Below are 288,358 nucleotides of genomic sequence, written 5' to 3' on the forward strand. Positions count from 1 at the left end.
TCTTAGAATGTTGATGTTCACTCTTGCCATCTCCTGTTTGACCACTTCCAATTTGCCTTGATTCATGGACCTAACATTCCAGGTTCCTATGCAATATTGCTCTTTATAGCATTGGACCTTGCTTCTATCACCAGTCACATCCACAGCTGGGTATTGTTTTTGCTTTGGCTCCATCCCTTCATTCTTCTGGAGTTATTTCTCCACTGATCTCCAGTAGCATATTGGGCACCTCCTGACCTGGGGAGTACCTCTTTCAGTATCCTATCATTTTGCCTTTTCATACGGTTCATGGGTTTCTCAAGGGAAGAATACTGAAGTGGCTTGCCATTCCCTTCTCCAGTGGACCACATTCTCTTTTATGGCTGAGTAATAGTCCATTGTGTGTGTGTGTGCATGTGTGTGGATCACATATTCTTTTTTTTTTTCAAACTTTATACTTTTTTTAAAATTGAAAGATAACTGCTTTACAGAATTCTGTTGTTTTCTGTCAAACCTCTATATGAATCAGCCATAGGTATACATATATCCCATTCCTTTTGAACCTCCCTCCCATCTTCCTCCCCATCCCACCCCTCTAGGTTGATATAGAGCCCCTTTTTGAGTTTCCTAAGACACACAGCAAATTCCCATTGGCTATCTGTTTCACGTAGGGTAATGTAAGTTTCCTCTTCACTTTCTGCCATAATGGTGATGTCATCTGCATATCTGAGGTTATTAATGTTTCTCCTGGCAATCTTGATTCCAGCTTGTGCTTCTTCCAGCCCCGCGTTTCTCATGATGTACTCTGCATATAAGTTAAATAAGCAGGGTGACAATATACAGCCTTGATGTAGAGGAGAGTGAAAAAGTTGGCTTAAAGCTCAACAATCAGAAAATTAAGATCATGGCTTCTGGTCCCATCACTTCATGGGAAATAGATGGGGAAACAGTGTCAGACTTTATTTTGGCCGGCTCCAAAATTACTGCAGACGGTGATTGCAGCCATGAAATTAAAAGATGCTTACTCCTTGGAAGGAAAGTTATGACCAACCTAGACAGCATATTCAAAAGCAGAGACATTATTTTGCCAACAAAGGTCCATCTAGTCAAGGCTATGGTTTTTACAATGGTCATGTATGGATGTGAGAGTTGCACTGTGAAGAAAGCTGAGTGCCAAAGAATTGCTGCTTTTGAACTGTGGTGTTGGAGAAGACTCTTGAGAGTCCCTTGGACTGCAAGGAGATCCAAGCAGTCCATTCTAAAGGAGATCAGTCTTGGGTGTTCTTTGGAAGGACTGATGCTGAAGCTGAAACTCCAATACTTTGGCCACGTCATGCGAAGATTTGCCTCATTGGAAAAGATTCTGATGCTGGGAGGGGTTGGGGGCAGGAGGAGAAAGGGATGACAGGGGATGAGATGGCTGGTTGGCATCACTGACTCAATGGACATGAGTTTGAGTGAACTCTGGGAGTTGGTGATGGACAGGGAGGCCTGGGGTGCTGCGATTCATGGGGTCGCAAAGAGTCGGACACGACTGAGTGACTGAGCTGAACTGAACTGAATGTAAGTTTACATGTTACTCTGTCCATATATCTCACCCTCTCTTTCCCTCTCCCCGTGTCCATAAGTCTATTCTCTATGTCTGTTTCTCCATTGCTACCCTATACGTAAATTGTTCAGTATCATTTTTTCAGATTCCATGTATTTGCATTAGAATATGGTATCTATCTTTCTCTTTCTGACTTACTTCACCCTGTGTAATAAGTTCTAGGTTCACCCACCTCATTAGAACTGACTCAAAGGTGTTCCTTTTTATGGCTGAGTAATATACGATTGTGTATATGTGCCACAAGTTCTTCATCCATTCATTCGTCTGTTGATGGACATCTAGCTTGCTTACACGTTCTAGCTACTGTAAACAGTGCTGCAATGAACAAGGAGATATGTGTCTTTTCCAATTTTGGTTTCCTCAGGGTATATGCCTAGGAGTGGGATTGCTGGGTCATATGTGTGGTTTTATTCCTAGTTTTTTTTAAAGAATCTTCATAGTAGCTGTATCAATTTACATTCCCAACAACAGTGCGAGAGCATCCCCTTTTATCTATACCCTCTCCAGCATTTATTGTTTGTAGACTTTTTGATGATGGCCATCCTGACTGGTGTGAGGTGATATCTCATTGTAGTTTTGGTTGGCATTTCTCTAATAATGAGCGATGTTGAGCATCTTTTCATGTGTTTGTTAGCCATCTGTATGTCTTCTTTGGAGAAATGTCTGTTTAGGTCTTCTCCCCACTTTTTGATCGGGTTGTTTTCTGATATTAAGTTGTATGAGCTACTTGTATACTTTGGAAATTAATCCTTTGTCAGCTGTTTCATTTGCTATTATTTTCTCCCATTCTAAGGGTTGTCTTTTCACCTTGATTATAGTTTCCTTTGCTGTGCAAAAGCTTTTAAGTTTAATCAGGTCCCACTTGTTTACTTTTGTTCTTATTTCCAATACTCTAAGAGGTGGGTCATAGAGGATCTTGCTTTGATTTATGTCATGAGTGTTCTGCCTATGTTTTCCTCTAAGACTTTGATAGTTTCTGGTCTTACATTTAGGTCTTTAATCCATTTTGAGTTTCTCTTTGTTTATGGTGTTAATAAGTGTTCAATTTCATTCTTTTACATGTAGCTGTCCAGTTTTCCCAAATGTCTTTGCCCTCATTGTATATTCTTGCCTCTTTTGTCAAAAATAAAATACCCATAAGTTCATGGGCTTATTTCTTGGCTTTCTATCTTGTTTCATTGGCCTTTATTTCTGTTTTTATGCCACTACCATACTGTCTTGATGACTCTAGCTTGGTAGTATAATCTGAAGTCAGGAAGGTTGATTCCTCCAGCTCCATTCTTCTTTCTCAAGACTGCTTTGGCTATTCAGAGTCTTTTGTGTTTCCATACAAATTGTGAAATTTTTTGTTCTAGTTCTATGAAAAATGTCATTGGTAATTTGATAGGGATCACACTGAATCTGTAGATTGCATTTGGTAGTATAGTCAGTTTTCACAATATTGATTCTTCCTGCCCAGGAACATGTAATATCTCTCCATCTGTTTATGTCATCTTTGATTTTTTTAATTAACATCTTATAATTTTCTGTGTAGTTTTTTTGACTCCTTAGGTAAGTTTATTCCTAGATATTTAATTCTTTTTGTTGCAATGGTGAATGGGATTACTCCCTTAATTTCTCTCTCTGATTTTTCATTGTTAGTATATAGAAATGCAAGTGATTTCTGTGTATTGATTTTGTATCCTGCAGCTTTCCTAAATTCACTGATTAGCTCTAGTAGCTTTTTGATACTATTGGTAGGGTTTTCTATGTACAGTATCATGTCATCAGCAAACAGTGAGAGCTTTACTTCTTTTCCAGTCTGGACTCCTTTTATTTCTTTTTCTTCTCTGATTGCTTTAGCTAGGACTTCCAGAACTATTTTGAATAATAGTGGTGAAAGTGGACACCCTTGTCTTGTTCCTGATCTTAGGGGGAATGCTTTCAATTTTTCACCATTGAGAATAATGTTTGCTATAGACTTATCATATATGGCCTTTACTATGTTGAGGTAGGTTCCTTCTATGCCCATTTCTTGAAGAGTTTTAATCATAAATGGGCACTGAATTTTGTCAAAGGTTTTTTCTTCATCTGTTGAGATTATCATATGATTTTTATTTTTCAATTTGTTAATATGGTATTATCACATTGATTGATCTGTGTATACCGAAGAATTCTTGCATCCCTGGAATAAGCCCAACTTGATTATGGTGTATGATCTTTTTGATGTGTTGCTGAATTCTGTTTGCTAAAATTTTGTTGAGGATTTTTGCATCTATGTTCATCAGTGATATTGGCCTGTAGTTTTCTTTTTTTATGTGTTGCCTTTGTCTGGTTTTGGTATCAGGGTGATGGTGGCCTTGTAGAATGAGTTTGGAAGTGTTCCTTCCTCTTCAATTTTTTGAAAGAGTTTTAGAAAGATAGGCATTAGCTCTTCTCTAAATGTTTGAAAGAATTCTCCTGTGAAGCCATCTGGCCCTGGGCTTTCATTTTGGGGGAGATTTTTGATCATAGCTTCAATTTCAGTGCTTGTAATTGGGTTGTTCATAATTTCTATTTCTTCCTGGTTCAGTCCTGGAAGATTGAACTTTCCTAAGAATGTGTACATTTCTTCAAGGTTATCCATTTTATTGCCATATAGTTGTTCATAATACTCTCTTATAATCTTTTGTATTTCTGCATTATCTGTTGTAACCTCTCCTTTTTCATTTCTAATTCTGTTGATTTGATTCTTCTGTCTTTTTTTACTTGATGAATCTGGCTAAAGGTTTTTCAATTTTGTTTGTCTTCTCAATGAACCAGCTTTTATTTTTATTAATCTTTACTATTGTTTCTTTTTCATTTATTTCTGCATGGATCTTTATGATTTCTTTCCTTCTACTAATTTTGGGGCTTTTTGTTCTTCTTTTTCCAGTTGTTTTAGGTGTAAAGTTAGGTTGTCTATTCAATGTTTTCTTGTTTCTTGAGGTAAGATTGTATTGCTATAAACTTCCCTCTTAGAACTGCTTTTGCTACATCCCATAGGTTTTGAGTTGTGTTTTCATTGTCATTTGTTTCTAGAAGTTTTTTGATTTCCTTTTGATTTCTTCAGTAACCTGTTGATTATTTAGACATGTATTGTTTAATCTCCATGTGTTTGTTTTTCTTACAGTTTTTTTCTTGTAATTGATATCTAGTCTCATAGCATTGTGGTCAGAGAAGATGCTTGATATGATTTCAATTTTCTTAAATATACAGAGGTTTGATTTATGACCCAAGATGTGGTCTATCCTAGAGAATGTCCCATGTGCACTTGAGAAGGTGTATTCTTCTGCATTTGAATGGAATGTCCCGAAGATATCAATGAGATCCATGTCATCTAATATATCATTTAAAACTTGTGTTTTCTTATTAATTTTCTGTTTTGATTATCTGTCCAATGGTGTGAGTCAAGTGTTAAAGTCTACTATTATTGTGTTACTGTCTTTAAATTAAAGACTTTTTTAAATGTCTTTAAAGTAAAGACAATTTCACTGTCATAAAAATTTCTCCTTTTTTGTGTGTTAGTGTTTGTCTTATGTATTGAGGTGTTCCTATGTTGGATGCATAGATATTTACAATTGTTATGTCTTCCTCTTGTATTGATCCCTTGATCATAATGTGGTGTCCTTCCCTATCTCTTGTAATATTCCTTATTTTAAGGTCTATTTTGTCTGATATGAGGATTGCTACTCCAGCTTTCTTTTGCTTATCATTTGCATGGAATATTTTTTCCATCCTCTTATAAGTCTATATGTGTCTTTAGGTCTGAAGTGTGTTTCTTGTAGACAGCATATATATGGGTCTTGTTTTTGTATCCATTCATCCAGTCTGTGTCTTTTGGTTGGAGCATTTAATCCATTTACACTTAAAGTAATTATTGATATATATATTCCTAGTGCCATTTTCTTCATTGTTTGGAGTTGATTTTGTATATCTTTTTTCTTGTCTTGTATTTCTTGACTATATAAGCCCCTTTAACATTTGTTGTAACACTGGTTTGGTGGTACTGAATTCTCTTAACTTTTGCTTCTGTGAAAAGCTTTTTATTTCTCCATCAATTTTGAAAGAGATCCTTGCTAGCTACAGTGATCTTGGTGGTAGATTTTTCCATTTCAGTACTTTAAATATATCCTGCCATTCCCTTCTGGCCTGCAGAGTTTCTGCTGAAAAAGCAGCTGTTAAATATATGGGGTTTCCCTTGTATATTCCTTGTTGCTTCTCCCTTGCTGCTTTTAATATTCTTTCTTTGTGTTAGGTCTTTGTTAGTTTGATTAGTATGTGTCTTGGTGTGTTTCTCCTTGAGTTTATCATATATGGGACTCTTTGTGCCTCTTGGACTTGATTGACTATTTCCTTTTCCATATTGGGGAAATTTTCAACTATAATCTCTTCACAAATGTTCTCATACCCTTTCTTTTTCTCTTCTTCTTCTGGGACCCCTATAATTCAAATGTTGGTGCATTTGATATTGTCCCAGAGGTATCTGAGACGTCCTCAGTTCTTCTCATTCTTTTTACTTTATTCTGCTCTTCAGAAGTTATTTCTACCATTTTATCTTCCAGCTCACTGATTCATTCTTCTGCTTCAGATATTCTGCTATTGATTCCTTCCAGAGTATTTTTAATTTCAGTAATCGTGTTGTTTGTTTCTGTATGTTTATTCTTTAATTCTTCTAGATTCTTGCATTTTCTCCATTTTGTTTTCAAGGTTTTTGATCATCTTTACTATCATCATTCTGAATTCCTTTTCAGGTAGTTTGACTATTTCTTCTTTATTTATTTGGATTTCTATGTTTCTAATTTGTTCCTTCATTTGTGTAGTATTTCTCTGCCTTTTCATTATATTTTTAAACTTATTTTGTTTGGGGTCTCCCTTTCCCTTTCAGTGTTGAATTCTTTCTTCCATTTGATTTCTGTTCTCCTAAGGTTGGTCCAGTAGTTTTTTTAAGCTTTGCATAGGGTGAGATTTGTGCTGAGTTTTTTTGTTTGTTTGTTTGTTTTCCTCTGATGGGCAAGGCTGAGTAATCCTGTCTGCTGATGATTGGGTTTGTATTCTTGTTTTGTTTGTTGTTTAGATGAGGTATCCTGCACAGGGTGCTACTGGTAGTTGGGTGATGCTGGGTCTTGTATTCGAGTTGTTTTCTTTGTGTGAGTTCTCGTTCTCACTATTTGATACTCCCTAGGGTTAGTTCTCTGATAGTCTAAGGCCTTGGAGTCAGTGCTCCCACTTCAAAGGCTCACCTAGGATGCCCTCCAACACTGTGCTGATCTCTGGACCTGTTGTGGGGCAGCTCAGATTCTAATCCGGTCTTACTTCTGTGTGTTCTTGCCTCCAATGCCCACAGCTATCAGAACTAGTGCATTTTCTTTTGTGGGAGCGCTCAATGTCATTTTATAACTTCCATAGACATAGAGTCTGCCCAGTTGATCGCGTGGATTTAATTTGCCGCTTGTTCAGCTGGTGGGAAGGTTTCGGGTCTTCTTCCTTAGTCACACTGCCCCTGGGTTTCAATTGTGGGGGTCATCCATTGGGGTTTGCTCCTGAGGCTGCCCTGGAGGACTTGGGTTTGCCCCTGTGAGGGCCAGATGTGGAGGTTATGCAGCTCCTTCGGTTGCAAGGGTTCTGGCAGCACTAGGTACTCAGGGGAGTTGGCGGCTAGGGCAGCAGGAAATATAGTCCTCTAGAAGGGTATGGCAACCAGTATTGGCCAGTACACTCCAGTATTCTTGCCTGGAGAAACCCCCTGACAGAGAAGCCTGGCAGACCACAGTCTACAGGGTTGCAAAGAGTTGGACATGACCGAAGTGACCCTGTGTGCATAGATACAAGAATTTTTTTGCCTGTGGCAGCTCTGCCCCAGTGAGAGTTGAGCGTGAAGGTGGCACAGCTGCTTGGCCTGCGGGGACCCCGGTGGCGCCAAGTGTGCAGGGACATGGACTGCCTCTACCGTAGGAGTTATGGCCCTATCAGAGTCATTCTTCTGACCTCTTGTAGCTGTCAATCAGAAGGCCTCTTTGGCCAGTCTTTCTTCATAGCTCTGCCCATTCAGGCACTTAGAGGGATCCCTTGCCTGAGGTCCTTCTCTGTTGTTCAGTGCATCAGGCACACAGAGGGGTCCTTTTGGCTGGGATCCTACTCTGTAGATTGGCGTGTCAGGCACTTAAAGGGGCATCCTGAGTGGGGTCCTACCCTGTAGTTCCAGGTATCAGGCATTTGATGGGCCAGCCTCTCTATTGTTCAGCTGCCAATGCTGGTGTGTGGGGTGAGAGAGGCTATAGTCATGGCTCCAGCCCCTACACATAACTCAGCAGTATCTCCTTGCTTCCATGACTGCCCAACTTTCCTCCACAAGCATTTCCCACCACAATCTCCTCTCTCACATCCCCACGATCAGTCTCTCCACAGTCAACAGTCTCTTCACCCTGGGGTTGCTCCACAATCCCTAAACTCCAGCTGCCAGCTGCTGTGCCTTCCAGGGGACCTGCATCCCTGTCTGGGGTATGTATGGCTGTGGCAAGGACTATCTGATTCTCATTCCATTTAGGCTGCCACAGATCAGCTGTTTCACTCTCAGCCTTAAATGTTCCTCCTCTGACTAAGTCAGTTGCCCCAATGTGGGGATCAGACCCCTGCTTCAGTTCCCCCACCTGCAGAGGGCAGGTCCAGCCTTACTAACACTCCTGTTTTTCCCCCTAGTTCCTTCATCCTACCAAGTTTTGCGTGGTTCTATATATTCTATTCTGCTGGTCAGTTACTCCTCTCTCAGCTGGTGTTCTGCATGCACTTCTGTGTCTGAAGGTGTATTCCTGATGTATCTGTGCAGAGAGATGTACTCCACATCCACCTATTCCTCTGCCATCTTGCTCTCCCTAAACTTTTTATTTTGTATTGGGGTATAGGCGATTAACAATGTTGTGATAGCTCCAGGTGAACAGCAAAGGGACACAGCCATATACATATACGTATATCCTTTCTCCCCCCCACCCCGCCCACCCACCCTCAATCCAGCCTGGCACACAACGTGGAGCAGAGTTCCATATGCTACACAGTAGGTCCTTGTTGGTTACCCATTTTGAATATAGCAGTGTGTACATGACCTTTCCAAACTCCCTAACTATCCCTTCCCCCGGCAACTATAAGTTCGTTTTCTAAGTCTGCACATCTCTTTCTGTTTTATAAGTTCATTTGTATCATTTCTTTTTAGATTCCACATATAAGGGATGTTATACAATATTTCTCCTTCTCTGACTTACTTCACTCAGTATGACACTGTCTAGGTCCATCCATGTTGCTGCAAATGACATTTTTCATTATTTTTAATAGCTAACTAATATTCTATTGTATATATGTAGCATATCTTCTTTATCCATTCCTCTGTCGATGGACGTTTTGGTTGCTTCTGTGTCTTGCTATTGTAAACAGTGCCACTATGAAAATTCGGGTGCATGTATCTTTTTGAATTAGTGTTTTCATTTTTCCTAAATATCTACTCAGCAGAGGAATTGCTGGGTCATATGGTAGTTTTATTTTTAGCTTTTGAAGGAGTCTGCTTACAAACTGGTGGCCGCACCAATTTGCATTCCCACCAGCAGTCTAGGAGGGTTCCATTTTTTCCACATCTTCTCCAACATTTCTTCCCTAGTGGCTCAGACAGTAAAAAATCTGCCTGCAATGCAGGAAACCCAGGTTCAATCCCTGGGTTAGGAAGATCCCTTGGAAAAGGAAATGGCTATCCATTACAGTATTCTTGCCTGGAGAATTCCATGGACAGAGGAGCCTGGTGAACTACAGTCCATGGGGTCACTTAAGAGTCAGACATGACTGAGGGACTAACACTTTCTCCAACATTTATCTGTAAACTTTTTGATAACGGCCATTCTAACAGGTGTAAAATGATATCTTGTTGTGGGTTTAATTTGCTTTTCTCTAATAATTAGCGATGTTGAGCACATTTTCATGTGCTTATTAGCTATTTGTAGGTCTTTGGATAAGCTATCTATTCAAGATAATGTTATTTATTTCCACATGACCTTGATGCTAAGGTTTCTTAGACCTCAACTCTCTCACAACTACAGGATCATTTTTTTAATGCCGTGATGGACATCATTTGGACATTCTATTTCACAGTCAGCATTTCCAAATCTAATGGATTATCTCTGACCCACCCCACCCACCCGTGCCTCTTCCCATTGTCTCCAGGGCCCATTTTCCATTTTCCCTGTTTCTTTTAGTAACACATATTCATCCCAGTCACCTTGTACTCTAAATTCTGAAACATGTGTGACTCTCGACTTCTTTTCCATTCCTTTCTCTGACATGTCACTATTTACCACATTCTTAAACTTTAATCTCATAGATTCTGTATCTGAATTGTCTCTAGTAAGACTCTTCTTTCCATATCCACTACTATAATCCAGCCTCTCATGATTTTTGTCTCACAATAGCCTATGCCTGACAATCCTCCTTCAAATGCCATGAAGTTAAAACACCTTTGACACCAAGACTCAGGAGAGCGTCCCTGTTTGGCAGCCCTTCACATGTGTTGTCACACACAATTGCTGGCAAGTAAAGTGTATCCCCCTGCAGCTTCACTTGGAGGGGAGATCTGGCGGCTGGTACCTGGTTTCACCTGGATTTCTTTCCATGCACTTTTCTCTATGGATTTTAATCTGGATCCTTTCCCTTTAGTAAACTGTAACTGTCAGCATCACAGTTTCTGAGTCTTGCGAGTGCCAGCAAATCATTGAGCCCGAGGGTAGTCTTGAGGCTTTCCAAAGCATCACATCATGCGCAGACTTCAGAACTTTAACTTATAAATTGCTGATGACTACTTCACAACTGGTTACAGCCCACCAGCAAATCCTAACATGCGGGTTGTACTTTGTGAGGGGAGGGAATATGCCTTTCTTTTTATTCCCTGACGATTCCATGCACACAAAGCATCCTTCTCATTTTAATTTTGCCTCCCAGGTAAGTCTGTCAGTTAAAAAATGAACTGATTTTAGGAACTTTCAAGAAGTCTGGCCCCTTATTTATGGATGCTGCTGCTGCTGCTAAGTTGCTTCAGTCGTGTCCGACTTGTGTGACTCCATAGACGGCAGCCCACAGGCTTCCCTGTCCCTGGGATTCTCCAGGCAAGAACAATGGAGTGGGTTGCCATTTCCTTCTCCAATGCATGAAAGTGAAAAGTGAAAGTGAAATCACTCAGTCGTGTCCTACTCTAGCGACTCCATGGAGTGCAGCCTACAAGACTCCTCCATCCATGGGATTTTCCAGGCAAAAGTACTGGAGTGGGGTGCCATTGCCTTCTCTGTTATTTATGGATATCTCCTGATAAATCAGTAAGATGACTTCTGATTATGACTTGGGTTTCTGTGAAGATTGCCACATGGAGAAAATTTCCTGAAACAGGCCAAAGAAAGCTTTTCTGCCAATGGGATGGTTGTATATTTTATTTAATTAATTTTGTTTACATCCTTGAGTCTCATGCAAACTAAGGTTTGTTTTTACTGATATGGATAATTCTTATCATGTGATCACCAGGCACTGCCAATAACGAGATTCTGAGCTTTTGAGGGAGGGGTGGATGCTCACATGAAGCTACCTAATTGAAGGCCTATGACTGAGCCACTCAACTGAACTGAACTGAACTGAATGTGAGGGCATGTTGGGCCCCAGTGGCCCTTCCTTAGACCACAGCACCACTATTTCCATCTCTGTTTTATCTCTCAAGTTCTACATAACTCATGTCTCTTTCAAAAAATAAGATGTAATCTTGAAACAAGTGAGTTTTGCTAGATGGTTCTTGTCTCCATGTTCAGATGACTCTGAGAGAATTGAACTTATTTATTCAACAAATGTGATTTACCCCAGATCCCTATAGCTGGACAAAAAGACAATATGAGAGTTTTGCCTTGTAACATTGTGCCTTGCCAACTATTCTCCTGGTACTAGAAAACTGATCTTTTTCTAACTCTAGCAATTCTGTCTTCTGGGGTACACTTCTCAAACTAATGTGCCTGTGAGTCACTTGGAAGTTTCTGTTAAAATTCAGGCCCCAGTTCCACAGGTTTGGGCTGGAGCATGACATGTTGCATTTTTTAAAGCCCTCAGGTTATGCTAGTACTGCTGGTGGACCACACTTTGAGTGCACGGGGTAGAGCAAGTCTCTGCGGAACAGACATAGATAGACCAGGTCGTCACTTATACCACTGGGATTGAAGGGACAGAAATTAAGACTTTGGTCCACTGCCAAGTATCCATCCCACAACCTGTCATTCTACCATGACGGTTTTATGCCTTTGTCTGAAGAAATTTTCCCAGTCCCAGGAATCCTATGTTAAAATGCAAATACTCTTTGATAAAAGCATACATTATGTCGAGCTATTACCTCAGCAGGGATCCCTTGAAGCCTGTTGAAAACAAAGATGGCAGTTGGGCTATGAGAGAGGGTGCTGACTTTCCAGCAGTTCAGAAAGAGATGCTGTTCAAAAGGAAGAAATATCAGATCGGAATGCTTTTAGTTGCACGTGACAGAAAACCCAGTTAAGGGTGATTCAAGCAATACAGACATTTATTCATCTCAGCAAATAAGAAGTTCAGCAGTTAAGTGCTCAATCATATCAAGAACTCAGGTTCTTTCTGTCTTCTAACAGCCAGTTTCTTTTTAAAAAATGTATTTGTTTATTTTAATTGGAGGATAATTACTTTACCATATTGTGGTGGTTTTGCCATACGTTAATATGAATCAGCATAGGTATACATATGTCCCCCCATCTTGAACCCATCTCCCGCCTCCCTGCCCACCCCATCCCTCCAGGTTGTCCCAGAGCACCAGCTTTGGGTGCCCTGCTTCATGCATCAAACTCGCACTGGTTATCTATTTTATATTTCAATGCTGTTTTCTCAAATCATCCCACCCTCTCCTTCTCCCACTGAGTCCAAAAGTCTGTTCTTTACATCTATAACAACCGGTTTCTTCATCTTTGGTTATTCACTTTTTATTCTTGTGTTTATTGCATCATGACCCCAAGATGGCGGCTGCAGTTTCAGGCATCACTTGCACTTTGAAAATGGAAGGAAAGGAAAACAGCTTTGCAAGTGACGTCTGTGCCTTTTACTAGGAGAGCAAAATTCTTAGCAAAAGCTTCAAGCCTTCCTTTAAACTGGAAAGGGGGATGGGGTTACCCTGGGCTTAGAGTAACCATGACTCACTCTCCTGAGGTTAGGAGGGGGGCCTGCCCTTCCTGATAACTAAGCAAATCCACTTAATATATGATCGGGGAGTGCAATGTGGGGCAAACAGCACCGAGCAGGCTATGAGCAGGGCCTGCCCAGGGAAGAAACCAGTTCATACTTGTGAGGAAGGCAGCAGAACACCAATACTCAATTTCATCAGTGCCTCAATTCGAGCCAGGCCCAGCCTTCCCACACTTATACTATATCTCCCCATGACTTCTTCATTTTACAGATTAGAACTCAGGAAAGAATCTTGCCCAAAGCCACGTAGTTTGCAACTGGAGGATTTGGGGTTGGAGTGGGCTCTCTGATTCCAAAGCTCTGCACCCTCACACTAATTCTTCTACATTCAGGAAAGGGTCTTGCTCAGAGCAGTCACCTTGTGAGTTTTAAAAACTTGTTCAAAAGCTCTGCTTTGCTGAAAAAATCTCTACACCCCCTCCTTTGGAATTGCCTTTGAGCCCAGTTACTGGTCACATACACATGTACATGCGTGTGCACGCATGCGTGTGCACACGCGCACACACACACACACACACACACACACACACATTGAGAGAAAAGGCTGTATTACTTTAAGGCAATTACATCTCAGAACCACAAAGTTCCAGATCTGCATTATCAAACATACAGCTCTAACTTGGAACACATATTACTTTTCCCCTTTACCTCTGCCTCTGTTCCACTAGTCATTGTTATCATCTGTCTCTTTCAAAATTATTACAGGTTTATTGAGAAAACTTCAGAACAGAAACAAAAATTCACTCTAGGGCTACAGTCAAGTGTTCAGCTTGTATTTGCCTTCTTCAGTTTTCTAGTAATTTTCCTACACTAGATCTCTATTCACTCCAGATACAAAAAGCTTTCCACTATTTCACTTGGTATCTTGTCTGATGGGAATCCAACTCAGGCAATTATAGGATTCTAGTGGAAGGCACCTCATTTGGGCTAGCTTGCCAACTGATTTTTTTCTGCCTCCATTGATTAAATTTCTTTTGAGATGCCTCCAGCAATTAGGCACTCAGACCCTCGAGCAAGGTTCAGTGCTAGGACCCCCAACAGAAACAGATGTCTGGAAACATATCCCATTCTTTTAATTTCAGGCCCCTCATTTCTGCCTGGTGGGGAAATTACTTGGCTTCTCTTAGTGTTGTTGGTCTTCCTTGGCCTGTGTACACCTGGGCCGGGCTGTCTGTCCCCTTTTCTGAGCTGCAGCCAAGTGTTTGGATAGAAGAGGATGTCCCATCCCCTGGTGCAGTTCTCATAAACACTTATCTCATACACATCATCCAATCCACATGCTAGATTTGCTCAGCCTTTCAGGAGAAATTAAAAATATGTATAATGCCTTTTCTAAAGTGCTGACTTAGGGTAAAAGGAGAAAGGGAAAGATGAGCATCGGAGGTAGAAAGAGGAGGGAAACCAGTTCTCACTTTGTACTGGGAACAGGCCTAGCCATTTTGGCATACATTATATCTTTCCACCCTCATAAGCCGTTATAAGGCATTATTCTTTATATTTTGCAGATGGGGATATTGAGGTTCAGAGAGGCTGAGAAAATTAGCAAGGTCACACAGCTTATAAATGGTAAATCTGGGATTTGAATGGTCTCTGAGTCCAGAGCCTCTTTCCATAACATCTTGATGTTTTGGATGCCTAGGACACTATTTTGGAAAAGGAATGGAAAATAAACTCCATCCTTTTCCTTCTCTTAGAGATTTCAAATTGTCTCAGTGTCTCCCGCAATAACATATTGATGATGATCACCAGGGTAAAACCACTGCTCCAGCATGCTGTGGAAAACCAAAATATGAAATTTTTACTCCTTTAGCTGCAAAGATTGAAGCATGAGAATATAGTCCATGAAGACACAGGCCTAGGATGGATGAAGATAGCCCTAGCTATTCCTTTCCAATATTTCCTTTCCTATTCCTTCTAAACAAACTTCCCAGGCTCTAAACTCAAAGAATTTTATTCCCTTAGCAGTTCAGGGGTTCAGCCTCTGATCTGGCCAGACCTCTGGCCCAGCTTCAAGTTCCCTCCTCCCATACACAGGCAAAGAGCCAGAGCTCTGCTGGTCTGGGAGTCCCAAAGCCAGGCGCAGAGGCAGCCTGGGTTTTTGTGGCTTCCCCTCACACACTTAGGAGCATCCTTCTCTCCTCTCCCTTACCTCCCTTTCAATTACATTTTCTGACACTATAGCCTTCAAGTCAGCAGCAGCTACAGCTGTTCAGCAGACCTGGCTCTAGAAATGAGCTGTTTGGGAAAGCACTGATGCTAAAAACAATTATTATTGTGTTTCACCTTTCTATACCTCCATCCTATCATCTAGACTCATTAGCACAAGATAGGTACCTATACTATGCACACACACATACAAACACACATGCATAATTCACTTTTATATGAATTAATTTTATGAATTGAGTTTTATATGAATCTTTTACATGAAGACACATAATTCTTTGTATTGATGTCTATATCAACAATCCTAGGCCAAGCAAGTCTTCTGCCCTCTGAAGAAGCCCTTTGGGTATTAAGTCTAATTTGATATGATGAGATTGGAGGTTGTGGAGAGAACTTATAGAAAACTCCTTGTGACACTTATCAAAAAACTGGGTCAAGTCCTAGCCCTCCGCTGATCATCTAAATGACTGCAAATCTCACTGAGCTTTAGCATCTTCCCCTTTTCTGTGGAAACTGCAATCTCTCCTTAACACTGTGTGGGAGAATTAAATAGAATAACTATTATATGGGCTTCCCTAGTAGCTCAGCTGGTAAAGAACCCACCTGCAATGCAGGAGACCCTGGTTTGATCCTTGTGCTGGGAAGATTCCCTGCAGAAGGGATAGGCTACCCACTCTAGTATTCTTGGGCTTCCCTGGTTGTTCAGATGATAAAGAATCTGGCTGCAATGTGGGAGACCTGGGCTCAGTTCCTGGGTCGGGATGATCCCCTGGAGAAGGGCATGGCAACCCACTATAGTATTCTTGCCTGGAGAATCCCCATGCACAGAGGAGCCTGGCGGGCTACAGTCCATGAGGTTGTGAAGAGCTGGACGTGACTGAGTGACTAAGCATAGCACAGCACATTGTATGGCAACTATGATCATTATTATAATGATGTATATTTCATGCCTGGTCACTAGAGGTAGTAGGTCACTACTGTCCTTCACCCTTTTGTTCTTTTCCATTTCCCCTATAAAACGCTGAAAAGCATGAACAGTACAGATTTGCTCCTAGTTCCCATGGCAAGTACCCAATTTTCCTTTGGGGGGGGCATAGTTGTCGGTCAGAATCTGGCAAAGGATGATACCTGAGGTAGAATGGATGGGGAGGTAGGATTTCCTAGTGATTCAAAATCATTCATTGTTTGTGCTACCAGAGAGTATTTTTCCTATCCCGTCCTTCTTCTTCCCAGATCTTCCACTACATGGCCTGCTAGGTAAAGTACAGCTATATGGGCAAGAAACAAGCAGACTTGTAGCAATGACTAAACTTGAGGCCATCTGCACACCCCCTGCCCAGCCCCAACAGTCTTCTTGGTGATGGGAGAGAGGGCCCCACAGAATACACGTCCCTGGCAAAGGAAGGAAAGAAGCTGCTGGCATGGACACAAGGACCCTCATGGAGATGGCAGACCTTACCAGAGTGTGCCCTCTGGCCAACCTCCAACATTATTTTAGGGGATCCTAATTTGGTAGCTGCTGAGTGGCCCCAGGACATCTGGCCAGAAAATAAACAATAAGCTATTCTGTGGTTCATCCACACCAGCCATACATACCTACCAAGGACCAACGCAAGCCAGTCCTCTTGGCTACAGCAGGGTTTACACCAGGGACCAAAGGACAAGAGGGGACAGAGACAACTCTGTTGACTGGAGATCCACACAGGATCAATGTGCCTTCTGTTCTCACTGTGAGATATGGATTGGAAACTCCACACTTCTAGGTGGAAGAAGCTAGGCTGAGTTTCAATGGGATATTGGAGTGGGTTGCCATGTTCTACTCCAGAGGATCTTCCCAACCCAGGGATCGAACCCAGGTCTCCTGCAGTGCAGGCAGATGCTTTACCATCTGAGCAACTACGGAGAGCATATGTAGCATGCTTTGTTATAATTTAGCTCAAAGTTTCCACACATTGAGGCTGTCCCTTCCACACTGCTGTTCTTTGAATTGAAACAAGGAAGAATCTCAAGAGCAAGACCAAGAATAAGTGGTCCAGATGCATCCTTAAGACCCTGCAAAATCCCCTGAAAATAAACTTGAGTCTTATTCCACATTAGGACATAAAAAAAAAATAAGACATTAGTGCTGCTCTCAGGGCAAACATCCCTGAAGTCAGACAGGGAATGCACACCAGTAAGAGAAGGAGCAAAACGGCCTCAACATGTGGAAACTTTGAGCTAAATTGTTTCATTTGTTCTCCTAAAAACAAACAATCAGGCAAATCAAACTGAGGTTTCATTCTGCCCAATAATTGGCCAAGACACTTAAAATTTGCAACATGAAAGACAAAAACACCTGGGGAATGAATGTTCTAGATTGAAGGAAATCTAAGAGACGTGAAGACAAAACACAACATTTGATTTTATATTCACTCCTAGATTTTTTAAAAGAAAGCTACAAAGGGCATTATGAGAACAAGTGAGGAAATATGAAGACAATGAATAATAGATAATAGTATTGTATTGGTGTTAAATTTCCTAATGTGATATTTTAATGGGACTTTGCAGGAGAATGCCCTTGTTCTTAGTGGGAATAGATTGAAATATTTAAGGATCATTGTTTAGTCAGTAAGTCATGTCCGACTCTGTGATGGCATGGACTGTAGCCTCACAGGCTGCTCTGTCCATGGAATTTTCCAGGAAAGAATACTGGAAGGGTAGCCATTTCCTTCTCCAGGGGATCTTCCCAACCCAGGGGTCAAACTTGAGTCTCCTGCTTGGCAGGAGGATTCTTTACTCCTGAGCCACCTGAGAAACCCATATTTAAGAGTAAAATGTCACTAACTTACAAATTGTTCAGCAAAATACTACCAATGGTGATGATAATGTTAACTCCCACCCCAATCCCAACCCTGCCCAACACACGTACACATACACACATGCTCTTGCACGTAATAGAGAGAGAAAGGAATTCAAAATTAAAAGATGCTCAAGAGACATAAACACAATGCCTGGGCCATGCATGAATTCTAAATGCAACAAACTGACTACAAAAGGGTATTTTTGAGATTACCTGGGATTGAACATGAACTAAATACTAGAAAATATTAAGGAATTGTCAATTATTCTGAGTGTGAAAATACCATATTGTTGTTATATAAAGAAAGCCTGTATCTATTAAAGAAAATAAAAAGCTATCACATTTTACAAGCAAAATGATATGTTGTCTGGGATTTGCTCTAGCATAGTGTAGAAAAGAAAACATAAAGATGAGTGAGATAAATAGAATATGAGATAATTGTTTAAGCTGGGAAATGGATACATGGAAGTTCTTTGCACTGTTTGCCTCTCAGCTTTATGTCCAAAAATCTTTATAATAAAAAGCTGTTTGAAAAATCAAAACCCATGCAGTGGGGTGTTAGAGAAGATAATTATTCCTTTTAAAAGATAGGGATAAATCATTTACAAAGAGTGGTAGATTTGTAAATTATGTTTAGGAATTTGAGGTTGCATGTATATGGTGCACACACACACTTTTAAAAAAATGCCCCGAAACACTGTTATCCACATCCCAACCCCAGAGGTGACATGTGATAATCAGTCCTTTCCCATTTGACAGTTGATTGAGTAGTAGATCAACAGCAGCCTTCCAAGTTCAATATTTTCTTAAATTTACTTTACGTTAGAATCGTTCTCCCTCGTTCCAAATCCGTCCATCTTACCCACTCCCTAAGACAAAGTATATGAATATTACTCTCCAAAGGGGTCCAGCACAGATATTTTTCACTCCTGTTTGGTTAAGGCAGGATTGCATCAATTGGATAAGTATGGACAGTCTCACAGTGAGTCTGTGGTTGGGCTAAGACTTGGACCTTGGACCCTAGACCTCTGCTCTACCCATGTCCTTTCTTGACCATTCATAATGACGGTGGCACTAGTCTCTATAGTAACCAATCTGCCTAAAATAGGAATTGTGTGGGGAACAAAACATTTAAAGCCAATGGGATCCATTCATACCCAAACAATGTCCATTTAAGGGCTGTTACTCAAGTTGGCATTTTGAATGGTCTCCCATCATGGGCTCAGGGAAGGGCACTGTGTGTGTAGGGGGGAGGTGCTGTATGGTTCATTCTATACAGGATCTAGCATGCTATTATCCCCTTCCCCATCCTTGAAACATTTCTTTATGTTCTAGAGTCATAAGCCATTAAAGCAAACTTCTGTCAATGCAGTTATATGGCTACAAGAGTGAGACAAAAGTGAAGTCTGAAAATCTCTTATTGGCAGAGGAAGCTTCCCAGATGAGAAATGGGAGTGAATGCAAATCCTTCAGAGAAACCTGGCAACTTCATGCGTTATGTTCCCTTTACAAGGTGGGGCTTTGAATAGTTCTCCTACCAAGTCAGCTTTCCTGGGTGGGGGTTGAGCAGAAGGTGGTCTTTGGGAAGGAAATGGAGCCAGAGCTGACATGGTACAAAAATGGGGGAGCAGAAGATTCCAGCACTTTACAATGAGCACTTCTTCAGAGGGTTTGTGAGGATTCAACAGGGATGCCCTAAAGCTGTATTGATGTGGATTCCACATAATTAACATTTTTTCACTGTCATTATTTTTATTGCTTCCATATGCCAGCCATAACTTTTGGCTTACACACTAGAAAATATCCATCCACTCTGCCTCCATTTTGCCATCCCTCATTCTGGAACAGTTTTTGATTCTAAAATACTGCATAGCATAGGGATAGTTCTCACCTATCCCTATAGAGAAACCCAGCATTTTTATTTTGAATCTTCCAAAATGGAAAAAGACAAGCAGTAACATTCATTTCTCTTTTGATCTTTTTTCTTTCTTCTATTCAAGAAACATGTACTGGTGCCAGGCCTGGAGTCTAGTTGCTCAATGGAATACAAGTGCCTCAAAGTGACAGACAAGTAAAGAGTTGAACTACAGTGCAGCTAAGCTTACCAGACTCAGCAAATAAAAATGGATGTTCAGTTAAGTTTTAAATTAAGGTGCGTAACCAATAATGCTTAGTATAAATGTGTTCCCAGTTTCTCATTTGCCTGACACTCAAAAGGTCCCTGGTTCGAAATCACATGTGCAGTCTCTCCGTGGGCTTCCCCAGGGGCTCAATGGTAAAGAATCTGCCTACAATGCAGGAGACACAGGTTCAATCCGTGGGTTGGGAAGATCTCCTGGAGAAGAAAACGGCAACTTGCTCCATTAGTCTTCCCTGGACATTCCCATGGACAGACAACGCCAACTGTTCCCATTGGACAGTCCATGGGGTTGCAAAGTGTCAGACATGACTGAGTGACTAATATTAGGTAGGACTGACAAATAACTCAAATTATTCATTATTTATATGAAGTTCAAAAGTGACTGGGCATTCTGTATTATACACATCAGAATAGCTGCTACTGATGAATATAAAGAGAAAGGACTGTGGGAGCACAAAGGCCTGAACAATTTCTGTGCCCTTCACAGAGGGGGCAACATAAATGAGGCCTTAACATAAGAAATGGTGTTTTCCAGGGAACAAGAGGAGGAAGGACCTGCACCTACCAGGGGCCTGAAGGATAAACCAGGTCACAATGTTTGTGACAAGTATAGGATAGCTAAAGCGTAGATGTCCTTAGGGAGAAGTGGCTTTGAGGTCATCTAAGGAGACTGGATATTACACTAAAGGCCATAGGGGTCCTCCAAAGATTTTATGCCTACAAGTGGCAGGGTCTGAGTATTTTTAGGATGAAAGAGAATGGCCATAGGAAGAGAGGGTTAAAAGGAGCAGTGAGCAGGCTGTAACAGTCTTTCAAGGAAATTTCCTGAGGACTGAAACTAGGTCAATAGCTCTGGAGATGAGAAGAGAAGTTAGATTGGAGAGATGATTACTCAGACATGTGAGAGTCTGTTGATGGATAAGGCAGTTGGCCATGATAAGTGTCCCTCTGCAGTGTGTAGCTTGGGAGTCTGGGAGAATAATGATGCTGTATGTAGCTCCCAACGGGATGAGGTATTGATACACATTGACTCCGGTCTAGCAATTTAACAGCAGTTAGTTAACATTAGTAATCTATCCTTCAGGGGTAGTTAATTAGCAATTGAGAATTCCAATCAGGAATCAATAGTTTTCAGAAGTCGTTACTTGGCACTTTGGTGTATCTAAATCCACCCAAGTAGGTTTGTGACTTAGCATAAGGGATAGGTGATAAGTTAGGAGGAAGAATCTGGCTAGCCCAGCTTCAGCTTCCTACATCTTCTCTGTCCTGCATCTTAAAAAAAAAAAAATTATTTATTTGGTGGTGCCAGGTCTTAGTTGCATTACATGGGATCTTCCGTCTTGGTTGTGGCATGTGGAATCTTTCAGTTTTGATGTACCAACTCTTGGTTGCAACTTGTAGGATCTAGTTCCCTGATCAGGGATCAAGCGTCGGTCCCCTGTATTGGGAGCACTGAGTCTTAGCCACTGGACCACCAGGGAAGTCCCCTGCATCTATAACTTCATAAAGAACCTGACCTTCTAAGACTGGCCCGTTCTGCCTTTTAAATATCTTTGCATTCGTTTCTCATGCTTATGAATAAATATTAACATATCTGCCAAAACCTGATCCACAACTCACTTTTATATAATGTACTCCCACTTTACTATGCTATTCATTTTAACAATCTCATTGATAGTGAGGGTGTGAATAAGTGATCTTGCAGCATTTCCACATCTACCATCTAATGCCAAAAGAACATTAGATATTTGTTAGATGACCAGATTGGCTTAAAGTTATTCAAAATAGATGCTACTAGAAACTGACTCTGGGCAGAAGCGAAGAGTTTCCTTTAAAGATCATGGAAGTCCATTTGTACCCCTCCCCTGTGGTTTGTAGACTCATTCAGAGAAGACCTCAGGCCACACCTCAACCCTCAGGAAGCCAGATTTAACCGATGAAGTTCAGCTATAGGAACATGGTCACACATGACCATTTTTTGCAAAAGACTTAAAAAATAAAATCTATCCAAGCATTCCATCACAAATGTGGGCTCCAAATAGAAGATTTTACTATAAACCTTCCAGACGTTCAGACTCCACTGTTATTTTTGAAAAGGCATTCCAATAACAGATGCCCCTTCACTTGAGGCATGGTTTGATAGAAAGCAGCAGGCACCATTTAAAAGGAAAAAATAGCTCTCTCGAGGCACGTCAAAACAAATTAGCGGTGATGCCAAAATTATTTCCTGTTGGATTTAATAAAGTTAACAAGATAAGTAAATATGAAAAACAGCGGTAGGAAGCAGGGAATAATTTCCTCCCTAACACGGAGCTCTTTCAGACATTGATAAAAATAGATCTGGATTTCTGTTTCTCTGTTTTTATTTACCACAATACCCTTGTTCCATTTCTATTTTTCAAAATGTCCTTCAGGATTTTTTTTTGAGATGAAGTTATTTATGATATTATGACTGTTTTGAAACCTGTGATTCAAGCATTTTTGCTGCTTTTCATGTTCTATTTCCACATTAAATGTTATTGTTTAGTCGTTAAGTTGTGTGGACTCTAGCCTGCCAGACTCCTCTGTCCATGGGATTTCCCAGGCAAGAATACTGGAGTGGGTAGCCATTTCCTTCTCGTGGGGATCTTCCTGATCCAGGGATCAAACCTGTGTCTCCTACATTGACAGGCAGATTCTTTACTTCTCTGCCACCTGGGAAGCCCTACATTAAATACAGAACCATCAAATAAACTGTTCAAACAGTCATTGGGGAGAAGATTGATGCTATTATTTAAAGAGCATTTAGAGACTGTATCTTTCACTTAACTAAGTTTACTTGGTCCCAATTAGCATAAATAATCAAGACAGCAGAAAGTGAAAGAGATACAGTCCCTTCCCATAGTAAAATCCAATCTGAAAGCAAGCTTCCTCAAAGACAGATTTATTATTGCTTACAGTCATTACTCCCTTAGCTTATGCACAAAGGGCCTTAGAGATTTAGGAAGGCACAAGGTCTTGAGATCATCAGACTTGTTTCTAGTCCCAATTCTTTCACTATTATTTAATCACTTTATCTCTTTAGTCCTAGTCTTACCATCTGGAAAACCAAAAGGTGGAATCCTTGGGACTTCCCTGGTGGTCCAGTGGCTGGCTTGAAAATCCCACTGCAGGGGGCCTAGGTTCAGTCCCTTGTCAGGAAACTAGATCCTACATGCAGCAACTAAGATGTGGTGCCCTTCTTTAGGACTCGGGGAAGGAAGTTCAGTTCAGTTTAGTCACTCAGTCGTGTCCGACTCTTTGCGACCCCATGGACCGCAGCACGCCAGGCCTCCCTGTCTATCACCAATGCCAGAGTCTACCCAAACTCATGTCCATCAGGTCGTGATGCCATCTAACCATCTCATCCTCTGTCAGCCCCTTCTCTTCCTGCCTTCATCCTTCCAATGAATATTTAGGACTGATTCCCTTAGAATGGAATAGTTGGATCTCCTTGCAATAAGGGGCTCTCAAGAGTCTTCTCCAACACCACAGATCAAGAGCATCAATTCTTCAGCACTCAGCTTTCTTTATAGTCCAACTCGCACATCCATACGTGACTACTGGAAAAACCATAGCCTTGACTAGACGGACCTTTGTCAGCAATGTCTCTGCTTTTCAACTTGCTGTCTAGGTTGGTCATAATTTTTCTTCCAAGAAACAAGTGTCTTTTAATGTCATAGTTGCAGTCACCATTTGCAGTAATTTTGGAGCTCAAAAAAATAAAGTCTGTCACTGTTTCCATTGTTTCCCCATCTATTTGCCATGAAGTGATGGGACCGGATGCCATGATCTTACTTTTCTGAATGTTGAGTTTTAAGCCAACTTTTTCACTCTCCTGTTTCACTTTCATCAAGAGGCTCTTTAGTTCGTCTTTGCTTTCTGCCATAAGGGTGGTATCATCTACATATCTGAGGTTATTGATATTTCTCCTGGAAAACTTGATTCGAGCTTGTGCTTTATCCAGTCCAGCATTTCTCATGATGTACTCTACATATAAGTTAAATAAGCAGGGTGACAATATACAGCCTTGATGTACTCCTTTCCCAGTTTGGAACCAGTCTGTTGTTCCATGTCCGGTTCTAACTGTTGCTTCTTGACCTGCATACAGATTTCTCAGGAGGCAGGTCAGGTGGTCTGGTATTCCCATCTCTTGAAGAATTTTCCACAGTTTGTTGTGATCCACACAGTCAAAGCTTTGGCATAATCAATAAAACAGAAGTAGATGTTTTTCCGGAACTCTTTTGCTTATTTGATAATCCAACAGATGTTGACAATTTGATTTCTGGTTCCACTGCCTTTTCTAAATCCAGCATGAACATCTGTAAGCTCTCAGTTCATGTACTGTTGGAATGTGGCTTGGAGAATGTTGAGCGTTACTTTGCTAGCGTGTGAGATGAGTGCAGTTGTGCAGCAGTTTGAACATTCTTTGGCATTGCCTTTCTTTGGGATTGGAATGAAAACTGACCTTTTCCAGTCCTGTGGCCACTGCTGAGTTTTCCAAATTTGCTGGCATATTGAGTGTGGCACTTTCACAGCATCATCTTTCAGGATTTGAAAGAGCTCAACTGGAATTCCATCACCTCCACTAGCTTTGTTCGTAGTGATGCTTCCTAAGGCCCACTTGACTTTGCATTCTAGAATGTCTGGCTCTAGGTGAGTGATCACACCATTGTGGTTCTCTGGGTCATAAAGATCTCTTTCGTACAGTTCTTCTGTGTATTCTTGCCACTTCTTCTTAATATCTTCTGCTTCTGTTAGATCCATAGCATTTCTGTCCTTTATTGAGCCCATCTTTGCATGAAATATTCCCTTGGTATCTCTAATTTTCTTGAAGAGATGTCTAGTCTTTCCCATTCTATTGTTTTCCTCTATTTCTTTGCATTGATCACTGAGGAAGGCTTTCTTATCTCTCCTTGCTATTCTTTGGAACTCTGCATTCAAATGGGTATATATTTCCTTTTCTCCTTTGCCTTTCTCTTCTCTTCTTTTCTCAGCTATTTGTAAGGCCTCCTCAGACAACCATTTTGCCTTTTTGCATTTCTTTTTCTTGGGGATAGTTTTGATCACTGCCTCCTGTACAATGTCACGAACCTCTGTCCATTGTCCTTCAGGGACTCTGTCTATCAGATCTAATCCCATGAATCTATTTGTTATTTCCACTGTATGATGGTAAGGGATTTGGTTTAGGTCATACCTGAATGGTCTAGTTGTTTTCCCTACTTTCTTCAATTGAAGTCTGAATTTGGCAATAAGGAGTTCATGATCTGAGCCACAGTCAGATCCTGGTCTTTTTTATGCTGACTGTGTAGTTTCTCAGCTTCTCCATCTTTGGCTGCAAAGAATATAATCAGTCTGATTTCAGTATTGACCATCTGGTAATGTCTATATATAGAGTCTTCTCTTGCGTTGTTGAAAGAGGGTGTTTGCTATAACCAGTGCGTTTTCTTGGCCAAACTCTGTTAGCTCTTGACCTGCTTTGTTTTGTACTCCAAGGCCAAATTTGCCTGTTACTCTAGGGTATCTCTTGATTTCCTACTTTTACATTCCAGTCCCCTATGATGAAAAGGATATCTTTTTTGGTGTTAGTTCTAGAAGGTCTTGTAGGTCTTCATAGAACTGTTCAACTTCAGCTTCTTCAGCATTATTGGTTGGGGCATAGACTTGGATTACCATGGTATTGAATGGTTTGCCTTGGAAACGAACAGAGAATCATTTTTGAGATTGCATCCAAGTACTGCAATTCAGATTCTTTTGTTGACTATGGGGGCTATGCCATTTCATCCAAGGGATTCTTGCCATAGTCGTAGATATAATGGTCATCTGAGTTAAATTCACCCATTCCAGTCCATTTTAGTTCACTGATTCCTAAAATGTTGATGTTCACTCTTGCCATCTCCTGTTTGACCACTTCCAATTTGCCTTGATTCATGGACCTGACATTCCAGGCTTCTGTGCAACAGTGCTCTTTACAGCATCGCAGTTTACTTCCATCACCAGTCACATTCACAACTGGACTTTGTTTTTGCTCAGTCTCTTCATTCTTTCTGGAGTTATTTCTCCACTGATCCTCAGTAGAATATGGGGTACCTACTGACCTGGGGAGTTCACCTTTCAGTGTCCTAACTTTTTTCCTTTCATACTGTTCATGGGGTTCTCAAGGCAAGAATACTGAAGTGGTTGGCCACTCCCTTCTCCAGTGGGCCACGTTTCCTCAGAACTCTCCACCATGACCCATCTGTCTTGGGTGGCCCTACATGGCATGGCTCATAGTTTCATTGAGTTAGTCAAGCCTTCCCTCATAACTCAGTTGGTAAAACAAAAACAACAAACAAGACTACTGCTACTTTTCAGAGGACTATAAAATGCTATTAATTTTAGAATGAGAAATAACTTTAGATATCAACCCCCACCCAATTTTACAGTTAAGAGAACTAGGGCCCAGAGTGGTAAACCTGCCCAGCATTGTAAGACTAATTAGGGACAGAGTTAGAATAACACTTAGCTACATTTTCCTGAGTCTAGACTTTTTTCTTTCATACCTCAGTACTTCCAAGTATGTACAACTTTATTTCAAGTTGCTTTCAAAAAATTAATCCATCATGCTTTGTGATATGTATGGAGGAAGGGATGACTATCTCCTACTTGTCTGACTTGTGAGAGTAGTATTTCCATTTTCCTCATATACATGATGCTGAGTAAACCTCACTGTATTTTGCATCACTGTCATCTCCTCAAGGCCTTAAGCCACAGGTAAGAAGTTTATTCAAGAAATCACTAACTAAATTAATACAAGACTAGCTGGATCATTGGTTTTGCCACCCTGGATCTTCTTAAGGCCAGGAACTCAGTAACCTTCGACCACTCACCCACATGACAACACTCTGGGCTCAGTCACCACCCAGAGCTCCTCAGGAACTTCTGATCCTCCCTCATCACATCCTTATCCTGCCCTCCCTGCTCTATCAGCTCATGGGTGCCACAAGTCCCTCGTTCTCCATCTTTTCTCTGAACTTTTCTCATCTCTCATGGATGCCAGCCCCCTTGTGCTGCAGTTCTTCCACTCCACGTGTCCCACAAAGCCCCAGAGCAGATCAGCAGCACTGCATCCTGCCTGGGCTGCTGTTTGGACACTGGCTGCTAAGACCACTGCAGCACCGTGGTCTTCAGTGTCGCTCTGCCCGTCAGTTCTTTGATTTGTCCACTGTGAGCCCCATCACTGCCTGCAAGCCTGAGGCTCAGCCTTCAGGAGCCTTCCCTCTCCTTCTCTAACACTGCACCTGGTCCCCTACTCTACCAAAAAAAAAAAAACCCGAGGCAGTCAGGAAGATCCCTTGCTGCTTCCTGCCTCCTTCACCCGAAACATGCTCACATCCACGCTCATCCTTTTTCCCTTTCCCTGGTTTGTACAGCTGAGGTCTCCCTCCTTGTTCAGAGCCCAGTCTCTCTCCTGAACCACATTCTGTTTTTCTGCCTCTCTCTGTGACTCCCTCATCCTGTTCCTCTCTCAGGGTTACTTCCTTATTCTTACAGGAGAGTTTCTCCAGTCCTGAGAGACCCACCTCTCAGCCAGATGCTTCTCTAGCTTCTGTCGAATCTCTTTCCACCCCCCTTCTCAGCCAAATGTCTCAAAAATGTGGCCTACATTTATTTTTCCTTCTTCCTCATTGCTTATTCCTCAGACTACAGCAATCTGCATTCTGCCTCCTTGCTCAGCTGAAAGGAATCTCCCAAGGCCATGAATGACTTCCCGTCTGCCAACTGAATACTTGTCCCTCCTTACTCCAACAAACCCTCTGCTTGGGTTGTATTGATGATTACTCACTTCTCAAAGTTCCCTTGACTTCTGTGATTATACACTATCATGATTCTCTTCCTGACTTCCATTCATTCTTTGAGAAAAGGATTTATTTGGTTGCTGTTATGTGCCAGGGTACTGCAGAGATCTAGAGTTCAGGAAAACAGACACAAGGTCTGTCCGCATGGAGTGTACTCTCTAGTGGGAGAGACAATGTAAACAAGCAAACAAACACACATATAGTCGATTCTCATGATTTACAATCATTATGTTCTATAAAGCCTCTGCAAAAACTGAATTAGCAAATATTATTAGTTATCATTCTTAGGGGAAATTCAGGGTCAGGTTCCTGCAAGCAAGCCTCTGATAACATTTTCACTAACTTATCAACACAGAGTCTTGGTCTATATGTGTGTTTCTCCTTAAAAACCTTACTAAATATATATCTTACAAATAATAAACTATATGCTGTATTTCTTTAGAATAAAATACTAGTTGAGAGGAATTTAAGGTTTTCCTCTTCTTGGATCATATTTACCTCCCGAGTCAGGGTTTCTGTTCATTAAAAGCACTTTCTGAGCTGCTGTCTCATTTTGCTCCAACATTCAGGACCAATGGCCCAACACTGATGCTTTTATTAATTTCCTAGATATGTTTTTTTCTTTCTTTCTCTCTACCTCTCCCTCTGACACACACACACACACACACACACACACACACACACACACACACACTTAGCATCTTTCAACTCAGGTCAAATTATCAGAGCTTGTGTCTCATTATCCTATAAATCATCTTGACATATTTATTTCTGCTTCTCCAACTATAATTTATAGGGTACTCTGAACAAATTTGAACCTGACATATCAGATTTTCCTGAGAGCCGAGATGAAATCGCATCAGCCAGAGGTAGCGATGAAGATTACTGTGGAGTCTGTGAGAGGCTGAAGTGTAGAAACAAGGGAGAGCTCCAGACTGGGACAGACCTGGGATACGTTTATTTTTTTGGCCAACCAGGGTTTGAACCTGGGCCCTGGCAGTGTGAACACAAAGTCCTGACCACTCTACTGCCAGAGAATTCCCAGACCTGGGACAAATTATGACTGTCGTTTGCTCACTGAGACCTCAGCTCTGGTACTCAACTTCTCTGAGCCTTAGTTTGCTCCCCCATAAAAGTAAAAGTACCTGTGAAGGATGCTGTGAGGACTAAGTGTATGTTCCATGTAAATTGCCTGGCACATCATTAAGGCCCAATTGATGCCTTTCTCCTGCTTTAAACCTGTTCCGTTTTCCACTTGGTGTCCCCTCGACCTGTAGTGATGTTCTGGGCCCACTGGAGTACAAGCTGGTGTTAAAAGCATCTGACAGTGCTGCAGAGGAGGAATCTTCATGGCTTGAATACAGAGTCAAAGACTTAGAAGAGCAAGCAAGATCTTGGAAAAGCAAGAGACGGGGACAAGTGTGACAAGACCACTTTTAGCATCCTAGAAAGGGGAAGAGGGGATGATGATAAGACAGTGATGGAGAAAAAAAGGGCTGGGAAGAAAAAGAGGAGTAGGCCTAGTGAGGCCATCAACCAAAGTGGAGAAAGCAAATGGATTGTCACCACCTGAGCCATCATCCCTCTGCACCCAGGAGGAGCCAAGTGTGCCCCCACCACCCCCAGATTCAGCTCATCAGTTCAGTTCAGTTCAGTTCAGTCACTCAGTCGTGTCCGACTCTTTGCGACCCCATGAATCGCAGTACGCCAGGCCTCCCTGTCCATCACCAACTCCCAGAGTTCACTCAGACTCACGTCCATCGAGTCCGTGATGCCATCCAGCCATCTCATCCTGGGTCGTCCCCTTCTCCTGCCCCCAATCCCTCCCAGCATCGAGTCTTTTCCAGTGAGTCAACTCTTCACATGAGGTGGCCAAAGTACTGGAGCTTCAGCTTTAGCATCATTCAGCTCATAAGGAGGTTAATACTGCAGGGAAAGACCCAGACAGTCATGGGTCCCTGGGCCCCAAGTGGAGAGGAAAGCATGCTAAGAGGTGTATAATCATGGCTGGACTGTTGAACCTGAGGGTGCAGAGAGAGATGGGGCAGAAGTGAGCATCTGGAGCAGTGGAGACTCCACCTATCAAGCCTGGCTGGACTGAAAGTCCAGATTCCAACTGATTTGAATGTAAGGACCCATATATAAGTCAGAATGATGTGCCTCCTCCACAGGAGCACTTGTACTTATCCTTGCACGGCATACAAATACTGCTTAGTGCACACATAGACCCTGAGGGCCCCTTGCAGTGAGGTCTGCACCCTGCAGGGATCCCAGCCTAGGGATTTAGAAACCCTGGTTCAGCATAAGGTGCCACTCCAAGAGAGAGAAGGGCAACCCCACACACCTATCATAGCCCTCTCTTCTTCAGTTTTAGAAGAGGGAGAGTTGGGGTCAGCATGTCAACTTTTCTAAGGGAAAAACCATCACCTGTCTCTTCCTCTGTGTCCACAATGGCAGAACCTGACCCATATAATTACATTCTTGCCTCACTTGGTTTCATCTCATTCCTCCCCCTCCCCATTTCCCCTGGTGCCAAATTCCTCTTCCTGATGAGTCAGGGATTAAAAATGCTTGGCATCCTTGCTGAGTAAATAGTATTTGCCCACAGTGATACTGGTCAGTGACAAATTGCCTTTGCTCTGTGATAAGGAAATGTGAGCACGAACATTGACTGTTCAGGACCGACATGGCCAGGACAAGGAGCAGGGCTCTGGTCCTGTGTGGACATTGAACTCATGTCCTTGGCCTTGCTTATATTCTGCTCTGACTAGCTGGGCTGCTTGCCCAAAAGGGAAGGTGAAAACAAAGAAGGCAGGGAGAGAGAGAGGCGGAGAGGGGAAGTGGGCATGCTGATCTGGTGAATCTTCTACCACTTGATCACACCTGTGCTGTTGGGTGATAGCCCCATGAGGGCTTCCCAGGTGGTGGTGGCGCTAGTGGTAAAGAATCCGCCTGCCAATGCAGGAGACTGCCAGTGCAAGAGATGTGGTTCAATCCCTGGGTCGGGAAGATCCCCTGGAGGAGGACATGGCAATCCACTCCAGTATTCTTGCCTGGAGAATCCCATGGACAGAGGAGCCTGGCAGGCTACAGTCCATGGGGTCTCAAAGAGTCGGACACCAAGAAGTATGTACACACACAGAGAAATCAAGTCACTTGCTAAGTTTGCAAGCAGCAGAAAAGCTAGAGTTTGAACTCTCATTTTCTTGGTGACAACCTGTCATCACTGGGGCCTCTGGGAGACCTGCCCCTGATATAATGCATTTGCAATGGGCATCAGAGGGAATCGGCCTCTTCCGCCTCAACTTGGTGTCAGGCTTCCTCGGAGATGGGGTCTGTGGTGTTTCAGGGGAGTCATTGTGCCTTAGGCAGCAGGAGAAGAGGCGTTACCCCTGGGGAAGTGGACATGACAGTCCATCCCCCACTACCCCTGTGACTCTCCCTGGGGTGAGGGTAGGGGTGGGAGGACAGATATGGTAGGTTCTGCCACCCCTGGTTCCTGTCTTAGCTCAGAAGACTGCAGGGTCCTCTCTGCCATGCAGGCTTTGTTCTCTCTTTCCGCAGCTTCAGAAATTTCTTTGAATATTTTCTGAGACTCAAAAACTCTCATGGGTCAGTCACTCCCAAAGATTCCATTCATGTTTGAGCCCAACATTTTGCACACAGGGTGACCAAGGTTCAGAGAAGTCAAAGGACTTCCTCAAGGTCACACAGCCCATGAGTGACAGAAGCAGGGCCACAACCAAGGTGCTTGACTGTCGTGTAGTCATCCAACAGATACTCCCTGAGTGCTGAGTATGCACTAGGCAGCGCTCTGGGCCCAGGTGCCGGACGTTATGTAGAAACATACCAGGCTGCTCTCGCTGCTGCTGCCCTGCTTCCCTCTTCTGGGTGTTTTCTATTCCCAGCCCCAGCGCCTAACCCCACGACCACCAGGGCCACTCACCGTGGCATTCCTAGAGACTTAGCCACGGTGCCTTTGTGTGCTGCCTGGAATGCACGTTACAGGACTTGCTGATTTATAGCCTCGTTGCCTTTCAAAGAATTCCCTGGCCTGCGCTAAGTCAACAGATATGAGAAAAGGCTGGTTAAAATTCTGTCGCGGGAGCCAGTTGTTCCTTGTGTTAGCAGGATGCTTTCTTTAACCCTGGCCCCCGGGCCTGTAACAGCACACCCTGGTTTTACAATGAACTGCTCAGGATCTGCATGTCAACATGGAAACTCCCTGCAGTATAAATTTATTGGATGCCTACCCAGACTTGCCACTCCTTCCAACAGCCCTGTGTCTTTCTTCTCCCATTTGCTACTTTTTTTTTTTTTTTCTTTTTACGATGCTGTACTGTCTGAAAGGTTTCCATGACTGTGGTGGCTTGTTTTCTATTTTTACACTCTAGTCATTCTGCTTGCCCACTGAGAATGGTGGCCACATCCTATCTGTGCATGTGAGCTTTCTGGAAAGGAACTCTTCATGCATTCATTCATTCATTCATCCACCCATCCAGTCAATAATTCTGACCCTGTTCTGGGAGCTAAGGATGCAGCCATAGACAAAGATCCTGTTTTTGTGGCTGTTGCCAAGATGCTCCACCCAGATCCCCCATCAGGAGCACACTGCTCATTCCCCAGCTGCCTGGAGTGCTGCAAGAAGGTGACCCCCAGCTGAGGCCTCCTAGGACTTGCCCTCTGCCTAAGAGGGTTGTGTCATCCCCCATCATGCCCATCCCTGGTGCAGCCTACATCCCATGACTGGTTGCTATGTGGGTTCAAAGGCCCAGCCCCTTTTGTCTCTCTTTGGGACACCACTGAAGCACTGCCCTAGCTTCAGGGCTTCACCTCAGCCCCCGGCGTTAGCTGAGACCTAGGTTACAAATGCAGCTCTACTCTCCTCCCAGTCCTGTGTCCTCAGTCCCCAGCGCTCCTTGTTCCTGAGAGCAATGGCCCTGCACACAATCTCATCTCAGAGCTTTTTCCCAGGAAATTCGTCCTACAACACCTGCCATTATGACGCTCATATGATGGAGGACAGCGAAAGCAAATAAACACAGTTAATAGTAACACACTATGTGAAAAGTGACATTGCTATGGGGAAAAAATGGAGTAGGGTCAGGGGATCAGAGATATGGAATGGAGAGTTCATTGATTTTCATTTTTGGTAGAGTGATCAGAGTAGCCTTTCTGAGAATGTGATGTTTAAACAAAGACTTAAAAGTAGCAAGCTACATGATCAAAAGCTTCTGAATCCAAAAGAACAATAGAACCAACAGAATATGTGTCTGTATACCTATACATATTGAGGTATGTATACACACACACACACACACACACACACAAAGAGATTTGTTTCAAAGGCATGGCTCACTTTGGATTTGTTTGCTGCTTACTCTTGATTAGATTCAGGTGTGATTATCCAGTTTTAGCAGAGTGATCACAGATGTGATGCTGGATCTTCGCATTGCATCCCGTAATATGACACATGCTGTTGGTCTATTCTGTCACCAGTTGATGTCAACTTAGATCTCTTGAGTTGACAAGGCTCTCTACTCTAGAGTTACTCTTTTTCCCTATCCAGTTAATCAGTGTTTTGTGGAAAGTTATTTTGAGACCATGTAAATATGTCATTCTTCATTTGACTTTCACCCACTACTTTTAGTATCTATTCATACTTTTTGCCTAAAATAATTTCACTATCTGTCTCAAATTATGCTTTTCTAATTCCATTAATTCCTTCCACATTTGTTAGCTGGAAATATAGTATAGGGAGGAATATTCTCTTCCCGTTGTGTGTTCACTTACTTATTTACATTAGGATAAATTAATGGATATCTATGGTAGTCAGTGGGCTATAATTTGATATTATGATTTCTTTGACACTCAACTCATCCAGTCTGGATCAGATGCATCCCTTTGAGCTATCTTCTGTGTCCTTTGGACATGTATCCATCACTCTTTGATTACTTGCTTATCATCTAGAATAATGAGATATACTAAACTTGCCTTATATTTTTCCTGTTTCATCCTTGGAATCAACCGTTTCTCCAGAGAACCCTGTGTCCTTTTATTGGAGAATGGTGTCCAGAAATCAAGATCTGGGCTCTAGGAAGGCTCATCATTACTGGGATTTTAGTATTTCCAAGCTCAATCAGGGACAGAGCTAGGAACTATATGAGTTTCTCTGTGGCTCAGCTGGTAAAGAATTTGCCTGCAATGCAGGAAACTTGGGTTCAATTCCTGGGTTGGGAAGATCTCAACCCAGGGAAAGGCTGCCCACTCCAGTATTCTGGCCTGGAGAATTCCAGGGACTGTATAGTCCATGGGTCGCAAAGAGTCGGACATGACTGAGCGACTTTCACTTTCACTAGGAAATATTTATATTTCTGTATATGCATACTTGTTAAGATATAGATGTGCATACATACACAGAAATGTACATCAGTATTTATTTTTGCATCTGACTCCCCATACTGAGAACTCTAAAGTGAAAGTGTTAGTCCCTCAGTCATGTCCAACTCTTTTTGACCCCATGGACTGTCCCACCAGGATCCTCTGTCCATGGAATTCTCCAGGCAAGGATACTGGAGTAGGTAGCCATTTCCTTCTCCAGGGGATCTTCCCAACCCAGGGATTGAAGCCAGGTCTCCCGCATTGCAGGTGGACTCTTTAAGTCACCAGGGAAACTTCCAGTCCTAATCCTACACCACATGGCTTTTTCCAGCTTTCTCTCTATATTCATATTCCCTTCTGTTAGTGAGAAACCTGGCTACCTAGCTCTCGTTACCTCATTATATTGACTTGTTTCCTCAATCTTCCTTGTTTCCTGCTTTTTTTTTCTCTATGGACATATAGTTGATTTGAAATGTTAGTTTCTGGTGTAAAGCAAAGTGATTCAGACATATATACATTGGGATCCTAGGTGGCACTAGTGGTAAAGAACTTGCCTGCAATGCAGGAGACACAGGTTAAATCCCTGGGTCAGGAAGAGCCCCTGGAGGAGGGCATGGCAACCCACTCCAGTATTCTTGCCTGGAGAATCCTGTGGACAGAAAACCTGGCAGGCTATAGCCTACAGGGTCACAAAGAGTCACACATGACTAAGCGACTTGGCATGCAAGCGCACGCACACACATATGTATGTATGTATGTGTGTGTATATATATATGTATATGTATATATATATACATGCCCTGCTGCTAAGTCGCTTCAGTCGTGTCCGACTCTGTGTGACCCCATAGACGGCAGCCCACCAGGCTTCTCCGTCCCGGGGATTCTCCAGGCAAGAACACTGGAGTGGGTTATACATGCCCTACCCTGGTTCAAATGGTGAAGAATCCTCCTGCAATGTGGGAGACCTGGGTCCCATCCCTGGGTTGGGAAGAGCCCCTGGAGAAGGGAATGGCTACCCACTCCAGTATTCTTGCCTGGAGAATTCCATGGACAGAAGAGCCTGGTGGGCTATGGTCTATGGGATCACAGAGTCGGACATGACTGAGCAACTTTCACTTTCATATACATGTATATATATACTATCTGATATCTAAAATATATATATGTGGAATCTCAAAAATAATACAAATAAGCAGGAATAGACTCACAGACATAGAAAGTAAACATGGTTACCAACAGGGAGAGGGAGGAGCAAGAGGGACAAATTAGGGGACAAACTAGACTAGAGTCCTTGCTTCAGAGTATCCATAGGCTTCACTTTGAAAGAGCTGACTGCCCTTTATCCCAAACCAGCAGAGAGGTTCTTGTTGGAAGCAAGTGGGATGGGAAGAGAGCAAATGCAAGAAGATACAAAATCAGCAAATTTCTTGATGTCAAAGCCAACCTTTATGGTAAAGCGCCTGAGATCAGCCACCTCCTGCTTTCACGGTGCTGCTCTTCCTGGAGAGAAGTTTGAACTCCAGGGGAGTTTCAGCAGGATTTGTAGGTCTTGGGGTTAAAGGTGCCCAACCGTACACCCAGCCTGAGCTTTAAGACATAGAGCACCTCTGTCCCCTGCTGGCTGCTAAGTGTGTTGCATCTCTGGGCTGGTCAAGGCCCCTTTAGAGCATTGCCCAGTTCCTATCTGCAAAGGATTCCTCCTCATGGGTGCCTTGCTAACTCTGTTTTTGTTCTATAGTCATCATTTCCTACCTGGTGCCATCTGTTTCTTAATGGCGCTCCTTACATTTTTAAACCTCTTCATCTCCTTCTACTCTGGCATGATAGGTATTTCTACTGACTTTATATTGTATATGGATTTCATTTCACTTGATCAGAAAATGAACCAAGAGAAGATTAGAGGTTACCTGTGTGGTTGGTTTTGATTTCTCTCCTTCTGGTCCTTTGAGTGACAGACACCAGGCCTTGCACCTTTGTTTCTAAGAAGCGTTTCAGTGACCTATTCTGGGTATGCACCTGAGCCCATGCTTTCTTGTGGTCCCTCTGACAGAGCAAAAGAACCAGCCACAGCAACAAAGCAGCAGAGGCCAAGCCCTAACTCTCTGTAAGAAAGTCAGGGCAGTCAACAAAATCCCAGGACAGTGGGCCACAAAGCCCAGTCCATAGTCGGGATGTTCCACCTACTGAGCACGCTCAAGTGTCTGATCCCATCCTTTTGCTTTGGTATTTCTATGGTACCTCTCACCCTGGTACCTTGGTAACCGGACTCATGGATTAGACTAGACTGGGCAAGCTGGGGGAAGGGCAAAGTGCTTATAGGTGAGGAGCAGGCCTTCCAGTGGGTTTACCTGCACAGACTGAGCAATCCCCACTGATTTCTAACCTTGCCGTGCACTGAAAACAAACTACAGTTGTGTGCACCACAGGTATTCTCCAAAGGAGATATTTTTCAGTGCTCAGTAGTAAATTAATTTTTGTTTTTGGATTGAGACCTGAATCTAATCATTAATCCTCTTTGTGGAGGGAAACTTGTCTTGCTATTGCTAGCTTAGTTTTCTCTCCCCATTTTATATCGTAACTCAAGGACTATTGCCCCCACCAAACAGGAACATTCTTGTCTATGTATTACATTCAAAAACAAAATCCAGGGTTTCTTAGTTCAAAGAACTGCTTTCTGCTCTTATTTCTCACAGCCAGCAGAGGGACCCCAGGGTAAGGCTCAGAGCCAATGTGAGATCAGGCTACTTGGTTGTGGAGAAAGATTCCTAACTCTCTAGAGAAGTGACATGTCACCCTAGGGTTTCCCAGCACAGATACAACAGGCTTGAGAAATAGAGCTGAGTCTCCTGGGACCCAGGTACAATCATCTCTATTTGGGACTGAGAAGAGCTTTGCAACCACATCCATTCTGGGCAGGGAAAGAGAAAGCAGTTTAGTGCTGCTTTGGAGAATCATGAAAACTAGAGGAGAAAAGCAGTTGCATCCTGGACCTAGGCCATATTCATCACTCACGACACAACACCCCAGAGCTGGTGTGGGGAAAGAAGACATTCAACTCAATCTCATGATGCTCTCTTGGTAAACTGTGCAAATATCCTATTCTTCATTGGCATCATTTTGTTGTGTACTTAGTCATGTCCAACTCTTTTCAACCCCATGAACTGTAGCCTGCCAGACTCTTCTGTCCATGGGGATTCTCCAAGCAAGAATACTGGAGAAGGTTGCCATGCCCTCCTCCAGGGGATCTTCCTGACCCAGGGATCGAACCCAGGTCTCCCGCATTGCAGGTGGATTCTTTACTGTCTGAGCCACCAGGGAAGCCCAAGACTACTGGAGTGTGTAGTCTATCCCTTTTCCAGGGGATCTTCCCTACCCAGGATTCAAACTGGGGTCTCCTGCATTGCAGACAAATTCTTTACCAGCTAAATTACCAGGGAAACCCAAAACTGGAGTGGGTTGCCACACCCTCCTCCAGGGGATCTTCCCAACCCAGGGCTCAAACTCAGGTCTCCCGCATTGCAGACGGATTCTTTACCAGCTGAGCTTCCACTTGTCATATTTTTCTCCTTTTTTGCTTCTTCGCTATCCTACAGATAGTGTGAAATTGTGTAGGAAGTAATCTTTTGACTCAAAATAAATATTTCAGTCATACAGACTACTCTGTGTGAATTTTGAATGGCCAGGGTCTAGTCAGAAATAATAATAATATTATAATTTATTGCATTACTATAATAAATGTATATTATAATTTATTATAATACTATTATAGTGTGAAAACTCTGTAGAGATTTTTGGCATGCAGCAACAGCATCTTCAACCAGTCTCTATGTGGCTTTGCTAAAAGTTAACTTGAGGATTACTTTTACTTCTTAATATGAAGTAAGCCTAAGCGATAAAAGTTGTGGCACACTCTCTTGTTCGGAGAAAGCACAGGCAATACCAGGGCCACAGAGAAACATAAAATATGGTCCCTAAATACAAGAAGCTGACTGTATTCCTAGGTGGAGGAGGAGACATAATCCAAAAAAAAAGCAGTAAAGAAATATCAAGTAAACTAGTGACAATAATGACAATCATAACAACCACTGCGTGTGGAGTGCTTACTCTGTTGCAGGTATTGTGCTGAACACTTTATATACATTATCTCATTAAATCTTCAAAACAGCTTTATGGACTATTACTATTCTCATCAGGATATGATTCCAGAATGAACACCTCCGAAGAACATGTCTTTACATATTCAGTGATCAGTACTGCCTCATAAGAGCAGCGGGAGTTCTAAGCGGGGAGATCAATGTGGCCAGAGAAAGCCCTCTTGGAAGAGAGATTCCTGGAGAGTGAGTGTGTTTGGAGGGGATGGGGAGGGAAGAAGGAAAGGGAGTGACGTCACACACAGGCAGAGACGTGAATGGGCCCAAGGCATGCTGGGTTCCCGGAGTCAGCCTGCTGCAGATGCGGTGTGCACGGACATGAGTGCGTGGGACCTGGTGGTCACAGGAGACAGCAGACTGAAGCTAGGTTAGGGGAGGACCTCCTCGAATAACACCTTTAGAAACCGGGGTTGAAGAAGGTAGAGTTGGAGCCAGGACCGACAATAAGTAGATCACTTCAGTGAGTCTCCATGTTAGATGATGTACTTGAGCTGCAGGTGGGAAATGACAACCAGGGGTGAAATGTTCCCAGTGACATCTGCCTAAATTCCGGCTCCAAGCACTTTATGTTCTAATCCCTATGCGAAAGTATCAACCACTCATATATTTTGCAAGTTTGGTCTGATCACCTAAAAATAATAACTATCTCTGACAGACACTTAAGAAGTCTTTTTCATATACTTTTTATTCTCACAACAAAACCTTAGGAATTATCATCATCACCATCATCCTTATCATCAGTGTGTTACCAAAGAGGAAACTGAAACTCAAACAGCAAGGACTTACTAAGAGTCTCTGGAATAGGAAATGACCAACCCAAAAGATCAAACCCAGATCACCTTCCTCCAAGTCATTCACTGATGTGCTCTACAAACACCCAGCACTCTGCCTGATGTTGTGTTCCCAAGGATAAGTAACTCATGCTCTCTGCTTTAGGAAGCTCATGGCAATTAAGCAAATAAAACCATAGAACTGAGAACTGTAGCTGACAATTCTCTATCCTAAGCATCTTAACATTTGTAACTGGGATGAATGTGTATAAAATACATAAGAGCACCTTTCAAAAGTAAAAAGGTTAATTCAAATGCAGTTTACGTCATCCCTCACTTCATGCATGAGAGCTGATGAAAAGTGTCGGCTGCTCTTTCTACAGACTGGGACCAAAAAGTAACGAGTCTGATTTCTATAGTTTTCCAAGAAAAATTTTCTCACGACTTTAGTTGCTTCCTCACAAGTGAAGAAGGGAAGCACTGAATGATACCAACCTGCCACCTGCTGGCGCAGAGGAGAACTAACCCAGCGTTCCAGGGAAGGCTGGTGACCAGTGTGGACCAACTAACAGACTGTTCTCTTCTGCAGATCTTAGAGTTGAGTTGACACGCTGCGACAGCTCCAGCCGCTCCTCTTTTCGATAGATTAAACTTAGTGAAACAGAACACCAGGAAGCTTTCAGGAAAGGAAGTTATAAGGGATTTGTAAAGAGTGGAGTCAGACAGACCTAAGCACAAATCTAGTTTGGCCGCTTATTAATTGTGTCACTTTGAACATTATTCAGCCTCTCTAAACCTCATTTTCACTGTCTGTAAATGAGATTGTGTGTGTGTGTGTGTGTGTGTGTGTGTGTGTGTGTGTGTGTGTTGTGTGCTCAGTCATGCCCAACTCTGCAACCCCATGGAATGTAGCCTTCCAGGCCCTCCTCTGTCCATGGGATTTCCAGGCAAGAATATTGGAGTGGGCTGCCATTTCCTTCTCTAGGAGATCTTCCTGACCCAGGGATTGAAACTGTGTCTCCTGAATTAGCAGGCGGGTTCTTTACCACTGTGCTACCTGGAAAGAAACTAAATGAGATTACTGGCAATCAAATACAAGTTGACCGTCTAGTCAAGGCTATGGTTTTTCCAGTAGTCATGTATGGATGTGAGAGTTGGACTGTGAAGAAGGCTGAGAGCCGAAGAATTGATGGTTTTGAACTGTGGTGTTGGAGAAGACTCTTGAGAGTCCCTTGGACTGCAAGGAGATCCAACCAGTCCATTCTGAAGGAGATCAGCCCTGGGATTTCTTTGGGAGGAATGATGCTAAAGCTGAAACTTCAGTACTTTGGCCACCTCATGCGAAGAGTTGACTCATTGGAAAAGACTCTGATGCTGGGAGGGATTGGGGGCAGGAGGAGACGGGGACCACACAGGATGAGATGGCTGGATGGTATCACTGACTCAATGGATGTGAGTCCGAGTGAACTCTAGGAGTTGGTGATGGACAGGGAGGCCTGGCATGCTGCGATTCATGGAGTCGCAAAGAGTAGGACATGATTGAGCGACTGAACTGAACTGAACTGAGCAAATGAATCAAGAACATGCACGACTATATTTTTGTTGGTAAGATTAGAAAAAATATATGTACAGTATCTATTGTATAATATGGCACCAAGTCAATAAAATGATAGCCATGAGATATTATCAATACTGTAGAAATTACATCAAGGAAGAGAGAAACTGTTTTACCCAGTTGACTTTGTACACTTTTGATAGGTCTTGCCATCTATTAGTGTGTGTCTGTGAGATAGAGACTTTTAAAACAGGTCTTGGGGGAATTTTTGGAGAAATAATCCATGGATTATTGCATTTATTCCTTTTAACAACCTATAACTGAGATACCATTATCCCCCCACGTTGCAGATAAAGAAAATGAGGTTCAGCAAAACTAAGTGTAGCAGACATCAGTGGTCATTTACCCAGTAACCTCCTTTCTTACTGGCAGCATTTAAATTTAGTTCAGTTGTATATCTCTTCCGCAGTGTCTGTGGCTCGTACACAGATTTGGGAGGAAGCCCATTCTGTATACTGGGAACAGAAACAAGAGATCTAGTTATGCTCAATAATTCATGAGATAAGGTCTGCCAGGGGGGCTTTTGGGAAAAGATTACTAGCTAATAAAAAGAGATACATAAGAGGAAAGTTTTCTTTTTCTTCCATTGGATGTTGTGTCCAAATGTGACTCAGAGAACCAAGAAAAGTAGCTTAAGACAATACTGATATATGAAGATAGCAGGGTAGAAAGAAAGCATCTATCTGAGTTCTTCGTGATGTCAAGACATTGAATTAACCAACTCTGTGGCTTAGTGATAAAGAATATGCCTGCCAATAAAGGAGAAACAGGTTCAGTCCCTGGGTCAGAAAGATCCCATGAAGAAGGGAATGACAACCCACTCCAGTATTCTTGCCTGGAGAATTCCATGGACAGAAGAACCTTGTAGTCTGCAGTTCATGAGATCAAAAAGAATCAGACATGACTGAGTGACTTAGCATTCACTCTAACCTCAAATCTTGGGTGAGTTTATGAAAAATGGATTTGAGGCAATTTTTGTTTAATTTTCTCACACACACAAAACATCGTCCTGTATTACACAGCTATAGTGGAATAGCTGGCATCATACTAACCCTGACTTCAAGTTCAATTCAGTTCAGTCACTCAGTCGTGTCCAACTCTTTGCGACCCCATGAATCGCAGCATGCCAGGCCTCCCTGTCCATCACCAACTCCTAGAGTTCACCCAAACTCATGTCCATCGAGTCGGTGATGCCATCCAGCCATCTCATCCTCTGTGGTCCCCTTCTCCTCCTGCCCCCAATCCCTCCCAGCATCAGGGTCTTTTCCAATGAGTCAACTCTTCGCATGAGGTGGCCAAAGTACTGGAGTTTCAGCTTTAGCATCATTCCTTCCAAAGAACACCCAGGGCTGATCTCCTTCAGAATGGACTGGCTGGATCTCCTTGCAGTCCAAGGGACTCTCAAGAGTCTTCTCTAACACCACAGTTCAAAAGCATCAATTCTTCAAAAGCAACTTTAAATGTGAGACAAAGAACATAAAGCAATTGCCTGAAGGCAGGAGACAACAAACAAACATGGACAAGACTTGAAGGAAAGCCCACGTTTATCTGACCTATTTTCCTCATTTTATCTGAACTATTTTCCTAAAGACATTTACAAATTTAAAAATGGGGATACAGAAAACAACAGACTGGGCTGAAAAGGCAGAAGTCAAGAGTTTAGAGTAGTTTAGTTCACTACTAGAGACTGAAGTGCTAGGGAAAACAAGAGAGGGAACCTAATATTCTGTGTACACATTTCCCTAAAGTTATGGATTCCTAAGCTGAGCTTTCACAACCTGAGACTGAGAGAGAGAGAGAAGGAAGCACCTGAGTAGCTAAAGAGCTGATCAGAGATTTCTACCAGGGAGGCAAATGTTGTAATTAAAGCCTTGCTAAAGGGGGAGTCTCTTGGTAAATATCCCAGGCTTTAAACTGAAACCTCAGAAGGGTCATTCCCTAAGAGTAAGAACCATTCCTTAAGAATAAAAATTGGACTTCACTGGAGGGCCAGTGGCTAAGAATCTGTCTGCCAATGCAGGTAGACATGGGTTGGATCCCTGGTCTGGGAAGATTCCACATGTCGTGGGGCAACTAAAGCCCACGTGTCACAAGTACTGAGCCCTGCGCTCTACAACTACAGAAGCCGGCACGCCACAGAGCCCACTCTCTGTGGCAAAGAGAGGCCACCGCAATGACAAGCCCGTGCTCTGCAACGAGAGTAGCCCCTATTCGCCACATCTAGAGATGGCCCGAGCACAGCAATGAAGACCCAGTGCAGCCAAACAAAAATAATAAAATAATTTTTTAAAAAAGAATAAAAACCAATCCATTAAAAAAAACAAAGTAAAAAGTTAAAATAGATAAGCCCAAGAAGCATTCAGTTCAATTCAAAAAGCATAAAACTAAAATTTTACAAGACTTGACTATTTGCCTGCAAGATGAAAACAACCTTGGAAGAAAATATCATCCAAAGTCCCTGTAATTTTTCATTTGGGACACCTGGCATTTAACCAAAAATTACAATGCCTACAAAAATATAATACAAAATTTAAAAGGTTGAATTACTGAAATCCAAATGAAAAATATATTTAATGGAAAAAGATTTATAGACAAGTTATGTATTAACATTAACTGACAGGGGGTTTAAAATAACCATGATTAATATGTTCAAGAAAATGTAGGAAATGGTAGTCAAAATAGAAGACAAGTTGAAGAATTTCAACAGAGAAATAACTCTCTTTTAAAAAGAGGCAAGCAACTAGATAGTAAAATTTTGAAAGCACCAAAAGCATCAATTATGTAGAATAAATGAAATGAAAAATGACCAGGAGCTCACACCGAAAACTACAGAAAGTTGCTGAGGAAAATAAAAGAAGACCTAAATAAATTAAAAAATATATCATGCACATGGAATTCAAAGATGTAAGATTGTTGTTATCAACACTCTTCAAATTCATCTATAAATTCAAAGCACTCTTAGTAAAAATCTCAGCAGCTTTTTTTTTAATTGCTGGAAATCTGAAAGCTATTTGTAAAACTTATATGGAAATACAAAGGACTTATTGTAACTAGGCAATATTGAAGAGGAAAAACAAACCAAGCATCAAAGCTAGACTAATTTTAAAAGTATGGTCTTGGTAAAGAATAAACAATAGACCATGGAATAGAACAGAGTTTAGAAAGAGGTCCACATATATATGACCATCGCTTGATTTATGACAAAGGCATTACAGAAATTCAGCGGAAGAAGGATGGTCTTTTGAATAAATGGTACTGGCTCATATGGATATTCATATGGGAAAAAGGAAACTTGACCGTTTCTCACACCATACATAAAAATTAACTCAAAACGGATCATATACGTAAAAGTCCCTGGTGGCTCAGCAGCAACGAATCCGCCTGCATTGCAGGTGCTTAGCCCTGTCTGACTCTTTGCAACCCCATGGACTGCAGCATGCCAGGCTTCCCTGTTGCTCACCGTCTCCTGGAGTTTACCCAAGTTCATGTCCATTGCATCGGTGATGCCATCCAACCATCTCATCCTCTGTCACCCTCTTCTCCTGCCTTCAGTCTTTCTCAGGATCAGGGTCTTTTCTAATGAGTCAGCTCTTCGCATCAGGTGGCCAAAGTATTGGTGCTTCAGCATCAGCATCAGTCCTTCCAATGCATCACAGGACACACGGGTTCAATCTCTGGGTCGGGAAGATTCCCTGGAGAAGGAAATGGCAACCTACTACAATTCTTGCCTGGAAAATCCCATGAAGAGAAGAACCTGGTGAGCAAGGGGTGGCATGGGGTGGCCAGGGTCAGACATAACTTAGGGACTAAACCACCACCACCATCACTTAAAAGTATAAGCTAAAACAATAAAGCTTCTAGAAGAAAATACAGGAAATACCTTCAAGACCTTGGGGGTAGGCCACAGTTTCTTCCACAGGGCACAAGAAAATATTGATAAATTGGGTTTAATTAAATTAAGATATTCCATTCAACGGACGACACTATTAAGAGAATGAAAAAAGAAAACTTGAGGCTGACACTTGTGCATACACACACACAAATGCACACACACCCACACACATGCACACACACATGCGTGCACACACACGCATGCACACGCACACACACACACACACACACACACAGACGCCTGGCAAAGCATTTGTATCTAGAAAATACTCTTCTCCAAAAATTCTATAAATGAATAAGGAAAAAACAGACAACACAACCTTTAAATTGGGCAAGAATCCTGAGCAGATACTTCACAAAAGAGAACATCAAAATGGCCAACATACAACTGAGAAGATTTTCAGCATCATTACTCATGAGAGAAATGCAAATTAAACCATATCTTGATACCATATGTTGCTTGTAGTCCCAAAATATCAATGTTTCTCCTTGAAAAAGCAATTGCAAAACCACAGCTCTGAACACAGAAAGCAAATTAGAGTAAGTGTCAGTAATTATAAACAGCCTAGTTTAACTTGAAGAGTGAGGTTTCTGTTAAAAGTGCAGTGAAATGAATTTTAATTCCCCATTATAGTCATATCGGTTACCCTTGCCAGCCTAGTACAAAATGTGAAAAGCTATAACAGAAACCTCGCTCTTGTTTTTAAGCATTACTGTACACAGTTAATGAAATATGTTCAAATTCACTTTATGATATTCAAAGTTGTTTTATCATTGCTTTCTCATGAAGGAACTTTAGAGAAACAAGGCTGCACAATCTTTCAAAATAACCTGTCCAAGATGTGGGAATTTAGTCCCGTTAGATGTGACAACATTTCAAGAATATGTCTATTTAGTGAGCAGTGAGAAAGTCTATTTATTGCAAAGCAGCAAGAAGAACTAGCATGTGAAAATACACAACGTTTACACTGTCTGGGACTGAGACATTGAATTGGGTAAGCGGGGGAAACGAGAAGCGGTTTGCACGTATGTCCGTTGTAACTCTGGCCCCTCAGTGCTCACTGCACTTCTCCTCCATTGTCACTGGTTCTCAAAGTGAGGATCTTTATGATGTCTTATGTCCTATTTCAAAAAGAGACTTTTTCCATTACCCTATGGTTGGAGACTACTTTCAAGTTCTTTAGGATTGTGTAAGGGAACATGCGTGGAATGGAGAAACTAAAGAGCCAGTGGAAGCATGGGTTAATTCATTGTGCATCACTTAGCAAACCAGTACTCACTGAAAACTGCAATATGTCTCAACAATAATTGCTGTCACGTGCTGCAACATGATGAACTTTGAGGAACTTATACTAAATGAAATAAGGCAAATATTCAAGTACTTAAAGCAGTTAAGTTCATAGAAAAAGAAAACAGAACGGTGGTTGCCAAGGACTGAAAGGCAGGGGAAGTGGAGATTAATGTTTAATGGATATAGAGGTTAAGTTCTGCAAGACCAAAAAGTCCTGGAGATTAGTTACATAGCAATGTGAGTACACTTAACACTACTAAACTCTACATGTAAAAATGGTTAAGATAGTAAGCTTTATATGTTTGTGAAAGTGAAAGTGAAGTCACTCAGTCATGTCCGACTCTTTGCGACGCCCTGGACTGTAGCCCACCAGGCTTCTCTGTCCATGGGATTCTCCAGGCAAGAATACTGGAGTAAGTTACCATTTCCTTCTCCAGGGGATCTTCCTGATCTGGGGATCGAACCCAGGTCTCCCACGTTGTAGGCAGACGCTTTAACCTCTGAGCCACCAAGGAAGCCTTTATATGTTTTTACTACAATTAAAAATAAAAGAAAAATGTTATAAATATAGAATATCTGCTCCCTGGGGTCTCCAAACCACAAGTGATTGTTCTTTCCTTTAAACCCCTTGAGTTCTCAAGTTAGGGTTCAAGACTCCCTGAGGTGTTTACAGATAGAATTGAGGAGTTGCTTAAAACCTGAATAGAAAACTATTTTCACTAACCTCTATCTGAAGGCAGCATTTACTTGTCACACATCACAATGGCAATAGATGCAATGTGACTGTCCCCAACAGAAATCACAAATATTTTCATATCATATATATCCTGTAGATATCTCATAATACTGTTTATGTTCAGTCCTACTTCAAAATTACTACAGTTATCAAAGCTACTACTAAGTCGTGCTATGTAATGTGTTAAACAGATGCTTATATAAACATTTTAAAACATTTTTCACTGTATTGCTATATAATTGGTTTCCTTTACAATTCTATACTTGTTATCTTCATCATTTATCCTAATAGATTCTATAAATATAAGTAAATTCTGTTAAAGTCCATAGTTGTCACAAATTGTCACAGAGGTCCCTGGCACCAGAAAAAAAGGATTAAGGCTCTCCCCTTCATCCATAACTGACTTATTGTTCCATCATGCTTACCATACAATGTGTTGCTAACGTGTTATGTAAATGTGCAGACACTGTATGAGACTGGAAGCTCCATGCTTCGTCGAGTCTGGCTGAATGTCTTGCATATCGTCAATGCTCAAAGTATTTTTGTTGATTTTTTACTTGTAAGATTTGGTGCTTGGGCCTGGAGTTGGACTACATCGGTTTACACTCTAGGCCTTGAACCTTGGGCAAGTGACTTCACCCCCTCCAAACCTTAATATACCCATCTGAAGATGGAGCTCTTAGTACTACTTATCTCAGGGTGCTCTTGTGAGAATTCAAAGAAAAAAATACTCATAAAGAACCCAGCATAACATTTGCTCCATCATAAACTCTTAATACAAATTGTCTATTAATTATGAACACATTATTATTCATGGAAGTTGAGAGTGAAATCATGAGAGCAAGATAGCAAGTGGGAATCATGGACATAAGTGAGGTGAAAGGTGGCGGAGAGGCAAAGGTTGGGGTTGGCTCCTTCAGAGATTAGTCAGACAGACTAGGGCAAGCAGAGCAATCAGGCTTATTAGGGCTGACTCACACCTGATGGAAGACAGACTGTGTTCTAAAGTAATAAATGATTGCTGTCCCCTCATACCGCCCAGCTCTTAAAGACACAGGTCCTTAGCTAAGGTATCATCCCCAGAAGGCACCTGTGATAATAAATTAATGTCGACTTTCATGCACAGGTCAGGAGGCCACAGGGAGCAATGGAGAAAGCACTGGCCTGGGTCAGCTCACCTCTGCGGTCTTGATTTTCTCCTTCCTCAGGGTGTTGCAATGTTTGCCCTTTAAGTCCTCTCTACTCTAAACCTCTGTGATGCTCTGAAAGACTGTCCTTGTTTGAGAGGATGATTGTATCCACCAAGCTGGGTCTTGGAATAGCCCACCATTGCTGCCTGATTCACAGGCTCCGGCCTTGAAGGGTAAGTGTACCTGACCAAGGGGCAGGAAGGCTTTGGAGCACCTAGGACTTGTTCTGAAAAGTGTTCTAGGGAGGCTAGAGTGTGAGGTTCATGAACCAGCAGAAGAGGTGAATAAAAATGAAAATAGGACATCAGAAGATGAAAGATGGACAGGGACCACCAGAGACAAAATGTAGATGTAATTCATATCTATCCATGCATAGAAAAATGGACTTTTAAAAAGAGAATATATTTCTCATTTCTGATGACTGAGGGGGCTAGGGTGCAGTTGGTCATAGAATAGCAGCTAATTTACAAATCACACTGGGATAGTGAGTCAGCCCAAGCACTCAACTAGTGCCCCATACTCACTTATTGATTAGGATTCAATGAATGATCTTCACTAACTCAACTATTTGGTTTTTCACCAAATAAGAGAACTTAAGAATTCTGATCTGGGTCTCTGCTTGTCCATGGCAAGCATAGAATTTTATACACAAGAGTGTGTCTCATGCAAACAGAATTATGGAAACAGAACTTAATTGTGGAGCCTACCCTTGCCAGAAGGGGATTCAGAGATGACCAAAATCACCTCTTGCTTCCATCAAATATTTTTAGTAGGCTAGTAATGAAAATCACTTCTCTCATAGCTCAGTCTATCAAGCAAATAGCTAAAACATCTCCCAGTGTGCTTTTTGTATCTTGAATTATAACAAAGTGAACATGACAATAAAATGATATTCCTAACCCATAGAATTTTTGTTTGTTTATTTAACTGGGTAAAGGAAAGCTTTAGCTTGTTGTCTGGAGAGTCAGAGATTTATTCAGATTCAGCCCTTAAAAATTACTGTTTTGTCTCCCTAAACCTAGCCCTGCCAAAAATTTCATTGTGCAAACTGAGTTCTCTTTTTCCTCCTCACTTCTCAGTTTGGATTTCAATAGAATTTCTTTCCCTGAGGGAAAGAGAGGGAAGTGTCAGAATATAAGCTCTGGAAGCTTAAATCCTGAAGATAGGTGAAATATTCCATCAAGCTAAACTTGCCTAAAGGCTGATCTGTTGCTGCACGTATAACTCCTTTAGCAAATCTCTCACAGAAAAATAGGACAAATTAGGCCAAAGAAGGATTCAGGCATTATTTCACTCAGAACCATATAAGTTGGGTCTACTTGGTACCAAAAAGATGGTCATATTAGGGACCCAAAGTCTACCATCAAACTAGCTGTTTAACATAATGTAGACAAAATAAAATACCCAATGACTGACTAAAAATTTAATTTTCTGCTCTGTAATCTTAATATAAATCTGTTCACCCTAATATCATTTTCAGGAGGAAGACAATATATTTTTAAAAAATTGTGTCCTAAAAATATTGTGAAACCAAAAAAAGGGATTACTGATAACACGCAGCCTTTGACAACTTATCTAGGACAACTTCATGTGAAAACATCCTTTTTGACAGGATGTAAAGGAAACCCCCAAACCCTTGATGTCATCAGATTGTTGATGCTGTGTTCATGTACCACAGTGTTGCCTCAACCAGCCAGGCAGTAATCCAAACTTCCTTATTTTTCTTCCTACAAATAAAAGAAAAATGTTTTCTCTGATGATTATTGGTTTAGTTATCAGCTCTCTCATTCTGTTTGTAAAAAGACTATGGTTAAGATAGCTTTTTGTTCTAATCTGATTTACGCTTCATGACAGGAAGAATTCACGGGTTAAAGTTCTCCTGAGAGGAAAAAGAGATTAGAGGCAGAGTTAGAGAGAGAAGATATATAGATCGGGCCTGAGAAATGCCAGACCGTCTTCAAGCAGCAGAGGATTCCATCTGAGCCCCATCTCTCTACTCAAGGGTTGGATCTTAGTCCTATGGCCGACTTTATCAACCCTTCATCCCCCTGCCTTAATCTCCTTCAGAGACAGTGTCCTTCCAAAGCCCTCGGGTGTATTCATTCCAGCACGTAGAAGCCTGAGTTACAAGCCCAGACACCAACCTCAGTTCAGGCTCTGTCAGAGTCAGACCCAACTTGGACAGCTGGTGTATTAACATAAAAATAAGAAGGCAAGAGTCCTGAGTACCTTGCTGGACAAATAATTCATTTCAGTTAAATAAGTATTGATAGAGCATCTGCCACGGGTAGAGCAGGAGAATTTGAGCCCACATCCTGTGATCCCAAAGGTCACCATTATTTCTTCTATACCACACAGCCAAGGCGAAACTGCTAAGGCCCCACCTCTACCCCAAAATAACGCTGGATGCTCAAGTAGTAATAGCCCTGAGTAATATTTGAGTAAAATATTATTTCAGCCTGTGTGTTTTTCATCACAAATGTTCCCAATCAACTCCCTCAGTCACTGGAAACCCGAATGTGGTCACTGGTGAAGTAGGTCCTAACAGGTACATAAGAACAGGTGTTATCAGAGTGTCTGCACAGTAGTGCCCATCAGCAGCTGTAGAGCTGAAATTGCAAAGGACCAAGGAGATCTTGGGTACTCAGGAAGGAAAGAGCAAGTGTAGACTTTCTTCCACCAAAAAGAACATCAGGAAAGGAAGAACAGACCTGTTTGAAGAAATGTCACAGTTGGGACTTCCCTGGTGGTCCAGTGGTTAAGAATCTGCCTGCCAATCTAGGGGACATGGGTTCAATCCCTGGCCTAGGAAGATTCCACATGCTACAGGGCAACTAAGCCTGAGTACCACAGCTACTGAACCTGCACTGTAGAGCCCACGAGCCACAATTCCTGAGACCCACCTGCCCTAGAGCCCGTGTTGTGCAACAAGAGAAGTCACTGCAATGAGAAACCCGCACACTGCAGCTAGAGAGTAGCCCCTGCTTACTGTAACTAGAGAAAGCCCCCGCACAGCAACAAAGAGCCAGCAAGGCCAAAAATAGATAAATAAATAAATAAAGTTAATTTAAAGTATGTGTGTGTGTGTGTGTGTGTGTGTGTGTGTATATGTATATAGGAAACATCATAGTTTTGTTTTCTATTATGTTAGTTTGCTTTTAAGAACTGAAACATGTAAGCATACATATAGGCTAAGAGAAAGAATTTTGAGGAGAGGAAAGGGTAAAGTTGCAAAAGAGTTGGAATGATTGATGGAAATAATAATAGTAAATGTACTGTAATATAATTACTACGAAAAGCATTGCTCTCAGAGCTCGACATATTTAAGTGAACTTAATTCATTCCAAAATTTTATGAGAAACTTGCTGGTATTATTCTGATTTCACAGATTAGAAGATAAGACCTAGTTTAAACAGTGGCAAGTTGTAAGACTTGGGTTTGAACCTAAGCAATCAGGCTCCAGAGTCCACACTTTTAATGGTTGTGCAAATCCGCTTCTCTAGAGAAAGTTTTTACGTAGAAGGAGATGAACTAATGATAGCCTAGCAGAAGTAAATAAGAAGAGGCTAAGGAAAGAGCTAGACATTTAGAGGCATAAGCGAGAAAAGTTGAGGACTTTAACATTGAATGGCTAGGCTGATTCTTACTGCTAAGTCTGCTAAGTCACTTCAGTCGTGTCCGACTCTGTGCGACCAGATAGACGGCAGCCCACCAGGCTCCCCCGTCTCTGGGATTCTCCAGGCAAGAACACTGGAGTGGGTTGCCATTTCTTTCTCCAATGCATGAAAGTGAAAAGTGAAAGGGAAGTCGCTCAGTTGTGTCCAACCCTCAGCGACCCCATAGACTGCAGCCTTCCAGGTTCCTCTGTCCATGGGACTTTCCAGGCTGATTCTTAAGGTCCCTTTTATTCAAAATCATGCTGTCAGCACAAACACATCAAAGGAAATTACCCCCTCACTTACTATGACAGAGTAATTCTTTTTCCAATTAATCTAACAGCTACAATTATTTAAACAATTGTGTGAAAACCTGTGACGGGGCCACAAATCTATAGAACTTACATATATTCTGTTTCTACCTGTTCTGATTCACACATACCTATCATTGGACATCCTAGGGAGGGAAATTCATGTCCTGGGATCTACCTTGAGATTGTTCAATTTGGATTCTGATGTTTCTTGTAAAGAGGATCAAAACTGTTGGCGCAACGGACTCCAAAAATTCTGAAAGTATGCTCAATGTTTTCATTGGAGAGGTGAAATAGAAGGCATTGATTCATCATGGAATGTGGCAGAATATGGTCACAGCTTTGAGAGACTCTAAATCTTGAGAACACAATTCCAGAATATTTTAAGAAGGAAGCTGGTGTGGAATATCCAGCGCTACATGATGTGTTTCAAACAAGTGCTAGAGGAATTCAGAAAAGATAGCTAAGAAAGTAGTAATTAATATTTATTGAGCTCTTTTAGGTCCTGTAGGTATGATGGTAAATCAGTGCAAAAAAGAAAAAAAAAAAAAACCAACTTGTAGCATTTGCCAGTTTCCTTGGTGTAAATACTCCCATCACAGCCAATTTCAAGCTACCAAACACCTCACAGAATTCCTGAACATCTTTCAGTCAGTTCTAGAGGGCCAGAAGAAACTGGCTTGAGCACAACCTGGTTTTGTTATCCCAACTCATCCTCACAACAAGCTGTTAAGGAGTGTACCATTATTAGCTCCAGTGTACTTATTAGGAAAAATACTCAGAGGTTTAATAATTTGCACAGGTGCACAGAGCCAGAGCAAAGCAGAACTGAGGGAAGCTCAGACTGCATGGCTCTAACAACGTCTGGCTGTAGACCTACTCTTTCTTTACTGAAAAACAGCAATGGAGATTCAGGGTGGTAATGATTGCCAGTCGGTAACCAATTTCCACCTTGGTTCACTTCTATTACAGATAGATTTTCTGAGACCCCCTGGGGACTTACTTTAGATTTCTAGGTTGTTACTCTTCAGTAGAGAATCTCTGTGCAAAAGCCCATACGTGTATATTTTAATTAGTATTTGACAAGTATTCTAGCCCTATGCTACCAAAGGATGGCCCAACTACCAGCATCATGTGGGTACTTGCTAGAAATACAGAATTTCTGGCTCTTACCCAGATCTACTCAATTAGGATGTATAATCTTAGGACAACTCCTAAGTGATACGTGTTCCTGTTAAAATTCAAGAAGCTTTACCTACAGGATCATACCAGGGCTCTCATCTACCAAGAGGGTCTCATATTGCATGATGTTCTTCTTGCAGTTGGCAGGGACTGGCACGGTTACAGCAATGCACTTGATCTTGTCCTGTCCCCTTTGTGGCTGCAGTCTATGGTCACAAAACGGAGAGACTCCACAGAGTGAGACTTTGGCCTCATTAGCAACATTTCTAAGAAACAGCTACAGGTTTCTCTTCCATTAACTTGCTTAGTAACCTCAAATTTTGTTTTTCTAACTCTACAAGAAACTTTGGAGAGCCAAGTTCAACTAGATGTCTCACAAGGATTTCCTCTCAGAAAAATTAATGCAAAGAAAAATATCTTCTAAACACTCCAGAGTCTGCCAGGAAGGGGAGGAGGGGAGCAGTTAAGATTGCTGAAGCCAGGCCGCCTATGACTTGCCAATTTAATTCAAACCACAAGGCTTCATTTGAACTTGGCCAATAATTCATGAGTCGAAAATAGAAGGAAAGAATATGTGGCCAAAGTTAGAACTTTTTAAAAATACTTTTGAGATGTTCAGCAAGTTCACATCCACAGATATTTAAGGGAAAAGTGAGTTGGGTTTGTATTAGATTTTATTTTCTGTATTTTCCCAAATCCATTGCATTACTGGGGGAATAACCACAATCCAGATGTAACTGAATGTAAATCCTCAATCTTTCCAGTTGAGATGGAATCTAAAATTGAAATAAATATAATTCAGAGAAAGAAGCATTTCAAAAATGTATATTCTAGATTTCAAAAGACCAAAATTATTCTAATGTGTGAACACCTATGGTAATAATAGCAATGCCTACCAACCAGTACTAGCTTAAATACATCCAACTGGAATAACAAGGTGAGCAACTCCTTTACATTTTTCATCTGGGCAAGATAAGCTAGCAAACCTGTCTCTTCAAGAACAGAGGAGCAGCATTAGTCAATAGGAAAGAGGGGTAAAAGCAAGAACATTCTTTCTGCCCATATCTCTGTCAATCATTCAGAGATACTTCCCCAGCCTTCTGGTGACCAAGAAAAGCACCCAAGCCCTCTGAAATGCCAGGAAGCCACAGAAGAGCCCTTCTAAATCATCCCTGAACTGAAAGTTTCTCATAAATGGAGATCTCATCTCTATTTTGGTCACCACTGTCTCCCCAGCACCAAGACCATTGTCTGCTACACAGTTCAGTTCAGTCACTCAGTCATGTCCAACTCTTTGTGACCCCATGAATTGCAGCACACCAGGCCTCCCTGTCCATCACCAACTCCCAGAGTTCACCCAAACTCGTGTCCATCGAGTCGGTGATGCCATCCAGCCATCTCATCCTCCTGCCCCCAATCCCTCCTGTCCCCTTCTCCTCCTGCCCCCAATCCCTCCCAGCATCAGAATCTTTTCCAATGAGTCAACTCTTCGCATGAGGTGGCCAAAGTATTGGAGTTTCAGCCTCAGCATCAGTCCTTCCAATGAACACCCAGGACTGGTCTCCTTTTGGATGGACTGGTTGGATCTCCTTGCAGTCCAAGGGACTCTCAAGAGTCCTCTCCAACACCACAGTTCAAAAGCATCAATTCTTCAGTGTTCAGCTTTCTTCATAGTCCAACTCTCATGTCCATACATGACCATAGGAAAAACCATAGCCTTGACTAGATGGACCTTTGCTGGCAAAGTAATATATCTTCTTTTGAATATGCTTTCTAGGTTGGTCATAACTTTTCTTCCAAGGAGTAAGCATCTTTTAATTTCATGGCTGCAGTCACCATCTGCAGGGATTTTGGAGGCCCAAAAATAAATTCTGACACTGTTTCCACTGTTTCCCCATCTATTTCCCATGAAGTGATGGGACCAGACGCCATGATCTTCGTTTTCTGAATGTTGAGCTTTAAGCCAACTTTTTCACTCTCCTCTATTACTTTCCTCAAGAGGCTTTTTAGTTCCTCTTCACTTTTTGCCATAAGGGTGGTGTCATCTGTATATCTGAGGTTATTGATATTTCTCCCAGCTGTCTTGATTCCAGCTTGTGCTTCTTCACAGTTAGTGTTCATTAAATATTTATCATATAATTGATGAATAAATAAAGTCATTGCTACAGATTAACTTGAGCATGCTAGAAATGCCGAATACTCACCAAATTCCCATCATGATGTGCATGAGAAAGAAAACATTTTAGTAGTTTGGAAACTAAAAAGGAAAACATAGGACAAATCCAGAGATGGGGTGTCTGTACTACCCAGAAATGGGACTATGCTGACTGGATAGGGGAGAGAGAGAGAAATACTGACGCTGCAGACAGAGGCTTCCATCACCTACTTCACCATTTTGCCAAAAGTTGGGTTTGTCCATTTGGGCACTCAACATTTAGTGTTTAGCAAAGCAGTATCTGGTACTGGCTACTGACTGTGTATGTAGCATTGTTTTGGCGCTGTGAGAGAAGACCTGTCTTTCAACTGCCTTCTGGGAATGTAGAACTTGGTTGAGAATGTGAAACTAACCTGATTATATTACAAACAAGTATCAGTCAGAGAGGTATCCATAGGTAATTTTGACTGAGTGCTAAATAGGGTAAGGTTGAAATTTTCCAAGCCTTTTTCTCAGACAATTTCAACCTTACCCTACTTGTAGTTAGAGGATGTTGTCTTTGTAATTAGAAAATATTTTGAGTTCTTGATATGATGAGTCCTTGACACATAGTAAGTGTTAAATGTTTGTTTGGAATAGTAAGACCAAAGCCATATGAGAACTGTCCTAAGGATAACACACACTCATATTTTATATGCAGTATATTTTACAGGGGGAGAGTTCATACTGTTGTTTCATTATACAAGAACTGGGTATAGTTGGAACTCTAAAGCAGGGGAGTTACAAGGAGAGGCAAGCGAATAAGCTGCAAAGATCTACTGTGACACACAGGGAAATGTGGCCATTGTTTTGCAACAACTTTAAATGGAGTCTAATCAGTAAAAATATTGAATCACTCAGTTGTATACCTGAAACTAATTTTACATTGTAAATCAATTGTATTTCAATTAAAATAAACTTTTAAAAAAGTAAAGGAGGCATTAAAAAAATAATAAAGTAATAGGCATCCTCAGTTTTTAATAGCGTTCTTCCAGGATTTTAGAAGAAATAGAATTCAGAGTAAAACAGTGGAATTCTCAAGTATATGGGCTTTCGTGTTGTTGTTTAGTCACTGAAGTTGTGTCCGACTCTTTTACAACCCTATGGGCTGTAGCCCACCAGTCTCCTTCTGTCTCTGGGATTTCCCAGGCGAGAGCTCTGGAGTGGGTTGCCATTTCTTTCTCCAGGAGATCTTCCTGAGCCAGGGGTCGAAACTGCATCTCCTGCATTGACAGGTGGGTTCTTTACCACTGTGCCACCAGGGAACCCCATATGGACTTGCTTATTAATAGAATAGGCCTTAATTAGCTTATGAACAGTATCCACTGATTTTAAAGGAACAGATTTTAAAGTGCTTTATGAAGTCCTCGACCAAGGACAGCATCAAGGACTCCTTTATCATGTGGTCCACTGTTTTTCTCCACAGTTGAGAATATTCTTAAGCAGCCACTGCTTCATCCCCAACTGTGTTGTCGTAGACGCATTCAGTCAAGGATCAGGTTGGGGAGCTTCATGGTGAGAAGGAGGTGAGGGGCTAGAAGTGGCAAGAAGAAATATACCAAGAAGAAACTCCAGTTCCACAGAGACCTAAGCTAAGGCAGCCTGTACGTGCATCGTGCATGCATGCGTGCTCAGTCACTTCAGTCATGTCAGACTTTACAACCCCATGGACTGCAATCCCGCCAGGCTCCTCTGTCCATGGGATGGATTCTCCAGGCAAGAATACTTGAGTGGGTTGCTGTGCCCTCCTCCAGGGGGTCTTCCAAACCCAGGGATCGAACCCACGTTCTTCACCACTGAGCCACCAGGGAAGCCCAAGGCAGCCTGTAGATTGACAAAAAAGAAAGGTGATGCTTGAAAGGTGGGTGATTGACTCCCGGGTTACATAATAGAGATGGTAACAGTGAAAATGATGATACTGGCTTCTCTGGGCTCTTCAGTCTTCCACGATCTTCAGTATGGCCATGCTTCCTTTCCTCCTTCTCTACCCTCTTTCAAGTTGTGGCCCATCAGTCCTGCTGACAATAAGAAATATGGCTGAGCCAGTCAGCTAACCAGACTTTCCTAAAGATTCTTCCAAGATTCTGTAAAATAGCACAGGCCAATAGAAATAAAGTACAGGCCATATGTGTAATATTAATTTTCCTAGTAAACATATTCTTAAACTAAAAAGAAGGTAAAATTAATTTTAGTGATTTATTGTATTTAACTCAATATTTTTAAACTATTATTGTCATAGTATGTAATTAATCACCATCTCAATGGACATGAATTTGAGCAAGCTCTGGGAGATAGTGGAGGACAGAGGAGCCTGGGGTGCTGCAGTCCATGGGGTCTTCCATACAACAACCCTATGAGATAAATATTTTTTATCCTCATTCATAACTGTGGTTAAGTAATTTGCTCAGTATCACAAAGCTAGAAATGTGCTGAGCTGGAACTTAAACTCAGGACTGTCTGATGCCCAGACCTGTCACTGCCTGCATGCTGCCATTGTAGCTCCCAATTCCTTAATGTGAGCTCATCCCGGTGAAGGCTCTGGTTTCACCTGAATAAAATGTAGGAATGCCTGAAACGTCTCTGGAAGTTCACCCTCAGTTTACAACACTATCAGAATATTATTGAAACATGGCAGCACATCTGAAATTCACAAATACATGGGCTTTTGCTTACACAGGAAAATGTCAAGGTTATCAGAAGAACTCACCAGAAAGTTCTTAGGAAGAAAGTATTCCAATATGCAATGGTTAATTGAGTTCTAATGCAACATTGCCAATGAACAACAAGTCATCGACTTTGGCAAGGGAAATCCACCAATGAAGTCCTTCATTCACTAAATATTCATTAGTCTTCCCTTGTGCCTCACTCATCTGGACTGGGGTCACACAGTGGACAGAGTAGACAAGAGAAGTTTATCCTCTCCTGGAGAAATGTCTTAATCTAAGTTTTCCCAGAAGAAGATCCTGAGACAATGATTCCAATGCAAGTGACTTATTGAGAAATACAAGAAATATGAGAAGGAAAGGTGGATGGGTGGATGTCATACAGGAGGGGAATGGCAGCCCATAAAAAGAATTTTATTAAATCAGTTATTGTGGGTGGCAGCAGAGCTTAATCTGTAAAGGGAAATGGTGGGAAATGGTGTGAAACAGCAGATGTCAGAATCATTACATCTAAAAGCAAAGCAATTAGAGCTTATAGACCAGCTCCCAAGAGTCACTGGTTGAGGGCCTCTGTGGGCTGGGGGAGGGAATGAATAGCTCCCTGGCATTTCTGGCCTAACCCCCAGAGCTGGCAAAGTGGCCTTCAGCATTCTGGAAAAATGCCCTCAGGCCAGGATGTAGACTCAGGCATTTGAAAGTCCACTGAAGCACGCTGAGAAGTCTGGGGAAAGACAGCTCAGGGATACAGATAATAAAGACATAATGAAATGCACAGTAATTACAGATGGTGACAGTCACAGAAGGGAAAATGAAGACATTTTATTAACTGCAATTGGAGTTGGGCAAGGAGTCAGCTTACACAGAATTAAGAGTTTGGGTGAGGCCTCTCTGAGCTGAGACCTGGATGGTAGGAAGAAACCATCATGGTAAGAGTCAAAGGAAGAGAAATTTAAACCAAACTTAGGCAAAGTGTGAGCCACCACTGGTGCGAGCTTGGCTTGTCACCAGTTCAATACAAGATACGCTAAAAAATTGAGAGTCCTTATAAACATAACCATTTAGAAATAGCTGTAGCAATTAAACATTGCCACACCTCCAAGCCTGTGGTAAGGGGCTTGTCCCCATGATCGTGGTGTAGACCATTTTGGGCGCTCTCACACTGGTATGGAAAGTCACACACAGTAGGATAGTGGTAAATACATGATATTTTAAGGTTAGTTTGTTAACTACAATCTAACTGTGTATACAAATCTAAGAAAAATAAGCACTTATTTATTTTTCTTTCTTTCTTCTCTGTTTGTTTTCTGTGTCTATGAGTCTCCGTTTTATTATGTTTGTTCATTTGTTTTGTTTTTTAGATCCCACTTGTAAGTGAAATCAATACAGTATTTGCCTACCTCTGTATGACTTATTTAACTTAGCACAGTACCCTCCCAGTCCATCATGCTCTCTCAAATGACAAGAGTTCATTTTCTATGCCTAAGTAATATTTCATTCTGCATCTATATCTTCTTTACCCATCCACCTATTGATGGACACTTAGGTAGTTCTATATCTTGGCTATGCAATGAACACAGGGGTGCATGTATCGTTTCAAATTAGTAAGGTTTTTTTCCTTCAGATAAATAGTCAAGAGTGAAATTGGTAGATTATATGGCAGTCCATGGGATTGCAAAGAGTCGGACACGACTGAGTGACTGAACTGAACTGAACTGATGGTAGCTCTATTTTTAATTTTCAAGGAATCTCCATACTGTTTTCCACAGTGGCTATATCAATTAACCTTCCCACCAATAGTGCACAAGATTTTCCTTTCTTACACATATTCACCAACATTTGTTACTTACTGCCCTTTGGGTAATAGTCATTCTGACAGATGTGAGGTGATATCTCATTGTGGTTTTCATTTGCATTTCTCTGATGATTAGTTATATTAAGCACTTTCATGTGACAGTTGGCTATCTGTATGTCTTCTTTGGAAAAATGTCTGTTCAGATCCTCTGCCATTTTTAAGTCAAGTTATTTGATTTTTTTAATGTTAAGTTGTATTAGTTCTTTGAATATTTTGGAAATTAATCACTTAGATATATTTTTTGCAAGTATCTTCTCCCATACAGTGGGATAACCTTTTCCTTTTTTGATAGTTTCCTTCACTGTGCAAAAGATTTTTAATTTGGATAGTCCCATTTGTTTGATTTTACTTTGGTTTCCTTTGCCTGAAGAGAGAGAGCTAAAAAAGTATTACTATGACCTTTATCAAAGAGAGTACTACCTATGTTTTCCTCACACTTATTTATTTTTAAAACTTGCTATTTTCATCCATTTGAATTTTTACAAGTGTGTTTTAAAACATTTTGGGATAACATTATTATCTAAATTACAGAAATGTATTTTATATTGCTTATTCTTTGAGGTTTGTTGAGATACGATTTAGCAATATTCACCGTATTGAACTGTTTATTTCTCTGAGTTTGTGAAGTGAATAGAGAGTGCATAACTATCACCATAATTAAGATAGAGAGTATTTATATCTCTGCAAAAGTTCTTTCTGGTCCCTTTGTACTTTTTTCCCTCCCATATGGAAAACACTCCTCTGATTTATATTTTCTTTGTATCTTTTACAAGGATTCCTTATGAGTGGAGATATGCAGAATGTAGTGTTTTGAATCAGGCTTCATTCACTCAGTCAAGTGCATTTAAGATTCCCTCATTCTTTGCATGTGTAAGGACTTAATTCCTTTTCACTGCTGAGTAGTATTCCAGGATATAGGTGTACCACAGCTTGTTCATTCATTTACTTGCTGTTGAATGTTTGAGCTGTTTCCAGTTTGGGGTGAAAATAAAGTGCTATAAACATTCACATATAGGTATTTGTGAAAACATATGTTTTCATTTTTCTTAAGTAAATGCCAGGGACTTGAATTTCTGGGCCATATTTATCTTCACTTTTTAAGAAACAGTCAAACTGTTTTCTAAAATGGCTGGGTTATTTTGCATTCCCATTAGCAATGTGTCACAGTTCTAGCATCCTCACCAGCAAACAGTATGTTTTTAGCTTTTCAAAGACATTCCAGTAAGTAGTATTTCATTGTGATTTTGATTTAGCCTTTCCTAATGAGCAATAAGGCTGAGCATGTTTTCATATACTTACTTGCCATTTATATATTTTCTTTGGTGACATCTTTGTTCACATCTTAGTTCTTTTTAAAATTAGGGCTTTTTATTACTAAGTTTTGAGAATTCTTTGTGTATTCTGGATGAAGCGAAGTGAAGTGTTAGTCGTTCAATCTTGTCTGACTCTTTGCAACTGCATGGAGTGTAGCCCTCCAGGCTCCTCCGTCCATGGGATTCTCCAGGCAAGAATACTAGAGTGGGTTGCCATTCCATTCTCCAGGGAATCTTCCTGACCCAAGTATTGAACCCAAGTCCCCTGCATTGCAGGCGGATTCTTTACCCACTGAGCCACTAGGGAAGCCCATATTCTGGACACAAATCCTTTATTAGATATGTTTTATAAATATTTTCTTCCTGTCTGTGTTTTGTTTTTTCATTTTTTCACCTGCATCTCTTAAAGAACAAAAGTTTTTAATTATGATGAAATTTAATCACAGTGGCTGCTGTGATTGAAGAAATGATTTTTTAAATTTCATTTAATTTTAATCAAACTTAAAAAGTCATATGCAGCTAGTGACTATCATATTGGATGGCACAGCATGTTAATGACTAAATGTACTTTCAGTGAACAATGTGTACATTTAAAAAATTCTTTTATTATTCCTTGTTTGGATTACATTTATTGCTATAACTTTATGCCTGTTGAATCTAATAATAAAGATTGAGGCTTGCCTTCTATAAATCATTTTTTCTTTTTAAATTATTTTTTATCATATTTTATTAATGCATCCGTTTCATGATGCTTTGAAAATTTAAAAACCTGGTTCTTTACCACACCCCTTCATAGGTCACAGCCTTATCGTGGTAAAGGGGCTTGAGTAACTCAGTGAAGCTACAAGCCATGCTATGCAGGACCACCCAAGACAGACGGGTCATAGTGAAGAGTTCTGACCAAAAAAAGTCCCTTGGACTACGAGGAGATCAAACAGTCAGTCCTAAAGAAAATTAACCCTGAATATTCATTGGAAGGACTGATGTTCAAGCTGAAGCTTCTTTGGCCACCTAATGCGCAGAGCCAACTCATCTGAAAAGACCCTAATGCTAGAAAAGATTGAAGGCAAAAGGAGAAGGGGGCAACAGAGGATAAGATGGTTAGATAGCATCTCTGATTCACTGGGCATGAGTTTGGGCAAATTCTGGAAGATAGTGAAGGGAGCCTGGCGTGCTGCTGTCCGTGGGACAACAAAGTTGGACATGACTTAGCTACTGAACAATAGCAACCTTTACCATAGGCAGTCAGAGAAGCTCTGAACTAGAGAGATATTGTACATGGGCAAAGGCCTGTCTTCCTGGAGAGGGTATTCCTCATTGTTAATCCACCAAGTGGCATGCTGGAGAAGGAAGTGACAAATGGGGTGAAGGAATGAAAGACTATTTTAGAAAATGTGGTCAGAGAAAGCCTTGATGTAACAGTGACATTTGAACTGGGGAAAAAGCATTCCAAGTGAAGGGAAAAAATAGCAAAGTTTGAGAGTTTGGGAAAGGGCATGGCATGACCCAGGAACGGAAAGGAGACCAGTGTGGCCGGATGTGAGGACAGAGGGAGGTTGGTGAGAGATGATCTGGAAAGGGAGCGCAGAGCCAGATTTTGCAGTCACACAGACCTCCTCTCTTCCCTCCTACGTTACAGATAAGGGTTAGTGAATCACAGGCACCCGATATCTGTGAAAAGTGTGTGAATATGTCTGAATAATGGCCTTATTCAAAACACACTTGACAAAAAACAACCAAATGTTATTTTACACTTGGCTCTGGTTCTACAGAAAAAAATTATCTCTATGTGCAGCCTGAGAAGTGGACTGAGCAATAAGAACTCTCACAGGAAGCTAGCGGGTGGGGTACCCACACCACAGATTAAGACAGGCTCAAAAAGTTGTATAATTTGCCCAAATCACATGGCTAACAAAAAACAAACTCGTGTTCTTTCTACTCTGATACTTTTCTTCAAAATGAGCCCCAAACAGCCCTTTTACAAACATGGAATTGTCTGTATTTTCTTTTGGTTTTGGTAATGATATAAATGGACACAGAAATATCACATTATAGAGACTTGCACCGATTTTGGGAAGCCCTCTTCTGTGTTAGTTTCCTGAAGCTGCTGTAACAAACTGGCACAAACTTGGTGGCTTCTATAGAAATTTATTTTCTCACAGGTCTAGAGACCAGAAGTTCAACATCAAGGTGTCAACAGCACCATACTATCTCTGAAGTCTCTAGGGGGCGATCTGTTCCTGCCTCTTTCAGCTTCTAGTGGCTTCAGCAGTACCTTCTTGGCCTGTGGCTGCCTCATTGCAATCGCTGGTCACATGACTTCACTATGTTTGTCTCTTCTAGGGACAACTGTTGTTGGATTTAGGGCCCACTCAGATAATCTAGGAGTTCCCAGGTGGTGCTATTGGTAAAGAACCCACCTGCCAATGCAGGAGATGTAAGAGACAAGGGTTCAATCCCAGGGTTGGGAAGATTCCCTGGAGGAAGGCTCGGCAACCCACTCCAGTATTCTTGCCTGAAGAATCTCATGGACAGAGGAGCCTGGCAGGCTACAATCCACAGGGTCACAAAGAGTTGGACACAACTGAAGTGACTTAGCACACACAGATAATCTAAGATGAGTTCACCTTGAGCTCCTTAACTTGATTACATAGGCATATAGTCCATGGAATTCTCCAGGCCAGAATACTGGAGTGAATAGCCATTGCCTTCACCAGGAGATCTTCCCAACCCAGGGATCGAACCCAGGTCTCCCACATTGCAGGCAGATTCTTTACCATCTGAGCCACCAGGGAAGCCCAAGAATACTGCAGTGGGTAGCCTATCCCTTCTCCAGGGGATCTTCCTAACCCAGGAATTGAACCAGGGTGTCCTACATTGCAGGTGGATTCTTTACCAGCTGAGCTACCAGGGAAGCCCCTGAGGGAACCAATATTAATGGTATATCTTCATATACCTTCCTCTGTTCCTATGAACATACATAAACATGTTTATATATACAGTAGGTGGTTGCTGGTTTAATAAAAATGTAAACAAATGAAGCATATAACTTTTTCCATTTGTTAATAGAATCATCCTACCAAATAAATTCATATAGATTTACTTCAGAGTTTTAAATCTAGAGTATGAATTTGCTACCATTTATTCAAGCTGCTCCTCAACTGATACACATTCAGGTGATTTTGAGGCTTTTTTCCCCACCACGTATAATACTGCTCTAAACCCCCTTGCGATTGCACACTGTTTTAATTTTATCGTTATGGATATCTGAGCCCTGAAATGCAACCTTTCAAATGCCACTTCCTTCCCCCATCCTCCCTGTCATTTGGAGAACAGAGTTGAAGGGAGACTAGAGATGAGTGGGGAAAACCTGTAACGACTCCAAACAGCACATGGGCAGCAGCCTCCTGCTACAATATTTACGTGCTATTCCATTGAGATGGCACGCTGCTCACATGACCCAAATGCAGTTCTCACTCCCCCAAGAATACAGCTGAATCCAGACTGCATTGGCAGCTCTGCACATGCTCTGTTTGGCCCTGTGAATCCTCACTCACCCATTGAGATTTCTTTTGGTTTAAAGCAACACACCAGCTGCTGAATCTCCGTGACCTCCAGTATTTTCCTGGCCCAGATCCAAGGCAGGTGGCCCTCCATGAACACCATTTTCAGGGTTTGAGCTTTTTTTCTCTCTCTCTTTGTTGGGGGCTAGAGGGTGTATAATAACTTACACACGGGGAAAGCTGATGAGTGAGACCACAAGAAGTAAGTCTTTTTCCTGTCGGGTATTAGAGGAATAACATTTACCTATTTTCATTATTTGCCTTGACAACGACCTGCAGCTCTAATGCACACTGAATTCTCAAACAGAGGGCTTGGCAGGGGCTGCTGTATCTGACTGCTGTGTTGACTGTAACGTGTGAGACGGTGTTTTCTCCTCTCTAGAGACCTGGATTCATTCTGATGGTAGATGATGAGACAGGCAACCATGGATTTCAGTACTCCATCTGTGTTTGATCAACAAAAAGGTAAAAATGCTGCTTTAACTTATCCTTTGGTTCTTTGCATCTTTAGTTCAACATAGGGATTTGCAGTTTACAGGGAGAGAGAGAGAGAGAGAGAGAGAGTGTGTGTGTGTGTGTGTGTGTGTGTGTGTGTGATGTGGAAAGAGGATTTCACATAGGAAACAAACCTGTTCTAAATGTTCACTTCTCATTTGATTAGCATTTGCAAGGGAAAAACAAGCTTATAGTCTGTTAGTCTTGTTAAAGTGCTCCTACCTACAAATTTTTAAAATTGGGTTTCAAGCATACCAGTCTTTATTCTCATTAGCTTTTTGTTCAGATCTTTAAAAATACATATATTATAATAAGTAACAAAAAGAAAAAATCATATATATATTTCAGTCTACTAATCCAATATTGCATTGCTATAGTTTTGTAAATATCTTTTGATTCCCTCCAGGAATAGATGTTGCCCAGATTTATCTTGCTGCTGATGCATTATCTCCTCTGAGGTTGTGTAATGACTTATCACTATGTTATTATTTGCAGTGAAAGGATATATCTTTCTGATTCCCAATTTCCAATGTGGAGGTAATTTTCCACATGAAAAAGATTACTGTGAAATTCACCTATTCTTATTAAAAAACATGTATTCAGCCATACAGTTTATGCATGTACATTCTGCATATGAAGTTTGTGCGTGTGTGTGTGTATATATATATATATATATGTATACCTATGTGTAATCATGCACCTTCTCTTTGTAAGTACAGGAAATTTCCATTCTCTAAGTGTAATAAATATTTTTAGAAGATTTTTAAAAAATATCTGATACCTAAACCACTTTCAATAACATCTGAGTATTCCTCAGAATACTAAGATCCTTTGATTATTTAATTGTTTTGGCTATACCATGAAAATGGTGGTCCATGAAAGACTCATTAAGAAAATTCCTTTTTCCCCCCTTTTCCTGCTTTAGGCCATAGTGTGTTTACTACCTATTCTTCAAGCTACATCTGGTTTCATGGGTGAATTATTTTAGTTCAGGGCTTTGTCAAGTTACAGATTTACATTTAGATTTCTGAGTAATTGCCTTATGCATATGTTTGTGTGTCTCTTCAGAATGTGCCGATTCACACAGTATTTGGATATGAAAACTGTAGACAGAGTGATTGTTACAGCTGTGCCCACTGCAGCCTTTCCCTTTGTTTGTACTACTGATGGCAATCAGCAAGAGTGAAAATATGCTGAAATCCAAAGACCTCAAACTAGCTAAAAAATGACATTATTGAATTACGTAATCCAAACAGGAACACAATAGGTTTATTTATTAAGACTAATTTGAGGGAGCTAGAACTGAATATGAAGAACTAATCCTTCATAATGAATTCATCTATTCCAGTATTGTGGTTCCTAACAAGACTGAGGCCAGAACACAGTTAAAATGTTAATGTATAATATTTATTTTCTTGTAGCACCTTTCATGTGAGCAACTCACGACTATTTCTCTGTAGGCCGGATTCTCCCCCTTGTAAGCGAACTCTTTCCCTGCGACTTCCATCTTTATTTCTCAATCGTTTCTCTCCAGAGGTGTTGTGGTATGGTGGAAATAGCACGGGCAGAATAGCTTGGAACTGTAGAACAACTGCATCTTACTGTGTGACCTTAGCAAGTTACCTGACCTCTCTGGGCCTTAATTGCCTCAGCAGTAACTTAGAAGAAATGATGCTTACCTAGCAAGGTTGTTGTGAGAATCTAAAATAATGTATAGAAAGCATCCATCACTTTGCCTGATGTACATTAGGAAAAAATTGAAGTTGCTCATTCATGTCTGACTCTTTGTAACCCCATGAACTGTAGCCCACCAGGTTCCTCTGTCCATGGGATTTTCCAGGCAAGAGTACTGGAGTGGGTTGCCATTTCCTTCTCCAGGTGATATGCATGAAGTACTTTCAAACTGTGGTTGTTTTGTTATTATTTTTATTAATATTATAATTAATATTTATAATTATTAAACCCTGAACTCACCTCTCTATCTCTGGCTCAAATTTAGCAGTCTTCAGGACAAATGAGGATTTAGTTAAGACCAGTTGACTAGATTACATTAATTTTTTTTTTTTTTTGAACTCCAGGGTACCATTTAGAGGAGCCCACAGAATTACAGTTAACTGAATGATAGCTGAGTAGTTCTGTTATCATGTTAATCCTGTTATCATGTTAAAAATATATATCCTGTTATAAAAATATATATCCTGTTATCATATAATTCTGTTATCATGTTAAAAACATGAAAGGTCATGACAGATTTAGACAATTGCACAGATTCTAAATATTATATTGTTGGGTAAAACCATGGTGAAATGACTTTCTCTTGAAAAGTTGAGTGTGGTTGGTGCTTTAGTAGAGGATTTTCCTGGAATTCCTGATATCTGGGGAATCAAAACCCCAGTGGCCACTGGCTTTACATGCAGATGTGGACAAAAGACATTACATCTGGAAAGATCTTAGAAGTCATGTAAGACTGCTTCAACGACAGTGCCTTTATGGAACTGGCATTTATGTATAACTTTGTGTCCTGTTTTATTTTACCTTCAAAAGAAAAACATATCAAAAACCAAGGAAATCCATGGTATTCTCCACAGGTGGTTGACGTTTGACTGCTTGTTTGAATTACATATGGAAACTCATTGACAGTGTGGATTGTTCCTGGGGTTGGCTTGCTTTTTTATTTTGTTTTTATTTTTGATTTTGAGTCATTGCATCTTTCAGCTGTTAACCATTAACGGGTCAAGGAGCTGGGGAGGAAATATTGCATTACTGTTTGTAAGCTTTTTTTATTATTTTTATTATGATTATTAAAGACTTAACTTTCTTTTCTCATCACTATGAGATTACAGATCTATCTAGATGAAATGTAACATTGAAAAAAAAAAAAAAACAAACTTGGTCACATATAAAAATCACCTATCCAGTTTCTGAAAATGTTTATGCCCGGATCCCATCACTGGGTATTCTAGTTTAACTGGTGAGGGACATGGCCTGACAAAGCCCCCAGGAAGTTCTAATGTACAACAAATATGGAGAAGCACTCATTCCATCTATCCTCCTAACTTCCCGGATGGGAAAAGTGAAGCACAGAGAGGTTAAAATGTGGGCCCGCTTATGAGAATGGCTCACAGCTAAGTAGCAATAGGGGGCTTCCCCGGTGGCTCAGTGGTAAAGATTCCGCCTGTAGTATTGGAGACGCAGGAGACATGAGTTCAATCCCTGGGTCAGGAAGATCCCCAGAGGAGAAAATGGCAACCCACTCCAGTATTCTTGCCTGGAGAGTCCCACGGACAGAGGAGTCTGGCAGGTGACAGTCTATAGAGTTGCAAAGAGTTGGACATGACTGACTGTCACTCACCAGGCTCCTTTGTCCATGGAATTCTCCAGGCAAGAATACTGGAGTGGGTTTCCATTTGCTTCTCCAGGACACGACTGAGCACCTGAACTATAAGTAACAAAGGGGACTGAGACCCAGGTGTCCACTATCCAGACAACAGACTACGAGGTTTTTTTTCCTGGGCAATCTCTGGTCTTAATAGCTACTTTGAGGTGGGGGTTGGGCTCAGGTAGCTTTGGCCTATGGTTGCCCAGAGAATGGTCAGCAATGAGCACTTGGAAAATACTAATGCATAATGGCCTTTGGGTTTTCCAGTTGGCTCTCATGGTAAAGAACTCAACCTCCAGTGCAAGAAAGGTAAGAGACCTGGGTTTGATCCCTAACTGGGGAAGATCCCCTGGAGAAGGAAATGGCAACCTTCTTCAGTATTCCTGCCTGGAGGATCCCATGGACAAAGGAGCTGGGCAGGTTACAGTCCATAGGGTCACAAAGAGTTGGACATGATTGGAGCGACTTAGCACGCACACATGCACAATGACCTTCAGAGCACAGATTAAAATCAGGTAGATCTGGAGTCCTTCCAACTGCATTTTTCTATTTTTCTCATTGGTAGAGGTATCGGTATTTTTCTCATAAGACAACCCTATGCCAGGGTCTTGGGAACAGATGGACATTTGCTCTAGGCCAGTCTCAGTCCTCATCCCAGTTGCGTGAACTTGGACACACTGGTGATCTTCTGGTCTGTAAAATGTGGGTAGTGTTCTACATTCACAAGGTGACTGGGAGGCTCAAAGATTGTGGTATCTGTCTGACCAAGGAGGTTCAGGCCACATCTCTGGCTTTCTCTGTGAGGAGGAAGCCTGGGTCTTCACAGCTCTCCACTCTGGCTTTGTGCTTCTTCCTCTCACCATGGCAACATCTCTCTGGGCCCACGTGCTCCCGGCTGTCTTCCCTCTCAGAGCCCACACGCAGGGAAGGACCTGTAGTAAAATCACTTACTACAGAACACAGAGACTCCTACTGAAGCTGAGATTTCAGTTACGTAACTGAAGACATTTGCATGAGGGCTCCGAGAGAAAATCATACTGAGAAAGGTGCTCCCAAGGGCCTTGCCCAGCCCAGCCCAGCCCTTCCTGGCTCTATGAGAAATGTCTGAGCGCGGTGTTCACAGGGGCCTGTCGGGGCAGTGGCCCACCCTCTATCAGGTTTCTCTCTGGTAGGGTTGCTGAGAGAATGTGAGGAGGAGCTCAGCACTCCAGCCCAGATTAGTGCAGAACGTCCATGTTCTAGGGCTGCTGCAACAAATTACCACAAACTGGGAGGCTCCCAACAACTGACATGTAATCTCTCCCAGTCCTGGAGGCCAGAAGTATGAAATCAAGATGTCAGCAGGCAGTGTACTCCTTCTGGAGGCTCTAGGAAAGAATCCTTTCCTCCCCCTTCCAGCTTCTAACCTTTTGTGGCTTCATCACTGCAGTCTGCCTTTGGTCTTCACGTGGCCTTTTCCTCTGTGTGTGCGTCTCAGAGCTCTCTCTGCCTGGCTCTTATAACAACACATGTGATGGCATTAGGGCCCACCCAGATATGCCAGGATAAATATCTACTCTCAAGATCCTGAACTCAGGCTTTCAACATATGAGGTCATATCCCCTCTTTTGCCTTCTAAGGTAATAGTCACAGGTCCCAGGGACTGAGACATGGAGATACCTTTAGGACCACCGATCAGCCTACTTTATGGCATGAAAAGAGGTTAGATTTCAAGTTCCTTCTCAGATGTATGCAACCTCCTCAGTGGGGTTTTGGTAAAATCCATTCCTATTTAAGCTAGAAGGAAGTTTGGCATTTGAGAGATGGGGTGGAAAGAAATATGAGATAAAATGGCAAAATTGAGATCCAAACCTAAACCTGCATGACTTCAAAACCCATCTGCTTTCTACTGCAGTATTCTTCCTTGATCAACCATATATTTTAATGAAGAAGTAAGATATTAACAAAAATTAAAATTAATGAAGCCTATGTTTTTACAATCAAGCTATTATCCCATTGTATTGTGGAATTTAATGCTCCCACTTACAGATGTCTGGTTTTAATTTCCAACTTTTCATCCAAAATGGGAACTCTAAACAAAATGAACTTAGAGTGCCTAGATAATGCGCTTTGCTGGAAAAGCAAAAGTTAAAATTCTGCTCTGACAATCAGATGCCTCCAAAGGAAGAATAGGCAAATTTTCCCAGGGACTTGGGGAGGGAGTAGAGAAAAGGCAGTCAGAGGAGACTGGAGAGAGCGGGGACAGTTTGAGCTCAGCACACATCTTGAACAAGATGCAACTGGGAACACTGAGCTGAATTTTGTGATAGATTTTCAGACTGATGGTCCAGACAAAGGAAGATTTGATGGCAAATGACCATTCCAGTTTTAAAAGGAGATTATCTGTCATCTTTGGGAAAATACTCAACCTTCTCCCTCTCTTGGTCAAGAAAGAGGAGCCTAGGGAAGAAGAGATGGAAGAAGAATCCTTTTTCCAATCTTCTTGCCCATTCAAGACCTAACCCAGGCAAACATATTAACAGGAGGCCTGCCCCCTCCGTCCTCTGCCTCCTTTGTGCAGTCTCTCTGCAGTACACAGGAACCTCTTTCCCACCCGCCAACTCCTGGGAAATGATGTGACGCATCATTCCACTCCTGGCTCCTCTGCTGGACCTAGCTAGAGGGAAAGTGAAAGTGGCTCAGCTGTGTCCAACTCTTTGCGACCCCATGGACTATAGAGTCCATGGAATTCTCCAGGCCAGAATACTGGACTGGGTAGCCATTCCAATGCCCTTCTTCAGAGGATCTTCCCAACCCAGGGATAAAACCCAGGTCTCCCACACTGCAGGCAGATTCTTTACCAGCTGAGCCACCAAGGAATCCCAGCTGGAGGGAAGCCCCTGACTGATCTTATCCAAACAATTACTATTCACAGCCTTAGAGAGCCAGGACACCAAAAGTGATTCCGTGGGTGAGGGGAGTGGTGTCATTGTCAGCATTCTCTAGCACAGGACAGCCGCAATGTCCTCCAGAATAGGGCCTCTGGCCTGAGTATGCATCACAAGAAGGAGAATCTGGGACTGGTATGCAGAGGGAATGAAGGCCCACCTGGTGAGCCAGGTCTCCTGAATCAGCCCTGATACTGTGTCCCACAGCTTGGCTAGATCAGCTTCAGAAGGCAAACCCTCAACTTAAGCCCCTTGTCTGGAAGTCAGCTGGGTCACCACACTGAGCTTTTCCTACTGTTCATTAACATTCATTATATTATTTATAATCTTCATCATCTCTGGTCATTAACTTCACATTTCATTAGTTACAGCTGTGCTGAGCAACTGATATCTGTGAATTTTCCTGTTCAGATAACCATTTGGATGCAAGGAGATTGAAGGAAAAACCAGCAAAGTTGTAACTAGTTTTATTACAAAACTAGTAGAATAATGAACATTTCACTCATCCCCAAATATGGGATAAGGTGAGAAGGTAAGGGTCTAGATACACTGAGACCCAAGATTGGTGTAAAAAAGGGTGCGGGCTCGATACTGTCTTGCACAAAGACCACATCCAACCATACTCATCAGCCTACTATATCCCTGAAAGAGGGCATGGCAACCTACTCCAGTGTTCTTGTCTGGAGAATCTCCATGGACAGAGGAGCCTGGCGGGCTACAGTCCTTGGGGTCGCAGAGAGTCAGACATGACTGAACAACTAAGCACACACAAGCCTAATGCATAGGTTCGTGTGCTTAGTAAGGGCCCTCAAGTTTGTTTTCTCTATGTAAAAACTTTAAATATCAGTTGCTTCTTGATGAGGCTGCTCTTATTTTATTGGGTTCGTTGGGGGGAGGAAATGAAGAGACAATGTTCCAGTCTACATGGGAAATACTTCCATTTCTAAAAGTAGCCTTGGGATCTAAAAATATACACATGTAATATTTAATAACATTCTGATGCTTTTCTAACCTCTTGTTTGAAAACAATTTTAAACTTAAACATTGTAAGAATGGTATAAATAAAACTGTATATCTTTTAACCAGATTCACCTAATATTAACATTTTATCCCATTTACTTTATTGTTAGCGCTTTCTCTGTCTCTGCATCTCTCAGTCTTTGTGTGTTTCTCTCTCTGTTTCTGACTCTCTCTCTCTGCCTCTTTCTCTGTATGTATGTATACGAGAATTTGTGTGTATACCTGAGTATATGCTCTTTTGTCTCATCTGCCTGCATTCCAATTTTGTCTATTGATCCAATAATGTCTTTTACAGCATGCCCCCCTCCGAGCCCCAACCCAGTGCCAGATCCAGTCTAGAATACTGCTATAGACTTTGTCTTTTATGACACTGACATTTTTGACTTACAGTCTCTCCCTCTTTTTTAATACCAAGTTTCTTCTTGTGGGTTTGTCAACACTTCCTCACAACTAGATTAGATTATGCATTTGCAGACAGAACACCACATGGGTGATGTAGTCATCTCAAGTTATCACAATATTATTTAAATTCTTTTAGAAGGTAATTTGAGGTTACCGGTATTGCACTATTAGATATCAACTGATTCTTATGGAGTTCTTTAAATACTCAGGTTTCTTTCTATATGTAAAACTAGTGTCACCTTCTTCAAAATATTCCAGCAATACAGAAAAGAATTCAGTATACAAAGTGCTGTATTCTCTTAACTAGCACAGGGCTCTGTTCTTCAGAGGCTCTCTTGGCCCCAGCCTGTTCCCAGCTTCTCAGCTGCCAGTATGGACCCTAGCAATTCATCTTCCATGCAGGTATGGAGAATAGCTTCTATAGGGAAACAGAGATCAGGACAAGAATATTAACCAGTAGCAATAATTAGAAGAAGAAGAATAACTCTGGCTTATTAAGCAGCTCCCATTTATTCATCCAGACACCGTGTGAAACTTTTATGCCTATCATCTTACTTGATCCTCAACACAGCCCTTGAGAGAGATTCAATTTCTAGTCCACCTAAGGTTACATGACTTATCCAAGGCCACATACAACAAAAACAAAGCTGCAATTTTAACTTTAGTTTCTGACCCTCAAGCCCTCTTCACACTCTTATTCGCCATGAAGTTATACTCTCTGCATTCTTATAACACACCCCATCAACCCCTTTGTGACTCTTAGTACAAAGGAAAATAAAGGTGATGGTGGCTAAATCTGCTCAAGTTTCCCCAGGGCTGGGCTTTCATTTGAAATGAGCTCTGCACAGTGGGTTCAGCTTAGTGACAGGTTGACCTCCTCCATTATAAGAATGGATCCATGGCAATCTGCCCTTAGAACAAAGAAAGACACCAGCCTCCTAGGAGGAGGAGGAGGCTAAATGGGGAGGATTATCCTGGAATATGAGCTGTGGAACTGATGTGATAAGAATTGGGAATTTGCAAGGTCAGGGCTTGGCTTGCACCACAGAAACTTTGAAATCTGGTTCGTTATCATTTTCCTACTCAACATGTTTGTTCTGTGCAAAAACAGGTTAACATTTCTCCAAGACATAGTTCAGTAAACCCTGATTCTATAATCAAGGTCACAGACAACAGTTGATAAAGAGGAAAAATAATTATTTTAACCTTGACATCTTAAGCTTTGATCTTGGGTGACCCTGAGATCATTTCTCTGTTCTCTAATTCACAACAGCAAATCAGAACATAATCTGGTGTTTGTTTTTAAAAAACAACTCTCCAGACAACGTTGGGGAACAAAGAGCCTTATTTTTTAAGAACCATGAGATGTATATCTGAAATTCATCTGAATTGATATTTTTTTCCTTCTTACTTAGTGCTATTCAAAAATGATGTCCTAGAGTTTTGGCAGCAAGTCGGCTGACTCAGCATGACCACTATCAAGAGGCCTAGAGGTGGGCTTAGAGGTGTCTACTTTCAGTTGAAGAATGGACCCTGGAAGTGCTTTGTCTTAGAATAGTAGTCACTGGTAGGACTGAAAGAAACTCAAGGAATGTATAATTCTATGTGAAAAAAGAAACAGAAGGGTTCGCTATGGTGCAGTATAGTGAACTGAAACGGCCACTGTAATGGTGCAGTATAGTGAACTGTAATGGGTCAAAGCAAACAGTTCAAATCCCAGCGCTGCCGCTCTTGTTACCGACCCTTTCCTGTCAGGCTCCAGCAAGGGTCCTTCTGACTAATGCCATTGGAGCCAACAGAATGAGACTAACTTTAGTGCAGAAGTAAAGAATTTTATTCTTTGATCAAAGAATGGAGAGGTGCAAGCTCAGGCTCTAGAGCAACAGTCCCAACATTTTTGGCACCAGGGACCAATGTCGCAGAAGACAGTTTTTCCACCCACAGGAGACAGGGGACAGTTTGGGGATGATCCAAGTGCCTTACATTTATTGTGTACTTCATCATTAATCAGCTCCACCTCGGATCATCAGGCATTCGATTCCAGAGGCTGGGGACCCCCGCTCTGGAGGACATGTTCTCCCCACAGGCCAGAGGCAGGGCTGCTTTACAGGGATCTGAGCAGCGGGGAGCGGGCGGAGCTCTCACAGGGGAGCCAGACAGCTCCATGGCTCAGGCTGCAGATCACAGTGCCGGGAGCAGTGTCTCCGCCCAGGACCCACTGCTGTCATCTTAAATTGAGCTGTTGTCCTCAGGGGCGGGAAGAGGAACTCTGGTCTGAAGTGCCAAGTACCAGTATGAGGCCTCTGTGCAAGGCCCACTGTGGTCAAGTGAAAACAGACTAAGCACAAAGGAAAAATAAAAACAGTTGGACTTTATTACCCAAATTCTATTTTTCTGTAAATTGGTAATGGGCACGGCTGCTGCTGCTGCTTATTGCATGACCTAGTGGCTTAACATCTCTAAACCTCACTTTCCTACTTGTAGATTAAGATAGTGCTACCGCAAAGGACTGTTTATAGAGACTGGATTAATGAGTGCATGCAATGCTCCTGCAACCACTGCTGGCCCATAGTAATCACTCAGCAACTGCTAGAAGTGGTTATAGGGTTGTTATAAAGATGGTTATAACAATCTTCAGAGCGTGGTTATAAAGATTTAATGGCATAGTACATACCAAGCACTTGGAACCATGCCTGGTCCAGAGTAATCATTTAGCAAGTGCTAGTGGAGAATCCCAGGGATGGAGGAGCCTGGTGGGCTGCCCTCTGTGGGGTCGCACAGAGTTGGACACGACTGAAGTGACTTAGCAGCAGCAGTGATTCTTACAAATGATTTCCCTAAGGTCACATGGACAACTGGTCTTCCCTGGTCAAGAGACCATCCATTGGTCAAGTTATCTTCCCCTCTATAATGAATTCATAGCATAGTACTCCTTTTTAAACATTATTTTTTTTTTATTTTTATACAATTTTAAAAGTTAATTTCCATGGTGGCTCAGACAGTAAAGAATCTGCCTGCAATGCAGGAGACCTGTGTTCAAACCCTGAGTCGAGAAGATCTGCTGGAGAAGGGAATGGCTACCTGTTCCAATATTCTTGCCTGGAAAATTCCATGAACAGAGGAGGCTGATGGGCTACAGTTCATGGAGTCACGAAGAGTTGGACGTGACTGAGCAACTAACACACAATTATTACGAAATATTGGCAATATTCCCCATGTTGTATAATACATCCTTGAGCCCATCATATATATAATAGCTTGTACCTCTGACTCCCCTTTCTGTCCTCCCTCACACTGGTAACCACTAGTTTGCTCTCTGTATCTATGAGTCTGCTTCTTTTTCATTATATTCACTAGTTTGTTGTGTCTTTTAGATCCCACATATAAATGATATCATGCACTTATTTGTCTTTCTCTGTCTGACTTATTTCATTTAGCCTAATGCCCTCCAGGTACATCCATGTTGCTACAAATGGCAAAATTTCATTCCTTCTTGTGGCTGAGTAGTATTCCATTGAATATATACACCACATCTCTTTATCCATTCATTTGTTGATGGACACTTAGGTTGCTTTCAGGTCTTCGAAATTGTAAATAATGCTGCTATGACTATTTCAGTACATGTGTCTTTTTGAATTAGTGTTTTTGTTATATTTGCATATAAACTCAGGAGTGGGATTCCTGGATCATATGGCTCTGTTTTTAGTTTTTTGAGAAACTTCCATATTGTTTTCCACAGTGGCTGCACCAATTTACATTCCCACCAACAGTGTAGGAGGGTTCCCTTTTCTCTACATCCTTGACAACATCTGTTACTTGTGTGCTTTTTGATGATGGCCATTGTGATGGGTGTGAAGTGATACCACATTGTGGTTCTAGTTTGGATTTCTCTGATGATTAATGATACTGAATATCTTTTCTTTTGTGTGTGTATGTGTGCAATTGCTTTTATAAACAAATTTTAGGCTGGAATAAGTAGCTCCTAGTTCATCATGTTGGAGATTGTCCTCACAGGCTGTTGAAGTGTGCCTCCCTTAACATCTGGTTGATGTGGGAGTAATGATCTTGGCATAGTGCATACATCTCATATAAGGACTGAGGGGCACTCATGCTGGGCTCAGCAATGATCTGGTTTAAGCTGCTTACTGGACCAATTATTCCATCTGGGAAATTAACACTGCTGCTCCTGTTGTTGTCACTGCTTGAAGATGCACACATTTTGGTTCCTCTTAGTTGGCCTTCCTTTTGTTTTTCATTGCATCCTGAGACTCCTGGAACATAGTTTCTCTTACTCCTTTTGGACTGGAGAGATGGTGATTGTCTTCTTTATTATCATTCCTTCTTCTTATCTGCTTATTGTGCAATGACTATGTTCCTAATTCCAATAGCATGTTGGTAATCAGGCCCTACATTCATATTTAGGATAAGAGAATGCATTAATACTAACTGAAGTGGCTCTGGCAACATTGGTTGAAGAAACAAAGTGAGATGATGGTGAGGACCAGAGATGGGCCAATACAGGCCAAAGTGGCTCTGAAAAACCATCCTGGCATGGCAGACTTCCTTTAATCCTGGCCCAGAATTATAGAAACCTTGATGTACCTTCATGCATCTTTTCATGTACTTGTTGGCCATCTGCATTTCTTCTTTGGAAAAATATCTATTCAGTTCTTCAGCCCATTTTTTAACCAGTTTTTTTTTTTTAACGTTGAATTGTATGAACTGTTGTATATGTTTATATATGTTGGATACAAATCCCTCATCAGTCATGTCATTTTCAAATATTTTCTCCCATTAAGTAGGTTGTCTTCACATTGTTGATGGTTTCCTTTGCTGTGCAAAAGCTTTTAAGTTTAATTAGGTGCCATTTGTTTAATTTTTGCTCTTATTTCCTTTATTTTAGGAGACAGACCCAAAAAATTATTGCTGCGATTTATGCAGAGTGTTCTACCTATATTTTCTGCTAGAAATTTTATAGTATCCGGTCTTACATTCAGATCTTTAATTCACTTTGAGGGTTTTTTTGTTTGTTTCTTTATTTTTTGTATATGGTGTTAGAGAAAGTTCCAATTACACTATGTTACATATATCTGACCAGTTTTCCCAGCACCACTTATTGAAAAGACTGTTTTTGCTCCAATGTATATTTTTTCCTCCTTTGTCATGGATTAACTGACTGAAAGTGTATGGGTTTATTTCTGGGCTTTCTATTCTATTCCATTGGTCTAAGAGTCTATTTTTGATAGCACCCCTTTTTACTTGGAAATTGGAAAAGGCAGAATTTGCCTAGCAGGAAAACCATATCAGAAGGAAAATAATTCACCAGGAAAGCTCACAGGTCTTGGAGTACTTCTACTTTCCCTTCCCTCTTTTTCTGGGATTCTATCTTCTCTATCTAAGACTTGCCTTTTAGACATAACTCATTCCATTGCTTACAAGCCAGTCTATGTGTGAGCCTCTACTTTCCATGCTGGTGACAGGCAGGTTTCTAGACTTTCTATGTTGTTCTAGGGACTGATCTAGTCTTAAAGCATAATCCTACTTTTTAAACTATTACAGTTTCATAACATTTTATTATTTGATAGAGGAATCCTCCCCCAATACTTTTTTTCAAAAATTTTTGTTGGTTTTTTACAATTTGGTGGAGGTGGTTCCTCTTTTTGTTTGTTTCTTCTTTTGGTATAATAATACATTCACATAATTTCAAGGTATAAAACAATATATAGTGAAAAATCTCCCCTCACACTAACCCCTCCAGCCATCCAGATGCCCTACTGGAAACAAAACATTGTATGCAGTTTCTTATGCATCCTGACAGAGAGATTCTGTAAGGTAAGCAAATACTTAAGTATATTGTTTTTTTCCTTTTTAAAAACACAATGTTATCCATTTGTTTTCACAAATGAAAGTTAACATCATTTTTCTCTACCTGCCCCCCACAAAGAACTGTTGGAACTTTTATTGAAATGACATTAAACTTAAAAATGAATCTGTGTAAAAATTAAAATTGGTTATGCTATTTAGATCACCTGTCTGGAAACATAGCATGTATCTTCATGAATCCAACTCTTTCCTTAGTTCTGTAGTTTTCCTTATTTAAATTCTGAATATTTATTAATGGGCATTTTATATTTTTCATTTTAATGAGTTATTTTCAATGAAAGGAGTCAGTTTCCTCATATTTAATATAGAAGAACTATTTAATTTCATATTTATTTTTAAATCTGGCTAACATTAATTCTAAACATGATGAAACCAGATTGACTTGTTTCAGATCCTGCTCTGACATTTAATAGTGGTACGATTTTGGGGAATTATTAAATTTCTCTCTGCTTCAGTTCCCTCATCTGTTAACAGGGGTAAAGATACTACCTACATCATAAAATTGTTGAAACAAATAATAACTTAATTCAAAGGAAGCTGTTAGGACAGTGCATAGCACATGAGTCATCTTTAAAAGTTAGCTTTGATTAAATTCTGAGAATTTTGTTCTTTCTTTATGACTGTCATCTCATTTCTTTTCGTTTCATATATTACTGAGTTTTCCAGGAGGCTCAGTGGTAAAGAATCCACCTGCCAATGCAGGAGATGTGAGTTTGATCCCTGGAGAAGGCAATAGCAACCCACTCCGATATTTTTGCCTGAGAAGTCTCATGGACAGAGCTTGGCAACCTATTGTTCATGGGGTCACAAAAGAATCAGACACAACTGAGAAACTAAACAACAACCTTACTGCATTAGATAAAGCTTGTCTTCTTTCTTTCTCTATTGTTTCACTATAGGTGTGATGTTTGTAATTGGTTAGAAATAGATGTAGTGAATCATATTGAGAATGAAATCTTTTATTCCTAGTTGTTAAGCAGTTTTAAAGAAAATATCAAATTTTATTAAATGCCTTTCTATTCTTTATTCATGTAATCCTACATTTCCCCTTTGTTCTACTGATGTGATATATCTTATTAATAGGCACTGGAAAACTAAAACATCTATATTCTAGAATAAACTCTGTCCAGTCATGGTGCATTATTCTTTCAACATCCAACTGAATCTAATCTGACAGAATTTAATTAAAACCCTAGAATTCAGAATTTACAAACTGGGTCCACATAGGTGCCTGTATGCGTGTGTCTTGAGCAGTGTATGCTAGCCTTAGAAAATAAATTAGAAAAATTTCACTCTCTTTCTGAGTTTCAGTGTGAGTTATTTGTTCCTTGGTCATATGACATTTATCTTAATGTTTTAAAAGAATTCACTAATCCTCATTTTAGAATCTTTATGCTATTATCACTAAGGTTAATTCTCTCTCTCTCGGGTGTAGAAGCAGCTCTTTGTAGATGCGTTACAGATGTTCAGTTAATGTGTAGATTTTATTTTTTGCTACAAATAAGTATAAACTCCAGCACAATAATGCCTGTCAAGGAGATTGCTGAGCTTGTGAACAGTTTGGTGAACTTGTGAACAGCTTATGAACAGTTTGGTATAGGCTGCCGTGAGTAAGAGAAAATGACACGTGGAATATTGTCCAGCACCAGGAAAGATCATGAGTTCACTGACACACATGAAGGCTTTGCCTCCTGAGTCAACAGGCAGTGACAGACAATAGTGCACATTGGTCAGAGGATCCAATCTAAGGCCTGACAGCCTGCAGGCTTATCTGAGCTTCACTGCTCACTACTACCTGTGTGAATTTGGGGAAGTTACTTTTCTGCTTGGTGCTTCAGTTTCCTCATCCATAAAATGGGAATCATTCTCATAAGTGAAAGTGAAAATCTCTCAGTTGTGTCTGACTCTTTGCTACCCCATGCACTATACAGTCCATGGAATTCTCTAGGCCAGAATATTGGAGTGGGTAGCGTTTCCCTTCTCCAGGGATCTTCCCAACCCAGGGATCAAACCCAGGTCTCTCGCATTGCAGGTGACCCATGCAGCTGGGCCACAAAGCATTGAATGAGTCGATTTCTACAAAAGGCTTAGCACAGTGCCTGGTAATAATAAGCATGGTATAATCATTGACCATCATTATGATCGCTATTCACACAGTGACAGAGACCCCTTGGGGAAAGGCAAATAACAGTGGATGCTTTCATAGTTGCTGAGGGACGTTGTTGTGCCATGGAAGTGATTGTATCAATGTTTTTGCTAACTTTAGGATTGTTCTGAGTTTAATTTCTTCAAATAGGCCAGCAAAAATTCTAGGACTCAAAACCATACAGGAAACACAAAACAAGCTAAGAACCTTGACTATAGGCAGACAACAAGACTCTATGGAATGGGAGTGAGGTGAACTTTGGCTACTTTTCCACATTCACGCGTGTACCACTGCAGAGAAATGGTTCTTGGATTCCTGCGTTCCAGGCTCCAGTTCCAATGAGTGGGCTGTAGGAGGCGCCTCTTCCAAGGTGTCAACTATGTGTTAACTATATGTAAGTTTGTCCTTACAAACAAGTGAGGAAGAGGATAATTATCTGATATTGGGGAAAAAGGGTAATTATGGCACTTAAAAATAAAGTTTAAAAGTTCCATATGTAAAAATAAATAAATTTTTTAAAACTTAAAAAAAAAATAAAACACTTGAGGTTTTAAAAAAAGGTTTCATATGAATTATACTTAACTGTTAACAGAGGGTTTCCCTGATAGCTCAGTTGGTATAGAATCTGCCTGCAATGCAGGAGAGCCCAGTTTGATTCCTGGGTCGGGAAGATCTGCTAGAGAAGGGATATGTTACCCCCTCCAGTTTTCTGGGGCTTCCCTTGTGGCTCAGCTGATAAAGAATCTGCCTGCAATGTGGGATACCTGGGCTTGATTCCTGGGTTGGGGAGATCACCTGGAGAAGGGAAAGGCTACCTACTCCAATATTCTGGCCTAGAAAATTCGCAAAGAGCTGGACACGACTGAATGTTAACACTTAAGTATAAGGTTCTGTGGGTTATGACCTTTCTAATCATAAAAACAATGAATCATCAATGCAATATCCATAGGTTTTGAAAATGTATTTTTCAAAACCCAACAAAACAAACTGAGGACTTAAGTAGCAAACAAGGAAAAGTAACTGCAGCCTAGATAACAGATGAAGAGTTAATATCCTTACTGAAAACAGGGCTCTTTCAAATCAATCAGATAAAGACAAATGCCTTGAAATAATATATAAAGGACACCTATGAGTAATTCATTCAATGGCCATAAATATATGAAACACTTATTGCTCAGGAACAATAAAAGAAATGACCTTTGGGAATTATGTACTCATTTCCTTCTTTCAGACCAGCATTGAAAAAAAAAAAAACCAAAAAACAGTAATGCAGTGTCATTAAGAATGAGGCGAGGGCTTCCCTGGTGGTCCAGAGATTAAGAATCTTGCAACGCAGAGGACGCAGTTTCAATCCCTGGTCCAGGAAGATCCCACATATTGCCGGGCCACTAAGCTCGAGTGCTGAAACTACTGAACCCACTTGCAGCAACCACTGAAGCCCACGCCCTAGAGCCTGTGCTCTGCAAGAGAGAAGCCACAGAAATGAAGAGCCCACACAGTGCAACTAGAGAGTAGCCCGTATTCTCCACAACTAGATAAAGCACACATACAGAAATGGAGACCCGGTGCAGTTCAAAAAATAAATAGTAAAAAAAGAATGAAGTGAAATGTTTGCTGTCAGGTCCTGCTTGGGGAGGGTGAGTTGGGTCAACCTTTCAGGAGGGCAATTTGACAGAGTCAAAAATTCATTGCTTCATAAGTTCACTGCTAGGAATGTGTCCAAAGCAAATAATCAAAGATTCACAGAAAGACATATGTGCAAGAATGTTATAGTATTATTTGGAATAGCCACAGAATTAATAATTCCCTCCAAAAGTGAAAGAATTTAAATGTTCAATATCAACAGAATGATTAAATCAATAGTGTTAAGTCCAATCAATGGAATTTTATGCCACATTTTACAGATAACATTTTCAAATCTTACCTTATGGCATGGGGAAATATTTATGATCCAATAATTAAATGTTTGGGCTTCCTAGGTAGCTCTAGTGGTGAAAAAATATCTGGCAGCCAACACAGTTAACACAAGAGACACAGGTTCAATCCCTAAGTCAGGACGATCCCCTAAAATGGGAAATGGCACCCCACTCCAGCATTCTTGCCTGGAAAATACCAATGGGCAGAGAAGTCTGGTGGGCTACAGTCCATGGGGCTGCAAACACTCAGACACGTCTGAGCAAGCAACTGAGCACACATTAAATGTTTAAAAAAGAGAAAACATCAAATGAAAAATCAGCATGATCTCTCTCTCTCTCTTTTTTTTTTGTAAAATGTAACTCTGGCATTATGCTAAGGACTATTAGTCACTGGGTGTTTCAATCTTAATATATCTCTATATCCTCAGATCAATAGAGATTATATTAACCATTCCCCAGAAATACACACAAGCCACCATACAGCAGCTTAAAAAGTTATCAACCCTTCTTCAGCTGTTAGGCCTGCCTCCAGTCTGATATGGGACCTGACAAGCCAGTCATTACATCCTTCTAATGTTACTCTTAATCTGGTCCCTTTTTGATTGTTTGTTTGGTTGCTGTTGAGTTGTGTGAACTGTTTGTATATTTTGGAAATTAAACCCTTGCCAGTTTCACCATTTGCAAATATTTTCTCCCTTTCCATAGGTGGTGTTTTTGTTTTGTTTATGGTTTCCTTTGCTGTGTTGTCACTTTTTTTAGACTTCACAATGTTACATACTCACAGCTAGATGATACAGTTTGAATCAGCCTTAGGTAACCATATACCCATAATATATGAGAGCTGAAGAAAGCTACGTATTTACTTCAGCTCTACCTGAAATGTTAGTGATGTGCTTTATACAATTGTTTAAAGGAGCAGAAGACTCCTTCTTTTCCTAATTCTATTTCCAAGGATTGGAAACGATGAGACTTCATTTCCTATATCTACTTCTCTTCAATTTGTCAATTGGAAAAGAATATGCTAATTAAATCAATTTATCAATATATACAATATTGGAGAAGGGCATGGCAACCCACTCCAGTATTCTTGCCTGGAGAATTCCATGGACAGAGGAGCCTGGCAGGTTAGAGTTCATGGAGTCGCAAAGCATCAGGCACAACTGAGTGACTAAGCCACAAACACAGACTCAATGTATCCACCACTCTCTATCTACTTCTACTATCTAACATTCAAGATATTTTTTTCTGCAATAAGAAGAAAGTCATACTGACAATATTCTAGTGAGGTCACACGAAGGGTGATTATTCACCAGTTTGGGTTTTATTCAGTGCCTTTTATAAGGCGACAAGCCCAATATAGTGAGTGGTTCCTGATTCCATTTCAACCACATTAAGGAATCCATGAGATTATTGTGAAGAGGGAGAAAGCAGAGTCCAGACAATGAAGACAGCCACAGAAGGCCAGACGACAGAAGGGGCTTCAGGAGCCACGGAATCTCCGGGACTGCAGAGAGAGAGATTGATTCACTCTCTAACACTTGGACCAACCACCCAAACTGCATTTGTTTTCTTAAAATATTTTCAGGCTATCAAGGCTCTTGGGGCAGCTTTACAAGTGACCACAGTGGAGGGCCACTAGGAGGATGCCTTTTAAAGACCCAAGGAAGACCCACTTCTCCAAATCCTTTTCAGCCCAATTGTCATTGCCACCAAGAGTAAGTGATTCATTATTTGGCTCTACACAGGTGTGAGAAAGACACATAGAATCTCAATCACAGAGGGGAACTTAGAGGTCAACCTTATAGTCAATACAGACATCTCCTCAAGAGCATCCCAAAATATGCTTGATAAGAACCTCCTTAGACATGGGTAGTGAGAAGGAATGCACAGAGCACAAGATAATCCTTTCCAATGATGAACAGCTCTAGTCATTAAAGTCTTGACTTTGCCAGTTTCTATCCACCATAACTAGCTCTGCCCTCTGGGCTTCTGTGGTGGCTCAGTTGTTAAAGAACCCGCCTGCAATGCCAGAGACCCAGGTTCAATCCCTGGGTCAAGAAGATCCCTTGGTGAAGGGAATGATGATCCACCAGTATTCTTGCCTGGAGAAGTTCATGGACAGAGGAACCTGGCAGGCTACAGTCCATGGGGTCACAAAGAGTCAGACACAACTCAGTGACTGGGTCAACTTTCGCTGGATCTGCAGAAAACAAATCTAAACTCTCCTCTAGCTTTTCCGATGTTTGAAAACAGCTATCTTGTCCAATGGAGTCTTCTCTTCCCCAAACTGAACAAACTCTGCTTCTTCACCTATTCCTCACCTTTCAAAGTCCCAGGTTAAAATGGCAAATTCCTGGCATGAACATCTCCCATTTCTTGAAAGTAAGAGAGGTGAGTGGTGTCATAGGTTTGATCCAGATGAAAGTGAGGAAGACCGAAGGAACAGTGGTCAAAGTAACATGTGGATTACTTCTCAGTTTCCAAAAACCAGCCAGGCTAACACAATCCTTCATAAAAGTCATTTAAGATTTATACTTGCCTACTTACAAAGAACTTCTTGACACAACATTGCTGATATCAGTGAGATTTACACAAGGCTCTAATGGGTGAGAAAGCCCACTGGACATGAAAACTATACCAATCAATCAATTCATTCATTGTACATATACTAAGCATCCTATGTATTAAAAATTGAGATCTTATTAAGAACTAGTATTATTAAAATGGGGTCTTCCCAAGCGGTGCTAGTGGTAAAGATCTCGCCTGCCAGTGCAAGAGACGTAAGAGACCCAGGTTCAATCGTTGGGTTGGGAAGACTCCCCTGGAGAAGGAAATGGCAACCCACTCCATATTTTTGCCTGGAGAACCCCATGGGCAGAGCGGCTTGGTAGGCTCCATGAGGTTGCAAAGAGTTGGACACGATTGGAGCAATTGAGCACATTATTAAAATGAAAGTTCCCTTTATGAAAATGCTTTCTAGATATTCATCATTACTGAAGTTCAACACAGACATGCTTCTTAGAACAGAAAATTCCATTTCCCAGCACTACCCCCCACCCCATGTCCAGTAGAGATGCTAACTGTGGAATGGAATTCACAGGTCAGAGGAATCACCCAGAAAAACACAGTGATTTTGAGATTCACAACATGTGTTGCATCACAAGTTTGGTTATGAAGAAAGGTCTGATTGTGGCCAGATATTTACCCTTGAGATAATAGTGTTGCAAGACTTCCTTCCCACAGAATGAAATCCCTTCTTTTCCACTCCCACGGCAAGAAGGTTGCTTTGAATATCTTTTCTCAGCTGGTACATGCAGAAAGCTTGGAGCTATTTTTCTCTTTAAAATGTTAGAAAGAAACTCTTTTTTTGTACTTCCATATGACTGGCACTTTATAAAACACTCTTAAAACCTCAGCCAATACATCCTGAGGGACTAAAGAAGAAAACAGGCAAAATAGCAAAATGTTTCAGCTGACAAAATCTCTACAGTCTGCTGAGCAAGACTCATTATGGGGAAAGAAGACAGAGGTTCCTATCCCTATCAAAGTGGCAATAGCGAGGGCTTCCTTGGTGGCTCAGTGATTAAGAATTCGCCTGCTAATGCAGGAGACATGAGTTCGATCCCTGGTCTGGGAAGATCCCACGTGCTGTAGGGCAACTAAGCCTATGCGCCGCAACTACTGAGCCCACACACCCGAGAGCCTGTGCTCTGCAGCAAGAGAAGCCACGGCAATGGGAAACACGCGCACCACAGCTAGAGAAAGCCCCTGCTCCCCGCAGCCAGGGAAAACCTGCACAGCAACAAAGACCCACCACAGTCGAATGAGTAAATCCATTCTTTTTAAAGTAGTAATAGTGATAGCATATGACTATTGTCATAATTTGAATACTTTGTGCCAGGCATTGTTCTTTATGTGGATGAACCCATTTAGCTCCCAAAAACAACCCTGTGAAGTAAATACCACTCTTACCCCTTTGACAAGTGAAGAGTGGGAATAAAGAAGTTAAGTAACTCACTCAAGATCATACAGCTAGCAGGAAATGGCAGTGCTAGGATTCAAAATCTGGAGGCTGATTTCTTACTATTTTTCTATATCACTTCCATATCTGTATGCTGTGTATCACATGATGTATAAGATAAGTCACATGAAACTCATTTGAGTTCAATGCCAGCAACTGTCTCAGTGACTTTAAACTTGTTCCTGCATGGCCAGAGTATTCCCAGCTGGCTTTTAATTCTATCCAGCAAAACTGGCACCATCCTGGCTCAGAGCCCAGGTCAAGGCCCAGAGAGACTCTTATCACCAGTGGGTGGCAATATTGTTACATGGAGCCACTGGGGTGCAGTGAAGGCCTGACATCTTCCCAAAAAGTGGAAAGGCCTCACGACTTTATGGACAGATCATTCCAGGTAGCTCCCCAAAGACAATGTCTCAACTGTCCCCAAAGCACCTAGGATAATCCTCCAGCAGGATAGACCGGTCTGGATTATGAGAAGGCCCAGGAAACTATTCGTTCAAATCATTTTTCCTCGGCCCTGCCATAATATCCCTGGTGTATCTCAATCATAAACGACACACTCCTTTCCGCATTGCAGCAGCATGTCTTCCTCCGGCCTCCTTAGGAGCAGTGACTCTACAACTTGTGTACCTGCAATTTCACTAACTAGGGTAGATGTTCAGTAAATGGATGAATGAGTAACTCTCAGTTCTTCAGATGCAATCAATTCCACTCTAAAAAAACCATCTAAGAAATAACTGCAGAAGCCTCTATAGTTGCCTAAACTGAAGCCTGACTTCACTGGTGACTCTAGGCTAGGTTTAGCCATCCAAGGATCCTCAGAATAGAGTGAACCCAAGAAATCCTCCCAACGCCTTCTGGTCTGGACACTTAAAACTGCAGTACCTGATCTGTCTTTACATTGACCTTGTTGTTCCACAAAACAGTCTCAATTTAAGCAGAACAAATGCCAAGCTGACCTCGGGGTAATTCCAATAAAGTAGGTTTAGTAACTGATGGCATCAAGGACTTTTCCAAGGAAGTCCACAAGAATCCAGGGACAGAGCCTTTATGTGAAAGAACCCACATTTGTGTAAAATCTGAGCAGCTTTGATTTTTCGTTTTTTCCCCCAATCCAAAACATTTCTAGCAGACTGTCATATGTCTACAATCCTACTATTAAAAAGCTGGGCCCTTGAAATTAGGTAGATAATTTATGACATATGCAAAAAACTGTTACAAGGTTTTTAACCATGAAAAATGAGGGAAATAGGTGATTTTTAAAAAAAAAATACCCTTTTAATTTTTAATAAAATTATAAAATATGTTCCTGTTTTTTAAAAAAACTGTTACAAGGTTTTTAACCATGAAAAATGAGGGAAATAGGTGATTTTTAAAAAAAAAAGTATACCCTTTTAATTTTTAATAAAATTTAAAATATGTTCCTGTTTTTTAAAAAAATTTACTAGGCTACTTTTAAAGGTTGGAATTTTTAAAATACATGTATGTCTTTCCTTTCTCAGCACTTTGTCAAATATCAAGGACTTGTTTTCTCACTCAGGCAGTCACTCAGGCTGTGTCTACCCTTCTAGTTGTAACACATTAATGTAAAGCTAGTAAGACTCTCTCATCATTAAAATTTGGTTTACGTTGATGATTATGAAAAATATCTGAGGGCTTCCCAGGTGGCTTGGGGTAAAGAATCAATCCGCCAATGCCTGTAAATTCAAGAGATGTGGGTTCGATCCCCAGCTCAGGAAGATCCACTGGAGAAGGAAATGGCAACCCAATACAGTATTCTTGCCTGAAAAATCCCACAGACAGAGGAGACTGGAGGGCTACAGTCCATGGGATCTCAAAAGAATCAGACATGACTTAGCGACTAAACAACAATAATATATATAAATTCATTGTGGAGAATTGGTAAAATATAGAAAGTACTGAATAATATGTAAGAAATTATCTCTATTGATGTTTTGATGCATATTCTTCTTGTCTTATATTTTTCATTTATATATATATATACAGATAATTTTTTATAAAAATATAATCTACATCTGTTCATGGTAGCTCAGTTGAAAGAATGCCTGCAGTGAAGGAGACCCGGGTTCAATCCCTGGGTCAGGAAGACCCCCTGGAGAAGGAAATGGCAGCTACTCCAGTATTCCTGCCTGGAAAATCCTATGGACAGAGGAACTTGGTGGGCTACAGTCCATGGGGTCACAAGAGTCAGACACAACTTAGTGACTAAACCACATCTGTTCACATACTTCATTCTTTTTATTCTTTAATGTCTGTTTTCCATTTTCTCTAATTCAGTCTCTTTCCCTCTGTGAATTATAGAATTTTTCTTTATGCATCCATATGTAAGTCTATCTGTTTAACTCTCACACAGTTGGAGAGACAAAAGCCATTCAAACCATGCTCCTCCTCTAAAATTAAATGGAAAGAAAGATAAACAGATGATAAATAGCTGATTGGTAGATAAACAGACAAAAAAATAGATAGTAGATAACAAGAGGATAAAGAAAGAAGGAAGGAGATAAGGAAGAATGTATGTATTGTTTGTTAATGTAGATCTTCTGCATATCTTAAATGGCTTTGTGACTTTTGATAGAAAAGAATTTTTCTTGCCTCTATTTTAGATTCCATCAGGACCATCAGTTGTTCTTCTCATACTTGTTATTTCTAAATCACCCTTCCTCATATCTACAGAAATTCTTTGTACTATCTCAGATTTAGGCATAATTATTTGCATTGACTGCAATTTAAATTGACTGTTTCTACACAATTTCCTTGGAAGTTCGTTCCTTTCCTATTTCCTAATCATTTTGTAATTTAGTATATTATCTTATGACCCAGTGCGAAAGAATCCACCTGCCAAGCAGGAGATTCAGGAGGCATAGTTTCAATCCCTGGGTCGGGAAGATCCCTTGGAAGAGGAAATGGCAACCCACTCCAGTATTCTTGCTTAAAATATCCCATGGACAGAGAAGCCTGGTGGGCTATAGTATGTGAGGTCATAAGAGTTGGACATGACTGAGCACACAAACATAGTATCTCAGGGCTAGAAGAAATTCTGAAATACATTCTGTTTTGCCTAACACATCTTCCCTTCCCCAGACCTTGTGCTTCTCTCTGTGTCTGAATTCCTTCTGAAACACACCCCCTTGGCGACCACCTAGCCAAGATAGACATCTTTATCAACAGAAGTTCACTACTACCTCTTGAGGTGACCCAGGACATTTTTACAGTGCTCTGACAATTAAAGTACCCTTCTGTCATTACCATTGCTATTTCTAACTGCTGGAATTTCACAGGAAAGTTTAACCATAAACTTCTCTGCCTAAAAGCTCCTTGAAAAATAATTCTGTTTATAGTAGCATCAAGAAGAATAAAACACTTAGGAAAAAAATCAAGAAGGCAAAAGACTTACATATTGAAAACTATAAGACATTGTTGAAACAAATTAGACACCAATAAATGGAAACATGTCTTGTGTTTCATGGATTAAAAGACAATGTTGTTAAGATGTCAATACTACCCAGAGGTTTATGGATTTGATGCAGTCCCTAGCCAAACCCTGGTGATATTTTTGTAGAAATATAAAAATCCATCCTAAAATTCATGTGAAATTTCAAAGGACCCCAAATGACCAAAAGAAAAAAAGAAACTTACAAAAGAAGAGCAAAGTTGGAGATCTCACACCGCCTGATTTCAAACCATACTGTAAAGCTGCAGCAATCAAAACAGTATAGTACTGGCGTGGAGACAGACATACGGATCCATGGAATAGAAGTGAGTCTAGAAATAATCTCATACATCTGTGATCAACTTAGGAGTCAACTGAGGGGTCAACAAGGGTGCCGAGACCATTCAATGGAGGGAAGAATTGTCTTTTCAACAAATAATTCAGAAACAACTGCACAGACAAGTGCAAAATGATGAAGTCATTTACACCGTCTACAACCAATACCATCTACAACCAATACCATCTACAACCAATACCTTAAAACGGATCAAAGACCTAAACATGAGACCTAAACCTATAAAACTCTTAGAAAAAATGTAGAAGGAAAATGATATTGAATTTGGCAATAATTTCTCAGATGTAATGACAGAAGCACAGACAATGAAAGACAGACAATTTGAACTGCATTAAAGTTAAATGCTTTTGTATATCAAGACACTATCAACAGTGGTAAGGCAACACACACTATAGGAGAAAATGTATACAAATTACATATCTGATAAGGAGTTAATATCAAGAACATAAAAAAGAATTTCTACAACTGAACAGAAAAAAAAAAAAAAAACAATTAAAAATGGACAAAGGACTTAGATATCACTCCAGAGAAGATATACAAACACCAAAAAAGGCATGAAAAAAAAGAAAAAGATGCTCAGCATCACTAATCATAGGGAAATGCAAATCAAAACCACAAAACATTACTTCACACCCATCAGGCTAGCTATTATTAAAACAAACCAACACAAGAACCTAAAAACAGGAAATAACAAGTGTTGGTAAAGACAAGGAAAATTGGAACCTTTGAGCACTGTTGGTAAGAATATGAACTGTAGGAGCCACACTGGAAAACAGTACAGTGTTCCCTTAAAAAAATTAAAGAGAGAATTATCATGAAATCCTGCAATTTCACTTCTAAGTATACACTTGAAAGAATTGAAAGCAGAATCTGAAAAAATTATTTGTATACCAGTGTTTGCAGCAGCATTGCTCACAATAGCCAAAAGGTGGAAACAACCCAAGTGCCCACCAATAGATGAATGAATAAACAAAATGTGTTACATACACACAGCAGATTATCCAGCCTTTAAAAAGAAGGAAATTCTAAGACATGCTACAATGTGAGTGAATCTCCAGGACACTCTGTTAAGTGAAATAAGCCAGTAACAAAAGGACAGATAATGTTGATTCCACTTAAATGAGATATCTAGAGTGATCAAATTCATAGAGACAGAAAATGGAATGGTTTCCAGGAGACAGAGAGGAAGGAGTGGAGAGTTTTTGTCTAATGGATACAGAATTTGAGTTTTGGAAGATGAAAAGAATTATGGAGTTGGATAGTGGTGATATAAATCATGCTGCTGAACTCTGCACTTAAAACTGGTTAAAATGCAAACTTTATGTTATAAATATCTACCACAATTTTTTTACTTAAGAAAAATAGTCAAATAAATGAAGGCAACCAACACAGCCTCACAAAGGAATCTCACAGCCATCTCCTTCTGCTGTTCATCCTATTACATAAAGTCCAGTCATCCTCAGGTCACTCTCTGAATATCCTTCAGCTACCAGCCTATAACCCATTTAGTCCATGGGCCATAGACCTCGGCATGACAATGACCAGTTAGTTAAGAAGAAAAAAAGCCAAGACTTCCCTGGTGGTCCAGTGGTTAAGACTCTGCGCTCCCAATGCAGGGGGCCTGGGTTTGACCCCTGGTCCAGGAACTAGGTCCCACATACCACAGAAAAGATCCTGCATGCAGCAATGAAGATTCTGAGTGCTACAAGTAAGACTCAGCACAATGAAAAAAAGGAAAAAACCTATTATCCCCTACGCTTCTGTTACTAGACTATTATCACTACAGCCAGAGTCCTACTAGTTGATTGTCACATTAATTCCTATAGCGTTAACTGCCCAACTGCTAAAGGCTGTGTGCTTTTCTAATATGCCACCACTAAAAACCTTTTGTCAGTTAAAACTCTTTGAGTGATTAAAAAGAAAAACAAATACATGAAATCTGTGCAAAAAACTTAAGCAAAAACAAGAAATGTATTGGTTCATGTAAATGTTCCCAAATGGTGCTGGCTTAAGGTATGGCTTGATTCAGGGATTTAAACAATGTCACCTGGTCTCAATTATTTTCTTCTCTTAGCCCAGCTCTGCTCTTCTTCTCTTGTCTTCATTCTTAGGCCCTCTGCCCCTGAGATGTCCCCTATAACTCCTGGCTTCAGGGGTGGTAGGACAAAACTTGCTCCCAGCAATCCCAAAATATCCAAACTGTCACGGGCTTTCATGGGCTCTGATTGGGGCACATCCCTGAACCAATCTCTGTGGCCAGGATAGTGCTGGTGTTGATTGGCTTAGTTCTAGTCCCATGTGCCAGCCCTGAGCAGGAACTAGTCAACTCCCTGGGCTGAAAGAGGAGAGGAGATAGTCCATAGAGGATAATAAGGTTAAGGTCACCAGCAGGGTAAGGGGATGTTGAGGAACAAAACTACAGGTTCAGGCTTCCTTTGCAGTCCACTGGTTAAGAATCCCCCTTGGAATACAGGGAAGACGAATTTGTTCCCTTGTCTGGGAAGATACCACATGCTTTGGGACAACTGGGCCCATGTGCCACAACTACTGAACCTGCACTCTAGAACCCACAAGCTGCAAATGCTGAGCCCCCACGCAGCAACTAACTGAAACCCGCATGGCTAGAGCCCGTGCTCTACAAGAGAATCCACTGCAATGAGAAGCCCGCACACTACAACTAGAGAGAAGCCCCTGCTCCCTGCAACTAGAAAAAGCCGTCACACAGCAGTGACGACCCAGAGCAGCCAAAAATAAACAAATAAACAAATATTAAAAAAAAAAAAAAAACAAAAACTACAGGCTCAAAGTGAAAGTGTTAGTCATTCAGTAGTGTCAGACTCTTTGCAACCCCATGGACTGTAGCCCACCAGGCTCCTCCTTCCTTGGGATTCTTCAGGCAAGAATACTGAAGCAGGTTGCCGTTTCCTTCTCCAGCACATCTTCCCGACCCAGGGATCGAACCTGGGTCTCCCAAATTGCAGGCAGATTCTTTACCATCTGAGCCACCAGACAGGTTCAACCACCATTCAGTTAGTTCAACCGAATATTTTATGGACTAAAAGATATTGCCTTTAGTTTATCTCTACTAAATACAATGTTGTTAGAATCCTTCCGGTAAATCATTCGAATTCTATTCTATCAGGCAGTGCATTCCTTGTTTCTCTCAGCTGTGTGTACGTAACAGTGCGGTGAGTGTGCCTTACAGATTTTATTGCACTCAGTGATGAGTACACATTTATGTATCACATTTATACATGTGATATAAACAGGTTATAAACACCATGTACTTCAGCCCACCACCATGACCTTCCTTTTGAAGTGACATCTCCAGTATCTTCGATATCAAGTCATATAACCTGACACCAGGCCCATCTTTATGCTTAAGTCTTGGCCCTGTTTCTTGTGTCCAGAGATATTATGAACAATCTTCACAAAATGTCTGTGGTCCTGGGAGGGCTTCTAGTAGAAAGTGAATGCTCTATGCCATCTATGCATCCTTCATCTAGCCATCATCAGAAAGACCTTTTTCTTTATATCCCCCAGATTCCAAATGTTCTTAAAACATGCACACTCTCAAGAAAAAGTGGTAACAGTAGTAATAGCCAAGTATATACAGCATTTACAACACACTATGCCCTGTTCTAAAAGCATATAGGGTTAAATATTAACTCATTTATTCCTCACAGCAACTTTATGAAGTACATGGTTATTATCATCATCATCTCCATCTTGAAGACAAGGAAACTAAGACCCAGAGAGTGTAACTGGCCCAAATTTACACAGCTGGTTAGTACAAATCAGGAATTGAACCCCACTGTTGCAGCTCCAGAGTCTTACACTTACAGAGAAGTGGCACTTGCCTTTCACATCCATTACCACTCACTCCCAGGCTTCAGTCAAATGTACATGTGGGTTGGCTTTGAAAGAAGCTCCTACAGTAACAAATCTACCATGGTTAAATTAGGGAGCAGCTACTCACTTCACAAGGCAGTTTGTTGTCGCAAGTGAATCATTTTCAGTGACAAGCTTCTCCTGGAACACGTCAGCTGGTTAAAAAGTCATTAGTGACTTCCCAGAAGTACTGGGAAAAGGAAACCAAGCCAAGGGGTTAGGACCACTGCCAACTAAAGATCCATTAGAACTATAAAGTGTCTCTAGTATAACGTCCACATTAGTAGAAAAACACAATTCTAAGAACTTTTCTTATACACGTATATTTTCCCTGAACCACGGCCACGTGTGGGAGATATTAAGTAGGGGGCCTCGGCACAGCACTTCACAAGAGGTGTCCTCATAAACAAAACTTCTCTCCCAGTCCTTTCATTGCTCCCCTGGGGTCACCTAACCCACAGTTCTCTTGTCACTTTTGGCAATACTATCAGTTGGTTCAAACATGCAAAAAGGTATAATCCAAGTGGCTAAGAAGAGGAGAAAGAGATGCGGCATTTCCTCTTGCCTTCCCCTAGTACAGAGTCTAGCAGCAGCTGCTTCTCTTTCAGCAGGAGGGTCCTTTCCCCAGAACCAGACCTCACTGGGCTCACATGTAAAGAACCTGCCTGCTAGCTCAGGGGATGCAAGAGATGAGGTTCAATCCCTGAATCAGGAAGATCCTTTGGAGGAGAAAGTGACAACCTACTCCAGTATTCTTGGCTGGAAAATTCCCTGGAGAGAGGAGCCTGGCGGGCTACAGTCCATGGGACCACAAAGAATTGGACACAACTGGGCAACTGAGCACACATCAGATTCAAAGGAGTTGCATATAGCTCTGTTTCTGTTAATTAAAAAATCTTTATTGGAATACAGTTGCTTTACAATGTTGTATAAGTTTCTTCTATACAGCAAAGTGAATCAGCTGTATGTATACACATATCCCCTCTTTTGTGGATTCCCTCCCCATTTAGGTCACCCCAGAGCACTCAGTACAGTTCCTTGTGCTCTACAGTAGGTTCCCATCTCATTAGTTATCCATTTTATACATAGCATCAATAGTGTATACATGTGAATCTCAATCTCCCCATTCATCCTCCACCCCCTCTCCCCACTGGTGTCTGTATATTTGTTCCCTATGTTTGTGTGATACAGCTCTGTTTCCTTTGGATTCACCATGTCATGAAACCCCAGATGGTTCAAATGAAGGGCTTTTGTGAAGGGACTGCATGCAGAGATGAGGCAGGATTGAAAGGACAATGTTTGTTACCACAGGGAGCCCAGTGAGGCCTGGTTCTGGGGAAAGGACCCTCCTGCTGAAAGAGAAGCAGCTGCTGCCAGACTCTGTACTAGGGGAAGGCAAGAGGAAATGCCCCATCTCTTTCTCCTCCTCTTCTCCTCACCAGTCTCCTGCCATTGCCTCCCATGGACACTGAGGGCCAGGAGGCCTGGGTGATGTGCTCAGTAATGTTAGCCCATAGGATTCAGAGCAAGAGGAAAGGGCAGAGAGCCCATCTAGAGGGCAGACAATAAGGAGCACATTATCTCCTTCAAAGGTGGGTAAACTGAGTCACTGAAAGGGAAAGTAACATATTTCAGATCAAAAAGGGAAACCCCGAACCAAGATAAAGGCTCCACTTTCCAATCTGTTCTCACTGGTTTCAAGTAGTCTGAACGCTTGGAGAGAATCATTAAATCTCAGAGGACATCTACTCCCTCAAGCTCCTTCCCAATATATAATGACGTTACAAGGCAGCCCACCGGGACCCACCTTTCTTCAGAAGTAGTGAAGTTGTGTGTGATCAGTATGACTCAGCCTTCTGCTTAGATTCGCCAGAGATTTTCATGAATCACTTGTGTGGGTGACCCTCTGGGTGTTGTTACTCTTTCAGTGAATTCTCCCCACATACCAAGTTTGTCTCTGTTTGATTCATGAAGGTGATTCATCTGAAGAAGTTGATCTGACCATGGTTTATCAGGCAGCATCTAACGGAGATGTCAGTGCTCTGACTGCTGTGATTCGGGAAGACCCTTCCATCCTAGAATGCTGTGACAGTGAAGGTGAGCTATTTATTCGTTTTGGAACCTACAGAATGTCCTGATCTGTCCTTTCAGAAATGGCCTCCAGAGGTGAGCAATGTTAAGAAAATGATATTTGAAAGGCTACTTTGATACTGAAGGGTCAAGGAATATCCTGTAACCATGTACAGTTCCCTCAGTATTTCATTTAATGAGAATCATGAACACAAATCTTCAAACTCTTTTATATCACCTCTTCTCATAAAGCTGTTCAGTCTGAGTTTGTTTTCAACTTCTTTGTATGAGTGACAAAAGTAGATAGGCAAAGTAGATGACATTAGAAGAAGTATATGAAAAGAAGAGGCTATTTTTGGTAGCAGTGGATGTTAGGGAAAGTGTGGTTATTAAAGCCAGGGAGCTAGGACTTCTGCTTCTGGGAAGACAGGGCAGAAGTAGGACTTTTTTTTTTATTCCTTCTGCTAAATGCAACTAAAAATCCTGAATATTGTATATAGCATAAACATAAGAACACTCTGGAAGGTAGAGAGAAAATGACAGACTAGCTAGGACCTTGAGACCCAAGGAATGACATAGTGGTGAATTTCCTGGGCCTCCTTTTTGCCCCAAATTTCCAAGACTTGGAAGTGAAGAAGCTGACAATGTAAAAATATCAGTGGACAGAGAGCGAAAAAGCCCCCAACAAAAGCCTGCTCTCTAGTCAAAGAACCAAGAAAGGGATCACATAGCAAGACAAAAAACTTTTAGACAATAATGAGTCTACTCCACCAAACACTCCCACCAAAACAACAACAACAACAAACTACAACCTCAACCCCATTCATTCTAGCAAAGACCAAGCTGGGAGCCTGCACCTCCACCTTCAGCTGGTAATGAAGTACCCACATCGCCACCTCTGAGGCAGTGTCAGGGGATTCCTTCTTCAGAATTAGGGTTCTCACCACCACCCAGTAATGAAAGGTCTTCTCCCTTAGATGTCAATGAAAGCTAAGTCAGGGACTTAGACTTCTAATCTTACCTGGCAGTACTGAGGTGGTGTCCCCCCTTCATTTCCCCTTTGGAGCAGTATCAGAAAAAAACAGCTAAAATAGAGGATTTAAGCAAGACTTAGGCAACCTATAATGCAATACTCCAAATGTCCAAGTTTCAAAGAAAATCATTTGACATACCAAGTATCAATAAGACCTCGAGCTGAATGGAAAAAACAATCAATAGATGCCAACACTGAGATGACAGATGTTAGAATTATCTGGTAAAGATTTTCAAGTAACCATGGAAAAATGCTTCAGTAAGCAATTACAAGTATGCTTGAAACAAACAAACGAAAAATAGAAAAGCTCGGCAAAGAAATAACGGATATAAAGAAGAATCAAGTGGAAATTTTTAAAACTGAAAAATACAATAATTACAATTAAAAACTCAATGGCTAAGCTCAGCAGCAGAATGAGGAAGCAGAGGAAAGGATCAGTGAAATTGGAAATAGAAAAAATAGCAATGAAGCAATCTGAACAACTGAAGGAAAAAAGGGTTAAAGAATGCAGAGGAAGACTAAGAAGAGGAAAGAGGAAGAGAAGAGATACAAAAAGGAGGAGGAGAGGAAGAGGTGGCAGCCTCAAGGACCTATGGAACTATAACAAAGTATTTATCATTGGTTTCTCTATCCTAGTATTTCTGGGAAGCAATTAATCATTTTTAACCAGTTGACTTGTCCTGAGAGGAGATTGGAATTCCCTTATCATGACAATAAAATGTGTTGTAAAGTGTGTGGTTGCTCCCTAATTTATCCATGGTAGTTTCTTCATTCATTTTTTAAAGAAGAATTACTTATACATCTGCTATGGGGTGAGAAGTTGGAAATGAGAGAAAATAGAGAAAGTCAATGAACCAAGAAACTAATTCTTTGAAAAGGTCAATAAAGCTTATAAACCTCTACCAATAAGGACAAAAAGGAAAATGAAAGAGATCCAAGTTATCACTATCAGGAATAACCCTGCAGACATTTAAAGGATAATAAGAAAATATAGCAAACAGCTCTACACACATAATTTGACCATTTAGATGAAATGGAGCAATTCCTCAAAAAAGATAAATAACCACAGTTCACCCAATAGGACTTTATTTGAATAGTTCTATAACTATGAAGGAACTTAAATTCATAATTTTAAAATTCCCAGAAAAAGACATCATCAGGCCTAGATGATTTCACTGGGGACTTTGAGATATTTTTAAATAAAATTAATACCAACTCTACATAATCTCTTCCAGAAGAGAGAGAAACTTTTTTGAGTTATTATTATGAAACTAATATTCAGTTCAGTTCAGTCACTCAGTCATGTCCGACTCTTTGCGACCCCATGAATCACAGCACGCCAGGCCTCCCTGTCCATCACCAACTCCCGGAGTTCACTCAGATTCACGTCCATAGAGTCAGTGATGCCATCCAGCCATCTCATCCTCTGTCGTCCCCTTCTCCTCCTGCCCCAAATCCCTCCCAGCATCAGAGTCTTTTCCAATGAGTCAGCTCTTTGAATCAGGTGGCCAAAATACTGGAGTTTCAGCTTTAGCATCATTCCTTCCAAAGAAATCCCAGGGCTGATCTCCTTCAGAATGGACTGGTTGGATCTCCAGGCAGTTCAAGGGACTCTCCAACACCACAGTTCAAGAGCATCAATTCTTCAGCGCTCAGCCTTCTTCACAGTCCAACTCTCACATCCATACATGACCACAGGAAAAACCATAGCCTTGACTAGACAGGCCTTAGTCAGCAAAGTAATGTCTCTGCTTTTGAATATGCTATCTAGGTTGATCATAACTTTTCTTCCAAAGAGTAAGTGTCTTTTAATTTCATGGCTGCAGTCACCATCTGCAGTGATTTTGGAGCCCCAAAAAATAAAGTCTGACACTGTTTCCACTATTACTCTGATATCAACATATGACAAAGATGATATAAAAAATAAACCTATAGACCAATACTCCACATGAATACAGATATAGACAGACATCCTTAGCAAAATATCAGCAAATAGGGACTTCTCTGATGGTCCAGGAGTTAAGACTCTGCACTTCCAATGCAGGGGGCACAAGTCCAATCCCTGATTGGGGAACTAAGATTCTACATGCCGTGAGGTATAGCCAAAAAATAAAAAGCAAATAAAAAATTTTAAAAACCAGCAAACAGAATTCAGTAATCTATAAAAAAGAATTATATACCAGGACCAGATGTGGCTTGTTCTAGGAATGTAAGTCCATTTCAACACTTGAAAATTGAGGCTTCCCTGGTGGCTCAGTAGTAAAGAATCTGCCTGTCAGTGCTGGAGACATGGGTTCGATCCCTGGTCCAAGAAGATCCCACATGCTATGGAACAACTAAGCCCATGCACCAGAGCTACTGAGCCTGTGCTTTGGAGCAGCAACAAGAGAAGCCAGCGTACTCCACCTAGAGAAGAGCCCCCTCTTGCCACAACTGGAGAAAAGCCAATGCAGCAATGAAGACCCAGCACAGTCAAAAACAAATAAACCTTGAAAAAAGAAACTTGAAAAATTAAGCAATGTGTCATTTTAACCAGCTAAGAAGAAAACCCACATGATCATATCAGTTGATGCAGAAAAAACATTTGACAAAATTCAGCACACATTCATTAATAAAAACTCTCAGAAAGATAGGTGTGGAGGGGATCTTCTTCAATTTGATAGATAGTATCTACAAAAAACCCTAGAGCTAACATTTTACTTACTGGTGAAAGACTGAATGCTTTGCCCCTGAGATGGGCAACAAAGCAAAAAAGTTTATTCTTTCTCATATTCAACATAGCCCTGGGAATTCTAGCCAGTGCAAAAAAGCAAGAAAAGAAAAAAAAAAAAAAAACAAGCATACATATTGAAAAAGAAAACTGTTCCTTTTTTTGCACAACTTGATTGTCTACATAGGAAATACTAAAAAACCTATCAAAAACTCAAACTAATGAATTGAGCAAGGTTGCAGGATACAAAATCAATATACAAAACCAAATTTATTTCTATTAATATATACTAGAAATGAACACATGGACATCAACATTCAAACCACAATACCAAGTAAAATCACTCAATAAAAAAATGTTTAGGTGTGAATAAAACAAAATACATTCAAGACTTACATACTCTAAAGTATAAAATGCTGATGAAAGAAATCAAAGATCTAAAATAAATGGAGAGATCATGTTCATGGATTAGAAGATTCAATATAGTAAACATGAAATGCTCCCCAAATTCATATACAAGTTTAATGCAATTTCTATCAAACTCGAGTAAGATATCTTTTGTGGATATAGACAAGATTATCTAAAATTTATATAGAAAGCAAAGAAACTAGGAGAGTTAAAACAATTTTGAAAAAGAAGAATGAAGTAGGGGAGAATTCAGTTCAGTTGCTCAGTTGTGTCTGACTCTTTGCGACCCCATGGACTGCAGCACGCCAGGCTTCCCTGTCCATCACCAACTCCTGGAGCTTACTCAGACTCATGTCCATTGAGTCGGTGATGCCATCCAACCATCTCATCTTCTGTCGTGCCCTTCTCTTCCTGCCCTCAGTCTTTCCCAGCATCAGGGTATTTTCAAATAAGTCAGTTCTTTGCATCAGGTGGCCAAAGTATTGGAGTTTCAGCTTCAACATCAGTCCTTCCAATGAACACCCAGGACTGATCTCCTTTAAGATGGACTGGTTGGATCTCCTTTCAGTCCAAGGGATGCTCAAGAGTCTTCTCCAACACCACAGTTCAAAGGCATCAATTCTTTGGTGCTCAGTTTTCTTTATAGTTCAACTCGTACATCCATACACAACCACTGGAAAAACCATGTCTTTGACTAGACGGACCTTTGTTGGAGAAGTAATGTCTCTGCTTTTTAATATGCTGTCTAGGTTGATCATAACTTTTTTTCCAAGGAGCAAGCATCTTTTAATTTCATGACTACAGTCACCATCTGCAGTGATTTTATATTACTAATCACCTCCAATAAGTGTGTACTGTACCTGTCTGCCTAGTCAACATTGCTTTCTAAAGATGCTTTCAGATTCTGCATTGTTCAAACCAACTCAGGCTTAACCCTGCCTGTTATGTCCCAAATTATGCTGATTCCCAAGGTAGTAATAAATAAACTTTATCATCTGCACAAAATGTTTTAATCAAGCAATTACAGCAAGATTACAAAAGATTTAACAGGGTCTAAAAACACATAATTTATATTGGGCTGGCTAAAAAGTTCCTTCAATTTTTAAGTAAAAGTTCTCTTATGTATTTTCTGCTGATTAATTCTAGACACTTTTCATCTAGTGCTGTTTTCAGTCGGTCTATTTGACAGCAATAGAAAGTGAAAGTCAAGTCACTCAGTCGTGTCCAACTCTTTGCAACCCCATGGACTGTAGCCTACCAGGCTCCTCAGTCCATGGAATTTTCCAGGCAAGAGTACTGGAGTGGGTTGCCATTTCCTTCTCCAGGAGATCTTGCCGACCCAGGGATCAAACCCAGATCTCCCACATTGCGGGCAGACACTTTACCATCTGAGCCACCAGGGAAGCCCTGGGGGCAATAGTTGGAACTAATTGTTTGGTTTTTCCAGGAGCTCATAATAGAGGACGACCTTCCTATCCCACCATATACATGTCACCTTCTTTGGATTGAAGACTGGCTTGTGGTGTGGTTGGTGGTGGTTCATTTTACTTGTCCCACAGTCTTTTATGTTCCCACATTATTGTACAGAATCCACTTGTCATTACCCATCACAATTTGTTTCAAAAGCAAAATGTTTTTGTTACGTTTAAGTAGAGAATCACATGCAGAAATAAGGTCAAAAGTGTTTTTTGCTTAACTTATATGGAATCCAAACATCAAAGTGATTAGCATAACCAAGCAGGTGCAAATGATTTTCCATACTTGATTTGGAAATTTTGATATATCAGCTACCTTCTGTGTGGTATAACGTTGATCGTTCTCAGTTAATGTCTTGATTTGATTGTTATCAGCTTCAAGTGGTCTACCCAACTGTGCAGCATCGTCCAGCAAGAAATCTCCAGCATGAAACTTCACAAAATACTTTGATATGTTTGATCAGTCACAGCACCTTTCCCATACACTGCAAGAATCTTTTTTTGAGTTTCCATTGCGCTTTTATCTTTGTTGAAATAATAAACATAATATGCCGAAAATGTTGCTTTTTTCTTCCATCTTCAATATTAAAATAGCTACAAAAATTCACCAATTTTGATAATTTTTTAAATGCATGCTGATGTGACAGCTATCACAGTACAACCAAATAAAATTGTTTAGAATGAAGTTAGAGACAAGTGAGCACTACTAGAGACAACTTATAGAAAGAAAAAAACCTTTTGGCCAACTCAATATAAATGCAGCAACAATCATCATCTCTCTTCAGCTCAGCAGCTGAATTTGTGTTGAGGGTAGTTCATCTGCAAAGAGCATAATAAATGAACAGGCAAATAAAGTCAACTCATAAATTTCACAAGTCAAACATTTTTAAAAGCTGTTGAAATGTCTCATTCCAGGATGTACACCCTTAATGCATGCGGTTTCTGGACGTCAAGTGGACACAGTGAAGCTGCTGTTGAAGATGGGAGCCAATATTAACACGCAGGATGCTTATGGCCGCACGAGTCTCTGCCTGGCAACCTATCTGGTACCAACTGTATCTGTGGCGGGTGTGAAGGAGTGGTGTGGACTAGATGTGTTGTTACGGGGCCCCTACTTGCAGAAGAGTGATCTTCGATTTGTGCAGCTGGTCAATAGAAATAGAAGTGAAGAAATTTTGCCTTAATCATCTCCAACATTTATATAATCACTTAGAATTGGTAGCATGGATTTAAGTCATTTTGGATCTTCCTGATAAGCCTCTAGGAGCTTCCCTGGTGGCTCAGTGGTAAAAAATTCGCCTGCCAATGCAGGAGATGCAGGATCGATCCATGGGTAGGGAAAATCCCCTGGAGAAGTAAATGGCAACCCACTCCAGTAATCTTGCCTAGAGAATCCCATGGACAGAGGAGCCTGATGGGTGACGGGCTATAGTCCGTGGGGTTGCAAAAGAGTTGGACGTGACTAAGCAACTAAACAACAACAAACAACAAGCAAACAGAATACACTGGAATCAAGAGACACTTCTAAAATTCAAAATTTCACATTTCTTGGGCTAGATAGCCACTTCAGAGACAGGGAGAAGTTCTCTAGATCACGGTGAGCAGTGAGCTTAGCGAGTTGCCACCGTTGCATACAGCTCTTTCTGGGAACGCATTCTAAGGGCTTGCATAGGAAAGTATGCCTGCATGGCAGCATGGCATTACACTCTACTGTTGACACCACCTCTGTTTGGAAGCCCAAGGCAGGGCCCCTCACTGGCTCTTCTGAGTTTCCCTGGAGGTGAGAATACATAGCGTCTTAGTGATTACACTGTGAAGCCCACCACTCTCTCTGGCAATGTTTGAATTAAAGTATTAAAGAGAAACTTGACAAAGGGAACATTCAGAAATTGTCTCAGTCACAGATTCAAACTCAATGTACAAATAAACTTACCAAAGAGGTGTAGTCCTAGGCAAATTTCTTTACCTCTTTACACCTCTTTCCTCATTTGTAAAATGTAACAAAAATAATACCCTAAGTTGGTCACAATTGAAGGAGAACCACACGCAGTCACCCAGCACATAGTAGTACAAAACATAGTTTTTTGGTTCTAAATAATGACCATGAAATTCAGATGTAGTCAATAGTTTTCTGATTTCTTTTCTGAAGAAGAAAAAAAGAAAACCGCATACATACTTCCATGAAATGTTGCAAAATGATAAAAAATGTTTAAAACCCTCCTCCATCAGAAGATTTGTTTTTCAAAAGCTATAAAACTTTAGCAACTCTGAAATTTGTCCAGTATGCTTTCCTTTTGGTCTCCTGCTCATATTTTTCCTTTTAATCAGAGAACTAGATGACTTAGGCATTAGGAATTAAAACCAGATTTAATATCTTAGTAAACTGTGACTCAAGACTGAAAACTATTTGCCTCTACTTAACACTCAGATATTATTGGTCAGCTCTACAAAGCCATATTCAATCTTAGAACCTATGAATTTTACTGTGATTTGTTGAAAGTTTTTTCTCTAGACTTTTCAGAACTGAAAGGTCTTATCATTATCTTTCTTTCTCTTCCATGCATTTAGTAACATTTTTATTACTACCAGTATTGCAAGGGAAAATATTCAGTAATCTTTCTCATTACTGGGTAATCTTGAGGCTTAACTATACAAGAACGGAATAAAGCAGGGAAAGAAATAGAGTTATATTATATTATTATTCACAATCATAACTGAATTTACTTATAAGTTTATTTATAATTAGGTGGGAAACCCAAGTGATTCTGGATGAATGTTGGAGGTATTCTCCTTGACATGTGAGCCAAGCTCAGTTATCAGCAGGGTTGGGTCAGTTACTTAAAGTATTAATGCACAGAAAGGAAGGACTAGCCTGCAGTCATAGTTTCCCTTTGAAATCAGAGGGACAGTAGAGAAATGACCCAATTTTAAGTGCTAACCAAGGAGGAGTCAAGCATCAGATGTGGCAATATCAGGTCTCAATCTGGTGAATTTGTAGGCAACAGAGTTCACAGGAGGGGTCTTGGGGAATTCAGAGGTGGATAAAACAACAATTGGGAGCACATAAGAGGGTGCTGGTAATAGATCCATATTCAAGAGCAGAAAGGGCAGTGAGTGGCTGGCAGGGTCCCAGCCATTGGAGTAGAGCTCAGTTTAGAATTCTAGGGATCAGAAAAGAGACTGACTAGAGTAACAAAGATATTATCTTTGGGGTTGCTAGAAAGAGAACTTGGAAAAGGGGATGAAGGGCCATACCTCAGATATAGGTGAACTGAGGCATAAAGTGGAGTTTGGGACATAAAGACTTAGGGACTTCTGTGGTGGTCCAGTGGTTAAGAATCCTCCTGCCAAATCAGGGGACACAGATTCAATCTGTGGCGTGGGAAGATTCCACTTGCTGATGGGCAACTAAGCCCACGCACCACAGCTGCTGAGTCCAAGCTCCACAACTACTGAAGCCCTCCCACTCTGGACCCCATGCTCCACAACAAGAGAAGCCACCTCAGTGAGAAGCCTGCACGCTGTAACTAGAGAGTAGCCCCCACTCGCTGCAACTAGAGAAGCCCTTGTGCAGCAACAGAGACCCAGTGAAGCCAAAAAGAAATAAATTAAATAATGACATAGGAGCCCAGTTTTAAAAGCAGACCATGGTATCCAGTTTTGAAATTAGCATGATTTGGAGTTAAGCCCAAAAGGGTCTAGAGTTGACTAATCATCCTCATCACTTGCCACCTTTGGCTCTGGAAACTGAGTCTAAAAGGGGAATGAGTCTCAGCGAGTGGCCCTAGAATTGGGGAGACAGAGGCAGAAGACTCTAGGATCCGTCTGCCCCTGACAGGAAAATGTCCTCCGGAAAACTCAAAAATCCACACCTCAAGACCTTCCATTCTCTGCTGTCTGAATGGGAGGTATGGGCCTTAACCAACAACTTCAGGTCAAATAGAATATGTTTTTAGCCAAACCAAAAGAAGAGAGGGAAAGAAAACTGAAGAAAGTTTGTTGGACTCTGTTACTATGTCATGCAGGATTGTGTTGTATAACATTGCTTTTGCTCTTCCAGGGATGGCTGGAAGGCTGTGTGAGTCTACTCAGAAATGGTGCCAAGCACAATATTCCAGATAAAAATGGCCGTCTGCCACTGCACGCTGCCACCGCTGAGCCCAATGTGAGGTACGTCTGTAGCCAGGTTCACACGACATTCAAATCTGGACGTATCCAAGTTGGATTAGAAGTTCACCTAATCCAACCCTTGTAGCAAATAAAAACAAAATCTATCCATTTCTTTGGTATTTTCAGCACACAGGACCACATCTCAATGAATCAAAATACCCTGGAAAAATCTCAACTCTAATATCACTCTCAATTTGACTTCGATAAAACCCTTTTCTCCTAGTCTCTGATTTAATAAGAAATGCTACGTGTCATCATCTGAATTTGTATATTCATTCACTCAGTCAGTCAATGATTAATTCAATAACTATTTATTGCATGCTTAGAGTGCCTGTTATGGACCAAGCATTGCTCTAGGCCTTAGATTTCCACATGAGCCAGACAGTGGCTCTGACTTCACAGATCTTACTTTTGGGTGAAGGAGTTAAGTGACACACTAGCAAACAAATAAATAGTATAATTTCAAGTAGTGATGAGGGCTATGACGGAAATCAAACAAGGTAAGAGAACATTACTGTCTGAACTCAGAGTCATCAACATTTAAGGGTGGTGTCAGCTACAAATTGGCACTTGTCACTGGCACTTGCCATCTATCTCTGGGTATTTCCCAACTGGCACTAGTGATAAAGAATCCACCTGCCAATGTAGGAGACACAAAAGATGAGGGTTTTATCCCTGGGTCAGGAGATCCCCTGGAATAGGAAACGGCAACTTGCTTCAGTATTCTTGCCTAGAAAATTCCATGGACAGAGAAGCCTGGTGGGCTTCTCTATACAGTCCACGGCGTCACAAAGAGTTGGACATGACTGAGCAACTGAGCACACATCTACCTCTATAAAGATTAACTCACGTGCTGCTATAGCTGCTGATTTTCAAACCCTGCCCCCACCCCTCTCCCACCCACCCCTCACCTCCCCACAACCAGGAAAGGAGTTCAGGAGTTCAGAGCAGAAATGAAACATGCTGTGCTCAGGGGAAAACTGGGAGAACAGGTCTTCAGATGGTTAGATATTTTCAGGAGCCAATGTTATGAGCCCAGTTCTTGTATCTCCTCATATCTAGAAAAGTACTAAAATCCTCCACGGTGATGACTGCTCCTTGTGACTAGCAAAAGCTTCATGAGACTGGAAGAAACCTGGAAAAATGAGCACTTGACTGCATATATTCCCCTCTCCCCAAAATCTCGTATATACGCTGACCTTCCCCGCTTCTTTTCTGGAGTAGTTTCTCAGAGCTACTTGAGTTCTCCCCAGCTACAGTCCTCATTTTGCCCCCAAATAAAACTTAATTCACAAGTCTCCTGTTGTGCAATTTTTTAAGTCAACAGCTGGAAGGAGGCAAAGACCCAGCAAAGGAGACTGAGAGGGCAGGGGGTAACCAGTGGGTTAGCAGGAAAACCAGGAATGTGTGATCCTGGAGGCTATGCAAAGGAAAGTCCTCAAATAATTACTTTCTTGTAAGATGATTGTGCAACAAAGGAAAAAGCTTTGCCCAGAGAGTCCTCTGTACTGAGTGGCCTGGATCCCCAATCTTTCAAAAGCCCCTCCTCGCAGCTTGATAACAGAGTTTCCCAGTATGGAATCAGCAACACTCCAGGCACTTCCTGAACCTTTGCTGACAGAGCAGACCTCTGACAGGAATTTCACATCCCAGAGCTAGGCAGTAGGCCAGCATCTCAGGGGCTGCCTTCTGCTGCCTCCTCCTCCAAACCCTGTGTCCAGAAGTAAACTCAAGCCTGTGGGGGTTGAGGCGACCAAGGCCCCTTCCAGGTTGAGAGGTGATAGGGTTTCTTCATTTCAGTCTGGTTTACACTAAAGTAAGAGGACTTGGGAAATTCCAGGACTATTCCCAACCAAGTCTTGCCTTTTATTATCATTGGATCATATCCAGCAATAATAGAAAACTAAGATTTACTCAAAGCCCAACAAAACAAGGAAGTTTAGAGAAGAAACAGGAAGCCCAGAGCTAACAATCTGTGGACATCATAAAAAGATGACTACCTTTTGATGAAAAAAGAATGACTTTTCTAGACGACCCACAAAAATATTTAGTCACAAAATCATACTGTTTTCCCAAGAATGTGTGTGTTAATCGCGTCTGACTCTTTGCGACCCCATGGACTGTAGCACACCAGGCTCCTCTGTTCATGGAATTCTCCAGGCAAGCATACTGGAGTGGGTCACCACTTCCTACTCCAGGGGATCTTCCTGACCCAGGGACTGAGCCTGGGTCTCCTACGTTATAGGCAGATTCTTTACCATCTGAGCCACCATGGAAGCCTTGCTGCTGCTGCTGCTGCTAAGTCGCTTCAGTCGTGTCTGACTCTGTGCGACCCCAGAGATGGCAGCCCACCAGGCAAGAACACTGGAGTGGGTTGCCATTTCCTTCTCTAATGCATGAAAGTAAAAAGTGAAAGCATTTTAACATAATATAAGTTTATTCCAATGTAGGTTTCCTGGACTGGGAGCAGGGGAGGTGGCTCCCCTCTACAGATGATTTAGAGATGTCAGCTTGTGGCTTCATTATTTCCTAGTATCACAGAATCCTTTTTTTTCAGCCTGCAGATAGGGTAAGAAGAGAGTAGACAAGCCTCACTTATTTCTTTAAAAACTCAGCCTGTAAATGACACAGTTCACTTCTGCTCACATTCCATTAATAAGGATGAGTCATTCAGCCATAAGGTACGCTAGGGAACATAGTCCCTGACCAAGAAAGAATCCACATCCTGGCAATGACTCCAATCCAAGAAAGGGGGACAAGAATTTTGATGAGAAGCTGGCTCTGCCATTAAACTATTGCACCTGATGGGTGAACTAAGCCTTTGCATCAAAATCCTCAATTTGGTCAATAGAGTAAGCTTATCATCTGAAATCACTGCAATAATATATTCAAAAACAATCTAAGCATACTTCCTCTTTTGTGGATTTGTTAGACATTCTTATTATGCCTCTAGACTCTCTAGGACTTACATTACATCACTGTAACTGAGAGAGCACAGAGCTGTGGTTTCCCCTTCTCATGAAACTGTCCCAAATGACCCAGTCACCACCTTTGGAAGAGCTGAAGCCAGAAAAATAAAATTCTCTTTGTACTAATGATATAGTTTCATTGTCCTAAATGGACAGTTTGCTGATTTTGGAAGATAAAATCTGCTTTAAATATGGTAATGCTAGCTGCTGTAACTAGTAAAACCCAAAGGGTAAGATTAAATGTTCCAAAACCAAAATTAGCATTTCTGATAAATGTTATCCAAAAATGAATTGGGTTAAACCTTAACAACTGTTGAGAGGAGAAAATTATACAATGTAAGAGTTGTGAATTAAGTTTTATTTGGGGCAAAATGAGGACTATAGCCCAGGAGATAGCATTTCAGATAGCTCTGAGAAACTACTGCAAAGAGGTAGGGGAAAGGTCAGTGTCTATGTGATTTTGGTGAAGGGGGGAGTACATACATTAACCACGTATTTTTGTAGAAGGTTACTGCAAGTCACGAGAAGCAGTTATCACCATGAATGATTTTAGTGCTTTTCTAGATATGAAGACATGTAAGAATAGGGCTCATAAAGCCTTCTTCTGAAAATATCTAACTCCTATTCTGAAGTTAAGGCCTATTCTGCCAGTTGTTTTTCCCAGAGCATGGGGTGTGTCATTCCTGATCTCCACCCTGATCTCCTTTCAGGGGGTTAAGTCAGCAATCTCAGCAGTTTGGACTGAATCTTTGTAGAGGTAGATGGCAAGGGCCAACCTTTAGTTTTGTACAACCAATATAACTAATCAGCTGACTTTGTTACCTAGAGAACATTTCAAAACTAGCTTGATTGAAAAGATTTCTTACAGAATTACATACTTAAAACTAGATACTTTATCATTGTTTTATTGAGAAATCTTATGGTTGTGGCAGAGCTTGATAACATCTGAATTAAAAGTTTCAAGGCAAAACTAACCAAGCCAAAGAACTTGGGCTTGAACATAGCCCATTTATCTGTCTACTTGAACTCAGAATCACTTTCTAAGAAAAAAATCTTAGTCTGCCTTACAGGCATCTTCTAATCCTAAAATCATAGTGCAAAAGGGAGTGACCTTCCATAAAGTCATATAAATCTGTTCAACTATTTAATTTTCCTAAATGGACACAACTTTAGGCCAGCTTGTCTGACCATTGAAGCATAGAGGTTTATAGTTATAACAAGCATGATGATGACAAGCAGCATTAATTATTTATCATGTTCTGAGCAAAATTCTGAGCACTTTCTATGTGCTATCTCATCTAACCTTTACCACACCTCTGTGTGACAGGTAATATTTCTATCCCCATTTTACAGAGAAAACTAAGGCATCAAGAAGACAACTAATTGCCTAGTGCATGTGTGAAGATAAGTAACCTGCCCAGTGGGTCTGCCATGCTCCTGGAGTCCACTTCTATGGATCCTGTTGAATTCATTCTAATGGCCACACTTTGTCATTAAGCCCTCAGTCTACCCTGAGAGGCCTTATGAGAAATAGTCTTATGGGACTTCCCTGGTAGTCCAGTAAATAAGGCTCCACTCTTGCAGTGCAGGAGACACAGGTTCAATCCTCAGTCCAGGAAGTTCTGCATACCATGTAGTCAAAACAAAAAAAGAAACAGCCTTACAGAACTCCTTATTGTCTGATTGTCAGGAAATATTTTGTTCATTACAGTGTCCAAAAACAATCTTTTCTGAAAAACCACACAAGAAAAATTTCTACTAAAGGAGGAATTCCTGTGCTGCTTCTGATGAATTATTTTTACTATGTGGACACTGTGACTTATGATCAGGTTTCTCTCTTTATGTATCTAGAAAACTCAAAACCCAATTTTTGTTTCACCTCTGGCATGCGCATAGGACCATAATTATGTGTTCTTTATCCTGTCCTCATTTTCTCTCTGCCTATTTCTTCTTGTGATCTTATCTTACTATATGTATCTGAAAACCACCTAAAATCCTTTTTTTGGATGGAGGTAAAGGGTGGGCAGGAGTGCCAGCCCAGGTGTCAGACTGGCTGAGGATGAATCTGGCTCCATCTCTTATAGACACTATTATCTTGGGCAAGTTAACATATTAAGGTCCAGCTTTCTGTTTTAGAAAGTAGGAGTAATACAGTACTTAGCTCCTAGGTAAGGAGGCAGAAGTAAATGAGAAAATATGTGAGAAAGCACTGAGCAGCGTCAATTGTCAGTGTTCACTGTTAGTGACGATGATGAGGGTGAGGATGTTGATGATGATGATGGAAGACAGAAATAAAAAGATGCAATTGATCAGCCCTAAAGAATGAAACCCCGAATATGCCACCCTGGCCTTTTCCACTTTAGCACATACAGGTCCACAAAAAATGCAACCACACAGGTACATGTACACACAGTCCTGCACTCACTGACATGAGCACACATTTCCTGTGAAGTTCATCAGGGTATAAACAGCACTTCCCTTTGTTTTAACCTTGGGACGTAGAGCATTGCAAGATTAACTCAACCATTAGCTCCTCTGAAACTCCCTTCTCTGCCTTAGTCAGTGTACATGCATGTATATTTTTCCTCTAATCATAAGCACATGTGCTGGCCACATTGTGGACTTGTACTCAGGTACTCAGACTCCTTTTAAAATCTACTCATCCCTAGATTTCCAAACAGCACACACTCCTTCCACTCGGTGCTTGCTGGAGACTATTTAGAGTGAAGTCTCAAACTTCAGCAGCTTGTAAACTAGCCAAGGGGGCACTTCAATTAGCCCTTTGCCTCCAGAGAGATTTTGGTTCTCTGATGGAAACAACTCACTAGCAAACCAGCCAGTCAATGTGCAGCCTTAGCTAAGCGATAGCTCAGTGGGGAATCTAAGCTCCTGCAGGGAGGAAGGACCAATAATTAAGAACACGAGGGCAAGCTGGATGGACAAAAGCAAAGGAGCACAAGTTTCATCTCATGAGTCCCCTTGCTTTGAATACTCCACTTCTCAGCAGGTCTGAATTTTCTGCCTTTCAGCTCCCCATGGCTATTCTTGCTTCCTTGGCTAGGGCATTCAGAGGGCGCCGATGTGAAAGAAAGGGCATGATCATTAACAAAGCTGCAAAGAGCATGCAGTTGTGTTTGTACAACGTTGTGCATGCTAGAGTTGGAAGGCAAGCAGCGATTTCCTCTGAAAGCAGTCACAGGGCTCTCTGAAAGTCATTTTCATCGTCTCCACGGTTACCAGCAGATTTTTTTTTTTCTTGCCAAAGTGCGGGCAGCTCTGCCTCCTTTTATTCTCTCGATTGCAGCTAGAGGGAGGAAGGAAATCATTTCTGTGAGATTCCACTCTCTAGTTTCGAGATGATGCCTCCTAATCTGCAGTGGATATTTCATGGCAGCTTACTCCCACCACTGGGCAGATTCTGGGACAGGAGAGCAGACGGCAGTCTTGGGAACCCTTTTCCTCAGTCATCCCCAGGCCGAGCCAGCTTCAGGACTGTGAGCCCAAGGGGCCAGCAAAACAGAGAAGCTCCAGGAGTCAAGCCTCCCTTCTTTCCAGGATACTTCTAACTGGCTCTCCCTGGCCAACCAATCACCTCATGGCAATCAGGGGACCCCAAGATATAAGGGGTAGGACCTTTTTGTAATAAGAAATCAATCATTATATAGAGTTTATTACAGTATATAAAGTCCATTCTAAGAGCCTTATGGGCATTGACTCATTTACAGTTACAACAGATCTTTAGAGAAGAGGTGTTATGTTTATGTTACAGGTAGGAAAATGTACTCACTGAGAGTTTCCTACTGAATCCAAGGTCTGGCTGATTGGTGAGGGAGCAGGGGCTCTCACAGAGGCAGTCTGGCTCCAGCCTCTGTGCTCTCATCACCCCCACTCTGCCTGTCTGCTGGGACCTGGGTCTGCTGTCCTGACAGCTGGGAGGAGGTGGGCCTGATGCTGTGGCTGGAGATCGGAGAGATGGACAGAGTTTCAGCTAGTGGTAATAGATGGACTTGGGGGTTATATGATAAATACTCCTGGGTAAGCTTAGCACATAACAGGAGCGCTAAGAAAACAAAACTAAGAGGTCTGCAAGTCCACTGGTCATTAAGACGGATGTGGGACAAGTTTCTTGCAGACTGCCTCTGAACCACGGAACAATATCGAAGCACCAGGCTGAAATCAGACACCTGGGTTCTGTCCAAGCTGGATAACCAAGGCAATGTGTGCTGGCCTTGGCAAGCAATGTAGTGCATTGGGTCATTTGTTCTCATAAAATGGGAGAGAGAGAGAGAATATCATCTGTAAATTTGTACCAGCTTTAAGATTGATGGCTTAGTGGCTTAAGGAATCAAATGGAGGCGAGCAGAATAGATTTGCATATATCACTCAGAGTCATGACAGGGAAAACATGAAATAGGGATGACTAAGAAAGTTTAATGAAAGGCTATTTGAAATTAGAGCTTCTCTAGTGACTCAGATGGTAAAGAATCTGCCTGCAATGCAGGAAACCCGGGTTCGATCCTTAGGTTGGGAAGATCCCTTGGAGAAGCGAATGGCTACCCACTCCAGTATTCTTGCCTGGAGAATTCCATGAACAGAGGAGCCTGGCAGGCTACAGTCCATGGGGTCACAAAGAGTTGGACACGACTGAGCGAGTAACACATTTGAAATCAACTAACAAGAGATGGTGACAATTTCCACCCCCACTCTCCCAACACAGGAAAATGTTTCACCCGGACCTCACAAGAGGTGATGAAGGAAGCTCTTATTGGAAACTGTGTCGTAGTTGTAATTGGAATGCAGGAGAGGGGCCACCTGGCAGGAGCCCAGGCCTTTTGTAGAGGAAAAAAGTCATTGTCAGAAAGGGAAGTGGCTCCTCTCCTTCCTCTTGCAGGTTCTCCCACTGACCAAACCCAATGGAAGTCAGAGGGCAGGGGACCTGGATGATGACATTGTTGGAGGTCAGCCTTCAAAGCAGGAATCTGCAGGGCAGAGGCTGGATCTGAGAGGCAAAAAGAAATATCCAGCATAGGGCTCACCCCGTGATCTTCGGAGGCTCACCCAGGATGTGAGAAGAGGTCTTGATCTCCCCACCTCCATTCCCATCTGGGTAGAGTTCGCTTCCTCCCGTGTGATCACGCTGCTCTGGAGCAGCCCCAGAACAGCCTGTCTGACTACAGATGATCTCAGTCTGCTCAGGGTCAGCCAAGGATAACCAGACTGGACACAACTGACCCCCTGCTCCCTCTCCTTCTCCTTCACTCAGCGCTTACACCAGATGTACCCTAGACATCAGACCATGGCCATCAATAAGACAGTGAGAGAGAGACAGAGGAAGGAAAGAGAGGAGAGAGCAGGGGAGGGAAGAAGAGAGAAAGAGAGAAAGAAAGTCACCAGTTACCCTCCCCTCACAAAGAAGCTGTAAAGGAAAACAAAAAACAACATTAACCATAATACAATTATTTTTGTAGCATCTTCCCACCGGATGGAAGAATTCTAGAATTCAGAAAGGATAAAATAAATGTGCCATTTTCAGTCATAGCCACTGTTCCTTTAAAATCTGTATACTAGGAGCTTTACACCTGTCACATTATTTAACTCTCACCACCACCGTCACTGTTATTATCCTTTTTACAGCAGTGAGGACCAGAAGCTCAGAAAGGTCATACAGTGGTGAAACCAGATTTAAATCACAGCATTGTCCTGCCCCCCCAAATCAGTGATAAGACTAGATTTAACACAAGAAGCCCAGTCCGTTGCTCTGTGATGACTTAGAGGGGTGGGTGGAGGGAGGGAAGGAGACTCAAAAGGAAGGGAATATATGTATGATTATGGCTGATTTACATTGTTTTAGAGCAGAAACCAACACAACATTGTAAACATTTTTTTTAAAAAGCCAACCACTACTTAAGCTTCCTGTTTATATCACCCTCACTGAAGAAGTCTATCCCATTTAAGCACTCTTTGAAATGCAGCATGATCAATCCCTCTGATCAGTATTAAGCAGTTTAATACTTAGGACTTTAGGTGTAACCTAAGCTGAGCAACAGTGAAAATCTGATTCAGCAGAAAGACAAGCCATTTTGTTTTTCAAATAATTCTTCCAAAATAATTTCTGAATTTTTTAATTGTTTCCACATAGACAACTGTTTATTGTCTTGGTAAGTTTAGTTTGCTGTTGGGATGACCACAACAAAGTACCACAGGCTGGGTGGCTTAAACAACAGAAATTTATTTTTTCACAGCTCTGAAGACTGGTAGTCCAACATCAAAGTGCCAATAGGCTTGGTTTCCTCTGAGATTCTCTCCTTGGCTTTCAATTACCATCCTCTTGCTGTCTCTCCAAATGGTCATTCCACTGCAAAAGTGAAGTGAAAGTGTTAGTCACTCAGTCATGTCCAATTCTTTGGGACCCTATGGACTGTAGCCTGCCAGGCTGCTCTGTCCACAGGATTCTCCAGGCAAAAATACTGGAGCGGGGGCCATTCCCTTCTCCAGGGGATCCTCCCAACCCAGGGATCAAACCTGGGTCTCTTGCATTGCAGGCAGATTCTTTACCATCTAAGCCACCAGTGAAGCCCACCATGAGCCTGTCTTTGTGTCACTCTGTGTGTCCTAATCTCTTTTTCTAGAACACTAATCAAATGGGATTAGGGCCCACTGTAATCATCCTTCATTTTAACTTGTGTGTGTGTGTGTGTGTGTGTGTGTGTGTGTGTGTTAGTTGCTCAGCTGTGTCTGACTCTTTCGAACCAGTGGACCATATATGGAATTCACCAGGCAAGAATACTGGAGTAGGTTCCCATTTTCTCCTTCAGAGGATCTTCCTGAACCAAGGATGGAACCCAGGTCTCCTGCATTGCAGGTGGATTCTTTACCATCTGAGCCACCAGGGAAACCCCCATTTTAGCTACCTCTTTAAAGGCTCTATCTCCAAATACAGTCACATTTTAGGGAACTATGGAATGAGGTTCGTGACATTGTACAGGAGACAGGGATCAAGATCATCCCCATGGAAAAGAAATGCAAAAAAGCAAAATGGCTGGAGGCCTTACAAATAGCTGTGAAAAGAAGAGAGGCAGAAAGCAAAGGAGAAAAGGAAAGATATAAGCATCTGAATGCAGAGTTCCAGAGAATAGCAAGAAGAGATAAGAAAGCCTTCTTCAGCGATCAATGCAAAGATATAGAGGAAAAGAAGAGAATGGGAAAGACTAGAGATCTCTTCAAGAAAATTAGAGATACCAAGGGAATATTTCATGCAAAGATGGGCTCAATAAAGGACAGAAATGGTATGGACCTAACAGAAGCAGAAGATGTTAAGAAGAGGTGGCAAGATTACACAGAAGAACTGTACAAAAAAGATCTTCATGACCCAGATAACCATGATACTGTGATCACTCACCTAGAACCAGACATCCTGGAATGTGAAGTCAAGTGGGCCTTAGAAAGCATCACTACGAACAAAGCTAGTGGAGGTGATGGCATTCCAGTTGAGCTATTTCAAATCCTGAAAGATGATGCTGTGAAAGTGCTGCACTCAATATGCCAGCAAATTGGGAAAACTCAGCAGTGGCCACAGGACTGGAAAAGGTCAATTTTCATTCCAATTTCAAAGAAAGGCAACGCCAAAGAATGCTCAAACTACCACACAATTGCACTCATCTCACATGCTAGTAAAGTAATGCTGAAAATTCTCCAAGTCAGGCTTCAGCAATACGGGAACCATGAACTTCCTGATGTTCAAGCTGGTTTTAGAAAAGGCAGAGGAACCAGAGATCAAATTGCCAACATCCGCTGGATCATGGAAAAAGCAAGAGAGTTCCAGAAAAACATCTATATCTGCTTTATTGACTATGCCAAAGCCTTTGACTCTGTGGATCACAAGAAACTGTGGAAAATTCTGAAAGAGATGGGAATACCAGACCACCTGACCTGTCTCTTGAGAAATCTGTATGCAGGTCAGGAAGCAACAGTTAGAACTGGACGTGGAACAACAGACTGGTTCCAAATAGGAAAAGGAGTACATCAAGGCTTTATATTGTCACCCTGCTTATTTAACTTCTATGCAGAGTACATCATGAGAAATGCTGGACTGGAAGAAACACAAGCTGGAATCAAGATTGCCGGGAGAAATATCAATAACCTCAGATATGCAGATGACACCACCCTTATGGCAGAAAGTGAAGAGGAACTAAAAAGCCTCTTGATGAAAGTGAAAGTGGAGAGTGAAAAAGTTGGCTTAAAGCTCAACATTCAGAAAATGAAGATCATGGCATCCGGTCCCATCACTTCATGGGAAATAGATGGGGAAACAGTAGAAACAGTGTCAGAATTTATTTTGGGGAGGCTCCAAAATCCCTGCAGATGGTGACTGCAGCCATGAAATTAAAAGATGCTTACTCCTTGGAAGAAAAGTTATGACCAACCTAGATAGCATATTCAAAAGCAGAGACATTACTTTGCCAACTAAGGTCTGTCTAGTCAAGGCTATGGTTTTTCCTGTGGTCATGTATGGATGTGAGAGTTGAACTGTGAAGAAAGCTGAGCACCGAAGAATTGCTACTTTTGAACTGTGGTGTTGGAGAAGACTCTTGAGAGTCCCTTGGACTGCAAGGAGATCCAACCAGTCCATTCTGAAGGAGATCAGCCCTGGGATTTCTTTGCAAGGAATGATGCTAAAGCTGAAACTCTAGTATTTTGGCCACGTCATGCAAAGTTTACTCATTGGAAAAGACTCTGATGCTGGGAGGGATTTGGGGCAGGAGGAGAAGGGGACGACAGAGGATGAGATGGCTGGATGGCATCCCTGACTCAATGGACGTGAGTCTGAGTGAACTCTGGGAGTTGGTGATGGACAGGGAGGCCTGGTGTGCTGCGATTCATGGGGTCGCAAAGAGTTGGACACGACTGAGCGACTGAACTGAAATGAACTGAACTGAACTGAAAATGTGCAAGAGACACAAGAGACTCAGGTTCCATCCCTGGGTCAGGAAGTTCCCCTAGAGGAGGGCATGGCAACCCACTCCAGTATTCTTGCCTGGAGAATTCCATGGACTGGGGAGCCTGGTGGGCTACAGTCCATAGGGTCGCAAAGAGTCGGACACAACTAAGGCAGCTGAGCATGCACACACACTAGGTTAGAGCTTTAACATATAAATTGGGGACCAGGGGACACAATTCTATGACAATGAATATTCATTGATTAATTCATTCAGCATCTTCCTCAGTAGTTTCCAAATTTGATTGTTTACAAGAATTTCCTGAACAGTTTATTTAAACAGTAGAAGCTGGGCTTCGCTCCAGACCTACTGAGTCAGAAACCTTGAATATACAACCCAGGTATTTGTGGTTTTAAAAAATCTCCTCAGGGAATTCTGAGATGGAGCCTGGGTTAAAACTTCCAGGGTTAAGTATTCTAGAAATAACACTGTGCTCTAGGCATGCCTAAAATACTGTCTGCATATTAACTCATTTAATCCTCACCCTGAGCTACAGGGTAGGCACTTTCATTCCCCCCATTTTACAGATGAGGATGCATAAGTACAGAGAAGTTAGGTTACTTGCCTGTGGCCACAGAGTTGGTCAGTATCAGAACTGGAATGTGAACCCAGGCAGTCTGGCTCCAGAGTCTGGGCTCCTAAGTACTAAACTCAATTGCTTCTCTCCCATAGATGGAATGTTGACCTCAGTCAACCACGTATGTGTCCCAAGTGGGATAAGAACTTAAACTTGGGAATCATCAGCAGTTGTTTCACACTGATAACTGTGACTGCATGCTTAGATATTTTGTGTTTTAGAAAGAATAAGCAAAATTGTAAATGCTGACTGCCTCCAGGTATAACCTATACATTTAGAAAGTATGGCACATGTTCCAAGTGGTGAAGCAATTTGAAAGCACTCAAAGTTTATGCAAAATGAATAAAGAATAAGCACTAGAGAACTTTGCTTCTTAGAGTGAACACAAAGGGATACTGGTCTAGTGAATAAGATAAGCCTGAGGATTTGCTTTCTGCATTCCCTTTCACTCTCCAGAAGCACTAAGATAGGGAGGAAGGGAGACAAGAGACAGAGGTCTTCCTCCTACCTGCCTTCCTGGGCCTTCTTACCTATCACCTTGGCTTCTTTCCCATAGATCTCTCCCCTAGTAAATGCAAAGGGTGTCTGGTCATTTGGAGGCCTTCAGCAGACAGTATTTTTAATGTCATGTTCTCATACAGGTTCTGTTCTTTAAAGCCACTTCTCCTGTTTTTCTTCACAGGCTCCTAACAGTCCTGGTGCAACAGTCAAACCTCAGCGAGATTAATCACCAGGACAATGAGGTGAGCCTGCCCTCGCAAGGAATGGCTGGACATTGTGCAGGTTAGAGTAGGAAGAAGGGTTTTCTGAACCACAGAGCTTCCTCTCTTAAAGGTGCAAGGAAGGGATGGAGCAGTTTTGTGTTTCTACCCTGAGAGGGAAGCCTGTGTCTCTATTATTAATTCTCAGGCAGAAATTTATCCCACTGCGGATAGCTTTTAATAGGGTAGGACTTATTGCATTAAGTATTTAAGCATTCATCTACCACTGAGATTTTGTAATTTCCCTTTGGACATTGAGAAATAAATATTGCTCTTTCCTGTCTTCTCGAGAACCAAAAATTTCGATGGCTGCTGATGCTCTCTCTTTGAGTGGAAGACGACAGATAGATAATAATTCTGGGCTCCCTGCTCCAGAAGCCACACTATTAATGCCAATGATCACAACTGCTATTTCCTTTATGTTACAAGGCAAGCCTGTGCCAGGTGTCCAAGAAGACAGAGCAACACTCTCAAAGTTCCTGAGGGAGGGTGGATCAGACCAGGTAGAGCTGCCCCAGAGACACTGAGGGGCTCGTATCTATTTAACTCTTAAAAAAAAAAAAAAACAGATCTGGTTTTTATTAGCCAGGTTAATTTCTTTAACCAGCTTCTTAAAATAGATTTAAATATCTGATTTTTAATGGAATTTTTAAAATGTAAACTTAATTTGACTTCACTAAGAACGTCTGATAACTTTAAGAAAATCTGATAGTATTGAAAATGTATATGCCCCAAGATGTGAAATAACTTTGTTTTCAAGGAGACCGACTGGCCATAGACAGAGTGGGAGGGAGCCCCCTAAAAGGGACTGGGCCCCTACTTCGTATTTCTCCTGGGCTGCACCTCTTGTCTTCCTTGAGCCTTTGAATCAAAGGCCTCCTTCCAACTGGCTTGGCATTAATGACCACATCAAAAAGTCCCTACTTCAAAGTCTGGGTCTGAGGATGGACACTTCTCTGACTCGGTGGTCACATGCTGTTTCACCTACCCCTTGTCTTCAGTAGTTTAAAGCAAAACCCCACATGAGAGAATATTGCACTGTTTTAAACTTCTGCTTTAAAAACGAGAACCAGAGATGAGAAAGTGCCCTTCGTGTGAAAGCAGGGAGCCTGGGGGCTTGCAGTCTGTGTCAGCTGATTAAGAAATTCTAGACTTTGGGCAACTTGCCAACCACTTCTTACACCTTCAGCTTCTTCCCTCACCCCCACCCCACCCTGGGACTTATTAAACGAAAGGGGGCAAATTCAGTCATTTACACCCTAAAGTTAAATTTCTCTTACAGACATCCAACTCTGTCCCCAACTCAGTGGAGCTGAACATCCCCTAGCAAAGTGACAGTTCCCTATTTTTCCCCACCCTGGGAGGCCCCTGGTTGGTTGGTGAGAATGAAAGTAGACAGAGATCTTTCTAACAGTGGTAGTTGTAACACTTTTCAGACAATATGTGGTTAATATTGGAAAAGTCTGTAGTTCCCTTTTGCACGAAGCAACCTCTCAGAGAAGATTCTTCTTGGTCTTACACCAGCATTGGACCTATTGGCTTTTTTGAGCAGATGCCTCAACAAGGACACTTGCCTTCAGTGTCATAGCTTCCTCTTCACACCATATCACAGCATGTCTGAAACCCATCTGAATCCAACTACTAATGCTTGCCTGTGTTTTTCTTTAGTATATGTGTTGCTGTGCGTGCATGTTAGTTGCTCAGTCATGTCTGACTGCTTATGACCCCATGGACTGTAGCCCTCCAGGCTCCTCTGTCTATGGAATTCTCCAGGCAAGAATACTGGAGTGGGTTGCCTCTCCCTTCTCCAGGGGATCTTCCCTACCCAGGGATCAAATGTGGGTCTCCTGCATTGAAGACAGATTCTTTATTATCTGAGCCACCAGGGAAGCTCATATATATTGCTGGTATGAGCCAATCCATATAAATTTGCAAGGGCTAATTTGCTTTTTGCCATTGGGAAATAAGGATAGTTCTGAAATGGAAAGAACACAGCACAGGCTTTCCTTTCCATTTATTACCTTGGTAGAGTTCCTGCATTTGGCTTCTCAGTGTTCTGAATAAGCAGTCACCTTCAGCCCCACCCCCACCCCACTTTTCCAAATGAGTTCCAAGTACAGTCTCCATTATATATGAAGGAGTAACAGTTAAAACACACACACCCTACATCTGTTAAATAGCAGGAAGCAAAACAGCAAAGGCAAAGAAATCAGGGAAAAGGTAAGCTAGTGCTGGCGAAGCATTATGGCTTGCTGACGACAAGAGGAAAGAGCAAGACATATCCCCTATGGAGTTTGAATAAAATTATTTTCCCAGAATAACTAAAGGACTCCCAAGCTTGTCACAATAATTCTTAAAGATTAAATGATCAATTAACAGAAATCTAACTTAATTGAGACAGACTGTTAACTGAAACTAAGAATGGAGAGAGGGAGCAAAGGAAAAAGAAATGTTTTCTGCAGCCATCCTCTAATTGCTCATGTAAAACAAAACATAATATGTACCACTTTATATCAGAGATGACTATCACTCTAGAGGCTATCCTGTTCTGAGCTCAGTGACTTGAAACATTTTTTGTACTATTAGTTTTTACTTGAATAAATAATATATGAACACATTTGCTTCTTAAAAAGTTAAATATTACAAGTAATACTAGAAGTCCTTGATTACTTCCACCCTACCACCTTCGCCCCCAGGTAATTGTTCTTTTGTGTGTATATATATAGTATGTATATACATACTTTCTCAATCTTTTGTATCTATTACCACATCTTCTTAATCCAGTCATCTATTGATGGGAACTCAGTTGCTTCCCTGTCTTGGCTGTTGTAAAAAACTGCTGCTATGAACATTGGGGTGCATGTGTCATTTCAAATCAGTGTTTTCATTTTTTCTGGGTATATATACGCAAGAATGGAACTACTGGATCATATGGTAGTTCTATTATTAGTTTTTTAAGGACCCTCCATACTGTTTTCCCTGGTGGCTCAGAGGTTAAAGCATCTGCCCACAATGCAGGAGACCTGGGTTCAATCCCTAGGTTGGGAAGATCCCCTGCAGAAGGAAATAGCAACACACTCCAGTATTCTTGCCTGGAGAATCCCATGGACAGAGGAGCTTGGTGGGCTACAGTCCACGGGGTTGCAAAGAATCGGACCCGACTAAGCGACTATCTCAATCTCATACTGTTTTCTGTAGTAGCTGCCCCAATTTACATTCCCACCAACTGTGTACAAGGGTTCCCTATTTTAATTTTTAGTATGCATGCATGGTTGTTCTTCAACACAACTGCATCAACTTATAACTCCACTCATAGTGTAAAACATGCTTATCACTGTTTTCCTGTTGTTGGATTTTCTCATTGTTGTTTTAATTTGCATTTCCCTAATAGCCAATGAAAATGAGCATAATTTCATAGGTACAGTGGGCATTTTTAGATCTTCTGTGAATTGCCTATTTATTTAGATCCTTTGTCCATTCACCTTTTCTTACATATTCATAGGAGTATTTTTTTTTTTTTTAATCGCACCACACGGTGTTCAGGATCTTAGTTTCCCGACCAGGGATCAAACCTGTACCCTCTGCAGTGGAAATGCAAAGTCTTAACCTTTGGGCTGCCAAGGAAGTTCCCACAGGGGTTTATTTTATATTCTGACCAATCCTTTATCTGCTATTGAATTGCAAATGTTTTTCATAGTTTATTCTTTATTTTAGAACTGTTTGTGATGTCTTTTCCTATACAGAAATTTTAAAATATGATATAATCAAGATGATCATTCTTGTCCATTATTGTTTTTGTTTTCAGTATCCTTTTTAAAGGCCTTTCCTACCCCTAGGGACATAACTACATCATGCTAAATTTTCTTTTAGTTTGTTACAAGATTTTTTTTTTTAATATGTGGTTTCATTTCTGAACTCTGTTCTCATTCCAATGATCTATTTGTTTTTCTTGTTTCATTAACCACACTGCTTAATTATAAAGTGACTTGTTTGGAAGCTATCCACACTGCAGGATTTAACACTGTGGGAAAGGCACCATGGGTCAGATGGTCAGATTGTCCTGTGCCTTTGTTCTTTGGGAGGGACCTCAGGGGAATCTCTGACAAAGAGAGGGGCTTGTCTATTGCAGCCACAGAGAATTAAGTTGTTAAATTCCTGGAATCTAACCTCTCCTGCTTTCGTTTTAACTCTGACAGGAAAAGCACCCCATGAAGAGGGACTATAAAATATTGGCATCTGCATTAGAATTTTGAATGCATTTATCCAGAAAAGCACTGTTATGCATGGTATTTAAAATAGATAGTTGATCCTATATTAATGCACATTCTGATATAAGTAGATTTTTGTGAGTGACCTGACAATCCAAACTTACATTACAATAGCACTTGCAGAAAATAAATCCAAGTTGCAAAACCAGATGTGAATCTTTGGATATAATTCTTAGCAGTAAAATCTACTTACAACATTCCCAGAATTCAAGCACAAGCAGGGACTGTTCATTAAAAAAGGCAAAATCAATAAAAACAGTCCCTGATTTTAGAAATCTTTTTTCTCTACAGCTGGCAGAAGGTAAAATAATAAAGTCAAAAAATTTAATGCACCAGAATTTTTATTCTAAAAATGAACACCTTAACAAATAGAGTCTGGTGCTACTTAGGAGCTCTCACTTCTCTCTCTCCTCAGACCCTCTTTTCCCCATAAGGTCCTAGAGGCAGATCATGTATTTTTTTATCTCTATATCCCTAGAATCTAGTTCAGTAACTTGCACATAATAAAGTGTCCCTAAAATATATATTTAGATAAAGAATTAAATTATTAAATTCAAGAAAAAGGCACATGATTTTATTTTATTGTCCTTTCCCTCTTTGTTGTGTTGACCCAACTCAATGAATGACTCATTTTATTTACCAGATTTGATTCCCTGTGACTTTTAATTATTTCCAAATTTACTCTCAAACAAAAAAAGATTTTGTATCATTTGAGAGCTTCAAAAATGTATTGTAGATTTTAGGGCGGGAGTCCTTGTCCAGTTTCAAAATATGGACATCTCTGGCATACTGGAGAAGGCTGTGGATCCCTTCTCAGAAAAATGTTTGAAGTTACATAATATAAAATACATAGCATTACAAAAAATTATATTGAAAAACAGATACCAAAATATTTTAAGAAGAAATTTGTAATATTTATATGCAAGCATTTTTTGCTAAAGCCTTACTAATCTTTGTGATCTATAATTGTAAGTTTTTACCCACATAAATTTGAAGAAAATGGCTTTCATTACTGCATTTCTTATCTTGTTTTAGAAGTTCTTTTTAGACTCTTTTAAATTATATCCTTTATCCCAATTTTTTGTACACAGAAGACCCTCTGTAACTTTTGTGAGGGGTAGTCACAAAATTAACAGTATGTGAATATAAAAATATCAGACAGAGCCAAACTGGACTTCTGTGAACTTCTAGATCCTTCAAATGACCTAGAATTGTTATGCTGATCTCGCAAACACCTGCTAGAATTCTATCGCCCGGTGCACCAAAATGCGGGATGAACCAAAGCAGCCAGCCACATCACACGTTTCTTTCTCTGTGCCTTTTAGCATCTGCAAGAGCTGGTCTAAAAGTGCAGTTCTGAAACAGAAAACTACTAAACACTGAATCAGATTTCTGCTTCATAAAGCACAAAAGTTACAGTGGTTTTGGAAAAAAAGAAAAAAGTTCTGAGAAGACGATAGGACTTGAAAGCCCTTTACTGAAATGTTGGTGGCACAGGCTCAAGGCACAGAATTACTCATGTGCACCAGAGTGTGTTCCAAAGCCAGCCTGCCATGCACACAACAGCTATCACACACAGCTGTTTCTATCAACAATCTCGAAATGGCTCCTAAGTCAACCAAAACTTAACATCTCCCTCCAAAACTTTCTAGAGAGCTATGTTCTTAAATGAATATAAGTTACTCTTCGCTCAGAGCCAACATACCTTCTTTTTCAAAGAAGTAGAATTCTATTGTCACCAGGGCCATCTGGGTGTGTGTTGCAACGTATCTTCCAGAGACTCCTAGACTTTCAGCTCTCAGATTCTTTGAAGGCCCAGTTGGGTCCTCAGTGAGGGGCATCACAGTTGAGACACAGGTGGCTGGCTTGCATTCAACAGACTCTGGTGTTTTATACTCCCTGTGAATCCAAGGGAACCTGGATAACCTGCGATTCACTGATTAACTCTTCCTGTGAACATTTCTCAAATACATTCCGTGTGCTTGGGCATATCATAGTGAGTAAGCCACAGCCTCTGCCATTAAAGTGCATCACAGCTAAATCTTAATTCTTGTCACAGCTCAGGGCAGACGCAAATTGCCAAGCTGGAAGTCTGCCCCTTAAATGGCCACCAGTCTTAACACAACTACGATGTGCTAGCAGTGTTAAAGAAGCTGAAAGAAGGAGGACGCAATTGTAGGAAACAGTTCCTGAACAAGTGTGTTGTGCAATGCAAAGAGTGGCATTTGAGCTGATTTTGAAAGTTTTGGTTTTCATATTACTAACTCTAAGAGGGTGTATTTTTATTTCTCATTAGCCCAACTGAAAAAAATAGCAACAGGAAATTTCTCTTGACTTGAATGAATGTTTGAAGCCTGTTTGTACTATAATATAAATATACAACATATTTATATTATATATTATAATGTATTATTATTTACAGACTAATTGAGTAATTCATGTCTTGATTTGGGGCCACTCAGAGGATCAACAGTGATTTATAACACTGATCCCAAATTCCAAGGTAGAGGATGGGTGGGAGGGATTATATATATATATATATATTTTTTTTTTTTCAATAGCTTACTAAACTAAATATTTGCCAGCTGCACTTTCAGAAGAAAACTAGAAGTGATGCCTAATGAAATAAATAATAATACAGGGTGGCAACCCTTATGCTTGAGAATCACCATTCTAGAAAGTGAGAAGACCCCAAATACAGCTAAAATCACAAAGAAAAAAATTGTCCAGTATCTGAGTTCATTTCGAAAATGAAAGCTACTAGCTTGATGTGTGGAACAAGCAATTTCCTCCAGAGTGGGAGGGACCCCAATTTGAATCACAACTTGTCTTCTACCCAGTCAGTCAGTGACCTTAGGGAAATCATTTAACCTGTGTTTCAGTTTCCTCACCTGTAAAATGAGTCTAAAAATACCTATCTCTCAGGATTGTTGTAAAGATTCAGTGAAGTGAATGAAGTTCTTGGCACCAAGTAGGTATATGAAAAATAGTAGTGGCCTTTTGCACTGTTTTTCAAAATATGCAGGAGCTGAGGTTTTTTTGTTTTCATTTTTGTTGTTGTTGTTTGGTTTTCCAACAGGGAGGTAAGAAGGGGTGGTGGTTGCTTTAAGAGAAAAACTCTTAGAGCCTAGAAACTCTTTAGGAGACAAGGCTTAACAGTGTCCTAACAAGGATTAAATTAATTCACAGTTTCATGCTGAATTCTCACCTGGCTAAATCAATCTCTCTGCATATAGTGATTGCCATCTACCTCATTTGGAGGACTCATCAAGAATTCTCACAGGTTTCAACAGGTTTCAACTGAACAGTTGATAACAATGATCATAGCAGATAAGTTCATTTTCTATAAAGAAGTCATGTTCTGTCTTCCTTGTGTGAATGATTTTAGAAAGCAAAGCCAAATTTTACAAAAGCAAAAAAATCCATCAAGAAGAATAAGAAGTCACTCATTCATTTAATAAGCTTTTGCTGAGCGTTTACAACGTGCCTGGCACCGTTCTGGGTTCCAGGGACTCAGGTGGAAAAGGGCCCTGCCTTCATGAGGTTATACTCCAGTAACTCAGAATTGTCTCCGATGTCTGTAGTCCTGGAGCTGGTGGCATGTCATAATGAAGCCAATGATTCTAAAGCAAACGGTACTCAGCTCTGGGAAAGGGGTGATCACTGCACAATAAAAAGAATCTGATTCCCTGGAGTCCAGATTTCCAATTCCAGCAGGCCAAATTAAAAATAAAGAGGACCCACTGAAATGCTTTGAGCTATTCTGAACCTCAAGTAAATATTCAGCCGCAGGAATAAGAACGAGAAGTTCCACTGTTGTTAGATGGTTATTATTTTCCATATGGAACCAATTTCATGAAATATCTTTAAGAGTATCTGGAGGCTCAGTGTTATATGACACTTGACACTTGAAAGCAGGCCATAATGTAATGATTTAGAATGTGGAACTGGTCAAGGGGACTTACATTCTAATCTCACTGCCCCACAAACCTCAAACCCTAGATTCAGTTTTGTGCTCAGTCACAGGCTTGAGAACTTCCCTAGAACTCAACTTCCCCTTGCATAAAATGGGAAGGACAGAGACACCTTTCAGCGCTGACCAACTGCTATAGCAAAAACCTCAGTGCCCGACATAATAAAAGCTTTTTCCTGCTCGCTTCATTGTTCAGTGCTGGTTGATAAGGTGACCCTGTCCTGTCTCATCAACCAGGTTCCTGGACTTTTTAATCACACGATTCCAGCACCTTCTTGAGACTTAGCCTCCCCTCTATTCAGTTGCCAGGTGAGGAAAGAAAATATCTAAAAGACTGCAGAGTTTTTATTTTCTAGGCAGGCCTTGGAGGAGTGGGGCTTCCCTTCTTCCATCCTTTCTATTCACACGGCAGTGGTCAGGACCCAGTCTCGGGGCCACACCTATCTGCCAGGAAACTGGGGATGTAGGCTGAGTATGTGCCCTGGAGAAAGAGGAAATCGAATTTGGTGAGCACTACAGACTTCACCACAATATTTAATCCAAAAGGTTATTTGGAGGATTGAGATGATATACAGAAGAACTCATAAAGCTCTCTAGAGCAATACATATTCATGTATTATCTGTGTGTGTGTTAGTCATTCAGTTGTGTCCGATTCTTTGTGACCCCATGGACTATAGCCTGCCAGGCTCATCTGTCCATGGGATTCTCCAGGCAAGAATACTGGAGTGGGTTGCCATTCAATTCTCCAGGGAATTTATTATCTGGAACATTATTAATGTATTATCTGGAATAATAATAGCTCTACCCTTCTAGCCAGGCTGCAGCCCGTCTCCTCCACTCAGCTCATCTTGGATGGGCAGAGAAGGCCAAGGAGGTAACGCTCTGTTATATGCAGAGACAACTGCAAAATGAGAAAGCTGTCCACTTCCTTTGCTCCCTTTACCAGGCACCTTAATCTAGAATCATTTTAGATATATTTCATGTAATTGTGAGCTATACGCAAGAAGAGGCCATCTTTTCATAGTCCACTCTCAAATACTACTGGTTCTTTTTGGCAAATGTTTCCCAGCAGAAGTTCATTTTATTATGAAACCATACCTAACGTGTGACCTAAAGCTAGGAAAGAAGGTGGAATTCACCAGATTGGCCCTTCTGGATCTGATTTCCAGGCTGCCACCGAGTGATTTCTTCTAAACAGTGTAAATCAGGTCATGTCAACACCTGCTTAAAATCCTTCACTGTCTTTCTATTGACTTCAGAATAAAATCCAAATGCCTTATATAGGTTATTCCCCATCCCATGCTCCAAGGATCAGCCCTGCCTCCTTCTCCAACTGCACCTCGCATGGCTCTCCTCCTCTCCCTATTCATTCATTCATTCATTCATTCAACTGTTTTTCATCTAGCCTGGGTCAGTCTCTGGGATACTTTAGTAAACAGGCAGTGTTCTGGTCTGGTGGTGGGAGATGGCATCCCAGTGTACTCTGATCACAAGTGTCTGCCTCTGTGACTTGTCGCTCGCTGGTCTCTACCTTCAGTTTACCTCGATTCCCAGAGGCCCATGTAGAACAGTCCCTACCTCCGGGGTGGTTACTTGGTCATGGCACCCCAGGTGCATTCTTTATAGCATTCAACAATCCTGAAAATCCTTTGGCTTGTTTGTGTTACTATTATTTGTATTTGTGTTATTATTTGCATTTATTATCTATCTTCCTTTACCACAATGGAGTTCCCACGAGGACATGGATCTCATTGATCTTATTCCCTATAGTATGCTTGGCACCTGTTTGCCTGACATCAAGTAGGAACCCAAGTAGTATCAGTTGAATGAATGATTCAAGGAACAAGTGAACTGACAGACAGCAACCAACGCATCTGGTGATGCCTTCGGGCCTGGGGAGAATGTGTGTACTCCACTTTCCTTCCTAATAGCCTGTGCTCATCTCAGCCCCTCTGACTGTGGTTTTGCAGGGGATGACAGCACTCCACTGGGCAGCTTTCCACAACCGGCCTCAACACACCCAAATGCTGCTGAAGAAGGGGGCAGACCCTACCCTTGTGGATAAAGACTTTAAAACAGCTCTCCACTGGGCAGTCCAGGTGAGAAATTAGCCAATGGGCTTGTCTCAAGTGTAAATGGTGTAAAGCAATGTTAACAGTTCTGAGTAGGTCAGACCTGTAAGGCACAGTCCCAGCATTGATGTGGGCTTTATATGTATGATGGACTTCCCTTGTGGCTCAGCTGATAAGGAATCTTCCTGCAATGCAGGAGACCTGGGTTTGATCCCTGGGTTGGGAAGATCCCCTGGAGAAGGGAAAGGCTACCCACTCCAGTATTCCGGCCTGGAGAATTCCATGGACTGTATAGTCCATGGGGTTGCAATGAGTTGGACACGACTGAGTGACTTTCACTTCACTTCACTTACATGTATGACAGAGCAAGCAAGATATATGCACGCTGCCCTCCTCCCTCCATCCATACCCGTAAAGGCAACAGCAGACCGGTCACTTTGGAGCATTTGGGTACATCAGTTGCTGAGAAGAAATCCTGCCAAGGTAAAGAGGGGGAGGAGCTACAGAATATCAGGCAGAGCCCACCTTGGCTGTTACACACACACACACAAACACATATATACATACCTCACTCTCTCCAGCAGTGCTTGCTGAGGGCTCACAGTGTTCCATGATAATTCTTTGAAGAATTGCTAGAAGTCCCTTCAGAGTCTTTGGACCATAAGTCTCTTCTTCCTTCCAAATCCTCTGAAGCAGAATAATTCCAGGAGACCCTGAGTTCTACTCTGAACCCTGAAAATAGCGACTCATGACACTTACCTCGCTATCCCGAAAGGGAGTCTGTATCAGTTCATATAACTGGAGAAATCAGAAATCTACAGCTCAAAGAGAGGAAAACTGAGACTGAGGTGAAAGAATGACCACTGGTAACATTTATTGAGGTGTTGTCTCGGGAAATCATTCAAAGGGATTGATTAACTAAGAGTTATCTGTTCTGTCCTTGAGAGCAGTACTATGCATCCTTTGAACAAAACTGCCAGCCCCTTCTGTCTTTTGATGCCTGATGTAGACATCCCCACTGTTTATTTCCATCAGCCCTATAAAGAGACCCTTGCTGAACTGTGGTCAGCATCCCCCTGATTCTATGCACCCCGACAGTGGTTTCACTTAGGTGTTTTCACGTGCCACACATGGCGGAGAAGGGCACCTGGCACTTTCAGGGTTGACATGTGCGCCTGAGATCAAGGGGAAATAGAAGTGATTTGGAAACTACTCTGTTTTTGTTCTTGCAAGCTTGGCTTCAGTTACTCTGTAGCAGGGCCAGCCCTGACAAAACTCTGAAATGAACAAAGCTTGTTTTTGTCATCCCCACCTGCCCTGAGCACCCTCCTACATACTTTCAGTATTTAATCAGCTGCCTTGCCACCCCCCCCCCCATGCCAGTCCCTGCCCAGCACCCAGTCCTCTGGCCAGAGGTCACCATTGCAGCAGTGGCCCCAGGGTAATATGGCTGGGCAACTGAGAGACATCCCACATGTATTGGTTCTCAGCTGGGGTGACAGTGGTGTCAGAATCAAGCATTTTCTGTATCTTCACTCTCATCACCTCTGTTCTCTGATTCCATCGATCTAGGATGGGGCTCCTGTACGCGAATTTGACAAAATCTCCCCAAGGAATTCTTACCTGTATGCCTCCTCTGCTCCACCTTCGTCCACTGCACCCACAGTTTAGAGCTACTGCTTGGGACACAGGCTTGCAATTGAATCAGCAGCGCTTGTAAAACGACAAATTCCCAGACCCCACTCCAGATCTAATGAGGTGGGCTCTTTGTGGGTGGGAACTCCTGTTTTTATCCTCCAAGAGGCGATTTTGCAAAATCAAAAGAAAAATGTGCTCAGCTCAGAGGATCTGAGTTTGCATTAACAGAATCGGATTTGTTCTGAGAGAAGTCCCTGATGCCTGCTTGGCTTAACTATTGGTGTATCTTTGGGGTATGAATGAGACTGTGTACGTGACAGTGATATGTAATCTTCTATGTAATTGGAAGAGATTATAGCTTTTATTATGGCTCCCAATTTCCTCTGTGAAAGCTTAGTTAGCATACTATCTACATAATCTTTCTCTCTACTAAATGATGTGGCTTTTACCTGCTACATTGATTTTAATCCTGCCTGCACATTAGAATCAAATGAAGAGCTTTTAAGCAATACTGATACTCAAGCCCCACACCTATTTTCAGTCAATTATTCTGGGGTGCAACCCAGCTGTTAGTATTTTTGCAACGTTTTCCCTTCCTCTAGGAGCTTGTAATGCCCAGCTAGGGTTGAAAACCACTATGATAAATGAATTCATATGAATAGGTGCTAAAACCTTAGCTACTCCTACCTAAGATATTTGCATTCTGACTCATGATTTTGTAAACTAAGTATAATGCCTCACACATTTATATACTTAATAAATGCTTAGTGAGCACCTACTTTGTATGTGGCATGGGAAGGGGGAGAGATTAACACTACAGATCCCTTCTAGGACCCCTATAATCACATGTGATATTGCATGGGTGGGTCTGTGAGGATGTTAGCATACGTTTTTCTGAGGAAGGTGTCCACTATTTCTTCAACTCTTCAATGAGGATCTGTAACCAGACTCCAGAATGTTAAGAATCTTACTCTGGAGGAACCGTGCACCCTCTCACTCCCTGTGGTTAGCACTAAAATTCAGAAGTGATGTGCTTTGACCTTTACTCTTCAGAGAAGACCAAGGGTAATTCCAAATGTCAGGCAAAACCAGGATTACACTTGCCTCCTTTAGTCATCTTCTTCATTTATAACACGGGGACAGCACTCTGCTCCTCTTGAAGTTTTTCCATATGAATAGGTCTATTTCCTGCTGTCATTTATTCCTTTCACTGAATTTAGGGCTTTTCTCTGGAACTATAAGAGACCATACTTAAAGTGACAGGACTTTGAGTTAATAAAGCCTCTGTATTTGACCCAGGTAATCAACGCAGTAAAGATTTGAAAAGATAAGGCCTTCCCAGGTGGCGCTAGTGGTAAAGAACCCGCCTGCCAATGCAGGAAACATAAGAGGTATGGGTTCGATCCCTAGCTCTGGAAGATCCCCTGGAGAATGAAATAGCAACCCACTCCAGTATTCTTGCCTGGAGAGTCCCCATGGACAGAGGAGCCTGGTGGGCTACAGTCCATGGGATCGCAAAGAGTCAGACACAACAGGACGACTAACACTGTCTTGCAAGCATGCCCTCCCAGAAAGTAAACTACATTTGACTTCTGCCCCATTTCTCAGGTCCCTTGGTCGCTGGTGGGGCCCTCCTGCAGGCCCATTGCCCTCATTCACCTTCCCCATCTGCCCAGGAGACTCCACTGCTTGGCTCTCTCTGGGCTAACACTGAGCAGAGCCCTGTCCCTGTCTGCATCCAGTCTCCCCTGATGAAATCTCAGTCGCTTTGGGGCATGTTCTCACCTATTTGTGATGGCACTCACTTATCAGGAGTCTACACAGGTCTCTCTCAGCTTCATCTCCCTCTGACTCCTCAACACTGCAGAAATCATAAATCTTTTTTTCATTCTCTTTTCCTCAGAAAGCCCATCGGTTCCAACGACTTTAGCTACCAATCTACTCAGAATTTCCTCAGGTCAAAATCCAGCACTGATCTCTCTCTTGACACTAGGCTCACATTTCCAGCTCTACCAGGCATCTTCCCATCATTTCCCATGGATGTGTCAAAGTCAACTCGTTCAAATTGAATCCACAGTCTCTCCTTCCCATCACATTTCCATCCTCCCAGCTGTCCAAGACAAAGGCCTCCAGGTGGCCCATGAACACTCCTTCCTTATCATCATTCACATCCAGTTGGTTGTCAAGACCTTTTCCTTCCACCTCCTCAGGTCTCACAGTTACCTCTTTTCTATTCCCACTGTATAGATCAGGGTCTTAGCATGAAGCAGCCCACTCAGATGGAATTAATTGAGCATAGATTCATAAAACGGCTATTTACAGACAACCGCAGGTTGCCATTAGGGAATCTGGGCCTAAAAGAGCCTGGGAGGGAAAGGTAACTAAGAGACAGCAAAAGTTGTAGCTGTAGGAGAGGGCCCAGGACAGAAACTGTAGCCCTGGATGGAATACTCAACCTGTGACCTAGCAGGGAGAGAACTGAACGATAAATGCCGCAGACACTATTTCCTCCTATGTCCATCTCCTGTCAGTGCCACTCACTGGCCAATCCCAACTAGAAGCCAAAGTGCCGAGGAGCCCATTTAATGCAACTCATACGTGCTGAGAGCAGGTTGAAAACAGGGAGCTGACCAGGAAGAACAAATGGAGATGGGGAAGTACACCCACCATCACTGCCTTAGGTCAAGCTTCCCCTCTCTCTCACGGGAACAGTTTCAGTATCTGTATTTCTACTTCAGCCCTCTCTTTCTCTGCGCTATTCTCACATTGCCCCCAGGTGCTCTTTCTACAGATCACAAAGGAATGTACTCACGTAACCGTTACTGCACCAAAACAATTATGGTCACACTTGGTTCTTGGCTCAAAAGGCTTCAGCAAGTGCTGTTTTTTGGTAAAGAGCTAACTCTTTGATTTGCACTGACTGCCGTGAACAATCACTCCCCACTCCACCCTACTCCCTGCTTCTCCTCTTCAATCTGTATATACATTAATCCAGTCATACTAGAATATTGATAATCCCCTCAATACATGAGAAAGATTCATCCAATCTTCCCCTTGGTCATCCTCTTCCCCTTTGGTGAAACATTTCTTTCTACTTGTTTTTCTTTAAATGGTATATGCTGCTAAGTCACTTCAGTCTTTTCCGACTCTGTGCGACCCGATAGACGGCAACCCACCAAGCTGCCCCGTCCCTGGGATTCTCCAGGCAAGAACACTGGAGTGGGTTGCCATTTCCTTCTCCAATGCATGAAAGTGAAAAGTGAAAGGGAAGTCGCTTTGTTGTGTCCGACTCTCAGCGACCCCACAGGCTGCAGCCCACCAGGCTCCTCTGTCCATGGGATTTTCCAGGCAAGAGCCCTTCCTCCTAACCCCAGCTAATGTGTTTATTTAGAAGCTTCCTCAGTAGTACTCTTCTTGCAGTGCATTTTTCAAGGGTGAGTAGAAAAAAAAGAACTGCCCTAATATAAAGCAACTATTTCATGTTTTTTCATTCAGTATGTGATTAAGGAAATTATACACACACCCTTGGAGCTCTTGAATGGAACCATGAGGCCACTAGTGTCTGAGGCTGATTTGGTCCAGCATGAAATTCTCCTCCTTCCTGTGGTGGCCAAGATATGTGATCAACTGTTTGAACTGTGTCAAAATTCTATAAATATACTTTAAATATATTCAGAATGCCAAAGGATAATTATAAATGTCATAGGCCAGTGGATCCAGACCATAGATGAAAGAACCTTAGAGCTGGGAGGGACCACACAAAGTCATTTAATGCAACCCCTCTGTTCACAGGTGGAAAACTAGTGCACAGGGACATTACCATTGTCCAGGCTCACCCTATACCCACAGGTGTCCAGACCACACAACTCCCAGTGCTTGATTAAAGGAAAACTAGAAAACCACATAAGCCCAGAATAATCAAAGAGAAAGTCAAATTTACTAAATCAACTCCCATTACCCTGGAAGCAAAGATGGAGTTATCTTAAAAGATAGCCTAAATTAAAGTGGCCTGCATGTGTCAGCTCCCCAGGGCTTGGCTGCAGAGAGGGAAGGAGATGGGTAGCCGGCCAAAAAATAGGAACTCACCTAGGAGTAAACACAAGTAAAGAAAGAAGTGAAAAGGTAGTGAAAGGTGGGAGATAGTGAGAAAAAGAGAAGAAACCTAAGAAAAGAACGGGTATAATTCTAGTTTGGCTTTGCCCATAGTTTGTAAGGCTTGTTTTCAGCCAATATTTGTTACAAGTTACTCTTTATGAGGCTCCCTTTCAGCAGAAAGACAGTGTTTCTACGCATGACCACAGCAAGGAAGGAGGTTTCGTGGGGGTGTTTTCCATATTAATCATTAAAACACCTGTGAAACGATGTAGTTCAGCAGCTGAGGGTCACAGTGCCTCACTGCCCCTCCCCCACCATTTCTATCTTACAGTAGCCCTCCAGGGGGGTCAGCCCCAAGTTTTGGGATACAGCAGACCCTGGTATCAGGCCAAGCAGAAAGCCTGGGTCCAAACAGGCTAACTATGAAAAGGGTCCTGACTCCAAGCTAGGATATTGGGCCCCTTTCTCTTCTAGTCAGGCTTCCCTGATAGCTCTGTTGGTGAAGAATCCACCTGCAATGCAGGAGACCCTGGTTCGATTCCTGGGTTGGGAAGATCCACAGGAGAAGGGATAGGCTACCCACTCCAGTATTCTTGGGATTCTCTTGTGGCTCAGCTGGTAAAGAATCTGCCTGCAATGTGGGAGACCTGGGTTTGAACCCTGGATTGGGACGATCCCCTGGAGAAGGGAAAGTCTACCCACTTCAGTATTCTGACCTGGAGAATTCCATGGACTGTAGAGTCCATGGGGGTTGCAAAGAGTTGGACACGACTAAGCGACTTTCACTTCACTTCTCTTCTAGTCAGCCACAAACCCTCAACTCTCGTGTGTTCACAAGCTACTAGTTCACAAGCTAGTAGGTCTTCCCCTCTGACTCCATTCCAGTCTAACACATTTGGCTCCAGATGAACTTAAGGGCCAGTGTTCTTCTCACAGCACAAAACCACCTAGCCCTTTAAAAGGGCCACGTGACCTGAAACCCTTTCATCTCCTTTGTGCAGTCACTGTCATGTGACAAACAGACCCCTACTTCCAAGAGAAGGACAGAGATTGGAGTTCCCTTCCTGAAGAACCCACCATAGAACTAATTTCTCCAACACGTTAACAAATAAACAACTAATCCTAAATCTTGCACTAAGATCTCTTGGGAAGTCACCTGGAATAAAAAGGGTCTACAATAAGGATATTGAAATCTTGTTTTTATCAGTCTCTGATAACAAAATTACTGTACCTTAATCTAACTTTCTTCTTGGCAAGGCTTCTTATGAATTCTTCTCCTTCATGAGGTGTAAAGAGAAAATGACTAGGACTCAGTGGTTCCCAGCAGTCTTTAGGTTACATGAAGGCAATTTCATGTATTACCCCCAGATAAAAACAACACAATAAAAGAAAAATAAATAAACCCACAATCTCATTTGGCCACCCAATGCAGAATTCTAGAGCTCCATAATAAGATCTATACAATATTCTTTCCCTGTTGAACAATATTCCCACCAAATGGAAACTCACTCTCCAATTTTCCTAGGGACCCTTGTGGGCAACACCCATTTCTTCTCTCCTAGTGCTTCCTGGTGTCTGTGACTGAGGCTTCCCAGGCCTGGAGACTCTATCTGATGGATGTTCAGCTGAGTTTGCCAAGAAGACCACTGAGCCAGGGCCTCTATTCACAAACTAGGGACCTCTCTTTGTTGTTGTTGTTTAGTCGTTTAGTCGTGTCCAACTCTTTCGAAACCCCATGGACTGTAACCTGCCAGGCTCCTCTGTTCATGAGATTTCCCAGGCAAGAATGCTGGGGTGTGTTGCCATGCCCTTCTCCAGGGGATCTTCTCGACCCAGGGATCAAACCCGCGTCTCCTGCATCTCCTGTACTGCAGGCAGATTCTTTACCCCTGAGCCACCAGGGAAGCCCTAGGGACCCCTCTAGGGCTCTCTCAAATTCTTGTGAGGGTGCACCATGGCAACCGTCCTAAGAGAGGCTTTTAAAGCACCAAATGTGGAAAGGTCTCAGTTGGTAAGACACACGTTACTGCTAATGATGTTGCTGATACCAACAGCAGTTTTCACTTTAATTCCTCCCATGTGAACATGCAGGATCAAATAAATAAACCATTCCTTTAACTGAAGACAAAATAGTGTAACAGTGAAGTGCCAGGGCTCTGCAGTCAGTCCCAGCCTTGCCACGTCATGGCTGTGACATTGGACAATGAATCTGCCTGTGATGCGGAAGACCTGGGTTCAATCCCTGGGTTGGGAAGATGCCCTGGAGAAAGAAACAGTGACCTATTCCAGTACTCTAGCCTGGGAAATCCCATGGGCAGAGGAGCCTGGAAGGCTACAGTCCATGGGGTCGCAAAGAGTCAGACACAACCGAGCGACTCACTGACAGACAGAATCCCTCTGTGCCTCCAATTTCTCCTCTCCAATATGAGGATGATAAGAGTGCCTACCTTATGGTACTCACTTGTTTAGTCCTGACACCCACGGAGTTGTTGTCAGGATTAAACAAGTGAGAACAGGCCGTGCTGGGCACAGAACATTCACTTGGTAAACATCACTATCACCGTTACTCTTGGGAGGATATTATTATAAAAACAATGGGGATGTAAATGAGGGTTGGATTTGAAGACAAAGGAATTGTCTGAAAGATTCAGGACAAAGGCATTTTGGAGAAAAGGGGTAAGCGGGTGAAATTTCTCTTATCCAGAAAAGCCATGTAAGAGTACAGCTCTCAAGGGAAATGCTGACTGGGACTGTCTGCTCAGGAAGTCAGAAGGGGCCCACTCAGACGTGCCAGACTGCAGCCCACCCCGACCCTGCACCTAAGCTGGCTGCTTCCAAAATGGCTCCTGCATGGGTCAGGCAAGGAGAGAGGAAGACAGTGTGTAAGATGTGGGTTCTGTTTTTTCCATCTGTGCTTGATGCTCCATCCCACACAGGAGGAGAACCCGTGACAGGCTGTTTTGCTGTTTAAAACAATTTGGCAAGCCAAATTCCTTTGCTCTTTCAGGAAACTGTAAACAAAATCAATTCATTGAGTGGACACTCTTTTTTGCTTCTATTTCACTTCTCTAGGTAAGAAGCACTAGCGTGCTTCTTAAAAGGGGAGAGGGGCTTCTTGATTGATTGTCTTAAATATACATATGTCAGACCTCTCAAAATACGTTTAAGTAACATTAGGTGAAAGAATCTTAGAAAAGCTGATAAAGCAGGCGTGAAAGCTTAGATGTGTTCACTGTAGCAACTTCTGATGACAAGCATGCCATGGAACTGAACTCATTGATCCAAATTATTTAAAAGTCATTGTGAGAAGAAGGACGGAGGGAGAAGAGGATGTAAGGGGGAAGGTGAGTCGGAGGGAAGGCTAAAGGTGGCCGGCAGGGACTACGTTATGGATGTGTCCCCTGGCAGGGCTCTGGGGATAGACTCAGGAAGGATCCGGACGGCAAACCGGAGCCCTAGCCACTTGGAGGGCTTGCACTCACAGTGAGAATGCCCAGCCCAAGGGAGTGTGATGTGCGAGCCTGCTCAGTCACTTCAGTCCTGTTCCACTCTGCAGCCCTAAGGACTGTAGCCCACCAGGCTCTTGTGTCCATGGAATTCTCCAGGCAACCCAGGAGTGAGCTGCCATGCCCTCCTCCAGGGACCAAGTGTGATACTAAATAGCAAATAAAAATCTCCATGACTGGTCAAAAGAGATACTACAGAAGAAAGGAACACATCATTCCTCTGGCATGTGAGCAGAGGGCTCCACATTTTTCCTGGGCCCCACAGATTATGTAGCTGGCCATGGTATAGCATTTTAAACCCAGTCAGCACTCTTCCTGGGGCTCAAAGTTGAGAGTTTTGCTGCCCTCAACCTTTGGTCCTGCAAGAGCTTTCAGAACTGGTGTCAGCCACTGTCCCCAGTATAGGGGGCAAACACTCCAGGGTTCACTGTGTAGTGGTTCTCTGAGAAGCCATGCTGAGTCATAGGATATCCAGAGAGTTCTTGGTGCAAACAGGGAGAGGGGAGGGAAAGGAAGAGGAAAAGCCAAAATGAATGGGTTCTGTTCCACAGAATTGTGCAAACTGACTCAGAGGTTCTAAAACACAACCCTGGGTCAAATAATCGAGTGGGAAGAATGCCAAAAGAAATGTTACATACTTGGAAAATTTATTATGAGATGGCTGTTGAACAGCATTTGGAGTGTATTAGAATTGCAGCTTTTAAAAAGTTCAGTAATCCCTTTCAGCCCAGGGACCCTGAGTCTGGCATGTAACCTGGCTCCTGGCCCCCAGAACTACAGCCTATCTCTCCCATTTCTTTAAACTGCTCCTCATGCCTCCTAGGGACCTCCATTCTACCCATAAGACCTGCCGCCTAGAGATTCAGGGTCTCTGTGGATTCATTGAGAAAATGCAGATGAGTCATTTGGACTGTTTGATAATCTTTACCCAGATACCAGTAGAAAGCTGAAAGATAAGACTTTCCACAGTGTGAGACAGAATGACTTTATTTTATTGGCCTTTGGGGATTTATTGTTATCTTAAATTGCAAATGCTTATGTAGTGCAGGCATGCTAAGCTGCTTCAGTCATGTCCAACTCTTTGCAATCCCATGGACTATGTGGCCTGCCAGGCTCCTTTGTCCGTAAGATTCTCCAGGCAAGAATATTGGAGTGGGTTGCCGTGCTCAGGATCTTCCTGACCCAGGGATTGAATCCTAGTCTCCTGCATCTCCTGAATTGGCAAGCAGTTTCTTCACCACTAGAGCCACCTGAGAAGCGCTTACGTAGTGCTTTTTTTGTATTTTTCAGTCCAGTGAAAAATAACATGCACAATATTTACTTACTCACTTATTCAAGCTAAAGAGATATAGGACACTCTCAAGGAAGAGCTGGTGACTTTTAAGGCTGGGACAGGTTGCTAAAAACAATGGACAGCAATCTCATTCCAAAGATAAGATAAAAACTTATACATCTACACAGAAAAAGGGATCCAATTTAAATGGTTTCCTGAAGCTCTTTCCTTTTCATGCTTGTTTTACTTCTTTATTGATTAGCTACTAAATTATGACCCAGTTCAGTTCAGTTCAGTTCAGTCCCTCAGTCGGATCCGACTCTTTGTGACCCCATGAATCGCAGTTCGCCAGGCCTCCCTGTCCATCACCAACTCCCGGAGTTCACTCAGACTCATGTCCATCGAGTCAGTGATGCCATCCAGCCATCTCATCCTCTGTCATCCCCTTCTCCTCCTGCCCTCATCCCTCCCAGCATCAGAGTCTTTTCCAATGAGTCAACTCTTCGCATGAGGTGGCCAAAGTACTGGAGTTTCAGCTTTAGCATCATTCCTTCCAAAGAAATCCCAGAGCTGATCTCCTTCAGAATGGACTGGTTGGATCTCCTTACAGTCCAAGGGACTCTCAAGAGTCTTCTCCAACATCACAGTTCAAAAGCATCAATTCTTCGGAGCTCAGCCTTCTTCACAGTCCAACTCTCACATCCATACATGACTACTGGAAAAACCATAGCTTTGACTAGACGGACCTTAGTCAGCAAAGTAATGTCTCTGCTTTTGAATATGCTATCTAGGTTGATCATAACTTTTCTTCCAAGGAGTAAGCATCTTTTAATTTCATGGCTGCAGTCACCATCTGCAGGGATTTTGGAGCCCAAAAAATCAAGTCTGACACTGTTTCCACTGTTTCCCTATCTATTTCCCATGAAGTGATGGGACCAGATGCCATGATCTTCGTTTTCTGAATGTTGAGCTTTAAGCCAACTTTTTCACTCTCCTCTTTCACTTTCATCAAGAGGCTTTTGAGTTCCTCTTCACTTTCTGCCATAAGGGTGGTGTCATCTGCATGTCTGAGGTTATTGATATTTCTCCCGGGAATCTTGATTCCAGCTTGTGCTTCTTCCAGCCCAGCGTTTCTCATGATGTACTCTGCATAGAAGTTAAATAAGCAGGGTGACAATATACAGCCTTGACATACTCCTTTTCCTATTTGGAACCAGTCTGTTGTTCCATGTCCAGTTCTAACTGTTGCTTCCTGACCTGCATACAGATTTCTCAAGAGGCAGGTGAGGTGGTCTGGTATTCCCATCTCTTTCAGAATTTTCCACAGTTTATTGTGATCCACACAGTCAAAGGCTTTGGCATAGTCAATAAAGCAGAAATAGATGTTTTTCTGGAACTCTCTTGCCTTTTCCATGATCCAGCGGATGTTGGCAATTTGATCACTGGTTCCTCTGCCTTTTCTAAAACCAGCTTGAACATCTGGATGTTCACGGTTCATGTATGACTGAAGCCTGGCTTGGCGAATTTTGAGCATTACTTTACTAGCATGTGAGATGAGTGCAATGGTGCGGTAGTTTGAGCATTCTTTGGCATTGCCTTTCTTTGGGATTGAAATGAAAACTGACCTTTTCCAGTCCTGTGGCCACTGCTGAGTTTTCCCAATTTGCTGGCATATTGAGTGCAGCACTTTCACAGCATCATCTTTCAGGATTTGAAATAGCTCAACTGGAATTCTATCACCTCCACTAGCTTTGTTCGTAGTGATGCTTTCTAAGGCCCACTTGACTTCACATTCCAGGATGTTATGCCCCACTTCTGTTCAAAAAGGACTTTTGACAACTAAATTACATGCAACTTCTGGCAATTTGACTATTACCAGATCATTTTGGTCATCATTATGCCACTAGTCAGTATTCATCACTGTCATTTTGTTAATATTAAAATTAACTGCCAGCTTCTCAGGGGTCAACCTCTACAGTGAGCAGGAAACAAGATGCATATATTTAATGAGGAAATTATCTAGGTGGCCCATCCATCATGCTAGCTCTGATGTCAGTCAATTACATACATATTTATTTATTTTAATATAAATTTATTTATTTTAATTGGAGGTTAATTACTTTATAATATTGTATTGGTTTTGCCATACATCAACATGTATCTGCCACGATCTACACGTGTTCCCCATCCTGAACCCCCTCCCACCTCCCTCCCCATCCCATCCCCCTGGGTCATCCCAGTGCACCAGCCCCGAGCATCCTGTATCCTGCATCGAACGTGGACTGACAATTCATTTCACATATGATAATATACATGTTTCAATGCCATTCTCCCAAATCATCCCACCCTCGCCCTTTCCCACAGAGTCCAAAAGACTGTTCTATACATTTGTGTCTCTTTTGCTGTCTTGCATACAGGGTTATTGTTACCATCTTTCTAAATTCCATATATATGCATTAGTATACTGTATTGGTGTTTTTCTTTCTGGCTTACTTCACTCTGTATAATAGGCTCCAGTTTCATCCACCTCATTAGAACGGATTCAAATGTATTCTTTTTAATGGCTGAGTAATACTCCATTGTGTATATGTACCACAGCTTTCTTATCCATTCATCCGCTGATGGACATCTAGGTTGTTTCCATGTCCTGGCTATTATAAACAGTGCTGCGATGAACATTGGGGTACACGTGTCTCTTTCAATTCTCGTTTCCTCGGTGTGTATGCCCAGCAGTGGGATTGCTGGGTCGTATGGCAGTTCTATTTCCAGTTTTTTAAGGAATCTCCACACTGTTCTCCATAGTGGCTGTACTAGTTTGCATTCCCACCAACAGTATAGGAGGGTTCCCTTTTCTCCACACCCTCTCCAGCATTTATTGCTTGTAGACTTTCCTCCCTGGACTTCCCAGGTGATCAACGGTAAAGAATCTGCCTGCCAGTGCAGGAGACTCAGGAGACACTGGATCGATCCCTGAGTGGGGAAGACCCCTGGCAGACGAAACGGCAACCTACTTGAGTATTCTTGCCTGGAGAATCCTATGGACAGAGAAGCCTGGTGGGCTACAGTCCATAGGATCCAAAGAGTCATACCCAACTAAGCACTCACATGCCTTAAGTCCTCCTTAGTTCACTAATTATGGAAGACAATTTAGCTCTTACGGGAGACAAAAATCCCTGCTGGGACTTGAGACAAGTGGAAATTTGTTGGTGGATTTGATAAAGTGCATTTTATTTTTGTGTGCGTTAATTTTGAATTTTTTTTTTATTTTGAATTTTTATCTTAATTTGCATAGACAGGGAAGAGCACTGGATTATACATAATGAGCTTTTTTTGACTCTGTTTTTCCAGAGTGGAAATAGAATGCTGTGTTCCATCATTCTGAGCCATCACCAGGGTCCGTCCATAATCAACTACGATGATGAGAGTGGCAAGACATGCGTGCACATCGCCGCAGCAGCGGGTTTCTGCGACATCATCAATGAGCTGGCAAGAGTCCCTGAGTGCAATCTGCAGGCTCTGGATGTGGACGACAGGTATCTGTGGCCACTCTGTCACCTTTTCCAAATTTTAATCTCAAAACAAAGAAGATGTTTAAGGAGTTATCTTATATGACTATATCCTTACTGCCAGTAATATTAATATTTATACCTGGGATTGTGACAATAAAAACTGCCCTATATTAGTCAGGACAGGAAAAACCATTGTTATGAAGAGAAACGCTGTGACTGTATTGTCAAACTTTCCACTTTTTGCGAACTGTTCTCAGAAGGCTTTCTGTATATCAGCTTCCTGCTATATGCACTTTTTGTTCTTAACAGTAAGTCTTATTTTTTTCCTTCGTTCCTGGATTATGTCATAAAATCAACAAGCTCTTGTTATCCAGAGAAGAGCACAATAGAGGGTTTGTGTTCAGAACTAGACGTGACCTTATCAGGGTTCTGTTTTGGTTTTCTTTAGTCATTAAAGATGTATTTACATAGAAAAGGAAGCTGAGTCGAGAAAGATGAAGAGACTTGCCTAAGAGGTAATTAGCAACTAAGTGAAAACTTGTTATTGAATCTGAGTCCAACTCTTTGCGACCCCATGGACTTCAGCATGCCAGACTTCTCTGTCCTTCACTATTTCCCACAGTTTTCTCAAATTCATATCCATTGTGTTGGTGATGCCATTCAGCCATCTCATCCTCTATTGTCCTCTTCTCTTCCTGCCCTCAATTTATCCCAGCATCATGGTCTTTCCACTGAGTCGGCTCCTCATCTGGTGGCCAGTGTTAGAGCTTCAGCCTCAGCATCAGTCCTTCCACCTTGTATTCAGGGTTAATTTCCTTTAGGAGTATCTGGTTTGATCTCCTTTCTGTCCAAGGGACTCTCAAGAGTCTTTTCCAGCACCACAGTTGGAAAGCATCAATTCTTTGGTGCTCAGACTTCTTGATGGTCCAACTCTCACATCTATACATGACTACGGGAAAAACCACAGCTTTGACTAGACAGACCTTTGTCGGCAAAATGATGTCTTTGCTTTTTAATATGCTGACAGAAGAAGTGAGAACTACAATCCCATGGCCTCCAAAATGAAAACCCAACCACAGAAAACTAACCAAAATGATCACATGGATCACAGCCTTGTGTAACTCAAAGAAAACTTGTACCCTTGTCTTTTAAATGTAGAGTTTTTCACCTACTGGCCCTTCGTCCATAATCAACTATTAGAATTTTTCAATTACAATCCTTATCTAACCTTTGCTGTAGTTAGGCATAGACTCAATGAAAATATAAGAATAATATAAAAACAAATAAGACTGTTGAAAACAAGTATAAGGCTTGTACATTATATATAGCTTTTTTTTAACCTTTTTCTATTGAAGTGCAAATTTAGCCACCTACTTCCATGATTTTAGATTCCCCAAGAAGCACTTCCTACTACTTCCTGATACCTGAAACCCTTCTAATACAGGAGAGAAATTTTGGGTTCCATGTAAGTCTCAGAAGCTGGAGACAGTTAACAGGATGACTTTAATTAAAATTAATATGTAAATTATTGAAAGTAGACCTTTTCTGAAGAGTAGATATTGAACTTGAGCAGGTACAAAAGTAGAAGGATTTTGTTACATGAAGAGAAAAGGTGAATGATCCAAAAAGAGAAGAAAAGAACTCCTGTAGGGGGACTTCCCTGGTGGTCCAGTGGATCAGTTCAGTTCAGTCGCTCAGTCGTGTCCAACTCTTTGTGACCCCATGAATCGCAGCACACCAGGCCTCCCTGTCCATCACCAACTCCCAGAGTTCACTCAGACTCACGTTCATTGAGTCAGTGATGCCATCCAGCCATCTCATCCTGTGTGGTTCCCTTCTCCTCCTGCCCCCAATCCCTCCCAGCATCAGAGTCTTTTCCAATGAGTCAACTCTTCGCATGAGGCGGCCAAAGGACTGGAGTTTCACCTTTAGCATCATTCCTTCCAAAGAAATCCCAGGGCTGATTGGTCCAGTGGTTAGGATGCTTTGTTTCCAATGCAGGGGATGGGTGGTTGAACTTTGATCAAGGAATACATGCTATGTGGCCAAATAAATAAAAGTAGAAATATATATACATTTTTAAGGAACACATTTAGGAAAAGAGGGCTAGAAAAAAAGTTTGCCTACTTAAAAATACTTCTAGAAGCAGCTCTAACACAGTATTTCCCACTTGAATTATCACATGCTTCAGTTCAGTTCAGTTTAGTCGCTCAGTTGTGTCTGACTCTTTGTGACCTCATGGACCACAGCATGGCAAGCCTCCCTGTCCATTGCCAACTCCCAGAGTTTACTCAAACTCATGTCCATTGAGTTGGTGATGCCATCCAACCATCTCATCCTCTGTCACCCCTTCTCCACTTGCCCTCAATCATTCCCAGCATGAGGGTCTTTTCAAATGAGTCAGCTCTTTGAATCAGGTGGCCAAAGTATTGGAGTTTGAGCTTCAACATCAGTCCTTCCAACGAACACCCAGGACTGATCTCCTTTAGGATGGACTGGTTGGACCTCCTAGCAGTCCAAGGGACTCTCAAGAGTCTTCTCCAACACCACAGTTCAAAAGTATCAATTCTTCAGCGCTCAGCTTTCTTCACAGTCCAACTCTCACATCCATACATGACCACAGGTAAAACCATAGCTTTGACTAGACAGACCTTAGTCGGCAAAGTAATGTCTCTGCTTTTCAACATGCTATCTAGGTTGGTCAGAACTTTTCTTCCAAGGATAAGCGTCTTTTAATTTCATGGCTGCAGTCACCATCTGCAGGGATTTTGGAGCCCAAAAAAATGAAGTCTGACACTGTTTCCACTGTTTCCCCATCTATTTCCCATGAAGTGATGGGACCAGATGCCATGATCTTCGTTTTCTGAATGTTGAGCTTTAAGCTAACTTTTTCACTCTCCTCTTTCACTTTCATCAAGAGGCTTTTTAGTTCCTCTTCACTTTCTGCCATAAGGGTGGTGTCATCTGCATATCTGAGGTGATTGATATTTCTCCCGGCAATCTTGATTCCAGCTTGTGTTTCTTCCAGTCCAGCGTTTCTCATGATGTACTCTGCATAGAAGTTAAATAAGCAGGGTGACAATATACAGCCTTGACATACTCCTTTTCCTATTTGGAACCAGTCTGTTGTTCCACGTCCAGTTCTAACTGTTGCTTCCTGACGTGCATACAGATTTCTCAAGAGGCAGGTGAGGTGGTCTGGTATTCCCATCTCTTTCAGAATTTTCCACAGTTTATTGTGATCCACACAGTCAAAGGCTTTGGCATAGTCAATAAAGCAGAAATAGATGTTTTTCTGGAACTCTCTTGCTTTTTCGATGATCCAGTGGATGTTGGCAATTTGATCTCTGGTTCCTCTGCCTTTTCTAAAACCAGCTTGAACATCTGGAAGTTCACAGTTCACGTATTGCTGAAGCCTGGCTTGGAGAATTTTGAGCATTATTTTACTAGCATGTGAGATGAGTGCAATGGTGCAGTAGTTTGAGCATTCTTTGGCATTGCCTTTCTTTGGGATTGAAATGAAAACTGACCTTTTCCAGTCCTGTGGCCACTGCTGAGTTTTCCCAATTTGCTGGCATATTGAGTGCAGCACTTTCACAGCATCATCTTTCAGGATTTGAAATAGCTCCACTGCAATTCCATCACCTCCACTAACTTTGTTTGTAGTAATGCTTCCTAAGGCCCACTTGACTTCACATTCCAGGATGTCTGGCTCTGGATGAGTGATCACACCATCATGATTATCTTGGTTGTGAAGATCTGTTTTGTACAGTTCTTCTGTGTATTCTTGCCACCTGTTCTTAATATCTTCTGCTTCTGTTGGGTCCATACCATTTCTGTCCTTTATCGAGCCCATCTTTGCATGAAATGTTCCTTTGGTATCTCTAATTTTCTTGAAGAGATCTCTAGTCTTTCCCATTCTGTTGTTTTCCTCTATTTCTTTGCATTGATCCCTGAAGAAGGCTTCCTTATCTCTTCTTGCTATTCTTTGGAACTCTGCATTCAGATGCTTGTATATTTCCTTTTCTCCTTTGCTTTTCCTTTCTCTTCTTTTCACAGATATTTGTAAGGCCTCCCCAGGCAGCCATTTTTCTTTTTTGCATTTCTTTTCCATGGGAGTGGTCTTGATCCCTGTCTCCTGTACAGACCTAAAATATGCTGTTTAGGTTGGTCATAACTGTCCTTCCAAGGAGTAAGCATCTTTTAATTTCATGGCTGCAGTCACCATCTGCAGTCATTTTGGAGCCCCCCAAAAATAAAGTCAGCCATTGTTTCCCCTGTTTCCCTATCAATTTGCCCTGAAGTGATGGGACCAGATGGCGTGATCTTAGTTTTCTGAACGTTGAGTTTTAAGCCAACTTTTTCACTCTCCTCTTTCACTTTCATCAAGAGGCTCTTTAGTTCTTCTTCACTTTCTGCCATAACGGTGGTGTCATCTGCTTATCTGTGGTTATTGATATTTCTCCCATGCTTAGGAGAGAAAATTTAGTTCCCCAGTCTCAGGGAAGAAAGTATATCCAAAGGGAGTAAGAAAGTGCAAAAGATTGGGCCCTACAAGGGTTCAAAGTGAAGTAAAATCTCAAGAAGGGTCTAGTTTCTGCTCCAGAGCTCAGCTCATCCTGCTCTTCATTTTGTTTCAGTTTCTGCATCCTGCATTGTATAGCTCTACCTTCACATTGACACGTAAGCTTGTGTTAGTATTTTAGTTAAGCTTATGTTTATTATTTGTGTTAGTAGAGAATTTTTTAAAGTTTTCATAGGTTTAAGTATTGAAGCATTTGCAACAATTGTGGCTTCACTTCCCTTCTTTTTTTATCCAGATAGAAAGTTTTTGAGAAAAGGGAAGAAAAATAAGGCAATGATTTTTAAAAATAAAAAAAGAGGATGAGGGAAAATATGAGGGAACTTGTCCTCCTAGATTATTAAAACACATCATAAATCTATGACATTTTAAAACATTTTGGTGCTAGCCTAAGATTGATGGTACAGAACACACAACTCATAAATAGCTTGTATAGCTTAAAGGGCCCAAATTTCATCAGTCTATGAAGTCATGCTTTCCTTTAGCACCCAAGTCATTTATCTTCAGGAAGGAGAGTCTTTAATCAAACTCTCCTCCTTACATACTTCTGGGAATTATCTAGGGAATGTTTGCATGTGCAATAAGTGGTTCCTTGGCTTCTGACACCTTACCAATACTGCATTCTTATACCTATCATCTCCTGTCATTCAGAGACTGCCTTATCAGCCCACTGCTTGTCTCTGATGAATTTCTTCTGAATCATGGGCCCTGGTTCTCCAGCTCCTCACTGTGATAACTGAGTCCAATCTGCTATGTTTGAAGACTCTCCTGAAGCTTAGAGATAAGAAAGGGACTACAGCTTACATAACTTGAAACTGGATACTACATATTGCCCACAAAGGCTCTATGTGTATTAGTTAGAAGTTATCTATGCTTCTCTTGTTTCTGCAAAATAATTTTTTCCCTGTGTCCTTCTGGACCTCTTTTTCCATGCTGATGTTCAGAATGATCTCAGGGTGCCTCAGCCTGCCTCACGTGAAGCAGGGCTTCAATTCCTGGCTAGAGATTGAGGTCGGGTTGCAGCAGTGAGAGAGCTGAATCCTAGCCACTAGACCAAAGATCAGGGACAAGGCTCTGGCCCTTCAACATGCAGAAAAATAATTCCCACAAAGATAGAAAGTAATGAAATAGGTAAAGTATTTATTAGGAGGAAAAAGAGTACAGTATATGTGGATAGACACACAGGCAGACTCAGAGAAAGAATTGCACCCTCACGGCAGTTTAAGTTACTTATATGGGGCATTTCCTCCAGGTTTCCTTGGCCAATCATTTTAATTTGCCTGGTTCAGAGTTCATATCTGTTATATCTCAGGATTCTCCCATGTGTGCACACACATCTCTTAGCCAAGATGAAAGAGGTCTATGGGTGGGTGGCATCAGCATCACTCTCGTTTTGACCTCCAAGAAGCCTTTCTTTGTATGTGCAGTTAGGAGGTCTCCTGACTTCAAAAAGTGAGAAATATGTGGGCTCTTATCTTCTGTGTGGGCAGGGCCCAGCCTCCTCTCTCGGTTGTCCTGCTATTGATAGTTTGCAGTTTCTGTCCACAGGGAATGAATCTCTAAACTTTACCCTGGGGACCATCTACCTCCTGCCTCAAGAGAAATTAATATAATCACTCTTCAATTCAGTTCAGTCACTCAGTCATGTCCGTTTGCAACCCCATGGACTGCAGCAGGCCAGCCTTCCCTATCCATCACCAACTCCCAGAGCTTGCTCAAACTCATGTCCATAGACTCAATGATACCATCCAACCATCTCATCCTCTATCATCCCCTTCTCCTCCTGCCTTCAATCTTTCCCAGCAATAGGGTCTTTTTCAATGAATCCGTTCTTCTCATCAGGTAGCCAAAGTATTGGAGTTTCAGCTTCAGCATTAGTCCTTCCAATGGATATTCAGGACTGATTTCCTTTAGGATGGACTGGTTGGATTTCCTTGCAGTCCAAGGGACTCTCAAGAGTCTTCTGCAACACCACAGTTCAAAAGCACCAATTCTTTGGTGCTCAGCTTTCTTCATAGTCCAGCTCTCACATCCATACATGACTACTGGAAAAACCATAACTTTGACTAGATGGACCTTTGTTGGCAAAGTAATGTCTCTGCTTTTTAATATGCTGTCTAGGTTGGTGATAGTTTTTCTTCCAAGGAGAAAGCATCTTTTAATTTCATGACTGCAGTCACCATCTGCAGTGATTTTGGAGCCCCCAAAAAGAAAGTCTTTCACTGTTTATATTGTTTCCCCATCTATTTGCCATGAAGTTATGGGACCATTAGTACAGTCACTCCGCAATTGTCATAAAGAAGTATTTCACAATATGCCAAAGAGAATTGTCACGTGTTGATAAACCTGACTGCATTGATGTTCAACCCTCCATCTACTGAATTTATTGGCAATATATTCTCTAATCAGGAGGGTATAATATGGCTGGTGCCTTATCTTGTTTCATAATAAATATTGTCTGGAGACCTCTCAAATAGAATAGAATGAATCATATCTTGTACAAGCTCAAATAAGCAGTGCAATTGATGACTATGTTGAAGAAATATATGATCCTATATTAAGTGTCCTCAAATTGCTGTCCATATCATAACATGAGGAGGATGCTTGATTGACACAGGACACAGTCTACCCATGGGGACTCTGGTCATACTGTGGACATGGCTACTCTCCCAATACTAAGTCCTGAGCCCCTTCACAGATAGACCCAACTGAGTCCTTCTCTGTCTGGCCCCTAGACTGCCTCCATGTCTGAGAGATCTCTTGGCTCTTCAGGGGTGGTCATCTGCCAGGGGTCAAGCCCCAGAATGAAACCAAGGAGAGGCCTCCCATGCCTTCTTTTCCTGCCCCAGGATTGATCCTCTCCTGGACTGACTGACAGGAAGAATAGCCCTTCTCTTCCTGGGAAACCCCATTCACAGAAATGTATCTGTCACCATTCCCTTCTTTAGCCCCCGAGGGTCCCACTGTCCAGACACACCACACAGATACCCCCAACCACCTACTTCCCAGCATCTCTGCCAAAGAAGCAAGGTTCAGGTCCCCTTTGTTCTTGAGTCCAAATGTCCTTTATGCTCTTATCACCTTCTTGTCCCATTTGCCTTGATAGTTCTTTCTACAGCTGGGGAACTGTTTTGCTCCACATCTGCTCTCAGTTCTGGGCTTGGCTTTTGGAAACAGAAAGACACTGACTATTTCTCTTATCTACCCTGCTATATCCCTCCCTTAAAGTTGAGCATAAAGTCAACCATATCTTTGTATGGAGGAAAGGGGATGGGTAGAAAAGTATGTGTACAGTTCAGGATCTTAAAATTTGATCACACTGCATTAATAAACGGTATTGAGAAAAGCTGGCTATATAACTGGAAAAATGGTCAGATTGGTTGCACATCTCACCATACATATCAGAATACACATTCAGATACACGTGCAGTTTTGTTTAAATACAAATAAATCTAGAAAAAAATATTGGTTTCCTATTTATTTACATTAGTAAACTACTTTTTTGGGATGTATAGTTCTATGAATTTTAACACATTCATGCCATCACCACAAGGCAGATCCAAAACAATGCCATCAATTCCAACACCGACTCAGGTTGTCCTTTTATAGTCAAGGCTTCCCCCATCTTCAAGCTCTGGCAGCCATGGATTAGTTCTCTCTCTTGGGTTTTGCCTTTTCCAGAATGTCATGCAAATGGAAATATACAATATGTAATCTTTTGAGATTGGTTTATTTCACCTGGTAGAATGCACTTGAGATTCATCTATGTTCCATATAGCAGTAGGCTATTCTTTTTACTGCTGAGTAGTATTCCATTTTGTGGATAAATTATAGTTTGTCCATCCACCCATTGAAGAACATTGGGTTGTTTATACTTTTGGATGATTACAGACAGTACAGCTATAAACATTTGTGTATAAGTTTTTGTGTAAACATAAGTTTTCATTTCTCTAGTTATAGATATAGACATGAGATTGCTTGGCCGTATGGTAAGTATGCTTAACTTTAGAAGGAACTGACAAACTATTTTCTGGTGTGGCTGCTTCTAAAAAATGTATAAAAGTTCAAGTTGCCCTGAATCTTCATCCATACATGTATTGCCAGGTTGTTTGTTTTTTTTAACTTTTTTTTTTTCATTGAAGTATAGTTGATTTACAATGTTGCGTCCATCTCTGCTATATAGCAAAGTGACTCAGTTATACATATATATAAATCCTTTTTTAAAAAAATTTAGCCATTTAAATCAGTATGTAGTGATACCTCATGTAGTTTTAATTTGCATTTCTCTGAATGAAAAATGTTACTGAGCATCTTTTCGTGTGCTTGTTTACCAATTTATACACTTTCTTTGATAAAGTGTTCAATCTTTTGCTAGTTTTTAAAATCGATTTGTATATATATTTTTTATTGTTCAGTTTTTAAATACTTTACATACTCTCTTTGTTGGATGTGTAATTTGCAAATATTTTCTCCCAGTCTCTGGCTTTTTTTTTTTTTAAGAAAATGATGGTTTTGCCACTTATCAAAGGTTTAAACACTGGTGAGTATGTATCTACCTTCTGGCTAATGAAGAACTTTCTAAAACGTAAAATCATGAAACAAATAAAAAATGAAGAGGTAAATAAATGTGGTAATTTCTTAAAATTTTTATGGAAAGCCACTAAAAAAAATTAAAAGCTAAGTAACAAATTAGAGGAAATATTTTCATAAACCTAACTAGAAAAAACCCAATACCTTAAATATTTTAAAAGCTTATATGAGTTAGTAAGAAAAGCTAACAACCTCATAGAAAAATGGATATAAGGCATTAAGGGTCATTTCAATGAAGAAACTAAAATGTCAAATAAACATGTATTTCAAAGGTTCTTCCTCATGTTATTTAAAGAAATGCAGATTCAACAACACTGAAGTACTAATTTTGCCTATCGAGTTGGCAAAGATCTTTAAAGATGTTGATAACACTTCATATTAGGAAGGAGTAGGGACACAGCTGGTAGTAGGAAAAAACTGAGTCAGTTTTCTTGGAAGGCAATCCTGGCACTATGTATAAAGAGCCTTCAAATTGTTCATACCCTTTGACCCACTACTTCCTTTTTGAGGAAATTCACAGAAAGACCAAAGAAGGGGAAAGGCCACAGAGTATCAGAATTAGAGGAGAGGCCTCTACACACATACACCATCACCCTGAAACCCCATTTAGTGCAACCATTTCCACACTGTAAGTAGCAACAAGTCTGTCCTGCCAGGACCCACCTTTGAGCGGGAGCTGCTGTCAGCTAGGTAACCTGTATCATTCATGTACTCAGACACTTGTGCTGTCCCCCGTGGCCCCCCAGGACACCTCTGCACTGGGCTGCAGCTGCAGGGAAAGCAGACTGTGTGCAGTCACTGCTGGAGCTGGGAATGGACAGCAACCTGCGAGACATCAATGAGAGCACACCCCTGGCCTATGCCCTGTACTGCGGCCACACCGACTGTGTCAAGCTCCTCTCCCAAGAGAGCAGGTGAGCGCACCAGGAGGCACTCATTTTTTCCTTCGTCTCAAAGATTTATAAAATTGGATGCAACTGTCTAAACTGCCAAAACCAGCACAAAACGATCTATAACTTAATAACTGTGTTTGCCATTGCCAACTACGAATTGGTACTTGCCATCTACCTCTACAAGGATTAAACCATGCGCTGCTGCAGCTGCTGACTTTCAACAGCCCCACCACTGAAAGGAGCTCAAGGTGGAGAGCAGAAATGAAGCTCTCTGTGCTCTGGAATAACTGACAGAACAGGTCTCTAGATAGTTAGATGTTTTCAGGAACCAATGTTATGAGCTCAATTCTTGCATCTCCTCATATCTAGAAAAGCACAAAAATTTTTCATGGTGACGACTGTTCCTCATGACTAGCAATAAGCGCCTGCCAAAACTATGTGCTTGATGGCATGTACTTCCCCTTCAAAACCTTCCCAGCCACCTCTGCTCACCGCTCTGAGCAGTTTCTCAAAGTGAACAGAAATGCTGTCTCTTGGGCTATAGTCCTCATTTTCCCCCAAATAAATAGTGACTCACAATTCTCATGTTGTGCATTTTTTTTCAATTGACACCATTACCTAACAATGATATGTCCTTGAATCTGTGGAGCAAAATGGTAGTAGTAAGCCTGAATGTATCAGCCTAACATTTACTGAATTCTAATCTCTTCTTTCTGTTTTCTCTCTTCCCATATCCATTTAGGCAATATAATAATTGCTCTTTTGCCTAAGTCAGCATTTCTCCAAATCTTTGTTCTCAGCACCCATTTATACTCAAAAATTATGGAGGATCCAAAAGAGCTTTTGTTTATGTGAGTTACACCTATCAATATTTATGGCATGAAACTAAAACTGAGACACTTTTGATAAAATATTTACTTAGTAACTTAAAGTGATAGTAACCCATTACACGTTAAGATTAATACCATATTTTTAGTTAAAAATAAACTATTCTTCAAAACCAACCAGAAAAAGTGTAATGAAAAGAGCAGCTTTATTCTTCTTTACTCTTCAAGTCTCCTTGTTAGCTTATAGAAGCTTAATAGAATACAGCGGGATTCCCACATCTGCTCTGCATTCAATCCATTGCAACGTGACTGTTTTGACTGAAGTGTATGAAAATAATCTGGCCTCACATAGACACAGAGGTAAAAAATGGGAGGTGTATTTTAATAGACTTTTCAGATAACTATGGATAATTTTCCTCTGATGCTACACCAAAACTTGACAAGTAGTATCAGGTTGGTACAAAAGTAATTGCAGTTTTACACTGTTGAACTTTGCCATTTGATATTGGGATACATTCTTAAATAAATGTGGTTATGTTATACAACATTTTAATGTTCATTTCTCACTTTATGTCTTTTTCCTAATGACTTATTATTTGCTGTTTCTTTTATATCGATTTTGACTATAGAAATGTTGTTAGGCAAAAAGCAAATTTGAATGATTTTTTTATTCGAGTTAAAAATGGGTTGCAAAGAAGCAGAAACAACTGCAACATCAACAACACATTTGGGCTAGGAACAGCTAATGAATGTATAGTGCAGTGGTGGTTCAAGAAGTTTTGCAAAGGAGATGAGAGCCTTGAAGACAAGGAACACAGTGGTCGACCATCAGAAGTTGACAATGAGCAACTGAGAGCCATCATCAAAACTGATCCTCTTACAACTACATGAGAAGTTTCCAAAGACTTCAGTATTGACCATTCTACGGCTATTTGGCATTTGAAGCAAATTGGAAAGGTGAAAAAGCTCAATAAGTGGATGCCTCATGAGCTGACCAGAAATTTAAAAAAAAAATTGTCATCTTGAAACATCATCTTCTCTTATTCTATGCAACAAGAAACTATTTCTTGATCAGATTATGGCATGCAAAAAAAGTGAACTTCAGACGATAACCAGTGATGACCAGCTCAGTGGGTGGACCAAGAAGAAGCCCCAAAGCACTTCCCAAAGCCAAAGGTGCACTGAAAAAAGGTCATGGTCACTGTTTGGTGGTCTGCTGCTCGAGTGATCCGCGACAGCTTTCTGAATCCCAACAAAACCATTACATCTGAGATGTACGCTTAGGAAATCAATGAGATTCACTGAAAACTGCAATGCCTGCAGCCAACACTGATCAACAGAAAGAGCCTTGTTTTTCTCTATGACAATGCCCGACCACATGTCACACAACCACTGCTTCAAAAGTTGAATGAATTGGGCTACAAAGTTTAGCCTCATCTGCAGTATTCACCCGACCTCTTGCCAACTGACTACGACTTCAAGCATCTCAACAACTTTTTTTTTTTACTTTATTTTGCTTAACAATACTGTATTGGTTTTGCCATACATTGACATGAATCAGCCACGGGTGTACATGAGTTCCCAATCCTGAACCCCCTCCCACCTCCCACCCCATATCATCTCTCTGGATCATCCCCGTGCACCAGCCCCAAGCATCCTGTATCCTGCATCAAACCTAGACTGGTGATTCATTTCTTACATGATAGTATACATGTTTCAATGCCATTCTCCCAAATCATCCCACCCTCTCCCTCTCCCTCACAGTCCAAAAGTCTGTTCTAAACATCTGTGTCTCTTTTGCTGTCTCGCATACAGGGTTATCATTACCATGTTTCTAAATTCCATATATATGTGTTAGTATACTATATTGGTGTTTTTCTTTCTGGCTTACTTCACTCTGTATAATAGGCTCCAGTTTCATCCACCTCATTAGAACGGATTCAAATGTATTCTTTTTAATGGCTGAGTAATACTCCATTGTGTATATGAACCACAGCTTTCTTATCCATTCATCCGCTGATGGACATCTAGGTTGTTTCCAAGTACTGGCTATTATAAACAGTGCTGCGATGAACATTGGGGTACACGTGTCTCTTTCAATTCTCGTTTCCTCGGTGTGTATGCCCAGCAGTGGGATTGCTGGGTCGTATGGCAGTTCTATTTCCAGTTTTTTAAGGAATCTCCACACTGTTCTCCATAGTGGCTGTACTAGTTTGCATTCCCACCAACAGTGTAAGAGAGTTCCCTTTTTATAGGGGAAATGCTTCCACAGCCAGCAGGAGGCAGAAGATGCTTTCCAACAGTTCATCGAATCCCAAAGCATGGATTTTTTCACTACAGGAATAAACAAACTTCTACCTCATTGGCAAAAATGTGTTGATTATAATGGTTCTTATTTTGAATACTAAATATGGGTTTGAGCCTAGTTATAATCACTTAAAATTTATGGTCCGAAGCCACAATTATTTTTGTACCAATCTAATAGTTTCCCAAAGATCAGTTGCAGTGTGGACTTTGTCACCTTATCAGTGAACTTTTCGAATTCTGTTACATTAAAATCCATTCATCTCTCTAGCACCTTAAATGTGTCTTATACATATGCATGATTTTATATCTTGCATTGATCATTTGAAAAACATTGGTGTGCTTAATTATGGAAGATCTTCCATTAAATAATACATTTCATTTTACAACATTAGAAAAAAATCACATTTATTAATGTCACCACTGATCTCATCAGAAAAGGTTTTATGTATCAGGAAGCTATCAAGCTCAAAGTATGCATACAAATTTTCCAAAATTTCTAATTTTTGCATGAAAGCTGGATTTTTGTCATTGGCAATAATACTGTCAATTGTTTACCTTGAAATGACAGACTCACTCTGTTCATTTTTGAAAAATCAAATGCCCAACTCCAAATAACCATAGCTTGCCTAGAAGCCATTGAAATGATGTTTCATGGGGGAAAAAAGTATCTAGTTCAGCTCAAACAATCCCACAAATGTTTTACCTCAAAACATCCATCATATCTTAGTATAGAGTTGTTGTTTAGTCACTCAGTCATGTCCAACTCTTTGTGAACCCATGCACTGCAGCACTCCAGGCTCCCCTGTAGTTCTCCCAGAGTTTGCTCAGACTCATGTCCATTGAGTCGGTGATGCCAGTATACAGCAGAATTGCTTATGGGTACTTTCTATTTTGTCTAAAAAAAAAAGGCATCTCAAAAATCAATATTATTAAATTAAATGGCAGTTTTGCTTTAATGAAAGTCTATTGTTACTACTACCTTGATTTGTGCCAAGGAGCCCATTGTTTTGCCCATTTGCTCTCTTGCATGCTTGGTGTAAAAAGCAGTCCAGTGAAAAAGACATCTTGATATTATTATGAATATAGTTTTAACCTCATGAGGCCTGTCGGAGACCTCACCTCCAGGGATCAATGGACCATACTTTGAGACCTACTGGCCAAAATCACAACCTTAATAGGAAGATGAAATTGATTACAGAAGATGCTGAAGTAGCATTGCTGCTGCTGCTGAGTCACTTCAGTCGTGTCCGACTCTGTGCGACCCCATAGACGGCAGCCCACCAGGCTCCCCTGTCCCTGGGACTCTCCAACCAAGCATACTGGAGTGGGTTGCCATTTCCTTCTCCAATGCACGAAAGTGAAAAGTGAAAGGGAAGTCGCTCAGTCATGTCCGACTCTTAGCGACCCCATGGACTGCAGCCTACCAGGCTCCTCCGCCCATGGGATTTTCCAGGCAAGAAAACTAGCATTTAGTTAATTTAGTTAGCACAGGGGCATATTCTATATGGGAAAACTTGCAGGAATGCTAGAGATCTCCTGGGGTTCTCTCTCTGCTAATGTCAGGAGTGCAGAATCTGTGTTTCGTATTTCACAAAGCCTTTTGGAAGGTGAAAGAAGGAAGATAAAAATTCATCACAGGAATAAAGATTCAATTATACACTGTGTGACCTACAGGAAAAAGAAAAAATTTCATTATATGTGGCCAAAATGAGGAGTGATACTTTTCAAAGCACAGGTTACAATATCTCACTGCAAAAAGAAATGTTGCAATATTGCTTTTAGGGCATGCACCCAGGTCCGGTTTCATCATTAACTCATACCGCAGAAAGCACTAATCAATTGTGGCCTCAAAAGAGAATAATACAGAACTTTCCAAGCAACAAAAACAGCATAGTGCCTCAGGGAAACTCCACACAAGAAGAGCTGGGCAGACAACTGCAGATCTTTTTCCCCTGCAGAATTTGCCTGCCCATTGGACACTGCTCACTTTTCTTCTGCTGCCACGCCCAAATTCTGGCATACACACTTCCTGTTCTGCAGCCCAAGCCCAGACAAAAGCTTCTCTCCTTGGCTTCTTTTAGTATGTTTTATTTTAAGTGTTTTTCAATAGGAAATTTAGTAAAAACTCAACAGGAAACAAATAACACACAAACAGTGTAAAATGGGCAGGCTTCCTGAGGTGGATAATGTCAGAGCTCTGCCCTTATCTCCGGGTAGCCTTTACAGAGAACACCTGAAAAAATCAGACTCCTCTCCCCCAGCTCTGCAGCCTCCACCCAGCTGCTCTCTAAAGCTTGAACACAACATGTGGCCTTTATTTCTTTGACTTAAAGCTGGCACTCCTACTGACTGGCCTTAAGAAGTGAGAACAATAACCCCTGAAGGTATTTGGTATTTTCAACTTACGTGATCCCCTGGCAAAAACAAATTTTGAAAGGATAGTTCCCAAAGGAACAAGCAAAATCTAACTAAGAAATATTGTAATTATGGACAGCAAACTGACCATGCCAAGGAAGGGGGTAGCAAAGGGTGTTGTGAGTAGCGTTTGCACATCACCTTTAACTTGAAAGGGCGCTGAATGACTTTGAGTGATCTCCTTCCTGGAGATGGAATAGAGGGAGGTATTTTGTTTGATGACTGCTGTTGCGCCACTTCCTGTTCTCACAGAGCATCCTTGTTTTATATTCCTATAGAACAGAGCCTCCTAGACCCCTTCCTGCCCAGAACAGTAGACCCCAGAAAAAGGAGGGACGATTCGGCATGCTCAATCAAATCTTCTGCAAGAACAGAAAGGAAGAGCAGAGGGCCTATCAGAAGGACCCCAGCAGGGACTGGCGGGGGGAGCACACCTCGGAAGTCGATGACATCATCACCACCTTTGACAGCAACGTGGATACCAACTGCCAAGAGCAGCCTGGTGAGCAGGTGGCTATGGTTGAGTTTAAGAAGAGGACCTCAGAAAACTCAAAATATCACTTGTCAGAAAAGAAGCCTCTGGCCCGTAAAGGGCTTCCACCAATCAGAACACAGAGCCTCCCACCCATCACCCTGGGCCATAACTTCCTGACAGCCTCCCAGGGGGCCACTTCCCATGCTGGCCTGAGCTCTGGTACTCATCATGCGGCTCAGAGATCTCAGAAAAGCCGAAGTGAGCAAGATTTGTTGAATAACAGAACTGGCTGCCAGGCATTGCTAGATAACTCTTGGAAAGGTGATTCTCACCCGGTGCTCTGTAAAGCCTGGACTATGTCTTCATCTGACAAGCTGCTAGACAGGTTGCTTACCAGCAGATCTGGCCACCAGGAAGTATCAGGGCCCCCACATCTTCCTCATCTACCTAACCCTTCATCAGGTAATGTCCTTCCTCATTCCTGACAGATTCTGTACAAGAGACATGTCATACCATCCTGAGTGAGGAGGGAGAGTAGGTAGCCTGGAGGACTTCCCTTTAGTCCACTGGATGCAGGATGTCTAGGCTATGCAAACAGTCTGCTTTTCCAACCTGAGGGCAATTATCAGGTAGAAGCATGCGCCTTCTCATCTTATCCCATCCCACCAAATATGTGTGGTGACTTGCAGACTGGAGCAGGAATATTATTATTTCCACCAGCAAGGATTCTTAAGCAGGTATCCTCGGCAATATCACCTACAAGGGGTTGATTTGTTTGTGTGACAGTTTGCTTTTAAATCAGGTGTTCAATGCCCCCTGTGGGCCCACTAAACCAAAATTTTGGTGAGGCAGAAGGGACAAGAGTAATGCCTTCCACATGTATGTGTAGAAAAGGAACACATCACACACTTATGGTTCAAGACTCCAAACAAGTCAAAGGATTACCTGGCAGATTACGTGTGTCTGCCTGCAGCTATGTAGCCCCTCATCCGAAGCAAACTATGTTCTTAATTTTTTCCGTGTCCTTCCAGAAGTATTTTATACATATTTAAGTATTTGTATATATATATATACATTTTAAATAAATAAGCAAATCACACTAAAGAATCTATATTTTTGTACACGTACAAGCAATATATATATATGTCTACTTTTCACCCATTTCTAAACAAACATATCACACTAAAACTTTTATTTCTGTTTTTTTAAATCACCCACAGGTGATTCTGAGGTACAGTGGAGACTAAGATCTATTGTTCTAAAGCACAGGCTTCAGAACAGCTGCGAAAATCAAGTCATCACTATAATAGTTTATTTTGTCATCAAGTGAATTAATCACTAACATTTAAAAATCATGACGTTTTTACAGGAAAATTTATATTTCTAGCTTCTCTTGAGAAATTGAAAAATCCAGCAACACTAAACACAAATTCCATTTGGCAGTAATTGGCTAGATCTGAGTAACCAGTATCCCTATGGACACCACTTGGACATCACTGTCCCCAGTTTAGCCCAGTCCACACCACTCTCTAGTCTCTTTCCATGGAGTGTCTATTGTTCTTTATCAATAAGTTTCTGTTGCTTTTCTTACAGTGGGGTTAAGAGGGAAAATGATATGTTTCTTGAATCCATACTTCTTTCAAAAGTAGAAAAGTGAAAGACCAAGAGGGTTTATGTATATTTTAAGAAGTAGATGAGATCAATATATCTTTGGAGGTAAGAACTATTCCTTCCCATTTAATATGCAGCATGAGCCTGGCTCTCCTCTCACACTTGCCTGGTGTCTGAAACCTGTGAGGCAGCATACCTCTTCTCTCATACATATTTATTTGTATTTAAATGTATTTATTTGAATAAATACCTGACAGCTATTTCCTGAGGAGAACTTCCCTCAAGGTCTTACTTCCTCCTCAGAGCACTGGAGTGTGGGTAGTTTTCCTTGTGTTCTGTGGAGGGAAAAGGAAGCAAAGATATTAGTTTGCTGTCTTTTAACACTTTGATGGCCTCCAGGGCCTTGACTCAGCCTGCTTTCTGGAGTTAGTCCTGTCCTGGCTAATATCTTCTTTTTAGAAAAAAAAAATTTATTTTTTTTTAAATTTTTGAAAGTCTTGTTCTTTTTTTGTTCCCAGGACAGTCTGGGGCTGTTTTTTCTTTATCAGTTAGAATTGGTTCATATGTTGTAACAGAAACCCAAAGTAACAGTGGTTTAAGCAACATAGAAGTTTATCCCTCTCATATGAAAGAAGTTGAACGTTATGGTTCCCAGTGCTTGGTGAACCATGATCACCAGATCACTTCCATCTGTATTCTCTACAACTTAACCTATGGCTTTCATCCTTTGGAGAAAGAGGAGGAGACAGGAGAGAGGCAGGGAGAAAGGAAGAGAAGGGGGAGGAAAATGGATGTCCCCAAACAGATTTATCTACCATTAATAAGTTATCTCCCATCGCTGGAGAAGGCAATGGCACCTCACTCCAGTACTCTTGCCTGGAAAATCCCATGGACGGAGGAGCCTGGTAGGCTGCAGTCCATGGGGTCGCTAAGAGTCGGACACGATTGAGCGACTTCACTTTCACTTTTCACTTTCATGCATTGGAGAAGGAAATGGCAACCCACTCCAGTGTTCTTGGCTGGAGAGTCCCAGGAACGGGGGAGCCTGGTGAGCTGTTGTCTATGGGGTCACACAGAGTCGGAGGCGACTGAAGCAACTTAGCAGCGGCAACAGCTCCCATCTCTTCTCGGCCTTTTGGCTAACATCAAGTGTAATAAGTTATTGCCCATAAGTCCTAGAGTCTGCTTCCATCTCATTGGCCAGAACTTTAGTCACATAACTGCCTATCTGCAAGGGAGACTGGGAATTGTTGTCTTTTACTTGATCACATGACTGTACCTCCAAAACTGGATTTTCGTTTCTAAGAGAAAGAAGGGAGTAGATATTGAATAGAGAATTCATAGATTCTGTCACATGTCCCATCTAAAACTTTCCATATTACTTAAAATAAAGGAAAACTCAATAAAGTTGGCTTGAGGATTGATTTTCACTTTTGCAGTGAAGTAACTTGAAAAGTCCCTAGGGGCAGGAAAACAGAAAAGAACTAGCAGAGTTCTCCAAGGGAATTTTAAATGATTAGCTGTGCCTGGATCAAAGCTTTTATTTTTTTCAACCAATGTTTTTGAGTGCTGATAATAACTAGGAGCCGCTCTAGTAACTGAGTCATGACAAGATAAATATCCCAAGAATCTTCAGTCTATAAATGAACTTTCAGGAACATGGATTTTCTAAGTTGATTATACAACTCACTTTAAATTTATTTTCTTCTCATGGTTACATATGAAAATCATGAGGGTTTTAAATGGAAAGGACCCTAGTCTTCACTCATTCTTTAAATGATTATTGAGTGTCTATTATTATAATTTATCAAGAGGCAGCATATCCAATGGTTAAGAGAAAAATTCTTTTTTTTTTTTTTTTCTGTTTTTGGCTACCACATGGCTTACAGGATCTTAGTTCCCCAGATAAGAACTGAACCTGGGTCCACAGCAATCAAAGACCTGAGTCCTAACCACTGGACCACCAGGGAATTCCCCAAGGGAGGTCTTTTAAAGTCACATTTTTGTTGTTGTTTTGTCAATAAGTCCTGGCTCTCTTTTACTTGCTGTTAATGAATCTCTCTAAACCTTTGTTTCCTTATGTCAAAAATGGGAAGAAATACCCAACTTTTAGGGTTGTGAATTGATAGTAACGTTAAATAAATTAATACATTTATAATACTTAAAATAGTGACTTTAACATAGTACTATACAAATACACACAAATTTGTGGGGGTTTTTAAAAACTATGTGCCAGGCCCTACACTAAGCCCAGTGCCTTAGACACAAGCTATAGATGATGACATTTAAGCAAATATACTATTCAACTGCCTTTTTGCTCTCAGACCTAATCTCTTACTTCCAACTGTATTCTGTATCTCAGGAAACTATGCCTCCCAGGCTCCCTGGAAGATGCCTCCAGGTATTTTTGGTGAAGTGCCAGGAGGCATTGGCAAGACTAAGAGCAGGAGAAAGAGGAAAACCAGTGTAGTTCTCCTCAGTGTCCCTCTGCTTCCTATGGAATCTCCAGTAAGGGTTCCACTCCTCCTACTTCCTCCACACAGCCCCTCACTTGTGGTTCTGGCTCCCACTAGCTTCTGGGCCTTGGTAATACCAGCTCTTTCTCTTATACTCCAGACTAGAAGTGGTTGCATCCTCCTTCTGTGGTTAATTTCTGGATGTCCTTTAACCTTGGCATCTGACTTCTCAGCTTTTCCACCACCAGTATAACGAAATTTCTATATGAAATAGCCTCTCTTTCAGAGGCCTAAAGAGGTCTCCATTTTCCTGAATGAGCCCTGATTGATAAGGCAAGACATGTCATCTCTCTCAGTTATAATTTTCCTACTCTCTGGATACACAGTCTGGGGCTGTTTTGTTTCATGAAGGCCTTTCCAATTATAATGTACATAGCCTAGAAAAGTTAAAACAGTTTGTTCAGTCTCAACAACTAATTAGTGACGTATTCAGAACTTTAACCCAGATCTCCTAAGAAGTTACCACACAGCCTCTTGGTGGCTCAGAGGTAAACAGTCCACCTGCAATGCAGGTAGATGTGGGTTCAGTCCCTGGGTTGGGAAGATCCCCCGGAGGAGGAAATGGCCACCCACTTCAGTATCCTTGCCAGGGACAATACCATGGACAGGGAAGTCTGGTGGGTTACAGTCCATTGGGTCACAAAGAGTCAGGCTGAGCACATATACAATGGTGGTAGAAGTCGCTAAGTCCTGTCTGACTCTGCAGCCCCATGGACTGTAGCCCACCAGGCTCCGCTGTCCATGGGATTTTCCAAGCAAAAATACTGGAGTGGGTTGCTATTTCCTCCTCCGGGTGATCTTCCCGACCCAGGGATCGAACCCACAAAATAAGGGCTTCCCTTATTTCTGTCTTTAAATTTCAAAGTCCAGTTGATAGCATGCTTACCAAATTATTTACAACATGATTTTCTTAGAAACTACACCATCCTCCCTCAAAGAAAAATATTTCTGCCTTATGGATTTTATTTTTGCAAATATTTTTAACCCAATTTGAGATTTTTTTTATGACTACTGAAACTTCCAGACTACAGTTGGGAGAGTTCACTTAAGTGGTTTAAATTGTTAGTTTAGGCGGGTTGAAACTCAGCAGATTTCTGCACTGAGCTCCCATACTTGATGTGAAAACCTAATGTGGTAAAGCAATTGGGTACTATAAATCATACCACTACACCACTGGATTGAACTTGGATCGTCTCTCTCCCCTGGATTTTTTCTTTTCCTGCCCTGGGTTTAGTAGAAATAATATGGGCTAGCAGTGATTACTACCGTTTGAATTCCTGGAAGCTAATATCCTGTGCTGACTTCAGCAACCCTGAACATTTAGCTGTAATGATTATTGCTTAACATTTATTGAGACCTGTCAGTGGGCTAGATGGAGAGGATGGGGGATAAGGCACTTAACCTAAATGAGGGAATTTGGAGCACATCAGTTTAATTCATTGCAAGCAGCTTTCAGAGAAAATGGAACAGAGAGTTCTGTGGTATTTGCTACCAGCCTGGTTATTTACAAGTCATCACAAGGAACCTAAGAAAGTGCTTGCTTCCTTTCTCCCTCAAGAGAGAACTTTCTTCTCCAGAATTTTCTAGACTATCCCAGCAACAACTCCCTCCCCTCCCTGCATAGGTCTGATGTCATGACCACCATTGTTTAAACCCATCAGCAGCTTTGCATCTTTCTAGGACAAAGGCCAGATTCTTTAGCTGGCAAAGTCCTCCCAACGTAGCCTGGCCTCACTTACCTTTCTCAACTTCTGCACCTCCCATTTCAATCCTTCCCCCTGCCCCCATCCCCTTGAACAGTTCCTGGAATATCTCTAAGCTCTTGAGGACCCCATACCTTTTACTCTATGACATCTTTGCCCATGTTTTGTTTTGTTTTTCTTTTAACCTTCCATCCACTGAGTGCTTGATAGATTCCTACAATCTTTTAAGAACCAGCCCAAACTTGCCTCCTATGTAGAAGGCTCCTGACTGCTGTAGGAGGTGTGGCCCGTTTTTACTGTCCATCATGAAAGAATCCCTCCTCCGCCTTGTTAAGCCTCCTCAGGGGCAGTAAACCACAGACTTCCCTTTCAACAGCACTGCAGGAGAGGAATTTTAAATTCCCATTTTCGAGATAAAGAAATTGGAGGATTGGAGTGGTTACCCCACCTGCCTAAGGTCATAAGGTAGCTACGAAGTGGCAGAGCAGATGTTTAAGCAAGGTCTATGGGATTCAAAATTCTCCAAGACAGGCTTCAGCAATATGTGAACAGTGAACTTACAGATGTTCAAGCTGGTTTTAGAAAAGGCAGAGGAACCAGAGATCAAATTGCCAACATCCGCTGGATCATGGAAAAAGCAAGAGAGTTCCAGAAAAACATCTATTTCTGCTTTATTGACTATGCCAAAGCCTTTGACTGTGTGGATCACAATAAACTGTGGAAAATTCTGAAAGAGACGGGAATACCAGACCACCTGACTTGCCTCTTGAGAAATCTGTATGCAGGTCAGGAAGCAACAGTTAGAACTGGACGTGGAACAACAGACTGGTTCCAAATAGGAAAAGGAGTATGTCAAGGCTGTATATTGTCACCCTGCTTATTTAACTTCTATGCAGAGTACATCATGAGAAACGCTGGACTGGAAGAAGCACAAGCTGGAATCAAGATTACCGGGAGAAATATCAATAACCTCAGATTTGCAGATGACACCACCCTTATGGCAGAAAGTGAAGAGGAACTAAAGAGCCTCTTGATGAAAGTGAAAGAGGAGAGTGAAAAAGTTGGCTTAAAGCTCAACATTCAGAAAACGAAGATCATGGCATCTGGTCCCATCACTTCATGGGAAATAGATGGGGAAACAGTGGAAACAGTGTCAGACTTTATTTTGGGGGGCTCCAAGATCACTGCAGATGGTGACTGCAGCCATGAAATTAAAAGATGCTTACTCCTTGGAAGAAAAGTTATGACCAACCTACATAGCATATTCAAAAGCAGAGAGATTACTTTGCCAACTAAGGTCCGTCTAGTCAAGGCTATGGTTTTTCCTGTGGTCATGTATGGATGTGAGAGTCGGACTGTGAAGAAGGCTGAGCTCCGAAGAATTGATGTGTTTGAACTGTGGTGTTGGAGAGGACTCTTGAGAGTCCCTTGGACTGCAAGGAGATCCAACCAGTCCATTCTGAAGGAGATCAGCCTTGGGATTTCTTTGGAAGGAATGATGCTAAAGCTGAAACTCCAGTACTTTGGCCACCTCATGCGAAGAGTTGACTCATTGGAAAAGACTCTGATGCTGGGAGGGATTGGGGGCAGGAGGAAAAGGGGACAACAGAGGATGAGATGGCTGGATGGCATGACTGACTCGATGGACGTGAGTCTGAGTGAACTCTGGGAGTTGGTGATGGACAGGGAGGCCTGGCGTGCTGCGATTCATGGGGTCGCAAAGAGTCAGACACGACTGAGTGACTGAACTGAACGAACTGATGGGATTTAAGACGCATTGATCTCTCTGAACCCTTCTTTCCTCTGTGATATCTTCACAGCACTACTCATGGCCTTCAAAAGTACTTTATCTGTTTCCATTCCCATCAGCCACTTTGAGCACCTTGCCTTCTCTTTGTACTCTAGTCTCTGGAATGCAAAGAGTTTGCAATAGATGAGTGCTGAATGTACTTGTTATTATTATTAATCTTCATTCTCTTCTATTTCCTCATTTAACTGTGAAAAAATTTCTACCTTTTTATTCTAAGATAGTGGTCATCCTCCACAGGCTGGACACTCCCTGAAAGCTCCCGCAGCACAGATAAGAGATCTTTGAACTATGCACATTCTACCTTGTTCTTCAAAACTGAGCAAAATGTCAGGGTGGCAAAAAGTAACTCTCCTCCCACCTCCTCCCAAATCACTGCTGAAGTCCCTCTCTGCCACTTCTCCCATCCTATCTATACCATTTTGGCCCCTAAGGAGGCAGCATGGTGTGGATTTTAGGTCCAGACAGACCTGGGTTGGGTCCAGATTCTGTCACCTCCTGTCATATGACCTTGAGCTCCATTCAGCACTCCTCCAAATCACAGTGTCCTCATTTGGAAATTGGGGATGATAGTAGCTCTCTCACAAGGGGAAGTGACTGTTAGGATTAAATGAGATTACATATATAGCAGTTAGTCCAGTGCTTGACCATAGTAAGTGCTCAATAGTGTTACCCGTAATTATCATCTCATTTTTGGTTTTTCAAATTTCTGCTCCACTGTTCATGGATAAATAATCAGATATGAGTTGATACAGGTTTTACTGTAATTCTACTCAGGAATTTTTTTTTTTTAAACAATGGCTTATGAGCTTCCCTCATGGCTCAGATGGTAAAAACATCTGCTTGCAATGCAGGAGACCCAGGTTCGATCCCTGGGTAGGGAAGATCCTCTGGAGAAGGAAATGGCAACCCACTCTAGTACTCTTGCCTGGAAAACTCCATGGATGGAGGAGCCTCGTAGGCTACAGTTCATGCGGCTGGACAGGACTGAGCGATTTCACTTTCACTTTCACCTATGAGATTATTTAACCTTCAAAGTTCAAAGGAATAAAAATATAAAGACAAAATGTACACCCAGGAGACTGGAAATTTTGCTTAATATTCATCAAATGACACTGCTCCTATGACCACCCCTAAAAATCTAGCACTGGACTCACCGAAGCAGATAAGCGGTGGATCTTTTCCCTCTGTTCTAAGGACTACTTTACTCAAACAGAAGACTTAAATCCTATGGGCCTCACTATAGTGACTCTGGTTCCTAGACTGCTAAGTAAAATATCAAATGAATACATGCTCCACTCTCTAGGAGATTATATTAAAAATGCCACAGAGTAACACTGTAATAATTGCTAATGTCTATTGTTTACTTTATAAGCTAAATGCTTTACCTTTGTTCTCCTAGTTAATCTTTATAACAACTGGAAAAGACAGAGAAAGCTATTATCCACTTTTTACTTATGAGGAAGTTGAGATTTAGAGAGAGAACATCACTTGCTCAAGTTGGGAATTAAACCTAAGGATCCTGTCTGATCCTGTTGCTCTTGTTGTTCATTCACTCAGTTGTGTCCAACTCTTTGAGACCCCATGGACTGCAACATGCCAGGCTTCCCTGTCCTTCACCATCCCTCAGACCTTGCTCAAACTCATGTCTGTTGAGTCAGTGATGCTATCCGACCATCTTGTCTGTCATCCCCTTCTCCTGCCTTCAACCTTACCCAGCAACAGGGTCTTTTCCAATGAGGAGGCTCTTTGCATCAGGTGGTCAAAGTATTGGAGCTTCAGCTTCAGCCTCAGTCCTTTCAAAGAATATTTAGGATTGATTTCCTTTAGGATTGACTGGTTTGATATCCTTGTAGTCCAAGGGGCTCTCAAGAGTTTTTTCCAGCATCACAGTTCGAAAGCATCAATTCTTTGGTGCTCAGCCTGCTGTATGGTCCAACTCTCATATCCACACATGTCTACTGGAAAAACCATAGCTTTGACTAGACAGACCTTTGTTGGCAAAGTAATGTCTCTGCTTTTTAATATGCTGTCTAGGTTGGTCATAGCTTTTCTTCCAAGGAGCAAGCATCTTTTAATTTCATGGCTGCAGTCACCATCAGCAGGGATTTTGGAGCCTAGAAAAATAAAATCTGTCACTGTTTCCATTGTTTCCCCATTTATTTGCATGGAGTGATAGGACCAGACGCAATGATCTTAGTTTCATGAATGTTGAGTTTTAAGCCATGTTTTTCATTCTCCTCTTTCACTTTCATCAAGAGGCTCTTTAGTTTTTCTTTGCTTTCTGCCATAAGGGTGGTGTCATCTGCAAATCTGAGGTTATTGATATTTCTCCCGGGAATCTCGATTCCAGCTTGTGCTTCATCCAGCCCGGCATTTCTCATGATGTACTCTGTGTACAAGTTAAATAAGCAGGGTGACAGGATACAGCCTTGACTTACTCCTTTCCCAATTTGGAAAGTCTGTTCTTCCACGTCCAGTTCTAACTGTTGCTTCCTGACCTGCATACAGATTTCTCAAGAGGCAGGTCAGGTGGTCTGGTATTCCCGTCTCTTTCAGAATTTTCCACAGTTTATTGTGATCCACACAGTCAAAGGCTTTGGCATAGTCAATAAAGCAGAAGTAGATGTTTTTCTGGAACTCTTTTGCTTTTTCTATAATCCAACAGATGTTGGCAATTTGATCTCTGGTTCCTCTGTCTTTTCTAAATCCAGCATGAACATCTGGAAGTTCATGGTTGACGTATTGCTGAAGCCTGGCTTGGAGAATTTTGAGCATTATTTTGCTACCATGTGAGATGAGTGCAATTGTGCGGTAGTTTGAGCATTCCTTGGCATTGCCTTTCTTTGGGATTGGAATGAAAACTGACCTTTTCCAGTCCTGTGGCCACTGCTGAGTTTTCCCAATTTGCTGGCATATTGAGTGCAGCACTTTCACAGCATCATCTTTCAGGATTTGAAATAGCTCCACTGGAATTCCATCACCTCCACTAACTTTGTTTGTAGTAATGCTTCCTAGGCCAACTTGACTTCACATTCCAGGATGTCTGGCTCTAGGTGAATGATCACAGTATCATGGTTATCTGGGTCATGAAGATCTTTTTTGTATAGTTCTTCTGTGTATTCTTGCCACCTCTTCTTAATTTCTTCTGCTTCTGTTAGGTCCATACCATTTCTGTCCTTTATTGAGCCCATCTTTGCATGAAATGTTCCTTTGGTATCTCTAATTTTCTTGAAGAGATCTCTAGTCTTTCCCATTCTGTTGTTTTCCTCTATTTCTTTACACTGATCACTGAGGAAGGCTTTCTTATCTCTCCTTGCTATTCTTTGGAACTCTGCATTCAAATGGGTATCTTTCCTTTTCTCCTTTGCCTTTTGCATCTTTTCTTTTCTCAGCTGTTTGTAAGGCCGCCTTAGGCAACCATCTTGCCTTTTTGCATTTCTTTTTCTTGGGGATGGTCTTGATCACTAGCTTCTGTACAATGTCATGAACCTCTGCCCATAGTTCTTCAGGCACTCTAGATCTAATCCGTTGAATCTATTTGTCACTTCCACTGTATAATTGTAAGGGATTTGATTTAGGTCATACCTAAATGGTCTAGTGGTTTCTCCCTACTTTCTTCAATTTAAGTCTGAATTTGGCTACAAGGAGTTCATGGTCCTAGCCACAGTTAGCTCCTGGTCTTGTTTTTCCTTACCGTATAGAGCTTCTCCATCTTTGGCTGCAAAGAATATAATCAATCTGATTTGGGTATTGACCATCTGGTGATCTCCATGTGTAGTATCTTCTCTTGTGTTGTTGGAAGAGGGTGTTTGCTATGACCAGTGTGTTATCTTAGCAAATCTCTGTTAGCCTTTGCCGTGCTTCATTTTGTACTTCAAGGCCAAATTTGCCTGTTATTCCAGTTATCTCTTGACTTCCTACTTTTGCATCCCAGTCCCCTAACTTTTGCATTCCAGTCCCCATGTGCTAATAAATGTTTAATAGGTGGCTGTTCAGAGAAAAATCAGTGCTTGTTGATTTCTCTGATGTAAGTACTCCCACCATGGCTGATGTCAAGCCACTAAATGTGATGTCAACCATCTCACAAAATTCCTGAAAATTGGTATGCACAGCTCCAGTATAGCACTACTGGTCATTTAAATGATATATTCCAGGTCTCCAAAATGCTTTCATTCACCTCTCGTCTTCCATCTCATCATTCTCAATCCTGGATTCATATTAGAATCACCTGGGAGCTGAAACAAATCTAGCATTCTATCCAGCCCCTGAGATACTCATTTAATCGGTGTGGTTGGTGTTTAGTCAGAGCAGCATCTTTTTTTTTTTTTTTAAACTCCTCAAATAATTTCTCAGTGCAGCCAGGATTGAGAAACACTGATCTTGAAGAATATGTCCTACTCATCACCCACTCTTCAACACAGATTCACAAATACACGATACATTAATACCCTATTTTATTTTTCAAACGCTTAAGTTTTGCGCAGTATATGACCAACAATGCTTGGGTTTTTGTTTTTTAATTTTTATTTATTTTGGCTGCACTGGGTCTTTGTTGCTTTGTGTGAGTTTTCTCTAGTTGCCACGAACGGAGTCTAGCCTTCATTGCAGTGCACGCGCTTCTCTTTGCAGTGGCTTGTCTTGTTGAAGAGCACAGGCTCTAAGTGTGTGGGTTTCAGTAGCTGCAGCACACAGGCTCAGTAGTTGTGACTCCCAGGCCATAGGGTGTGTGGGCCTCAGTTTGCTCAAGAACTCAGGCTCAGTGGTTGTGGTGCCCCGCCTTGATTGCTGCAGAACATGAGGAATCTTCCCAAACCAGGATTCAAACCCATGTCCCCTGCATTAGCAGGTGGATTCGTAGCCACTAGGCCACTGGGGAAGTCCCTAATTGTGCTTGTTTATATATTTTTTTTAAGCTAGTTTACTCAAGAAATTATTTTGGATACATTTTTCCTTTCATTTAAATGGTGACTGGCATGTGCTAGAAACTGAATATTGTGTAGTTATTTTGTTGTTAACATCATAAATTTCCTGATCTATAACAACTTGTATGATTCTCTAATCCACTGGATTTTATAATTTGCACTTGGTTGAGTCTCAAATGATTGACGCAAATTATGTTTGTCCCCAGGACAAAATTTTCAGCATCTCTCCCCAAACAGACCCAAAATCAGGGATCTTCCTTTTACTCGGAACAACCTAGCTCCCCTACCAGACCAAAAATGTAAGTATTTTCAATCTTCCTCAGCTTCCTTTGGAAATAGTAGTGCTGTTATTAGGATTAAATGTTATTTCGGTTTACTTTCATTTTTCCGAGAGAACATCAAGTACCAAAACTTGAAAATTGTAGGAAAATAGACTAGAGACAGTCTTTAAAGCTCCATCCAAAATGGTAATGCTTGTTTAAAAGAAACACTCGCTTCCTTGAGGAATTTTTATGTTTGGACTATAAAACCAATAACAGAAGTTTACTTTGCTATGTACTATTTAATGTCTTTAATGCTTTAAAAATTATTCTAAGACTGGCTTCCTGACATTGTTTTCCTTACTACGTTGGACAGATAGAAATGTGTGTTACTTCTGTACTCACAGGCCTGCAGTCCTTAGCAGAAAGGAATAATCAAGTACGATGTTCATCGGGTTTACCTTTGGCATTATTTTATACAAAACTTCTCACGATATAAACTGTTAATATATTCTATTCACCAAGTGATCAAGTTTGCCGGTGTCTAAGTATTATCTGGGGTGCTTATTATAAAATGGATTCCAGGGCCCCACACTCAGAAATTCTGAGTCTGTATATGCTTATATCTGTACTCTGAGACAGCGTAGATTAGAAAACTGATTCAGAGAGGTCACATGACTCACCCATTATTATTTCGGCAGTAAGTTGCAGAGCTACAGGATACTGAGTCAGCGGCGTCAAGAAACAAATAGTACTCACCGGATTCTAATTTCCTTTCTTCCTGTTCTTCCTATCCCAACGCACTGGTTTATAACATGTGTGCAAGCACTCGCATGCACATGTGCACACACACTCTCTACATCATCTTAATTGCAGAGATTAGGTGATTTAGAAGCTGCTCTATTTAAGACAAGTCCCTTACCCTTTCTTTACTTCAATTCCTTCAGGTAGCCTGTAAGAGTATTGCAACCTGAAAAGATTGTTGAGAGGATTAAATGAGATGACATACGCAAAATCCTTGGCAACCATTTGTACAGAGTAAATATTCAACATATCTTTTCTGCCCCAGACGGCAGTTCGAATGGGACAAGTCAAGAGTTCTAGAACCCTTTGGTTAAAAACCATGGGGTCTTAGGACAACTCTGTCTTTTTTTTTTTTTTTTCAGATAAGGAAAGGGAGAAGTGGAGATTTGTCCAAAGTCATACACAGACTTAGTAGCAGAAACCAAGACCTCTTCCTTCACAGATTATTTTCCTTGCCCTTACTAATTGGTCTAAAGAGAGAGTTTTGGATGGTGTGAATTCAATCACTGAATGAAATTCAAGTCTGACTTTGTCTTTAAGCAGAAATGTAGTCACAAAGACATCTAAGGAAAGAGTCACTTAGTCTTAAATCCAGTATGGCCTAGACAAGCCAAAGAGAGAGGATTTTCTTTGGCAGAGCCCAGCAGCTTTGCTTTTCATGATTAAATTTAAGGAGACAGGGAAAGATAAAGATCTTTGATCAACTATAGCTCTATGAAAAAGAAATGGAAAGGTACAGCGCCTGTCCTGAAAGAAAACTGAGAACCTTTTGAGGTTTGCATAAAAGCACAGTACAAACATCTTGGGGCTTATTTAGGGCCTTGTGCTGACTTGGCTTTCAAGGGCTGCTCCACCCAAGGAAAAGAGAACTTTGCCAGGCACGCACAGCCTGATCATGTTTTCACCAAACTCAGCCCCACCTCATATTGTGCATATTTAATTTCCCTGACTGGAGCTTCCTAGGTTGCACCAGTGGTAAAAAAAAAAACCTGTCTGCCGATACAGGGGACATAAGAGATGCAGATTCAATCCTTGGGTCAGGAAGATCTCCTGGAGATGGGCATGGCAACCCACTCCAGTATTCTTGCCTGGAGAATCCCATGGACAGAGGAGGCTGACAAAGAGTCAGACACGACTGAAGCAACTTAGCATGCACACACAACATCCCTGACTACGTGTAAGCTTGATAGGTAGATACACAGGACTATCTCCTGAAGTTTAGCTCTCTGCAAGAAAAACTTCTCAGTAGTGCCTCTATTCCTTCAGATATAACGCAGTTCTTCCACCACCATTCCATTCCTAAGAGAAGAAAACCCTGAAAGTCTTTCCTTCTATTCTTTCCTCCCAGTTCTGTCTGGAGAACCTCTACGGACCAATCGAGTGCTTCCTGCTATTCCAAGCCAGCGGGGACACAGTCCACCAGCTGAAGAGAGTAAAAACTCTGCCAGTTCCACCAGTGATGCAAACTAGCTGTGGGTCACTGATTGTGAAAATATAGACAAGATCTATTTTCAACTGTCAAAGAACAAGATTACTCTAGTTCATAAGAACAAAGACTGATCTAGTAAATTGCATTCTATAAGCCATTCATGGCTTTATAACTCAAAGTTCTTTGTTCCACATAAGCACTTAGAATCTTTGCTTGTGTATATATTGTAAGTCTGTGAGTTTCTGTGACCTCTACAAGCCAAAATAAAAAGTCACAGTATGTTATCAGCAGGGAACCTTAGTTATGTTTGGTTTGTTTTGTGGCATGTTTGCTGATTTTTTTTAATGATTTTCTGTTTTTTAAAAATATATGCTTTGCTGAATAAAAAAGAAAGCACATTCCATATGTGTTATTTACATGACTGCAATTCCACTTTGGGTTAACAAAACTTAATTAAAATTAAAACAGTGAATTTCTTTCATCAGTCAGTGTTTACGACTTTGAAGTGTACAATCATCTACAAAATATTTTCCAACACTGTCAGTTCCTGGCTAGAGATCAAATCATTCAACAATGTTTATATATCTTCTTTGTTATAAGATTATTTCCACCTATTGTCATTTTCAGATATGATTGTTTGTTCTAATAGAGAAGATCATGTGAGTTAGAAAGGTCTACATCTTGACCTAATGGAAGGAAACAGACATTTTTCATGCATTCCTCAAACATTCTACATATTTAATCATTTTTTTCTGTTTCAAAATAATGGTCTCTGTCTACTCAAGATATTCCCTCTTATGACGTAGCAAATTTCAAAAAGACTATTACTAACTACAGATCTCCTTACTAAATGGTTTGTGTATTGTTTGGATTAATTGAAACTTCAAGATTTAGCCATATAAGATCATACTCACTCCATGTTATTACCAAACTTGGTAGTAGTACATTTACTGTTCTATGTTAGTATTATTAATATTTATTTAGGGAGATCAGACTGTGCCATTAGCTAGATAGAAGCTCCTTTGAGGCCAAATCATAGTAACTTGGCTTTACACATCTAGAAATGTGTACAGTACTTGGAACATACTTAGGCGCTCAATCATCTATTCTTTTTTTCTTTAGGAAAGAAGGAAGGGAAGAAAATAGGGCGATAGAGAAGTAGTTGGCAAGGTACAGAGATGTAAGAAGTGATAATGAAAGAAGTTACTAGTCCACAGTCTCATTTTGCTATTGATAGTTATCTGTATCAGGGATTATAAAAGAATAAACCTATCAACCTCCCAAGCTAGACAGTAGCTAGAGGGAGAGCAGTTTCTGGTACAAATGGAAGAGCTCCCAGGACATAGATTCTGAAGGGCTTTCTTTGTGTGTGGGGGGTGGGGGCGGAGGGCAGCTATTTTTGTCTTTGAATAATCATTCTTTGCAAATATCAGGCTATTCAGTTGTATCACTTAGCTACTTGTGAATCCATGAGTAGATACCTGGCCCTACACTGCCTCAACTAGCCAGGATAGTCTAGCCTCTGCTTCAGTAATAAGCAACTCCAGAATCTCATTGGGTAACACAATATTTTTTTTTTTTTCTCATTCACAATACATGTCTCATTTCTAGCTGGCAGAGTTGGCTGATGTAGATTCCCCTTCAACTTGCACTTCCTTAGTCACCAAAATGGAGAAAATCAGAGGTGAGTCTCAGCACTTCCTCCCACATTTTACTTGCTAAATTAAGTCATATGGACATGCCAAACTTCAAAGCAGATACAGAAATGCAATCTTTCTGTTTGCGTCAGGAAGGGAGAAATTCAACTCTTTATGAATTATCCAAAAGATTACCACACTAACCAAAACTCAGGCCCTAAGAGATCACCAAGTGGAGAGTTAAGAGGTCAAAACAATAAAAGAAAACTAAACACCCTTTATAAAACCCAACATCCCCCAACACTTGCACTTACATATATGCACATGGAATCTTCTAATGTTGGGCCTTTCCATCCAAGTTAATTTAAGAATCTTTGCTTAGTTAAAAAGAAGTAACATGCTGCCTATTACCACCTCTTTAAATAGAGCAACTACCCTTTTGCCCCTAGATAAATTTGCTTGCTTGGTGTAGAATATTCCTCAGCCAATATTTTACTGACCATATCAGATAATTCACCAATTTGTGCCGAATTTTTTTCAAGAAAGTTTTTCTTCTAAAATTATTTTTTGTTCTTCTACCACTTACATTCCCCTTTATTGCAAAGCACATAAAAATAGTAACTTTGCATACATTATTTCATTTGGATCCATACAAGAACCTGTATTTCCCAAGTACCGACAAGGTACCAATAATAATTTACTCAAAGAAGTTAAATAATTTACTCAAAGTCACAGAGCTAATACAAGTGTATCTTGGCAACATTGCAGATCCAGCTCCACAGTTAAGTAAATACTGCTCTCATTTTTCCTAGTCTGTGGACCACCAGCAATTGCAAGAGAATTACCATTCACCAGAGATTTAATAATTAACAAGCTATTTCCTGTTTTTTACATATTAATGTTAGAGCTACCTTTGTTCTTCTAGTGACAGCTATGCCAGAATAACATGGCTGACAGGAAACTCTTCAGCTTTTCATACAATGTATTCACTGACCTCCTAGATTTGACCTCTGGAAATATCCTGGAACTCATTCAGCTGCCCAAAAGACCAAGGTTGGACTAAACTGGAGGTCAGAATGGGAATGTATTTGCTCTGAAGAACAAGTTTTGATAGAGACCTACAGTTTGTTGACAGTATTCATCTACCAGTATTAATATTTTTATCTCAATGTCTAGGGAATATGTGACTCTGATAGAATTGTCTGATTATAAAATAAAATTTTCCCTGAAAGCAATGAGTCTAGCTACTGCATGTGAGAGCTGCTATCATGTTCCTTTAATTTAGTGTTTGGCTTGAGTGTTGTATTTCATGCTGAGGGGCTTCCCAGTTGGCTCAGCGGTAAAGAGTCTGCCTGCCAAATCATCAGCCAAAAGAGACAAAGGTTTGATCCCTGCCTGGTCCAGCAAGATCCCCTGGAGGAAGATGGCAACCCACTCCAGTATTCTTGCTTGGGAAATCCCATAGACACAGAAGCCTGGCAGGTTATGGTCCATGAGGTCACAAAGAGTTGGACACAACTAAACAACTGAACACACACACACACACACACACACACACACACACACACACACACACGGTCAAATATGTTCCTTCTTAATTAACTCATTTAAGCCTATGGTGGATTCCAAAGGGTTATTTTCAAAAGACCATCTTTAAGACACAAGGATATACTTGCTTGAAGACATGCATCAGTACAGTTTGAAGAGTACAGTTTAAAGAGGGACAAAAATCAAAATCAATGGTTATGTTTGTTTTGAGGGAAAATGCTTTATTTCTAATCATTCATTTAGTGAGATTTTCTAAAATTGTATTATGTGTCAAGCTGTGACCTAATAGACTTGGAAGGGATAATAAGCTGAAGCAACAGAAATCTATTTATATTGTCTTAATTCTAGGGAGATGAGAGCCTTGGAATTAAGTGTTTACTGGAAAAAAATACATCTGTGTTAAACCAGGTAATTACTGAAGGAAACTAAGGAAAATGTTGGGGGGGGGGGGGGCCGGTATGGACTATAACTTCCAAAAACTAATTTAGCGAAAATTACTGGGTTGGTGGGCTTTTTGTACAAGTGTTAACTGTAGCTCCATTTTGCTTGGATGACAGATGGGCTGAATAAATAAATTCAGAAAGGAGGCTCTGCCAAATGTGTGCCACACTTACGAAGTTTCTGAAACAGGAATACTCTTGTTGGGGAATTACGTATGTGGACCATGGGACTAGAGACACTTCACTGCTAAGCCCTGCTCTGCCATTTGCATTGTACTGAGCCAAACATCAATTGCAATTGAAAGTATAATTTAAACTGCTGAGCTAGATGACAACAGCAGGGTTTCTGAAAGTATGTAAGAGAACAAAAAACAGAAGGTGAAGCTAATCAGCGTTATAGTTTCTAGCTAGAAGGAGCCTATTAGATGAGTTTTGTCAGATCTATATGAAAAAGCGAAGGAAACCTTTGAATTCAAGAAAAGCTGAAAACCAAGGCACTGTTCTCATGTGTCTAAATAGTTCACTCAACGAAATCAATCCCAGTGTTCTCTGAACAAGTGACTTGGGGCAAGGTGGGAGGGGGAGGGGTGTAATACAAAGGAAAAATGAATTGAAGAGATTTAAGAGATCTTCCCTCAAACTCTGAGAGCTAGACCATTACATCTCCATCTTAGGGAGCTTAGCAAGCACCATCTTCCCTTTGCCATATCCTGTCTTCATCTACGGATAAAGATCAAGCTTCCATAAAGCCCTTTGTATGATTCTAATAAAGGCTTACAAAGTGAGTAAGATTTGCTTCAATGAATGTGCTAGAGTTCGCTCTTACCAGCTTGCAAGATTTGATTGCTGAATCTAACGTTCAGGAATTTGGTGAACTGGTTTTTCAATCGTTGGTGGCTTGAAATTGGCCATGGTGGGAACATTTACACCATGAAAACTGACAAACACTATAAATCAGGGCATGCTTTTTTTTTTTTTTTTTTGGAAATCTTGTTTACCAGTACACCACTGGATATAGCATCTGGGGGAGGGGGGAAATCTTTCAGAATTAAAAACATGTAAGAAAACTTTTCTTCTGCAAAGTGCCTAACTGTTTCTATTTGGTCCACAACTGGGAGAGAACTTCAGGTGTTTTCAAAGGTGCCTCCTGACTGCAGTGTGCATCTGTGCTCAGTGTGTGCATGTATGCTCAGTTGCTTAACCATGTCTGACTCTTTCCAACCCCATGGACTGTAGTCTGCCAGGCTTTATGCACATGTTTGTGCAGTGTGCATGTGTGCCCAGGATGTGAATGTGTTCTCAGTCACTCAACTGTGTCTGACTCTTTGTGACCCCATGAATTGCAGCCCACCAGGTTCCTCTATCCGTGGAATTCCCCAAGCAAGAATATTGGAGTGGGTTGCCATTTCCTACTCCAGAGTATCTTCCCCACGCAGGAGTCCAACCCAAGTCTCCTATGTCTACTCCATTGGCAGGAGGATTCTTTAACACTGTGCCACCTGGGAAGATCCTGGGCATGCAGATCCAAAAGGGCCTGGTTTGGCTTCTTCTCCAGGATCATGGCAGCTTCCACAGCATTCAGGGTTTTACCTACTCATCTTGGGACCTCCTGGAAGAGGGCACAACTATGGCATTGGTTTTGCATCTGTAAGAGACTCGTGGAGCCCTCAGCATCTCCTAAGCCAACTTATGGAAGAAGTGATTCTAGAGCCATGTCATCAAGGTCAAAATAGATGCCTAGAGAGAGGTAAATGTAGGAGACTTGCAGATGCAGGTGGACCAGGCCATTGGTGTGGCCTCCACCTTGGGGGAATAATTCTGACACACCTAGTAGCTCATCTAGTTGATCTGCAATAAGGAACTAAGCTCAAAACCAGTGTTAGTTGATTATGGAGGCAGACAATGGACGAGAAGATGGTTCCAAAGCTTGTGCCTAGAAGAGAGGTTGGAGGATGGTCAGAGACTAGGAGAAGACACATCCCCTGGTCTGTTCTGTCCAAACACTGTTGAAGCAAGAGGTTGCCTGCAGAACTGCAGGGATACCTCTTTGCTAACACTGATTTTACCTGTTGTTGTTTAGTCACCGAGTCACATTTGACTCTTTGTGACCCCATGGACTGCAGCATGCCAGGCCTCCCTGTTCCTCATCATTTCCCGGAGTGTGCCCAAGTGCATGTCCATTTAATTGGTGATTTTGCCTAGGTTTCACTATATTAAATTATTTCCAAGTGTTAATGAAACCCAGGTCCTATGTGCATGCATGAATGATTCAACACAGCAGAATGGGATTCCCCTCAGAATTCATCCTGAATGAGTATTTTCCAATGAATGCTGTCTCTCCCTGATACCTTGTGAGCCTAATTAACAGTTCACAGCCGAATTTAGTCAGTTTTTCTGTTCAGGTTCAGTTCAGTTCGGTTGCTCAGTCATGTCCGACTCTTTGCAACCCCGTGGACTGCAGCACGCTAGGTTTCCCTGTCCATCACCAATTCCCAGAGCCTATTCAAACTCATGTCCATCGCGTTGGTGATGCCATCCAACCATCTCATCCTCTGTTGTCTCTTTCTCCTCCCACCTTTGATCTTTTCCAGCATCAGGGTCTTTTCCAATGGGTTGCTTCTTCTCATCAGGTGGCCAAAGTATTGGCATTTCAGCTTCAACCTCAGTCCTTCTTTCAGGACTGGTTACCTTTAGGATTGATTGGTTGAATCTCCTTGCAGTCCAAGAGACTCTCAAGAGTCCTCTCCAACATCTCAGTTCAAAAGCATCAATTCTTTGGTGCTCAGCTTTCTTTAAAGTCCAACTCTCACATCCATACATGACTACTGGAAAAACCTTAGCTTTGACTAGACAGACCTTTGTCGGCAAAGGAATGTCTCTGCTTTTTAATAGGCTGTCTAGGTTGGTCATAGCTTTTCTTCGAAGGAGCAAGCGTCTTTTAATTTCATGGCTGCAGACACCATCTGCAGTGATTTTGGAGCCCAAGAAAATAAAGTCTGTCACTGTTTCCATTGTTTCCCCATCTTTGCCTTAGCTTGTTGTGAATCAGTAGCCATTCATTCTTTCAAAAACCATTCACTGCATTGGGGTAGATGCTGCAAGAAAAAAAAAAAACACCAACATATAAAGTATAAAAGATATAACAAGTTCATATGAGGTTAAATGATAAAGATTTTCCTATATTTCTTAGAGAAAACATGGTTATTATTTGAGCTATATACTCTCTATTTTGATTCTTTATCTTTTTGTGATTTGAAGCCAGTAAATTATCTTCTAATAAAACCAAGTCTTGTCTCAACATTATTTTACTATTTTTATTTCTCCCAGAGTCACACTCTCTGAGCCTAAAACTAAATAAATAAAAAGACTCTAGACATGAGTAAATAAATTTGAAGGAAAACTGAAATTATAACTCATAGTATCAACATTGTACCTCTTTAAGATCCTGACACTAAAAACCAGAATCTTTTTTTTTTTTTTTTTTTTTGAGTAAAAACTAGAGTCTTTTTGTAGGTGGTACAAGTGGTCAGAGTATGAAGAAATCTGGACTGGTTCTTATAAAGTGGTAATCTTACTGGTTAGGCAGAAAAGAAAACATATTTGACAAAACAGCACCGATATCAAAAGTGTTGGCATTGCTGACTTTTTCTTCCTCAAACTGATACTTCATGCTAATTTAACCTCATTTCTTCATCAGTAGACCTATTCAGGAAAAGAGAGTCAACTTTGGAAACTCTGTGGGAAGTGAAGAATAAGATTGGGGTAGGAGGTGATGAAGCTGATCCTTTTGCCAGCCAGTCCTGAACCCAGTCAGGAGTGGCAATTAGAGTTTCTCAGGGTGAAGGGGCAGGAAGAACATGATCCAACAATTTTCCTTTACAAGAATCACACTAGTAGAAAGTGAGAGGTGTTGATGGTACTCCATCAACAGGCAGTGTTTTAATGAGTTATCCATTAGTTTCTCTCTCTTCTCTCAAACCTTTTAACACCCACAGCTCACAAGAAGCAAAACAAACTGATTTCTGTGTTCTCATTTCTCTTAACCATTTACCTGTCCTGTGTCTGGGCTCTTGGACTCTGGAAGGGGGAGAAGGAAAGAAAGAGGTGAGGCCTAGACCCATCAACTTTCAGCTTCTGATGATGGAGAACTGGCTGTGTGTAGCTCAGACCAATGTATGTGCACACAGAGACATGAAGCATTGGATTAAAACGATCCACCTCTTGACAGGTTCTCAGTTAAATGCTGGTTCTTACAAGAAATGAAACTTAAAACATAAAGAAGCTTCTCGTGTGTTTTATCTTCAACATTTGAAAGTTAATTTTACAAATCATAATAATATAATAGAATTTAATGCTTTGCTCTGATTTTAGTTACTTTAAAATTTCACCAACATGAACATAAAGCTCCAATACTTTGACCAACTGATGCAAAGAGCTGACTCATTGGGAAAGACCCTGGTGTTGGGAAAGATTGAGGGTAAAAGGAGAAGAGGGTAGCAGAGGATGAGATGATTAGATAACATTACTGACTCAGTGGACATGAATTTGAGCAAACTCCAGTTGAGATTGTGAAGGACAAGGGAGCCTCATGTGCTGCAGTCCATGAGATACCAAAGAATCGGACATGACTTAGCAGCTGAACAGCAAACAACAGTGTGAACATATGAGTAACTGCCCTTTTTCAATTAAACTGTATCTGAAGACTATGTCTTCCTGACAATTTTTAAAAGAAAATGAATAATATGATGAAGAAGAATGGCCATTTAGACCCAAAACACATACTTTTATAAAATATGCTAGTCCTTCCAACTTTGCTAGTGTCTTTGATACAAAGAAAAAAAACCTGTTAAAATAACCTTACTCTTTTAATTAAAAATTCATAAAAAGTGGTGGTAGAGAATAATCTTTCATAAATGCTCTCTTGTTCTCATTTACCATTTACCAATTCCCTTCTGCTGCTAACAGTTAAGCAAAACAAAAGTTGTGAACACCCATTAGGTGCACTGTTCCTGTGAGGGAACTACAGCTATGAAAAAAACAAAATGCCTACTCTCATTGTCTGTGAAGATGCCAACCCAAATTCTACAGATTGCATTTATACAGGTAAAGAAATTATGAAAACTGTTAATTATCTTAGGTTCTGTTTTCTGACTTTATCCCTTCAATATCCCAGAAACTCCATAAAATCTGATTCCCAATTACTGGCATTGCTGCTGCCAATAGCCCAGATTCCGCTAGTTTCATTTCCTCTGAGAATTGATACAATAATAAAAGGAGGGGGAAATAGAAAAGCAGAGGGCACCACTCCACTTAATTTAGAGTGATTCTTTAAGTGGGCAATAAAGACAAGGTTTCATTAGAAGGAACTTTTCAGGAGGTATTCGATGGCGGGCAGGGGACTGGAGGCCAGAGTCAGACATAAATAAAGGAGACTTTTAAAGCTGGAGGGTACATGATGGAGGAGAAAGGAATAAAAATCAGGGACAGAAATAGCCATCCAAAATTTCAGCAAAGAAGAGAACAAGAAAGAAAAGGAGAAGCAGATGGAGGTCAGTGGAGGACACTGAACATGTTGGAAAATTACATTTGGGGACTTCCTTGGTGGTCCAGAAGGGCTTCCCTAGTGGCTCAGAGGTTAAAGCATCCGCCTGGAATGCGGGAGACCCTGGCTCGATCCCTGGGTCGGGAAGATCCCCTGGAGAAGGAAATGGCAACCCACTCCAGTACTCTTGCCAGGAGAATCCCATGGAGGGAGGAGCCTAGTAGGCCATAGTCCATGGGGTCGCAAAGAGTCAGACATGACTGAGCGACTTCACTTTCACTTTTTCTTTGGTGGTCCAGGGGTTAAGACTCTGTGCTTCCATTGTAAGGGGCATGGGTTCCAGCCCTGGTTGGGGAACTAAGATCCCGCATGCTGCATGGAGCAGCCAAAAAAAATAAAGACATTTGTAGTTGAAGTCACAATAAAAGAAAGGAGAAATGATACAGCTACTGCTCTCTGGCATCCTCTTATCAGATCTGGTCTGTGTTCCCATTCATGATCAGCACTGAGTATTCCTCAGGCATTTACCATGTACCACCGTTGTTCTGAGTTCAGTACATACTTACAGGAGTCATCTTGTTTAACCCTCACAACAGCCTGAAAAGGTAAGCACCATTATTATGGCTGTTTTAGAAAGAAGGTGACACCTGCAAGTGGCAGCACTGGGATTTGGTGTGGACAGCCTGGATCTAGAACTGTGGTCACTGTATTTGGATTCAGATCACATCCAGCAAGTGGCTCCAAGAGAGAATAAATTGATGGGTAGTCATCCAGCTAATTCAGTCATTTTATTGTATTGTGTTTTTTATTGTATTGTGTTCCAAGGGCAGGAAGGTTTTGGTTGTTAAGATCTCTTTTTTCTGGAAAAGTTCCTTGTCATTTAGAACTATAAAGGAAAATATCAGTGAAACAACAGAGTGGTTATTGGCTTTGCTTTAGAACTAATGTTTCTTCAGAATTCTTAGTAACCAGCAACCCAGGCAATGTGAAACCTGCATGTTCTTACAGGCCAGGAAGGCTTATTAGTCCAGAGCTGGTACAATCTGAGTCTCCTAGTAGAGTCAACCTGAAACTGTGCTGGGGAATCCCTAAGGCTGAAACAGAGCTCTTTTGCTCAAACCTTCTTCTTCAATCCGCAGGCCATTGAGATGCTGGACTCCTGGGTTCTATCAATTCATATCGCCCAAGGGATTTCTCCAGGGAAGTTCCACACACACTTGTCACTGCTCTCAGTGTTTGTCTGAATATGCAAGACCCTGACACACAACCCACCTCCAGACAATGGCCTCTCTGCTCTGAGACTAACCACCCAGTCACTGCTGTTACTTCAAAACCACTGAGGGCCTATGAAGAGAAAGGGAGTACTATTAGCATTGTTAGGGCTCTATCAACCATGGAATGGTCACCAAACTGCAATAGAAGATGCCTCCTCTTCCCACCTCCTTCCAGTCGTATTCTACACATGATAAGTGATTCCTGAGTAGTAAGGGAGAGGCAATTTGGTGAGGTTAAATGGAGAACTCAGAAGGAAATGTGACTAATGGAGTGTGGCCATAGCCTACTCCTCTCTTTTCCTGCCTAAAAGTCCTCAAAAGATCCCCCCTGGATTGGCTGCTAGAGTGGAGAGAAAAACCCGAGGATGCAGAACCAACACTCCATGGAAAGGCTGACATCTTGGAAGCCTAAATCTCTGGACCAAACATTCTCTGAATGTAAATAGGAATGATCTTGTCTAAACCAAGGGCAATCTCTGGACTCTGTCTTTGGCCTCCCGGGCTGGGCTCTTGGTCAAGCACTGCAGTTATTTAAGCTGGCAGATCCCAAGTCGACATTAAAAAAAAAAAAAAAAGCAATCAGCCTTATGTTCTTTTCAGAAACAGTGAACCAACTGGTATCTCGACTGCCTCCTCGACACCAGAGGCTACTTCATTCTGCTTTACAGCAGTCTGATGTATGTCCTTAAGAGAGCGGTGTTGTTTCAACATCTTCTATGAGTGATTATCAATACCAAAAAATCTTAGAGAACTTTGGAACTGAAAGAGATCCTAATGAAACAATTTTCCTATGTACAGAGTACTTTGGACTAGAACATCTCTAAATATCCTTTCAACTGTACAAGTCTATGATTATGTATCTGCGATCTGTCCATACACAAGAAAAGAGGCCATAAAGTATTGAGCTGAGGGGTTTTTTTTAGCAAACCTTCTAAATGTGTATGTAACTCATTTTTCTAATGAGTCGTCATAACAGAATCTGAACACGAAAGCACTTTTCATCTTGTCCACCACTCCATAGTAAACGTGGACCATTGTTTGAGGCCCTAGATAAAAACTCAAGCAGGTCCCGTAGGCCCAGGTTCCAGGCCCAAGAACAGCCTGTCATTTTAAAAGTTCAGAACAGTTTAACATCGAAACTCCAGCCCAATTCTTATCTAAACTTCTAGCTCCAGTTGTCTTCAAGTTTGAGAGCCTGCAACCGAAAATTAGGTGTCATTGGCTTCTTGTCTCCTCCTTTATCCACCTTTTCTCCAACTCCCTAGCAAAGTTTTAGACCCCTCGGGGTCAGAGTCAGGGAGAGAGAGTGGAGGCAGGAACAAAGAAACAGTCTACCAAGACCTCTGCCCTCTGGGTGCTGGCTGTGGTGCAGCTGCCTCTTTCCCAATGGGACTTCTTAAAGCTTATCTCACTGTCTCCATTGCTGGATCCCCCTACCTACCCCAAGATTCTGATCACCTGCCTTTCTCTCCAGGTCCTTTCTCTACCCTAGGAAGCTCTCTTGGACAGGATCCATTTACCTTGTTCCATTCAGGCTGCTATAGCAAAATATCACAGACTAGGTGGCTTATAAACAACAAAAATATATTTCTCACAGTTCTGGGGGCTGGAAATCTGAGATCACGGTGCCAGCATGGTTGGGTGAGGGCCCTCTTCTGGGTTGCAGACTAGTGACTTCCCACTGGTCCTCACATGGTGGGAGGGGCCAGGGAGCTCTGTGGGGTTTCTTTTACAAGAGCGCTAATTCCAGGCATGAGGGCTTCAGTCTGCTAACCTAATCACTAATTACCTCCAAAAGTCCCCACTTACTAATACCATCACCCCTGACTAGGTCATGGGAGTAGAGCCCTCATGAATGGGATTAGTGCCCTTATAAAAGGATCCCAGAGAGCTCCTTTGCACCATTCACTGTGTGAGAACATAGGGAGAAGACAGCCATCTCTGATCCAGGAAGCCGGCACTCACCAGACACCAAAACTGTTGGCACCTTGATCTTGAACTTCCCAGCCTCAGACCCGTGAGAAACAAATTTCTATTGTGATAAGCCACCCTGCCTCTGGTACTTTTTCACAGCAGCCCAAATGAACTAAGATACCTTTTCTCCCTGGTCTGAATGGTGGTTTAAGGAAGCATTAAATAATGCAATTTCTTTTCTATGAAGAAGAAATGGAATAACTTAATCCAGGAATGCCTGGCTCTTCCTATGCAGTCTTTGCAAAATGTTCTATGACAAATGTGGGTAAAGACTCATGGGATGGCAACTGCAAGTTCAGAAATGCAAGATACATTGTTTTCTTTCAGCCTCTGCCAGATAAGCTCAAAAGCTCAGACATGTAAATATCTGTTTGCTCTAGTAAACCAACAAAAATTCCACTCACTCATAAGCAATGACATCATCGGTCCCCACAAATGACCTCCTTTTCCCCAGTACATATTAGCAATTGCATACCTACAAACAAACCAAAAGATAGATTACTAGCTCACTAGTCATTTAATTATTAGAGATGGGAAACACGTGGTCCAACTCAACAAGTTAAAAGACAGTCTCTAAAGAAGCACATTTTTAAGCAATGATGATCTGGCATTAACATTCCCAGGCATCTAATGAATGGCTACATGCATGTGGCCAAAATATATCATGGATAATCCATCACCCTGAGGTCAGTGTTGCTTCAAGCCAATGATTAGTCCTTGGGGGTTTTATACACCAATCTCTACAAGAATGATCTCAGCTTTAATCACCACTGGAATAAAAGAAAAGAAAAATGAAAGTGAGTTTATTTAAATGTCATTTCAATGGAAGAATAAGGAAGTGGTTTGGCTTCTTTCCTTAGCCCTGGAAAATTGCATGACACACAATAAGTGCTCAACGAATGGAAACGTGAGGACAATCATCTTAGTGTTCTCAGGACGGACAGCGTGTTCCAAGGTGCTTGGAATAATTAGGGAAACAAGCCAGGAGACAGGCACTGACAATAGAGGGAGGTGAGATTTTTGGTGGAGGGACTCTTAGCCCCCGGGAGCACCTGAAAATCAGAAAAGGCTTTAATTAGGGACTTACATCTCTAACCTGGGATCTAAGAAATAAGCTTGAGTTTGCCGGGAAGAGGAGAAGGACAGGGAGTCCCAGGAACTGCACAAAGGCTAGGAGTTGAGAGAGGGCATCCAGGATACTGGAAACAGTTCAGTATGATGGGGTGGGGGTAGGGATGATGAGGCAAGAGACCAGGGAGGCTCACAAAGAGCACAAGATGAAGGTCCTTGCAGGGCATGCGGGGAAATCTGGACTTTGTCCTAACATCGGCAGGATAATGAGGCATCATCAAAATGGTGTAAAGTAGAGAGGGCAGGTTGCATACGCCCTGATGCGAATGCACAGAAAGAGCTCCAGCTGCAACATGAAGAACGGAAGGAAGAGGACAAAAATGGAGTCAGGGAGACTAGTTAGGAGTTTGCCGCATTAACCAGGTGAGAGATATAGTAACTCAAATGAACACAGAGGCATTGGGGATAGAGAGAAATAAATGGATTTTAAATATTCAAGACGTAAAATGAATGGGTCTTGGTGAGTGACTGGATGTGGGGTACGTGGAGGGAGGAGCTGAGCGTGACATCAGGATTATGACTAGGACAACTCAAAGATGATGTCGCTATTTACTAAGAAAGGGAGTACAGGGCGGGGTAGGGAGGGGTGGGGCACTGGGGACAGGCTCAAGGGTGGAGATGATGAGCTCAGTTTAGGAGGTTCCCAATCTAAAATGCCAGTAGGATATCCATGTGGAGATGACAGCACGCTACTGAATTTTCTGTGGCTTCTATGATGAACAGGTAAACATAAATGAAACCCACAAAGGATTCTAAGAAATTATCATGGAAAAGATGAATATCACTAAACCAAGGGAAGACAGCTTCAAGGGGATAGTGGTCACTAGTATTGGATGATCCTTAACGCTCAAATCAGATAATGTCAGGGGGAAAAACCTTAAAATTTAGCAACAGTGTTATTAGTGATCTTGGTAGGAGAAGCAGCAGAGGAATGTTGGAACAGAGGCTAGATTTCAAGAATTTCAGAGTGGAGGATAAGGAAGTGGTGATGGTGAGTACAGACACGTGTTTCAATACACTTGACTGAAGCCAGAGAGAACCAGATAAGGAAGTAAACTTCCCCAGTGGTAAAGAACCCACCTGTCAGTGCAGGAGATACAGGTTTGATCCCTGGGTCAGGAAGATCCCCTGAAGAAGGGAATGTCAACCCACTCCAATATCCTTGCCTGGGAAACCCCATGGACAAAGGAGCCTGGCAGGCTCTAGTCCCGGGGGTCTCAAAAGAGTCGGACACAATTTAGCGACTAAACGACAAGGAAGTAGGTGAATGTTTTAAAATATAGGTTTCATTATTATTCTAGTAATGTGAGACCAACAGATCAGGAGGGGTGCCAGGCCTCACAGGGTCTTACAGGGAAGCCCCAGGAGGAAGAAAAAGAGGGAAACATAGACAGGAGATTTGATTATGGTTTTTACAGGAAGAAAAGCAACACAGGGTAAGAAGGTTTAGGATTGGTTAGTTGAAAAAATTTTAGTAGGCTCTCATAGAGGCTGTTTTCAGCCCTCTGGTATCTAGCCCTGGGGTGATTCGGGCAGGAGGATAATGGGCCAAGCGTAAGGACCCTGTGAAAACCAATAAAGGAGGTGGTTGGGGTGTGGGCTCTGGAACTGGTTACTTTGCATAGAAAAAGTACACTCTCAGGTGAGTAGTGTTATATCTCTAGGAATTAGTTATCCCTGGGGGTTGGGGGCGGGGGGGGGCGGCAAGGAAACCCTTCCCTGGTCAGCAAGGCTTCAAATGCCGGAGTATCAAAAATATAGAAGTATCTGGTATGATATAACATACCACTGAATGACCTCTCTGCTAACACCCTTTATGATTCAATAAATTTGTCTAGATCTCAAAAAAAAAAGAATATAAATTATGAAAATATCATTAATACATTGGAAAGGAATGTAGAAGCTGTGGAAGATATTATTTTTAGCCTAGGAGAAATAACTTTAAACAACTTAGGCTTGTTTAAATACTGATGAAGGGAATCGGTAGCAAGTGAGGCAGCAGGACCGAGGAGGGATCTGCAGTGGCACAAAGTCTATCAGACTTGCAAGAGAAATATAGAACCTTACAATGACCTTGGCAATGAGCAATCACTTCAACTATGATGGAAGGAAAGGAGGAAGATAAGTATCCTTGCAGATGTGGCAAGATTTTGAGGGAGTTACTTTCTAGTGGCTTTTATTTTCTGTTACAAAGTAGAAGATTCCCCAATAGATTATACATAGGGCTTCCCTGGTATCTCAGTGGTAAAGAATCTGTCTGCCAAAGCAGAACTGGATTCAATTCCCGGGTCCAGAAGATCCCCTGAAAAATGAAATGGCAACCCACTCCAGTATTCTTGCCTGGGAAATCACATGGACAGAGGAGCCTGGCTACAGTCTGTAGCCCACCAGGCTCCTCTGTCCATAGGACTGAAAAAGAGGTGGATGTGACTTAGTGATTTAGGGCTTCCCTTGTGGCTCAGCTGGTAAAGAGTCTGCCTACAATGCAGGAGACCTGGGTTCAATCCCTGGGTTGGGAAAATCCCTGGAGAAGGGAAAGGCTACCCATTCCAGTATTCTGGCGTGGATAATTCCATGGACCTATGCAGTCCATGGGGTTGCATAGAACTGGACACTACTGAGCAACTTTCACTTAGTGACTAAACAACAATTGTGTGTGTCTGTGTGTGTGTGTGCGTGTGTGTGTGTGTATTGGGAGAGAGAAAGATGCCAACTTTACAGTCAAAATTTTTCTCTGATAGTGATTTCACTTATAACTAGAAAATAAGACAAAACAAAACTTGTCATTAAGTGTTCTCTTTCCTTCCTTTAACAGGTAGGTCTTATGTCCTAGCCACAGCTGTAGGCCCAGGAGATGCCTTCCAAGCTCCAGGGGGCAGCGTGGGGACCAGCACAGCTATTGATGACTCCTGGGCACCAGCTCAGATCATAGGAATGACTGCTGTGTGCCCAGTGAGACTTCAGTCACTGGAACACTGGGGAAGGACAGAGAAGGGAGGGTTTTCTAAAGCCCAAGAAGCTCTGGTGGCCCAGGAAAGAATTACTGAAGAAGTGGGGGGCTGACCTCAGAGAAGCAGAGGCTAAAGAGCAGGAAGAAAGAACCTAAAGATAGAAGTCCAGAAAGGGCAAGTGCAATTCATATAGACAACCAAGTCAACTTCCTGAAACTCACACTGCAGATTATTCAGAACTTGAAGACACTAACTCCAACCACTCTCTCCCTCCCTCTCCCACCAACACCCTTTTTGTTTTTGTTTGTTATACAAAATCTTTAGGTTATTTTCTGTATTCATTGCCTTCAAATAAAGTATTAATCTGCTTTAAAGCTCAAGTGATGATTTCCAGTTACTTAGTCAGCTTCCTAATGTACTTCCAGAAAGCCAAAGCTGTTTGAAACTCTAAGGCCCACTTCCCACGGTGGCTTCACACAGGAAAGGGAATTTCCACCCCACATGGCTGACACCAGGAAGTGGTAGGGCCCTCTGCATGCCCAGGTGATCCAGATCCATCCCTGATTGTGCGTTAGGAAGGCCCTGACATAAAAGCGATTTTCAAGGTTCCAGCTTTCCTTGCTGTTCTCAGCAATCTGCTTTCCAAATCAACCATGTAGCAAAGTGGAGGCCAAGTGACCTGCCAAAAAGCCCAGGCCTCCCACTGGATCTTGAGGAGGGAACATAGAAGTTTCTACTGCTCCTGCCCTCTCCCTACTCTGGGGATCAGGTTGCTATTGTGCCACAAAGAGGGGGAGTCCTTGAGGGGTCACCTGATCTCTCACCAGCACCCTCCCCCCACTCTCCCTAAGCTGTTGCAAAAGAGACAGGCTCAGATCCGCCTTAATGAAACCTCTAGAGAAAAAGATTTCATAAACTTCCGCAGTGACTATTTCAAAACCAAATAATGTTCTGATTTTGCCAGAGAGTGGAATGTGACTGTGTGTAGGGGGGCAGGGAAGAGAGCACCACAACAAAAAGGAAAACAGGAAACAGAGTTAGGAAAAGGAAAAGCCAGGAAATGAAAAGTTTTAACTATAATCTCCCAGTTGAGAATTTTGTGTAAAAGTATAGCTCTTTGCAACCCCATGGCCTGTAGCCCACCAGGCTCCTCTGTCAATGGAATTTTCCAGGCAAGAATACTGGAGTGGGTTGCTATTTCCCTCTCCAGGGGAATCTTCCTGACCGAGGAGTCGAACTCAGATCTCTTGCATCTCCTGCATTGGCAGGTGGGTTCTTTACCAGCTGAGCCCCCAGGGAAGCCTGTAAAATTATAAAGTCCTCTTGTTTCACCTCTTCGGTATCAGGCATTTTACCACGTTCAGGAAGAATAAAACAGGACCTACTCCACCACTAGACATGAGTTGTTGGAGAGTTTTTTCTTTGTTAAAAAAATAAATAAACAACTAGAAATTCCACGGAGCCAAAGTAAACAGATATTCAATCAGGCTGGCTGGAACTGTCCCTCCAGGGGTTCCAGCCCGCACCCTCTGCTGCCATGACTGTCCTCCTCCACTTCTCTCTTCCCCTAAAGAGGGATCAACAGTTTCAGGAATCCTCTGTATGCCTGAGTTTTCATGTTCTCTGACTGCCTGTGGCCTAGGACTTCCAATTTAAACCCACAGCTATTCACAAGCCTTCCCCCCCCCCCCCCCCCCCCCGCCCCGAACTTCATTCTTTCTCCCCACTCCAAGCTGCCCACCACCTCCCACCTCCACCCATCCCTCTGAAATGGAAAGTAGATCCTACTCTTCCCAGGTGATTTGCTGGAGCATCTCAGCCAAGACAATTGTCCATTGACTTTACAGCAGAGGCTAAATCCTGTCATGTTTCTCCATCAAATCAGTGGAAATCTCTTTGTTGCCAGCAGGAGTCAGTGGGAATGATTTTCTGCCTGGAGACAGACTATTTGGGGGCAAGAGAGTGGGGGTGGGACTACTGGACCTGACATCACTTAGAAAACAGGCTCTTTTCCTGGGATGAATTTAAGAGGTTTAATGACTTCATGGAAAAGGAAATGGCAACCCATTCCAGTTTTCTTGCCTGGGAAACCCCATGGATAGAGGAGCCTAGAGGGCTACAGTTCATGGGGTCTTAAGAGTTGGACATGACTTAGTGACTAAACAGCATTGACTTCATGGAAGTTGAAGGAGAGCTTATTGTTGTTCAGTTGCTCAGTCGTGTCTGACTCTTTGAGACCCCATGAACTGCAGGACACCAGGCTTCCCTGTCCTTCACTATATCCTGGAGTTTGCTCAAATTCATGTCTCATTAGCATGAGACAGTCATGCTATCTAACCATCTCATCCTCTGCTGCTCTCTTCTCCTTTTGCCTTAAATCCTTCCCAGCATCAAGGTTTTTTCCAATAATTTGGCTCTTCCCATTAGATGGTCAAAGTATTGGAGCTTTAGCATCAGTCCTTCCAATGAATATTCAGGGTTGATTTCCTTTAGGATTGACTGGTTTGATCTCCTTGCAGTCCAGGGACTCTCAAGAGTTTTCTCCAGTACCACAATTTGAAAGTATCAGTTCTTCAATGTGCAGCTTTCTTTATAATCCAACTCTCACATCTGTACATGACTACTGGAAAGATCATAGCTTTGACTATATGGATCTTTGTCGGCAATGTCATCTCTCTGCTTTTTAATATGCTGTCTAGGTTTGTCATAATTTTTCTTCCAATGAGCAAGTGTCTTTTAATTTCATGGCTGCAGTCACCATCCGCAGTGATTTTGGAGCCAAAGAAAATAATATCTGTCACTCCTTCCACTATTTCCCCTTCTATTTGCCATAAAGTGATGGGATCAGATGCCATGATCTTCGTTTTTTGACTGTTGAGTTTTAAGCCAGGTTTTTCACTCTCCTCTTTCACCCTCATCAAGAGACTCTTTAGTTCCTCTTCACTTTCTGCCATTAAAGTATCATCTGCATATCTTAGGTTGTTGATATTTCTCCTGGCAATCTTGACTCCAGCTTGTGATTCATTCAGCCTGGCATTTTGCATGATCTATATAAAAGTTAAATAAATAGGAGGACAATATACAGCCTTGTCATACTCCCTTCCCAATTTTGAACCAGTCAGTGGAAGCCCCTTCAAGGCTCATAACCTTGTCATGGTGAAGGAGCTTGAGTAACTCAATAAAGCTATGAGCCATGCCACTCAGGGCAACCCAAGATGGATGGGTCATAGCAGAGAGTTCTGACAGAATGTGGTCCACTGGAGGACAGAATGGCAAACCACTCCAGTATTCTTGTCTGAAGAACTGCATGAATGGCATAAAAAAGAAGGAGTTAAATTTCATTCAAAATGGTGGCTCCTGGTTGCTGCCACTGATAATGAAAAGATTCATTCATGACGACTCAAGAGTCCTAAGTTCAAAGACTTTCTCCCCAGCATGTTTTATGGGTGCCAAGTTCTCTTGTGGTTGTTGCTGGCAGTGATGGGAGAGCTGTGCAGGCCCCTGCTTGGTTGGAAGGCTCACACTAGCTGACGGCAAGGACAGGAAAGGGACATCCAAGCAGAAGGTGTGAGAGCACAGGGTTAAGTCTCCAGTCTTGATGCCTCAAGGATTTGTGCTGAGACGATGAGAACAAAGAAGAGGATAGAGTGGGAGGTCCTTGACATGGAGGAGACTCCTGCAGCGGTGCCTATGGTTCTGCCTTAGGTCAGCTCACCTCGGAAGTCTGGCAAAGTTAAACAACACCAAGAAAGTGGGACTTTTGATAGAATTGGCTAGATTTCTTCAACAAGTCAATAAACATGGGAAAGAGGGGAAGGGACTGTTGAAAGTTAAAAGAGATTTAGGAACATAATAGCTGAATGTCTCCAACTGGTTGGTCAAGGACCTACTAAGGTATACCCAAAGTGGATTCTAGTTTAAATAAACCATTCATAAGAAATCTTCTGGGGACAATGGTGACATTTGGGAACTATTTATTAGGTATGATAATATGAATATGTGTGAAAATGGTATTATGGTTCTGTCAGAAAATGTCATTATTTTCAGAGATGTATTTAGGGGTAAAACGTTATTAAATCTGAAATTCACTTTGAAATAGTTGAGCAAAAACAGAGCAGGTGAAGTAAACATGGTAAGGTGTAAGCAATTAGTAAAATGGTAAATCTAAATAAATGAGTATTCACTGTGTGCTGTTCTATTTTTCTGTTTATATGAAAATGTATGAAAGTGTAAAAAGGTGAGAGCTGAGGAAAATAAGAAGAGAAAAACTCCCCAGGCAGGTCAATTATGCCTCAAAACACTCCTTGCAGGAACTGTGGGGAAGGATGAATAAAACCCAGTTTTGAGGTAACAGCTTAGGGTGAAAGGCAGTCAAGTAGACAGACCAGATGATGATCAGGCAGCTGCCGTGTGAGCGAGAGGAGTAGGTCTCAGGTGGGTGGGAATTGGGAATCGGCGGTTGAGGGAGTGCCGGCCTCCTAAAGGAAAACATGCTGGGGCTGAGGCTTGATAAACGGAAGGCTTACTGGGCAGTCCTATAACTGGCCCACCTCATTATCAGGAAAGCACACTCAGATTTGGGGGACAAGAGTTGTGAGACTGGGTGGAAAACGAGGTATGGGGAAGGAAATTGTTAGAGGATATGGCTTTTTAAGCCCATTCATGGCAATATGCCCCTGAGAAGGGGAATGAAAGTTTAACTGAGGGTCTCTGGATAGTGCGTCAAGAAAACCATTTTTCAACATAGTCAGAAATGGGTCACAACAAGGCAAGACAGCTTTAAGGAGACACAGAGACTATTGGGCAGCCCCAAACATCGAGGCAAGGGCTGGTAGCCTTCCCCTGCAAGTTTTCCTCAACTGTGCTGGTGTCCTGCTTTTCTGACTAGAGGCCCTTTGCTCAAGGCTTAGAAGTCTGCTCTGCTTTCAGAGGGCTCCAGAGTAGACCTCAGCCCCTGCCTGGGCTTCCAGGATACAAATATTCACAAATAACACTTAATCTTCCTTAAATTTAACTATCCACTCGTGGTTACACTGATCCAAAAAAAAGGCAGACAAGAGCAGTAAGTAACTGGGGCCACCCCAAAATCAGCAGGTTAAATATGTCCCTGCAGGTCTGAGCAGTAGTCCCCACAGCCCTGCAGAGTGGCCCAAAGTGCAGCTGATGATCCAGCTACCAAAGGAACTGAAGGGTCTGGAGAGCAGCTAATGTGCTTGGTTAAAGGAAAGAGACCATCAGCTATTCAGAAAACTTGGTTCTAGTAAATTTAGGGCTGCTGGAATATCATTACAGAGTGAGAGGTTTGGGAGGAAATTTGGAGAACTTCTAACCCAATATTCCACCCGGTAGGGGTTCCTTTTACTTGGAAGTTTATGCTAAGTTAACTTATCAGAGTGTGTTGTTGTCAGTTTCTTAAGCAAAGGCCTCACCCATGATGAGGGTTAATTTGCAAGTTGAGACAATGTCACTGGAAAGAGAAAAGGCAAACCAATACAAAACAAAAACAACCTCATTTCACACAGAGATCTTTTTTCACTGTGGAAAGTAGGTTTCAAATTTATTTGCCCAATATTGGAGCAAGCAAACTAAAAGGATCTGAAGTTTTCCTGGCTAGGGACCATCTTTGTCCTTATATACAAAGTACAGTGTTGTAGCATCTTTAACTGCAGTTGGGTTCCAAAAGTAGAAACTCTTTAGTTTTCCTAAAAGAAGGATATATAGTTGGATTATCGTCTAGCGTTCGAACTCAGTTCAATGTCCTCAGTTAAACACCAGATAAACTAGTCAACTTGTATTTAAAGGCTGTGTTGTATAAATATTTTAAAACGCAGAAAAAATAAACAAAACCCAGCACAGCACAGTAGAAGCAATAGAACAACATTCAGAGGGAAAGTACCATGCACCACACTCTGAGGAGCCCTTGGAATGGAGATCCATCCAGCGGAGGGAGGCTACAGGGTCCTGGTGCTCACCCACAGATAGAATCACTGCACTCTCTAAACTGACTTTTTTCACTTACTTTCTCTGGTGCTCACTGATTTGATTTTTCAAAAGTTAGATATGCTGATGACACAATTCCAGACAGAAGTTTAAAGAGCTCATTTTCATTAGTCCATTTTCTATTTTGTAAGATCTCATTAAGATTTCTACAACTACTCACATGGAGCTAAGATATTTTTTAATAATAAAACACCAACTGTGTATTGTGCTCTTATCGTTTACCAGGCACTTGCTAAGCATAATTGACTGAGCTTTAAAAATAGAGTCTTTGCTTTCCAGGCGTGGACAGCAAAGTTGAAAGAGAAGACTCTAGAATGCTAAGTTGCAGAGACTAATACAGGATGATTTGCTAGCTGATACCATGTTGGCTTGTGAGGAGAAGTGTTGAGGTTTTCTGACAGGAGTGAAACACAGCAGGTCAGGGAGCGCTTTGTGAGGGTGGGTGGGTCTGAGCTGGGAGGCAAGGGCCTCAACCAGACCATCCGGGCTGACTCTGGCCTCTGCCGCTTCTGAGCTGTGTGACTTTCTAAGCCTCAGTTTCACTTCTGTTAAATGAGGATAATAATAACACATGCCTCCTAGGGCTCAGTGAGGATTAAATAAGATTGTGTGTGTTTGTGTAAGGGCCTGGTATACAGAAAAAAAAAAAAAATGAAGTCACTCAGTCGTGTCCAACTCTTTGCGACCCCGTGGACGGTAGCCCACCAGGTTCCTCCGTCCATGGGATTCTCCAGGCAAGAATACTGGAGTGGGTTGCCATTTCCTTCTCCACGGGATCTTCCCGACCCAGAGATCGAACCCAGGTCTCCCCCATTGCAGGCAGACACTTTAACCTGTGAGCCACCAGGGAAGCCCAAAAGCACTCAGTAAATGCCAGTAGTAATAGTAGTATGACCAGGGTCCTGAAGGATTAGCAGGATTTAGAGAAGAGGGTAACGGAGAGACAGTAGAGTCCAGGCTTGGAGGCCATCTGGAGTGAAGACAGCAGGAAGGAAGTACTGCAATGATGAAACTGCTGTGAATTCTGATCCTGGTTCTCCTACTGGGGCAAGTTCACACTGTGCTTCAGTTTCCTCATCTATTAATAAAAATGATAATAATAGTTACTACATAGGGTTGTGGTGAGGATAAAATGAAATAATATATCTTAAATGCTCAGCACAATAACTTGGAAGGCAAACAGAAGAGACTGGTGACCCTGCTGGATTCTGGGGGAAAGATTAGGGAACAAGAAAGCAGAATTACTTTTGATACTTCTCACTCTATGTTCTTCAATTTCTTGTATATTTTTTAGTGGGTGAAGATGACCAGTTTAAAAAACCAATGTAATGTCAAAAAGCATATATAGGGATTTCCCTGGCAGTCCAGTGGTTAAGATTCTATGCTTCCATTGTAGGGGGTACAGATTCAATCCCTGGTGAGGGAAGTAAGATCCCACATGATGTGATAAAAACAAAAAAAGCTGATTAAAAAAAAAAAGCATATGCAAAAATAAATCAGTACAGAGGCTGGTACATAGTAAATACAAAAAAAGGGAATCAATGTTATTATTGCTATAATAATTGTTATTATTGCTATATGTATTCCACGTAGAATAAGACCATGTTCTTGCTCATCCTGCTAAAAAGGAAGAGTGCAGAATAATTTCAAGATATATTCTAAATCTACAATATTTTGAAAACTAAGATTTACAAAACAAATGCCAAAATCATGTTTAGACTTCTGAAGGTAACCAACTGTTTTCAAATACTTAAAGTATTTTGGCTTACATTTAGATAAGAACAATTAATTGCCCTGATCACAACTTTGTGATTGCTAGGAGAAATATCAATAACCTCAGATATGCAGATGACACCACCCTTATGGCAGAAAGCGAAGAACTAAAGAGCTTCTTGAAGAAAGTGAAAGAGGAGAGTGAAAAAGTTTGGCTTAGAACTCAACATTCAGAAAACTAAGATTATGGCATCTGGTTCCATCACTTCACAGCAAATAGATGGGGAAACAATGGAAACAGTGAGAGACTTTATTTTGGGGGGCTCTAAAATCACTGCAAATGGTGACTGTAGCCATGAAATTAAAAGATGCTTGCTCCTTGGAAGAAAGGCTATTACCAACCTAGACAGCCTATTAAAAAGCAGAGACATTACTTTACCAACAAAGCTCTGCCTAATCAAACCTATGGTTTTTTCAGTAGTCATGTATGGATGTGAGAGATGGAGTATAAAGAAAGCTGAGCGCCGAAGAATTGATGCTTTTGATCTGTGGTGTTGGAGAAGACTCTTGAGAGTCCCTTGGACTGCAAGGAGATAGAACCAGTCAATCCTAAAGGAACTCAGTCCTGAATATTCATTGGAAGGACTGATGCTGAAGCTGAAACTCCAATACTTTGGCCACCTGATGCGAAGAACCAAATCATTGGAAAAGACCCTGATGCTGGGAAAGATTGAAGGTGGGAGGAGAAGGGGACAAAAGAAGATGAGATGGTTGGATGGCATCACTGACACAATGGACATGAGTTTGTGTAGGCTCTGGGAGTTGGTGATGGACAGGGAGGCCAGGCGTGCTGCAGTCCATGGGGTCACAAAGAGTCGGACGTGACTGAGTGACTAAACTGAACTGATTTCTTTTTTTCCCTTTAGGCATTTAAGCCATCCCAAGAGGATTTCTAGCTGTTTTCTTGGTTATTTAATGGTTAAAGAATAGGTCTGAAAATGGTAAATTTATTTTAACTCTAAAAATGAATGTATTCTTTACGTTTTTATCCAGATCAGACCTCTTCAACACTAGTCTGTGGATATTGAGAGTTCATGTGGTTGTATACTTCAGAACAGTCTGTGTCTCTTCTCCAGACTTAGGGCTTGAATTTCTTTCTGCTTTCTTTCTTTCTTTTCTTTTTCCTTCATGTACATTGTTTCCCATTTCATTCCTTTTCAGAGTCCCCTATAAAACTCATTGGTCAATCAGTTTGACACGTTCCAGTTGGCAGCCCTGTGGCTGCCTAATCAAAGATGTCAGTTCTAAAAGGGTTCCCCAATTTGTGCAGAGACCTATGGACCAGAAAATTAACTCTCAGCCCTGAGAACCTCAGGCTTTGCTTTCCAGCCCCAGCTCAGAGCCCTGCCTCCCCTGAGTACTCACACTCACCAAGGAGTTGCTCATCCCACACCACCTCCCAGGGACCTGAACTAGATCACTTCCATGAAGGAGCTGCCAGGGGCTCAGTTACCACAAGGATCCACAGCCATATAGGAGGGATCTTCCTGTGTTTGACTGCTGCTGCTAAGTCTCTTCAGTCATGTCCGACTCTGTGTGACCCCGTAGATGGCAGCCCACCAGGCTCCGCCATCCCTGAGATTCTCCAGGCACTGCTGACTTCTAAAAAAAATCTGACCACATTTCATTTTTGTGTTAATCATCAGAGGGCCTTGCTTCCCTTCAGATAAACACAACCTATGACTTTTTCCTCTTACTACAGGAAATCTATTGTGTGGCAAATATGCTAACACTGCTTAAATCCCAGAGTAAAATTACAAGAAGTGAGAGGAAAGTCAGCAAAACTGGCATCATTTTAAAAATAATCCTAGTTTTTCTCCAAGTCATAGGCAATAGTTTTCTAGAAGTAGATTTTACTTTTCACTTTTCAGATTGGAGACTGTTTTTCCATCTGGTTTTCCACGTTCAAATTTATTTGTTACAAAACTGAAGTCAACATTCTCACAGCTAGTCAGTGGCAACTTACAGCCTTTCATCCAAGAAACAAAAGTAAAATTGATTTGAAGAGAGGACACGATGTACACAAAACACATTCAGAGATATCAGACTTTCCCAGCTTCCTGCTGTTTGCCTCACAGAGCAGAGCCAATCTCACATTCCTCCTCTTTGGCCCCAAAAACTTCTCTGGAAATTCTCTCACATGACAGCCTAAGAGCCATATTTAGAGCTATGAGTGAGGGCAAAGGATCACTTTAAAAAGAATGAGTCTGGGAGCTATTATTTTTTCCAGATGGATATGAAGTCATTTTCAAAAAAATAAAGACATTGATTTCTTTGGGGTCTCGTCAATAACAGTTCAAAGTTTGCATTACCAGAGGAAGGAAGAAGCTTCATCTTCTAAGAAAAGATGATGGACTTAGTGATGGGAACCCAAAACAGGATTTTCTCTCAAGCCATAAATTAATGTCGGTTAAGCTGCAGGGTCCCTTACTTGCAGAGGCCTCTGCGAGTGCTGGGGGTTACTTGACGGTGGAAAAGGGAGGAAACATTTCTATGTAAGCATTTCTGGTAAACTGCCTAATTTCAGAAAGAACGCACTGAAATCTCCACAGATCTAGTCATTTGTTGTGATTTATTTTCTCTTTCTCTTTATTTATTTTCATGCCCATTTTTCATAACTTTATGTTCTTTACCTTAACAAGAGTGCCCAAAGTTGTATAAACTTCAGTATCCACAGAATCTGACTCCACTGTTGCAAAAGAATAGATAATATTTAATTATAATTTATTGCCTAGTGTCAGTTTACAGTAATTTTAATTAGTGGCTCCTTTTTAATTTTAAAAACAATTATAGTATACCCTTTCCCTCATTCAGCCAAGGCCTGGAATGTGAATTTGAGAAGTGTGTGTGTGTGTGTGTGTGTGTGTATGTGTACAAGTGTGTGTGTGTGTGTGTGTGCACGCGCACGCACACGTTGCATACCATAGATTGGAGAAGGAGCAATAATATTAGGGCTCTGAAGGCAGGACTTTCTCATTCTTCTAGAAAAATGGACTATTAATGTTTTTTCCTCACTGAGACATTGAAATTTCCTATACTGGCAATATTTGGTGGCTTTTCACAGTTGTGAACATGTACTGATATTTCAGAGAGCCCACCACTACCACCACCCACCTTTCCCCTGAGTACAACTTGCTGATCTAAAAGATTCTATCACTGTATCTCCTAAAAAATATGGGCTTCCCAAGTGGCACTGGTGGTAAAGAACCCACCTGCCCATGCAGGAGATATAAGAGACGTGAGTTTGGTCCTGGGTCCAGAAGATTCCCCTGAAGTAGGAAATAGCAACCCAGTCCAGTATTTTTCCCTGGAGAATCCATGTCAGCGTTTCACACTGTCCTATCCAGGAGACCCTCCAAAGAATTTGTCTGGTTTCTTTGGAGGGAATGATGCTGGAGCTGAAACTCCAGTACTTTGGACACCTCATGCGAAGAGTTGACTCTTTGGAAAAGACTCTGATGCTGGAAGGGATTAGGGGCAGGAGGAGAAGGGGACGACAGAGGATGAGATGGCTAGATGGCATCACTGACTCGATGGACGTGAGTCTGAGTAAACTCCGGGAGTTGGTGATGGACAGGGAGGACTGGCGTGCTGCAATTCATGGGGTTGCAAAGAGTCGGACATGACTGAGGAACTGAACTGAACTGAACTGAGTACCAAGAATGATTTACTTATCAACAATGTAAACTGTATAACCAGTCACATCTCCCGCTTTGAGTTGGTTGCTGGTCAGCCTGGAGTTAAATCTGCACCCAGGTCATGACTAATAATTATGGTGTGCATTTTCAGTCACATTCCTGGCTCTGTTTTGTGTTGTCCTTCTTCTTTTATTTCTAATTATTATTCATGCTGTACTGTTCCGTTTATATATCCTTTCTCAAAAGAGTATGAATTAATAAAACATTATTTCCAAAATATTCTGTTAATAGTTTTATCATAGCCATAATGATTTGTAGCAAAAGTTCTCTACTTACCACATCAAAAACTAAAAGGATTTTAAAGGAGGAATATGTAGCTGTGAAGCAGCCTTCTTGATGCTTCCCACTTACTCTCTCCACACTCACACTTCTGCTTGCTTACCAAGAGTGTCAAGTGTGCCTCTTCCACTATCGCAGCAGTCTGTCACTTAATCTCAGGGAACACTAACGGTGACACCTGTCTCTATCCCATCTGTGCCTCTTAGAATTTATCCCACCCTCGATCTCTCCGCACTCCAATTCCTGATACAGAATGCTCTGAGAATGCTTACCAAGATTCAGACTGTGCTCGGTATCAATAAAGTGCACTCAGGGCAGATGGATACAAACGAAATTTTAGGGAAGATTCTTAAGAGTCTGAAACAGAGTGTGAAAGGCGCTCTGACCCTGGGGATGGCATTACATATAATTCAAACAGGAAAGAGATCTGATTGGCAGAGGAGCAGGCCCAACCTCACTGGACCTGTCTCAAGACTTCAGTTATCTTTGTGGAGACACTAGACCGGCTGGAAGCAGCAGGCAAGGATTGATGTACGGAGAGGCCTGAAGGTGGGGAAAGCTGCCGATTAGCAGAGACAGGGCTGTAACTCTTGTCAGGAGAGTCTTCCTCTGGACTAATCTGAATTTAATAGCCCCCATTCAAACTTCTAATCACTCAAAATTTCAGATTCAGGTCAGAGTGAGAACAGAGTCTAACAGGAAGGCACTCACCATTACTGCAAAATTTTAGTTCTTATGTCCTTTTGCCCCCATGCTGCTACTGCTGCTAAGTCACTTCAGTCATGTCTGACTCTGTGCAGCCCCACGGACAGCAGCCCACCGGGCTCCCCTGTCCACAGGATTCTCCAGGCAAGAATACTGGAGTGGGTTGCCATTTCCTTCTCCTTTTTGCCCCATATGCCCCTCTTGTGTAAGTATTCAGTCCCAAGAGTGTCTGCTGTAGTATCATCCACCTGTCTGACTTCACTCTCCTAGAAGCTCTCTCACTGATATCATTGCTCTCTTTTCTCTATTTCAGTCAGAGGTACATTTCTCAGACTTTTTCTCCTATTCCTAAAAAGAGGGGGTAGGTTAGCTCTGGGTAAATTTGAGATTCTGCATGAATATTTTATTTCTACCCACAAATGGAGAGATGACTACTCCTGAGTTATGTCACCTAGGAAAGGAAAGTCAACATTCAAAAATACTTCAAGACCAGATGGAAGGAGGCACTGGATGGTGTCTTAGTCAGTGTGGGCTGCTATAGCAAAGTATCAGAAACTGGGTGGCTTATAAACAATAGAACTTTGTTTCTCACAGTTCTTGAGGCTGGGAAGTCCAAGATCAAGGTGCCCGCAGATTTGGTGTCTGGTGAAAGCCCACATCCTGGCTCACAGACTCCACAACTGAGGTTGCAGACATCCAGACTGTGAGGATGGCAGACACTCTTTGTTGCTTCCCAACATTCATTCTCCCACAATTTTCTTTGCTAACAAAATTCTAGTTTTGTTCAAGTACTAGGTGACCATGTGTCTCAAACACAGGGTTCTTCCCCCTTCCAGGGGTGAATCCTGATTCATCTAGGCTGGTTACGGTATTCTGTTTAGGATTATAAAGCAATTGATTATTGATACTGAGCATATTTTCAAGTGCTTATTGGTCATTTTTTATCTTCTCTGGAGAACAGTCCAAGTCTTTTCCCCATTTTTTGATAGGTTGTTTGGTTTTTTGTTTTCACTTTGTAAGAAATATTTATATTTCCTGCATATTAATCACTTACCAGACATATGATTTGCAATTATTTTCACCAGTTCTGTGGGTTGCCTTTTCACTGACACACACAAGTTTTAATTTTGATGAATCCAGTATATCTAATTTTTTCTGTGTAACTCCCTAGTGGTGCAGAGGTTAAAGTGTCTGCCTGCAGTGTGGGAGACCTGGGTTCGATCCCTGGGTTGGGAAGATCCCCTGGAGAAGGAAATGGCGACCTGCTCCAGTATTCTTGCCTGGAGAATCCCATGGACAGAGGAGCCTGACGGGCTACAGTCCCTAGGGTCCCAAAGGGTCGGACACGACTGAGCAACTTCACTTCACATACTATAACTGCATGTAAATCTGCAATTATCTTAAATTTAAAAGTTCAATCAATCAGATAAAATGTACAAACCCTTCCTAGCTTGTGAGCCATACAAACACAAACATCATTTGGCCGCAAATCCATGATCTGACACCTCCTGCTACAGATAGAAAATAGAGCTGCAACTCTTTCCCTGTATTCAAAAACTCTGTCCTGTCCCTCATCCTGCTCCTAACCTACTGTTTCTGGGCTCAAGAACTTAAAATATTACAGCCACATATATTTCTATGTATAGGACTATGTGTATAAAATCAAAGGATGTAAAAAATAGCTACAATTCCACAGTTAACTTTAAGAAACCAATACTTCAGGGTTTTAAATGCCCCTGTAAAGCTCTACTCTTCCTGTTTATTTCTTCTCTTTGTGGCATCATGGCAGAGGATTTTAGGACAAGCGCGTTTGCATCCATCCACCCAACCTCCCTCTGCTCCTGGGAACCTTTCCTCTGCATTCACACACAGACTGCTCTTGACCTCCCACGGGCTCCTGAAGCAGCTTCTTCTATTGCCTAAAAGCTCTAATTGTTAGAAAGTCCTGATATCACCACATTCCAAGAAGAGTTTTCAATCCCTCTTTAAAATTAAGCAGAGTCTGGTTTAAAGAAGATTTTCATAACAATAATGTTCTGATTCTGAAACAGGGAGATGGCTTTGCACAGTTTTCATTATGTTCTCGATGTTTACCTTAATGTTTTACATAAATTCTCTTTTACATGTTGAATATTTTATAATAAACACATTTTTAAAGCAAGCAATTCATCATTCTTCTTTCTATTAGAAGTATTGCTATTTCTAAACAGAAATATTTCTATTGTTATAGAAAAGACGTCAGTGCAAACTATCATCTCAGGCGTTTGGAGGGTTAAAGAGAAGATCCCCAAGGCCACAGCCCAACCCACTGTGAGCTATCCCAGACAAGGCAACTGCCTCCCCACAGTCCTCTGCAGCTCCCTCCAGCCTGTTCTCTGCACTGAGCTGGACTGATCTTTTCAAAAGGCATGTCTGGTTTTCTCATCCTCTTGCTTCACACATTTTAATAGTCTCTGATCAATCTCAGGATAAAGACCAAAGACCTACCAAGCTCAACACTGGCTGTCTCCATCCTCATCTTCTCTCCTCTCCCGCCCTCCATATCCTCCGTTCCTACAGCTTGTCACGCTCTTGGAGATGCTGTTTGTTCAGCCTGAATAGTCTGTTCCTCCCACATGCACCACTACCTGCCAGGGACATAGGTTTTCATTTCTCTGCAGTAAATACCTAGGAGTTTGAGACCGTTGTATGAGCTAAGTGTGTGTTTCACTTTATGAGAAACTGCCAAATTGTTTTCCAAAGTGGCTGCACCATTTGCATTTCCATCAGCAATGTATGAAATTTCCAGGTGCTTTCATCTTTGCTAGCACTTGGCTTTGGTAGTCTTTGGTATAGGCTGTATTTTTAACAGTGTAGAATAATATCTGATTATGAGATTTTGCCAAAATGCATAGAAGATGAGTAACTTCTTTGAACTCATTTCAGTGACAGTGCTCTGGTCTAAGCAATCTCCCACTCATCCTCCAGTGTTCATCGTAATAACCTTTAGCCAAGCTGCTATGAAAACACAGGGGGATTTAACATGCTTAACCACAGAGGTTGTTTTTCAGACTGAATTGATAAATGCACTGCAGCTTCAAAGTCTTACCTTAACATCTCAACAAAGCTTAGAGTTACCCTCGACCACGACTTCTCTGCTGGAGTCAAAGTGATGAGGGCGAAGGTCACGTGTGTGGAAATGTCACAAAGGGCCTAGTCACAGAGGGTGCAAAGACTTCCGGGAACGGAAATACTTTTGAAGGTTGGTTAACATATTTTCCAGATTAACTGCTGGTTAAACTCTTTAGAAAACTACCCGTCAATTTTTTTTTTTCCTTAACACAAAATCTACCTGTTGGTAAGCACCAGGAGATGCAGGTACTTTTGACAAGTGTAGTTTGCAGTACAAATATAAGTGTGGCTAATATTACACCAATTAAAAGGCTGATGTGAAAATTGCTAGGAGTATTATACGGATAATTTGCTTTTTATTTCATCAGAATATTCCACTGAGAATGTTTGTGACTGAAAGGTAATAGGCAGCTAGCTCTGGAACTAGCTTTTGCTAAGGTAACATATTAATGAGTCATCAGAGGCTATAAATAGAACCCAGCGTGAACTTCTGTCCACAATTACACCACTATTCCCACAAAGGGAGCTGTTACTAATGACAGAACACGGCCTGCTAGCCACTATTATAACCAAGGAGGGGTGCAGACCAGGCAACCACAGCCCTCTGGGAAATGTGCCTTGAGGTACATTTTGCCAAGATGTCATTATGTGCTTTTTTGGTCTCCCTTACAGCCTGTGAAGCAGCTGTGCTGTTTTCCTTAGGGATCATCATTGTGTGTACCAGCCAAGATTTTCCAGTTCTCTCTCAGTCACTGCCTTAAGGCATCAATTTATCTTATCTTTGTCTCTTCCCTATTCCTTCCCAACACATATTATAATGTATCATATAGCACAGTAGCATGTATATAGGAGGGGTCCATAATTGTTTATTAGATGGATGGATGGATGGATAGATGAAGGGATGGGTGGATAAGCAAGTTAACTATGCTTCCACAGAATACTTTTATATAAACAGAGGAATACATTCAAGCCAACTTCCTATGTAACATGCATGTAAATGTTTCCTTGACCGAAAAAAATTTCTTTACCAACAGTCCTACTGTGTGTTCTCACTCCTGCCTTGCTTATTTCTTCAGGTGATAATGAGGAGAGAATAAAATATCAATCTCCTAGAAGCAGAGAGAGAGCAAATATGTTCAGATACTCCCACTCTCCACACCTTAATTCCGATTTCACAGTAGCCTTGAAGGGAGGATAGAATACAGGAAAAATAAGGGTGAGGAGATAGAAGTAGTCAGAAAATGGTTTAGTACATAAAGACCACTGGGTTAGATAGCCACAGAGCTCTCCACCCTGGGAGTCTGTCTGTAAAGGCATCAAGTTGTAGGGAAGAAGTCCAGAAAAGGGAGATAAAGAAACAGCCAATCCAAACAAATTATCTTCACTGCTGGTTTTTTGGCTGATTATTTCTCATCTCCATGACCAAGTCTGCAGTGAATGCTTCCAGCCCTGAGTCAGGCTGAGGAAGCAGGGGAAGGCAGGAAAGGCAAGGTATATGCGGTAGCACAGCAATTTCCTGTTTTGTTCATGGTCAGATACAATCTGAACACTGGGGAGTTCAATTACTGAATCTTCTTCGCTGGTTCAAGTCCAAACTGTAACATCCTTGTGATCTAACCCCTTGGTAAGTCTCTGGTGGGAAGAATCTCAGCTACACTGATCCACTTCAGTACAGGCTAGACCCAGTCAGTTTAGTCCGACTCTTTTCCACCCAATGGACTGCAGCATGCCAGGCTTCCCTGTCTATCACCAACTCCCAGAGCTTGCTCAAACTCATGTCCATTGAGGCAGTGATGCCATCCAACCATCTCATCCTCTGTTGTCCCCTTCTCCTCCTGCCTTCAATCGTTCCCAGCATCAGGGTCTTTTCCAATGAATCAGTTCTTCACATCAGGTGGCTTAAGTATTGGAGCTTCAGCTTTAGAATCAGTCCTTCCAATGAATATTCAGGACTAATATCCTTTAGGATGACTGGCTGGGTCTCCTTGCAGTCCAAGGGACTCTCAAGAGTCTTCTCCAACACCACAGTTCAAAAGCATCAATTCTTCAGCACTCAGCTTTCTTTTTGGTCCAGCTCTCACATCCATTGCAGAAGGCGATGGCACCCCACTCCAGTACTCTTGCCTGGAAAATCCCATGGATAGAGGAGCCTGGTGGGCTGCCGTCCATGGGATCGCAAAGAGTCAGACATGACTGAGCGACTTCACTTTCACTTTTCACTTTTCACTTTCATGCATTGGAGAAGGAAATGGCAACCCACTCCAGTGTTCTTGCCTGGAGAATCCCAGAGACAGGGGAGCCTGGTGAGTCTATGGGGTCGCACAGAGGCGGACACGACTGAAGCAACTTAGCAGCAGGAGGTTGATCATAGCTTTTCTTCCAAGGAGCAAGCATCTTTTAATTTCATGGCTGCAGTAACCATCTGCAATGATTTTGGAGCCCAAGAAAGTAAAATCTGCCACTGTTTCCATTGTTTCCCCATCTATTTGCCGTGAAGTGATGGGACTGGATGCCACAATCTAGCTTTTTTTAATGTTGAGGCCATACTAATTCCTTGGAACTATTATTAGATGGGAGCAGAAATCTGATGATTTCAGAGTTCTGTGTCCAACCAAACTTGGTGCAAACTCCAAGAGGGCACATAAGCTACAGTCTACCTTCTAACCACCAGAAGTTGTTAAGACTCCTTGAACTTTCTCAAGAAGATTCAGTTTGTTACAGATTCACACGTTGAAGCCTGGACCCAAGATCCAGTTCCATTCTCCTGAGACCAGCCTTTAACAAATACAAACATCTTAAAAATGAAAGCTATCTACATACAGCCTCCCAAGATCAGACCGTTCAAAAATTAGAATCACTTAGGGACCATTTTTTTAGTTTCTTTTAAATTAAAGCAAAAGTCATATAATGTAGAATTAACCATTTTAAGTAGACAATTCAATGGCGTTTAGTACATTCACTATGTACAAAAAACATCTATATTTCTTGACATTTCCTCACCCTAAATGAACATTCCATACCCATTAAGAAGTCAGCCCTGCTGAGCATTTTAAAAGTACATATTCCATGGCCCCAAACCCAAGGGATTGAAATTCAGCAGACATAGAAATATTTTTCAGAACTTTCCAGGTATCTCACTCCTAGATATTTACCCAAGAGAAATAAAAATGTATGCCCACACAAAGAGCTACATATGAATGATTATAGCAGCTTTATTTGTAATCATCCAAATTTGGGAATAACCTAAATGTCTCTGAGCTGAAGGTATATAAACAAACTGTGGTATATCTGTATAATAGAATAGTACTCAGCAATTAAGAGAAACAAAGTTCTGATAAAAGCAACAACGAGGATGAATCTCCAGTATATTGTACAAAGTAAAGGAATTCCCTTTCTATACTATAATTCCATTTATATGCCTTTCTGGAAAATGTGAAACTGTAGTGACGGAGAATAGATGAGTGTTTTCCAGAGTTTAAGGGTGGGGATGGGTTTTGAGTACAAAAAGATAACACAAGGGAATTTTGGGAGGGGTGGTGAAATGGTTCTATTTCTTGATTGTGATGGTGGTAAAAAGCATTTATCAAAACCCATAGAACTTAACACAAAAAAGTGAATTTTACTCTTTAAAATAAATTGGAAAACATTTTAAAGTTTTCTGGATGTGTATGGGGTGCAGCCTGTTTGGGGAACAGTGCCTAATAATACTGGACAACCTGGTTATTCTATAACCCAGTCAAGTTATACTTTGGACACCTGAGGCCTGCCAACTTAACTTTACTATCTGTTTGTCATCATGGCCTCTGGATGTTTTCCACAGACAAGTATAAAAGTAAGCTGTCAGGTGAAGCAGATCACAGACATTGGCTATGCAGCTGTTCTGTTCCAGTGTTTGTCAAACTGAAATCATCACACCAAATGCAGTGACTTTAGAACCTTTCTTAAAAATATGAGTTAGGAGTTTGAGATGGGCATGTACACACTGCTGTATTTAAAATGGATAATCAACAAGGACCTACTGCACGTGGAACTCTGTTCAATGTTATGTGTCAGCCTGGATGGGAGGGGAGTTTGGGGGAGAATGGATACAAGTATGTATATGGCTGAATCCCTCCCTATTCACCAGAAACTATCACAGCATTGTCAATCAGCTGTACACTAACACAAAATAGAAAGTTCAAAAAGAGAAAAAAGCCATATCCTGCTGTAGTTAACCATCTACTTAAAATGGATAAGATTCAAGTAGAAGCTCCCAGATAAGAGAAGAGAAATGCTTAGACTGGAAGATAACTCTCATTTCAAAGGAAAGAAAATAATGCCAAACCCCTCCCTGTGCAGTTAGATAGATTTATCTAATGTTTCCATCCCACTAGAGTACGTTTCCAAATCTACAATTCTTTTTCGCTTGTGCTAGCCTCAAACCTTTTCTGTTACCACTATTGCTCTGCTTCCTCATCACTTTGCAAACGAAGCATTCTGTTCGCCTAGCTTCTTTTTTTAGACCTGCTTGTGCCTGGGAGGAAATGGAACTACAAGTGTTTCCTTTCCATTCAAAACTGGAACTTTTTTGTACTAGGGGAGGAAGCTGAGGACTTAACAACTTACTCCTAGCAGTTTGAGACAGTACTGTTGTTTATTGTTTAGTTGCTAAAGTTGCGTCCAGTTCTTTGCAACCTTATGGACTGCAGCATGCCAGCCTCCTCTGTCATTCACTGTCTCCCTGGGTTTGCTCAAACTCATGTCCATTAGTTTGGATGGTTGGATGGTTCAAACTCATGCCATCCAACCATCTCATCCTCTGTCGTCCCTTGCTCTTCCAGCCTTCAGTCTTTCCCAGCATCAGGGTCTTTTCTAACAAACAAGCTCTTCACATCAAGTGGCCAAAGTACTGGAGCTTCAGCTTCAGCATCAGTCCTTCCAATGAATATTCAGGGCTGATTTCCTTTGGAGTTGACAAGTTAGAACTTCTTGCAATCCAAGGGACTCTCAAGAGTCTTTTCCAGCACCACAATATGAAGACATCAATTCTTTGGCATTCAGCCTTCTTTATGGTCCAACTCTCACATCCATACCTGACTGCTAGAAAAACTATAGTTTTGACTATTTAGACCTTTGTTGAGAAAGTGATATCTCTGCTTTTTAATACTCTGTCTAGATTTGTCACAGCTTTCCTTCTAAGTAGCATGCATTTTTTAATTTCATGTTTGCAGTCATTATCCACAGTGATTTTGGAGCCCAAGAAAATAAAATCTGTCACTGTTTCCACCTTTTCCCTTTTTATTTATCATGAAATGATGGAACTGGATGCCATGATCTTAGTTTGTTTGTTTTTTTTTAATGTTGTTTTAAGCCAGCTTTTTCACTTTCCTCTTTCACCCTCCTCAAGAGTCTCTTTAGTTCCTTTTCACTTTCTGCCATGAGAGTGAGATCATCTGCATATCTGAGGTTGTTGATATTTCTCCTAACAATCTTGATTCCAGCTTGTGATTCATCCGGCCTGGCATTTCACATGATGTAGTCTGCATAGAAAGTCAAATTATTAGGTTGACAATATACAATCTTGTTGTACTCCTTTCCCAATTTGGAACTAGTCCATTGTTCCATGTCCAGTTCTAACTGTTGCTTCTTGACCTGCAAACAGGTTTCTCAGGAGACAGATAAGGTTGTCCACTATTGCCATCGTTTAAAGAATTTTCCAGTTTGTTGTGATCCATACAGTCAAAAGCTTTAGCGTAGTCAATGAAGCAGAAATATATGTTTTTTTGGAATTCCCTTACTTTCTCTATGATCCAAAGGATGTTGGCGATTTGATCTCTGGTTCCTCTGCCTTTTGAGACAGCCCTGAGTTTTCCCATAAGCCTCTCTAGAAGCCCTTGTGTTATAAATTATACATAAATTTTATCACATCCTCCAGAAAGCAAGTTGGGCAAATTCTCCTGATGCCAGATGGCTCGGCAGACTTTTCTGATGTTACTACTCTATTGCACATCTTTCCCTCTATTACCCCACGCCCCAAGGACATCCAACTAGAAAGTGCATAAAAAGCTCATTATTTCACAGGTCCTCAGGCAAAAGTTCCTTCTCTTTGAAGGATTCATTTGATCCCTCCCCAAACTGTGAGTAGTGAGTCTTCCTCCACAGTTCCAACCTGAGCACCTAAGTGGGGAGGAGTGTGTGCACTCCTGGGAACCTAGGGTATAGCCAGGCATTCTATTCAATAATATGGTTATTATTGAATGATTTGATTTAAAATAAAAATAGTATTGAGGACTTGCACAAATTTGATAGCAAAAATGACTTTTTAAGAAAATTGCCACACTTATTATATAAATCAGAATTGTTTGGTTTTAAGTGGCAAACCATATTTGAACTAGCTTAGAGAGGGAAGGTCATATAGTGCTCATATAATCAGAAAAGATTAGACTTCCCTATAGCTCAGATGATAAAGAATCTGCCTGCAATGCAGGAGACCCAGGTTTGATCCCTGGGTCAGAAAAATACCCTGAAGAAGGGAATGGCAACCCACTCCAGTATTCTTGCCTGGGAAATCCCATGGACAGAGGAGACTGGTGGGCTATATAGTCCATGGGTTTGCAAAGAGTCAGACTCCATCTCTGTGGTGTAAGTCCTCTGACCAAGGCAGATTTGGTGTTGTACAAAGCCATTTTCTTTTCTTCCTTGGTTCAAAACTAGACCATATTTCCCAGCCATCCTGGCAGTTAGGTGTAGCCACAAAACCAGTTCCAGTCAATGGAATGTGGGCAGGAGAGATGTGGGCCACCTCCAGGCCTGGCTACTATAACTCCCACCTTATCCTCCACACCTTGTCCTGGGCTGCACAGGATCAGGTGGAGGAAGCGAGGGTCCCAGAAGATGCTGGAGCCACCAGATGAAGAACTGGGTAGACCAGGCCCCTTGCCATAACCATTGGACTATGACTTGGGTAAGGGATCATCCTTTTCCTCTTCTGCTCTTATTGTTAACTTCTTGCAGCTGGGACTGGTTTGCTATAGTGGTTAAGCAGACTCATCCTGACTAAAACTTCTTCATCTCATTCCCTTTCAAAACTTTTTTAAAAGTCTACTATATATACAAATATGATGGCTCTGTGGTGATCATAAAGGAGGCTGGCTGAGTTTCACATCTGAGTTAACATGGCATGGAACAGAAATTGCATTTATAGGAAAGCAATATGTTCCATGATCTTAACCCATCTACAAAAGCAGGGATGATACTGGATGAGATAGTTGGACAGCATCACCAACTCAGTTGACATGAGTTTGAACAAACTCCAGGAGATAGTGAAGGACAAGGAGGCCTGGTGTGCTGCCATCCATAGGGTTGCAGAGTCGGACATGGCTTAGCAATTGAACAACAACAACAAAAGCAGGAGTTCAGGCCAAGCCATGACCATGAGATCGTAGACTCTTTCAATACTTTACGGAAGCATTGAAATGGACTTTGACTTCTACAAAGCGTGGAATGAGGGAGGTTTTATGAAACTTTATCTAGATCTGAAGGGAATGACATGGATTATGTTGCCATTTTTATTGTGGGTCAACATGCAATGAGTGAAAACAGTTTTTGACTAACGTATCAAGGGTGGAGATTTTAAAACTCTTAGAACCACAACTTCCAGATGTTCAAGCTGGTTTTAGAAAAGGCAGAGGAACCAGAGATCAAATTGCCAACATCCTCTGGATCATGGAAAAAGCAAGAGAGTTCCAGAAAAAACATGTATTTCTGCTTTATTGACGATTCTGAAAGAGATGGGACTACCAGACCACCTGACCTGCCTCCTGAAAAATCTATATGCAGGTCAGGAAGCAATAGTTAGAACTGGACATGGAAGAACAGACTTTCCAAATTGGGAAAGGAGTACATCAAGGTTGTATACTGTCACCCTGCTTATTTAACTTCTATGCAGAGTACATCATGAGAAACGCTGGACTGGAAGAAACACAAGCTGGAATCAAGATTACCAGGAGAAATATCAATAACCTCAGATATGCAGATGACACCACCCTTCTGGCAGAAAGTGAAGAGGAATTAAAAAGCCTCTTGAGGAGAGTGAAAAAGTTGGCTTAAAGCTCAACATTCAGAAAATGAAGATCATAGCATCTGGTTCCATCACTTCATAGCAAATAGATGGGGAAACAGTGTCAGACTTTATTTTTTGGGGCTCCAAAATAACTGCAGATGGTGATTGCAGCCATGAAATTAAAAGACGCTTACTCCTTGGAAGAAAAATTATGACCAACCTAGATAGCATATTCAAAAGCAGAGACATTACTTTGCCAATAAAGGTCCATCTAGTCAAGGCTATGGTTTTTCCTGTGGTCATGTATGGATGTGAGAGTTGGACTGTGAAGAAAGCTGAGCACCGAAGAATTGATGCTTTTGAACTGTGGTGTTGGAGAAGACTCTTGAGGGTCCCTTGGACTGCAAGGAGATCCAATCAGTCCATCCTAAAGGAGACCAGTCCTGGGTATTCATTGTAAGAAATGATGCTAAAGCTGAAACTCCAGTACTTTGGCCACCTCATGCAAAAAGTTGACTCACTGGAAAAGACTCTGATGCTGGGAGGGATTGGGGGCAGGAGGAGAAGGGGATGACAGAGGATGAGATGGCTGGATGGCATCACCAACTCGATGCACGTGAGTTTGAGTGAACTCCAGGAGATGGTGATGGACAGGGAGGCCTGGCGTGCAGCGATTCATGGGGTCGCAAAGAGTCTGACACGACTGAGTGACTGGACTGAACTGAACTGATAACCACAAAATCCTGAATTAATAATACTTAAATCACTTGGATGCTTACATAAGTATTTTGCTCTGAAAAATCCCTGATAGCTGAATGGAGTCTGTTTTACAGGCAAGGAAAAGAGCAGCCAGCATCTACTTCCCTGGCTCCTCAACATAAATTACATTCTCCTCATTTTTGTCTCTCATAACACGCTGTTGTTTTCCTTTAGGCATTAATGAGATATTTATTATTGCATTTGTTTGTGTTGTGTTTCCTCCATTAGACTCTAAGCTCTAGGAGGACCAGTCTGTGTCCATTTCATCACTCAGTGTATACATACTGTCTAGCACAGCACCTGGCACACACATCATGAATATTTGTTGGGATGAAATGAAATTTGTAGGTGTGGGAACTTCAGATAGTCCCTGGTTGTTTTCAGAGAATTCACCTCCTAATAGAGGTTTAACAAATCAAATATTTTTTTTAAACTATCTGGTCATTTGCAAATGCATTACTACCTTTATTTAAAGAACAAATGACATCTCTCACACATGAATATGATATGGGTATGGGTTCTCATACATGAATCTTACAACAGCACAGCTATATAGAGTTATTATTATTTTTATTATTATTGATAACATCTGCTTCTTCCTAGAAAACACATGAATCCTTTTTCCATGTGTTATAGCCTAGCTGAGTTTGAAGCTAATGTCTCTTTCTCTTCAATCCAGGCAGCAACAATATTAAGTAAATAGCCTTCCTGGCTGAACCTCAGCTGACCTGACTACTGGAACCTTTCTTATCAGAGTTCCAGGAATAATCACTTTTGTTTTTTAAGAACGAGATATTGATAGAACATAGCAGCATCCTTTTTTTCTGATTGCTTTGCACAAGTCTGGCAAATCTTCCTCAAGTAGGACAGCTTAGACTCACAATTATGTTCTTTCTCATTATATTTTACCCTTCCCCAAGCCATTGGCATCCAGGAGTCCAAACTTCCACCTTAAAACTGTCTTAGCAGATTTTAATCATTTTGTGCAAATTTATACTGAAGACATACTTATCTTCTTTCCTTTGTTTGCTTATCAGATTACGGAGACAGATTGAATAAATACCTATTGATCTTCTTTCTTCCTTCATTCTGAGAATGAGTCCTTGGGATAATTATTGTTTCTTAGATTAGCAGAAAAACAATGAAGTCTAAATTCTATATCGACCTCTCCATTTGACAGATGAAACAACCAAAACCTAGAGTAACCAAGCTGACTTGCTTGACATCAGATAGCTAATTAGCAGCATGTCATTTTCCCTCTGACTTTACTGTAATATTATAATACACTGATATTACACATGACAACATCTTCACAAACAAAACAGCCTCACTTACATACCAAATGATTACTTTGAGTTCATCATGAAATTGCAAAGTAATTTACAACACACCATTGTAAGTGATTACACATCACCTCCAGAGCAGAACTTTTAGTAATGGTAAATTGCTCACAGTTTCTCAAATACGTCTCATGATCTTGTTAAACCTCCATGCTATTATGAATGATTTTACCCCAGTCTAGATTCTCTAGCTTCCCTGGTGGCTCAGATGGTAAAAAATCTACCTGCAATGCAGGAGACCTGAGTCTGATCCCTGGGTTGGGACGATCTCCTGGAGGTGAGAATGGCAACCCACTCCAGTATTCTTGCCTAAAGAATCCTCAAGGGCTAAGGAGCCTGGAGGGCTACCATTCATGGGGTCACAAAGAATCAGACACGGCTGAGTGACTGAGCACACAGACTCTCCTTTGCTGCCTGATGAATCCTTTTCATCCATCAACACCCAGTAAAAGTGTCACCTCTTTGCAGCCTTTCTTGCCTCCTCAAACACACTCTCCTCTGTATTCCCGTGGCTCTTCGTTCTTAGTTTGTACTCCAAGAACCTGAGCACTTCGAAGCCAAGACCTTGTCTGTATGCTGCACCCAAGCACTGGCTTTTACACTTAATAGATACTTAAATAATATCACTGAAGGAATAAATGAATGAATTAATAAGTAAATTGAATTAACTATTCTCTGCCAAAAATCATTCACTTCTTGGGAGGTACAGCCGAAAAGGTAGATTAAAGATGCTTCTTATACTCTGTCATTGTGGTTTTTCTAGCTGCTAGATGACCTCAAATATCTGTAGCAACTTGCAATATGCTGACACAGACACTTAGGAAATGTTCTTTTGTTTTCCTTCTCCTATGTCCAGCCTCCATTATGTATATGTGATTAACGAAGTGAAACGAAAATCAGAAGATCAATATTTACAATTTTGTCAAGTATTGTGAGGGACTTCCCTGATGACTCAGTGGTAAAGAATCTGCCTGCCAGTGCAAGAGACACAGGAGACACGGGTTCAGTCCCTGAGTCAGGAAGATCCCCTGAAAGAGGAAATGGCAACCCACTTCTGTATTCTTGCCTGGAGAATCCCATGGACAGAGGAGCCTGGTGGGCTACAGTCCACAAGGTCAGAAAAGGACCAGACACAACTGAGGGCATGAGCACCCATGCAAGCAAATACTGTGAGGAGGGACAGGAGTGCCTTTGTCCTTTAAAGACTGGACTGTCTCAGAGTAGGCTGATGTCCAATCACATTTGAAATAATATCTTGGTTTCTAACACAAAGAAGAAGACGCAGATCTATGTGGCTGAAATGACTAGGATTTAATTCTGAGGTGACGCTTTATAAAATGCTCAACACATTGTTAGCCCTTCCTCTCAATGAGCAGTGGCTTTACAGAGCCTAACTGTAGGGAAAGATTATAAAACATTTCTGCTCAGAAGGGGAAAAAAATGCCATGATCAATTAGTTTTGTCACCTTGGGTACAAGATGGGGAAATGGAACTTCTTTTCCTGGATCTAGAATCTATTGCCTTAAGCGTAAGCAAGCTTCAATTAACTTTCTGAATTCATGCGGCTCACAGAGACACAAAACAGAAGTGAACTTTTGATGTACTGTGTTAATGTTGGTGGAGGGACCAAATATCATTGACTGTAGATAGCTGCATGGCACAATACAGGAGCCACTAGCCACATGTGGCAATTAAAATGTAGACATCAATTAATTAAAATTAAAAGAAATTTAAAGTACAGTTCCTCACTTTTCCAGCGCTCAATAGCTGCATGTGCCTATTGGCTACCATACTGGACAGCATAGACCTAAAATATTCTCATCATGTCAGAAAGTTCTACTGGACAGAGCTGGCCTCTAGGACACCTTAGATAATTGTGTTAATGCTTAAAGCACATTTCAAGAGTTTCGGAGCTTAGACCTTGGACTACTGCTGCATGTTGCCTTTCCTTTACTTTAGACAATTTGCAGAACCTAGGTCTAAGAACAGTTAGGCTTCTAGCTAATTTTTACTTTATCATAAAAGTAAACCAGCTTTTCCTCCCATGTGGTTTGCTCCTTGGGCCTTGCTGTATGTTACAGATCCACTCTTGGATTTTCAGCTCATCTCCCTTGGCTATTCTGAGGGCACACTGGCATATCTACTGTATACTTTAGTACATATGCTGTTTGTGCACGCATGCTAAGTTGCTTCACTTGTGTTCGACTCTTTGCGGCGCCATGGACTGTACCCTGCCATGCTCCTCTGTCCATGGGATTCTCTAGACAAGAATACTGGAATGGGTTGCCATGCCCTTATCCAGGGGATCTTCCTGACTCAGGGATCAAACCCATGTCTCTTGTGTCTCTTGCATTGGCAGGCAGGTTCTTTACACTGGCACAACTTGGGAAGCCCCTCATATGCAGTTTACTTAGAAGTAATGAGGATACACTTGGCAGATTTAGGAGGAAAAAAGGATCCCTAGATAAACAACAAATAAATTTTAGTATAAATATGTCTCATGCAATATTTGTGTTTTATCTGGCAACCTTAATTGAAGATATCACTGGTTCCATACCAAAGGGATCAGTTGTCCTACCATGTGATGTATAGGAAAGTTTAACAGGAACGTGGTAAATTAAAGATGGTCACAAATTCTTTGCCACTTCTCCGGTTGAGAAGATCAGTTTATTCCCCTCCTTTTGAATCCAGGCTAGCCTTAGAGATGTTCTTAACAAATATTAATATAATGTGGCAAAAGTGACATTCCGTGATTTCTTAGGCTAAGGCACAAAAAGCCTTGCAGCTGTTACCTGGGTTATTCGAACCCTCAAGAAGCACTGAGAAGGCTAGCAAGAAATTCAAGCATCCGGAGATCACCATGCTGGAGAGGACACATGGAGGTGCCCTGGTTGACCAGCCCTGCTGAGCCCAGACTTCTAGTCAACCCTGCTGAGATATCAGACATGTAAGCAAAGCCATCCTGGGCCCTCCAGGCCAGCTTACCCCACAGTTGAATACCAAGTGACTAAGTTAACACCTCACCCTGCCCAAATTTCTGACACACAATCGTAAACTATTAAAAAAAAAAAAGTTGTTTTCAGGGACTAAATTTTGGGGTTCTTTGTGACACAGTAGTAAATAATCAGAACAGAAGAAAACAAAACTATTTTATTACTTAATATTTTAATAATCAGTGTACAGAATACCAGGAATAGGGTGTTTGCTCACATAATAATCTCATTTAAATTAATACCAAGATCATACATAAGGGTGAAGCAAAAGCAATGTATTTATTAACATCAAAAATATAAGAATGATTACTCTCAAAATTATCATTTAGGTTTTCTGGAATTTTAGGTGCATTTCAATGAGCAATAGTAACACAAAAACTCATTTATTCTTTTTGGTATCTGATACCTCTAGTGGCCAGGCCTGACATCCTCTCAGCCCACACTTTCCTCCAGTCACTGCTGGGAAATCTGCTTTTTGCAGGTGTAACCTGGAAGCACCCTCCTTCAGCTTCCCCTCATTTCTCTAACTCTTCTGCCCCCGGGGCTTCTCTGACATCCAGGAAGATGCCTGCCAGAACCTGCTTAGCACCCAGGTAGACATCTAGGGCCTGAGAGCTTGGTCATGAGGCTTATGCAGTGTCCCAGGCTCTGTGCTCAGAAGGGCCCCAGGCTTGATTTAAGACTCTTCTATCATTCATTGTCTTGAATTTCTTACTACTTTTTGAACAAGGATCTATAAATTCATTTTGCACTAGACCTCATGAATTTTATACCTGGTCCCACATGCATCCATTGAAATGGCAGCCCTCGACCCAAGCTGCAACAGAATCTAGTAGGTAAATACCCACTTCCTCTGTCCCTTGAATGGACAGTTCTGAGACACATTCTACGTGTCTGCACAGCAAAAGCCCGTCTCCAGGATCCCCTGTCTGAGTAGCCACCTGAGGACAAACATTTGTATTGGCTCTCCTGCTTCACTGTTTTTCTTCCCCAACCCCCAATCTTACATGAAATCACTTCCCCCAAATGCACGCAAGCCCTGGTAGCAGACATCATTTTCTAGGAATAATACGGGCTAAAGTAGTGTTTTTCATGTGCTTCTTATGCCATGGTTCTGGATACCAAGGATTCAGACGTAATCTGATGTAATCAGAACAAACCAAATCCAGGTGACAAACACATGGTTAATTAGTGAACAAATAAACAAGATCATTACAGATTGTGATAAGTGCCTTGACAAACACAAACAAGGTGCTCTGAGAGCAGGAAGTGTGGGGACATTGGTATTGGATATGATCCCTGAGGGGCTTCCTTGGTGGTTCAGATGGTAAAGAATCTGCCTGCAATGAAGGAAACCTGGGGTAGATAGATCCCTGGGTTGGGAAGATTCTCTGAAGAAGGGAATGGCAACCTACTCCAGTATTCTTGCCTGGAGAATTTCATGGACAGAGGAGCCTGGCAGGCTACAGTCCATGGGGTCACAAATAGTTGGACACGACTGGGTGACTAACAAACACACATGAGGCCTGAATCATAAGAAGGTGAATATATGCCAAGGGTTAGAGTGAAAAACATGTTCCAGGCAGGAGTAGCAAGTCCAAAGGAACTGAGGTGGAAATGCCCTTTGTGTGTTCTAGAGAAAGAGAGAAAGCAGAGTGGCAGGAGCCCAGAGAACAGGAAAAGAGAGTATTAGATGCTATTAGAGATAGAAAGGAGAGGGCAATGGCACCCCACTCCAGTACTCTTGCCTGGAAAATCCCATGGACAGAGGAGCCCGGTGGGAGGCCGTCTGTGGGGTCACACAGAGTTGGACACGACTGAAGCGACTTAGCAGCAGCAGCAGCAGCGGAGATAGAAAGGGCTTCCCTTGTAGCTCAGCTGGTAAAGAATCCACCTACAATGCGGGAGACCTGGTTTGGGATCCTTGGGTTGGGAAGATCCCCTGGAGAAGAAAAGACTACTCACTCCAGTATTCTGGCCTAGAGAATTCCATGGACTGTATAATCCAAATCACATGGCACCATGTTAAGGAGTTTGCATTTCATTCTAAGCCCTATTGTTAGCGAAAGAGTATGTGCATGGAATCCAGCTGCTCACTGCTCAAAAGCCAATTAACAGGCCAGATTGGTGGAAAAGAAAGTTAGATTTTATTTCAGTTGCTGGCAACTATGGGGTAGAAGGGTGGCAGACATCTGCCCAAAGACATCTGTCCAACTCCCTCAACTGACAAGCAGGGTGTGAGGCCTTTTATAGACAAATTGAGGGGTGGGGGGTACTACATATAGAAACAGCACCGTCATCTCTAAGTCATCTTCAAATTGGTCATTAGTGGTCTGACCAGCATTATCCTGATTGTTTTAGGTACAGTTAATCTTCAGTTCTAGGGTCCATTCATTCCCATTTCTTTGCTGTCAATTGTCAGAACTGTGGCAGCTCACATCCTAGGAATAGTCTGGTCATCATGTAGTTAACTCTCCACCTGGGGTTTTGTTATCTACAAGACAGCTCACAGGAATATCATCTGTAACCCTGAGAGAGAACTAAATGTCCTTGACTATGCTTAATGATTTTACTATTATTATTATTTCATCTTCTTTGACTGCTTTCCTTTGTTTCAGCATTTCTCACTTCTCTGATTCAACTTATGCTTTGATTAAAATTTTCCGCAGACAAAAAGCAGGCACAGTACATGGGGACATAATGGGGGGTTGGGGGTGGCAAAGACCGTAGTGTCCTCCTCCAGTTCACAATGGGGACTGAAAAGTTTTTAACAAGGGAGTGCATTTCTGATTTTGGTTTTTAAAATATGTTCCTGAGAGGAGAATGGATTGGAGAGGAACCATTTAGAAAACTAATGCAAGTGTCAACGTGAGTGCTATTAGTGGCTCATAAGAAGCTGGGAGCAGGGAAGATGGGGAGAAGGGAGGAATTGCATCAGGACAGGAGCTTCCCAGGTGGTGAGGTGGCTAAGAATCTGCCTGCCAATGCAGGAGATACAAGAGACACAGGCTTGATCCATGTGTCAGGAAGGTCCCCTGGAGAAGGGAATGGCTACCCACTCCAGTATTCTTGCCTGGAGGATTCCATGGACAGAGGAGCCCGGTGGGCTACAATCCATGGGGTCACAATGAGTCGGAAATGACTGAATGACTAACACTTTCACTTTTAGGAGCATAATTGCACTCATCTTACACTACTAAAGTAATGCTCAAAATTCTCCAAGCCAGGCTTCAGCAATACATGAACCGTGAACTTCCAGATGTTCAAGCTGGTTTTAGAAAAGACAGAGGAACCAGAGATCAAACTGCCAACATCCGCTGGATCATGGAAAAAGCAAGAGAGTTCCAGAAAAACATCTATTTCTGCTTTATTGACTACACCAAAGCCTTTGACTGTGTGGATCACAATAAACTGTGGAAAATTCAAGAGATGGGAATACCAGACCACCTGACCTTCCTATTAAGAAACCTATATGCAGTTTAGGAAGCAACAGTTAGAACTGGACATGGAACAACAGACTGGTTCCAAATAGGAAAAGGAGTATGTCAAGGCTGTATATTGTCACCCTGCTTATTTAACTTCTATGCAGAGTACATCATGAGAAACGCTGGGCTAGAGGAAGCACAAGCTGTAATCAAGATGGCCGGGAGAAATATCAATAACCTCAGATACGCAGATGACACCACCCTTATGGCAGAAAGTGAAGAGGAACTCAAAAGCCTCTTGATGAAAGTGAAAGAGGAGAGTGAAAAAGTTGGCTTAAAGCTTAACATTCAGAGAACGAAGATCATGGCATCCGGTCCCATCACTTCATGGGAAATAGATGGGGAAACAGTGGGAATAGTGTCAGACTTTATCTTTTTGGGCTCCAAAATCGCTGCAGATGGTGACTGCAGCCATGAAATTAAAAGACTCCTTGGAAGGAAAGTTATGACCAACCTAGATAGCATATTCAAAAGCAGAGATATTACTTTGCCAACAAAGGTCCGTCTAATCAAGGCTATGGTTTTTCCAGTGGTCAAGTATGGATGTGAGAGTTGGACTGTGAAGAAGGCTGAGCACTGAAGAATTGATGCTCTTGAACTGTGGTGTTGGAGAAGACTCTTGAGAGTCCCTTGGACTGCAAGGAGATCCAATCAGTCCATCCTAAAGGAGACCAGTCCTGGGAGTTCACTGGAAGGACTGATGCTGAAGCTGAAACTCCAGTCCTTTGGCCACCTCATGCAAAGAGTTGACTCACTGGAAAAGACTCTGATGCTGGGAGGGATTGGGGGCAGGAGGAGAAGGGGACGGCAGAGGATGAGATGGCTGGATGGCATCACCGACTCGATGCACATGAGTTTGGGTGAATTCTGGGAGTTGGTGATGGACAGGGAGGCCTGGCGTGCTGCGATTCATGGGATTGAAAAGAGTTGGACACAAATGAGCGACTGAACTGAACTGAACTGAAGGACTCTTAGAGCTGATCCAAGGTCCTATCCCTGGCCAAAGATGAACTGGCTCCTAGTAGAAGTAGAAGCATGTCAGCAACTTCTTTCCTGGATGTAGAGGCTACAGCCCCTGCCATATCCTCCCCTCAAGGAAGGAAGAAAGGGAAAAGCAAGACTCCAGGCAGAGAAATGGGAAAAAAAAAGGAGCGCTGACGAGAATAGGCCAAGAGCCAGCCCTCAGGTTACAGCAGTTGTGCTATGCGGGCTTCTCTGTCTCTTCCCAGATAAGCTGATAAGCATGACCCTTGCTCCTCTCCCCACCCTCAACTCACCCTCTGCAATTTTGTCATACAAGTGGAGGGCACAGGGAAGAAAAGATTGCTTTAGACATAGCATTTTCCATACATTTCCGACAATTAACAATATCCATGAAACAAAAAAGATACAATTATCTGAAAAACATTAATGTTATGCCAGGTGGTCTGATTATGAACTAAGAAAATCTGACTAACTCAGCCATTGTAGTTCAGTCGCTATGTCATGTCTGCCTTTTTCCAACCCCATGGACTGCAGCCTGCCAGGCTTCCTGTCCTCCACTATCTCCCAGAGTTTGGTCACATCATGTCCATTGAATCAATGGTGCTATCTAACCATCTCATCCTCTGCCACCCATTCTCCTTTTGCCTTCAACCATAAGTCTTTGAAATTCCTAAGAAAGTTCCTCAGAGTGGTCAAATGCAAAACAGCCAGAAATCTGTAGATGTCTCATATGTCCGCAATAAGTTAGGTAATATAGTGGGAGAAACAATCCAATTTATAATGCAAAAATATTTTTTAAACTGTAGACATAATCCTAGTAAGAAACGTATACAACTACAAAAACAGTAAACCTGTGTAACTTTAAAACTAAAATTGTAATAAATGAAGAAACAGTTCATGTTCCTAAAGCAGATTTAATTTATGAGTTAAATCTTGGTCTAATTAAAAATATTTTCCATGTATGGGAACTTTACAACATGATATGAAAATAACTGAGAAACGAATATTTCCTGCCAAATCAGTAAATGAGGATTTCACAATCCTTAGTAATTGCAGCCCTCCAATGTGAGCGGGTGAACCCTAAAGGAACCCAGGAAGGAGAAGGAAACCTGCTATCTAGCAGCCATCAGGCTACAGCCACTCCCTAAGGCGAGCCCTGAGGAACTCAGGATGTGAAAACAGGATACTAGCCCCAGATAGCTGAGTGAGTGAAAAGTGAAGTCACTCAGTCGTGTCCCACTCTTTGTGACCCCATGGACTGTAGCCTACCAAGTTCCTCTGTCCATGGGATTTTCCAGGCAAGAACACTGGAGTGGGTTGCCATTTCCTTCTCCAGGTGAACTTCCCAACCCAGGGATTGAACTGAGTCTCCCGCATTGTAGGCAGACACTTTATCATCTGAGCCACCAGGGAAGTGGTTCATATCAAAGGAATGATTTCACTGAGCCCAGACTCTTGCATCTTCCCCTATGTAGAAAAGTTCCTAAATTCTTTAACTTGGGATATCTGGTTTTCTTTAATTTACGGAATCTTCTGACATTCAAGCCACCTGCCCTTTGCTGCAAAATTTCTATATAAACTAGATCCACCTCTCACCTCCTCAGAGCAGTACTCACAGGCCACTTGAAATGCTATCTCTCAGTTTTGGAGTCCTAAAAATTTCCACCAAATAAAACATAACTCTCCACTTTTAGGTTGCATGTATTTTTTCAGTCGACATAATTATAAACTGAAAGAAAAAGAATTAAAGAATATCTAATAAATTTTTGAAAGAAATAAGCTATCAGGTATTAAAACATAAAGCTAGAATAATTAAAACATGGTATTACTGATGCAAAAATGGAATCTTTTAGTGAATCTCTAGACTTTGGAATATAAAAAATCCAATTTATGAATGAATGATAAAGAATGCATTATAAACTAATGTGGGCAAAGGGCTGGATTTCTAAGTATAAAAGCAATAGAAAAATATGTCAAAGATGACATTATATTTGACCACATAGAAATTTAAGCTTTTATATAACAAAAAATTTATAAAGATTAAAAGCAAATCACAAACTGGGAAAAAATATTTGGAGTATAAGTGACATGCATGAAGTAAATCTCCTTACTATGGAAAAGTCCCAAAAAAATTTGTAACAAGAAAACTGCAACCCCAGTTGAGAGTAGTCAATGGACAGGAATAGTAATTCACAGACATACACATTGGCCAAGAAGCATGAAAAATAGTTATCATCACTAGTAATCAAAGAATGCAATTTAATGTAACAATGAGATAGTTTTCATATATCAGATTGGAAGGGAATTTTACTGATGATCATAGACCAGCATTTATTGGTTATTTTCTATGTACTAGGTACTTTTCTGAGTGTTTATGTATAATATATCATTTAAATGTCATAACAACTCTGCAAAGTAAGCAATATTGCTAAGCCCATTTAATAGAAGAGAAACTAAGACACAGAATAGCTAAGCAACTCCTCCCAGCCAAGAACTCTTGCTAGTCCACACAGCTAGGATGTGGTCAAGATTCAATTTTAGACAGTTTGATTCAGGAGCCTGATCCCAGTGCTAACCTATGAGGCAAGAGTTAGTATTGGGAGGAAATCATGAAACAAACACTCTTCTGTACTACTGGTGATGGAATAAGTTGGTAATGCCTCTTTGAAAAGCAGTTTGACTCTAAGTATCAAGGATCTCAAAAGGATTTGTGGTTCTTGATTCCAATAATTTCATTTCCAAGATTCAAATTCTAAAGATGTTAGAAATAGAGAATTACATGAAGAATATTTACTATAGAATTATGTATAAGACTGAAAATTTTAGATACAAGCCAAAGTGCTCAACAATAGGAAAGCATCTACTAAAATAAATATGGATTTTAAAATACATTTAATGATATGAGAAAATGCAATAATATAAAATACTAAATTTTAAAAAGCAAGACATAATATGTATATAGTATGGTCTAGGTATTTTAATAAAGAACAGAAAGACTTGAACAAACACATCAAGGTGTTCACAGTGTTTATCTCGAAGAGGTAGAATTACAGGTAAACTTGATTTCCTCTTAATACTCTTCTGTGCCTTGCAACTTTCTACAAAGAAATCTGAGATTTTTTTCTCTGTAATCAGTAAAAAGCCAATGAGCATTAGATTATGCTTTAACAGAATTATTTGGAACATTATGAATGACTTTTACTCCTTTCAGGATATAAACTGCATACCAGTTAGAGGTATCTCCCAATATTATCCAAAACTAAAAACAGCAGCAGAGTGATTATTTCTGTCGAAAGCAGAGCTGCAGAGAAGGCCACAACTCTTTCCTCCTGGAGTCAGAAGAGGAACCACCTGAACTGCCCAAGATGTGAGCAAAGGAGACTCACAAACTCACAGCCTCAGTTTTTGTTGGTGCGCTTGTGCTCAGTCATGTCTGTCTCTTTGTGGCCCCATGGACTGTAGCCTGCCAGGCTCCTCTGTCCATGAGATGTTCCCAGCAAGAATACTGGAGCAAGTTGCCATTTCCTTCTCTAGGGGATCTTCCCGAACCAGGCATTGAACCCGCATCTCTTGCGTCTCCTGTATCTCTTGCGTTGGCACGTGGATTCTTTACCACTGTGCCACCTGGAAAGCCCTATAGCCTTCATGGGAGGAAACAAAATACGTCAGCATACCTTCTTGAAACAATTTCCTTTGATAAGCACAGCTAAGGTCTGAATAAGAAATGTCCATACTCTCCGGCTGTTGTATTTTATAGCACCCTACAGAAGAGTTGATGCTAGAAGACATGAACTCAGCTCTAAATTTCTCAGCTGCATGACTATGGGCCAATCATTTTATTAGTCTCTCTGAATCTTAATAATGTCATTTCCCAAGTAGGAATACTAAAAGTGCAGGGCCAATCAGCTTAAATGCCTTCAAATGTGTAGGAGTCATTTGGATATAAAAAATTCCCTAGGTAAATGAAAATTATTATTATAATTATACCTTTCTCCATACCCAAAAAGACTGTCATTATCATCAATGGAACAGGTTACCTGTCATCAAAAAAAGGACAGAAGCTGCATAGAACTCCAGAGGTGCTGGACCATATTTCTCTAAACCTTGATTTTCTGAGGTCCTACCTGCTCCCCTCTCAATGCTCCCAGGCCCTCAGGAATGAGAGAGAACATGAGTTCCTTTACTGAACTACATCTTGGCCTCCTCTACCCAGCTTCAAAAGTGCTTCCTTCATGTGACCTCAATAGACTTTTAATGTAAACAAACATTTCCTTTGAATCACAAAGGGCCATATTTGCTATAGTCATATGTTTGTCTTAATGGGGGTGAATAACAGTCTGTAAATATTCAAAGTCTTGCCCTAAAAACTTATTAAGCACTTTTTCCTAAGTTAATAAGTATAAAGAAAAACGCAAATAATTACATAGCAGCTAGCTATGTACGTTTTTTAACCAAATGCTTTTGTCTCATCAACCCTGGGTCAAGCAGACATGAGTAGCTCTGGCCCACAATGAAGCAAGGATTCTTTTTTTTTTTTTTTTAATAATTTTATTTATTTATTTTTGGCTGTCCTGAGTTTTTGCTGCTGTAAGGGCTCTTCTCTAGCTGCAGCGAGCCAGGGCTACTCTCTAGTTGTAGTGTACTCTTTGTGGTAGCTTCTTTTGCTGCACAACAGAAGCTCTAGGGCAAGCAAGCTTCGGTAGCTGTGATACATGGGCTCAGTAGTTGTGGCTCCCAGGCTCTAGCAGGCAGGCTCAATAGTGGTGGTATATGGGCTTATTTGCTCTGCAGCATGTGGGATCCTCCCAGGTCAGGGATTGAACCTGTGTCTCCTACGTTGGCAAGCAGATTCTTTACACTGAGCCACCAGGGAAGCCCAAGAACTCTTAAAGCATTCTCCAAAGTTCTTCTCCTAGCAAATTTAGTAGGCCTCTGGAAGTTAATCCAAAAATTAGCAAACTTGAGCTAATAATTAAAAAGAGTGTCTGCCCAAGATTTTAGAAAGCCAAAGTCTCAGCAAGGTTCTCTGCAAACTCTGAAAAGTCTGTAGACCTCAGTTTCTCCAATTGTAAAACCAAGGCCAAATGACCCCTAAGGTAATTTCTAGCTGAAAAGTCCATGACCATAATTGCCAAGGTCCATTTAGTTCTTGGGTTTCCCCAGTGATTCCAGCAGTAAAGAATATGCATGCAATGCAGAAGATACGAGTTCGATCCCTGAGTCAGGAAGATCCCCTGGAGGAGGAAATGGCAACTCATTCCAGTGTTCTTGCCTGAAAAGTCCCCTGGACAGAGGAGCCTCCGGGCTACAGTATAAAGGATCGAAAAGAGTTGGATCTTGGCCTAAACTCCCAGGCTCAGTCTCTCTGCCTAGACTAAGTACAAATGAAATTCATAAATTCTCCACTTCTCCCTGAGAAGGACCATGCTTAGGGCTCAAAAGGCTTCCTGCCCTGAGGCCCTCTCTTTAGAGGAACTCTTTTGGAGAGCTCTCCTCTGGTTGCTTTTTCTCCACACAGATCAAAGACCCTGCAGGGCCAAGCAATGTGCCCAATAAGAGCCTGCCCCACACTCCCTGTGTTAGTCAACTCCAGCTGTCATAATAAAATACTACAGACTGGGGGCTTAAATAATAGAAATGTATTTTCTCACAGTATAGGGAGGGGTTACAGGTTTCCCAGGTGGCTCAGTGGTAAAGAATCTGCCCCCAATTCAAGAGACACGGGAAACATGGGTTTGATCCCTGGGTTGGGAAGATCCCCTGGAGGAGGAAATGGCAACCCACTCTGTATTCTTGCCAGGAAAGTCCCATAAACAGAGGAGTCTGGGAGGCTACAGTCCATGGGGTCACAAAGAATCAGATACGACTGGGCGACCGAGCACTCACACACACTTCCTTAGAGGCCCTGTCTCCAAATCTAGCCATACCGGAAGTCAGGACTTCAAAACATAAAGTCGGGGGTTGGGGGGACACATTTAGTGTATAACATTCCCCTTAGAAGGAGTTCCTAGTATCCAGGACTCCACCTGGGACTTCCCTCGAGACTGCTAGGTAGCACACTTTCAACTCTGAGCTGTGTGTGGTAGTGGGGATGAGGCGGGTACACCTTCAGCACCGAGGCTGGGCACAGGAAGAAGCCGGGCGATGGAAGAGGCTTGGGGCCAGGGGCTAGACTCTGCCTCCATTTCTACCTCCAAGTTCTGACACGGAACTCTGAGGAGTGGTTGTAAGCAAATATTTCTCAAGATAGGAGAATTTTGTTAATGTCTTACTTAACAGCTTTCTAGCTTGATCTATAACACTTTTCCATTTTTATTGAGATATAATTGACACATGACATTGCATAAGTTTAAGGTCTACAACTTAATGATTTGATGTATGTATATACTGTGAAATGATTAATGCAATAAGCTTAGTTAACATCCATCACCTCCTATACGTACAGCTTTTTTTCTTGTGATAAGAACCTTACTATTGACTCTCTTAACTTCCAAATACATAATATAGCATCATTAACAATAGTCACCATGCTATACCTTACATCCCCAGATCTAGTTTATTTATGAGGTATGGTTTACTTGATCTCTAACATTTAAGCAGTTAAAATATGGCAGATGGGGCTGATTAATAATCTGTCTGGTGCCCTACAGATGAGAGGGGCAAACCTGATGGCAGTGCTGTCCAGGTTCCCTTTGGACTCCCTTCTCACTTCTCTCTCTGATGAATTAGCCACCATCATCAGGTAAGGAAGTTAAGGAGAAAAATACTAGTCTGATTCTACCTGATAGCAGGTTCTTGACTCATCCCTACTATATCCTGAGAAAAATTCTATGTCATGATTCCTATATCACATGACTAATACTTAATTCAAATTTATGCCAATACTTAATTCAGCTATATGCCGATTGATGTTATAAGCCCTTTACATGCAGTGATTCATTTGATCCTCCAGCAACCTGTGAAATAACATTATTACTATTCCTATTTTATAAATAAGGAAATAGAAACACAGAGAAGTTAGGAAACATATCCAAGATTACCCAGCTAGTAAGTGGCAAAGCTCAGATTTGAACTAAACAGTTTGGCCTCAAGATCCTGTTCTTAACCACTTTGCTGTACCACTCAAATAAGAGGTAATATATATTGAGCACTTCCTGTGTAATAGACCCTGTGCTATTGCTAATACTATGAGGTTGGTACTACTATTTCCTCATTTTATAGGTGGGGAAACTGTACTTTAAAAAGACTAAGAAACCACCCAAAGGTACACCGCTTTCAAGCCATGCTGGTAGATTCGAACATGGGTAATCTGATTCCAAGCACATGCCCTTAACTAGACCATTTCTGTTTGTTCAATGTCCTTCCTTGAAGGAGAAGACACAAGTGGCCAGGAGAGCCTGATATATCATTGGGTTAGATTGTGACAGTTACCACAGAGGAAATTCATCTATGCTCAATGAAGAAATAGGCTGTTTTGAGTAATATGGCAATTTGAGGAAGTTAAATGGATTAAGATTACAGGTTGTGTTTCGCATTAGGAAATATAGTTGCATTTTTAGTTCCTGTGGCTTGATATGAAATCTCAGAGTGAATCATTAGATTCTGACTTTAAACATGTCTTCAGTCCCCGTAAGAGTGAAGCTCATTCTATTCCTTGAGAATTTATGAGCTATATGAAGCAGATGCGATCTAAAGCAGTCTATCCCTTAGACCTGTTTCAGTCTATAATAAATTCCTCCACAACAAATAAATCTGAAAGTTTGTCAGTGGGGAGGCTTTTCCAGTGATACCACAGTTTTTCCTGCTCCATTGCTGAAGTCCTCACTGGTGAGATCAAAAGCTGGAAACATAATATGAAGCATGTGTAGAAACACACAACTTCCCACCTCCAGCGTTTCATATCGAAAGGTTCCCTCAGAGCCAACGGGATCACTGAGGGACAAAATAGATCAGAAAATATCTTTCTTCAGCTCCAACTGTGATGACACAGCTCTCTGGCATGACCGAATCATGTTATGGCTGCAGTCAAGGACCCAGTGGATTCCCAGGGACACATCTTGGCTCAGGGTGACTTTGAGTGCTTTCAGTCCTTTTGTCTAGTGCAGGGTTTTGTTTGCTGATCTTCATTGTCTTTGAAATATTGTTTGATTATAGGGAAGGGCCTGCGTTATGTAGGTTAAAATATAAGCTCATAGTCAATACAAAAAAAGCTTAGCTCAGGGGAGAAGATGTCAGCCTATGCAGTGTGATTTCTTGGGGAAAGAACCTATACCTCAAAGCAGAGTCCTCTTCAGTTAGTGTCTTAGATTTCTGTAGACACACTTTATTTAGCAAAGCAAAGCCTTATCTATATTCACATTTATAACTAAAATGTTCTATCAGAAAAAAATAGGTATCTAACCCAATTATGGGCTTCCCCAGTGGCTCAGCAGTAAAGACTACCTGCAGTGCAGGAGCTGCAGGAGACAGGGGTTCAATCCCTGGGTCGGGAAGATTCCCTGGAGGAAGGCATGGCAACCCACTCCAGTATTCTTACATGGAGAATCCCATAGGCAGAGGAGCCTGGAGGGCTACAGTTCATGGGGTTGCAAAAAGTCTGACAAGACTGAAGTGACTTAGAACGCATGCAGGCAACCCAATTATATTCAGATTACGAGTTCAGAACACTATAGGTTAAGGTAGGACAGTGGATCTCAAATTTTACTATACATCGCAATCATCTGCAGGGTTTTTTAAAACATAGATTTCTGGACTTCACCCTGAGAGTCTCTAATTTAGTAAGTCTGGAGTTAAGCCTGAGAATACGCATTTTCAAAGAGTTCCCAGGTGATCCTGATGCTGCTGGTGTGTGAACTATATTTGAAGGGTCACTGGGCTGATGGTCCCCAAGTTTTTTTCCTCCACACTCACACTCCTGGGCTTAGGACATGGAGGATGGGTTGCTCTTCTGTCAGTAACAGGGGATCACCAGGGTGGTGATCCTGGCTGTGCATTAAAATCACTTTGGAGCTTTCAAAAAATGTCATTCAAGATTGTACCTTAGACCAAAGAACTCAGAACACCTGGAGGTGGGCCTCAGGCCTGGGAATTTTGTTTTTAATTCCCCAAGTAATTATAAAGTGCAACCAGGGTTGAGAATCTTCACTAGCATGAGATCCTCTTGGGAGCGTCTGAGGCAGAGATTCCCAGTTTAACACCACTCCATCAGGTATTTTTGGACTTTACTGGTGGCTCAGATGGTAAAGAATCTGCTTGCAATGCAGGAGACCCAGGTTGGATCCCTGGGTCAGGAAGATCCCCTGGAGAAGGAAATGGCAACCCACTCCAGTATTCTTGCCTGGAGAATCCCAGGGACGGGGGAGCCTGGTGGGCTGCTGTCTATGGGGTCGCACAGAGTTGGACACGACTGAAGCAACAGCAGCAGCAGCAGCAGCAGCCAGTGTTTTTGCCTGGACAGAGGAGCCTGAATGGTTACAGTCCATGGAGTCTCGAAGAGTCAGATGTGATTGAGCAACTAACACTTTCACTTTATTTTCTTTTTCAGGTATTTTTAATACATCTTCATGGAATAATATGCCTTCTGTCCATTTTTTAACCAGATTGAAAATCACCAGATAACAATGTTCAAAAGTTAAGGTGTGAACACATGCAGGGTCAGGCCACTCCAGAAGTTCTCTTCCTTTTTGTCCATCCCCTGCTCAGCCAGCCCTGCTTTACCGACACCCTACGCATGTGAACATGCTTGCCCCCTGCCTCAGTGTGACTGTTCTAACCCTTAGGCCAGAATGACTCCATCTGCTAATTTATTAAAGGAAAACATTTGCCCTCGTGATGGTCATTAACCTGAGGGGCTGGGAGGGATGTCGTTCAGCTGCTTGTTTCCTGGGTAGCTGATGAGTCCATCTGAGGTCATTTCTCCTAGAAACGGTAGCCTCCTCCCTGCCGCCCCCTCTTCCCCCACCTTGCCACCACACCAAGAGCGAAGATTGCTGCCACATTCTGCCTACTGCCTGTCATACATGCTGCAGACATGTATGATCCCCTCCTCATTAAATCATTGCGGTCTCTGTCACTGTCTACACACTCTGTTTGGCCTCCAGGCTGGGCAACTACAAGGCTTGCAGGTCTGTGGGTGCAGCCTAACAACATGACATTCCCAAAAGCTAAATGGTCCGTGGCACTTGTCTAGATTCCTTTAGGATTGTCATTTGCCTTTCTTTTTTTTGTTGTTCCTATAATTGATTAGGAGAAGGATAAGTTACAAGCTGGGAGTAGCAGTAAGATAAAGGAACTGGAATAAACATGATTGCTTCCTTCTTCTGGCCTTTTCTCCTGCCCCACTTTCACCCCTACACCCTCCTTCTGTATCTGCTGATACCTGGACTAGAGGGAAGGCTGGGCCCCATTGGCTAAGACAGATGACCTGGAGCATCCTGAGAACTGCTGCTACCTGAGGCCTTTTGACACTGAGAATGCGGACCCCAGAAACAGGGGAGGTCAGAATGAGTGTTACAGTGAAAGGCCCCTGGCTCCCAGAGACACTTGGAGCCAAAGCTACGTGATCTCTTACACTAACTGACTCAAAATCAGATGTTGCTAGACAGTGACCCTGAAATCTACAGTTTCCCATTGCCATACTAACACTGCCTGAGTGACTAAGTGCAAGATACCTATCTTCATGGTGTTTCAAGTTTCCCCACAAATACAACGAGGAAAGCATGCTAATCTATCTATCAGAGGAGATATTTTAAGACCAACCAACATGTTCTTGCTGCTGCTGCTGCTGCTAAGTCGCTTCAGTCATGTCCGACTCTGTGCAACCCCATAGACGGCCTCCCATCAGGCTTCTCTGTCCCTGGGATTCTCCAGGCAAGAACACTGGACTTACACAATGGTAAAACAAAAAAATGAAAAATACTCATCAGTTCAGTTCAGTCGCTCAGTTGTGTCCAACTCTTTGCGACCCCGTGAATTGTAGCACGCCAGGCCTCCCTGTCCATCACCAGCTCCTGGAGTTCACCCAAACTCTTGTCCATTGAGTCGGTGATGCCATCCAGCCATCTCATCCTCTGTCGTTCCCTTCTCTTCCTGCCCCCAATCCCTCCCAGCATCAGAGTCTTTTCCAATGAGTCAACTCTTCGCATGTGGTGGCCAAAGTATTGGAGTTTCAGCTTTAGCATCAGTCCTTCCAAAGAACACCCAGGACTGATCTCCTTTAGGATGGACTGGTCGGATCTCCCTGAAGTCCAAGGGACTCTCAAGAGTCTTCTCCAACACCACACTTCAAAAGCATCAGTTCTTCGGCACTCAGCTTTCTTCACAGTCCAACTTTCACATCCCTCAGCTATATTTTTTGCATTAGAACATACTGCCATTTTTAAACTTCACGATATTTCTAGACACCTAATTCTACCTTTATAAGTATCCAGGAATTCTAGAGTTTGTAATTCTTTAATTATAACTTTAATACATGTCCATATAATTCAACCTTCTGCATAACAAGCAGTCCATAAATATTTGTTGACTAAATGATGGATGATGGGTCAATTGACTAAATGAAGGCATTTCAAAATCAGATATATCACTAATAAATAAAATCACAAGTTGTTACTCTAAGTGAATAAGTCAGTGACTATTTCCTAAGCTGAATTAATTACCAGAGTCTACAACAACTCTGCGTTAGAGATATTAAATATGTGAAATACATAATAATTTTCCAAAGTGATCAATTTATTCATGGCTGAGTTTGAGGCAACAGAAACAGAAAAAGTTAACAACCATGTTAATGAACAAGTGCTTCTTGCTGTGCTCTGACCAGAAGAATGTAATCCCCAGAACTCCTACTCTGCTTTCCTTTCTCTTGTTTTCCATAGAATTTAACCCTTTCCAACATACTATATAACTGACTTACATGTTATGTAAACCAATTGGCTCTTGGAATTCACAACTATATGGTGAAATCCCATTGACCATTGAAAAATGAGGAGGTTAGGGACACACATGCACTGAGATATCTGAGTTTGACTTTCTAGTCAGCCTTCCACATCCAAGTTTCCACATTCATGGATTCAATCAACTGAAGATCATGTAGTGCTATTTATTGTGGGTGGGGTAGAAATGTTTAAGTTTAAACCTGTGTTGTTCAAGGGTCAACTGTGTCAGTTTTCTTAAAACTTCTACATTTTTCTTCATATGATCTCATAGTTGGTATGAGCCTACTGGATTACAGGACCCAGAAAGAAGCTCACTTTAAAACATATGCAGATTTCAGGTGGCCACAAATTTAACTTGTAAATAATGTGTTCCTGAAAACCCAAAACCTATGTTTGCATGGCCCACAGTAATACATGCAATCTAGCGTAAAGAAAATAATGTTTTAATGTATACTTCGCTGGTCAGAATGAATTTAGAATAGTCTATGTTCATTTTTAGACAAATTTATTTTGGTGAGACAGACCCAAGCTGCACAGCAATTAGGTAAAATAGAACTCACGGTGAATCTTCATCTTAAAGACTGTGTTAGGATGGGCATGATAGCTGAGACCTCTGGTATTGAAAAGGCAGTCTGTACAGCATATTTTCATCAGCTCAGGTCACTATAACAAAATACAGTAGTGTGTGTGTGCTAAGTCGCTTCAGTTGTGCTTGACTCTTTGTGATCCTATGGACTGTAGCCCAACAGGCACCTCTGTCATCAGATTTTCCAAGCAAGAATACTGGAGTGAGTTGCCATTTCCTCCTCCATGGGTGTCTTCCCGACCTAGGGATTGAACCCATGTCTCTTATGTCTCTTTCATTGGTTCTTTACCACTAGCGCTACCTGGGAAGCCCCCACATACTGTAGACAGAGTGACTTAAATGCAGAAATTTCTTTCTTACAGTTCTGGAGGCTAGAAGTTCAAGATCAAAGTACCAGTCTATTCAGTTTCTGTTGAGAGCTCTCCTTGTGGCTTGCAGATGGCTGTCTTCTCACTGAGTCCCCACATGGCCTTTTCTCACTCAGTGCATGCAATGGAGAGAAGGAGCTCTTTCTTCCTCTCTCCTTATAAGACCACTAGTCCTATTAGATTTGGATGCCACCCTTATCACCCCATTTGGGGCTTCCCTGGTAGCTCAGCTGGTAAAGAATACACCTGCAATTCAGGAGACCATGGTTCGATTCCTGGGTTGGGAAGATCCCCTGGAGAAAGGGATAAGATACCCACTCCAGTATTCTGGGGCTTCCCTGGTGGCTCAGGAAGTAAAGAATCCGCCTGTTATGCAGGAGACCTGGGTTGGGAAGATCCCTTGGAGGACGGCATGGCAACCCACTCTAGTATTCTTGCCTGGAGAATCCCCATGTACAGAGGAGCCTGGCGGGCTGCAGTCCACGGGGTCGCAAAGAGTCGGATATGACTGAGCGACGAACCACAGTACAGCACAGTTGTAAGTCACTGTAAGAAAACTTTCTAGCAAAACTTTTCAACAAGGAAACCAATCCCCCACCCTTTGAGACTATGGCCTTCCTATCACTAGAAGCAGTAACTCAGTTTAAAGAACCATTTTCCCAGAGATGTTAGCGAGGGGATTCCTAAATGATTAGCTTAGAGAAGAAGACTGCTAGGCTCTCTCCAACTCAAAACTTCTACCTTGTTTAAGCCTTTATAATATTGTTGTTTTACTAGTTTCACCCCAAGTTGTCTTCCTCTCAAAAGATTGAAACCATAAGTGGCTACATTGGCATAAGAAGAAAAGTCTAGTAGAAGGCTTGGAACAACACAATTCAAACAATTTTGAATTAAGTAAAATTTCACAATTCTTGGTTTTGCAAAGAGCAATGAGATATCTATGAGTCTCATCTAGATTTTGCTTGAATTTATGATTTTGTGTGGGGTTGGGAGGAAGTGGTTTAAGTAAACTCTTAAGCTGCACCCCAAACACTGCTTACTATCAGTTTCTTAAGAAACTCAAGAGGTTAAATCTGATTTTATGAATAAGGTGGGAGCTATCTGATATGTAAGATCATTCCAAACCTAGTCTTGGTAAACTTTAGGTAGAAAAAACTAAGAAAAATATACTAGATTAAGAAAGAAAAACAGGAATATTTTTTCACTGCTTTTCTTCTAGAAATTACACAGCCTTCTACTATGACTGCCAGATGTAATAAATCTTCAACAAAAATTTTTAGTTCTGGATGAATCAGAAGTACTTGGCAACTAACACTATTTATTAATTCTGAACTTTGTTTTACTGTGAACTGTATTATGGTCAAAGTTTTTAAAATAGAATATTTTAGATTAATATACATGTTTCATACTTTCATAAAAATTATGTCAATAAACATGAGACATTAAATGAGTTATTTGCAATTGATGCCTTACAGCTTAGTAAAGTGGTACAGAACCCACCAGCCAATGCAGCAGACATAAAGAGACTTGGGTTTGATCCTTGGGTTGGGAAGATCCCCTGGAGGAGAGCATGGCAACCCACTCCAGTATTCTTGCCTGGAGAATCGCCATAGACAGAGGAGAATCCCCATAGACATAGGAGCCTGGTGGGCCTCAGTCCATAGGGCCGCAAAGAGTCGGATACAACTGAAGCATGTAGCTTAATAAAATGAGTTATACTGTTAAGAACAGTTTAAAATGAGTTATACTGTTAAGCAAAAAGGGTATCAAAAGCTATGTTTATTTTATGAATAGAGGATAGTTTCCTAATAAATTAAGAGCAATTCTCCTACCACACATCAGTCAGGACCCAACAGTATAAAATATAATTGATACTTTTGGGTTTTCCCCCTCTTTTACATCCTTGGACACAGGACAAAGAAGAGATTTCCCAGTTGGAATACATACTTTACTGATAGATCCTAGCCTGGGCTCACTTGTAGGGAAAGGTCTCCGTCTTCAGATAATGGCTTCATCCAGCAACTAAACAGTGCCAGTCAGATATATTTGACTATAACTTATAGTCAGATAATCATGTAACTTATACGTGAAAGTGACCAGGGAACATTTAAGAGTAAAGGAGACATAATCACACTGGCTTAACAGACATAAACAGGAACTGGATGCCAGATAAATGAGTACATTTAGTGGCCATATCCATAGGAGACATAGTGATCGAGGCCCCAACCTCCGCTTCACCCCCATATGAATAATCATTCTAAGATAGGGCTTCCCAAAGTGTGGTTCCAGACCAAGCAGTACTAATCATACAGCAACTTGTTAGAAATGTAAATTCCAACCCAAGACCTACTGAGCCAGAAACTCTGAGGGAGAACAAGGAGGCAATATGTGTTTGTATGAGCCCTCCAGGTGAGTCCAATGCAGACTGAGGTTTGAGATCCACTGATACAAGCCATTCATAGTATTCAATTTCCTTCAATGATGGGTTTAGGAACAGGCAGGCCTAAAGCCAATTTGAGCCGATGAAATACATAGACAGGTTAGTTTGAGATTTTTGGTAAAGATAAATCAATCATTCTTTTGTTGGATATGAACAAGGGAATATACTGCCTGACTGTTAAATGTGACGCTGGGAACTGCAGAGCAAAGACGTGAAAGTCTGGCGCTGTTTAGTTGCTGGATGAAGCCGTCCAGAAGCCCCTCCCACTTCTGGACTGTATTAAAGAATTAATGTGTGGAAGCCATCTCTGGCCCAATGAGCAGAAAGCATCCTTCCACACTAATGCTCATTCCCACTTTTCTTGAACCTACCTTGGCACTAAACCTTCTTCCACAATGCTATCCTTTCTCACCTTTCTCCCTTCAATCCTGACCCATTTTCACATAGTCAAATTCCATTCCTCTTTCAAAGTCCAATTCACTCCCTCCTTCATAAAGTTCGTCCTGACTTCCCCACCCCAAATTGTCTCCCCTGCTTTAGAATTCACTTACTTTCTGAGCCGCCAAGTTGTTTTCATCATATGCTATCTTCTATCACTTTCTTTTAAGTTTAAGTGCCTTATTATCTGTAAGTCCCTGGCACCTGGCTTTGTGCGTGGCATTCCAGCCATGCTCAGGAAATATTTCCTACAGATGGTGATTCCATTGGTCCACGGAGGTAAGAGTTGGTGTGCCACCAGTTGCTGTCACAGCTGTTGTTGTTAGCAACTGTTCCCCATCTCCAGGTCACAGACATCCCTTGGTTTATGACCACCTCATCAGACCCTGCCTTGCAACTTCCCTAGTGGTCCAATGGTTGAGAATCCACCATCCAATGCAGGGGTCATGGGTTCTATCCCTGGTCAGGGAACCAAGACCCCACATACCATAACTAAGCCCACAAGCCACAACTAGAGAGGCCTGCACACTGCAGCTATTCAGCCCTGGCACTCTAGAGCCCATGCTCCACACCAAGAGAAGCCCGTGTTCACCACAAGACCCAGCACAGCCAAAAAAAAAAGAAAAACCCTGACTTAATTACAATGCTAATCCTGTGGTGGCCTAAAACTAGGGTTAGACAACTTTATGACGCCTATTAGCCAGAAACTCCAGCAGCAAAAAGACACAGGTAACCAGATAAATGCTTGGTCACCCTTCCAGGACAGGACTTCACTGCACTGATGCAGCTCTACATGGTGAGTAGGAAATGGAGTTTCTAGATCATCGTTAGCACCCAACTCCCTTCTCTGCATTTGCTTTCTTCAGAATCTGGATCCCACCAGTGGGGTTTTGTTTGGTGGCAGGAAGCTAAGGCTGTGAGAAGGTAGAAATTACTCGGGCTTCTAAGAAGACCGTACATCTCAGTGTTTGAGGATGTGGGTTTTAGAGTCAGACTACCTGGATTAAACTCTCAGTGAAGACTGCTGTCTACTTATAATCTTGGGCAAGTCATTGGACTACTCTGACTCTCAGTTTCCTCATCTATAAAATGGGATAATACTCATACCTATCTCATGTTCTGATATGCAAAATAAATAAGATCATGTATGTAAAATCATTGGCATCATGCCTGACACATAGTAGATAGCAGTTATAGTTAGGAACCCAACTTCTCTGTGGCTCAGTGCTGGCTTCCCTGCTCTTTGTGGTTGTGGGATGTGAAGGGTCTAGTACTTCCCTTTTCACAGACAAGGCAGTGAGTGAACAGAGCAGAGAGGAAGTAGAGTCTCACATGCAGTAGAGAGAGCAGGCTTGGCCCTGGCTTTCTGCCTGCCTGGCAGCTGTGGTTTAACATCTGAATGTAAGCACTATCAATGTTCTCCTCAGCACCACACTTCCACCCCCTCCCCACCTCCCCACCCACTACCCTCTCACAGAAGCCATGCACAAAGCAAGGAAGTTCTGCGGTTGCTACTAACTCCCTACACCTCCTTAGCTCTTTGTGGTCTGTGTCTCTTTTGGCCCTCACACCATCCCTGTGCAGTACCCAGGCGCGGCCTTTGTTAGACCCATGTTACCCATTAGGAAAGTGAAACTCAGAGAGATTATGTGAATTTCTCTTCCAAAAGCTGAACAGTCAGGAAGTTACAGAGCCAGGACTCAGAGATGCTCTGACCCTTGGTCATTTGCCCACCCGCTTCATGGCCCATATGCCTATCATATGGAATGAGGTTTTCCAAAGGAAAGCATAATGTGTATGTGCTACATGTAAGATAATTGAAGTCAAACTGTAGAATAGCAAAAGCTTTCTCACCTTTCTCTCCAGGATCTTTTGCTCAGTACTCAAGTATGTGTGCTGCTTCCAGGAAACACAGGGGCCAGGTCTGTTCTTCAGTTAGTTATCCAATAAGTGTCTAATGTCATGTTTTAGGGCTTCCCTTGTGGCTCAGTTGGTAAAGAATCTGCCTGCAATGTGAGAGACCTAGGTTCGAACCCTGGGTTGTGAAGATCCCCTGGAGAAGGGAACAGCTACCCACTTCATTATTCTGGCTTGGAGAATTCCACAGACTGTATAGTCTGTGTTGTGTTTTAACCCTAAGCTGTAATCAAATCCTATTTAACTTAAGTGCCCAAATCTCTACTTCTTGTGTTTATTCAAACCAAAGTTTCCATATGTGATTAGGTATTATGATTCTTTTCCTTCCCTTCAAGTTCCAGGCAGGAACGTGAAGTGTTTGGAAAGATTTGGAGAGTTGGGAATTCACTGTGAATGCAGTGTGAATTCACTGCAACGAGGAACATTCCAAGCGCTTATTTGAAGTAGAGAATTTTAACAGCGTGAATTGTGTTAAGCAAGAAACTCCGCTTTAGGACAACTAATTTTGGGGGCAGAAGTTTTGTTTTCAAATTAGCTAGAAACTAAAGATATGGCCATCAATGAGACAATCAGTCTTTGTCTCTGAGTTGTCCATACTAAGAGGTAGAAAGAACATAGGTTTCATTGCCTTACCGACCTGGCTTAGAATCCTGGGTCTGACATTCACCAGATCTGTCACCTTGAATAAGCTCCCTAATCTCTCTGAGCTTTGATTTCAGTAAAATGGGAAACTAGTACCAACTTTCCAGATTGGTGGAAAGATAAAGTTACCTTAAGTAGAATACCTGTCACATAATACATGGTTAACTCATAATGGTGGGCATAATTTCTTATCCTAAACAATTAACAAGGATTATACTATGGCAGTGTTTCCTAAACAGTATCCTTAAGATGATATAATGTATGATATCAGAACAATCTATCTCTGACCTCTATCAAGCTCAGCCAGTTACTCAAAACCCTCAAATATTTATAGACAAAAGACTCTGTATCTCCATGTAATGGGATCACTTGAGGGTTTAACATCAGACCCAGGCTGCTCTGTGTCATTGGGTCCTGTATCTTACCTACCTGGGACAATGGAAAGAGCCTAGGACCATGGGTTATCAGCCCAATTCTGCCATTAACGATTTATTTGAACCACGGTCTAACTAGAAGCAGAGCAGGTCCCAATTTTCTCATCTATAAAATAAGGTTGGATGTACAGTCAAATTTCTGGAATATTTACCAATTCTTAAAAATTAATGATCCTGGTATTTGAAAGAATCCTGCCTTGACTACTTTGCAAATGGGTGGCAAAAACTAGAAACATCAAAAAACACTACCACATCATTACCAAGGGCACCAAGTAAACAAATTGCAGTGTGTGTGTATATGTGTCTGTCTGTGTGTCTATGTATAAAATCAGGATAGATATTTATGTTTGTTTTTGTAAAATGGGATACTAGTACCAAGATTTATGTTTTTGTTGTTATTTTGAGACCCTAAGCCACAGATCTCTACCAAGCTATCACAGTTCACTAGTTAATATGCAAGTGTTTGAATGGTTAAACTTAATAATAATAATAATAATTTTAATGACAATAATAACACACCTTAACATTTATATTTTTCCACATAAATCGGCTTTACATATACTATCTGATTTAGATTTCATAATAACTTGTATTTTTATAATTTTCTGAATATGGTTGATTTACAATGTGTTAGTTTCAGGTATGCAGCAAAGCAAATAATATATCTATATATATATATAATATGGTGTAAAAAGTGAAAATGTTAGTCGCTCAATCACGTCCAACTCTTTGTGACCCCATAGACTGTAGCCTACCCAGGCTCCTCTGTCCATGGAATTCTCCAGGCAAGAATAGTGGAGTGGGTAGCCATGCCCTACTCCAGGGGCTCTCCCCAACCTGGGGACTGAACCCATGTCTCCCACATTGCAGGCGATTCTTTACTGTCTGAGCCACGAGGGAAGCCCCATATATATGCAAACTCGTTCTTCTTCAGATTCTTTTTTCATATAAGTTATTAGAAAATACTGAGTAGTTCCCTGTGCTGTGCAGTAGGTTCTTACTAGTCATCTACCTGACATACAGTAGTGTGTATGTGTTAATCCCGATCTCCCGAATTATCACTTCTCCCAAAGTTTCCCTTTTGGTAACCATAATTGATTCGGAGATCTCCAAGTCAGTTTCTGGCTTGTAAATAAGTTCATCTGTATCATTTTTCATTTGATTTCACATATGAAAGTGAAAGTGAAAGTTGCTCAGTTGTGTCCAACTGTTTGCGACCCCCTGGACTATACAGTCCATGGAATTCTCCAGGCCAGAATACTAGAGTGGGCAGCCATTCTCTTCTCCAGGGGTCTTCCCAACCCAGGGATTGAACCCAGGTCTCCCACATTGCAGGCAGATTCTTTACCAGCTGAGCCACCAGGGAAGCCCAAGAATACTGGAATGGGTAGCCTATCCCTTCTGCAGCGGACCTTTCTGACCCAGGAATCAAACCAGGGTCTACTTCATTGCAGGCGGATTCTTTACCAGCTGAGCTACCAGGGAAGCCCAGACTTCACATATAAGTGATACATATGATATTTGTCTTTCTCTGTCTGACATAGTTCACTTAGTATGATACTCTCTGAACCCATCCATGGTGCTGCAAATGGCATTATCTCATTCTTTTTTATGGCTGAGTAAAATTCCATTGTACATATGTACCACATCTTCTCAATTCATTCCTCTATTGCTGGACATTTAGGTTGCTTCCATGTCTGGGCTATTGTAAAACGTGTTGCAATGAATGTTGCACATATCTTTTTGAATTATGGTTTTCTTCAGATATATGCCCAAGAGTGTGATTGTTGGATCACATGGTATTTCTATTTATAGTTTTTTAAGGCACCTCCATACTGTTCTCTATATGGCCATAATAACTTATGGAAAGAGATTATATTCCCATTTTACAGATGAGGAAATGGAGGTTCAGAAGAGACCTTCCTAAAGTTAGTGACCTGCCTAAAGTTACTAGATCTGAGAAGTGGTAGAGCTGTTTGGTCTTCTGTCTCTTCTCAGACCCATAATATAAACACCAAATCATTACTAATTGCCCCTCATGTGAAAGGCGAGTGTCTACCTCTCTTCACCTAACTGGTTGCTTCCATCCAGGCCCAGCAGAACAGAAATCAGAGCCAATAGTTGCCCACTGCTTGGCCAGTGCCTTGCACCATCACGCATAATGTGATCACTATGAACTTCACTTAGAGACTAACACACAAAGCGTCAAGTCATCTGAGAGCACAAAACACTGATTAGTAGTTCTCCATATTTGTATAGTTCCCACTCTTCTAGAATGTTAGCTTTACAAATGCTATCATATAACCAACCCCCACCCGGCCCCTGCCAAGGCAGTGTTAATGATGTGACCTATTTCCTTCTGTGTGAAAGGTCCAAGTAGAATATTGGAACTTGTTACTTGCCTCAAAGAAGAAAATATTTTGTTTGGCACGTATTGACTGTTAATCCACAAGTTCAACCTGCCTATTCTACTTAGAAAAAGCACAAATGAGTATGTACCCACAAATTCAGGGTCTAAAATATTCTGTCCAAATCCAAGAGAAATTGGCCCTCTTGCAAGTGAAAATCCAACCAAAGTGAAAAACACCTCGCACAGAGGCGATACTGTATGTCTTCAGAGACTGATGCCAGGGCCATGCTGGGGGTTTTCAGAGTCATGCAGTGGAAGCTCCTTCCACCCATAACTTGCCATAATCCTAATTAATTTATCCACACTGTTTGGTCTTTTTGCTCAAGCTATAGAGTTTCTCAGGTCATGAAGGAGTATATGTTGGTGTCTACAGTTTTTTCTGTTGGGGATAACGGTGACGAAGCAAAAGAGGCTGAATACTGCTGGGAAGTTAGAACCTACATTCTCCTCATCCTCTCCCCTCACAAACCAGACCCCAAAAGCCATGCAAAGAGGGACTTGAAGCTTGGCTGTAGGAGAGGCAAGAGTAGTGGGGAGCAAAAGGAGACATACAGATGGTAGTAGTCACATGAAAAGATACTTGACCTCACTAATTATTAGAGAAATACTAATAAAAACTGCAATGAGGTACCACCTCAAAGCAGTGAATGGCCATCATTAAAAAGTCTACAAATGCAAATGCTGGAGAGGGTGTGGAGAAAAGGAAACCATCCTACCCTGCAGGAAGGAATGTAAATTGGTGCGGCCACCATGGAAAACAGTATGGAGTTGCCTCAGAAAACTAAAAATAGAATTACCGTATGATCCAATAATCCCACTCTTGGGTATATACACAGGCAAAACTATAATTCAAAAAAAGACATGCATCCTAGTGTGTTCATAGCAGCACTATTCACAATAGCCAACAGAAACAACCTAAATGTCCATTGACAGAGGAGTGGATAAAGAAGATGGGGTACATATATACAATGGAATACTACTCAGTCATAAAAAAAGAAAAACAATGTCATTTGCAACAACATGGATGCAACTAGAGAGTAACGTACTAAATGAAGTAAGTCAGAAAAAGAAAGACAAATACCATATGATATCACTCATATGTAGAATCTAAAATATGGAGCAGATGAACCTATCTATGAAAGAGAAATAGGCTCACAGACATAGAGACTTGTGGTTGCCAAGGCAGGGGAGAGGGAGAGAGATGAACTGGGAATTGGAGTTAATAAATGCAAACTATTACATTTAGAATGTATATCAAGGTCCTACTACCACAGGGAACCATATCCAACCTCCTGGGATAAATTATAATTGAAAAGAATAGTTAAAAATATCTCTGTGTGTATAAAACTGAGTCACTTCTCTAAATAACAGAGATTGGAACAACATTGTAAATCAACTGTACTTCAGCTAAAAAAAAAAAGAGTAGTGGGGAGCAGCCAGGCAGCTGCCTCTTTCCAAGACCACACCCAGGCTAATTTGAAATTACTATACCTTCCAGATGGGCTTCCCAACTGGCACTAGTGATAAAAAAAAAATCCACCTGCAAATGCTGGAGATGCAGGAGATTTGAATTCGATTCCTGGGTCAGGAAGATTCCCTGGAGGAGGGCATGGCAACCCACTCCAGTATTCTTGTCTGGAGAATCCCATGGACAGAGGAGCCTGGTGGACTACAGTCCACGAAGTCACAAAAAGTTGGACGTGTCCAACTACATACGTATACCCTCCAGCTATGTCTATTGTTAGTATCTATATCAGAGGGATTTATTTGAAGATCTCTTAGAGCTAATAAACACATGATGAGTGTAGTCAGTAGAATGAGTTTCTAACAATATGGGAAATTGCTTGGGCTATAATGGTAGGATGAAGAAGCAAAAAGTATATGGAAGTAAAAAATATTCTTAGAAAATATGAATAATTCTCAGCCGTAGGAGCATGGGTGTCATTGGTAATTGCCATTTCCTGCCCAGCATATATTCTCCCTCCATGAAATAACCGCCTGTATTTGCTTTGGGGAACCATCTTCTCATTCTTAGACATGTCTCTTGTGTGAACTGCATAAGTGGAACCCAGCGAACTGAAGCTAATCAGTTTAGCTCATTCTCTTGCTCATGGTTTATGTGTGGATGTGCAACCTAATTAGAGCCAATGAGACATGAGGAGATGTTTGCCAGAGCTTTGGGGAAAGGCAAGCCTTCTCTTTTCTCCCATTAAAATGGTGTAGTAATGTTAACTTTCAAACTTTTGCAGGTATTTTGTCACCATAGGGTGAAAATGTGTAATGTCTCAGGTGACCACTTCATAGAGCCAAAGGCTCTATCTATCTATGCCATGGAAGCAGAGTAGAGAGATAAGAGAGAAGACACATCCGTGGTGCCAACATTTGAGCCATTGGATCAAAGTTTTCCTGGAGCCTCTGGACTTCTCTCAGAAGTAGTACTGGGTTATTCTGTTATTTACAGCATAAAGAGCCCTGGCTGATCTAGACATTGATGCTGACTACATATTTTAAATTATAAAAATAACTTTATAGACTATAATTTATAAATAGCTATTTCCAGACTGTTCAGGAGCAGAGTCTCAGGATTCAAGTCCCAGATTCTCCATTTAGCAGCAGTGAGATCTTGGGAAAATTGCTTCACCACTGAGACTCAGTCTTTTTCTTTTTTTTAATATTTATTTAATGGCTGCCCCAGGTCTTAGTTGTAACCTGCAAGCTCTTAGCTGTGGGATTTGGGATCTAGTTCCCTGGCCAGGGATGGAACCCTGGCCCCCTGCACTGGGAGCATGGAGTCTTAGCCACCAGACCACCAGGGAAGTCCCTCAGTTTTCCCATTTCTAAAACAGAAATAGTAACTATACCAATTTCATAGAATTGTCACGAGAATTGAGAATTAAGATATAAAGCACTTAGGAAAATGTCTAGTGCATAGGAAGCACTAAATGTTTGTTATTATCATCTTGATGTTCACACATAGTAAGCCTTACTCATAGAAATCAGTGCCATGACATTCCTGAATGAGACGGAGCAACATGACAGAACTCTGTGGCTAGAAAAGGCTTTTCTCCAAAGCCTCTCTCAATGCAGTTTGATAAACTCAAAATGGTCTTCCCTGGAGGCTCAGTGGTAAATATCTGCCTGCAACGCAGGAGACACGGGTTCCATCCCTGGGTCAGGAAGATCCTTTGAAGGAGGAAATGGCAAGCCACTCCAGTATTCTTGCCTGGAGAATCCCTTGGACAGAGGAGCCTGGGGGGCTACAGCCCAAGGGGGCACAAACAGTCGGACATGACTGAAGCGACAGAGCACACACAGCAGCTCACAATAATGCAAATCATGAGAAAGCATTTATGAGACATGTAGTGAGGAGACAATGCAGCCTCATGAAACAATAGACTTTCAGCAAAACAGACTTAGGCTTCATTCTCCACAAACACATGTCTGTGTGTCCACGGCCAGTTGTTTGAACTCTCAGGGCTTTTGCTTTCTAATATATAAAATGGGAATGACAACAGTTTCCACATTGGTTTATTGCAAAGATTAATCGGGACATAAAGTACCTAATATGGTGAGTTCCTGTCACATAGCTATGCTCAAGAAAATGGTCACTGTTATGATTACCCTTGTTAGTCAGGCATTGAAAATTTGTCTCTGATCAGTTAGAGAATGCAGCATAATGTATTTCTACCTAGAAAAAAATTATCTTTAAAAAGAAAATCAAAATCACAGTCTAAATGGTTTAGAATAGCTTTCTGCATTTGAAGTTGGATTATTTAGTTCATCTGTACAGCCCATGAGGTCGAAAAAGAGTCAGACACAACTTAGTGACCAAACAAAAAAACAACAAGCTAGTCATTAGAGAGATTTAAAGATAGTCCCTGGTGGCTCAGAGGTGAAGAATCTGCCTGCAAGGCAGGAGATGCAGGTTCGATCTCGGAAACAGGAAGATCCCCTGGAAGAGGAAATGGCAATCCATTCCGGTATTCTTGCCTGGAAAATACCAATCCATGGGGTTGCAAAAGAGTCAGACATGACTGGAAGACTAAATAACAAGCAACAACAGCTTTCTTATCATCTCCTACCAGGTAAACACTGCAGAGCTATTGCTCATTCTTTTATTTCTTGTTCTGCCTTCACATATGCAGCAAAAGACAGGATATGGAAAAACATTTGTGATTATGATGTTAAGAGGTAAGAGAGTGTCAGAGAAAGGAAAGCATGAAGAAAGCCAAAGGGGGAGAGATGTGTGACAGGGGTCCTGCCTCCCACAGCTGCACAACGCACTACTGGGTGAGCCACAAAACAAGTTTGGTGCCAGGCAGCTTTTTCAGTCTCCCCCTTTAATTACCACAATAGAGAGTGTGGCCTACCTTGAATGTCGCTGGGAAATTTTCTACGTGACCTCTGAGGCTCAGTCCCAAGTCAATCAACCTCTGGGAAAATATCCCGTTCTAAGCTCTGGCCTAGGTGGTAGTGTTGTTTAGTTGCTAAGTCGTATCCAACTCTTTTGCAACTCCATGGACTGTAGACTCCCTGGACTATAGTGAGTTGCCATTTCCTTCTCCAGGGGATCTTCCCAACTCAGGGATCAAACCCGTGTCTCCTGCGCCGATAGGCAGGTTCTTTATCACTGAGCCACCAGGGAAGCCCCTGGCGCAGGTACTTGAGAGCAAGTTTTCATCTAGTTGATCTTTCCCCTCTTCTACCCACACAGCAGATATTGGACTAAAGAAGTAGACACTCTTCATTCCAGTGTGAATCCAGTGTGACTTTATTCAGGTCAACACCTATGACTGTGTTGGCCAGTGTGAGAAGGGGAAGCCTAGATTTGGAAGAACTAAAAGCTTTATTCCGGTATGTTAAAATATTTTAGTATTCATTCCAAATTATGCTTTTTCTCTCTGCACTCCCCTTTTACTAAATTTTCCCCATTGCTTTAGAAAAATTAGTTCATCATTAGCAGAAAATCAAGTTGTCAGACTCTTAACGTCCAAGTTCAGAAGATTTGACCCAGGTATAAGACAGAAGGACTTGGGAAAAGTGTGTGCTGATCAGTTTTAACTGCCCCTCTACTAACATCAAGCTCCCATCCATTCCCATCTTCAGACTAGATAAAGACTTTGCGAGTTGAGGATCACAGAAGTGGATAAATGAGGGTAAGCAAGAGAATTCAAGGTACTGAAGGTGTAAGAAAGTGTCCTTCACTATGCCCCTTACCTTGAGGTTGGCTCCAAGGTGGGGCAAGATGATGAAGGCTCATGATGCTGTCAGGAATCTATTACTATATGAAATCCTGGGAGGCAAGAGCCTAGTAGATGCTTCTTAGTGTACAAGGTTGTGACAGTGGTGAGTTAAAGATGACCACACAGCGGGCCGCAGGTAGGGAGAGGCTGAGACAGCCTTTCTAAATCTCTAGCAGCCCCAGAGAAGCAGAGGCAAAGAGTTAAATGCCCCTCTGCCCCCAAAAAGGGCACAGAATTTAGTTGACAAAAGGCCCAAGAGGCTACGTAATTGAGACAATGGGTCATTAAAGTGAAAAGTGGCATGGAGTGTACATCAAGAGTCCGGTTGGGCCAAAGATATCTCCATAGGTGGCTAATGTGGGGGCGATGACACCTAAGCACAGGGCTATTGCTTATCTCAACAGATGCCAGGGCATGTCAAAACTGAGGACAGAAGCCCTCTCCTACTGACGCAGAAGTCAGCTTATTCTGGAAAAAAAGGAGGAGATCGTGGATAATGCCTAGAATTGTTTGCATTCTTTTTCTGTGAGTTTCTCAGGGCCTAGAGCTGGGAGAAGTCAGAAAAGACTTCTGGAAGGAGGATATAACTCCCAAGATATTGAAGGAAGCTGATCAAGTTAGATAAAGAGAATGAGGAAGGCAGGGATAGGCCAAGGGAGCAGCATAAGCTATCTTTGCTTGGCATGGAAGCAGGAAATTGTATGCTGGAGGCTGGCCCAGGCACCATTAGCAAACTGGTAATGTGATGGCTAGGAGTTATATTAGAGATAAGGCTAGAGAAGTGAGTAGAGGTCAGGTGAAGGGGGACTTTCATGACTTACGAAAGGGGCTAAGGTAATAGGAAGGCATTGACAGACCCTCAAGAGTGAGACGGTCAGATTTTCAGCACTGTGCATTTGGATGAGAGGGTTTCATTCTGGATATTTACTACTTTCTAACAAAACTTCAGTTCAGTTCAGTCACTCAGTCGTGTCCGACTCTTTGAGACCCCATGAATCACAGCACGCCAGGCCTCCCTGTCCATCACCAACTCCCGGAGCCTACTTAGACTCACGTCCATCGAGTCAGTGATGCCATCCAGCCATCTCATCCTCTGTCGTCCCCTTCTCCTCCTGCCCCCAATCCCTCCCAGCATCAGAGTCTTTTCCAATGAGTCAACTCTTCACATGAGGTGGCCAAAGTACTGGAGTTTCAGCTTTAACATCATTCCTTCCAAAGAAATCCCAGGGCTGATCTCCTTCAGAATGGACTGGTTGGATCTCCTTGCAGTCCAAGGGACTCTCAAGAGTCTTCTCCAGCACCACAGTTCAAAAGCATCAATTCCTTGGCACTCAGCTTTCTTTATAGTCCAACTCTGACACCTATACACGACCAAAGGAAAAACCATAGCCTTGACTAGACGGACCTTAGTCGGTAAAAAATGTCTCTGCTTTTGAATATGCTATCTAGGTTGGTCATAACTTTTCTTCCAAGGAGTAAGCGTCTTTTAATTTCATGGCTGCAGTCACCATCTGCAGTGATTTTGGAGCCCCAAAAAATAAAGTCTGACACTGTTTCCACTGTTTTCTCTTCTATTTCCCATGAAGTGATGGGACCAGACGCTATTATCTTCGTTCTCTGAATGTTGAGCTTTAAGCCAACTTTTTCACTCTCCTCTTTCACTTTCATCAAGAGGCTTTTTAGCTCCTCTTCACTTTCTGCCATAAGGGTGGTGTCATCTGCATATCTGAGGTTATTGATATTTCTCCTGGGAATCTTGATTCCAGCTTGTGTTTCTTCCAGTTCAGCATTTCTCATGATGTACTCTGCATATAAGTTAAATAAGCAGGGTGACAATATACAGCCTTGACGTACTCCTTTTCCTATTTGGAACCAGTCTGTTGTTCCATGTCCAGTTCTAACTGTTGCTTCCTGACCTGCATACAGATTTCTCAAGAGGCAAGTCAGGTGGTCTGGTATTCCCATCTCTTTCAGAATTTTCCACAGTTTATTGTGATCCACACAGTCAAAGGCTTTGGCATAGTCAATAAAGCAGAAATAGATGTTTTTCTGGAACTCTCTTACTCTTTTGATGATCCAGCGGATGTTGGCAATTTGATCTCTGGTTCCTCTGCCTTTTCTAAAACCAGCTTGAACATCTGGAAATTCACGGTTCACGTATTGCTGAGGCCTGGCCTGGAGAATTTTCAGCATTACTTTACTAGCATGTGAGATGAGTGCAATTGTGCGGTAGTTTGAGCATTCTTTGGCATTGCCTTTCTTTGGGACTGGAATGAAAACTGACCTTTTCCAGTCCTGTGGCCACTGCTGAGTTTTCCCAATTTGCTGGCATATTGAGTGCAGCACTTTCACAGCATCATCTTTCAGGATTTGAAATAGCTCAACTGGAATTCCATCACCTCCACTAGCTTTGTTCGTAGTGATGCTTTCTAAGGCCCACTTGACTTCACATTCCAGGATGTCTGGCTCTAGATGAGTGATCACACCATCGTGATTATCTTGGTCATGAAGATCTTTTTTGTACAGTTCTATATATTCTTGCCACCTCTTCTTAATATCTTCTGCTTCTGTTAGGCCCATACCATTTCTGTCCTTTATCGAGCCCATCTTTGCATGAAATGTTCCCTTGGTATCTCTAATTTTCTTGAAGAGATCTCTAGTCAAATCTCTAACAAAACTTAGTGATTGAAAATAACAAACACTTTACTATATCTCACAACTTCATGGGTGATAAATTTGAGCAAGACTCAGTAAGGCAGATTTTCTGCTATGTGGCCCTGATTGGCATCACAGTAATATTCGCCTGGCAGCTAATACAGTTTGAAGGTTCTAAGGTGGCTTTATTCACATGCCTCTTGCCAGGACATGTGCCTGGTGCCTGGTCCCTCTCCATGTCACCTCAATCCTCTCCATATGGTCTAACAAGGCAGGGGGACTTATAATGATAGCTTAGGATTTCCAGAGACCAAAGTGAAAGCTCCTCTAAAAGGCTAGCCCACCCCAACTGGCACACTGTCACTTTCTCTGCAGTCTATTGAATAATCAGTGCAGTACTCAAGCCTATGTAAGTGAGAGAGGAGGAGAATAGACCTCATCTTCCACAAACGAGTATTAAAAAATTTGTGGCCATCTTTAACACACCACAGTCTGAAGATGTGAGATCGGAGGTAGAGAAGAGTACAGAGTTTCTATAATTCCCCGTTCCTGAAGTATTTGTGCAGGGAATATTCCCTGAATGGGCTTCCCTGGTAGCTTAGTCATAAAGAAGCCACCTGCAATGCAGGAGCCGCAGGAGACACAGGTTCAGTCCCTGGGTTGGGAAGATCCCCTGGAGGAGGGCATGGCAGCCCACTCCAGTATTCTTGCCTAGAGAATTCCATGGACAGAGGAGCCTGGTAGGCTATAGTCCATGGATTCAGGTCGCAAAGAGTCGGACAAGACTGAAGCAACTTGACATGCACGTATTCCCAGAATGCTCTTCTATAGAAAGCTCTCTTACTTTACTATAATTGATGATTTATTTACTCCCTTTTTCTCTCATTAAATTTTGAGGGAAGAAAAATATGTATCTTGTTTAGATCCAAATCTAAGTGTCTGGTACTCAATAAACATTTATGGAAAAAATAAACTGAATAAATTGAAATGGTGAGATCCCCTTAATTTCTGGGTCTTTAGGACACCAGAGCAGCCTCCTGTTTGATATAATTTCCTTCACCAGATACAGATGTTCTAATTGACTTAAGAACTGCTTGAATTGAATGTATAAAAATAACACTCACTATGAACATTTACATGAAGAACTTTCAGCTTTTGCTGGCTGTATTAGTCTTCTAATGTGGATAACACCAGCCTCTAATGGAGGCAAGGCTCTTGTCAGAGGCTCTGGAGGAAAAGAAGGGCGGGAGAGTGGCCTCCTTCACATTTACCTGGGAGTCTCCACATGCCTTCTCTAGGAACCTCGGGGGTACTTGGCACTTAACAGCTCCTCCCCCAAATCTTCAGGCCCCAAGTTGCCCACAGCTGATGCAGCGTTGATTTCAGGATACCAGCAGCATCCTTGGAGCATTGCATCCTGATTGCAGGATACCAACCTGAGGATCTCCAAGTAGCTGAGTGATACTGGGTATCACGGCCACCAGGGCAGGTCCCAGGGGACCAGATTGGTAGGTTGCATTGCCCATAGCCAAAGTGTCATCACGCCACACAGCAGGGTCCTTGTCTCCAAGCCCTAGCAGCAGAAGGTTGAGCAGTCCTTCCTGGCTCAGCAGGGCCCTGCACAGGGCCATACTATGTTGGGGCAAGTGTCCCAGGAGCCTATAAGTACAGGCCCGCTCAGAATTCTACTAAAAACTTAGCACCTTCAAACAACACACATTTATCTCACAGTTTCTATGGGTCAGGATTCCAAGCACAGCTTGACTGGATTCTCTCCCTTGGGTCTCCGAAGGTGGTGATCAAGTTGTTGGCTGGGGATGCTGTCTAATTTGGGGTTTGACTGGGGCAGGATCTCCTTTTGTTGGCAGAACTCAGTTCCTTGAGGTTGTAAGACTGAAGGCTTCAGTTTTGTACTAGCATTTGGCCAGAAGCCACCCTCTGTTCCTTGACACATGGATCTCTCTATGTGGTAGCTTGTTCATCAAAGCTGGCAAGGGAGAAATAAAGAGTCTCTTCACAAGATGAGCACTATAATCTCATGTAATACAGAGGCCATGACGTGGAAATTTGATTTTTCAAAGCCACAATGAAGAGACTAGTAAGACAGCACTAAAATCTATGCAACATAGTCACACATATCCCTTTATACTCCTGGGAAGAAAATCACACCAAGAGCACTGGGAAGCAGGGAGTCAGAGAGTTCACCCTACGAGTCTGCTTACCATGCTTCTTATAGCAACATTATGATTCTCATAAAATTAAATATGAGGTAGATTAGCTTTCTCTCTAGTAATTGGACTCTGAAACAGATTTCCATTTGTTATTTGTCGGTCATGGAAAATGATCAACCTCTAAAATTCTAAAGAAAAATCAGGACAGTTTTCAGAACATTCCAGTTATCTCAGAAAGTAGTGTTATTTAATTTTTGCCTTTTCATCAGGTACTGCCATCTTCCCTTGAGGAGAGAGACATGCATTTGCCTAAGCCACCACTGAATGCAGTTAGTATCATATCTTTATCCAAATCCTAACCAAGGGGCTGGGAATTCTTACCCATACAAGCCCACAAAGCACATATTTTTAAACATTCATGTTGGTACTTTCTCACCTATCTGGTTTTAGTATAACTATCAGACTTGGAGCTAAAGAATGTATTTTGTAACTGAGGAAGATTCCTTCAAACAAGGGCCAACATAGGAGAGCCCTTTCTTCTGTAGGAGTTGTCAGAGTAAGCAAAAAGAAAATCTGCTCCAACTCCTCAGGATGGTGTTCCAAAAGCAGTCTGGGCCATCCCAAAGCTATGGTCCCAATGCCTGACTTCTTTATCCTATATGTGTGTCTAGGAACAGTATGAACGTAACTGCTACTCATTCCTGCATTAGCCTTTCCTTCTCTGGAGCCAAGCTCCCTGTGAAAAAGGTAATACATTATTGACCAGTGCAGGGCCATTTGACAGGGTTTCCCAGAAGTCCAGCGTTATAAGAGGCTAGACTCCCTCTGCTTCAATTTGTGTTGTTTGACCTTCGACAGTCAGTTCAGTTCAGTCGCTCAATTGTGTCCGACTCTTTGCGACCCCATGAATCACAGCACGCCAGGCCTCCCTGTCCATCACCAACTCCCGGAGTTCACTCAGACTCACGTCTATTGAGTCAGTGATGCCCTCCAGCCATCTCATCCTCTGTCATCCCCTTCTCCTCCTCCCCCCAATCCCTCCCAGCATCAGAGTCTTTTCCAATGAGTCAACTCTTCACATGAGGTGGCCAAAGTACTGGAGTTTCAGCTTTAGCATCATTCCTTCCAAAGAAATCCCAGGGCTGATCTCCTCCAGAATGGACTGGTTGGATCTCCTTGCAGTCCAAGGGACTCTCAAGAGTCTTCTCCAACACCACAGTTCAAAAGCATCAGTTATTAGGTGCTCAGCTTTCTTCACAGTCCAACTCTCACATCCATACATGACCACAGGAAAAACCATAGCCTTGACTAGACAGACCTCAGTCAGCAAAGTAATGTCTCTGCTTTTGTATATGCTATGTAGGTTGGTCATAACTTTTCTTCCAAGGAGTAAGCGTCTTTTAATTTCATGGCTGCAATCACCATCTGCAGTGATTTTGGAGCCCCCCAAAATAAAATCTGACGCTGCTTCCATTGTTTCCCCATCTATTTCCCATGAAGTGATGGGACCAGATGCTTTACCTTCGTTTTCTGAAAGTTGAGCTTTAAACCAACTTTTTCACTCTCCACTTTCACTTTCATCAAGAGGCTTTTTAGTTCCTTTTCACTTGCTGCCATAAGACGTTCGACAGAGTAGTACTTATTTCATTTCAAACTCTCTTGCTTTACTGTAGTTATTCATTAAAATGAAATCAAATAAGAAATAACATTAAGACATTTCTGCTAACATCTCAATTTTAAAATGACAGTCATAAAACTCTGATATTACAGGTCTGAATATGGTCAGAAATAATATGAGTGGCCTTCTAGTAACTAGGAGGGAGGAGGAGGGGCTTTTTGAGGTTCTGGTCATGTTCTGGATGCAAGTTATATGGCTGTATTCAGTTTATGAACATTTTTCAAACTGTACTCTTATAGTATGCTCATTTTTCTGAATATATATTATCCTTAAGTAATATTTTAAGTGTTTAAGCGATTTTGAGTTGATCTTTGTGTATGGTGTGAGGATGTGTTCTAACTTCATTGATTTACATGTAGCTGTTCAACTTTACTATCTGAGCCACTACAGAAGCCCAGACTTTCCCAGTACTACTTGTTGAAGAGACAGTCTCATCTTCATTGTATTAATATATTCTGGCCTCCTTTGCCAAAGATTAATTGACTGTAGGTGTGTGGGTTTATTTCTGGGCTTTCTATTCTGTTCCAGTGATTCATATGTCTGTTTTTATGCCAATACCATGCTGTTTTCATTACAGTAGCTTTGTATTCAGTAGCATTTTTGAAATGGAGATGTAATGTTGCTAAGTTTTGTTGCCATAAAGTAAATCTTTCCTGTTTTCCAGCTTAGAAATTTACCTACAACTTAAGTTCATATTTCATTATAAACTTCTTTTATTAAGTGGATTACAATGTGCCTTAAATAGCTTCATTTTGAAACATATATTGAATTAATTACATTTAATTCTTTTCAGTGAATTAGATGCTATTAGGTTCCAAAGATTTTAACACATACAACAATACTGTCTCCAGTTCTTTGAGCTAATGTTTAATTTTTTTAATTTTCCAAGGTTTTATGCTAATAATGAAAAATATAAAATTACGAACAAAGCTAGTGTAGGTGATGGAATTCCAATTGAGCTATTTCAAGTCCTGGAAGATGATGCTGCGAAAGGCCTGCACTCAATATGCCAGCAAATTTGGAAAACTCAGCAGTGGCCACAGGACTGGGAAAGTCAGTTTTCATTCCAGTCCCAAAGATAGGCAGTGCCAAAGAATGCTCAAACTAGGGCACAATTGCACTCATCTCACATGCTAGTAAAGTAATGCTCAAAATTCTCCAGGCCAGGCTTCAGCAATACATGAACCGTGAACTTCCAGATGTTCAAGCTGGTTTTAGAAAAGGCAGAGGAAACAGAGATCAAATTGCCAACATCCGCTGGATCATGGAAAAAGCGAGAGTTCCAGAAAAAACATCTATTTCTGCTTTATTGACTATGCCAAAGCCTTTGACTGTGTGGATCACAATAAACGTGGAAAATTCTGAAAGAGATGGGAATACCAGACCACCTGACTTGCCTCTTGAGAAATCTGTATGCAGGTCAGGAAGCAACAGTTAGAACTGGACATGGAACAACAGACTGGTTTCAAATAGGAAAAGGAGTATGTCAAGGCTGTATATTGTCACCCTGCTTATTTAATTTACATGCAGAATACCTCATGAGAAACGCTGGGCTGGAAGAAGCACAAGCTGTAATCAAGATTGCTGGGAGAAATATCAATAACCTCAGATATGCAGATGACACCACCCTTATGGCAGAAAGTGAAGAGGAACTAAAAGGCCTCTTGATGAAAGTGAAAGAGGAGAGTGAAAAAGTTGGCTTAAAGCTCAACATTCAGAGAATGAAGATAATAGCATCTGGTCCCATCACTTCACGGGAAATAGATGGGGAAACAGTGGAAACAGTGTCAGACTTTATTTTTGGGGGCTCCAAAATCACTGCAGATGGTGATTGCAGCCATGAAATTAAAAGAGGCTTACTCCTTGGAAGGAAAGTTATGACCAACCTAGATAGCATATTCAAAAGCAGAGACATTACTTTGCCAACAAAGGTCCGTCTAGTCAAGGCTATGGTTCTTCCTGTGGTCATGTATGGATGTGAGAGTTGGACTGTGAAGAAAGCTGAGCACCGAAGAATTGATGCTTTCTCCAACTGTGGTGTTGGAGAAGATTCTTGAGACTGCAAAGAGGTCCAACCAGTCCATCCTAAAGGAGATCAGTCCTGGGTGTTCACTGGAAGCACTGATGCTGAAGCTCCAAATACTTTGACCACCTCATGCGAAGAGTTGACTCACTGGAAAAGACCCTGCTGCTGGGAGGGATTGAGGGCAGGAGAAGAAGAGGATAACAGAGGATGAGACGGCTGGATGGCATCACCAACTCGATGGACATGAGTTTGAGTAGGCACCAGTAGTTGGTGATGGACAGGGAGGCCTGGCATGCTGCGATTCATGGGGTCACAAAGAGTCAGACACAACTGAGCAGTTGAACTAAACTGAGGGGACTGAACCTGGTAAAACAGGACCAAAAACTTAGAAGAAGGGAAACTTTTAAAAGAATAAGATTGTTCTTGGGCATTCGGAAGAGAGGAAAAATTTACTCAAAAATGATGGTCCTGGTTTTTCCAGGGAATATTGAAACAAATCTCTGCAATAGTGTTGGGATAGAGCTGCCAGTTCAGGGAACTAGGATATAACGCGGAAAAGGTGCCATGGCTGAAGGTCAAGGGAATTAAAGATACTAGTGAGTTCAGTTCAGTTCAGTTCAGTTTAGTTTAGTTGCTCAGTCGTGTCCGACTCTTTGCAACCCCATGAATCGCAGCACGCCAGGACTCCCTGTCCATCACCAACTCCCGGAGTTCACTCAGACTTACGTCCATCGAGTCAGTGATGCCATCCAGCCATCTCATCCTCTGTCGTCCCCTTCTCCTCCTGCCCCCAATCCCTCCCAGCATCAGAGTCTTTTCCAATGAGTCAACTCTTCACATGAGGTGGCCAAAGTACTGGAGTTTCAGCTTTAACATCATTCCTTCCAAAGAAATCCCAGGGCTGATCTCCTCCAGAATGGACTGGTTGGATCTCCTTGCAGTCCAAGGGACTATCAAGAGTCTTCTCCAACACTGCAGTTCAAAAGCATCAATTCTTCGGGGCTCAGCCTTCTTCACAGTTCAACTGTCGCATCCATTCATGACCACAGGAAAAACCATAGCCTTGACTAGACGAACCTCAGTTGGCAAAGTAATGTCTCTGCTTTTGAATATACTATGTAGGTTGGTCATAACTTCTTCCAAGGAGTAAGCGTCTTTTAATTTCATGGCTGCAATCACCATCTGCAGTGATTTTGGAGCCCCCAAAAATAAAGTCTGACACTGCATCTACTGTTTCCCCATCTATTTCCCATGAAGTGATGGGACCGGATGCTATTATCTTCGTTCTCTGAATGTTGAGCTTTAAGCCAACTTTTTCACTCTCCTCTTTCACTTTCATCAAGAGGCTTTTTAGCTCCTCTTCACTTTCTGCCATAAGGGTGGTGTCATCTGCATATCTGAGGTTATTGATATTTCTCCTGGCAATCTTGATTCCAGCTTGTGTTTCTTCCAGCTCAGCATTTCTCATGATGTACTCTGCATATAAGTTAAATAAGCAGGGTGACAATATACAGCCTTGACATACTCCTTTTCCTATTTGGAACCAGTCTGTTGTTCCATGTCCAGTTCTAACTGTTGCTTCCTGACCTGCATACAGGTTTCTCAAGAGGCAAGTCAGGTGGTCTGGTATTCCCATCTCTTTCAGAATTTTTCACAGTTTATTGTGATCCACACAGTCAAAGGCTTTGGTATAGTCAATAAAGCAGAAATAGATGTTTTTCTGGAACTCTCTTGCTTTTTTGATGATCCAGTGGATGTTGGCAATTTGATCTCTGGTTCCTCTGCCTTTTCTAAAACCAGCTTGAACATCAGGGAGTTCATGATTCATGTATTGCTGAAGCCTGGCTTGGAGAGCAACTAAAATGGTTGATAAACGGGTTCTCAGAGTTTAGGAAGATAAGAGAAGGTGGGAAGTAACTGATAAACTATGAGAAAAAAGATTGGAGGTCACACTAAGGACAAATGACAGACTCAAGAGACAGAAGGTGGGTGGCTGTGGGTAGAGAGGGAAACTCACAATCCAAAATTTTGCAGGTAGTGTACTTTCATCTGATGACTAGCCTCAAGGTGTGGCTACACGTGTGGGTTCCTGATATAGAGTGAAGTTGAAGATGACTGAAAAAAAGAAAGATGAGAAATTGTGAGGTCAGGGTGCTAATGAGTCATTATCGTGGATGCTGAAATCATTGGGTCGATGAAGGCCTTGGGGATAGTTCAAGGCTGACACAGAGTTTCAGAAACACAGTTGGGCACAGGCAGGGAAGTGGATGGCCAACCTGGGCAGGGCCAGATTTATGCAAACAGCAAGGCAGGCAGTTGGTCTTTAAAATTGATCACCTTTGTTCTGTAGCGTTATACCTTAGTTTTGTTCATTTACTCTCAAATAGCCTCCAAGTTCTCATGTTGTCCTCTCACTGTACAGGTTCCCCCTCTGCTTCTGCTATATCTAAAATCCTGAATAAGTCTCAAAGCACAAATGGAAAGTTCTCAATTGTTATATCACTTTTTCCCACTTTTCTTTGCATTTTACAGGGTATTCTAATGACAAATCCTTATCCTGAAAGTGGTTGTTTCAGGACCAGTACCTTACAGAAGTTTTGCAAAGTCATGTAAGTCCAGCCCAGGGGAGATGAGCTCTTGCTATCCTGAAAAATCTATCTCCAATATTGATTTACTGTTTTAGCCAAGGACTTTAACCATTCCCAGGGCTTCCGTGATGGCTTGGCAGTAAAGAATTCTCCTGCAATGCGGGAGATAGGTTTGACCCCTGGGTCAGGAAGATCCCCCGGAGGAGGAAATGGCAACCCACTCCAGTATTCTTGCCTGGAAAACTCCATGGACATAAGAGCCTGGCAGGCTATAGTCCGTGGGGTTGCAGAGTCAGACATGATGGAGTGAAGCACACAAATTAACCATTCCCCACAAAATGTGAGTTTTTTATGGGTTAGTGTTAGCCAATATAAAGATATGCACAAAAGAACCAACTCAGTTCTTTGCTTTCCTGCCTAGTGTACAATACAGGCTAGTGTGTTGTGAGATATTGATTCCCTCTATCTACTTCTATGCCAGAGAAGTATTGTCATTTTCAGTATACACTGCAATACAAACAAAAAGGTTGAGGAAGCACTTTCATAGTAGACATTCAAGAAAGACAACAGCAGATGTTTATTGAGCATCTACTGGGTGCCAAACATTTCATGTATTTTAGTTCATTTAACCTTGGTAGCAATTCTGTTAGGTTGGTATTGTCAACTACAAATTGGCATTTGCCATCTATCTCTACACAGATTAAATCATTTATGGCTGCAGCTGCTGATTTTCAACACCTCCTGGAAGGAGTTCAGGAGGTCAGAGCAGAAATGAGGCATTCTGTGCTCTGGGAAAAACTGGCAGGACAGGTCTTCAGATGGTTAGGTATTTTCAGGAGCTGATTTCAAGAGCCCAGTTCTTGTATCTCTTCATATCTAGAAAAGCACCAAAATCCTTCCTGGTGATGACTGTTCCTTGTGACTAGCAGAAACCTGCAAAAAAAAAAAAAAAAAAAAAAAGGTGCTTTAGTGCATGTACTCCCCTTTCACCAAAATCCGGGGTATATGGACCTTTCCCCTACCTCTTTGAAGCAGTTTCTCAGAGGTATCTGAGGTGCTGTCTCCTGCGCTATTGTCTTCTTCTGCTGCTGCTGCTAAGTCGCTTCAGTTGTGTCCGACTCTGTGTGACCCCATAGATGGCAGCCCACCAGGCTCCTCCATCCATGGGATTTTCCAGGTGAGAGTACTGGAGTGGGTTGCCATTGCCTTCTCCGGTGCAATTGTCTTCATTTTGCCCCAAATGAAACTTAACTTGCAACTTTCACATTTTACACTTTTTTAAAGTTGACGGTACTGTTTTCTTCTCATTTGATTGAAGAATCTGAGAAGACCTGCCCAAGTTCATAGACATGGAAGGTAGCAGCACCAGTATTCAAACCCATGCAATTTGAAAAGAGAAAATACACTTAACTGGTATATATTGCCCCTAAATAAATGTCCATTAGATCTAAATGAAATTTTTAAGTTTTTTTGTGTGTGTGCGTGTGGCTGTGTTGGGTCTTTGCTGCTGCATGGGTTTTTCCCCAGTTGTGGCGAGCAGGGGCTACTCTGTAGCTCTCTAGTTGCAGTTCGCAGGCTTCTTATTATGGTGGCTTCTCTTCTTGGAGAGTATAGGCTCTAAGGTGTGCAGGCTTCAGTAGTTGCAGCACATGAGCTCAGTAGTTGTGGCTCCCCAGCTCTAGAGCACAGGCTCCGTAGTTGTGGCACACAGACTCAGTTGCTCTGCAGTACTGGAGTGGGTTGCCATTAAGCCCCAAATATTTTTTTTTAATTTTCATTTTTTAAATTGAATAATACTTTATTTACAATGTTGTGTTAGATTCAAGAGTATAGCAAAGTGATTCAGTTACATATACTATTTTTTTCAGATTATTTTCCCTTATTGTTGGTGTTCAGTCACTAACTTGTGTCCAGCTCTTTTAAACCCCATGGGCAGAAGCACACCAGGCATCCCTGTCCTCCACCATCTCCCTGAGTTTGCTCAAACTCATGTCTGTTGAGTCTGTAATGCCATCCAACCATCTCATCCTCTGTTGCCCGCTCTCCTCTTGCCCTCTATATTTCCCAGCATGAAAGTCTTTTCCAATGAGTTGGCTCTTCGAATCATGTGGTCAAAGTATTGAAGCTTCAGCTTCAGCCCTTCCAATGAATATTCAGGACTGATTTCCTTTTGAATTGACTGGTTTGACCTCCTTACAGTCCAAGGGACTCTCAAGAGTCTTCTCTAGCACCACAGTTTGACAGTGTCATTTTGGCGCTCAGCCTTCTTTATAGTCCATCTCTCACATCCATACATGAGTACTGGAAAAACCATAGCTTTGACTAGACGAACCTTTGTTGGCAAAGAATGTCTCTGCTTTTTAATATGCTGTCTGGGTTGGTCATAGTTTTTCTTCCAAGGAGCAAGTGTCTTTTAACGTCATGGCTGCAGTCACTGTCCACAGTGATTTTGGACACCAAGAAAATAAAATCTGTCACTGTTTCCACTTTTTCCCCATCTTTTTGCCATGGAGTGATGAACAGGGTGCCATGATTTTAGTGCGGTTTTTTTCCCCCATGATCTTAGTTTTTGAATGTTGAGTTTTAAGCCAGCTTTTTCACTCTCCTCTTTCATCAAGAGATTCTTTAGTTCCTCTTAACTTTCTGCCTTTAGGGTGGTATCATCTGCATATCTAAGGTTGTTGATATTGACTGTAGTTCCCTGTGCTACACAGTAGGTCCTTGGTTATCTGATTTATATATAGTAGTGCGCATATAAAACTCCTAGTTTATCCCCCCTCATTTAACATTTTATAAGTTTGTTTTAAAATAAATATACCCATAAATGGCTGAGCTAGGATACAATCCAGTCACTCTCTGGAGGTTAGATATAGGATGACAGGGAGCAGCAAGAACCAAACACACAATGGAGCTTTGTCTCTTCTGCAGCACAACTCCCGAGCTGGCCTGGGACTCCCTTAGCTGGACACAAAACAGGCCCATTTTCCTGTGTTTTAAAAATTATCTGATCAACTAGGAGATCATAATTTGCTTTGTGTTTTACTGTATCTGAATCCTCAATTTAATGAAAAACGTTACAACTGTTAATTTATGGGTATAATTTGTTCAATTATTGCCCTCCAATAGCCTGCCATTTTTCCACAAAAGGCGCTGGCCTTGGGTGTTTCTTGGTACACACACACACACACACAGACACACACACACCATTTATCTTTTAAGCTTCTCATCTTACTTGGAAAAAAATATACATCAAAGTGAGCCTAAAGGTTCATTTCCCAGACCACTAGCGGGAAAGAGAAAGGTTGTAATGAAATTTGTTTTTATTTGGTATTTTTGTCACAGATTGGAAGTACAAACTGCAAGAAAAACTAGTTTCTTGGCGTGTCACCAACTCTGAGGTTCTCTGATCGATCACACCCAAACATATTTATTAACTTAAAAATATATATCATGGTAAGGTTCTTTTACGTAAGGCTTGGAGCCGAAGCCGCCACAATCTGCGGTAATCTCACATGGAATCATTGTCACCGAGCCCTTCATATTCCCTGAGGAACTCCCACGCTTCCCCAGTCCCCAAGGACAGCCGGCAGTCCCTAGCGGCTCCGAGGTCCCTGGGGACGGCACTGAACGCAGGCCAAAAGAGCCTCGGCAAGAAGTGAGGACGGACGGCACGGGTAGCACCCGGGCTTTAGTTCACGACCCCGTTATTCCACGGAAAAATGGAACATTCCGCTCCTTCCGCCCGCAGAGGGGAGGTGGGGGAACCCTTCGATCTAGTCTGGGAGAGGCGACGCGGGCGCAGCCACCGGAATCCGGGACGCCAGGAACCGCGTTACGGGAATAGCAGCCGCTCGGAGTACCGCCTCCTCGCCCTCGGGGTACCGCTGAGCCAATGTCGGAGCGCGCCGAGTATCACAGAGGCCAATCAGCTTACAGAGTCCAAGTCCGGGGGCGGGGCGTTACGGGGCGCCGCGGGGCGGGGTCAGGGGGCGCCTTGCCCCGCAGCGGGAGGAGGGACGCGTGCCGCGTCTGCTGGAAGGTCCCGGGAGCTAGCCGGAGCTGAGGCAAGGAGCCGACAGGCCCGCGGAGCCGCGCGGGGAAGGCCCGGGCGCAGCTGAGCTTGCGGCCGCGGCTGCTGGCCGACGGAGTCGGCCGGGCCAGGCGCCGAGTGGGACGTGCTCTGTGGAGACGCGGAGGAGCGAGTCACCGCGGCCTGAGGTGAGGAGGGGCCTTGGCCGGGTTGAAGGGCCGTGTAGCCGGAGGGAGAGGGCTGCGTCGGGGCGGCCGGGTCAGGGGACTCGAGGGGCCATCCTTCTCCGGGAGAGGGGCGCCCCGACAGCGCGCGCCCCAAACTTCTTGTTACCCCAGCCTGGAAATCCCCACATTCCTTTCTTTCCCGGTTCCCACATCTCCGAATTTGATCTCCACAAGTTTATCACCTAGATTTCCCAACGCTAAAAAAAGCCTCACTTACACACAAGTACACACGCACAAACCACACACACACCCCTTCTTAAGCCTCTAGTTTCCAACACCTTTCTTGACTCTACCCCTTTTGGCTACCAAGTCCCCGGTTTCCCCCGGTTCCTCTTCTATCTCCCTTAAATTACATTAGCCCCGCACTTGACCCTTCATTTTCATCTCGGAGATTAATTTCCTTTTCATCATTGTAACGCTTCAACATTGCTGAAAGTTACACCGTGTACTAAAATTCCTCACTAATACCTCTTTTCATCTTTTGATTGCTTACAGAGCCAGGCCCTAATGAACCCCACATATCACTGTGTCCTAAAGGCGCCGGATTTTTAAAAAATTATATCACCCCTCCCCCAAGTTTAAAGATCATTCCAAGCAGCAGAGTTCTGTTTTTCAGTGTTTTTTCGAATTGAAAAAGAACAAAATCACAGCTTAAAGATAAGACCTGCCACTTTTGTTCTTTTCTTCTTCCCATTCCGGTTTAATTTGTGTAGTATTGGGCATTTCAGCGATTATACTGCTTTAAAATAATTGTTAGGATGCCAGGATGAAATTCTAAAAGATTGGAGTGTTTGGTTTAGTCAGTACAGTAAACAAACCCTTTAGACTGTGTGACTGCCAGCTTCAAGTTGGAACAACTCTTAATTTGAAATTACTGACTCAGATCATCATATGAGCCATTCGCCATTATCATAATTTCTTAAATTCATGTTAATTCCTATTTGGAAGTATTTTTGAACTGTAAACTGGAATACTACAATTATAGAACCAACTTGCTATTAAGTTAAATTGTGCTTTCCAAATATTTCTCTTTGGGGACAATTTTGAATACTTGTTTTTAATCACAAGTGGAAGAAAAAATTACTGGATGGAGAAAGTGTCATAAAAGATGAATTTTGTGGTAGAATTTTTGCTTCATCCCAATTCTGTATTATTGACTCTACATGTTTAATTTTCTCATAGGTAATTTAGAATATACATGGCTAATTTAATACATTTTCTTGTGTACTGAAAAATGTGTTCGGTTATTTATGAATTACCATATTTTCAATTTATTTAAAATTTTTCCAAGGGAATTTACATTTCAATTAAATGTTAGGGTGGATGTCGATTGTCCTATACCTGTGAAATTGATGTTACAGTACACACTTTATAAAGAAGGAAACTAAAGCTCAGTGTCCCTTTGAAACCTAGATCTGTGATTCCAAATCCTGCACTCTCAATCAGTCATTTTGTCATGCTAACACGTTTCTCGTAGAGGGTCCACTGCTACAATTTGGGAAGAACTCCCCAAAATTCCTCTGCAGGGAGGGTTTTTTTCTCCCAGAAGCTATTTGAGAGCAGCTTATTTTAATGGGAGTCAGAATTCCCTGGCGCTGATACATTTGCAGTTTGGCTCTTAGAGAAGCATGGAATGTTCTCCCAGTCTTCTCCATTTCTTTGATTGCAAAGACATTTTGATCAGAGTTGAAGTTTCTACTGAGCTTTATTATTTTGCATAACAAGTACTACGCACTTAGTAGTTACTGTAGGAACTCAGAAAGGTGCATAAATTGTCCTTAGGACCTTCAAAGAGTTTACAGCAATTGGGTAGACATTTTGTGAAAAACCAACAAGGATGCAAGGTAGTTTTAATTAAATGCAGAGTGATACAGAAGATGCTATAAATATCCAGATTAGGCAGTAATCATTTATGGGTTGAAATGATCAAAGGATTTACCAGAGGTCATCAACCTTGAAAACTAGGTAGGTGGTGGTTTAGTTGCTAAGTCGTGTCCAACTCTTTCGACCCTGTGAACTGTAGCTTGCCAGGCTCTTCTGTCCTGATTTTCCAGGCAAGAATACTGGAGTGGGTGAAACCTGGGTAAGATTTGGATAAAGGGAAAAATGAAAGGAGCCCATTCCAAATAGAAGTCAATGTGGAAAGGGTAAAAAATAATCAAGGCATAGTAATCATAGTAGTACAATGTGTGTGTAATGCTTACTTTCTGTCAGTCACTGTTTTGAACACTTTGCTTATATTAATTCATTTAATCTTTATAACCTTATAAAGTAGATCTTATTATTTTCTTTTTATAAAGAAAGAAGCCAAGGCATAGAGAGCTTAATTAACTCACCTGGTGCCACAGGGCTGTTAAGTGGTGGTTAGTTATTGTTCATTTGCTAAGTTGATTCCGACTCTTTGCAGACTTGTGAACTGCAGCAAGCCAGGCTTCCCTGTCCTTCGCTATCTTCCAGAGTTTGCTCAAACTCATATCCATTGAGTCAGTGATGCCATCCAACCATCTTATCCCCGGTTACCTCTTTTTCCTCTTGCCTTCGATCTTTCAATAGCAGCAGGGTCTTTTCCAGTGCGTCAGCTCTTCACATCAGGTGGCCTAACTATTGGAGCTTCTGCTTCAGCATCAGTCCTTCCAATGAATATTAAGGGTTAATTTCCTTTAGGATGGACTGGTTTGATCTCCTTACTGTCCAAGAGACTCTGAAGAGTCTTCTCCAGCACCACAGTTTGAAAGGATCAGTTCTTCAGTGCTCAGCCTTCTTTATGGTCCAACTCTCACATCCATATATGACATCTGGAAAAACCATGGCTTTGACTAGATGGACCTTTGTTGACAAAGTGATGTCTTTGCTTTTTAATAACACTGCCGAGGTTTGTCATGGCTTTTCTTCCAAGGAGCAAGTGTCATTTAATTTCATGTCTTCAGTCACTGTCTGTAGTGATTTTGGAGCCCAAGAAAATAAAACCTGTCACCGTTTCCACTTTTTCCCCATCTATTTGCCATGAAGTGATGGGACTGAATACCATGATCTTAGTTTTTGAATGTTGAGTTTTAAGCCAGCTTTTTCACTCTCCTCTTTCACCTTCATCAGTAGGCTCTTTAGTTCCTCTTCTCTTTCTGCCATTGAAGTGGGTATCTTCTGAGGTATATCCAGAATTTATACCTAGACATCCTGACTTCAGAATCTGAGCTCCTAAAGCTGGTAAGTATACTACTTCTTCATATAGTATACTTGAGTGACAGCTGGAATAATATGGCCATTCCAGGAGGTCTTTTAAAACCCACTCTTAATTGTCCACTGTGTGCTTCAGAGGGCTTCCCTGTTGGCTCAGTGGTAAAGAATCCACTTACCAATGCAAGAGATGTGAGTTCAGTCCCTGGGTCTGAAAGATCTGCTGGAGAAGGAAATGGCAACCCACTCCAGTCTGCTTGTCTGGGAAATCCCATGGACCGAGGAACCTGGCAGGCTGCAGTCCATGGGGTTGCAAAAGAATCATACATGACTTAGCGACTAAACAACAGCAACAGTGTGCTTTAAAGTTTGTTAGATTCTCAGGATATGAAAAATATAAACAAAAATTACAATGCAAATGCTGTGGATCCTGTTAGGGAACTGTATACAAGTGCTTTGGGAGCAAAGATGTTTATGGGAGTGGGGAGGAATTCCACAGAAGAGATAATGTTTCTTCTGAGTTATAAACAATTAGTACAAAGCAGAGTTTGGGGAAAGATATTTCTAGAGTCAAGGAATAGCATTTGTGGAAGCACACTCTGAAAAACAGTGTGTTAGAGAAAGCAGTAGTTTGCTGTGACTTGAGCTTAAAGTCTGTAAGGGCAGCTAGTAGGACATGACATAAGGAAAGAGCAAATTGTGTGGCATGGTAAAGTTAAGTAAAATGAAGAGCTTAATTATTTGCTTTGCATTTAGGAAACTACAAAAATAATTTCAGCGTGATCAGAGTAGAAACCAGATTAATTGCAGTTTTCTCTAGAGCTTAAGGGCAAAATCTGAGTAGAGGGTTTTGGTTTTTCTTAAGAATAGATTTAAATATTAAAAAGGAGAAATTGGACAAGCACACTGAAACCAAATTTTCAAGTTCTTAAATAGCTAAAATATTGGGCATTATTATTCACCCTTTAAAAAGCTATGAGGAAAAGAGTGACAAGTTTGAAATAGGTTAAGAGATACTTCACCCATCAGTAATAATATTCAGAATGAGTTGGAGGGAAGAAAGAGACCAGAAGGAGGAAGGCAGTTTGTAAGAACTTAGGTAATCAGTGCTTGAATTAGGTTGGTCATGGTAGAGGGTAGAAAAGAAAAAACAAGTGGGAAAGATTATGAAAGAAGATTAAATAAGATTGGTAACTGAGAAAAGCTAGAATGTAATGTATAGGCAAGAGACAATGAGAGACCCTACTGTAGAAAATTCAAGAAGGATGTAATTTTAGATGAGGATTCTCTGATAGCTCAGTTGGTAAAGAATCCGCCTGCAATGCAGGAGACCCCGGTTTGATTCCTGAGTTGGGAAGATACCTTGGAGAAGGAATAGGCTACCTACCCACGCTAGTATTCTTGGGCTTCCCTTGTGGCTCAGCTGGCAAAGAATCCGCCCGCAATGCGGGAGACCTGGGTTCGATCCCTGGGTTGGAAAGATCCCCTGGAGAAGGGAAAGGCTACCCACTCCAGTATTCTGGCCTGGAGAATTCCATGGACAAAGTCCATGGGGTCGCAAAGAGTCGGACAGGACTAAGTGACTTTCAGAAAGCACTGTGATTTTTTTTTTTAAGTGGGTTCATTTATGTATTTATGTGTGTGTTGAGTATGTATTTTTAGATCTATTAAACTTATTTGAGTTACAGGCAGAATATCCAAGATGATGATATATAACTGAACTTAGAAGGAAGATATCAGAATATTTGAAATTATTTTGTGTGAAGGTAGCAGTTGAAGTCATACATTTTCAAAGTTGGTGCTTTAAAAGAAGAATAGAAGTCAAATACTTTTGGGTACATTCATATCCCAGAGACAGAGGAGCCTAGTGGGCTGCCGTCTGTGGGGTCGCACAGAGTTGGACACGACTGAAGCGACTTAGCAGCAGCAGCAGCAGCAGCAGCAGCATAGCCAAAAGATAAGACCTAGCAGAGAATGCTGTGAATGAGACAGTAAAATGAATAAAGGAAAGAATTCAACCACACAATATGGGTACATAGAAACTGAGAGATATGAAAATTCAGGAAGCAGAGATAATCGATGTGAAATGCTTCAGAATGTTTGTGATATTGTTTAAATGGCTACAGTCTCTTTTTTATTCTATTTATCATATCTTAGTGCAATTTCATGAGAAATATTAGCCAATTAACATGAATAAGAGAGCTCAATCCCTTGAAATGTGGTATATTATGGATTATTGTTTTAAAGCTGAATGTATATATATCCGTAGAAGGAGCTTCATTCCGTTTAGCACAATGAATCTGTTGCCCTGTGAAAATTTGAAAATTCTGCTTCTAAATTCTCATTTGCTTTTGACCCAAATTAACTAGTTTCACCATTTGCTCTAAGATAGATTGGTTTTATCTTTACCTCTGAATAATGCATTTCATATTGGTCTTCTGTGCAGTCTGTTTTTGTTTGGATGTTCTGTGGTATGTGTTCCCCTATAGTAATAATTTGTAAAAGGCTTTCTCCAACTCTAAACTCAAAAATATACTCGGTATTTTCTTCAGTAGTCCTACAATTTTGGTTTTGCATTTAGATCCTTAATCAGTCTGGGATATATGCTCTTTATTCTTTTGCTTGTGGAACCAGTTGTCTCAATGCTATTTATTGAATAGTCCTCTGTTTCCCCAGTGATGTCAGTAGCTTTTTTTCCCATAAAATATTAAATTCTTATACACACAGAGACACACACATACACACTTGTGTCTGTTTCTGGACTTTTTGTTTTATACCTGATTTAATTGTTCCTATGCCAATGCCATGTTTTAATTACTATAACTTTATAGTAAGTCTTAATAAATGTAACATCAAGTATTCTGTTTATTCTTTTTGAAAATTGGCTTCTGGCTGTTCTCTATATGTAAAATTTTAAGTTGGTTTGTAAAGTAAACCACATTGCAAGATAAATTAAAATTGTATTGCATTAATATATTTGTGAAGAACTGATGTGTCTATATGTGTGTGTGTATATTTTTTCTTTCCATGGTGTTTAGGTCTTACTAATGAACAATTTTTAGTAAAGTTTTATAGTTTTCTCCATAAATTTCTTGCATTGCTCTGATTTTACTGTTTTGCCTAGATATATTTTATTATTTTAAATGCTATTGTCGATAGGATTTTTGTTTTCTATTACATTTTCTAACTGGATATTGCCAGTGTATGGGAGAGGGATTTTTTTCATGATCTTTTTGTTCAACTGTTATGTTATGCTCTCAGTGGTCCTAGTAGTTTGTTAATTGATTCCGTTTGTTTTCATATCATCTACAGGTTTTTCCCATTTTTATATCTTATCAGTTTATTATTTTTTGTTTAAGTCTGCTAGAACAGTGTTGAATAAATGATGACTCAAAGCATCTTGTTTGAAGCCTGACCTTAATAGGAATGCTTCTAATTTTTATCTTTAAATATGATGTTTACCATAGGTTTCTGATAAAGTACTGTGGCAGAAACAGCAAGAGCAGCACTGCTACCAGCTGTTACTGTTTATTGAGTATGAGGCAAATGGATTCTAAGCAGTCTGTGTGTGCTGACTTATTTACTCTTGACATTTCAGTAGGTGGTGGTATTATCCTCATTTTTATAGGTAGGGAAAATGAAATTTAGAGCTAATAAATAACTTGCTTAAGATGTTTTTACAAAAAATAGAGGATCTAGAATTTTAATACAGGCAGTCTGATTATAGAGTCCATCCTCTTATCTACTTTATCAAGATAAATATCCATTTCTTTCAGTTTTAGTTTTCAGTACTTTGTTGTTATTTAAAAATTTTAACTGAACAGTTGTTGAATAGTATGAGATGCTTTTCAGGCATCTAGTGCAATGGTTGTGTTGTTTTCTTTTTAATCTTTTACTAAATCTAGGGGATAGCATTGGTGTATTTTCTTGTGCTGAAAGATACTTGTGTTGTTTAGGCAGAATACTTCTTCAGTTCAGTCACTCAGTCATGTCTGACTCTTTGTGACCCCATGGACTGCAGCACGCTAGAGTTCCCTGTCCATCACCAACTCTCAGAGCTTGCACAAACTTATGTCCATGGAGTTGGTGATGCCATCCAACCATCTCATCATCTGTCGTCTCCTTCTCCTCCTCCCTTTGATCTTTCCCAGCATAAGGGTCTTTTCCAGTGAGTCAGTTCTTCACATTAGGTGGCCAAAGTATTTGAGCTTTGGCTTCAGCATCAGTCCTTCCAATAAATATTCAGGATTGATTTCCTTTAGGATGGACTGGTTTGATCTCCTTGCTGTCCAAGGGACTCTCAAGAGTTTTCTCCAACACCACAGTTCAAAAGCATCAATCCTTTGGTGTTCAGTTTTCTTTATGGTCTGATTCTTACATCCATACATGACTATTGGAAAAATCATGATTAGCCAGACCTTTGTCAGTAACATAATGTCTCTGCTTTCTAATATGCTGTCTAGATTTGTCATAGCTTTTCTTCCAAGGAGCAAGCATCCTTTAATTTCATGGCTGAGGTCACCATCAACAGTGATTTTGGAGCCCAAGAAAATAAAATCTGTCACTGTTTTCATTGTTTCCACATCTGTTGGCCATTAAGTGAAGGGACCAGATATGATCTTTTTTTTGAATGTTAAGTTTTAAACCAGCTTTTCACTCTCCTCTTTCACTTTGATCAAGAGGCTCTTAAGTTCCTCTTTGCTTTGTGCCATAATGGTGGTATCATCTGCCTATCTGAGGTTACTGATATTTCTCCCAGCAATCTTGATTCCAGCCGGTGCTTCATTCAGTGTGGCATTTTCGATGATGTAATCCGCATATAAGTTAAATGACCAGGGTGACAGTATACAGCCTTGACGTACTCCTCTCTCAATTTGGAACCAGTTTGTTGTTCTATATCCGGTTCTAACTATTGCCTCTTGACCTGCATAAAGATTACTCAGGAGGCAGATAAGGTGGTGTGGTATTCCCATCTCTTGAAGAATTTTTCACAATTTGTTGTGATCCACACAGACAAAGGCTTTAGCGTAGTCAATGAAGCGAAAATAGCTGTTTTTCTGAAATTCCCTTGCTTTTATATGATCCAGCAGATGTTAGCAATTTGATCTCTGGTTTCTCTGCCTTTTCTAAATCCAGCTTGAACATCTGGAAGTTCTCAGTTCACATACTGGTGAAGCCTGTCTTGGAGAATTTTGAGCATTACTTTGCTAGCACGTGAGATGAGTGCAATTGAGTGGTAGTTTGAACATTCTCTGACATTGCCTTTCTTTGGGACTGGAATGAAAACTGGCCTTTTGCAGTCCTGTGGCCACTGCTGAGTTTTCCACATTTGCTGGCATATTGAGTACGGCACTTTCACAGCATCATCTTTCAGGATTTGAAATAGCTCAACTGGAATTTCCTCACTTCCACTAGCTTTGTTCATAGTGATGTGTTGTAAGGCCCACTTGACTTCACATTCCAAGATGTCTGGCTCTGGGTGAGTGATCACACTATTGTGGTTTCTAGGTCATTAAGATCTCTTTTGTATAGTTCTGTGTATTCTCGCCATCTCTTCTTAATATCTTCTGCTTCTGTTAGGTCCATACTGTTTTCTGTCCTTTATTGTGCCCATCTTGCATGAAATGTTCCCTTGGTATCTCTAATTCTCTTGAAGGCATCTCTAGTCTTTCCCATTTTATTGTTTTCCTCTATTTCTTTGCATTGATCACTGAGGAAGGCTTTCTTATCTCTCCTTGCTATTCTTTGGAACTCTGCATTCAAATGGGTATACCTTTCCTTTTCTCCTTTGCTTTTCACTTCTCTTCTTTACTCATCTTTTTTTAAGGACTCCTCAGGCAGCCATTTTGCCTTTTTGCATTTGTTCTTCTTAGGGATTGTTTTGATCAACGCCTCCTATACAATGTCATGAACCTCCGTCCATAGTTCTTCAGGTACTCTATCAGACCTAATCCCTTGAATCTATTTGTCACTTCCACTGTATAATCTTAAGGGATTTGATTTAGGTCATACCTGAAGGGTCTAGTGGTTTTTCCTACTTTCTTCAATTTAAGTCTGAATTTGGCAATAAGGGGTTCATGATCTTAGCTACGGTCAGCTCCTGGTCTTCTTTGCTGATTGTATAGAGCTTCTCCATCTTTGGCTGCAAAGAATATAATCGATCTGATTTCGGTATTGACCATCTGGTGATGTCCATGTGTACAGTTGTTTCTTGTGTTGTTGGAAGAGAATGTTTGCTATGACCTGTGTCTTCTCTTGACAAAACTTTGTTAGTGTTTGCCCTGCTTCATTTTGTACTCCAAGGCCAAATTTGCCTGTTATTCCAGGTTTTTCTTGATTTCCTACTTTTGCATTCCAGTCCACTATGATGAAAAGGACATCTTTTTTTGGTGTTAGTTCTAAGAAGGTCTTTTAGGTCTTCATAGAACTGTTCACCTTCAGTTTCTTTGGCATTAGTGGTTGAGGCATTGACTTGGATTACTGTGATGTTGAATGGTTTGCCCTGGAAATGAACCAAGATCATTCTGTCATTTTTGAGATTGCACCCAACTACTGCATTTCAGACTCCTATTGACTCTGAGGGCTACTCCATTTCTCCTAAGGGATTCTTGCCCACAGTAGTAGATATAATGGCCATCTGAATTAAATTCACCCATTCCAGTCCATTTTTGTTCACTGATTCCTAAAATGTCAATGTTTACTCTTGCCATCTCCTGTTTGACCACTTCTAGTGTACCTTGATTCATGAACTGAAGATTCTAGGTTCTTTATGTAATATTGTTCTTCACAGCATCGGACTTTCCTTCCATCACCAGTTGCATCCACAGTTAGGCATTGTTTTTGCTTTGGCTCCGTCTCTTCATTCTTTCTGGAGTTAATTTTCCTCTCTTCTCCAGTAGCATATTGGGCATCTACTGACCTGGGGCATTCATCTTTCAGTGTCCTGTCTTTTTGCCTTTTCATACTGTTCATGGGGTTCTCAAGGCAAGAATGCTTAAGTGGTTTGCCATTCCCTTCTCCAGTGGACCACTTTTTGTCAGAACTATCCATAGTGACCCATCTGTCTTGGGTGGCCCTACACGGCATGGCTCATAGTTTCATTGAGTTAGACAAGGCTGTAGTCCAAGTGATCAGTTTGGTTAGTTTTCTGTAATTGTTAGCATACAAAGAATAGTCATAATCGAGAGACTCAACACTTGGTGGTGAAAAGCAATGATCTTGCAAGATGGGACACAAGTGAGCCTGTGATTAAACTAGCTTACCACCTTGAGAGGGCTTCCCTGGTGGTGCAGTGGTAAATAATCTGCCTGCTAATTCAGGGATGCAAGAGATGCAGGTTTGAGATCCCCTGGAGAAGTAAATGGCATCCCACTCCAGTATTCTTTCCTGAAAAATTCCATGGACTGGGGAGCTTGTACCGTCCATGGGGTTGCAAAGAGTGGGACGTAACTGAGTGACTGAGTGTGCACATGTGAACACACACACTACATTGAGTTTCCAAACCATGTCAAAGGTAGGGGAAATCTAGGTCTAGGCTAAGCCCAGTGGATATTCTTTGAGTTGAAGATGACGACTAGGGACCCCAAGATGGGTGGAGTTCATAGAATAGAATATTGGAGAGCTCTTGAAGTAAGAGGATTCCTGAATGCTTCAGCTCCCCCCTTCAACTGTTGAGCCGAGTACTGACCAGTGGATGCACATAAAGAAACTGCTGGAACTTCCCTGGCAGTCCAATAGTTAAGACTTTGCCTTCCAGTGCCAGCAGTGCATGTTTGATATCTGGTTGGGGAGCTTAAATCCCACATGCCTCCAAGCCAAAAGTCAAGACACAATATAGAAGCAATATTGTAACAAATTCATTAAAGTATTTTTTAAAAAATGGTAATGAAAGATATTTTAGATATACAAAAATTCTAAAAATTTATCACCAGTTGACCCATATTCTGAAAAGAATGTTAAAGGAGTCCTTCAAACAGAAGGGCAGTATCATATAGACATGTGGTTCTGTACAAAGAAGTGAGATACTCTGAGAATGGTAACTACATGGGTAAATACATAAAATTTTCCTATTGTTTAAGTCTCTCTTAAAATAATTGTTCAAACGAAATATGCATGGGGAGTTTATAACATATAAAAGTTACATGCCAAAATAGCACAATGTCAAGAGAGGAGAAATGTATGTATACTCTTAAGAGTTTACTTTACATGAGGTGATAACAGTATCACTTGCAGGAAGATTATGATATGTTAAAGATGTATGAAAGTGAAAGTGTTAATCGCTCAGTCTGTCTCTGCGATCCCATGGAACGATGTATATTATAAACCATAAAGCAATGTCTAAAATAACAAAACAAAGAATTATAAATTATAAGTCAACCAAAGGTAACAAGTGAAAAACACGCAAAACAACTCAGTTAACAAAAATAAGGACAGGACTTCCTTGGCGGTCCAGTGGTTAAGACTCAGTGCTTCCACTACAGGAAGTACAGGTTCCATCCCTGGTCAGGGAATTAAGATCCTGCATACTGCACCCTGCAGCAAAAAAAAAAAAGAAAAATATGGACAGAAAAACAAAAATAAGGAGAACAAAAACCAGGAAACAAATACATGCTCCTTACAAAACCAAAGCAAAACAAACACCAGCAACAAAGAAGATAGTACTCTAAATAAGAAGAGATAAAAAGTCTAAACATAAAAAGATGGGGAAAGATACATATATCAATAGTGCCAAAAACACCTAAAATATTTACTCTGTGGCGCTGAAGGTAAAAAGCTGAGATATGTCAAGAACTATCAGCTGCTACCAGAAGTTATGAATAGGCGAAGAAGAAATCTATCCAGAGTCTCAGAAGGACTTTTGATCTCCAGAATTTTAAGAGAATAAGTTTGTTTTAAGTTTGTGGTACTTTCTTACAACAGCCCTAGGAAACTAATAACTTTCTTTGTGTCCCCAAAATAGAGTGTAAGCAAATGAGGCAGTATCTTGTATGTTTTGCTCCATTCTGTATTCCTAGTATCTAGAATCATTCTCAGCATCAGTTCAGTTCAGTTGCTCAGTTGTGTCTGACTCTGTGACCCCATGAATCGCAGCATGCCAGGCCTCCCTGTCCATCATTTATTTGTTGAATGAATAAACTGAGTTCATTTTTGAAGCAGGTGCATAACATATATTGCTGTCATAATATATATATACTTTAATTTGGGGCTCCCTTGGTGGCTCAGTGATACAAGAATCCTCCTGCTAGGGAATGGCAAGACATACTTAAAGTGATGAAAGAAAATAACCTACAGCCCAGATTACTGTACCCAGCAAGGATCTCATTCAAATATGAAGGAGAAATCAAAAGCTTTACAGACAAGCAAAAGCTGAGAGAATTAAGCACCACCAAACCAGCTCTCCAACAAATGCTAAAGGATCTTCTCTAGACAGGAAACACAAAAAAGATGTATAAACTCGAACCCAAAACAATAAAGTAAATGGCAACGGGATCATACTTATCAATAATTACCTTAAACGTAAATGGGTTGAATGCCCCCAACCAAAAGACAAAAACTGGCTGAATGGATACAAAAACAAGACTCCTATATACATTGTCTACAAGAGACCCACCTCAAAACAGTAGACACATATAGACTGAAAGTGAAGGGCTGGAAAAAGATATTCCACGCAAATAGAGACCAAAAGAAAGCAGGAGTAGCAATACTCATATGAGATAAAATAGACTTTAAAACAAAGGCTGTGAAAAGAGACAAAGAAGGACACTACATAATGATCAAAGGATCAATCCAAGAAGATACAACAATTATAAATATATATGAACCCAACATAGGAGCACTGCAATATGTAAGACAAATGCTAACAAGTATGAAAGGGGAAATTAACAATAACACAATAATAGTGGGAGACTTTAAAACCCCACTCACACTTATGGATAGATCAATTAAACAGAAAATTAACAAGGAAACACAAACTTTAAATGATAAAATAGACCAGTTAGACCTAATTGATATCTGTAGGGCATTTCACCCCAAAACAATGAATTTCACTTTTTCAAGTGCACACAGAACCTTCTCCAGGCTAGATCACATCCTGGGTCATAAATCTAGTCTTGGTAAATTCAAAAAAATTGAAATCATTCCAAGCATCTTTTCTGACCACAAAGCAGTAAGATTAGATCTCAGTTACAAGAGAAAAACTATTAAAAATTCCAACATATGGAGGCTGAACAACACACTGCTGAATAACCAGCAAATCATAGAAGAAACCAAAAAAGAAATCAAAATATGTATAGAAACGAATGAAAATGAAAACACAACAACCCAAAACCTGTGGGACACAGTAAAAGCAGTGCTAAGGGGAAAGTTCATAGCAATACAGGCATACCCCAAGAAACAAGTCAAATAAATAACCTAACTCTACACCTAAAGCAACTAGTAAAGGAAGAAATGAAGAACATCAGGGTTAGTAGAAGGAAAGAAATCTTAAAAATTAGGGCAGAAATAAATACAAAAGAAACAAAAGAGGCCATAGCAAAAATCAACAAAGCCAAAAGCTGGTTCTTTGAAAGGATAAATAAAACTGACAAACCATTAGCCAGACTCATCAAGAAACAAAGGGAGAAATATCAAATCAATAAAAATGAAAATGGAGAGATCACAACAGACAACACAGAAATACAAAGGATCATTAAGAGACTACTATCAGCAATTCTATGCCAATAAAATGGACAACGTGGAAGAAATGGACAAATTCTTAGACAAGTACAACTTTCCAAAACTGAACCGGGAAGAAATAGAAAATCTTAACAGACCCATCACAAGCACGGAAATTGAAACTGTAATCAGAAATCTTCCAGCAAACAAAAGCCCAGGTCCAGACAGCTTCACAGCTGAATTCTACCAAAAATTTAGAGACGAGCTAACACCTGTCCTACTCAAATTCTTCCATAAAATTGCAGAGGAAGGTAAACTTCCAAACTCATTCTATGAGGCTACCATCACCCTAATAGCAAAACCTGACAAAGATGCCACAAAAAAGAAAACTACAGGCCAATATCACTAATGAACATAGATACAAAAATCCTTAACAAAATTCTAGCAATCAGAATCCAACAACACATTAAAAAGATCATACACCATGACCAAGTGGGCTTTATCCCACGGATGCAAGGATTCTTCAATATCCACAAATCAATCAATGTAATTCACCATATTAACAAATAGAAAAATAAAAGCCATATGATTATCTCAATAGATGCTGAGAAAGCCTTTGACAAAATTCAACATCCATTTATGATAAAAACTCTCCAGAAAGCAGAAATAGAAGGAACATACCTCAACATAATAAAAGCTATATATGACAAACCCACAGCAAACATTATCCTCAATGGTGAAAAATTGAAAGCATTTCCCCTAAAGTCAGGAACAAGACAAGGGTGCCCACTTGTACCACTACTATTCAACATACTTTTGGAAGTTTTGGCCACAGCAATCAGAGCAGAAAAAGAAATAAAAGGAATCCAAATTGGAAAAGACGAAGTAAAACTCTCACTGTTTGCAGATGACATGATCCTCTACATAGAAAACCCTAAAGACTCCACCAGAAAATTACTAGAGCTAATCAATGAATATAGTAAAGTTGCAGGATATAAAATCAACACACAGAAATCCCTTGCATTCTTATACACTAATAATGAGAAAAATAGAAAGAGAAATTAAGGAAACAATTCCATTCACCATCGCAATGAAAAGAATAAAATACTTAGGAATATATCTACCTAAAGAAACTGAAGACCTATATATAGAAAACTATAAAACACTGGTGAAAGAAATCAAAGAGGACACTAATAGATGGAGAAATATACTATGTTCATGGATCGGAAGGATCAATATAGTGAAAATGAGTATACTACCCAAAGCAATATATAGATTCAATGCAATCCCTATCAAGCTACGAATGGTATTTTTCACAGAGCTAGAACAAATAATTTCACAATTGTATGGAAATACAAAAAACCTCAAATAGCCAAAGCAATCTTGAGAATGAAGAATGGAACTGGAGGAATCAACCTGCCTGACTTCAGGCTCTACTACAAAGCCACAGTCATCAAGACAGTATGGTACTGGCACAAAACAGAAATATAAATCAATGGAACAAAATAGAAAGCCCAGAGATAAATCCATGCACCTATGGACACCTTATCTTTGACAAAGGAGGCAAGAATATACAGTGGAGAAAAGATAATCTCTTTAACAAGTGATGCTGGGAAAACTGGTCAACCACTTGTAAAAGAATGAAACTAGAACACTTTCTAACACCATACACAAAAATAAACTCAAAATGGATTAAAGATCTAAACATAAGACCAGAAACTATAAAACTCCTAGAGGAAAACATAGGCAAAACACTCCGTGACATAAATCACAGCAGGATCCTCTACCCACCTCCCAGAATACTGGAAATAAAAGCAAAAATAAGCAAATGGGACCTAATTAAAATTCAAAGCTTCTGCACAACAAAGGAAACTATATGCAAGGTGAAAAGACAGCCTTCAGAATGGGAGATAATAGCAAATGAAGCAACTGACAAACAACTAATCTCAAAAATATACAAGCAACTCCTGCAGCTCAATTCCAGAAAAATAAATGACCCAATCAAAAAATGGGCCAAAGAACTAAACAGACATTTCTCCAAAGAAGACCTATAGATGGCTAACAAACACATGAAAAGATGCTCAACATCACTCATTATGCAATGAGAAATGCAAATCAAAACCACAATGAGGTACCGTTTCACACCAGTCAGAATGGCTGTGATCCAAAAGTCTACAAGCAATAAATGCTGGAGAGGGTGTGGAGAAAAGGGAACCCTCTTACACTGTTGGTGGGAGTGCAAACTAGTACAGCCACTATGGAGAACTGGAAATAGAACTGCCTTATGACCCAGCAATCCCACTGCTGGGCATACACACCGAGGAAACCAGAATTGAAAGAGACACGTGTACCCGAATGTTCATTGCAGCACTGTTTATAATAGCCAGGACATGCAAGCAACCTAGATGTCCATCAGCAGATGAATGGATAAGAAAGGTGTGGCACATATACACAATGGAGTATTACTCAGCCATTAAAAAGAATACATTTGAATCAGTTCTAGTGAGGTGGATGAAACTGGAGCCAATTATCCAGAGTGAAGTTAGCCAGAAAGAAAAACACCAATACAGTATACTAACACACATATATGGAATTTAGAAAGATGGTAATGATAACCCTGTATGTGAGACAGCAAAAGAGACACAGATGTATAGAACAGTCTTTTGGACTCTGTGGGAGAGGGAGAGGGTGGGATGATTTGGGAGAATGGCATTGAAACGTATAATATCATATAAGAAATGAATCGCCAGTCCAGGTTCGATGCAGGATACAGGATGCTCAGGGCTGGTGCACTGGGATGACTCAGAAGAATGGTACGGGGAGGGAGGTGGGAGGGGGGTCCAGGATGAGGAACACGTGTACACCCGTGGCAGATACATGTTGATGTATGGCAAAACCAATACAATATTGTAAAGTAATTAGCCTCCATTAAAATAAATAAATTTAAATTAAAAGAATCCTCCTGCTAATGCAGGAGACATGGTTTTGATCCCTGGGTCAGAAAGATCCCCTGGAGAAGGGAATGGCAACCCATTCCAGTATTCTTGCCTGGGAAGTCCCATGGACAGAGGAGACTGATGGGGTCGCAGAGTTGGACATGGCATAGTGACTAAACATCTTCTGCTTCATTGACTATGCTAAAGCCTTTGACTGTGTGGATCACAACAAACTGGAAAACTCTTCAAGAGATGGAAATACCGGACCACCTTACCTGCCTCCTGAGAGATCTGTATGCAGGTTAAGAAGCAACAGTTAGATCTGGGCATGGAACAACGAACAGGTTCCAAATTGTGATGGGAGTACATCCAGGCTGTATATTATCACCCTGCTTATTTAACTTATATGCAGAGTACTTCATGCAAAATTCTGGACTGGATGAAGCACCAGCTGGAATCAAGATTGCCGGGAGAAATATCAGTAACCTCAAATATGCAGATAACACCACCCCTTATGGCAGAAAGCGAAGAAGACCCTCTTTATGAAAGTGAAAGAAGAGAGCGAAAAAGTTGGCTTAAAGTTCAACATAAAAAAATGAAGATCATGGCATCCAGTCCCATCAATTCATGGCAAATAGATGTGGAAACAATGGAAATAGTTATTTTCTTGAGCTCCAAAATCACTACATATGATGACCTCAGCCATGAAATTAAAAGACACTTGCTCCTTGGAAGAAAAGCTATGACAAACCTATAGAGCATATTAAAAAGTAGAGACCTCACTTTACCGACAAAGGTCTAGGCATGGTTTTTCCAGTAGTCATGTATGGATGTGAGAGTTGGACCATAAAGAAAGCTGAGTGCTGAAGGATTGATGGCTTTTGAACTGTGGTGTTGGAGGACTCTTGAAAGTCCTTTGGACAGCAAGGAGATCCAACCAGTCAATCCTAAAGGAAATCAATCCTAAATATTCATTGAAAGGACTGATGGCTGAAGCTGAAGCTCCAATAATTTGGCCACCTGATGTGAAGAACTGACTCACTGGAAAAGACCCTGATGCTGGGAAAGATTGAAGGGAGGAGGAGAAGGGGACGACAGATGATGAGATGGTTGGATGGCATCACCAACTTGATGGACATGAGTTTGAGTAAGCTCTGAGAGTTGGTGATGGACAGGGAAACCTGGCTTGCTGCAGTCCATGGGGTCACAAAGAGTCGGACGGGACTGAGTCACAACTAAACTGAACCATTCTGTCAGTTTTAAAACAGGAGAAGCCCTCAAATCAAAAAAGCAAGAGAATTCGAGAAAAACATCTATTTGTGCTTTATTGATTAAGCCGAAGCCTTTAACTCTGTGGATCACAACAAACTGTGGAAAATTCTTCAACAGATGGGAATACAAGACCACCTTACCTTCCTCCTGAGAAATCTGTATGCAGGTCAAAAAGCAACAGTTAGAACCGGACATAGAACAATAAACTGGGACTTCTTGTTTCAGAGTTTTGTTATGAGACTGTAGTGCATAAATAGAAAGATTGCCCTTTTTCAGAACTATAAAGAACCTCTCTACAGTGTGAACAAGGTACTTGCTAGGGTAGTGGGTCAGGATGACATGACCACATAGTACTCTGCATGCATACTCAGTTGCTGTGGTGTCCGACTTTTTGTGACCCTGTGTATTATAGCCCAGAGGCTTCTCTGTCCATGGGATTATACAGGCAAGAATAGTGGAGTGGGTTGCCATTTCCTCCTCCAGAGCATATTCCTAACCCAGGGATTGAACCTACGTCTCCCACATTGGCAGGCAGGTTCTTTACCACTGAGCCACCTGGGAATCCGCTCGTAGTACTCTACCAACATGCTCATATATATATGTATTTTGTTCTGTTGCTTTGATGAACAGTTGAATGACATGGTAGATTTTTCTATTTTAGGACTATTCAAAATTGGGAAGTGAAGGAGTAAAACAGGTAGAAAAAAGGGATCCTGCAACTTAGTTCTTTTTTATAGCTTTACCTGAGACACTCTAAAGAATTCACTATGAAATTGCTTTGTTATAGATTGACTATTACCTGGTTAGGGAATATAAAAGTGAAGTTAGTATTAATATTTCATGAAATAATACTGTGTTTCATACGTAGTACTGTGAAGTCTTCATCAAGAAGTTAGTAGTTTTATCTGGGAGAGAGAAAACTTCCCGGACAGGGAAGTTTTAAAAAACACATTAAGTGTTTTTTAATTTAAATTTTATTTACTTTCTAGTACTGAAGCCACAGGGTACAAAGTTGGAAAGGTACAAAGAGTGTACTGTATAGGGGCTCCCTCCCAGTCTAGTGTCTCAAACAGCCCGTGGCAGCTAGTATTTGAATTTTTGTCCTTCCTGAGATATCTTATGCACATATTTAAATTAGTATGTATTTTGTCTTTTTTGCTGTGTCTTTGCCCATGAATAATAAATACACTGTTTATACTTTAGCAGTGTATTTTAGATACACTTCTATCTGTACACTTCTATATCTGTACATTTTTTATGACTACAGTATACTATAATTGTATATGTCATAGCTTACCTAGTCCCTTATTCACAAGCATTTAGGTTGCTCCTGCCTTTTACTATTAAATTGAATGCTATAGTGAATAAGTGTGTATATGTGTTGTTTTACAGTATCCATAGGATCCTGTAGTAGAAGTAGAATAATTAGATTCAAATGTGTACTTTAATTTTGATTGATAGAGCAACACTGGCCATACACCTTGTGTAGGTAGGGTTTTTGTTTTTAACTGAGGTCTAATGTACAAACAATGAAATTCATAGCTATAGGTGTAGAATATGAGGGGAAGGTTATGCTAGTTTACACTGTAACTCTCAGTGTATAAGAATGCTTTTATGTCATATTTCACAACATTTAATTACCTTTTACTTTTTAATTTTTTGCTAGTACTTAAGGTGAGAATACTGCAGTAATTTTGTTTGTTTACTGTTTTTACTAGATACAACTTACATACAATGAAGTCCACAAATCATAGTATAGAGCTCATGGTTCACTGTCTCAGAGTGTTCTCTTTGTCCTTGCACTACCCTTCCCACAAAAGATAACCACTGTTAGGACCTATCCCCGTAGATTTAAGTCAGTCTGTTTTTGAACTTAATATAAAGGAAATCATATAGATCATACTTTTATTGCATTTGGATTCTTCTGTATTATATGTGAAATTTAGTTATGTTGCTGTGAGTACCTTTAATTTGTCCTTTTTCATTGCTGTGATTTAGTTACTTGAATATACTGTAATTCTACTGCTTGTGGATTTTTGGTTTGGTTGTTTCTACTTTTCAACTTTTATGAATACAACTTCTGTGAAAATTCTTGTACATTTCTTGAAGAAATTTAGCACTCATTTCTTTTGCCTGGACGTGTTATCTGGATAGGTTCTGTTTGTTTTTAATTGAGGTCAATTTATAAACAATAAAATTCACCAACTTTTAGTGTACAGTTATTTAGAAAGCAATTTCCCTTGGGTCTCTTGCATTTCTGAATGTCTTATGAGCGATAGCTCTAACTGCCTTTTCTTCCAGACTGTCTTTTCAAGGATATTGAAAAATAGAAATGATATCTCTTCATAAAGCAAAGAGCAGGTTTCTGACAGCCGTGGAAAACAGATGCCATGTTTCCCTCCAAAGTAGAGGGCAGGTGTACGTGTGTGTGTGTGTGTGTCTGTGTGTGTGTGTGTCTGTGTGTGTGTTAGTTGCCCAGCTGTTTCTGACTCTTGGTGACCCCATGGACTGTAGCCTGCCAGGCTTCTCCATCCATGGGATTTTCCATTCAAGAATACTGGAGTGGGTTGCCATTTCCTTCTCCAGCAGGTGTGCTTCTTGCCATTTTAAAAGATTAAGGTTTCCAATAAGCTTAGTCTTCCTCTCCTGGAACACAACCCTCTGCAGGTACAGGTGTTTCATGACACTTTTCACAGTGTTCTGTGAATTGGAGTTTGGGCGACTGGCACAGGAAAATGCTGTTAATCTTGATTGGTGTTCCTGGTACGAGTAATAAAATCATATGTAGCTGACTCAAGAGTCTTGTGTCTTCCTCCAGTATCCATGAAACTAACCGGTTAACCTGTAAGTAGAATCAGATCTCAGAGCCTTCACAATTCTTGACACAATTTAGTAAATTTTGACAAATGAATAGAATTTTATCACCACCATAGTCAATTCATAGCACATTTCTGTCCCCACAAGCTCCTTTGTGCCCCTTTATATCTATTCCCCTTTCCCTAGTTTTGTCATTTGTTGAATTTCTCATATATAGAATTTTACATTATATCAGTTCAGTTCACTCACTCACTCACTCATGTCCAACTCTTTGTGACCCCATGGACTGCAGCACGCCAGGCCTCCCTGTCCATCACCAACTCCCAGAGTTCGCTCAAACTCATGTCCGTTGAGTCGGTGATGCCATCCAAACATCTCATCCTCTGTCATCCCCTTCTCTTGCCCTCAATCTTTCTCAGCATCAGGGTCTTTTCAAATGAGTCAGTTCTTTGCATCAGGTGGCCAAAGTATTGGAGTTTCAGCTTCAGTATCAGTCCTTCCAGTGACTATTCAGTACTTATTTCCTTTAGGATGGGCTGGTTTGATCTACTTGCAGTCCAAGGGACTCCGAAGACTCTTCTTCAACACCACAGTTCGAAAGCATTACTTCTTGGCACTCAGCTTTCTTTATAGTCCATCTCACACATCCATACATGGCTGCTGGAAAAACCATAACCTTGACTAGATGGACCTTTGTTGCCAAAGAAAGGTCTCTGCTTTTTAATATGCCATCTAGGTTTGTCATAGCTTTTCTTCCAGGGAGCAGTTCAGTTCAGTTCAGTCCCTCAGTCGTGTCTGACTCTTTGCGACCCCATGAATCGCAGCATGCCAGGCCTCCCTGTCCATCGCCAACTCCCAGAGTTCACTCAGACTCACATCAATCGAGTCAGTGATGCCATTCAGCCATCTCATCC

The 288,358-nt window shown here is 41.5% G+C and overlaps 2 protein-coding genes across 2 annotated transcripts in view; both read left to right on the forward strand.

The window, feature by feature from the left end:
• The first annotated feature begins 65,014 nt into the window (after positions 1-65,014).
• ANKRD55 (ankyrin repeat domain 55) lies at positions 65,015-175,182 on the forward strand. Its single transcript, XM_052659276.1, has 11 exons — positions 65,015-65,072; positions 96,468-96,590; positions 103,105-103,235; positions 106,250-106,359; positions 119,584-119,644; positions 129,875-130,003; positions 143,837-144,021; positions 153,916-154,083; positions 159,890-160,548; positions 172,855-172,947; positions 175,061-175,182. Exons 1-11 carry the CDS (start codon positions 65,015-65,017, stop codon positions 175,180-175,182), a joined length of 1,839 nt encoding a protein of 612 aa, XP_052515236.1.
• A 91,203-nt stretch (positions 175,183-266,385) lies between these two features.
• IL6ST (interleukin 6 cytokine family signal transducer) overlaps positions 266,386-288,358 on the forward strand; it is a 65,942-nt gene continuing 43,969 nt past the window's right edge. The window contains exon 1 of the mRNA XM_052659153.1: positions 266,386-266,553. The gene's annotated coding sequence lies outside the window, so the exon portion shown is untranslated. The remainder of the gene's footprint in view (positions 266,554-288,358) is intronic.

This window comes from Budorcas taxicolor, chromosome 20 (assembly GCF_023091745.1).
Source record: "Budorcas taxicolor isolate Tak-1 chromosome 20, Takin1.1, whole genome shotgun sequence".
In the NCBI taxonomy this organism is placed as follows: Eukaryota; Metazoa; Chordata; class Mammalia; order Artiodactyla; family Bovidae; genus Budorcas; species Budorcas taxicolor.

Coding starts and splice junctions, on each gene's coding strand:
- ANKRD55 (XM_052659276.1), top strand. CDS start 65,015: ATGATGAGACAGGCAACCATGGATTTCAGTACTCCATCTGTGTTTGAT. Junction 106,360..119,583: donor ACCGCTGAGCCCAATGTGAG/GTACGTCTGTAG, acceptor TTTTCTTCACAG/GCTCCTAACAGTCCTGGTGC. Junction 144,022..153,915: donor GCTCTGGATGTGGACGACAG/GTATCTGTGGCC, acceptor GTGGCCCCCCAG/GACACCTCTGCACTGGGCTG.